The sequence below is a fragment of the Primulina eburnea genome, chromosome 15 (genome assembly GCF_022965805.1).
Source record: "Primulina eburnea isolate SZY01 chromosome 15, ASM2296580v1, whole genome shotgun sequence".
NCBI lineage: Eukaryota > Viridiplantae > Streptophyta > Magnoliopsida > Lamiales > Gesneriaceae > Primulina > Primulina eburnea.
In genome coordinates this window covers 33,597,082-33,857,635 of record NC_133115.1, presented here as the reverse complement: position 1 = coordinate 33,857,635, position 260,554 = coordinate 33,597,082, and the positions used below count along the sequence as shown (strand labels likewise).

Below are 260,554 nucleotides of genomic sequence, written 5' to 3'. Positions count from 1 at the left end.
AGTTCATACATCAAATACAAATCAATTGATCCTAACCCACCTTAAAATAAATTATCGAGACGAGGGTAGGCCATTTGTGTGCCTTTTTCTGGAGGAAATTTGGAACTCCACATTAGGAATATACCATATAATCATGTCATCTTTTTTTTTTTTAATTCTGTTTTTGTTACAAAAAAAAAATTCTAATAAGAGTGCGTAGAAATGAATTCGTAAAGATAAAGCAGCAACCGAAACAAGTGTGTTGTTTACACGTACAAAGGAAAGCAAAACCAAACCGAGGCATGTAGCGTAAATTGTTTCCTTAAAACAGATTCGCCCCCCTCGGTATGTGCTTCGAGGTTCCAGCGGACGTCTTTTTCTCAGGATACAACGGGCAGACCAGCAGTGGTGTCGCATAAATCACAACGCTAGCGAACAGAATAGGACCTGAACTTTATCAGCGGACGAAGTAGAAGCAGAGGTGCAGGAAGCAGCATAATGCAAAGATGTAGGAGAAAGTGGATTTCGGCGTGTCTTCTAGGCTTGGCACATCCCTTATTTATACATGTCAATACCAGCCATGCGAAAGACCAAAAATTGCCATAAAGATGGCAGATGAAACACCAAAGGTTGGGGCAGACGAAGCACCAAAACTGGATTCATACGCTCTGAATAAGTTTCTTGAACATGTATGAACTCCATTCCCACTTGTGCTCCACAACATTGTTGTAGTACAAATTCATCAAATGGTGAATTAATCAACACCAATTTTGTACATGCTATGCCCTCTGTTTTCGTTCTTCACTATGTCGCAAAATCGTGCCACTGCGCTTCCGATCTATTGGCTGCACCCATAGCAGATTTTATATCTTTTGTCTGTGAAGAAGCGCATTTATTGTTTTACATATCCCATATATCAAACCGTAAAACAACAATAATGTGTGGATTTTTATCCACTGAGAAATGATGTGTGAATAAATATTTGATCCGAAAAATCACAGTTTAACTTTAGATTATTCATACTAGGACTATATTATTTGCTTTAGGGCGAGTTACTTTGTTCCGTTCAATTCAAAACAAGTGCAGCCAAAAAGTGAATATACTGTAATATTTGGTCATCCCACTTACAAATTAGTCGAACTGAACAAAATTGGCATGGTTGCAAAATCACTGCAACATGATCCACAACATGTGGAGGATCACTACCTTTAGATAAAGGTCCTCTCAGCCAAAAAAACTGTTAAATTTTATGTCGAACATGATGTAGGAGATTCATCTGATAAAAAATAACTTCAAATGGAAATAATTAACTTAAACCACCAAAAGAATTCAAAGGGATGCAATGCAAGGTGAGACAACACCATTTCATCGGTCTAAAGATCAAATATTGTTTTTCAGATAACATTCATTTTATGAATATAGAGACAGACGGCAAAAGGAATGAATATGGTAGGATAATGATCAAATCCAAATGAAAAAAAGAGAAGTAAAATGCATGGTATGCGTGAAACGACAGACATGATATTCTTTGAAAATAAAATAAATTAATTATATAAATGAAATTTATTTTTTAAAAAATTAAAGATTATATTTAATATAAAATATATAAAGTATGAGACTTTCAGAATAGGAGTAATGGTGAAAATTTCTAGATATTCTTAATTAATTGTGATACATTTGGCATTTGCATTGTTACTAGTGGGAAGAAAATAAGAATTCATGATGATAAAGGGTAAAATGACAATTAAACGGTAATATCAGGGGGAAAATAAGAATTCACGGTAGTACAGGGGGACTAATGAGAAATCATGATAATATAAGGGGCGCTGAGAATAATCTGAAGGAAGAGAATGCTGACTTGGCAACACATAGGGGAATCTTATAATTGATGTGGTGCGGGACCCATATCATAATTTTGTATCACACAGAATTTCTTAAAAATAATCGGGAATTTTAGGGTTGGGGGTAAAATTGATTCTGTCAAAAGAATTCCCACTGGTTCATCTTCTAATCATAATTATCAAATGCTTCTCGATTTATGTATAAAGTTCTCATTTTAATCTTCGTACTTGCATTCCCTAGCTGTTTCCTCCTCTGGTGTTCTTAGATTTGTCGTTCTTGATTTCATTTTTAGGCCTGTGTTCGTACAGTCTGGGATTTTTAGATTAACGAAAAGTGGTGCTTTGCGTCATATTGTGGTTCTGAAGGTGAAATTCTGCATTGTCGTTGGATTTTGTGGGATTTGGCTCAATGGTGCTCTTGCAATTTGCAATCAAGTGTGGAAATTATTTACGCTGTTGAAATTCCGATGGTGTTCTTTTGGGAATTCTACAAGTAATTAGGAGTTAATGTATCCTATTAATATGGATTTTGCGCCTGAAAGTGGAATGGTGTTGATACCCACGCGTTTCGTGTGGCCTTATGGTGGGAGAATTGTGTATATCAGCGGCTCGTTTACTGGGTGAGATTTCATGAGCATTTAAAATTGTTGAATGCTTGTTATTCAATTTTATTCTCATCATTTGTTGTTTTCTGAGCTTAGTTATTTTCTGTAATTTATGGTAATTTTTGCTAAAGGTGGACGCAATGGCCTATGGCCCCGGTAGAGGGTTGCCCAACTGTGTTTCAGACAATATGTAGCTTACCACCCGGTTATCACCAGGTCGGTGCTGTACTTCGGCTTTGTGGATCGAAATTGTTGTAGTGCTTGCTAATTTATGTAATTGCCTGTGAATTTTTTTCAGAATTTTTTTCAGTTGGTAAGCCAAGAAAAAATGTGTACTTCTTTGAGGAATTTATTTAGCTAGTTGTACCTTGAAATTGGGATCGCACCTCTTGCTTTTTAATTATTTGCAATTTTCAACGGATTCCATATTTGTTTGCTTGTGCATTAAGTTAAATACTGTTGCTTATTTCCAGTACAAATTTGTGGTTGATGGGGAATGGAGACATGATGAGCAACGACCTTTTGTCAGTAGTAACATTGGAACCGTGAATACAGTCCTCTTAGCTAGGGAATCTGATTTCCTTCCTGCAATGATAAGCCCTCAAATACCTCCCTCTGGTCCCAGTTCCAGTATGGATGTAGATAATGAGACCTTTCAGCGTGTGGTATGCAGTTATTGCGCACATCTTTCCTTTCGTTACTGCTTGTTTCCAGATGCTATTTTTTGCAGCTATGGCTTTGTAATATTGTTTGGATATCTTGGATCAAGAAATTCATCCATACCCTTCTTCAATTGAAAAAGAGCATACCTTCCTGTTTTTCCTATTGTTCTTACCTTTCCACGGTTTGTATGCTGGTCATGCATGGAAAAAATCTTAAGAATAATGGTTTCCTTTATTAGTTTCCATATTTCAAAGCTGGGATATATTTTGATCGTCACTACTGCAGGTTTTACCAAGTGGTTTTGGTAAATAATAAATGTTTGAACACTCCCTATTTTACGTATTACAGTGTGGCATCTTAGCGAAATCAACCACATCCGTCTCCAATATTATAGCATAGCATCAAAGTAAAACCAGCACACTCTCCTCCAAATATGTAGCATAGTTTGATTGGTGGCTCATGATACTGAAAGTTACAGGGGCTGCCTCATCATAATTAATGTCTATCAACAGGTTCGACTGTCAGATGGTACTTCACCTGAGCCCTTTCCAAGCATATCAGATACTGATTTAGAGATTTCTCGGCATCGTATAGCTGTGTTCATGTCGACACACCTGGCTTATGAGTTACTTCCTGAATCTGGAAAGGTCTGGATGGACCTTGTCTGTCCTACTGCAATTATTTTACATTTATTTCGTTTCGTTTAAATTGTCATATTGATTTATTTTCGATAAGTTTGCAGGTTATTGCATTGGATGTTGAACTGCCTGTAAAGCAAGCATTTCACATTCTGCATGAGCAGGTACTTTTGACAATAATAATTGCTAGGTTGAAGTTGTTACAAAATGTGTTTTAGCTACGAAATAATTTGGTCACCACTATCTACCAGCATCAGTTTTATTGCCGTCATTTTTTAATAACGTAAGACAGCGTGATGTTGTAGCGGATGAAAGGATATCCGCTTGTAATTTGTTCAAGTTACTGAAGTAGTCAACTTGAAATATGACGAAGATTGGGGACTGTTTGTGTTTTCTTATTGAGGGTCTGCAATTGCTCCACATACATTTCTTTATGCTTATAGAATCAGTGTACTTCATTTAATTTTCCCATGTGATATTAGTTTTTGATTATTTATTATGCTTTCTTTTATTACTTTCATCGTGATGCGAACAAAAATCTTTTGAGCAACCAAATTCTTTCCAGGGAATCTCCATGGCGCCCTTATGGGACTTCTCAAAGGGAAAATTCGTTGGAGTCCTCAGTGCCTTGGATTTTATTCTCATTATGAGAGAGGTATAAGATTTGTCTTCTCTATGTCTTTGTAAGGAAATATAAATTATCACTCACCTCTGTATTCCCTACTTTTCCTGATTCTACTCCGTACCCCAGTCCTTTTCCATTTCAGAGAGATGGACCAACTTATTTCTCGAACAAATCTTTACTCAATTTGCATTTAAAAACGTGAGATGTTAGTTTGTTCCATTGAAATGCTTTTGTGGACCTCTTAAGATGCAGTAGAACAACTCCATGTGCGCTACCCTTGTCTTGTTTTCTAAGTTGCTTGAAGCCTAAAGAGACTCGTTTTCAGTTGGCTTTATTAAGTTTCTGTATTGGTAGGCTCAAATGAATAATATATGCTGATTATCTGCTCCAAATCCTTGACATGTGCTGCTTTGGTGTGTTCATTGTGATTGGCAGCTTGGTAGCCACTGTTCCAATCTGACTGAAGAAGAGCTTGAGACGCACACTATTTCTGCTTGGAAAGATGCAAAGTCGTATCTGAATGGTCAGATTAATGGGCAAGGAGATGCAGTTTCAAGACGACTCATACAAGTAAGTCTGGATGGCTTTGTTATATTCAGAAAGTAGACCGTGCTTTGGGACATGTCGAATAAATAAAATGATAGTTTTGCCCTTTTCATTCCTGTGGTAGTTGATCTGTTCATTCTTAAAAGCATCTCCAGGCATTCTGCTGGTGGTCGTTCTGATACTTCCATGATTATCTGATTATGTAAAACGTTCAACCGGCATTGGCATTTCATTCATTTGTTACTTACTTTGTCCTGTAATTAGCATGTACTCCATTCTTTTATGTTAATTTGATGAGGGTTTTCAGGCTGGACCAGATGACAGTTTGAATGAAGTTGCTTTGAAGATTTTGCAAAATGGTGTTGCCACAATTCCCATTATTCATTCTCCTTTGGAGAACGCATCACACCCACATCTTTTACATCTTGCTTCTCTTTCTGGAATATTAAAATGTGAGGATATTGAATCAGGGCTTCATACATTCGTGTATTTGAATAATACTGTTCAGGAAATGATAGCATCCCTGTCATAACTAACATGGGGTGTTTTCCAGGTATTTGTCGTTTTTTTAAACATTCCCTAAGTTCATTACCAGTTCTCCAAATGCCAATTTGTGCCATCCCTGTGGGCACCTGGGTTCCCAAGATTGGAGAGCCGAATGGCCGCCCATTGGCTATCTTGAGACCAAGTGCTTCACTTAGTGCGGCACTGAATTTATTAATTCAAGGTAACTATCTGGCTTCTTTCTGAAAAAATTCCATCTTATTTTTTTTTTAATAGAAAACCAACTTTATTATAATAGTGAAAAGTTTTACAATAGACACAGACGAGTAATCCGCAAAAAAGGTTACAAGAGAAGCGCTAAAGCACTACGTTATGACACTATCACACTATCGTCATGACCATACAAATTCCTAGTCCTTAACTATGTCTGAAATACATAAATGATTGTACTCTGGCAACTTTGTCGTCCAATTGGCGACCCTGAATTTAATTTTCTTCCAGACTTAGTCCACAGACTCCGACACATCTTCAAATATTCTGTTATCTTTCCAACCATATCGACCAAAATATGCAATGAGTTATCATATACCAGAATCTGAAGAGTCTTTTTGCTGTGGGACACCCTGATTTCATAATAAATAGATCTTGTGCGTTCCTCGGAAACGCCCATTGAAAACCCAGCTCTTTTAAAACTTTCGTTCAAATATCACTCGAAAATGAGCAATGCAGAAGTAGATGATCTTGATTTTCCTCTTGCGTTCGGCACAAACAACACTATTGCGGGCATAAAACGCAGTCCGGCCAACTTCTTTGCACCGAGTCGCATGTGGGCAGTTTCCCCAAGGCCAAGATCCACGAGAAAATTTGAACATTTTGTGGCACGTGTACTTTCCAGATATTATGAAAATAGGAGAAAAACGAGAAATTTGAGATCGGGAAGAAAGAGTTGTAAAAAAATCTAACAGAAAACAACTCTGAAGGGTCCCCCAACCAAACTCTAAAATCCTCGATACCCTCCTCCAGTCTGACTCTCTCTAAGACTCCTAAAATTAGTGAACTCACCTAAGTCAACCTCGCTTAAATCTCTTTTAAACCTCACACCCCAAATGGAAGAAGAATTGACACTGTTTGACAACATCTACAAAGTTACGAATAGGTTTGTTGGTTGAAGTGCAAATTTGAAACAAAGATGGAAATAGGTCATAAACAAGGCCCTCTCCCAAACATCCTCCCAAAAACGAATGATATTACCCTGTTTTGGCACTGCCCTAATCAGTTGTAGAAAAGCCGGGTAAAAACGAGAGATAAATTTCCAAGGACTTCTGAACGTCGTTTTCCCCGCCAAACCCATGTCCCACCCATTGTCATGAAGACCATAGATGCTCTTAATTACTTTTTTCCACGTCTCCCTTTCCACTGAACTTCTCCACCACCATTTTCTAAGAAGAGCCTTGTTCTTAAAGCATATATTCCCCAATCCCAATCCTCCTCTGTCATTCGGTTTACACACCTACTCCCACCCGACAACATGACACTGCTCTTCCCCGTCTTCACCATCCCACAAAAAATCCCTCCTCAATTTTTCCATTCTTTTAGCCACCCGCATTGGCACTTAAAAGAGAGACATGAATTAAGATGGTATCACACATAACACGGCCTTTATCAAAGTCAGTTGGCCCCCCTTGATAGAAACGACTTTTTCCACCTTGCTAATTTCTTGGACATTTTAGATACCACAGATTCCCAAAAATCCATCTTTGTAGGATCACCTTCCAAAGGTACCCCAAGATATTTAATCGGCCACCTTTCTTTTTTGTGCCTGATTGTTAATGCCATTTCATCGACTTCCTCTTCTGAACAATTCAATCCCAACACAACACTTTTTTCCAAATTCATTTTCAACCCCGAATTGGTACCAAACAATTTGAGTATATCCACTATTGCCAACACATGCCTTTGTGATTTTGCGAAGAACAAAATATCATACGCAAATTGAATATGCGAAATTTCAATTTTTTCTTTCCCTACTTCGAGCCTTCTTACTTCATTCACTGCCCTGGCCTTGTCTATCAACCTCCCCAACCCATCGACGACGAGGTTAAAAAGGAACATGGATAATGGATCTCCTTGTCTTATTCCTCTCTCCCCTCTGATTTTCCTACACGGCCTTCCATTAATAAAGATTGAAAAAGATACATTAGAAACACAGCCCCTAATCCACCTCCTCCATCTATTACCGAATCCTTTATTGCGTAACACAGAGTCTAGAAATCTCCGATCGACGTTATCTTATGTCTTTTCCAAGTCAACTTTGAGCACACATCCTTTCTTTTTCTTACGTCGATATTCTTCCACAATTTCATTCGGCAAAAGTCCAGAATCTGTCTTCCTCACACTGATTCTCCGCAATGGTATTACTCAAGACTTTCTTCAATCTACTTGACAAGACCTTAGCCTATATCTTATACATGCTCGTTATCAAACTGATTGGTCTGAAGTCATTGATCTTAGTCGCGTCATTTTTCTTTGGAATGAGACAAATGTATGCCAAAAACTCTCCCTTTTGATCTATTATTATGTGATGTATAAGTAGAAGATTCGTGTTGTCATATCTGTGTGACTCCACCCTGACCCTGTCTTACGCAGCCCAAGTTAGTTCGATACCAATTGTGGATGACAATGACTCGTTACTGGATGTATATTCTAGAAGGTTAGTAACGCAAACTGTTAGCCATGCTTATTTTATTTTTAAAAACATTTGGGGATTGTCTATCCATTTGTTTCTTGTTTTCCTCCAGTGATATAACTACGTTGGCAAAGGACAAAATTTACACCCATATTAATCTTGAAGAAACAACTATTCATCAGGTGTGCACATCTATTACGTTGGCGTCTTTTCTGCTTTACCAAGACGTGCTATAATCCTTGTGTTCAATTACCATGTATGGAACTTGAATTAGATCTTCATTAAAAGAAACTAACTGGCTAACAGAATTTAAAATTTTTGTCTTGGTAGGGTGATGATCATAGACGCTTACATTAAATTAATTGCAATTTATAACATTAAATTAATGCACTGAGTGGTTTTTTATGCATCCAAGTTCCCTTTGTCGAACTTCTTATCTCAAGCAAATGCATACTGTAGCAAGCTGCCATGTGTTACTTTTTCAATATGCTGCTAGCTTTTCCTCTGGATGCAGTGCAATTCGTAAAATTGCTTGCTTGCAGATAATGCGAAATACCGGAAGCCAGATCTCCTTGCTTTTGTTTCACATGAATTGTCTTTTAGATCTGGATAGTATTGAATGAGTTTTTTGAGTTTGAAATTCGACAAATAAAGCTTATCACCACCCTATATTTACTAGCATAATTCAGTGATCTTTGGTATTATTATCGCCTTCCGGCCTCTTGAATTATAGGCATTGCAGTACAGAGATGATCCATTTTCGACGTACGGGTACACCAGTCAAAGGTGTCACATGTGTTTGCGGTCTGATCCACTTCATAAGGTGATGGAGAGATTATCCATGCCAGGTTGCTTGTTGTCTCCTACTAAAGATTTTCATGAAACATTTCTTTAATTTGTTATGCATTTATAGATTACCCGAAGCACTTAGCTTCTTGTTTTACTTTTAATTCTTCATGTTCAGGCGTTAGACGTCTTGTTATTGTGGAAGCTGGAAGTAAACGTGTAGAAGGTATCATTTCCCTTGGTGATATTTTTCGGTTTCTTGTGGGTGGCAGTTAAAAAAAGTCAGCAACAACAATCTCATTGATGGCATTGTTCGTATATATATACAATTGGATGCCTCGTCTTTCGTTGCCGGGTTTTAAGTTAAATCAGCTGAAAACCGAGCCATGTAATTCGAAACTGGGGTTTTCTTGATCTTAATGGTCTGATTTCCATTTATCAGCGGCACAAAATTTAGTGAAAAAGGGAAAAAAGAAAAAAGAAAAAAAAAAGAAAAAGAGGGATGATTGAATGATTCGAATCTTTCTTTAATATTTTATTTCTGGTATTATATTGCTTTGGATCTACTATGTCTTGTAGTGATACACTTTAGATAACTTGATTGACATGTAAAAAAATGCAGCTATGGAAGAGTCGAGCCCTTGTAACCTTAAACTATTTGATGTTTGATATAATTATATAATACATTCTGCCTAGTCATGTCATGGTACGCGTCACTGGTCAAGGCCGATGCCTTCTTCTGGAATTAAAAAAAAAAAACTACTAGAGAAAATCTGAAAAATTATTTTTACACAAATTATACGAGGAAAAAAAAGAGAGATCTTTTTAAGAACCAATGGTCATTTTAATACTGTAGTTTCAATAGGCATGAGTGATGTTTTGTCGACATGAATATAGTATTTGAAATTCAGAAGAAATTTATATCCGAAATATGAATATGATGGGGGACTGGATAAGAGAATCATCGAAATGATGTGTTTGAAAGCAATTAGTTTTCGATCAGCGACTCCATCGAGCCAAAACTCGCGACACTTTCAGATGTTTACATAACATCTCCAAAATTTAATCACTCGAAACTTATTGATAAAGTTGCAATGATAAATTATTTGCTTCAGAGAAGAAAATCAGCATAAAAACTAGTGTGTTTATAAAGATTCATGAATCAACAGAAGTCCAATTTCACTAATGACACTGTGTAGGTATTAGTGCCATTTTTTGGTTCCTGACGATACCCATGCACCTCTATATTTCAGTATTAATTAATAGGAAGGTTATGCGAACTTTGGGGGATGGGGATATGGGTGGATTCATCCAATAGTTCACCTGAATCATTGGCAAAGCTGCTACACATTTTGTGGTTAGTTCTGAAGGAATATGAGCCTGGATGATGGATGCATGAGCCAACTCAGAATTAGGCGGTTGGAATAATTTATCCAACCCTGAAATTTAGTCCTCAAACCCTTCCCGTCTCAGGATTCCCCAGGGGAGCCTTGAGTCTACGTAGAAAATTGTCATCCCTAAACTGAGAGGCAAGCCACCAAAATTGGATGTTATCATATAACTTTATATCGAATAAATTGATAGGAAAATTATATATACTTCGTTATTTGTTATTATTATTGTTTTTTTTTTACTTCATTATTATTACTATTATTGTTATTGTTGTTGTTGTTGTTGTTGTCTTTGTCGTATAGTCATATGTTGCGTGTTTATATAGTTGATGTGTGTAAGTATACAGTTGTTGCGTGTGTTATGTATTTATATAGTTGGAATATTTATTCAAACATGATATTTTTTGTTATTTTCAAATTAATGATTTTTAATATTTTTTATGAGTGATATACTACATAAAATTTTAAAAAATACATACATACGTGATTGAATTTAAAATTTTAGTTAAAATACAATTGAAGATTTAAAAAAAATTCTATTTTAGAAAGAAAAAAATATATCAATAAAATGATATAATGAAGGGATAATTGTCATTTTAAATAAAATTTTATCAAATCAATTAGAAATTAGTCAGCATATGGCTAACTTTAATTATTAAATAGTAAGATTGTGGGGACCCGGACGCTAATCAAGTTCTTAATCATCATTGGGACTAATTAGTCAATTAAAAACAGGGTCTAAATTTTTTTTTTTTTAAAATGCGGAACGTAGTGAAATCAAGCTAATATACATATCAGTATAAAATAAAGTACAAGTCTTGTACCGTCTACAAATCAGTACAAACTAGGGTTCAACAACTACTATCAAGTGTTTAACCCCTATATACAATCCAAGTCCGGAGCCTCCACTCTAATCACGATCTCTCCTCATCTCCTGGACCCTGATCCTGTCTCACCTGTTGTCATGTACACATACAGACAAGACAACAGCCGGATACTTCCGGTGAGAATAAATCCCAGTATAAATCAATGAAACATGCAATCATATAAACAAATATAAAGCATGTAATCAGGTAACAGTAATCTGTATCACGATCTGAAACATGATTACAATTCTACAAGTCAGACTAGACTCAATCCTAGTCTAAGGATCCCGGTTTCCAAATGTGGTATTCCTATATCGAATTCCGTAATAGAAGGAACTCCGTTCCTATTACTCGATATAACCAAATATGGTGTTCCTATATCGAATTCCGTAATAGAAGAATTCCAATTCCTATTACTCGATATAACCAAACATCTGGTGTCCTGACCTATCCGTCATGGACTGTAGCTCTATCGCTAATATCATTATCTTGAGACATCGTGCAATGTTCCCGTGGAGATTCCACCACTATCAGGAACTTCTGTCACAAGATAACTCATCTGATACCTGCTATCTCTAATTCCAGAGAATAAGTACATCAGTCAAATCAATGCAAATATCAATGCAATAAAGTAAAGTATGTGATTTAGGAAAACTCAAGTCGATCTCCCAATACCACATTGACTTATACCTTTCTTTCGCCGGTTTCTGGCTCAGTCGAAGTCCTGAACTCACAATCTGTCTGACAATGACAATACCAATAATCTCATATCAGTATACCTTTCAATTCAATAACAATCTGATCAATCTTGATTTAATTCAAAATCAACGGCATAACGGTACCAACTCAGTATCCCCGTCAATACCATATCACCAGATAACAGTTACAATCTATAACCCATATCCAATACAATCCGTAATCCAATCACAATTCAAATCTGTCTGGTATAAATCAATATACCCTAAAAATTCATAACAATTCCATAATCAGTCCGTTTCTTAGTCTGACTTCGATTCTACGATGTCTAACATGTCAAGAACAACATATATGAGTTCCATTCAATTCTGAAAATATCATAATTCTAAAACATGTCAAAACGTAGTAAAACTTACGTCCAGTTGTAGACTACGTTGCCAGGAACTCAATACCGAAGTCGGATTCAAAATCAGACGGACGGATTTCTCGCAAAAGGCGTAAGGATTTTCTGCAAATTCCTTCAGACCTTTTCTCGATTTCTGCTGAATTTTCGAAGGCATCCTACCCTATATATATCATTGCGTGCATGTCATGAGGTGTCACAATTTTCGCAAAACACGTCGCACCGCGGGTGCGGTCTCGTTAGCACCGCGGGTGCGGTCCTGCACCGCGGGTGCGGTATTGTTCTCACCACGCGTGCGGTCTCAGTTTTTCCAAAAATTGCTACCTTACTGGAATTGCACCGCGGGTGCGGTGTATTCCTGAGCGCGGGTGTGGTGTTGCTTCGGCAACACATGCTGAAATTCAAAATAAATAGCCGCACATTCTCTTAAATCGTGTCTCAGTTGGCCCTTTCGTAATCACGTTAAATTATAAGTCAATAATCCTTGATTAACAGTGATTAATTCTCGGGCATTACAAAGATTATTATTGCAAAAAAAATAGTAATATTATTACAAATATGTATTTATATAGGGTAAGATTTATTTAAAAATGTATTTTTTTAAAAAAATTGAAACGTCAATTGTTGCCCGATATATGTAATCATAATACGTGTATTGTGCACATATATCATATTAATTACCTTGTTTAGTATCATACATTTGTTTAAAAATTATTATACTCAAAAAGATCTCTAACTATCTATTAAAAGTCAAGTGATCATTTATAATTTTTTTTCATCTACCAGGTCTGACATCATTTCAACGACTAATCAAACTTCAGTCGATCGACCGACGTATTGTATATGAAAAAAAATTAATGATAAATCAAAGATATAGAGATTTGAGGTGATCATTATTTTAATTTTGACTGAAAAAAGTATTTTAATTTGGAATCGAATAAGAAGTGAGAAAATGTTTAATTAAATTAATAAAATATCCTACCTTAGAAAAAGACATCGACATATCAAAACTATTGATTTATAAAAATATTTTATTAAGGTGTACGTTGTAGAACCAGTTAACAACTATGTATATTATACAAATTTTTTATTTATTTTCACACCATTCTGTTTTCAACATTTTATGTAAATAAAAGTTGAATTTGAATATTAATTTTTCCAAATAAATATTTTTTAAAGTTTTACCATTATATTTATGGAATATTTTTATACTAAATGGTCCAACGCGTGCATGACGACAGTCTTTCGTGGAATTTCCCACCACACGAGAATTCAACTGAAAAAACCTCCGTACTCGACTTCGCTCACTCTATTAAATAGATTTCCCCCACTCTCTTTTCAGGCGCGTCTGCTCACCTTCCCAGCATATATATATATATATATATATATATATATATATATATATATATATATATATATATATATATATATATATATATATATAGTAGAGTAGGTCTCTTGTGAGACGGTCTCACGAATCTTTATCTGTGAGAGGTTTAGCCCTACCGATATTCACAATAAAAAATAATAATTTTAGCATAAAAAGTAATACTTTTAATGGATGACCCAAATAAGAGATATGTCCCACAAAATATGACTTTGAGACCGTCGCACACAAATTTTATATATATTGTAATCGTTTATGAAATTATTTGGATACATAGGAAATACATTTAAAATTCATATAAATTAAAATTTATTCAAACAAGAAAAATTTTTGTCAGAATTTGAGATTAATTTCTCGATCCAAATACAAATTTCTTAAAATATAAAAGTCGAACTTGACTTCAGTTAAAAATTTTAAATTAAAACGAATATTGGAAGAGAACCTTTATCTGTCAATAAGCATAACGTAAAATAGTTTTTATTAAGATGCGTAATTGAAATTAAATTAATATAGTTTTATATATTGTTTATTATTATTATTATTATTAATTTTTATATAATTTGAATTATGCACAACTTGTTTATGGTTAATACGTCGATGCACGTGTGAACAACAGGTGTGGTCTTTGTCCAAGTGATAGATATTAAAATATTAAACTTTGGTTGATACGTGACACTTTTTTATTTGACAATTACGTGACTTTAAAATCTCTCGCGTCACATCTTATTAAATTACAAAAACACCCTCTGGTGAATTGGATACTTTCAGGAAAACATCAACATTCGATATGGTTTTTTTTTTAATATATATATAACCCCATGGAAGACAGATCCATCCATCGTCCTATTATCCCTGTTCTATCCATAGCCCAGTGGAAAACAAGCTCATCAAGGGCTCAGGTATTCTTCTATAAATACCAGGTTTGAGCATATGTTTAGGAATTCAAGATATTGTTTTCAGCAGCACCCTTAACTGCTCCCCCATATATCCTCAGTCACTGATTTGAGCGTCGGAGGGGCTACGCCAGAACACCCGATCCTGGCCCCCTCTTAACGATCTTATTTGTGATTTCAGGCTCAGGGTAATTTCGGAACCTGCGTCTGGATTGGTTACACTTGCTGGAATCGGACCCTAAATTTCCCGTGAGTATCATATATATATATATATATATATATATATATATATATATATATATCCGCCGTGAGATTTTCTGTCTGATGCATTTACTCGCGACGAAAGTAGATTTATGGTTTTATATATATATATATATATATATATATATATATATATATATATATATATATATATATATATATATATATATATAACCATAAATCTACTTTCGTCGCGAGTAAATGCATCAGACAGAAAATCTCACGGCGGAGAGTGGGTGTCGTCCGATGTTTCTTCTTTCGTCAATCTCTTTCATCTTCTCTGGTTTCAAAGTGACTCGTTGAACTGAGCGGGAAATGACTATGCGAACATAAGAAGAGTCTCCTTCTTAATTTATTCCAAAAAAATAAAAAAAATACTCGGGATAAGTAAACTAATAACATGGGCTATACATATTTCGTGAGAATTAATTTTCATCACCAAGTTTTATGAAACCATATGTAAAGTTTGTTTTTAATATTATACCACATCTATTTAGAAACTCAACATATTACAAATTGAAGCTCTAAAAATCATATATTTACCGCGACACAAAATTAATTTATACAAATCTGCCAAATTTCATCTACGGGAAAAAAATTAATCATTATATACTATAAATGTGGTAAATATGCTTAATTTTAACACATTAATTAAATATGCTCAATTTTTTTTTAAAAACTAAGAAATTAATATTTTTCAATATTCGGACTATGACGTAATTGCAATATGACTGGTCTCATGCACGGAAGGACAAATCTGTCTTTTCGCAGCACTCATTAAGTACCACCCTGCATGCGTGAGATTACTGTTAGGTACGCATATTTGGCGCGTCATAAAGCTGACAAAATAAAAATAAAATAAAGTATATATATTTTTAAAATATAAATAAAAATAAAAATTATTTTTTTAAAAAGAAAACGGAAAATATTTTATTTTATTTTATTTTATTTTATTAATAAAAAAAGGGACACAAAAAAGTGCACAAAATCACGAACACACGCAGTGTGTGAAATATATAAAAGGCGAGTGACTTCCAAAATATCACTCGAAAACCCCTTCTCTCTCTAAAACTACCGAATTCCATCCGATCAAACCGCTTCTCTCTCACACAATCACACACATCTCTGTGTGATTTATATCTATAAACTCTTGTATATACCCAAGTTCTTGCATTATCTCGGTGAATACCTTACTTTTACTACGAAATTTTTGTGTTGTAGTTGTATATTTATACTTTTTTTTTTGTATATTTTGGAGGGAGTGTGTGTTTGTGTATGGAGAGGTACAGTGGAATCCAGGCAATGGAAGGGGTACTGGGGGAGTCGGTTGGGGAATGGGTGGCGCCGGGAGGAGAAACTGGGCTTGAAGGTGGGTTACATTTGCATTTCATTTGAATTTCACCTGAATTTGAGACCCATTTTACTAAATTGAGCGTGCTTTTTTTTGGTAATGTTGACGAGTTGTGGTTGATATTTTAATGCAGAACCTATGTGGCAATTGGGGCTTGGTGGCGGGCCCGAGTCGTACCCTGAGAGGCCTGATGATCCCGATTGTATTTATTTCTTGAGGACTGGATTTTGTGGATACGGCAATAGGTGTCGGTTCAATCATCCCCGTGATCGTGGCGTGGTAATATTCCCAGTTTTTTAGCTGTAGGATTCAGTTTTGATTTTTTTTAATGCACGATTTGTGTGATCATTGTGTCCAAGATTGGAATTTATTGATGTTTTGTGCCGATTTGATGATAATCTCGGTAAAATTTTTGTCTTTCTTGTATTGCTCTGATTATAGTTGTAGTCATGAAATAGTTTGGAAAAATATCTCATCTTAATGATAACATTGATTCAGTCATGCATTGAGTCTGATGGATGATGTCCTGTGAAATATTAATAACAGTGAATGTACACAACCAGCCTTTCTTGTTTTAGAGGTGTTTTAAATTGTTTTGATGAAACAGAGTAGATAAGATAGAGAAAAATATTTAAATCATGATGTTCAGAGTAATCACACATTCAATGAGTAGAGTAGTGGTATCTTGTATGGAATTTTCGGAAATTTTGGTATACATGGAGTCTTTCTTGTTTAAGTGGATGGTTTTGACTTATTTTAAGATTCGGCCGAGGAAATGAAGTGATAGAATGTTGGTTTTTTTTACTAATTATAGGCAATGGGAACTATGAGTGCTGGCGGAAGTGAATATCCGGAACGCCTTGGGCAACCTGTCTGTCAGGTCTAGATTTTCGCCTTTGGTTTCAGCTTTCAGATAACCATGTTTGTGCAACTAAGCTGAAATATATTCAGATATATACTCTTAAATTTGGCGCAATATGTAAATTGCTAAATGATAGAGGGCATAAATCTAAGTGCTCTGTTCTACATCTTGTACTTAATGTTTTTAATGGTTCCTTGATGTCTTGGGGATTTCAGTTTCTTCGATTGTGCAACCTAACTATAAATTTGTCTTCTTTGTTGGTTTGGAAAGGTAAGTTTGTACTGGTTGGTCGTGAATTGGCCTTTTTTGGTTAGATTAGATGGTATTATGGTATATCAAATCAGTAACCACATGGTCATATCCATTGTATCAACCTTTTTTTATATTTATTATATCCTCGGCCCTCGGGATTAATGTTGGTTGAATTCTTGAGACTCAAATAGTTATATTTGCTAAATAATCTTATTTAACTTTTTTTGTCTCTTTACTGTCTATATTATGGATGATGGGCATTGGCATGGCATCATATTTTTTATGTTGGAAACATATCAGTTGCTTAGATCATTCTCCTGTGTCTGTTCTTTGTTGAAAGTTTTCCTTTATTGTTCCATGGTTCTTTGTTTTCTTGCTATCCATTATCTTGTATCGTTTGATACTATTTGCAAGTCCATAAGTTACTCTTGTTCTTTACTTATTTTTATTTTTAAATTTTTAACTTTTTCCTGTCCTCTAAATTGATTTTGTTGTTGTAGTTTTTGCTAGAAGAAACAAAAAATACATGTTACATTTTCTCTCACGTCCCATCCTTTTGTTATCGGCATGCGTTTATTATCACCTTACCACGCTGGATGAAACTAATATTTGTCGATGAAACTTGTTGTGACTAAGATACTTGAAAGTTTTTTCTTGTCTTATATGGTGTGGCAATCGGCAATTATTAGTCAATTGAAAAGGATATTGGCCCTTTTTTATCAACGATCATGAAGTTTTCCGATTTCTTTTATTGTTTTAAGCCTGCGTTACTTGCCATGCTCCTTTTTTATATATATCTCAGATTCCTAATGTAATTATTTACAGTTACATTGGAAAAATTTCCATCCGAAGTTTTTTCTATTTTAGTTATTTTATTTTTAGTTGTTAAAAATAGTTGTTAAAAACAAAGAAAAAAAGTTGATCTATTCCTTAGAAATTTTATTCTAAATATTCTGCTCGTACTGAAGTTTATACGAACATTATTTGCACCAAATTTATAGTACTATATGCGGACGGGAATGTGCAAATTTGGTGCGTCCTGCAAGTATCACCATCCAAATCATGGAGTTGGTTCTTCAGGTCCAGTAACACTGAATTTTTACGGATATCCCTTGCGACCGGTAGGGAACCTTGAAACATATAGTCCATCTTTTATGATTTCATTTTAGATAATGTTTCACTAACTATTCACGTGTCTCATTGAGTTTTTGATGCAGGGAGAAAAGGAATGTTCATATTATGTTAAAACAGGGCATTGCAAGTTTGGCATTACCTGTAAATTTCATCATCCTCAACCAGTTGGTACCCAAGTTCCAGAGCAAACTCCTGGTCCAGGGGCATTGGCTGCTCCAGCAGCTCTGGGCACACCTGCAGTTTATACTACGTTGCAGCTTCCTGTTCAATCTTCTCAACAATATGGGGTAATTTCCGGCAACTGGCCGGTAGCCAGGCCACCCGTACTTCCAGGTTCTTATGTTCCTGGAAATTATGGTCCCTTGCTCCTTCCTCCAGGAGTTGTTCCTCTTCCTGGTTGGACACCTTACCCAGTAAGTGTAGATGAAGTGTTTTGCCTCTTCTTTTTTCCTTCTTGAGCCCATGTTTGCCTATCTTTGTGACTGTTTTAAATGATTTTGTTCCATGCTGACTACGACTGTTTTAACTTTTGAACGCTTTTGTTTCATGCTAACTAGTAGAAGTGCATTGTACAGGCGTCGATTAGCCCTGCAGGCTTCCCAAGTACCCAACCCTCTGGCAGTGGCACAGTTTATGGGATAACTCATTTATCTCCTCAGGCAACCTCATACACCGGACCATACTTTCCTGTCACTTCGCCAGCTGGTCCCTCAAGTAGCAGTCAAAAGGAACATGCATTTCCAGAAAGACCTGGTCAACCGGAGTGCCAGTACTATTTGAGGACAGGGGATTGTAAATTTGGATCTACTTGTAAATATCATCACCCACCCGAGTGGAGTGCACAAAAAACAAGTTTTATGCTAAGTCCAATGGGTCTACCACTACGCCCGGTAAGCACGTAGCTCTATTTTGAATATGTAAATGTTAATCTAGTTAACCGATAATTATATATTGAAGATGTTCATAATTTTATATGGCATACAGCCTTGAATGCGCATGTTCATTTTGACCTAGTGTCTGCTCTAAATGAAGTATAACATGCTATGAGTGCATCGATCCGTTCTAAATTGGCGGATAAATATATAATCATCGCGATTCTTTATGCTTTTTTAGATGATTGACATTACTATTACACAATGGTTTGGATCTTTATTCAAACTCCCTCAATTCCTTAGAACTTGACAGATCAATACTTAAGTATCTTGATATGGAACCGAAGCTTTGTGGAATGAAACACTTCTTCCTTTTCTTTGGTTATTCTACTTGTTACGCTGCTAATGATTCCAAGCCTGCATGTATCGGTTGATTGTGACCTCTACTGGCTTTCTGGAATGGATTATTGCTTGATTGGAAGGTTATTGGCTCACAAAACTGTAACTGTTACTCGTGGGGAGAAAAGTGAGTGTCACTGAATTGCAGCGATGACAACTGTCATGGTGAAAATATTTTTACTGCTATGAACTGTCAGCACAACAAGTAATTGGGTGAGTGAAAATTGTGAAGGACAGTTTGATTGGCCGATGTATGAGTTTGTGCCAATAATTAGAGGGTTCCGATTTTTGTTCTAGATATTTTTGTATCAAACTTCAGAGTTTGAGTAAGCATATTCTCATAACTTTCATAACTTGGAGTTATAGGGTACCTCTGTCCATCGATCTTCTTTAAGTTCTCTAAAAACAGGTGGCGTGCTTCCAGAAACATCAGTAATTTCACAGTTGATGGAGCTAGGTCTGTGTAACTAACATGTCTATACTACTTGGAAAACTAACGATCTTTGAGGAATTCATATGCCTATCAGTCTTACAGAATTTCTGCAGATTTGTGTTCATCTTCGTTTTTTGCATCACTCCCTCCCCCGATCTTGTATATAAACCTTCAAACTTCTGTATTTTCCTGTTGTTGACCCAATTTCACAAGTGTTGTGACTTTGGTGATGATGTTGGACTCGTGATTGCATTCTGTTGTATGGTCATAACTGAGACTTGCGCCTTATCTTTCGTATCACTCTCATAATTTTCAGGGAGCACCACCATGTCTACATTATGCACAAAATGGAGTTTGCAGATTTGGCCCCTCGTGCAAATTCGATCACTCAATGAGAACATTGAGTTACAGTCCGTCTGCTTCCTCTCTAACTGATATGCCTGTTGCTCCTTACCCTGTGGGATCAACAAATGCTACTCTGGCTCCATCATCCTCGTCATCAGACCTGAGACCCGAATTACTTCCTGGTTTCAGTAAAGATGCCTTCTCAGCACAGATGTCATCTATGAACAGTTCAAGTGCCTCAGTTGGTTCAATGTTCTCAAAAAGCGAGCATGTTCCTCAACCAAGTGTTCCTCAGTCTGGAATGAGTTCTGTCTCTTCAAGAGTTAGCACAAGTCAGGGAGGTGAGATTCGCACTTAAAGATAAACAGAAGGTTCGACTCATCAGATCCTCTCCATCACCAAGCAAATGTGAGTTATTCATGCAAATCCGCCTCAACATCCATCCGTGTTCATAATATGATCACCAAACTGCCATTTCCATCACAAAATAAAGCCATCACACCCCCCAAAAGATATGGCAAGACCTTGTTTATCCTTTTCACCTAGTCTCTTCGATAACAAATAAGACAAACATCCTTTTAGGCATTCACGTACAGCACTGCTCGATTTTTTAATCTTGTTGTGTCTATTCATGTTATCTTTTTCAGAACGAAAAAGATACATTCTTCATCACTTCCACTTTAATTTAACCATCTCCACGACTCTCTCAACCATTGATCTCTTGTTAAAAGACCATCCCAAATTGAATGGGCATGAATTTGTTCAGGTTCTCTTTTTCGGTCTGGGGTTTTGTAGTGGAAACGAAGCGATAAACTTGGAGAATGACTAGGCAAGTTTATAACGCCTGTTTATGCGAGATATGTAGTTATGTTGTCTGAATTGCTCGAACACTTCTGACTATAAATTTATGACCAATACATGAAACTGTATAGAAAATCTTGAATTTGCCGACTATTGTCCATTGATTACTTAAGTTGACCATTGGATTTTTGTTGATGATGCAATTAGTACGTATTACTGTACTGCAATATATTGCATTCTACAAGGCTTCATGACTTGTTATAGGAACTTTAAGGAGGGCCTCATCCTAATATTATTAATTTATATCGATATAAAAGTATGTTGATACTATCAAGCTCCACATTCCATGGTTGTTTAATTGTAAAAAATTACAAGTTCCTCAATTTAATAAGTGTTTATGCATTTAATTTTTTTTATGTGCATGATATATTGATCCCGTCGACTTATAAATGTAACGATTATGATCTTAATGCTACTATTAATATAGCATGCATACTCAAGAAAACAACTGGCTGTAAGGGTAGGATGTGTCACATAAGATAATATTGTGGCACGCTTGAAACCCTACTTTATAAGACAAAATAAAAACATATAAAAATTATTTTAACTTCAAGGACATGTATGTGTAAAATCTCGTTCATTAATAAACCCTCGATCGACAGCTTCAAATCATCACGTGCTCAAAAGAGTGGGTAACCTAAATCCACAAAAGAAGGAAACAAAGATGAACAACTACTTGGCGTGTAATCAGTACCAGTTGTAGCACTGCTGGTTGGAATGCTCATCATTGGAATATTGTTTTCACAATCAGTAACTGGAAGAATATTCACGTGATCAGCTCCCATACTCGATAAAGGGTTATTTTTTATCATGGCTGAAAGCTCACAGTTGGAACCCAACCCCTCCCATGGCTGTATTTGATCACTGTCCAAGAATCCATAGCCCATCATGTGATTACCACAGTTTGAAAAAAATTCAGGGTTTTCGAGATTCCAATATCCCATTGTTTCAACATCTCCGATTCTGGATTCATCAGAAAGAAGTGCATTGCTATAGCTTTCGTCACACAGGTCGGATGAGAGACTCAAGTTTGGGCTGCTCAATATTTTCTGTGCCTCGGAAGAGCTGGAAGGATTCAAGTACTTGTTGGGAACAATGCAATCTAGATATCCAGAATTTGAGTCCGTTGTGGACAGGTTAAAGACGGTGCTGTGATTTTCATCATTACGTGATGAAGAAGATTCACGGGAATGACTGGCGTCGGCTTCTGATTGAAGAGTATGATTGATCATACTTACACCAGGCTGAGTACCGGTGGAAGGATGGTTTGCATTGGCTTCAGATCGCCTGTTCTGTGATGATGATCGCTGAAAAAAGTTCTGATCAAAAGGGTTCACATTTAGTGAGTGGAAATGATTTGTTTGATCAGAGTATATGAAATTTGTTCTTGCTTGAGTGCCTTTCATCGAAAGGGCTGCCCTATCATAAGCCAATGCTGCTTCTTGTGCGGTATCAAAGGTCCCTAACCAGTGTCTTTCCTTGGTGGTGGGGTCCCTTATCTCCGCCGCGAATCGGCCCCAGGGACGCCGCCTGACGCCGAGGTACCTCCCCGGTTCCGCAGGCTTCTTCCGGCCTCGACGCTCGCTCGTCTGAGACACAGCGGCTGTGTTGCGTTGGAGCAATGTGAAGCCTGTGTTGGTGAGAATGGGTTCAAAGAGAGGGAAGGGTATCGTTTCTTGGGAGGGTTTATTAGGGTGTGCCATGATTGTGATTCTTGAAAAAATGAAATCAGACAACTCTACGGTTTTCTTTCTTCTTTGCAGATCGAATGTTGTTCTTAATTAGTGAGCTGCTATTATTTTGAGGGAAAATCAAATGAATGGGAAAAGTTTCGAAATGTTGAGGATTGTGAAAAAGGGATGATTCTTTCGAAGTTCGATTGGTGAAAGAGCGTGTGCATGGAGGGGGATTTTAAAGGCAGTAATTAGCAGTGTTTGATGGAAAGAATGGAAAAAATGGACACTGCAAAATGTCATTCTTTGAAAGGCTTTTTTGAAATAATATTTTATATCTATCTCGAGTTTACTTTTTTATTCAAGAAAGAAACATAAAAGACAGAAACTATTGGATTGAGATCATAAATTATCTTATTAAATATAAAATGATTTTGAGATTTGTGCTTAATTAGAACTTATAGTGTATTTTCCTCTCCTAGATGATGGTCCAAAATACCGTCATTCCCCACGGATCATATATTTTGAGCCAAAATATTAATGGAGTATAGTGCAAAATTTTGAAATATGACATCACCTTTTCCTTCTTTAGTAGAGAAACTTCAAGTCGAAGAAATTTTTAGTCTTATTTCATTGGAACGTTGATATAGTACGAAAATTCTGAATTTGACATGAGAAATGTTGAGGTATACGACATCATGTCAGTAAATCGACAAAAAAACAATCAGAAATTAAAAATTAGTAGATCAAGATCGAAATTTGATTATTTAATGGACTAATACTCTAAATGAGAGAAGTTAGTAGGAAAAAAAGTTGTTTTTCATTTTTAAAACTAAAACCAATTTAAACTTTCACAAAATTCTATGCATAAAACATTTCTTAAAAACCTACTAATATTTATTTATCTAAAGAAACTTACGTCATTGGCAAGCTTTTACTAGTATCCTGTATCCCTATATATCTCTATTTAATCGCATTTTCTCGAGAGACTCGAGCATTTGAAATCTTCCATCATGGATTTCATGGTATGCACGTGTTTAATCCGGATTTAATGCAAAATTAATCAAATAAAGTGTTCCAACGATCATGTCTTTGTTCATAATTAATTTTCAAAGGGAGCAGTTAGGGAACTGTCGTAAATTATATTTTGAAATATTAATTATAGAGTAACTCGATTAAATTATTTATGAAATATATTATATGTCATATAAAAACGAGAAAATTACTTCCGTTAGATGTGATTGATAAGATGCTCATTAATTTATTCAACTAATACTCAACATCTACACCAAAATCACATAATTAATCATCTGTTTCGTCGTATATTAAACGTATCTATCAATTTTATATCATTCAAACTATATTTTAACATCTTTCGATCATCTGATATCAGATTCCGAATGATATTATTAGGTCTAACTATAGTGACTAGCTGGAGCAGATGGCTATACGAATTGAGCAAAACTAAGAAGTTAAATAGTTTGATAATGAATTTAAATATGCATACATTTTTCAAGAAACCTTGGCAACCAAGTATTTAAAAGTGGGGATTCATTAAGCCCTGTCTAGTCAAAAGGGCATATCAAAAGCTTAAAAAAACACATGCAAAGCATAATCCAATTAAAATCGTAATTTATGCTGTTACGTTTAAGCCAGTGATATTTCAATAGTTATACAACCAGGCCAAATTTAAATTAACATGTAGTTTTAAAAAGGGGAATTACATTTTCGGTATTAGGTATTTGTCTTTTTGCAATCTTGGTTATCTGTATTGTCAAATTTCACTCATAGTTCACTATCTTTGTTTTTTTTTATAAAAAAAATACAATTAATTTAGTCATTTTTCCGACGTTGTTCTGAATTCTGATGTGACATCAATATGAAATTGATGTGATACTAACACGAGAACTTCCTACGAAATATTACTAAAATTACCAGAAATAAGAAGATATAACAGAAATTTGATAATATAAAGATCAAAATCGGAAAAAAAAACAAATTAAATGAACCAAAAGTAAAATTTTCCCTAAAAAGACAGTAGATAAAAATTATGAATTTGTCAATTATATTTTCCATGACAATAGGCAAAACGAATTTTTTTCCCCTTATCTAGATAATTGTAAAAACAAGGTAATAAGCAGTTCTAAACATGGAGCTTTCAACTTTATATCATTTTCTGATTACGCTTTTCACGTGCTTAATGGCATTGGGAACTACATAAGATCATATATTAATAACAAAATTTACCTCACATTAATGATTTGGAACTGTTTTATATATATATATATATATATATATATATATATATATATATATATATATATATATATATATATATATATAATGATTTGCTATGCTTTTTGTATGACATATATAAAAGATCTAGGACCCTTGACTCTTCCACTAAACATTTCCCACCAAGACATTAATTTCATCTTCAGACCATATATGAATTTTAAATTCAAACAAATTTTTTTGATAATAAAAAATTATTTTCGGAGAACTGTCACATATATTAAATAGGTTAGTGTCATCTCATTGATGTGTATATAAGCGTACACAGTGACGACTAATTAATATATCAAAATTATATATATATGTGTGTGTATATATATATATATATAAGCTTAAATATTAGATCAATTTTTGGAGTTAAAAATAAATGAATGGGTGACTTCTTCATGCTAAATTCGTCTTCTTTAAAGATAACTTTGTGTACATGATTTTGAAGGAAAATTTGCAATTAATCTGACAAGAAAACTCGTTTTGTTCAGATTGGAAATTTGCACGATCTCCAAAAAATGCAATATTTTTCCTTCTAAAAATATATATTTAAGGCTATCCTTAATTCATGGGAAAAGATAACGAGAAAATGAGAGCGAGGACCAAAAGACCTGGACTTTGACTTCATGTCTTTGACCCATCACCCGATTTTTGAATTATTAATAAAGAAATGCATTGCTGTCGACCTGCTATGATCCCTTGCCTCCACGTAAGCAAGGGTGTACCTATTCGCCCTGAGGGTTGTACGACACTGAAAAATCAGAATAAAACTTCTTTCAACTTCGTCGTTTGTTTTAAATTATACATGAGTAATAATTTTGTGAGATGATTTAAATTTTTTTTTGATACAAGTCAATTCTATCGATATTCACAATAAAAAGTAATATTTTTAAGATAAAAAGCAATAAAGAAAAAAATTTGAGTACGAGTGTAGTTGATTTTTTGAGTTTGAGATCCGAATATATTCACGAACCATCTTAAAATTTTGTGATTGTTAATTTATATAAATCTCAAGCTAACGTATGGTTGGAAAGAGTTGGCTTCCCAGAGTAATAACGGTTGCAGTCCCCTTCACCCATGACTATGTCGGCAAATAATGGGAGGGGGACCAGTCAACAAAAATAAGGAAAACGTGATTGGCATTATCTGACTTAGGAAGTTGCGTGAGAAGATGGAAGACGTGTTTTATACGCGTCTTCACACGGTCAGGGGGCTCTATAAATAGAGCTCCCCCCTTCATTTGGAAATTATCCCTTCTTCGAGTTTTCTCTCATCTTATAAGCATTTGAGTGCTTAGTTCTATAATATTTGTGAGGTGTTTTGTTCTCCTGTATTAAGAGAGTGTGTGTTCTCTTTGGAAACACAGTGAGTGAGTTGTACACCACAAAATATTATAGTGGAAATCTTTTCATCTTGCCCGTGGTTTTTACCCTAATTTATTTTAGGGGTTTTCCACGTAAATCTCGGTGTCCAGTTATTCTTTATTTTGCAGGTTTATTATCTCAAATTCCGCACGTGGGACCAACAAGTGGTATCAGAGCCTTGGTTTAAAATTTCTTAAAATTCTGAGTATGCTCTGTGGTTGCAGCCTAGACTGATCTTCCACATCAGAAAAGATTTTTTGAGATTTTTTATTTAAGGCGGGATTATTTTGTCCAGTCTATAAAATTTTTGTAGACATAATGGCGGGAAGGTACGAGATAGCAAAGTTCAACGGAAGCAATTTTATGCTGTGGAAAATAAAGATACAAGCAGTTTTAAGAAAAGAGAATTGCTTGGCGGCTATTGGAGATAGACCGGTGGAGATTACGGATGATGGAAAGTGGAATGAGATGAATGATAATGCTGTTGCCAATTTACACTTGGCTATAGCTGACGAAGTTTTGTCAAGTATCTCTGAGATAAAAACAGCCAAAATTATCTGGGATACTCTGACCAAGATGTACGAGGTCAAGTCGCTACACAACATGATTTTCCTAAAGAGAAGGCTTTATACTCTTCGTATGGCGGAATCTTCATCGATGACCGACCATATCAACACACTAAATACTCTATTTGCCCAACTCACTTCCATGGGGCATAAAATAGGGGAAAATGAACGTGCGGAACTTCTACTTCAAAGTCTACCAGATTCATATGATCAACTTATCATCAACATTACCAACAATATTCTTATGGGCTTTCTAAGATTCGACGATGTCTTAAATGCGGTTCTCGGAGAAGAAAGCCGGCGCAAGAATAAGGAAGATAGGTTGGTAACTTCGAAGCAGGCAAAGGCTTTACCGATGATAAGAGGAAGATTTATGGACCGTGACTCCAGTGGGAGCCAAAGGCGAGGTAGATCAAAGTCGAGAAGTAAGAAGAAAAATATTTACTGCTTTAAATGTGGCGGTAAAGGGCACTTCAAGAGAGAGTGTACGAGTATCGATAAAAGTTCTCAAGGAAATGTGGCCAGTACTTCAGGCAGTGGTGAAATATTATTCAGCGAAGCAGCAACAGTTGCGGAAGGCAGGCACAAATTTTGTGACACATGGATAATGGATTCAGGAGCGACGTGGCATATGACGTCTCGGAGAGAATGGTTTGATCATTATGAACCAGTCTCAGGAGGATCTGTATTCATGGGAAATGATCATGCCTTGGAAATCGCTGGGGTCGGTACTATCAAAATTAAAATATTTGATGGCACCATTCGCACCATACAGGAGGTACGACATGTGAAAGGACTGACGAAAAATCTTTTGTCCTTGGGGCAATTGGATGACATCGGGTGCAAAACTCGGATCGAGAACGGGATCATGAAAATTGTGAAAGGCGCGCTTGTGGTAATGAAGGCGGAAAAAATTGCTGCAAATCTGTATGTACTTTTGGGAGAAACACACAAAGAGGCAGAATTAGCTGTTGCATCAATTGGTTCAGGAGAAGAATTAACAGTGTTATGGCATAGAAAGCTCGGGCATATGTCAGAACGGGGTTTGAAAATTCTCTCAGAACGGAAGCTACTGCCGGGACTTACAAAAGTATCACTACCCTTTTGTGAGCACTGTGTTACCAGTAAACAACACAGATTAAAGTTTGGCACTTCTACTGCCAGGAGCAAAAGCACATTGGAGCTGATTCATTCGGATGTTTGGCAAGCACCGGTTGTATCCCTAGGAGGAGCGAGATACTTTGTCTCGTTCATTGATGATTTCTCTAGGAGATGTTGGGTGTATCCAATCAAGAAGAAATCAGATGTTTTCCAGATCTTCAAAGATTTCAAAGCACGGGTTGAACTTGATTCTGAAAAGAAAATCAAGTGTCTGAGGACTGACAATGGAGGAGAATATACCAGTGACGAGTTTGATGCATTTTGTCAACATGAGGGCATCAAAAGACAGTTCACGACGGCTTACACACCTCAACAGAATGGAGTGGCGGAGCGGATGAACAGGACCTTGTTGGACAGAACAAGAGCTATGTTGAGGACTGCGGGTCTAGAAAAGTCATTTTGGGCGGAAGCAGTCAAAACCGCTTGTTATATTATCAATCGTTCTCCTTCAGTGGCGATTGATCTGAAGACTCCGATGGAGATGTGGACCGGGAAGCCGACAGATTATTCTCATTTGCATACATTTGGAAGTCCGGTGTACGTTTTGACAATGAGCAAGAAAGATCAAAGTTGGATTCGAAATCCAGAAAATGTATCTTCTTGGGTTATGCTGATGGAGTAAAGGGGTTTCGCTTGTGGGATCCTACTGTTCACAAGCTTGTCATCAGCAGGGATGTTATCTTCGAGGAAGATAAAGTAAAGGGAGACAAAGGCACACAGAATTCAGAAACTACTATTTTTCAGGTAGAAAATAAGACAGACGAAGGTCAAGTTTCTTGTGAAGCAGTACCAGAGCACGAAGAACAAGAACAAGTTGAGTCTGAGGTTTCCAATGTGAGGCAGTCAACTCGAGACAGAAGACCACCAGGTTGGCTTTCAGATTATGTCACTGAAAGCAACATTGCATATTGTCTATTATCAGAAGATGGTGAGCCATCGAGTTTCTACGAGGCTACTCAAAGCTCGGATGTATCTTTATGGATGATAGCAATGCAAGAAGAGTTGGAGGCATTAGACAGAAATAAAACTTGGGATCTTGTTACACTACCACAAGGGAGGAAAGCCATTGGAAACAGATGGGTCTATAAGATCAAGCGTGATGGCAATAACCAAGTGGAGCGGTATCGTGCTAGATTGGTGGTAAAAGGGTATGCTCAGAAAGAAGGCATCGACTTCAATGAGATATTTTCTCCTGTGGTTCGGCTTACAACAGTCAGAGTAGTGTTGGCATTGTGTGCGGTGTTTGACCTACATCTAGAACAGCTAGATGTGAAAACGGCATTTCTTCATGGAGATCTTGAAGAAGAAATCTATATGCTCCAGCCAGAAGGTTTTGCAGAAATAGACAAAGAGAACTTGGTTTGCAGGTTGAAGAAATCTCTGTACGGTCTCAAACAGGCGCCGAGGTGTTGGTACAAGAGATTTGATTCATATATCATGTGCCTTGGATACAACAGACTGAGTGCAGACCCTTGTACGTATTTCAAGAGGTCTGGTGATGATTATATCATTTTGCTGTTGTATGTGGACGACATGTTGGTAGCAGACCCCAACAAAGATCATGTCCAAGGATTGAAGGCACAGTTGGCTAGGGAATTTGATATGAAGGACTTGGGACCAGCAAACAAGATTCTAGGGATGCAAGTTCACCGAGATAGAAGTAACAGAAAGATTTGGCTTTCGCAGAAAAATTATTTGAAGAAAATTTTGCAACGCTTCAACATGTAAGATAGTAAGCCAATCTCGACCCCTCTTCCTGTTAACTTCAAGTTATCCTCCGAGATGTGTCCTAGCAGTGAAGCGGAGAGGATGGAGATGTCTCGAGTACCGTATGCATCAGCAGTGGGAAGTTTGATGTTCGCTATGATCTGTACAAGACCGGACATTGCTCAAGCAGTGGGAGCAGTTAGTCGGTATATGGCGAATCCTGGACGAGAGCATTGGAGCACTGTTAAGAGGATCCTTCGATACATTAAGGGTACCTCGAATGCTGCATTATGTTATGGAGGATCAGATTTTACACTCAGGGGCTATGTCGATTCAGATTATGCAGGTGATCCTGATAAGAGGAAATCTACTACTGGTTATGTGTTTACACTTGCAGGAGGAGCAGTAAGCTGGGTTTCAAAACTGCAGACAGTTGTGGCGTTATCTACAACAGAGGCAGAATACATGGCAGCTACTCAAGGTTGCAAGGAGGCAATATGGACTAAAAGGTTATTGGAGGAGATCGGGCACAAACAAGAGAATGTTTCTTTGTTTTGTGACAGTCAGAGTGCCTTGCACATCGCAAGGAATCCAGCCTTTCATTCCAGGACGAAACACATTGGAGTGCAATTTCATTTTGTGCGAGAAGTAGTAGAAGAAGGAAGCGTGGATATGCAGAAGATTCATACGAAGGATAACATAGCTGATTTTCTGACCAAGCCAGTGAACACTGATAAGTTTGAGTGGTGTAGATTCTCAAGTGGCCTAGAGGAAACGTAAGCAGCAGGAAATGGCAAGATTGAAAGGATGTGTGGAGATGTGTTTGATTCTCAATCAAATCTCCAAGTGGGAGAAATGTCGGCAAATAATGGGAGGGGTAACCAGTCAACAAAAATAAGGAAAACGTGGTTGGCATTATCTGACTTAGGAAGTTGCGTGAGAAGATGGAAGACGCGTTTTATACGCGTCTTCACACGGTCAGGGGGCTCTATAAATAGAGCTCCCCCCTTCATTTGGAAATCATCCCTTCTTCGAGTTTTCTCTCATCTTATAAGCATTTGAGTGCTTAGTTCTATAATATTTGTGAGGTGTTTTGTTCTCCTGTATTAAGAGAGTGTGTGTTCTTTTTGGAAACACAGTGAGTGAGTTGTACACCACAAAATATTATAGTGGAAATCTTTTCATCTTGCCCATGGTTTTTACCCTAATTTATTTTAGGGGTTTTCCACGTAAATCTCGGTGTCCAGTTATTCTTTATTTTCCAGGTTTATTATCTCAAATTCCGCACGTGGGACCAACAGACTATGGTCCGTTCGATCTCCGTCTCGAGTATTCGATCAATCTCCACCAAGACATTCTCCATTCTTGGTCTACCCTTCCATGGAAAGCTCATGCATTTGAGCATCAATCACAAAAGATCCTTCGTCCCTTCGGCAGTGAAGGTCCCGACTAATATTCTCATCAACCAATACGCTCCCGGTCTTAAAGCTACCGTGCACAAATTGCTACTGATAGGCTTTGTATAAAATCGAGCTTCGTGGTAGAACCGTTTCCATTGTCTATTCAACAAAATAACCATCATTTTCTTTCCGATGAATGTAATTAAGCCTTACTCGTTAGAAATTCGTACCGTACAAATGCCTAAACATGCTGCCATTAGGTAAGTATTCGAAAACTAGCATCAGGTATCCTCTTTCTTGACAGTAGCCTAGAAGTACCACTAAATTACGGTGGCTAATCGTCCACAAATATCAGGAAGTTATTCACAGGCTAGGATACTCTCTACAATTTCCCTGTTGTTACGAATGTTTAATCCAAGTGAACCATTAACAAGCAGGAAACTTGATGATTTATCTGAAAAAGGGCTGATATTATTGCAGTTTTCGTTCGATCATGTCCTCATTTCAGATTCAAAGACGAAGAGCATTTGTCGATAGCTCTTCAACGAACTCCTGCCGAGGTTGACCGATACGTCTTTTGATGGCCACAACAGTTCCATCGCTGAGGAGTCCTTTGAAAACTAAACCAAATGCACCAAATCCTATTAGATTGGTTTCATTGAAATTTCAGTTATTGATGGAGCTGAGAATGGACTGCTTCCACATCCTTTCATCTCCACTATGCACAATCGAACATGGAATCTAGGATTCAGACAGTCTTTCGAGAACCTTGAGGAAAAATCTTGAGAATTGAGCATGAAATTTATTGGAATATTAGCGAGAGAAACGCAACATCTTGATTATTCAGCCTGAAATTTCGAGGAAAAATCGGTGACAAAAAGAGTGTCTCAAGAAACTTGAAATTCAAAATCTTGGCGGCAGAGTTCAGCATCAGTGGAATATTATGTGACAGAAAAGGAACTTGAAGACAAATCTTGACAACTGCTCACGCAATTTAATGCAGATACCAGGTTACAGAAAAAGACATGTTTCAAGAAAATTGAAGGCAAAATCTTGACAAATGATCATGGAATTTAATGCACTATCAGATGACAGAAAGAAGTGTTCCAAGAAACTTGAGGGCAAAATCTTGATAACTGAGCATATGAAACTTAATGCAACATCAGGTGACAGAAAAAGATCTGTTTCAAGAAACTTGAAGACAATATTTTTTTTATTTGAAAACGCTACCCACAGCAGATTGGCCGAAGGATCAGGTTTCCGAGTTCTTTCATGCAAATCCACAAAAGCAAAAGACAGTGGCTAAAGCAGCTAATGCCCCTCCTACCTCTCCAACTATAACCGCTAATGAATTGAACCTGCCATCTAATCGAGCATCTGCTTCTCTCTTGGGTAAAAACTGTCCGAAACCGCCCTTTTTCTCTATTTACCGCAGAACTAAATCATAAACAAGAGAGACATCTAGCCGCTGATAGCCTCTCAAGCAGCATTTCCCTGTGATGTCGAAGGATAAATAGACAACCCCACATCAAAATATTCAAGAAAGCCGCAACGTACGCTCGATCTTTTTGTTTAGAACACATAATGCACACTTACGAGCGACACTTCCGATCAATCAACGTATGTAAATTAAGTTGTATTTATGTTATGTTATGAGTCGTTTTGCAGTATTAGTAAATTAAGTTGTATTTTTCTCCAATTTTTACCTTTGTTTTGCCCAAATTTGAAATTGACCACCAGAAATTGCATATACGTTGAGTTTGAAAATAAATCTGAGGATTTTGGTTTTTGATGGCTTTTTTATATATATAAAAAATTCACCTAGACAAATAAAATTTTTAAAAAATTAAAGCCGGCGTGATCTTAAAAAATAAAATTAACAAAAAAATAATGAAAACATTCACACAATTAGTAATTAAAGTTTGAAATATGCATCTTCCCAGTAGACTTTGGTTTCTCTTTGGAAAATTGATCATTCTAGTCTATTTCAAAGTTATAATTTTTAAAAAATGGCCTTCTTTATTACACATTTTGCATTATGTCTTATATTATTAAAAAAAAATCCCAAGATATTTTTTTCTATGGTTACACATGCTGCATTTTCATGATTCATTTGTTTAATTATCTATTATTTTTTTAAGAGTTGATTTAACATTTTTATTTTTTCCATTCAAAACCCAACTACCAGTCACATTTTTTGTAAATTTTTTAAAATAAAAAAAAATAACGAGTCTCTTGATTGAAAGTATACCAGCACAATTTTGTTAAAACATTATATATATAAATAAGTATTTATATATATATATTTCAATTTCAAAATATTCATGTTTAAAAAAATTAAACCTACACATTATCAAAAAATTATGACAGTAATCAAGTCAAATCTTTAAAAAAATTAAAATCAAAATTAGAGCAATCAATTATAAGCAATATATTCTAATAATTTGACATAAACAAAATTGGTAACAAAATGGGTTTGCAATAGCTATATATACACACATTAATATCAATACAAAATCAAATTTTTTTGCGTAAAAATTAAATGGGAAAAAAAATTATACTTGTTTAAAGAAATAGGATTGATGTGCTTCACGACCGCCTCTGTACGCATGGAATTGATGATATAATAAAATACAGAGTTTGAGATGAAGAAATTGATGATGAATATGGTTAAAAGGATGATATCTTTGTTGTTTGATATGATAAAAAGAATATTTTGTTAAATTAATTTAACTGAAAACTAAAATTGATTATAGTAATTGTGTGAAGTCTATTTCAAAAAATCTTTTTTTTTATTTTTTATATTTTACTTTTTCAGGTGGAATTAAAAAAAAAATCACAAAGACTACTTTCCACCAAAAACCAAAATTCTCAAATTTATTTTCCAACTCAGCACGGTTGACTGGTCATGTCAGTTAGGTAATTTCGGATTGTAAATTTCAATTTTGGGCAAACAAAGTACCAAAATTAAGTAAAAATACAAGTTTCTTTAGTAAATTGACTCGTAAAATGACTAAAATTGAAAAATGAAAAGTTTCAAGGTCAAAATTGTAATTTTCTTATTTTGATGTTTGACGCCATGATGATGAAATTCACATTATTTATAACATATAAAAGCCTTGAATTATTTTTATTAAAAAAGCCTTTGAATTATTGAAAACACCAACCTAGGGATGTAAATGATCCAAATCAAACCAAACCAAACAGTATCAGGTTTGAGCTTGGTTTGTTTAAAAATGTTTGAGGCTCGAGTTCGAGCTCGAGCTCGATTCGAGCTTCTATTATCAGGCTCGAGCTTGGTTTGTATTGAAATTACTGGGCTCGTTAAAAGCTCGTTTAGCATGTTAATCAAGCCAGACTCGAGCTTGATTCATTAATAGCTCGTTTAACATGTTTAACAAGCTTGGCTTGAGCTCGTCTCGTTTTCGAGCTCGATAAGCATAGAATTGAGCTCAAGTTTGAGTTTGAATCAAACTTGTTAAAAATTAAATATATCTATAAACTAATTTTAAATCAGACATAAAAATGTAAATTCATTCATAAATAACCAAAACGACACAAATAAGAGAAAAAAAACATAAATAAGTATATTATTGAACATTCCAAAATCATGTTTGTGAGCCACCTAAATGAGCCGAGCTCGAGTACGAGCCACCTAAACGAGCCGAGCTCGAGCTCGAGCTCGCGAGCCTATTATCAAACGTGTTTGCGAGCTCACGAGCCGAATATCCTTAAGCTTGATCTTGGTTTGATTAAATTTTCGAGCTCAAAATCGAGCTTGGGCTTGGTTTGATATGATTAACAAACAAACTCAAACGAGCTTTTATCGAGCCGAGCTTCGAATAGCTCGCAAACCGTTTGGTTCATTTACATCCCTACCAACCATAGGCAAGCGGGGGTCTTTAAAAATATTTGGGGTCTGGATCGAAATAACCCAAAAATATGACCTTGAAAGTGAAAATTTATTCGAATCGCGATTTCAAAAACAAGAGCGCCTCGCTAGCCAGCTCTAATCAAAGCTCCAGACACGAACTACGCTCCACCTGTTCGATGGATGTACCGAAAGAGCATTTATCCACTTTACTGGATCATGGCCTCTACTCTTCCACTCAGTTGCTGGTAATAATGAAGCTAATTTAATGCCGACTAATGATATTTGGTCAATTGTTTCCTAATTAGGCTTATTTATGATATTTTTTTAGGATTTGAGTTTTTCTTCGTGGAGAGTAATTTTTTTTGTTGGGTAAACTAGGGTTGTTTTGCTATTTCGTCAACTTCGATAAGTCCTGAGACGAGTCCTCATCTTAAAGCGGAGAGCATGGTTTGTATTTTTAACAGTTTTTAGTGTTATTTATTTGTTTTGAACTTTTACTGCATATGTGTTGTTGATGATTATATTTTTCTCTGGTGACAGGTGCTATATGGGGATTCACTCTTTCAAGAAAAAGAGTACCGCAGAGCGATTGTAAGATTTTAGGCACTTGGGATATTATGAAATATTTGGAAGTCCGTATGCTACATTTATGTGATTTAGCTGTATAATCTCAGTTCTACTTCGTTTTTGTGTCTTAAATCTTGGAATGGATTTGTATATTGTCTTGTTTTAATTCAGTTGCCTGTTTGGATCTGTGGAACTAGAGCCGTATTATTGAATTGATAAAGAATATGCACACATTTATATGTTCCGGTTTCAATTTGAAGGCTTTAGTTCCTCGATATCAGACACTGAAAAGGAATTTAATGCGCACCTTCTTTTTTCGCTCCAATGCTTCTTCAAATTTTGGTGTTGTATTTCATTTTCTACGTTTCTCACATCTTGGACAGCAAATGTACAAGCAAGCTTTGCAATACCACAAAATAATACCCAAACAAAATGCAGCTGCATCCCTGACAACCAGGAGCTCATTGTCAGCAGCAAATAGGACCTCTTCTCCCGGTTCTCTTAATCCTTCGGCTTTAAATGAAAACGAGGTATCACATATCACGTGGAGTACGTATTTTTGTGATGTTAGCAATTCGGAAATGTTAAAAGGCTCTTTGTCTTTTCTTTGTTATTGTCAGTACAGGTAAAATTCAAGATTGCTACTTGTCACAATTCACTAAATGAGAATAGAGCTGCTCTTGCTGAGGTATATAATCTTATTTGACTTTTACCATCTCCATAGGTTTCTTTTCTGTTGCAAATCAAGTCTCGTGGGCTGTGTTAATCTTGTTATCACAGAGTCCCTGAACCCTTCCTTTTCTTTTCTGAAATTGATTTTTATTTTGACTGGCATCAGGTTTCAGCATTTACTATATTTTGAATATTACTGAAGTCTAGTTAGACAGTGTTCATTAATAGTACTTAAAGCTTTGATTTGCCGTAATTGCTTTTAATAGATGGAGGGAATTCCTAGCAAATCGAGGAATCTAGAAATGAACCTTATGATGGCAAAGCTTTACCGAAATTCTAGGCATACTCGAGCTGCAATTGGATGTTTTAAGGAGTGTTTAAGGTATCCTATCTTGGTGTTCAATGATAATTTTGTACAATTTACGAGTACTCCCTCACCTCAGAGTGGCAATCCAACACTCCAACTTACTTTGTTTGCTTGTTTGTTTTTCTTTATTTGTGAAATAATCGACAATTGTGACAAATTAGTGTGTCCTTTTATCCTCGGTATTGACAGGATTTGCCCTTACATCCTTGATGCTATTATAGCTTTGGCTGAATTTGGTGTCTCTGCCAAGGATATCATTTCTATGTTTCCTCAGGTTTGATGTCTACATTCATTTCCATTTTTAGTTGGAAGGATGTTGCTTGACAATGTTGCATGAAAAGGTTTCTGGTATAATGCATGTGAGTTTTTTCTTTGTTATTTAATGGTCCTGACCATTCTAACTCAGATCAATCCTTCAGTTACTTTCATTGTTCGATGATTGTTGTCTCCGCTTTCCTTCATGATGTGTATTTTCATCATTCAGATTTGGTTTGTTTGTGCTAATAAAGGATACAATTCTCTAATCACTTCTAAAGTTCTTGCTACGATCAATCACTCGATTGTTTTATTTTAGCATAGAGAAACATTATTTTAAATTCATTGGCATGCGAAAGCTGCAATGACTAGAAGTTTCAGAAAGCTCTTCTTTTATATACAGCCAAATAGTAACTATTAGTGATATCAACAATACTTCTTTGAACACTTCATTATCTTCTATATTTTATTCACTTCTCTTTTGCATGATCTTCCGTTGGTGCTGATATCCATTACGATGTTGTACACTTGTACTGTTTCTTTCAGGGATCTTCTAATGATCATCAGTTCCAACAGTTCAAAGTCCATCGATTACTAACTTTGGCATCGGATAGGAATTATTTTATAATTTGTTGAATTAGTTCTAAATTTTCTTACTCTACAATCTTCCAGGCTCCAAGTAGAAGTGGAAGACCTCCCTTTGATCATTCTGATTCGAGTCGTTGGTTGTTGGTAAGTTATGGGAATCAACATAGAGGCAGTACTCACTCTATCATTATCTCACTGAACTAAAATTCGCAAATGGGTTATCTATTTCTGTTATATTTTTGTTGCATGGAGCTCCCTAATATCATCGTAATTAGACATTCAGTTTCACATTTCATAATACATCTCAAGCTAGGTGATAAAGAAGAACTTGGCATATCAAACAATATTCTGAAAAATTCATACTTGCATCTATCCAGATATTTTACTTCCAAGACATTGAACTTCTTTTAAAAAATAATTTACTGCAATCATATGTATCTGTTTGTTTTTCGTGACATTTAAACCACTTGATGGAATTTTTTTTGGCACTGTAACAGTCATGCCATCTTTTCTTGCTATGCAGCGTTATGTTGAAGCTCAATGCTGTGTTGCTTCAAATGATTACAAAGGTCAGGCTGCATGACTCAAAATTTTCCATTGCCTTTCTTTGATGATCTGATTTCTGTACGAATAGTTCCATTTTGTGCATGTTTGCCTTACATGCTCATGTGATCCTTATCCTTGTTCTTCTATGTAGTGCGATACACCTTTTGTTTTCAAAACATAATCGCAATACTTGATTAGAGAAATTTTATAGCAGAAAATTTTCAAGCGATCGTTTCTCATTGTACTGCCACAGAAATGCACTACCACTTTTGAAGGAAACTATTGATGGCAATGATTTTGAGTTCTGCAACTGAGAAATTTCATTCTCTAAGCATAGCCAATTTTGAGATGTATGTTTTTATCATGCATATTTTGATTCTCTAACTCACTGGCATTCACCATTATATTCTGCACAATGCATCAAGTTCTTATTTGTTTTTTCCCCTGGTTTACAGGTGGCCTGGAACTATTCTCAGAACTTCTGCAGCGATTTCCTAATAACATTCACATTTTGCTTGAAATGGCCAAGGTCTGTAATTTTTGAATTAGAATGTATCTTAATATTTCAAACACGGGTAGGGATTTTTATCTTGTAATATCTCACTATTAATTAATTTCACACTTATTTAATCAGTTTCAATTTAAAATGATCCATCAGGCTTCCTTAGATGAACTATAGAATAAACTTCTTCTACGTGATTAGGTTGTTAGTGACTTGAAATGCAATGTTGCTTGAGGACAGATATCTATGTCAATGTACCATAATATTGATGGATTCTAGGTTAGTAGGTTCTCTGAGCAACTTATTTGTCCAGGTTGTGGGTTGCCTTTGCCTATATGGATGTAAAAATAAGCAGTGTTTTTGAAGGTCCTTGTGACACAGCCCGTCATATCTAGGTGGAAGGTATAGACTGATATGCATATTTATAAATGCTAAGTTAATTGAATAATTAATGTACTTTCCAAATATAAGTGATGTCCATCAATAAGTAGACAGAAATATTTTAGAAAGTGATTCGGAAGTGCCGAATTTAAGTTCTTCGTTAGTTTTCCATGTAAGGCTACCATATAACAAACATACCAAAGCCCTGATGTCTTTCTTCTATCATGTGTTATTGAAATGTCTTTTTAAGGTTAAAGCCGTCATTGGGAAAAATGATGAAGCCATTTTGGACTTCGAAAAGGTAGGAAGTTCACTTGTACTGTTATAATTTTTTTGCTGTTGTCAACATTAAATTTAGAAAATTATCTCTACAGGTTCGGTCAATTGATCCATATTTGGTTACTTACATGGATGAGTATGCAATGCTTCTAAAGCTCAAGTCTGATTATTCCAAGTTAAATAAATTAGTTCATGATCTGTTGAACATCGATCCTACAAGGCCTGAAGTTTTTGTGGCCTTGTCTGTTCTTTGGGAAAAGAAAGACGAGAGAGGAGCTTTATCTTATGTGGAGAAGGTTAGATGTCTTGACTTTTGTTCTTCACTTCTGATACAGACGCTTTTATGGTCTTAACTAATTAACTAATGACAGAGCATTCGCATCGATGAAAGGCATGTCGCTGGCTATATAATGAAGGTATGGTTACGTCTAGTGCCACGCCTTTTTTCCATTTTTGCCACTAGTTTCTCAGAAGCTCGAGGATCTAAAAATTTATCACGCATCACTTGATTTGCTATCTTCAATTTTATTGGTTTGTACAATTTCCTTGGGTTATAATTTGCATGATATCAGGGAAATCTTTTCTTGTCGATGAATCGACCAGAAGCAGCAGTAATTGCCTACAGGGGAGCTCAAGAACTGAGGCCTGATCTTCGATCCTATCAAGGTAAGTCTTAAGAGACAATCTGGCAGACATGAAGTTATCAAAACTCTATGGATTGGCTTTTTAATCTGATATGCATTCTATTTCTGCGAATTCATCGGACAAGGGAGAATGCATTTTGTGCCTAAAATCTTCAATTGTATGACAGGGTTAGTTCGTTCTTATTTGGCTCTGTCAAAAATCAAGGAGGCTTTGTATGCAGCTCGAGAAGCAATGAAGGCGATGCCCCAATCAGCAAAGGCTCTGAAATTGGTTGGGGATGTTCATGCTAGTAGCAACAGTGGCAGAGAAAAAGCATGTGTTTTGGATTCTTGCTTTTGTTTTACTTCCCCTGGAGTCTCTTTTTCCTTTTTTTCATAAGCAACTTTCAGATAAAACAACTTGTAGAAAACATGTAGTAAATCTTTGAATATTTTAACAGTTTGACTGGAGTTCTATCAGTGAACTTAATAACTGAACACTCCCTTTTCCTCTAATTGAACTTGAAAATTATGAAGACCTTCTGCGCTATTAAATTCAGCTTTCTTATGATAATTTTTCTTAATATTTTGCTTATTTACTTAATTTTGCAGGCAAAGAAGTTTTATGAATCAGCTCTCAGACTGGAACCTGGTTTCGTTGGAGCTGCATTGGCATTGGCTGAGCTCCATGTACAGGAAGGTCGAAATGGAGACGCTGTCTCCCTCTTGCAGCGATATTTAAAAGATTGGGCCGATGATTCTTTGCATGCTAAGCTGGCTCAAGTTTTTGCAGCTACAAACATGCTGCAAGAGGCCCTTTCACATTATCAGGCAGCACTGAGGTAAATTTCCCTGCCCAATGTGTGGTGGTGGGGTAGTTCTCTGCAGGATCATTGGGGTCAACAAAATATGTTTTATTGCTGCTGATAACAAGGAAATAATTTTTGCATCTTATCATCATTCAGGATAAACCCCTTAAGTGATGATGCGAGAAAGGGACTCGAGCGGTTGGAAAAGCAAATGAAGGTTCGTATTGTCTACCCTTCTAAGGAATCGTTCCTGCCAATAGATACTAGTGGACACAAGCACGGATATGAATATTTTGTCATGTTTGAAATAGTTTGCCTGTTTCTCTAGCCGTGTGGTTTTGTATTACAGTTGAACCAACATATCTTTACACTTTTTTTCTTTTAGGGGGTTGATCCTGATGCCCCTGAAGAAGACGAAGATAACGAGGCTGATGATGCTGAGGTAGATCCAGATGACACTGATCTTTTATAGTGACTTATCCATTGGCGTAATTGACTTGCCAAAATCTTGTTGGGTAAGCATGGTGTTGTGCAAAATTACGGGGTTGTGAAAGACTTCAACATTTAACAGGTTCGTCTCACCAACAAACACTAAAAAAATTTTAGTACCAATTTTTGGGGAAGCATGGTGTTGTGTAAAATTACTCTTTGGTACCAATTTTTTTTTTTAATGTATAGAGTTCGATATTCTTAAATTGCTACTCAATATAAAGATCATCTCATAATTAGCTTTAGGTAGACCGATATGTGGTGTATGATTCATTTGAGTTATCGAATAGCGATAGTATAACTGAAATTATATGGATCGAAATTGGAATTAAAATTCTATTTGTCACGGGTTTTAATAGTTGATTAGCATACATAAAAAAATTAAATGATATTGCAAATCCTAACAAGCCTTGATTATTATAACATTAAAAGCCAAAAGGCACTACCAGCAACTTTTTTTATATTTAATCATATATTTAAGGATCTTGCAGATCCTATCAATATTTCAATTCTTATTTATTACCACATTAAAAGCTAACCAACTGCAACTTTTTACATTTAAAATAACATCAACGCCGTAGTAAAGTGTGCCCATGACCATAAGACAGGACCAAGAATACAAACACTCGCAAGAATCTAATTTACGATACAAACACCGGCCGTTTTAGTTTGTGAGAGTGTGGCTAGTGGAAGACCTAAATATGGAATACATAAGGGGGCATTCTTGCGAAAGCTAAACGTGGAAAGGTTTTCTAGGAGTTGGTGCTCGAGTCTCCACGGACTGCAATCTTTGCTTCAGATGGAACACTTCAACCTGGAAATTGATATGATGAATATGGTCAATAAGTAAAAATGAGTTATATTTCAAAAGAATGTGGAGAACTAACTAGCAGTCAAGTTGAACCAAGGATGAGTAAAATCTTATCTAATCTCATTTCCAGGCCAACCAATTGTGAAAAATGGCCAACATCTCTAAATCGCATAAACATGCAGTAAGCCCCGACTCTGGGTAGTTACTCAGCTGTCCGGTATATCTGATACAGTGAAGGGATATTTTCTTACTCTCTAATGAATTCACTGAACAATATGATGTTCTAAAGGACAGGAAAACAAGGACTCAGGTTCCTCGTAATTTATAGTCTGATTAGAAGATGAGAGTGATTTAGTTGATTTCAGACAGAGCACAGAAGATTGATCTGAGTAATCAACCCAATCAGTTTAGGACCAACGTATATTTTGATGATATAATGTTGATTAAGAAGTGAATGGAACCTGTAGTTGGAATGCTCTAGCTCGTTCTCCTGCAAGGACGCCTCGAGTTGAATGAAGCTCCTACGAAGGACATCAGTATAATCAGTACCTCGATAACTTTTCATAATTAACTCAAAAGGAAAACTTAGATTGAAAGCTACGCTCTATCTATACCTTCTGTGTATCATCCAAAACGGCTTTAAGGAAAGCTACATCATGTTCCAGTCTTACGTTGTCAGAGTGGACAATATTAGATAGGCTATTAGCTTCTTCATGCGCCAACTCAACACTGTTTAGCTTCTCCTTAAAAAACTCCAACTCCTTCATTATGTCTGCCAATTGTTTCTCCATTTCCTGCCTACTTTTGAGAGAAGACAACAAGTTCTTTTCTGCTGCCTCACGACCAGCTAATGCAGCTGTCAACTGTCCTTCCAGATTGCCATTCTTTCTTAGAAGGGCAGCTAATTTTGCTTCATATACTTGATAGATGTTCGATTGAGCTGTCATTCTTGATTTACCATCACTCTCTGGAAATACAAGACCATCACTTTCTGAAAGCAAGCTTCCACTTCCTTGCTTTTCAAGAGAGCTCAAATTATCATATTCTGAAGCACAAGTTTCTTCTGCAATCTTATCTCCTCCAGAGCTAATCCCAGCTCCTAAATCGACTGGCTTTATGTTTTGCTCCCTTAACTGAAACAATATCATGTACACCTCATAAAAATGGATAGGAGTTTCATGTCTTGGGATTCCTTACCAAGTTGAGGTTTCACGAGACCAACAAAAACACTGAAAGCAGTAATAATAATTTTTTCCCCAACAAAAAAGTAAAAGAGTATGAATGAGGGGAAAAAGAAAAATAGCAAGGTCGTCACTGCCAACAGCAACTTTTTTGATGAGAAATTTAACAAGAACAATTGCAAATAGCCAATTGTGTTTACCCGTGGTTGATTTTTGTCTTCTAAGACATTCATGATTGTCATCTCAGCATTCTCCTCCTGATTATTAAATTGTTTGCGGAAGGAGACATTTACAGGAGCAGCATTTGTATCAACAAGTAGAGATTCTGACAATGATTTTCTACCAGGCCCATGTTGTTCGGAAGCAGATGCTAAATGAAGTCTTGAGACAGAATCAAAATGACCACTGAGAGAACCATTGTTTGGCTGAGAGGACAATTCTACAGACGAGGCACGATTCTCAGACAGCAATCCAGCAACTTTACTCAATGTCGATTTTTGAATAATTGATGATTCAATCTTCTCCATGAGCAGTACCTCAACCTGTAAAAAAACACAAGAATCAGAAATGAACCACAAGCACCTAAGTCATAAACCAAAAAACCACGTCATATTTGGCTCATCTAGTACCTGGTCTGATGCATCCTTCTTGAAACCACCAAAAGCAACAAGAAAATCCCTTTCCCTGTGCTGTACAAGAACTAGGCTAAATCCCTGCATGGGAGAAGTAACAATTCTCAGAATGTAGAATGAAATATAAAAATATAGCATAGGAAAAAAAAAGACAAATACAAAAGTGAAAGTTATGCAATTGCTTCTGAATGAGTTCACAATATGCAATTTAAGATTTCAAGGAATGCACGTCAGGTCTGTAATTTTGTGGAAGGTCAATAGCCACAACCCAACGAGAGTCCAGCTGATCCATTCTTAGCTGGTGTTTCATTCAATGTTTCACAAAGTCCCATTCTATAACATGATTTTTCAGAGTTCAGAAAAGGGCAACGCTACGCTAAATATCTATAGCATTAATTACAGCGGTTACATCAATCACATGCCAAGAATGCAAGCAACATGGCAAACATATTTCCATAAAAAAGATTTTCAACAATTAGTTCTAAGAATGAGAGTTTTTTGCGTGAGTAAATCAGAAAAATCAAACCAAACCTTGTTGGTAGTGATGGAAGATGAAGGTGATGCAACAGCAACTGACCATTCGAGCTTAAGAACATCAAATATCAAGGTCTCTGCATCTGCTGTGAAAGGGAAAGTTATTGGGATTCGGCGGAGGAATTAAACAGGATTTCAAAATTCTTATCAATTATCATGTACTGTCAACCAAGGAACTTTGAAAAATGGGAAAGTCTTGACTCGAGACACAGGCAACAGTTGCTAATATTCATGCGAATTAAAAGAACGATACATTCTCAGAATATCAAAAAATGAGAGCAAACCCAAAGACAGCCAGCTACTATTATAGCAAAAGATTGATTGTGAGCTAGAAGAACATACGTTTTTTCTTGCTACCACCACCAATAATATACCACTTAGTTCCGCAAAGTGCTCCACAACAACCAGCTCTAGGCGATGGATGAAAACTCCGAGTTTTAACTCTTGACCAAACCATCTATATGAAACAATTCACGAGTTATAATGTTGCATATAAATCATATAATCATCAACTAAGAACTCAGTAAATTTAGATCAATTATTTCCACAAACCGTCTCGAAGTCAAGCGAGTATAAGTCATTTAGAGTACGAGACTTTGACGCTCCACCAAAAACTAACAGTATTTTGTCATCATAAAGAGCCGCAACGTGGTTTGACCTTGGAGATGGACGCGGTCCACTGCATACAGGAAAAGTTCAGTCAATAACATCTGAACCATTTCTTTCCATACTTAGGGATCAGGGAAAAACATGTAACAGAAAGATAATCAGATATAGAGAGATTCACTTGCAAATTGTACAGGAAGGCCTATAAATATCGACAGCAGTTTTGCTTACGTGCAATGAAGAGGGAGCCAGGTCAGAGACTTCAGATCAAACATATGCATATCATTGAGTTTCCTCCTTTTAGAATCTTCACCTCCAAACAAAATAAGAACAGAGTTTGCCCTAACAACTGAATGACCACTACGAGCAACCTGCAATTCATGTAGCTCTAAATATTACTGATTATTCTAAATTCACCCAGTAACGCTCCATTTGACTCTAGAATTACATTCCCTCAAATTTTTTCCTTTCAAATAAAAAATAATAACAGAAAATTTAGATAGCATTTCTTAACACACAATGAAATGATTGGGGAAAAGGCAGAAAAAAGATACAAAAATAAGTGCCTTGGTTTAATTTTTTACAAGTATCTCATCATTAAAATCAACAGATGGAAAACATAATAACTAAGCATTAGATCCACATGCTTCTTCAAACCAACAAGGGAGTGATTCTCTATGAACGAAAAATTAGACCAGGGTGAACAGCTCATATGCTAACTTATTCAAAAAATAAAATAAAATGACGCATGATGCAAAACTCAGAACTTCTTGCTGGAATAATTATTTATAACAGAAGTACTCACATTCTTATGCCAGATAAAACCGAAGCTCAAAGTTCTAATGCTAATACATAACTCAGAAATGTATCGTGCTTAGAAAAGTATAGCTCCATGTCCCAAATGCAAAGGCCTTAGTTATGTTAACCTATTAATCATGGAGAAAATCTGGCAATAGTTACTTTTAACATATTAATTATGGAGAACATTACTGGAATGTCTCCCTTTGCTTCTGTAAGTGACCAGTATTCTTCGTCCATATCAAATGCCCAGACTGCATGGTAAGGGGACAAGTGTGTGAGGGGACAACATTATCATGGAGAGAGCAAGAGCGAGTTACAATCAGTTAAAGCTTACCAGTGACCCTTTCACTAGCAGGTTCAGTTTTTCCTCCTATAAGAAGCACTTTTTTTCCCCAAGGGACCTAGAAAGTGACATGAGATGACTATCAGGCAGCATAGGCAAGAAATAAGTGGCTCCAGCACATACCTCACACTAATAAGATGTAGGAAATGCTGTCATACCAAAGAGTGACCCTTGCATGCCGGAATTTTTAAAAGATGACTAGTTGATGAAAGATAACGCTTTGGTGAAGCCTTGGTCCATGAAAATCTATCAAAACTCAGTACCTGAACACATAATGAAGAAATAAGAGTGCATTCCATTTCACCATATGACATACAACATTCTTCCTCAAACAAATCCACAGTCAATGTCGTAAACAAAAGAAGCAATATTTGACCCCATCATTTCCTTCACAAACACTGTACACAATTGCTTAGTTTGGGAAGCTGGAGATGAGAAAAACTACTGATTCCAAATAGAATAAAAGGACAAATAAACTGTAGAATTTACAAGCAAAAGAAACCATAACAAATTTTGTCCAATAACAGGAAAGAGAAGGTGAAGTGCTTATGATGATACCTGGACATCATCCAGCAATCCATCTGAAGATTCACCACCGACTACCACCATGTTGTTCCCAACAACAGCTGCCGCATGCTATATAGAAATCATCCAAATTTTCAAATGTTTCATCTAAGAAGAGAACCAATAAGACGTGATTTTTGTTCAACAGATATGAGTAGGACCAAGTGTATTTTACATTGAAACGAGCTTTGGGCTTCCCTCCACTGACAGGAAGCACCATCCAATCTTCAGAGCTGCCTGAAGCACAGTTATTAAGCTCAGACCCATCAGATGAAGATTGATGGATTAGCTCATCATAATCATTAGAGGTGTTTGCCAGGCTTTCCCCCTGCCATGATAGAATAGTTCAATGAGCAGGCAAGTGTTTAATAGAACCTCTCGATGATCGAAATTGAATACTGACATTTGAAATGTTAAGTCTTTTATTGTGCCTTACTGGACTTCTAGTTCCTTGAGCAGCATCTGAGAGTTGAACTTTTTTTATTCTGAAGGAAACAAAAATATGAAATACTTTACAACTATAAGTTTCTGAAATATTCACAATGCTGGTTAACCATAACAAGACACGAACACCAAAACCATCTGCACAAATGATGAGTATGACTGCAACATGTTTCGATTTGATTGTTAGATCTGGACATGTAACGAAAAATAATATACCACAACAGTAGCCAGTGAAATCACGCATTCTATTATACATAACAATGGCTTGATTCTCAAAAAGGTCTAGTTGGGTCCTGTGAAAATGAAAGGTAGTCTAATCGTTGTTTTACATTCAAGTAAAAGGAACAGTAGTTCAATATTCCGTTCAAAGGCATCTCAGGGAAGAGGAGGGTCACCGTGTCATCAAAATACTACGTTTAGCCCTTTGAAACACTATTATCAACTTCCGTAACAATCAATATTTTGTTCAAGTCCATATTCTCATCATACATGTGATTAATACCACCAAAGATTAAGCAGCGCCAAATCAACAAACACAAGAGCATAGTTTATTCTCAACATTTGTCTGAAGTAATGACATTTGGAGGCATCTAAAGTTTCAGTTCACGAGGATAGAAGATTCATTGATTCAACAACCAAACCTTAATAATTATTTTCACAAGCCGTAGAATAAAAAAATGATCAGTAATTAACACACACCCCCACACGTTAAATAAAAAACGATTTGGCAGCGGCGTTCCATTTTTTTCTTCATCCGGCGACCCAAATAAGTCAGCCCAATTTCCCCACACAAACAAAAAAAAGAATATATACTTTTTAAAACAAATGCATTTACATCAACTACCTTTCAAGCTTCATTCTTCTCCTCGAGAACCCAAACATTTCCTTCTTTTTTACAGAACCCCCAGCAAAATGGAACGAGGAAACCTTCATAAATTTTCAAAAAATACACCACATTACAGGCACAGCAAAGTATGGACATAAAATCAACAAAAATCAGGTCAAGATATAGCATTATGCATCTATAAACTAATATTTACACGCATACACAACACAGAAGTGAAATCACCGAATATAACAGAATGCAGCTTACTTTTAGGGATTTATATAGCACTGCACCGAATCGAAGCTAGAATTTCAAACGATTTTGTAATACGGTACTATATAGTGTCAATAAGCTAGCTATCCGTCTTTACATACAGCTAATGTAAGTACAGTTTATTGGTATTCAGCGCTGAAGTGAGGCAGGGAGTGCGTACTGCGCAGGTTAGCGTTATGATATTTCGGTACTTGAAAGTAGAGAGAAATTATGCGGGGTTGCTTATTATTATTATTATTATTATTATTATATTAAATTTCATTTTTTTAATATATATCAATCACGTCGTGTAAAATTTATAAAAATTCTTAAAAACATGAAGCGTTCCGAAGCATGGACATGGAGCTCCAAGTTTTTCAAGCTTAAACAAATTTAGCATGAGCTTAAGCGTGAAAAAATATTTTTTTATCGTTAGTTTACTTATAATTATATCAAATCAATAAATAGATAAAATAATACATAAATATGATAAATTTAAGTCTGATACATTAATTATCATATTTATTAAAAACATAAAATCTCAAAATTACAATCTTTATTTGTTTTTGTAACTAGACTACATTAAAAATTACTAAATATTTGTCTGTGACTGTAAGATACGAGTAATCATAAATAAAATTTAAAAATAAACATCTAAATTATAAACATCATTTATTATTTTAAAATAAAAGATATACATTCAAAATAAAAAAAAGTTAAAATAAACAGATGTGATTAATTGTGCTTAAGTACGCTTAATTAAACGTCTTGATTATGTTTAATTCGTCAGACTATAGTTGGCCTTTTTTTGCCGTTTTTCTCCAAACCGGAGCGTTTTTGTCGAATTTCAAGCTTAAACACGATTATTAGAACACTGAAATTTGTTAAGTACGTTGTCAAAATGTTTATTTAGATTAAAGTTATAATTCAGCCCTTTTTTTTTTTGGAAAATTTTTATTTCAGTCTTTCGGGGATATACAATATTTTATATCCGATGAAAATAATTTTATGAAATATCTTATTTTTTTATTCGATGATAATAATACTTGTTTTGTGTTGAGATCCCCGCAGTTTGGAAATGTGTGTATGTATTTATATTTATATATATTTTCTCAAAATGGGTATAACTATTGTTCAATAATCGTGGACCAACTCGAGAAGCTCGAAGAATAAGCATTCAATATCGAATAGAAGTTTATTATTTTGTTAAACAAATTTTTCTCATTTAATTTCATTTATTCTATTTGAACGTATCAAACTAATATCGAATGTATTTAAAATGTATCTTAATTATTGATTATTACGAATTATTAAGTTAATAGAAAAGTAAATTTGAAATTCATAAATTTAAAATTTACGATATTACTTTATAACATGGCTAAACAAAATAAATATTATATCATAAGCACTAAACATTTAGTTTATGGTTTTAGGAAAAATGAGCGCATACATAAATTGTCTGTCTTTCTGTCCTTAAATCCGATTTATTTTACCATGTCCTTAAAGGTAGTACCTTTAATTCACTCTACACGTGTGATGAGTGGATTAATCATGGTCACATATCCAACTATGATCTGTTCACTCTACATATATATCATGTGATGAGTTGATAAAAAGTACTGTCGTTCGTGCTTAACCCCTAAATCCTTATTAATTATTCCCATGCACTTGGTAAAATTGACAAAACATGCAAGAAGCCGCAAGTACTATTATTGGAATCGGATAAATGGACACCCAATCGCTGTAATACTAGCTAGACCCACAAGGCACCAGCCCTTTCGAGCATGGGCTTTAAGGAGCTCTTGAGGTGGAGGCTCATGACCTCATTTGCTCCTCCCACGAACTTGCCGCCGATGAACACCGCTGGAACGGTGGGATTGCAGCCGATATTCGACAGTGCTTGCTCGATTTCCCAACCAACCGGGATCTTGTCGAGCTCGTGCACCGTTGGATTCACCCCGAAGTCATGAAGGAGTACCCCAACGCTGTGGCTGATGCAACATTGGCTCTTGCTGAATATCACGACGGGTTTTTCGGAAACCATGATGCTTACCTTCTCCATCGAACCTTCAAATGTAGAGATGTGCTTGTACTTGATCTTTCAAATGTTTTTTGTCAGAAAGATGAACGATATTGGAAATTATATTGTGTGGTGATTTTATGATATATATATATTATATATATAGGAGTTTCGATAGTTTGGTGTGAGGAAAATGGGGAGTGCACGAGGGGTATTTATATAGAAAATTATATCGAGTGTAAGATACCGTACGTACGAACTATATACTAATGGATTTGTGATAGCAAATTTCTTTCATTTTTTTATGGAAAAAAATCCTAATCTCACATCGGGCCAATAATATTTTAATAACTTTTTGTTTGTTAAATGAAAAATAAATAAATTTTGGTATTTTATATTATTGAATTTCAATTTTAAGTTTTAGCATGTTACATTTGTTTTTTCTATAATTTTAATATATTTTCGATGTTATGTTCACTTCACACAGCGTGTCGCATATGTTGTGTCAAATCAACATTTTCGTCGAAAAATGATTAAATTTGCCAAAAATTTGAAAGATATTTGATTAAATATTTAATTTTGACGACACAAATGATCAAAACAATAAATTATGAAATATATTTTGACGAAAAGTATAATTTTCATTTGTTTTATTTTTGTTGTAGTAGCTTAAATTGAAGCATTAGTTGAGGGCGATTGATGGGTTATAGCACATAGGAAAAAAAACATGCACGATAACGAATCTCTGCGTAAATCTTTGGTACGGTGGCTTCTCAATATTCCCACTATTTCCTATTATTCCTATTTCCATTCAACCAAAGCACAGACACTAGAAAAACCACGTGCATTCACTCCATCCACCCCACGTAAATAATTTGTTTGTATTATTTAACTAATTATTTTACTGAAAAAAATTAAATTAGCTATAATTTATCCTGAATTAAATTCAAAATATATAATTAAATTAGCTATAAATAATCCTAAATTATATTCAAAGGTTTATATATATATATATATATATATATATATATATATATATATATATATATATATATATAACTTGAAAATTAATCGTAGTCACATATTTATTAAAATAGATTTAAAATATATACTATTTATTACAAGTTGGAGGAGTTATAAGAAATTATGGGTAGTGTACCAGAATTCTATATATCAAAATACACCCATCTTAGAGATAAAAAAAATCATAATTATTTGTGAAACATTTATCTATTTCATCAACTCAAACACCCGTCGAAGACCATGTTACGATGAATATATAAGACTAAAGTAGCAAATTATTCAAAAAAATCAAGATTTTCAATATTCTTATATATTATACATCATGAGGTGTTTATTAAAAGTTATAAATTTATTCATGAACATTAATTAGTGTCTGATTTCATCTTTTGTCGAAAGTTGTATAAAGTTATATGCAAGGGTATTGCGTGAGATTTTAAGGTTAATATGCAGAATACAGTTAAGTGGGAGAACATTTTATTACGATAAGATTCATTTTGTAGCCTGATCTAAATATTTGACGTGATAAATGTACAAGAGAAACTTATTTCTATATAATAAGTGAATACAAATATATATATAACCTACAAGGGAAACTGATATATACTAATATTACCCAAAATTAATATGATTTGTTGGGTATCATAATTGTTTCTGCTGGAAAAACGATCAAACTTTGGTGTTTGAGCTGTTATGCTGTTTAAAATATTTGAGTTGCACTATTACCAACTGCTATAGTATTTGGCCTAATCGTAATCACTTAGTATCAGAGTCAAAGTCAAGAGTTCAATTTTCATTGATTGCATGAAGTGCAATTATTCAGCGGAAGATTTTTAGATGCAATAAATGTCTCTGTTGGAAGAGCTATAGAACCGTAATATTTGAGCTGCTGTGCAGTTTAAAAGATTTGAATTATAGCATTACCATCAGCTATAACTTTTGGTAAAACGGCAACTGCTCGGTGCTATATGATTTAAGATTAATTTTAAGAGAAAACTCTCTATATATTAAGTAGATATAAAAAAAGAAAAATTTACTTTGAGAGAGAGAAGCATAAAGAATATTTGTATGATATAGCGTTTTGGTTGTAATTTCTCAACATTATGATTAACCAAAAAAAATATTTTTATTTTCTCTTTAATGTTCTTGCTTTTCTTAAATACAAATACAAAAACAAAAAATTGATGTTTTCAAGAATGTAAATAAATTTGAACAAAAAATATTTAAATTATTGTATAATAGATTTACTTATAGCAATAAATATTACGTGTTTAATTTATAAGTACTCTAATCTCAAATTAATTTAATATATTTATACATAAATGTTTGATCATGTAAATGAATAGAATTCAATGAAATGATTAAGGAATACTATAGGTTATCATAATTAAAGTTGGTGGATTTTGAAGAAGATTTTTATGTTTGGTGCAAAATTATATTATTTTGATGTAAATAATGCGCTCAAGTAAAGTAATACATTGAAGATGCATGGTTTTACCACACACAAATCTGCTGCGTCATGACTAATGCAGTTAAAAAATTTACAAGTTTCTTTCATGTTTTAATGAAAGAATCAAAGTAGTTGACATGCATCACCCTATTACTTCATATTTAATTTCTTATCAGTCACGGAGTGATTAACGTATCGTAACTCATATACTGGTTCACATCATTGTATACAATTATGTGAATACCGCTGAAATGACACTCATTTATTGAATGTAGTGAATTGTGTTTATATATATATCAGAAAGGTCGAAGGTTTCTTTATTGTGTTAAATATTAGGTGGTCCATTGAACTTTCTAGTGTATCTTTCCAGAAAGCATCAATTGAGGTTGAGAACGAAGTTGAATTTATCCATTTGGGACCTAAATTTTTTCCCTTCTGGAAAAAATATTAAAGGTTCGCATCTAATTCGCGGCAGAAGAGAACAATGAAGTGTGCGTATGCAAGATGAGGTCCCAGAGCCTACGTTATCTCGTGGGCTATTATTGATTCTCTGGAGTATGGAGCACAACATGGACTTGTCGATGACGGGCAAAAGTACGTGGAATAATCGCCATTTTCCGACTAATGTGTGTAAATTTAATATGAATGATCTCAAGTTTATTTAACTAAAAGACATATTAATCATCAACATCGATTATATTCTTTGATCTACACAAATTTTTTTTATATTGAGTTTATTTGTTTTGGTGCTTTCGTCCTCGATCGATATATCGAATTCCCATTTAACTTTCTAAAAAGATTGATTTCTAAGTGTCGAAGTCTTTGATCTAGTAGTATCACTTTCAATTTTGGTCGGATGATATTCAATACAGTTCTACAGCTTGAAGATGGATGATTCAAATCAACAATGTTATATTTTTCATCCATCTATAAGATTTTGAAGTCCCAAGGAATTGTAAATGATATAGATGAAGAATTTTCTGATGTGAATGACCAACTGAAGATAACAACTGCATATCTCAAGGGAAACATGGAGATTGATCTTCTCTGATTTGAGCCTGGTGTTACCCAGGATGTTGACAACATGAGTAGTTTCATCATCTGAAACCAAACCAACCGAAGTTAAATCTTTTAAAGAGAAAAGATTTCTGAGTATGTTATGCTCTCTACCTCTCATATTTAAGCTCAAATAGATTTTGGCGGACAACGAATTCAAACTGCAAGAGAGATCATTGCATTTTATGAAGCCCAAGTGACTGAGTATGAGTTGTTGGAATTAGGTGCTCATTCTTTGCTGACAAAAATGGGAGTAGAAGTGGATGGAGAAGTCGAAGTTACTGATGCAAAAGTGGACGAATCTGATGTTGATCTTGATGCTGATCATGATGACGATATTGTTGGAGACGTTCCGTAGTTTGTTTGGTTTTTTTATATATATTGTCTCTAAGTTCTGAGTTTTAGTTCTGTTTTCTTAGTTATCTAGTTTTATCAATGAAATTTCATAGTGTTCTTGTTTATGTGTTACAACATCTATTTGATAACATTGCAATAACATATTAGAATTTAGGGGAGATAACTATCTAACTCAGAGAAAGTTATTATACATGGAAAAATAATGGAAATGAGAAAACCAATATCATATTTGGATATTTTGTCCAGAAAGACAAAAATAAGAAGATTGAAAGAGAAAATATGTTTTGATTTTCAAGATATAACTTATTCCTTAAACTATCTTTTCCTTATTCACAAGATATTGTTAAATATTTGGCTAGAGTTTTTTCTTTCTAGATTTGTATAAAGATTGACTTTATATTTGATTTGATATGCTTATAAAATTTTATTCCATATAAACTTCATCTTTCCATGATTTGTAGGGATTTAATTTAATGAACTAATTTCATGTGCTTATAAGACCATGAAGTTTTTTGTTATTGGATCTTTAGTTTTATCTATTTCATGATATATATACTTCAATTAGTAATTTTTTTAATCCCCAATTTGTAATTAATCAATCTTAGCTTATTATATATAAAAAAATACCTTTGATTCTAAAAAAGAAAAAGAAAAAGAAAACTCACAATATAATTACCCCTACAATATCTCAAAGGCCGCTTTCTAAAGTTGCTTGGTGTACCTGCGATTGCATCGATCAATACTTACCACCAATTATATTGTTCTTTTTTATTATATATGTATACACACACACACACACACATAATTCAATTTTTGTAGTTTCATGCAAAAATTCCACTTGCAATATCTTCTCAAATCTATCATACTTTATGATAAGTTCAACATACACCAAAAATATAATACGAGTGCATCCTATGTAAATCGAAATCTTGTATCACACACAAAACATAATCATGTTATGTTAACTCGAGTATTTAGCTAGTGCACACTATGAATTCCATCGGCATAAAAAATGTCGCTAAACTTGTTCGACTTCTAAATCGTAAATTAATCTTGTTAAAGTAGTAAATATCGAGATCCAATTATGATAATAGATGAGTACTCATTGATGGGTAATTATGATAATGATGCTCAAATTAATTATAAAAGCCCAAGCTCACTATATCAAAAGCCCAAGCCCACTTTATACTCTCCAAAAAAATCTATAAATAGGAGAGTATTCTCATTATTCGGGAGGATTTTTTGGATATTGAAACCTTTTAGCTCTCCATTACGATCTAGAAGTTATTTCCTGACTTGAGCGTCAGAGTATCTACCCCGACGCCTCTGATGTTTTGTTTGTGACGCAGGTGATAGCCCACAAAGATTTCTCTTCACCAGTTACTTGGAAGATCCGATTACGAACCAGTAGAGTAGATTTCTCTTATTTAATTAAATATTATTCTTTTAAAGCAGACAAGTTTAGTTATATTTGGACATATATATATATATGATCACAACACTAGCTTCCTTTTAAAAAGTTGCAAAATAGCGACATCTCTATTGCTTGTAGCTGTTTCCGGTGTTTAACTAGCTTTCCCTCAATTTCATCCGTCAACTTTCCGAACCGATTAGGTCATTTTTGTTCCATTCTAGAGATAGTACAAATTTCAAGCCTATTTTATGTTTAATTCTCTTCATAGCCAAGCTTCCTTTACACACAAAGAGCATTTGTATACCATGCATGATCAGAAACTATAACACATACATTTCATCAAAATTAAAGTGTCTCGTACTCGCTCGATGCTGATGGATTCTTCATCTGAGAGTAGAAAATGCAAATTATATTAGGTTGTGTTTGGATCGATTGATTCAAATATGTTCAAATATATTTTTATTCTTTAGAGCTAGAATTAATTAGTAAGACGACCATAAACTTAATTATTATGAATTTCAAGTTGAGTCTATTATCATGTCATTTAAAATTCATTAAGATCCAAATTTAAGATCTGAGTATAATTAAAATATATTGATCCCAAATCCGTACCGTGTTCGCATCATAGGAGCAAAACGTGTTCCCAAGTTTAAAGTTTATTAAATAATCAAACACACAAGGTGAAGTTTGACGAGGAGAAGCTCTAGTGCATACAAACTTCAAAGTGGTGGTTTTGTTAGGAAAATTGGAGCCCGGTGGCTTATTTTCTCTAATTACATTGATCTCTCTACTTCTAATTACGCATCGCTCTTATTCTACACTTATATAATATGACGTAATTAATTAATATGCAACAAAATGCATCATTATCCGTGTCTCATGATTAATTCGTACTTAATTATGCTGGTGCAATTAGACCCACAGGGCACCAGCCCTTTTAAGCATCGGTTTTAGTGACCTCTTGATGTGGTGGCTCATCACCTCGTTCGCTCCACCAACGAATTCGCCACCAATAAACACCGCCGGGACGGTAGGGTTGCAACCGAGTCTTGAGAGGGTTTGCTCGATCTCCCGACCCTGGGAAATCTCGTCGAGCTCGTAGACCGTCGGATGGACTCCGAAATCACTGAACAGTGATCTAATGGAGTGGCTCATGCAACACGAGCTCTTGCTGAAGATCACCACCGGTTTCTCCGACACCATCTTGCTAACTCTCTCCATTGGCTATCGCGGTTTGATTTAAGGTAGTTTTTGACTCTAAATGGTCGCCGGGACGATGGGAAATCGGAAGAAAATGTGATTGTTGATAGAGAGGATATGTAACTAGTTGGATTGGTTTGATGTTGGTGTGAGGAAAATTGTGTGTGCATGGGAATGTTTATATAGGAATGGAGGAAGGGTACTGTTGTTGGATTGGTGAGGTGGATTTTTTTTTTGTCCAAAAAAATATTTAATTTAATTTAACTCATCATATCTCGTATTTATCAATAGCTTGAGAGTGATATTGAGCATAAAAAAAGGTACACCGCACGATAACGAATCTCTGCATACGGTGATAGAGACATGTCCTTCGGTACGGTACTCATAAATATAATCTTAACATAAAAGTGGACTAATTTTTCAATCAATTCCTGGATCAATCTTACAAGTATTACTAATTTTATTAACAGAGTATGTTTCTTGTGAGATGATCTCACGAATTTTTACTTGTGAGACGGGTCAATACTACCGATATTCACAACAAAAAGTCATACTCTTAGCATGAAAAGTAGTAATTTTTCATAGATAACCCAAATAAGAGATCTGTCTCACAAAATACGATCCGTGAGACCGTCTCACACAAATTTTTGTCTTATTAATATAGACAATTTCATGCATGTAGCTATGCATATTTTTGTATGAAACTTGGAAAACTCTAAAATGGCTAAGAAATTATAAAGATTTTTTAGGGTTTTAACGTTCTGATTCTTCCTCACAAGTTGTGTTTTGATTGATTGATTTATTATTTTATTTAATAATAAAAGATTAAAGATCAATAAATCTCCATCAACATAGTTGTATTTGTGTTTAGTCTTTATCAGATCATTTTTTGCAATATCTTATTTACACAAAAATTGTTATGCACTCTTTGGTCTCCCAATTGTTTTCTCATATGAAATTCTGATATTTGGGCACAAATTTTTCAGATCCGATACTAATATATGTTTTTTTAGTTGATATTAATTATACGTCTTTTCTTGAATGAAAATCGGTGCGAAATATTGAAAAAATATGGTAATATATCATGATATTCGAGTTCAAAATATTTCAAATATGATACTAATATATTATATTTGAGTACAAAACATTTGTAACAAATATTGATATTAACTATTCATGTCTTTTTTTCAAATGAAAATCGATACAGAACATTAAAAATATAGTATTAATATATGATATTTGAACACACAAAAATGTGTAGCAAGTGTTGATATTAATATAATTTTTCAATTTTGTACTAAAAATTTTATATTTTATGTCGAATATAAAACAATTAGTACTCAAATATCATATATTTATTCCATATTTTCAATTTTTTGTACCGAATTTCATCCGAACAAACATATGCGAGCTTAGAGTGCAGAAACTTTTGATATGACCGGGACTGAACACAAATAAAAATATGCCGGTGGGAATTTAAAAGCAAGTATCCCGTAATAAAAAAAAAACATGTTAAAAATGTGTTGTATTTAACCATGCACTGTTTATTATTCTCCGTGTTAGATATTAAAGCAAAGATTTCATAGAATTTTGATCTTATAATATATAACGATGTTTTAGTGATTCGTCAATTCCAAACCAAGCGTCACCACTTCACCATGTTTATGTGTGTATTCTGAATGTGATTTATTTCTTTTATATATCCGTCCATATTATTATCTTTATTCTGAATGTGATTTATATATACTCGTGTACGTCGATATAAATTTATCTTTATTCCGAATGCGATTTTATTTCTCCACTCCAAAATTGCACTTAAAATTCAAAAAGCATACGACTTGCACTGGGAAATTTATATCATTACTATCCCGTCAAAGAATTTGGATGTCTATATTTTAATTCTCAAACTAAAATATATTTTTTTCGAGGTTTTTCGATTCGGGTTAAAGGAATTGTTAGCAGTCTTATTATTAATTAACCCATGAAATATTGAAGGTGAAAATGATATATCTTTCAAAGAAGCATCTGGCAAGTTGGAGAAGGAAGTTGGATCTATCCATTTGGGACCTCTTTAATTTCTTATTTTACTTTTTTTTTTATATTAAAAAAAAAAAGTAGATTTCATTGTTCCCCTTCTTCTTTACAAAGATTCGCATGTAGGAAAGGAACAAGCAACGAGGATAGAATGGCCTTATTGTTAAGGGATATATATTGATGACATCCGTGAATGGATATATGTTTAAATTTAGTTCCTTGTCGGAGAATAGAAATTTGTTAGCTGATGAGATTTGAATCTAAAAAAAGAATAAAATAAACTACTTTACGACTTCAAAAAAATTATGAATCGTAATATTGACTATATTTGACACTGGACAGGGAGATCGCAACTTAGATCTCACGCGTCTTTAGCCAAAAAAATAAAGGAGGAATGGGCTAAAGATATACCGATAGGTCGGCGAAGTGCCCACAAGTTTATAAATGGCTCTAAATTGTCTCAAAAGTCAGTTTGCAGCACTGCTCTATCTTGCACTCAAATATATTATATATGGTTTGTAGTTCATATTACACTAAAATCTCGTGTCTATGTTCTGATTCGAGACTCAATTATACAAAACACGTCCCAACTCCAAAAAAAAAAAAAAAAACTCACAAATTTTTTTTTTTAAAAAAGGTCTTCAATTACATGCATATATAGGTTATAACTTATTTTAGCCTTTTCCGATATGATGATTATTTATTTCACCCACTTCATCAAATGGATGGTTTTCTTAAATAACAAAAAGATAAATACGAAATCCATAGAATGGAAATAAAAGCAAAGAGAATAAGGACGATACTGATACGACGGACTATGTATGGCTGGGAATACACATAGAGATCTTGTGTCATACCGAAGTTGATAAGATCAAGAAGAATGAGTGAAATATATACAAAAGTAATGTGAACGAATTCATGTAATGCCAGCTTTTAGTACTAAGAAAATGGGCGATGGTGGTTCTCGGCATCCCATCCCATGCAAAGATGTTGGCATAGTGGACAAATTGCTCTATGTGTGTTTGTGTGTGTCACACGCCTAAAGCTTGGCCACACATGCATTTTTTATGAGTATATTTCATGTGAGATAGTTTCACGGAGCTATATACATGATAGGAGGCGGCTGAGTTCTTATCTATAGTGAAAAGTAATCGAGTTGAAGATATGTATCACATAATTGAACTGTGAGACGCTCTCATAGGATTTTGTTTGTTATTTTACTTAAGCGTATATTTTAAATGAACATGTAATGTATTCAGGTAACGTTGATAGTTCAAAATAGAAAACGAATATTGCAACATTTTGTTCATTAAAATTCAAAACCATACTTTTAATCAATGAAAAAAAATAAATTAACTTTGATGTTATAAGGTGGGCTCCAAATATATATAGGCCCAAAATCATCTTAGTGGTCTTTCATCTCTCACTAGAGATTTGGGCTCCAAAAAGATACAGAGGCTTGAGATCTATCGAGGAAGATGAAAAAAGACCACTAAGGATTGAGAAGGAAATTACTCACGGGAAATGATCAAATTTGTGAAAAAACAAAAATTATTATGAGACTGCCTTGTCAATTTTGTAAAATGAATATTTAATAGAAATAATTCATGAAAAAATATTATATTTTATATTAAAAATATTAATTTTTATTTTAAATTTTAATTAAGTAATCTTAAATACGTAAAAGAAAACCCAAAAGTCAATTAACTCCAACGCATAAACCATCCCGAACAAGTTACAAACCTATTTATAAGAAACCCTATGAAAATACAATTTACCCCCTCAAAATCAACCTCATTCAGGGCAATTATGTAATTACATATTCCTAATTCAGCCGAATATTATATATTTAATTTTTCCAAAAGGTAAAATCGCTCACCCCCGGTCCGACAGGAATCTGTCACTTGTGAGACTCGATCTCTGATCATTTATCCAAGATTCACCGTATGCTGCGGGCTATATTTAATTATTTATATGATATATAGGCTCCGTTAATTTCCCACGCGGAAGTGCCCCCCCTCTCCAGGATCTATACAAAACGACCGCAATAATTCGTCGTCGTTTTGCCTGGTCTGAGTTCTTCGGAAAAAGACTCTCGAGGTCACCGGAAAGCCGACCATTTATCTGAATTGGAGATTCCAATTCGGTTCTGGAGTTTTAATTGGGTTAGTTCCAGTGTTTTTTTTGAAGTGCTGGTTGGTTTTGTTTATTAGTTTTCTATGATTCGTTATTTGAATATATTTTTTCGCAGGAGATGGAAAGAAGACGGTGGTTGGCCATTGCAATTTTTGTATATTTATTTGGATTTTCATTGTGTAGAGGTAATTAATCTTTTTGGGTTTTTAGTCCTGATTGCGGATATGAAGAGATATCTCGATCAGTGGTGAATCCAAAAATTCTATTCATGGCAAAATTCAGCATAAAATTGGAATATTTTATTATAAGTTTGTATCGCAGATACACTCTTAACCCTTCTCGGGATTTTTATCAAATAAAAAAATAAAAAAAATTTAATATTGTGTGTAGTGTGATTACAAATCAAGTTTCTGCGTAGGAGTTGATCGTTAAATGACTGAATTTTATGAGCCATTACTTGTTATATAAGTCTCGTTTTATAAAATGCAGGATTCAATCTTTGATGATTAAAGTTGCTCTTTGCCTCATGTCATTTACATAAGAATTCGTCAACTTCTGAATGTCATGACTTGTATGATACTTAATACTTTTTTATGTGGTGCCAATTATGTTTTTGTAGAGAAATGTCGTTCTAAATTAACTTTAGATGTTGTAATAATTTTTTTTTGGAATAGTTTACTTTGTTTTGAATGAGAAGGTTTATTATTCTTATTGCTTAATTCTGTTAGGAGATACCTACATCTCTGTTCCCGCTGTGCACATGAATTTTTCCATGCTTTATGTGCACAGAATTGAAGGTAACGGTGAAGCACAAGCATAATACCAATGATCAGTCGGTGACATACAATCATACTCTTGCAAAAATATTGGTGCAATACGCGTCAGCTGTGAGTTCATCTGAACTATATTTTGGATCCATGTGTATGATTAAGCTTTCGGAAAAGTATTTTAGATATGTATATTTCTTGAGACATTTTTGGTGCTTGTCCTGAAAGATATGTTCAGTTGTGTGAGTTGTTTTTTTGAGGAGTTGGTTGTTTCATTTACCTAGCCTTTATTATCGAAGCAGTAACTTGACAGGCTTTCCCACTTCATTATCGAGTGAATAATTTTTTATAATACCTCTCATTCTACATAACGATTCTCTCAAGAAATTCTTTTTGGATAGTATTTTGTTGAGTCAACGTGCATATGATCATCCTAAAATAACTGATTGTCAGAAAGTTTTAAATATTTGTTTCCATTTTTTTCATCGAATCCCAAAATAAATCCAATTTCTTGACAAATCAAGATATTTCAACAAGAAGATAATCCGAAAGGTTATCCTAAAATAACACTCATTAAAGTGCAAACAAGATTCCTCTGGTATTAAAATAAATAAACTCTCCTTTTATCGAAGCAGTAAGTTAAACAAGTTTTCTCATTTCATTATCGAGTGAATAATTTGTTATAATGCCTCTTATTCTACATAACGATTCTCTCAAGTTTTTTTATAGTATTTTGTTGAGTTAACGTGCATAAGCGAAACTGCTGATATATGGTATAACTAAACAAATTTTGCACTTGCAGGTATATTTGTCGGACTTGACGGAATTGTTTACTTGGACTTGCTCGAGATGCGACGGTCTGACTGAGGTATAGTAATAGTCTAATAGTTACATAATACATCATATTTGTTGACTTTAAATTAAGTAGCTATTTATTACCTAATATCTTAATTTTGAATTGAAACTATTCTTGTTGGGTACAGGGCTTTGAAATAATTGACCTAATCGTGGACGTGAAATCCTGCCTGCAGGTTTGGGGAAACGAGTCTTCATTTTCATCATTTTTGTCAGATAAAGCATTATTTTTATGTTTTGTTGACTTTGTTAGATGTTCTAATATTTGGTTGTTTCTATGAAGGGATTTGTTGGGGTTGCGACTGATCTTAATGCCACTGTCATTGCAATCAGAGGAACTCAGGGGCTCAGGTTTGGCTTATTCATGCTTATTGATCTATTTATCTTCTCCACAGATGGTTGTTCATCTCAAGGCCATTTTATTTGAATTTTGAGTCGAATGTTTTAACAAAATAATACAACTGATGGACAATCTCCCATACTCATTATTTTGTTCACCCATATTATGACTGGTACGTACTCGTGTCTGTGAGCTTTTATAATTACCATTTACATAAAAATATTTTTTATAAACTAAAAATGGTGTAGGGTAGTACTTAACTTATTTATGGGTAATTCTGTTTGCAGTTTACAGAACTGGGTAGAAGATTTGTTCTGGAAGCAGCTTGATACTGATTACCCTGGAGTTGATGATGCAATGGTGTGTGCGACTAAATATATGCATTTCTTTTTTCTCTGTCTCCTCCACATGAATATTTTGACAAGTTTGCTGTATTTGCATCCGTGTGCATTTTATGTGGGTTTATTCTTTGGTCCAGGTGCATCATGGTTTTTATTCTGCTTACTACAACACATCCTTGCGTTCTGGAGTTCTAAATGCTGTTCAAAAGGCAAAGCAGTTATATGGAGACACTAAGATAATGCTTACTGGGCATTCAATGGGAGGGGCTATAGTAGCTTTTTGTGGACTTGATCTTCGTGTAATTCCAATACTTGATTATTGACCTATTGTTGGCTTTTACTTTAATGCCACGTGCCTTATATTTATTTTGCAATCTTTTCCCAAAAGGTTATAGTAGAGACCTCCCAGGGATTTTTCTGTGGTAGAAAAATATCAACATGATTCCAGAATTAGCCTAGTCTTTGGGCAAGTTATCAATCAAGAAGATCGACCTCCTTAGTTCTGAAAGATGTTTCACATGAAGTGCTTGGAGCTTCTATAGTCTTAACTTGCACGACTGTGTTTGATTTGTCCAGTCCAAAAATTTACACAGTGGTTTCTTAATTTTTTATAAAAAATTGTTTTAGCATGTCTTCTTGTAGAGGATTCAAATTGCATTGTATAATAATAATAATTCCTGATTAATATATGGTGAGATAATTCGTTTAATATTTCTTTTTTGGAGTTTTTTTAAACTACTTATCCTGTTATCAGCTCAGTTTTGGACATCAAGATATTCAGGTTATGACCTTTGGGCAACCTAGGATTGGCAATGCTGCTTTTGCTGCATATTATAGTGAGGTGCTGCCAAATACCTTTCGCATCACAAATGGACATGATATTGTGCCTCATTTACCTCCTTATTACCGTTATTTTCCTCGAAAGACGTACCATCACTTCCCGAGAGAGGTACTAGTTTTTGGTGTTTAACTTCATGACATATTTTATATTAGGCGTTTGACTTTATGACATATTTTATATTAAGCTTTAGTTGTTCAATCTTTCTTTGATTTAGGCTTATTTTAGTATTTAATCTTAATTAACTTTACCACTTTCTTGTTGGATCTTTGTTGTAAACTCCAGAACTGGTCTACGTTGTGGTAATGATTGCTTTAGTTTTATACTTTTTATAGCAGTATCTTAGTTCTTTGACTTCATAGACCCCCAAATTAATGACCGTGTAAACATTTTTGAATCATACATTTGCGTTATTTTGGCCTTCATTGCTTCATTATTTTTCTCTGCTTGCTCAATCTTCGTGTTGTAGGTTTGGCTTTGCAATATTGGGTTTGAAATTTTGACTTTTACAGTGGAGAAGGTCTGTGATGATTCTGGGGAAGATCCAACATGTAGCAGGCAAGTATTTGCTTATAAGCTTTGTCATATTTCAATCAGTGAATTTTATCTGTTATTTTTGGTTGCTGCTGTAGTATATAAGATATAATGTAGGCGATGCTCTCTTTCTACTTTTAGATAGTCCTGATCACCAGAGTTACTGGATGGTGAATTGGTGATGAATGACTCTTAGGACACTAAATAATGATAGACTTAGCCAAGATTCTATACTGTTGCCAATCCTTCATAAGAATATTCTAGTTCTCAAATTGCTTCCTCTTGTATCAGTGGTGGATCCCCTTCAATCGTGGAAAAAAATGTTTAATTTTATTAAAATTTCAATCTTCATTTACCTCTCCCCCAAAACATGGAAACTATCCATCACTCCCATCTGCACTGCTCCGGAGTTCTTGGGTATTTTCCTGCTGATATCATTTGTGATTGCTAGCTAAGTGGCAACCATTGTGATAACCACTTCTTTGATTCCTCTGTAGGTCGGTGAGTGGGAACAGTATATCTGATCATTTGTCATATTATGGCGTTGAAATGGGATGTGATTCACCGAGCGAATGCAAAATTGTGATGGATCCTCATGTTGCTGCTTATGCAAAAATGGATGTTGATGGGAATTTCATTTTATCCCAGTATCCACCCACACCAATTTTGAAACAGAGTACAGAGGAGGTAACCGATCAGGGCCTTTCTATGTAGATTTCGATTCTGGTCAACTGTGCCATTGATTTGTGTACATGATGGCACGAGCCCCATGGTTATTTTATTGGTTGTAGCTGTCTCCTGTGTTTTCATGGCCTTGGTTGGGAAAGAGTATCTTATATATAAATATTGTTAATATTTGTATATATCATTTTAATCCAAATATCTACTTTGTACGTGTACTACATCGTTGGTGATATATCTGCTCAAATTTGATAGCCGGATTAATGCAAAATTCAAATGAATTTTTTTAAAAAAATCGCGATTAAGCTTTTACTGAGAATTTTTTCTTGTATAATTTTTCAGTCAGCAATTCTTACAGAGAAGACAGATACAAATCTTGCCAAATAGACGAGATACAAATCTTGCCAAATTTCATTGAAATACGAATTTTTGCAAGAGCGCAGTTGGTAAATGAAAAGAAAATGTGAGAAACAAAATAAAAGGATCGGATCACCATTTTCCTTCAATTTGCCTTCAAATCATTTGGTGTCACTTTCCTGCATAATCATCACCAAATCCGATATGAGAAATGTTTATTGATCATATGCAATATTATGTCGATAACAAAATACAACTTTGTAGAAGAAAAATTCATGATCACTTTTTTTACCAGTTCATTATGTTCATACACGAAATTAAGTCGGGGCGAGCTACACAATCCATCACACAAATGAATTAGTTTTCGAATCAAATATAAAGTTTCATAGTTTGTATCACAACAATTTAAACTACCCTGTCCTTTGAAAAATAAATATATTTTGCATAAAAGCATGTAGTTAACGTATTATCTAAACATTTTTGGCATGGAAATTTGACTTTGTTGTCTTAAATTTTCAGTACCATCAAGAGTCTTCTCTTCTCCTGTGGCAGCAGACAATTTCTCTTCATCAACCTTATTTCCCTCTTCTGCAAATTCAGCACCTCAAGATTACATTACAATACAAGACGTATATACAATGGCGTGACAAAATAACATAGATAAACAAGCATTTTGACGTGACATTTGTATAGATGATAAGAACTTTTCAGATATACAAACCATTTTTTATATCTGCTTTTGCCTCTCCTTCCACAGCATCATTCCCTTCTGTTTTCTCTCCATGCACATGCCCCTTAGCACGGGGCGAATAGTATTCGGATTTCCCAGATATCCCGTCAGAAATAATGGATTCAATAGTTTCTTCATAATCCCTTATCGGCGAAAGAAAGTTCTTTTTTGGAGAATGATCGTATGAATTCAGCTTTCCTTGATCATTTTCAACAAAATTCTCCTCCTCTTCTACATTTTTTGCCTTATCCTCCACCCGGGATTCGCTGTTTCCATCGGCTACATTCTTTTCTTTTGTATTTTCCTTCGTCTCCTCAATATAATTTTCAGTATATTCAACTTTCTTGATTAATGCATCAGGGCTATCATTTTGCTTCACATTTCCAAATTCTTGAACATTTTCCTCCTCGGTAGCCTTCTCAACGACAGGGTTATTGATCTTGATGGAATTCGAGCTTTTGGATTTGGTAACAGTATTGTCTGTTGCAACAGCCTGCTTTGATTTCCCACAACCCATATTTGGTGTTGAAATGAAGGGAAGAAAGGATTCCTGAATTGAGAGGGAAAAAACAAAGAAATGATAGCTTTTGTTTAATTCCCTTTCTGATGCATCTGTCTGTTCTTCACCTTAATTTGTTTTCATATATATATATATATATATATATGCTTAAAAAACGTAATTTTTAATGAAAATTTATGGAAATTATTTATTTGTCGAAATAATTTAATTTGTCGTGAAAAAATAAAATAAAACGAACATGGGCTTCTCTGCTGGGCGTATCAAATAAACAGCAAAAACTAAAAAAAAAAATCTCGCTTCTAACAATTTAATCCAACAAACAAACAAACGCGACTTTAGTTCAAAACGCTGAGACTAGTAATTGATATTCACAAATAGCGATTTATCAAAGGCATACAATTAGCTGTATATGACTTTTTCACATTGTTGGATGCGTAGTCCACAAAAAAAAAAATATATAATCATTTGTGATCCTTTGTATGCCATTGTGTATTTAGATTGCCATAAGGTTGCATTTTTTAATTCCATAATAACAAATTCATTGGCTTATTTAGGTAAATCAATGGACAATAAATTTCAAGTCCCACAAACTAGTTATTTTCTCAGCATTGTGGTAGAATTCAAATACATCAAATGAAATCATTTCAAACCTTCATATCAAAACACCACCTTTTCTAGTGATTTCATCTTGCCTTTGTTCTTGTATATAATGTTTTTTTCGTCGGCTGTTGGTTGGATATCAACTCGTATTACAATTTGATATACCATATTTAGAGAGTGTTTGACTGAACTTCTAATAAGCACTTTCTTGATCCTAGTTGGGTGGAAGTATTTTGGGGTGTTTGTGAAAATCAATTTATACTTCAACTTCTATAACGTTTAACTAAAAGCTAGAAACAAGATTGAATGTTTTTTCCTGCTTATGCTTTTTAGTTTATGGTTTATGTTACAATTTGATATTTGAATCCTTGAAAAAAAGTTATCATATTCTACAACTACTTTCAATTTTTTAAAAAAAATTTGAAATTTTTTTAAAATGTTAAATTTTATTTATATATAAGTTTTTAAGAGTTTCGAATGAAATTTATACAATTCAAAATCACATTTTATTACAATCATTTTATATTTTTAAAATTAATTTTTTATATTTTCAGATTATTTATTTTTACATATTTTGTGAATTTATATAAAAAAATTTAAGCATTCATGTTATAAAAAGTAAGCATTCATGTTATTATTAAATATTCAAAATTTAATAATAATTATATAAATACATTGTTGATTGTGTGATTGCCAAAAATTAGACAATTTAAAAATATTATATAGGTTAAGGATATTGTTGTAATTGTACGACAACAAAAATCTTGGAAATATTTTTTCTTCAAACATTCAAAATTTTGCTTATATTAACTTTAGGATTTTATTTTCAAAAATTTCATACTTTTGCTTCTCACTTATTTTCAGAAAACAAAATAGAAAAATTACTTTAAAATAAACAAAAACTCTCTCAAACACTCCATTAATATGATAATTATTGGATATTAAAAGTTTTTTTTTTATATCTCATTAGCATATACCCAGTTGCGGATGTTCTAGAATCTTATATAAAATATATATATACAAACATGATTTTTGGTGTCCAAAATTTTTTGTGCACCGGGCCCTAGTTTAATTTGACGGGAAATTTGGGTTCAGTTCTCAGCCGCCATTTTTTTTTGTGTTCAGTCCCTAGGTACTTTTTTAGTACCACATTTCCACATGAAGTGTACCACATTTCCACATGAAGTGTACCACATTTTGTATGACATAGTACCACAATTTTGTGGATAGGGAGTGAAGCCAAAAAAATTTTTTGATTGGGGATTTTTCAAAAACTTCCCCATTTGACGATAAGGACTTGTCACCGAAAATCACCCTTTCGATATTATCACATAACAAAGATCTTCCCTAAATCTTCATTTTTATATTCTATATTGCCCACCTGCTCCTTAATCATTGTACAGCTAAGAACTAATCATGCACATGTATATGCACACACACACACACATATATATTTGTATACCACTAAAAAAGATTGGAGCTAGAGGTACATCCATGGAGAAAGAACAGGTGAAATTCAGAATCTTAATGTTTCCTTACTTGTCTTATTCTCATGTATATCCTTATTTTGAACTAGCCAAGAGGCTCTCGAACAGAAACCTCCACATATATTTCTGTTCTTCTGCTATCAATCTTGAATCCATCAAGAAAACCATGCAAAAACAATTATCCTCAATCGAACTTGTGGAACTTAATTTGCCATCCTTGCCTGAACTTCCTCCAGATCTCCATACAACCAAGAATGTGCCTCCCAACCTGACATCAGCCCTTTTACAGGTTTTCCAAATGTCAAGATCTAGCTTCTCCGAAATCGTTAATAATTTAAAGCCTGATTTGGTGATGTATGATTACTTCGAATCATGGGTTCCAAAGCTTGTTTCACCTCAAGGTATTCCTTCTGTTTACTTTGCAACTGTGGGAGCAGCAACATTTTCGTATTTCCATCATATATATACATATGGGAATGTTTCTACTTTTCCTTTTAAAGAACTATATCTCCTGGAGCATGAAAAAGAAGGTGTAAAATCTCCGGTTGAACTGGAAATAGAAGATGTTGATCAGGATTTTGCAGATGGAATGCTCAGCCTGTCTAGTGAGATTGTTTTGATCAAGGGGTCCAAAGGGTTTGACGCGAAGTATATTGACCATCTTTCTTTTTTGTGTCAAAAAAGAGTTGTGCCCGTTGGACTATTAGTGCATGATTCCAAAGGAAATGAAAAAAATTCAGATATTCTGCAGTGGCTGAGTAAAAAAGAGCGCTCCTCCACTTTGTTCATTTGCTTTGGGTCTGAATATTTCTTGTCTAAGGATCAGATACAAGAAATTTCAAAAGGGTTGGAGCTCTGCGACGTAAATTTCATATGGGTTGTAAAATTTTCAGTTCAGGATGATTGTATCACCTTAGAAGAGGCATTCCCTCGAGGATTTCTGGAAAGGGTGAAAGGGAGAGGGATAGTTGTGGATGGATGGGCACCACAATCCAAGATTTTATCGAATCCTAACACAGGTGCTTTTGCTAGTCATTGTGGTTGGAGTTCTGTGACCGAAAGCTTGTATTATAGCGTTCCGATCATAGCCATGCCGATTAGATACGATCAGCCTATAAATGCCAGATTGGTTGTGGAGGCTGGTGTCGGAGTGGAGGTTGTGAAGGGTCAAGATGGTGTTTTCACAGGGGAAGAACTGTCGAAATCGATCCGTAAAGTTTTTGTGGAGAGGACTGGTGAAGACATAAGGTCTAAAGCAAGAAAATTGAGCGAGAAGATTAAAGAGGAAGAAGAACAAGAATTAGATGAAGTCGCAGAGCAGATTATGAGGCTTTGTTTGAAGAATAAGTAAAGTATGATTTGCATGAATTCACAGTTAAAGGTGCTGAGAATTCAGTTGATCTTTGGTTGGTTTGTGTTTCTTAATGTCAGGAATTGATTCAACAAAATATGGAGGTTTATGTATCCAAACTTTAGATCTATAGTTATGAAATGAACCTGTTTGGTTAACTCGAAACATAGAGTTTGTCAAACCTCAAACCAGTGACATCGGCTTTGATCTTAAAATTAAAAAGACATGTTTTAACACACCAAGTCTGATAAACTGTTGTTTTGCGATAAAGCATGGATAATAAAATTGTCGTAAAACACATTCCAGATTGCACAAATAATTCCAATACTGATCAACCAACAGCAAGCACATCAGAGAATTGATTCAAGCCTTTGATTATTAACCTCACATAAGAAGAGATTCACACGGTAACACTCCAAGAAATTGATCTACGAAGGATAAAAAAGAAAACAAGATCAACACAAGAATTACGTGGTTCGGTTCGTAAACCTACTCCAGGGGAAGCAACCAACCCCAAGAAAATTCACTGTCAAATTTAGAAGAGGGATTACAATAAGAGTTCTAAGCTTCTCTGCCCAACATATATACAAGTCGACTGACCAAGAAACTCTTAACTGTAATTTCTTAACTTAATTGCTAAATAAATCTTGACATAGATATATACATTGACTTGACTTCTCAGTTGCTACTCCAAGTTAAACAGCTTGATTAACTCTTCTACAAGGCTGGACCAATCTCAACAAAAATAATAAAATCTGTTGATGTAACTTAATTAGGTATATATCACTCATTGTTTGATCCAAATTTGTGAAATGTTGTCAGGTATAAATGCATCAAATTAGTACAAAAATCCAAATCCTAAAATTAGAATTATTGTAAGCATTAAATTCAACTGTTAGTTCTTGTTTCTTTAACCAATATGCAACTAAAAACAAAAGGATTTGTCTTGAAAGCATTGCTGAAAATTGAAAAATACAAAACCTAAACTGGGAGTTGTTAAATCGATATTATTATTGCGTATCTTAATAAGAATTTTAATATAAATATTTTTTAACATGTTCTAAAAAATAATTAAAATTTTTAATCAAAATTTATTCATCTAATAAATGAAAAATTTTGAATTTTTGAAAAATTATCCGATATAAATATTTTTTTTCCGAGTGAAATATGTACAAGTCCCACGTGATCTCCAGATTTCCAAAAAAAAATTATGCATACCCATTTGCTTTATTGCAAGGACTTTTCCACAAAAAATATCCTGTCAAATTTTTTACACTAAAATAATATTTCCTTAGGCTATCGCCTACTCAACAATCATTGGAAAATTTGGGATCTAAGCATACCAAAGTTCTTGAGAACTATAGAACCAAAAAGAATTTGAGAGAGAGGTTCCATTCATGGAGGAAGGACAGGCCAAATTTAGAATCTTAGTGTTTCCATACCTAGCTTACTCCCATGTGTATCCCTTTTTTGAACTGTCCAAAAGGCTCTCAAACAGAAACTTCCACATATATTTTTGTTCTTCCGCTATCAATCTTGAATCCATCAAGAAAACTATGCAAAATTCACCCGTCGATTCCTCAATTGAACTTGTGGAACTTAGCGTGCCATCTTCGCCTCAGCTTCCTCCAGATCTCCACACAACCAAGAATTTGCCTCCCAACATGACACCAACCCTTATGCAAGCTTTCCAAATGTCAAGCTCTAGCTTCTCTGATATCTTCAATAATCTGAAGCCTGATTTGGTGATATATGATTTCTTCCAACCATGGGTTCCAAAGCTTGCTTCATCCCAAGGTATTCCTTCGGTTTACTTTGCAACTTCAGGAGCAGCACCTTTTTCATATTTTCATCATTTATATACATACGGGAGTATTTCTACTTTTCCTTTTCAAGAAATATATCTCTTGGACCATGAAAAAGTCGATCTAAAAGCTCCGTCTAAACTGGAAATCAAAGACGCTGATCAAGATTTTGCATTTGGAATATTTAGGATGTCTAGTGAAATTGTTTTGATCAAGGGGTGTAAAGGGTTTGATGGTAAGTATATGGATCATCTTTCTGTTTTATGTCAAAAAAGAGTTGTACCCACCGGACTATTAGTGCATGATTCTAAAGAAAATGAAGAAAACTCAGATATTCTGCAGTGGCTAAGTAGAAAAGAGCGATTCTCCACTCTGTTCATTTGCTTTGGTAGTGAGCACTTCTTGTCTAAGGATCAAATACGAGAAATCTCAAAAGGGTTGGAGCTATGCGACGTGAATTTCATATGGGTGGTAAAATTTTCGGTCGAGGATAAGGGTGTCACTCTAGAAGAGGCCCTGCCTCAAGGATTTCTTGAAAGGGTGAATGGGAGAGGTATAGTTGTGGAGGGATGGGTTCCACAAGCCAAGATTTTGTCAAATCCTAACACAGGTGCTTTTGCTAGTCATTGCGGTTGGAGTTCTGTAACAGAAAGCTTGTATTATGGTGTTCCAGTTATAGCCATGCCTAGTATATATGATCAGCCTATAAATGCCAGATTGGTCGTGGAGGCTGGTGTTGGAGTGGAGGTTGTGAAGGGCCAAAACGGTCTTTTTACAGGGGAAGAGATGTCGAAAGCGATCGGTAAAGTTTTTTCGGAGAGGAGCGGTGAAGAAAAAATGAGGTTCAAAGCAAGGAAATTGAGTGAGGAGATTAAAGAGGAAGAAGAACAAGAAGTTGATGAAGTGGCAAAGCAGATTTTGAGGCTTTGTTTGAAGAACAAGTAGCATGAACTTTCATCCTTTCGCCGTTGAAGATCTTGTGGTTGTTTTGGCCTTTTAAATGTCCGGAATTGATTAAGTTTATTATGTATATCCAAGCTTCAGTTGTAGAACCTATTTTTATTAACAAAAACTTGTGTGAGACAGTCTCACATGTCGTATTTTGTCTCTCACATGTCGTATTTTGTGAGACGGATAACTCTTATTTGAGTCGTCCATGAAAAAGTATTACTTTCTGTTGTGAATATCGATAGAGTTAACATGTCTCACAGATAAAAATTCGTGAGATCGTCTCACAAGAAACCTACTTTTTTTTTGTTATAGGATGATCACATTGGTCTCCTATGCATATGTTATTGGGAAATATGTTTGTATACAAGAGTCATAGTTGTAAATAGGGCTGCAAACGAACCGAACATGTTCGCGAGTTTTTCGAGCCGGCTCGATAAATATTCGATTTGTATTCGAACTTATCGAATTTGAGCCGAACTCGAACACGTTCGAACTTTTTTTCGAGCCGAACTCGAGCCCAAATTATTTTGTTCGATAGCTCGCGAATAGTTCGCGAGCCTTAATATTTTATTAATATAATATAATTATATATATATATATACATTTCGAATATTTCGAGCATTTCGAGCTTTCAAACCTTAATATCCGAGCAATAATTCGAATAGTTCACGAATATATTCGAATATTTCGAGCCGAACTCGAACTCGAACTTCATTTCGAGCCGAGCTCGAGCCCAAATATTTGAAATTATCGAACTTCGAATCGAGCTCGAACTCGAATATACCTATTTCGAGCCGAATTCGAGCCTGACTTTTTTACTATTATTCGACTCGATTCGGTTCGTTTGCACCCCTAGTTGTAAATATGGATTGGAAAATTTATATGTTATCTTTATGGTCATTATCTCAATTACATATTTAAATATGAAAATTTATTCTATCAAAATATATTGATATACTTTCACTAACTTGGAGTCAATGAGACAGTAAACGGATGTCGAGGAGAGGATGTCCAACCACCAATAATTGAAATTCTGTGGTTCTATGGAATACACACAGCATCATATTCATATCTCCAATTTTTTTTTTTAAATTGGTAAAATATGCTATATAGAATTAAATTTTTTAGACCTTTTAAACTAAAATTAGACGTTCAAAATCTTAATTAAGCCCCTATGGTAAGTATTTGGGGTGTTTTATTTTAAAAAAAAAAATTATACTTTAGAAAGTATTAGAAAATCAAAAAATATATATATAATATTATGAAATAGTAATAATTTTGAAAAGCATACATCATTTTTTACTTCTTTTGTGGGCTTTGGCCCGCAAATTAGCATGAGGCCCAAATCCATTTATGCGTTACCCAATCCCATAACTCGTGTATCTTTCCACCAAATATGAACCAATCATTTGGATCCTACTGCGATAGAGGCATTGAGCTCTCAGTAGTTGCACAATCGACGATTCTAATGCCGTTCACCCTCCTTTTTCTTCATTTCATGAACTTTCTTTAACACAATGCTTTTCCTTGGTCCAATTGTGTTCTGAAATTTAGGTGTCCGCAGTCAAGAAAATGTCAATTTGCACCCCCTTCAACTGCAATAATGGACTCACACTTCACTACTCTAAAAATCTGAGCTATAAAGGGTGTTCATTCTCTCGTTTTGATAGTCAACTTCAGGTAACCACTGTCCCATATGCTTTCCCTTTTCCTCCTGTTTATTTCTCACATCCCTTTAAATTTGGGAGAGAAATATCTAAACTTGTGACTGCTGTATCTACGTCTACCTCAGATGTCGAAACAGTACCCAAGGTTTCATTCAGAAGTAAAAACCCGAAAGATATTAATGTTTTGGTGGTGGGTTCAACGGGTTATATTGGGAACTTTGTGGTTAAAGAGTTGATTAAAAGAGGTTTTAATGTCATAGCCATTGCTAGAGAAAGAAGTGGTATAAGAGGGAAGAATAGTAGAGAGGAAACGTCTGGGTTGTTAAATGGCGCGAATGTGTGCTTTTCGGATGTTACCAAGTTAGAATCTTTAGAGAGAAGCATTGAAAATCTTGGGATTTCTGTTGATGTTGTTGTCTCTTGCCTTGCTAGTAGAAATGGTGGAGTGAAGGACTCGTGGTTGATTGATTATGAGGCAACAAAGAACAGTCTTGTTGCTGGTAGGAAGTTTGGTGCTTCTCATTTTGTTTTGCTTTCTGCCATCTGTGTGCAAAAGCCCCTTCTCGAATTTCAACGAGCAAAGCTGAAATTCGAGGCCGAATTGATGGAAGAAGCCAAATTGGAAGAGGGTTTCACATATAGTATAGTAAGGCCTACTGCATTTTTCAAGAGCTTGGCGGGCCAGGTTGAGTTGGTTAAAGATGGGAAACCTTATGTCATGTTTGGCGACGGGAAATTATGTGCCTGCAAGCCGATCAGCGAGCAAGATTTGGCCTCGTTTATCACAGATTGCATATTGAGCGAAGAAATGACTAACCAGATTCTTCCCATTGGGGGACCGGGGGACGCATTGACACCATTGGAACAAGGGGAGATTCTGTTTAAGCTGTTAGGAAAAGAGCCTAAGTTTCTTAAAGTACCCATTCAGATAATGGACTTTGCTATTGGAGTTCTTGATTTTCTTGTGAAGGTGTTTCCTTCACTGGAAGATGCAGCCGAGTTCGGGAAGATAGGAAGGTATTATGCAGCAGAGAGTATGCTGATCTGGGATCCCGAAACAGGCAAATATGATGCAGGGAAGACACCAAGTTATGGCAAGGACACTTTGGAAAAATTCTTTGAGAGGGTGCTTCGAGATGGAATGACTGGCCAAGAGTTGGGGGAGCAAACCATTTTCTAGAGATTCTTTGGTTGTTGGTTTGTCTAAAAAATCCTCAAAAACTAAGTTTGCCTATCTGGTTTTTGGATTCTGGAAAAAAACATGGCTTTGTGTAATATAACTTTAGTGGCTCATTAATTGGAAATGTGATTTTTCGCCACTAACCTCTTGTACAAGTAACACCAATTACGTCATATTGTGACACGGCTTGTGTTGGAAATTACATTGTGATCCATAAAATCGTCTCACACGAGTTTGTGTGAAAACAATATGATATGAAATATTATCATATCATAATCAGTAAATAATAATGAAAAAGTAACTCGTGAAAAAGAATGAACTATCGATGCTAATGCAAAAGGATTCTGGCATTCATCCATATGTTACAAGCCATTGAATTAATTTTAAGGTAATATTTTAAGGGTATCTTGATATTCATAAGCGCAGTTCCAATTATCCATCGGAACTGTGATTCCAAATTTATGACTGAAGATCAAAATATAAATCAATGGCGCAGAGTTGGTTTAACTAATCAAATCGAAGGGGAAGTACAAAATCAAAACTAACAAGACCAAGAATCAAGTTGTCATCATTCATTGGTTAAAAAGTACATGCAAATGACCTCAATTTTTTTTCACCTTTTCTTTTGTCATTTCAAGTCTAATATGTTTTAAAAATATAAAAAAAAATCTCTTAAAAAACACTAGATCATAAAATTCGACTAAACTTACGATTTATCATAAAATTATATGATTCGACAAATTTTATGCTACTCCTGAAGAACTTCCGTAGGTCTCTTATGAGACGGTCTCACGAATCTTTATCTGTGAGACGGGTCATCCCTACCGATATTCACAATAAAAAAGTAATACTCTTAGCATAAAAAGTAATTTATTTCATGGACGCTCAAATAAGAAATCTGTCTCACAAAATACAACCCGTGAAACAATCTCCCACAAATTTTTGCCGAAAAATTCTCGTGACTCTTTCACTTGAGCCACATGACTAATCTATTTATCTTTTAACTCATGAAAGTTAGTATTACTAAATTAATTGAAACTATGTTGTATTTCTAATGAGTTGATGGAAAATCCAGACATAACTGTTTCTCTGCAGCAAATATTCTAACAGCTTTCTTGCTGAAACAACGGCCCACCCAAAAAAATCCTCCTCCTCTCTCACGCACCAGTACGTACCTCTGCGCGCATGCACGTATAAATTCCCCATTTTCGTGCGTTGAAATGGGCAGATAAAGTTCATTTCAGTGTGTGAAATGGGTAGCAGGGGGGAGACGCTGCTGGAATTCGAAGAAGATGAGATCAGAAATCTGTTTATGGGCATTATGGAAGGGTACAAGGATACTGTGATCCCACCATTTTCTGATTTTTCACCAATTTCCATCAGTGAAAATGGGCCCAATTCAAGAAAAGGAGACGACGAAGAAGAAGAATCCATATGGGCAGAGAATATACTCAAGGTCAAGGAACGCAAAAGGAGAAAGCAAATGAATGATAGCTTCTCTACTCTTCATTCTATGGTGCCCGGCCTTTTCGAGATATATAAGGTCGATTCAGTTGTCCCCCACTTGTAATTTTCATTTGATAAATATATTTGGTTAGATATTATGAGTTTGATTCCTGTTTCTCTGCATATTCATATTTTTATTCGTGGGTTTTGATTAATTCAACTAGATTAGATGCGAGTGACCGATGGTGTGAAGAATTGCATTAAGTTTTCAATTTATTTCATCTGTCATATGTTGGGCTAGATGATTATCTTTGTAAGACGTGCTAATTTATCAAAAGTTTCTGCAGTTTAAGTCTTATCCATCAACTTTCAGAGCCATATGTAAAGAAAATTTGTTTCTGTATGTATATCTATCTTTGTATATACTCTGTTTTTAATCAGTGGATCGATAATTATTGGTCTATCAATTTTGTGAACTCTTGAATTCGATTCTCAAAAATAGCCATAGCATCCTATATGAACTCAGAATGCCACTTAGTGTAAACTTAGCATGTTTCTGCACTTAAATCACATTTTGTGTTCTTCATCAAAGATTATACGATACTTGCATACAAAGATAACCCTCTAATCGATTATGTGAATTGTGACAAGTATTCGACGTTTATTAGAAGATATACTCGCAAGTAAGGAAAGGTACCCAAAGATCGGTATTAGCCCCTCGTGGAGGAGGCAACAATGCAATCCCTGTCTCTAATCAAGCTCATTATACTAGATATTATCTCTGTGCACTTGATACAAAAAATTTCTTGCATTCCTTCTTGCTCATCTTTTTTCTTTGAAAAATCTGTAATTTTGAATCTTCTAAAAGATTGGAGAATAGTAATGGTCTAACCTTGGATATTGGCTTTAAAATTCCATTGAATAAGTTGATTGGCACGCCAAAATTTTTCTTCTTAATGTTTTTTCTAATGCGTTTGCAGCCCCCAAGGGAAAAGATTATAGATGAAACGGTGAAGTTCATTAATTCCCTTGAAGAAGAGATACGCAGGCTACAGAGTCTGAGGAAACAGCCATGGCATGAATCAAGGGAGGCCAAAAAGCAAGTTTTATCAAAATGCACAAACCAGAACTCCTCTGTCAATGTCACACTATTCAATAAGGCCACATTCCTGGCCATTGAAGTCCCGTTTAGACCTGGTTTGATGACTGATATTATATATGTGTTGGATAAGCATCAAACTGAGATTTTGGAGGCAAGAGTTTCGGTTGACAACCGAAACTTGTTAACATTCGCAGCCACATTAATGGTACCGAAGCATCATGGATGTGACATTGCCATTCAGAAGATGAAGGAAGAGCTTCTACGCTTGTAGCTTTACTATGGACAAAATGGATTTTGATGGTGTTTTCTATGTTTGACTAATGGATTATGAATTCTTGATTGAATTTTGTGTGTAATAAGGTTATATTATGAATGTGTATGAGGCTGAGATTTATTTTATCCGTTTATAATATAAGAATTCAAAAGGTGTAATTTTTTTTTCCAACTAGCTCCTATGATGTTAAAGTTAAGAACAAGAAATTAGGAAAGAATATATTTTTCTTATTTTTGTGTGGAATATGTCTCTTGTGAGATGGTTTTTATCTTTGAGACGGGTCAACCATACCGATATCACAATAAAAAACAATAATATTGGCATAAAAAGTAAAAAAATTTTATGGATCACCCAAATAAGATATCTGTCTCACAAAATAGGACATGTGAAACCGTCTCACACAAGTTTTTGTCTTTTGTGTAATAAGGTTCTTTGATAGAAAACACGTAAATTGTTGTGTGACAATTAAAAATAATTTTTCTAACTATTTAAAAATGCTAGTGTTATTTGCACTTCACTCTATATTGAATTTTTATATTATAAATCGATAAATTTACACTTTGTCAATTCATTTAATTTATGAAACGAGTCTTCATACAATTACTCATTTTTTGTATTTTGTTATATTAAAAGTTTATTTTTATTTTTTTATAATTTCCTATATTTTTTTAGTGTTGGGGTGTATATTTCGAAATAAGAAATTTTTAAATTTCCTAAGAAATACATTCTATATTGGTGAATATTTCTTTGAATCGGTTGATTTTATTTTATTTCTCCATAAATGTTTTTAAATTAATGATGTTATTGCGATTACTTATTTTTCAATTTCGGTTTTATTTTTTTGATGAAAATATTATTTTGAGTTATGTATATAACATGTCTAATCAAACTTTTTTAGCTACTACAAACAAAAGCGTGAAAATAGATATTAAAAAACTTTTTTTATTTTTAACTGTGACGCAATAATTCAAGAGTTGTCTATCTGATGGTAAAATTTAATTGATTATGTGGAATAATGTACAATATTAAATTATTAGTTAATATTATGATGTATACTATTAAATTTGTTCACTTATTTCAAATTTTTTTCCAATCATCCATTAAAATATAAGATTTTTTTATTTTTTAAAATAAATAAATAATTTTTAATTAAGATGACATTTTACCAAAATTAAAAATAAATTGTTGTCTAAAATTATGCTATGAAAGTGTTTATTTTTATGATGAAACTAAAAATTAGCATCAAAAGTAATTTTGTCCATTTTTAATGCAAAATATCAAAATAAAATATCTTTAACAATTTGTGGATTAATAATACTATCACATGAAAAAAAATGTATACCTTGAAATTTATATTACCAATTTTATAGAGAAACTTTGCCAAAAAAATAATGTTTTTGAGTCCCTATCAGAAAATCATTTGTTCGCAGTTTTTGATCCATAATAAATGTGATCGAATAATAAGGTAAGCTTTAAAGCCCATTTACTTTCTAGTAAAAAAGGCAATGAATTATGGCAAAAATTTATATGAGATGGTTTTACGAGTCGAATTTGTGAGACGGATCTCTTATTTGAGTCATGAAAAAGTATTATTTTTTATAATAAGAATATTACTTTTTATTGTAAATATGGATAAGATTGACCCGTCTCACTGATTAGTATCTGTGATACGATATCACATGAGACTCATTCATGAACTATAATTGTGAAAAGATTGGAAGATCTCACCAAAGAAGGGGATAGCTCTATAGATTCGTTTACATGGTTCGATCCTTCCCAGTAAAACGCGGGGATAAGCCTAAGTATTCCTCAATGACCGATATCATATAAGTACCGTGAGAGAAACGTGAAAAGAACCTTATTTAGGGAGTGCAATGTTTGTACTCCATGAGTCCACATATTTTTTCTCGGATAAAAATCAATACAAAATATTAAAAATATGATATTAATATATAATATTTGAGTAATAACTATTTCAGATCTGATACTAATATATGATTTTTGAGTACTCAAATATTTGTAGCAAATGTTGATATTAATAAAATTGTTTTAATTTTATACTCAAAATCTTATCTCGTGTATCATATCTAAGTTATTTAGTATTCAAATATCATATATTAATATTATTCTAAATATTTTATATCGATTTCATTCAAAAAAAGAGAAATACACCATTAATATCAAATTTGAAACAATTGTGACTCAAATATCATATATTAGTATTATATTTTTAATATTTTATATTGATTTTAATAAATGAAAATAATATATGTGAGTCCAAATAATTCTCACTCATTTTTCTATCATGACAACTTTGGGATATTTTGACCAATTTACCGAAATATATATATATATATATATATATATATATATATATATATATATATATATATATATATATATATATATATATTTTGAGCATGGCATTTATTATTATTCTATCTAGGAAACCGTGAGGGCTGCCTCAGATTCACCGAAAACATACCGCCAATCGAATCCATTCGCATACACGTTACGTCTGATTCTGTTTGTGCTTCAAACAAATCTGCCGAAGTTGCTCCGCCGCTTCAGCCATTAATGCATCTTCATCTTCTTCCTCCATTTTCTCACTCAATTCCGCCGCTGTAATCCGCATTGACTTTTCTCCTTTCTTCTCCAAGAAAACTCTCTTTATGGCGTTCGCAATATTTTCCCTCCTCCAATTTCCATTCTCGTCCTTTTCAGCCTCTGCCCCGACACCAGCCTCAACCAGAAGCCGAGCATTCAAGTACTGATCCAGTTTCAGAGGTAAAGCTATCACTGGAACAGCGAAGTATGCAGTTTCCAATGTGGAGCTCATTCCGCAATGAGACATGAAAGCACCCACACTTTTGTGCGCCAATATTTTGTCCTGTGGAACCCATCTCTGCACAATCATACCTCGTTCTTTAGTTCTGTCCAGAAATCCCTCCGGGAGTTCCTCTTCGATGTTAATCGTCGCCCCGAGAGGAGATCTCAATACCCATAGGAAATCAACATCGCAAAGTTCCAATCCTTTTGCTGTCTCTTCCATTTGGTGTTTGGACAAGTAGTTTTCGCTGCCAAATGAAATGAAAAGAGTTGAAAATTGGGGTTTATTGCTCAGCCATTCCATGATTTCAGCATCGTTTCCTTCTGCATTAGTTAGCGTAACGAGTTGGCCCACAGGTACCACTTTCTTCTGGCACAAAACCGATAAATAATCGATGTATTTCCCTTCAATTGCCCTGCAACTTTTGATCAAACAGATGTCACTAGATTCAACAAAATCCCCGCCGTAATCCTGGCGAGATTTATCATTCGCGACATGGGATGCATCCATCCACAAAGACCTCAATTCATGCTCCCGAAGATACAGCCCTGGATAAGGGAATGGCGAGTTTTTCATATTCGAGAGGTGAAAGAAAAACGAATTCGAAGCGGCCCCCGTGGTGCTGAAATGCACAGCAGGAATCCCCATCGACTTAGCAAGCTTTACAGCCCAGTGCTGGAGCACATCGTACAGCAACAGATCAGGCTTTACACTCCTTAAAATACCTGAAAATACATCCTTGGACATCTGAAAACCCTGGAAAAGTTTCGATCTAAGATCCAGCGGCGCGGTTTTCGTGCTGTGGAATTGGGGAGGAAAATCCGGCGTAGATGGCAAATGGATTTCCAGGATTTTGATGGAGGAATTCGGGGTCCCTTCGAGTTCCTTGCGGATTGAGACGATGTTGATTGCAGTCGAACAAAAGTAGACGTCGAAGTTTTTGGCGGATAGTTTCTTTGCTAATTCAAGAAAAGAGGAGATATGGCCGTATGCTAGCCATGGATACATGAGGATGCTGCATTTTTTCGTCTCCATTTCTTTCTTGTTTGATTGATACGATACTTCTTCGGATATATTTATTTGGAAAAACAAAAAATAAATTATTACAATAAATAACTATATTATAATAAAAATAATAATAATAAATTTAAGCAAGACAAATTGGCATAAATTAAGATAGCTAATGAAAAATGAAAATTAAGACTGTCAACGTAAATCACTGAACATTAAATAATACACTAAAATTAATATGAGACTGTGTTATGAGGTAATTTTATGAGGTGAATATTTAATCGATCTATAAAAAAATATTACATTTTATATATTTTGAAAATGATATATGAATTACAAAATGGATTAGTAAGAGATTGCGATTTTACGTGCAAAATCCCTCTAACTGGATGGTAATCAAATTTTCTCTTTTGACTAACATTTTAAATTTTCTTCCTGCTCATCTCTCTATCAAACGCCTTAATTTCTTTTATTTTTGTGAAAATTAGCACAAATTAAGGTTAGTTATTGTATAAGAGTAAGTCTTTTGTGAGTGAGACGGTCTCACGAATCTTTATCTGTGAAACGGGTCAATCCTACCGATATTTACACTAAAAAGTAGTACTCGTACACCCCGTTTGGTTCGAGGGATTAGGAGTGATAGACTAATTTATCCGGCCTAATCAAGTGTTTGGTTCAATTTTAAATAAACCTACCTTATCCCTCCTAAGTATGATTAAGTTATATTAGGTAGGTTAAAATAATACCTCCTCACCCCTAGGATTATTTATCCCACTCTTAATACCTCCTATTTTTCCGATTTTACCCTTCTCCTAAATTCAAACTCACCACCATTTCCCGCCACCGACCGCCGCCGGCCAACCACAGACGGACCGCCGACCGCGGCGAGCACCGGCCGACCAGCGACGAACTGCCAACCACCGGCCGAAAACCGGCCGACAGCGGTTAGCGACGGTTTGTCAAAAAACCGTCGCTATTAGCGACGATTTGTCATAAACCGTCGCTATTAGCGACGGTTTGTGTAGAAAGGTTTGTCAAAACACCGTTGCTATTAGCGACGGTTTGTTTATAGAACGTCGCAATTAGCGACGGTGTATTTAAAAAACGTCGCTCAATGTCTAATTTTTAGTAATTAAAATAATTCAAAACAAGATCGGCGACAGGTTTTTGAGAAACCGTCGCTAATAGCGACGGATTGTTTTCTCAAACACCGTCGCTATGAACGACGGTTTTTGAGAATCCGTCGGTAAGTTTCCGGCCGTCTCACCTGCTGACCTTTTCCGATCGACCATTTCCGCCGGCCGCCACTGTCGCCGTCGCGAAGGGAAAGGACAATTTCGTCTTTTCATCAAAAAATTCAAAATTATCCTACACTTAAAAATCTTACCAAACATAATATTATTTTACATCATATATTACAATTCTATCACAATCATTTTCTTTATCATTTACATACTAATCATTAGTTTATCCTATCCTTCCAACCAAACGCAGCCGTAGTATAAAAAGTAATAATTTTTCATGGATGACCCAAATAATAGATCAGTCTCACAAAATACGACCCATGAGATCGTCTCATACAAGTTTTTGTCATTGTATAATTAAGATTCTTAAAAAACTGGATAAATAATAATAAATTTAAGCAAGACAAATATTGAAAATTAGCATAAATTAAGATTATTTATTGAAAAATGAAATCAAGACTTTCAATATGCAATCTTTGTAAAATTGGACAATCCATAATAATAAACTATAATATTTTCGTTAAAAATATTTTTTAAGCAAGACAAACAATTGTAGATGAAAAGAAATAATTTTTGAAAGAGTTTTGGAATAGTTTTGTAATTTAATAGTAGTGTGTAATTTTCTGATGAACATTTAATGTACACACAGTATTTTCTTATTTATTTATGTTAACACTCTCTCGTAAAATCATCCAAATATAATTTTTTTTATATGAGTAAAAAGTATTTATGTACACAACAAAATTATTGTAGATGGTTCAATTGATGCATAATCCAACCACAAGTCAATTTTGCTTTTAAATTAAATTGATTTTAAGTCCAATTATTTTTGTTAAATACACATTTTATTTTCAAAATTATTTTCTTGTTTAAAATTTTCTTTTTTCTTCCATTAGATCTTCCTATCCGGAAAAAAATTGTCGGTAATTTGACCGGGTTGCCCATCATTGGAACAAGTGGATTCGTCTCTTATAGTTTAGGAGTGAGTTTCGTGTGAGATCGTTTTATTAATCTTAATTTGTAAAATTCGTCGACCCTACTCATATTCACAATAAAAAATAATACTCATACCATAAAAAATAATACTTTTTCATGGATGACCCAAATAAGAGATATGTCTCACAAATACGACTCGTGAGACCGTCTCACACAAGTTTTTGTTTAGTTTTAGAATCCGCAATTTAACCAATGCTTCAGCATAAAAAAATTAGTATAGTTATTTTTAAAAAATTTACTTTGATAAATAAAAATTATATTCTTTTTATTAAAATATTGAAATGATTAATTATTACAAATATTTGTATACTCAAATATAACATATTTATACATTTATAATAAAATGATATTACTTTTCTTGATCGATAAAACATTTTTTTTAACTGATAGTATTATATAAAATAAAATTATAACTCAATAAATACAGTTAAATTTATTTTAATATATTAATAAAAATATAATACAATAAATTTTTTATGTTGGAACTCGGGAGTACTTTGTCGAACGATCGAAGCAACTATAATGATCGTTTTAATTTTTCGAAATATGGTTTTGATCTACGGAGATATATTAACATTTATTTTATTTTTGTCTAATTTATTTATGGCAAAAACTTGTGTGAGACGGTCTCACGAGTCGTATTTGTGAGACGGATCTCTTATTTGGGTCATCCATGAATAAGTATTACTTTTTATGCTAAGAGTATTACTTTTTTATTGTGAATATGGGCAGGGTTGACCCGTCTCACGGATTATGATCCGTGAGATGGTCTTACATGAGACTTACTCTTTATTTATAAAATTGTAATTTCGTTAATATACAATAGAGATGGAGGAAAGCAGTTATTTTATTATATATTTACAAACATTTTTTTAAAATATATCATAGTTGAATATATATTTATTAGTTAATAATTATAATATTTTTATAAAAAATTATGATATGTATTTATTATAATATAATTTTAATCAGCAAAATAATTTTGAAAATAAAGTGTGTATCTAGTTATAATTTAATAATAATGATTGATTCAACAGCAATTTAGAGTAGGGTAGATTTGACTTTTTCATTTATAATAATTTGTGAAGATGAGAAATATAAATTACAGTACATTATGGATCACACAAATGATAATAAAATCCAGATTTAATGAAGATTTGCCCTACCAAACCTTTACGTTAAATAATATTATTCACAAAAGATTGACACTATATATAAAATTATTGTTCTATAGCCTGAATTGGTAAATTAGAATTTCTAGTGTTACATACAATTAAATATATATATATATATATATATATATATATATATATATATATATATATAAGATAACAATTTTTTGAGGAAATAAAAGTGTGTAAAAATAATATATAATAATTGATAAAGGCATTCAAATTAGCGTATGAATTTATATCAGTTGTATTTTAACCAGATAGATACATTGACGGTTAAATGATATTTTTAACTTCACATCTCACGTCTGGTAGGTCGAGTATGTCGTGGAGGCACTAAACAGAAGCCAACTTTCAGAAAGGCAAGTGTGAATAAGTGAAAGCTTCGGGATATTTGTGGTGGGAATGTTCTTAAAATTGTTGTTTTGTAATTGCACTCTTTAATATGTATTCATCAGTCGTGACAAATTTACTGAATCGAATACTGCTGGTTTCAAAATAAATATCAAAGCATGAACAAAATATGAAAAGAACATGAAAAACTATATCAAGGACTTCAGAGGAGATAACTCATCTTTTGCTGATCTAAATAGACTGCTCCCTCCGACTACATTTCTCAGAAAGCCAAGTTGGTTACAAAAGTTTTTAGAGACTCGCAAGGAATTGAGCAAAGCTTGGATACTTCGGCTCCCATCCTAGCTCAGCTCGAGTCTTCGAGTTGTTTAGTTTCTTACCTAGAGGGCCAGTTCGTCCTTCAAAAGTAGAAACATTTGACCACATCAGAAGATGGGGGATGATATATTATACCACATCCAGAGTTCTAGATTATTGGATTATAATAAAGATGTGGCATCAAGTGTACAAGAATTTTGGATGATTCTAAAGCTTCACATTAAAAGAGAGGTTCCTGCCGTAACAGGATTACACAATCAATCCTATGTGAAGTCGATGTACCTGTGAAACCTTCAAACTTCTCACTGAACTTCCCACTCTCATTGACCAATTCCATCACTTGTTGCCTGAAAGAAAACGTGAATGAAAACTACTAAAAGCATCTAAAATGCTTTTATACATCGTCTACACTACTTATACAGTATCTTACACTATGACCTGTATAGTTGAACGAGAATACCTGGATAAAGGGTGATTGTCACAGCCAAGAAAGATCCGACCACGAAGTTTCTTTCTTAAGGTAGCAACTGTGAGTGAAGCTGCATCCTATAGCAGTGTACAGACCACAGCATTAATTGTCATACAATAAAGCAGATATTACACATTTATAATGGAAAAGTAATAATCATAGAGTTCGTGCATTTACCTCGTAATGTATTAGATTGAGGATATGATCTGGACGAATATCAGAAGTCCCCTTCTTCAACCAGAATGAATGGGCTCCTCTGTCTGCTTTGTACTGAGAGTTAAGGTCACTGTTTATATAACTCACTTCCAGGAAATGTCTATTTTGATATAATGTTTACTACTTAAGAGTCCATATGGATATGTAAAGTCCAGCCAATCTAACAACACAACCACGGGCCTCCAACACCGCATTCTCTGCCTCCAGTAGTATATCTGTTTTGGGGCTCCTCCCAAATGGAACTATTGGAGATTCCTATACAGTAAGGCAAAACATATCAGTATTTCGTAACTATAAATACCATACTATTGGTTATAACAACAATATTTCTTACTTGTATATTGGCTAATGTTTTAACAGGAAATACTTATTTCAAGAAACATTTCAAGCAGTAAAACAAAACTGCAAAGGTGTTGCGGCAGATGGCTGTTTTATGCCAGATGAGATACCTCATCACATGATCCATTGTCACTGCAATCATAGGGAGCTGAACTTGAAGTAAAGATAAAAGAACCTTCCCCATCCCAACTCAAAGTTGCTTCCCTGATCGTAAGACACAACACAAAGTTGATTCCATAAAATGAAACTGGCATTTGACTTCTAATATACTAATACCATCAACAGAGCTAAGGAGAGTGAATTAGTCTACAGCATAAGTTATCATGGTTTCTTTCATAAGTAAAGCAAAGAAGTTGCTGATTAAGACAATGAAAGTTCACAATGGAACAGAATAGACAGGTAAAGTAAAGAGCAACTCATTAACATTAGATAGGCCATACCTGTCACTGTATGAGCATATGCCAACAACTTTAAGCTAATAATGTAAAAAATGTGATATAGTCAGTGCCTATCCAAACATCCAGAATTTCTTGAGTTTTCATAACTCTTCAAACCATCCATTACTTTTAATACTTCCTCATGTTAAAGCTAAAAGAACTGAGATGAGTCTAGTTAGTCGGTTCTCACAAGCAAACTTGCTCTTATAAAAAAATCCATAACATGTAAGTAATGTCCAATGAGGTAAATGTAAACATTTAAAAACCCATAACCCAAGACATCTAAAACCATAGGGAACATCTAAAAACCCATAAGTAGAAGACAATAAATATTTCCCTTCTTTTTACGTAGGAGCAGATGTTGAGCATACCGGACTTCACCAGGGTAATCCATACTTTGTGATGGAGGTGCACAAAAAATCACATAAGGAAACTTATGTTTCACTTCCACTCCCTTCAGTGATGGGCTGATCCCCAATTTAATTAACTCCTCGTGATGAGTGTTTGTCCTTGTTTGCCCACAAATTTGGCACTGGGGATGCTCCTGCCACGATAAAACATTTACGTTGTTTAGTCCTTCATTAGGCATATGCATTAAGATGCATAGTTTACAAGAGTGAAAACCAAAACAATAATCACATGCTCTAAGATCCCCAATAGATATCAACACAACTTGTTTACAAGTCGATGTTAGACTAACACAACTGAAAATTGTACAAGTTCTAACAATAAAAGCATTATACGGCCATGCATTCATGAAATAAATGAAGTTATCGGAAAAATCCACCAACATAAGTTCAATTTTGAGCACCAAAGTACCTTTCGCCATTGTTCAGCCACTATACGTCCTAATACGCCTGGCCCGACTATCAACAAGTCATGAGCTCCTATTGCCTCTGTAGATAGAGCTTCCGATTCATTGCAGACACCTTCAGCATATCAGTCACACAAATCAAATTCTGCATACGTTGATTTACCTCCATTTAGCTTGTCTCTGTTTGTTAAATCCAAAAAAGTCACTAAAAAAAACATCGTCCAAGCTTGGTTCAGATAAGCCGAAACTGCGATTCATCTTACAGTGCTCGACAAAACCATCTTAAACGAGCTTCAAGTGAGTCGAATGCCCACAAAGTTAAATTTCAAATTCGTCGCGTGACATAAGAAAACGACCACAATATCACTAAACAACTCAGTATACCTAACACAATCCGATCGCCACAAAGAGCTAAGTGAAGCATTATCCATATACATATAAGCGATTTAACACATAAGAACACCAATTTCCACACAGTTTACACCCTACAATAGCATACGTATACGCTGCTCACCGATGGCAGAGGAAGCGTTGACTTTGACTGAAATCCTGGTGTTCTTAAAAGAAGTGAAATTGAAGCTTCCGGGAAATGAACGAGAAGCAGCGGCCACGGATATGAAAGAGCTGAAATACACCGAATTCGGCATTTTCGGTACGATGATTGTGTTGGCAATTGCATTTACGCATGAAACCATCTTCAGATTCAGATAATGGTGGTGATAATTGAGAGAGAACAAGACCATCGGATGAAAATCCACAAATTTGCTGTTACAAGTCTACAGAGAGTATATTTTTTTAATAGTGTATTCTACGAGGAAAACGGGAGTGATGGAAGTATTTATTAAGAAAAAGGGATTGAATGTAATTTTACTTTTTTATCCTTTATTTTAAATTTGTTGAAAAACTAATTTTGTAATTAGAATATTTAAATATTTATTTTATTTTTTTATATAATATAATTTAATTTATAATTTAATTAAATAAAAATAATTTATAATCCCATCCTTTTTCCGCGACCCACTCTTTCTCATCTCAACCCAAGATTTTTTTTTTCCTCATCTGCTGTTGCTGCACACTCAAACCATCTTCCATCTTGCATCATTGTTCTGGTTTTTTGCTAAGAATTAACGATGAGTCTAAAAAATATTCATCTGCAAGAAATCCAACGAGAAAATCACGTATTAATAAGAAATTTATTTTGAAATTTGAATTTGTTATCGAAGTTAGATTTGGGTCGAGCCCTGGGTCGAGCTCTTCGTGAAGAGGAAGAGCTCGACCGTGAGCAGCAGCTTAGCTGCTGCTCTCGGGAAAGCTCTTCCCCAAGAGCACGACTCAAACCCAATTGGGTTGTGCTTGGGTCGTGCTGACCCAAGAAGAGCACGACCCAAATAATTTTTTTACTAAAAAAATCAGGTTAATTTTCTTAAAAAATTATTATTTCATTATTGTTTAATGTATATCAATGTATAATTTATGTTTGTTTTTTCATTGCAGCGGTGAATGTGAAGTTTACTGTTTAGCGACAGCAAGTTATACCATGTTTAGGGAAAATGCCTATCAATTGAACGATCAGAAGATTGAAGAATCTAGGCATTATTGTTGTTGTTGTATTTGTGATAAATTATGGTCGTTGGATTAAAACATTTATATGATAGTTGGATTAAAACATTTATATGATATTTTACATTGATTTTTAGTTAATTTATGTGATATTTTTTTACTACATTCAATCTAATAACGATCTCATACAAAAAATATATTTAGAGAATGATTCATCAATTGATCAATTATATAACATCATAAAAAATGAAAGCAAGTTGTGATTTGAATTGTATTAGGATTATTGTTTCTAATCACACAAATTGTAGCTCTTTAACTCGACCCACTCTACCCAATTTGGGTTGAGTGGGTCGTGCCACACATATATATTATGTGGCACGACCCACTCAACCCAAAATTGGGTTGAGTGGGTTGCGCCACACAACCCACACATATAGACGCAACCCACTCAACCCAAAATTGTGTTGAGTGGGTTGCATTTTGGGTTGAGTGGGTTGCGCCACACATATAGGCGCAACCCACTCAACCCAAAATTAGGGTTGAGTGGGTCGCGCCACACAATATACTCAATTTTTGGGTAGAGTAGTTTAATTTGAATCGAGTCTTACATGTTATGAGTTTTTTAGGTTCTATTATTATGAAATTTGTTAAAAATTTTATTGGAATTAAAAATTTGTTAAGAATTTTAGTCGAGCATAAATTCAACCCGATAAGAGATACATTTGTCTAATATTGTTATGAAATTTTAACCAACACACTTAAATTATAATATATAACTCATATTAAAATGTTTACACAAATAAATTTTTTATATATATTTACGTTCTAATCATATATAGAATGACTTATGTATTATGAAATGATCAAAATTCAAAATCTCTCTACCACTCGACCCAAACTCGACCCAAACCCTAAACCCTAAACCAAACCCCAAACACCACCACTCGACCCACTCGACCCAACAATTTACCACCCACTCGACCCAAACTTAAAATTTAAAGAACAATCTTGTCCACTCCACCCACTCACCATCCCCTCGACCCAAAATTAAAAATTCAACTCAAACACATTACATATTAGTAAAATCAAATCGATAGCCTTTAAATTCAAACAAATTACATTTAATTCAAATGATTTTTTACGTCAGGAACACAAAAATAACTTAAACCTGAATCGATTATTTTGCTGGGAAGAATATATAAATGAAACATGAAATCGCCGATATCAATAAAAAAATATTTTTAAAAAAATAAAATATAAATAACTAATTAATTAATGAACTAATAAATGATCTCACTTAACTTAATAAATGAACTCACCTAACTAACAACAGTCAACTCCCTTTCTTTGATTTAAAGAAGTCAAAATCCCTTTTATTTAATTAAATTTAAAAAGAGTCATATATTTTTTATTGTCCCATTCTATGTTATGAAGAGAAAATCTGGTTAAATTCGACAAAACAATAAAAGGTTCACATGTAAGAAAGGATAGTTAATTTTACATTTGTCTTTGTGAGACAGTATCACGAATTTTTATCTGTAAAACGGGTCACATTATTCAAATTCACAATAAAAAAGAATATTTTTTCATAGATTACTCAAATAAGAGATCTGTCTCACAAAATACGATCCGCGAGACAGTCTCACACAAGTATTTGCCTAACATTTAACAATAAATTTAACAAGAGCTCACTAGATATTTCAGCCATTGTTACAAAATTTGATTCAATTCTATAATTTTTTTGTTGTTTGATTGATGTCTACTAAATGGTTACAAAGTTTGCTTATGGAAATTAGGTTTTCTAAGTAAGTGTTGTTTGGATATTCTGGTGTGATAGAAGATGATAAATATGTACGAGTTGAGTTGAAATATTTTATCAAATAATTTATATATAATATTTTGATTAATTCATAGAACACATAAAACAACAATGCATCTAAAAAGAAAGAGATAAATAAATATGATAAATGAAAGTGTGAATTTATTTATAGATATTCAGAACCCCTACGTAATATCTTATTTCGTTATTTGAGATATTTCAAATCTTTCGCTTATACAAATCTTTATACAAACCATTTTGACTTATAATTTGTCTTTTGCCTGATTGAATAGTCCAACTTTAATATTTAATAGTATTTTATCTCATTCTTATTAAATAAGTAGACATAAATTTGTTTGAGACGGTCACGAATCGTATTTTATGAGACAGAGCTCTTATTTTGGTCATTCATGAAAAAATATTAATTTTTATTGTGAATATCAGTAAAGTTGATCGATTTCACGAATAAAGATTTGCGAGACCGTCTCACAACAGACCTAATCAAATAATTAAGGTATAACCACGTTTTTAATGAAACAAATAGAGTTAAAATAAATAAATAAAATTATTTGTAAACTTTATTTTTTTAATCACTAAAAAAATCTAACAAATTTAATCCATTAGCTGGGAACAAGTTCTTAAGAAGTGCACGCGTGTACATGTTTTGCATGAAATGTTTCCGAACTCCACCGCTTCGGTCGGCAGTCTTCCCATTAGCACTTCTTAATTTCTGCTCGTCCCTTTCTCCGGAGGCAACCATGAGAGCACCGAGTGGGCCTGGTGGGTATGGGCCTGACCCTGTTTGGCACAGTCATCGTCCGGGTTCTGGTCTAGTCCACGGCTTTCTCTATAATCTATGCTCTGCTCTCTCTTCTTGGTAAGAATTCGTCTCTTCTCTCAATATAAACTACACTTTTCTCTTTAAGAATTATTATTCAGATTGTATTTGGATCCATATATTTATTGTTGGAATTTGATTTGGGAAATTCTTATAACATCTCATTGTATGTGTATTTGAAATCTGTCGCAATTACTATTTAAAAAAAGTTTGAATATTCAATAAACATGTGTGATATTCATTAGTGTTTGCTTTTAAAACAATTTAAAAGGCCTTAAAAACTCCAAGCAAAGCAAAGAAAATCACTTTCTTGATATACCTCTAAAATTAAGTGAGTTTGTCCTTCAATTTATCAATTTTCTTTGGGAAAAACCAAAATGACATTTTCAATGTTTGTAAATTATAATTTTGAGTGCTGCAGCTTCTCTGTGTTCTGCTGTTGCTGGCTCGTTGAAGACTGCCTCACGGGCCGGAGGTATGGTCCACCGAGGCCTCAATTTGGAATACCAGTCCAACAGCCTGCACAGCCACGGCCACCAATTGGGCCTTCTTCTGTAGGATTTACGGTAGTCACTTGTCTCACTTTGGCCCATCAGGCTTAATGCCACAACCCGGCCCTATTGGGTACCCCGGTGAACCACCTCGGTTTTGAATATTTTGTTATGTCTTTTGTTTTGGTGGCAAAACATATATATAAAATAAAATAATGCATTTTGATTGTCTCCAAATTATTATTTTTCTGGAATTTTATATTTCATAACTTAAATATATGAAATTAGATTATTGAACACTAGACTATTGAATATCATTTGATTTTTGGGATTAACAAATCATTTATAAAAAAAAAAATTAATGAATCTTTATTCATGAAATAAAGATTCGTCAGATGAGTCAATCTATTCATATTTACAATAATAAGTAATAAATATGATATAAAAAATAATATTTTTTATACATAACTCAACAGATGATCTGTTTTAAAAAATTGATTTGTGAGAGACCGTCTCTCAAAATGTGTATGTGCCTATAAACATATGGTGATTGTAAAGGCCACATGTCATCACTACTCCTTAACATTTGGTCTAACGAAATTTAAATAAAATTAAATGATGACTAAATATTAAATTATTTGAATTCGACGTATCGAATAAGTTGAAAAACATGGGCCAATTTGAAAACAAAAAGGACGAAAAAATGCATTAACGCAACATATTTATCTAATAATTTAGTTTAACAAATTTCATCATGCCACGTACGTTTGATAGATACGTATCGGATGAAAATGAGTCAGCGGCCTACTCATCATCGTCCAAATGCATAAAATATTCCGACAATTATTTTAGAAAATCAAATTCAACAAAATAATGGTGGCGGCCGTTAGTTGGTTGGCCGTATAATGGTCAATATTTATTTTCTTGAACTTTACACGTCAGATATGTTTACACACTATTATCCAAAACAGGTGTACCGTACCCATTTTTTAAAATAAAAAAATTCGTGAGACAGTTGATCATATATTAAAAAGATTGATCATTTTAAAATAGAATACGTCTTTTATGAGACGGTCTCGCGAATCTTTATCTGTGAGACATCTCGACCCTGCCGATACTCACAATAAAAAGTATACTCTTAACATAAAAAGTAATATTTTTTCATGGATGACTCAAATAAGAGATCCGTCTTACAAAATACAACCTGTGAGACCGTCTCACACAAGTTTTTGCCTTTAAAATAAAGAGTAGGTATCTTGTGAGACGATCTCACGAATCTTTATCTGTGAGACGAGTCAATCATGCCGATATTCACAATAAAAAGTAATACACTTAGCATAAAAAGTAATATTTTTTCATGGATGACCCAAATAAAATATCCGTCTCACAAAATATGATCCGTGAGATGGTCTCACACCAGTTTTTGCTTTTAAAATAAATGGTTCTCAACGTATAACTCATGATTAAATCGAGAGTAAAAAATATAATCCCTTGAAAATGTATTTAAATTATCATTTATCATATTATATGTAGTATATTTTTTTAGACGACAATTTCGAGCTCCAAACTGAGCTAAAGAAATTGTCATTAATTCTTTTGATTGATTGTTAATAGTGGGAAATTTGAGTCAATTCAACGTATGGTGGTGGTGTAAAAGAGGAATATAATTTGGACGCTGTTTCACCAACCGATTATCCGAAACGTGTCCCACGCTGTTTTTATCCTTTTTCTCCTTAAGATTTCCAATCTGTCTTCCTTTGAATCTATTCAAATATTCATTTAATCACCAATATCTCTATAAATTTACACACATGATCCCCTAGATTTCCTCAAGTCAGTTCAGTTCTCTTTTCCTCCAATTCCATCCATTTTAAAGCATAAATAATATTAAAGATTCGATTTTTTTTTTTAAACTTTCTGGACCCAGAGTCATTGAATAATCATGGAGATTTCGGTGATTGGAGGCTCACAGGTGAATATCGGAAGATATGATAATCTTGGGTTCTGTAGCTGTTGCAAGATTTGGAATTCGAAGAATAATAATAAGAATTTAAAGGGATGGGATCTTTGTCAAAGTCAGAGCCTCGGTCGGCCTTCTAAATCTGCCGTCGGTTTCAGCCTCAGAGCATCCGCCTCTTCACAAAATGGAGCTGCGGTCTTCTCTGAGAAACCTTCAAAAATTGCAAGAGCCAAGCCTGTAAGCTTCCTTGGAGATAAAACGCGAATCAATTATTGATCTGTTTTAACTTTTCGTTGTTTCTCATACGGTTTACTTTTGATTCTGATTTTTTTTAATCTATTTGTAGCTTGATAATTGATTCGTATCCATTTGTTTTCAAGTTGATAAAAGTAGGCATGGTTATATTGAGATGGTTGCTATAATATTAAATTCTCGAAAAGTTGAATGACAATCTGATGTGGATCACTTGCAGATTGATGGTGTGAAAGTGTATGTCGGTTTGCCCCTGGATACCGTATCTAACTGCAATACGGTAAACCATGCACGGGCAATTGCGATAGGATTAAAGGCTTTGAAATTATTGGGAGTAGATGGTGTAGAGCTTCCGGTGTGGTGGGGAATAGTGGAAAGAGAAACCATGGGAAAGTACAACTGGACAAGCTATCACGCTATTGTGGAAATGGTTCAGAAATTGGATCTTAATCTTCATGTATCTCTCTGTTTCCATTCATCAGAAGAACACAAAATCCCACTTCCAGAATGGGTTTCTCGAACAGGTGAATCTGACCCGAACATATACTTCACCGACCGGTCAGGACAGCAATACAAAAACTGTCTGTCATTATCAGTGGACGATCTTCCGGTTTTAGATGGAAAGACGCCACTTGAAGTGTACCGAGATTTTTGTGGTACCTTCAAGTCAGAATTCTCACATTTCCTGGGTTCCACAATCACGGTAAGAGGTCATTTGGACCGGTAGAGTACAATAGTTAGAATATTTCAAAAGAGATTAATCATTTTGGTTGGATTCTTTTGTATGGTACAGGGTGTATCCATTGGTCTTGGACCAGACGGCGAGCTTGGATATCCATCACACCACAAACCACTTAAGAACAATAGTCTTTATGGGTTCGGAGAATTTCAATGTTACGACAAATATATGCTTAGAAATCTTAGGCAGCATGCCGAAGAACTGGGAAATCCTCTATGGGGACTTGGTGGTCCCCATGATGCTCCCGGCTATAACTGATACTTCAATCTCCAGTGGCTTTTTCAATGAAAATGGTGGATCTTGGGAGAGCCCATATGGCGATTTTTTCCTTTCTTGGTATTCAACCCTTCTGGTATCCCACGGACATCGAATCTTGTCGCTTGCGGTATCAACTTTCAAAGACGTACCAGTTACTATATCTGGTAAAGTTCCTCTGATACACTCGTGGTTTAAATCACGTTCCCACCCTTCCGAGTTAACAGCAGGGTTCTATAACACCGTCAATAGAGATGGATATGAATCTATAGCTGAAATTTTTGCGAGGAACTCTTGCAAGATTATAATCCCCGGAATGGACCTATCAGATGAGCACCAGCCAATTGAATCTCGCTCGAGCCCAGAATCATTGCTGGAGCAAATAATAGCTTCCTGCAGAGACCATAGAGTGGAGGTGTCTGGACAAAACTTACTGGTTTCGGGTGATTCCGGGCGTTTCGAACTGATCAAGAAACACTTGTTGGACGAGCATGTGACAATGGACTTGTTCACGTATCAAAGAATGGGAGCTTATTTCTTTTCTCCCGATCATTTTCCTGCATTTACTCGATTCATCCGAGGTCTATATCAACCAGTGGAAAGTTCTGATGATCTCCCAGTGGAAGTGGTGGAAACAAATGAATCCATCCAGGAAACAGATCGCCAAATGCAAGCCGCGTAGTGTAAAATTCTTCTCCATGCACGTATATCTGGCGGGTTAACCCAAGAGGCTCTGCCTTAATAGAGCTATTGTTGTAACATCAAAGTCATCTCCATTTTTGCAATATATTAATATAGCGTATGCGGAAAGGTGAGTTTCCGTTTGTAACAAAATTTCAAAGTTGATATTAATATTTTTTTAGAAAATTATATGATCTGGTAAAATAGTTATTGAAAATTATTAATCCAAGCTTGTTGAAGTTCATTCAATTTATATACCCCTTGCATCTGCTTATAAATCAGTTCTATATACACATATTTAACAAAAGATTTGGTACATAATATAATAGATACATCGAACAAAGCAATGAAAATTTTATTTAAGATGAATAGCTTCGTTCATTCACGTACAATAGAATGTGCAGTGAAAGAATCTTGATAAGTTCATACAATTCTGAAGATGATTCCCCGTAGCACAACTGAACAAATGAAGTTAAAATATTTCTAAAAGCAGGAAACTGTGAAGTGGAGGCCACTTAGCTTCTCATTTAGCTACAAGAAGTGTTTAGTTTGTATTATTTGAATTATATTTTATATTCGAAAGGATTATAATATAATCGTTTCAGAATCAATTTCTATTTATGTTATAATATTTTTCATTAAAAAAACACAAATCGACTATGTGAAACTGTTCAAAACCGTGAAATTAATTCTACATGTAAAACTGTGATTATTTTTTTAAAATATTAACCAACTGACAATTCAGTTTAAATTTTTTAAAAAAAAACCGCAAGACTTCACCGTGATCATCCCTAATAATGATTATATCTTGAGTATAGAAGAAACAGCAAATTAAAGCCTATACAGCTTAAATATTATAGATTTAGTATACTAAAATACGCAGGCCAAAGCGCGCCATGGACTTTTAAAGCCTAACCAAATCTAAAATCTGTATGAATCATTATTATCTGTGACCGAACGAAAAGCCATCATTCACTTGTTGTACGTCAAATTGGTCGGGGATTATGGTGCAAAGCAGGACGAATAAAAGATAAACTGCCTGCCAAGAAAGGAAACTAACAAAGTACTCTGCGTTTGGATTGGAGGATCTGGACTTGAGAAAATATTTGAATGAATGATGTGAACTTGACTCTTTTCTAATACAGATTTGAAATCAACCACAATTTGAAATCAACCACAATGACTCAAAAAATAATTAGTTTAAGTCCTAAATTGTTGCCAGATTTACCACAACAAACAAATATATTTGTTATTATGGACTAAAAATTCTTAGCTCCAAACCTATCAATTCAAATGCAACATAAGTTACTCTCCGCCAAACCTACAACTTTCACATAATGAAATAACGAAGTAGTCCTAGTAGCTGGACACAAGTTGGTCATGCCTAGCCATTAAATCAAGTATGCATATCCATTTATCACCTCTATATGTGTAATTTGTGTTTCCAGAACTAATTTAAGGCACCATTTGGTGTTAATTAAAGATAAGACATTAAATGATACACACTCTTATTCATCTAATGTTTGTCTCAAATTTTACAAATAATTAAAGTCATATATAATTCTGTTATATACATATATCATATATCATCCCCTAATTATACATCTTTCATTGTCTTATCCTCCGAACCAACTCGGTGAATTACAAGTAGACGGTTTCTTTCTGAGAAAATGATTTGTTGTATGTAAAATGTGCAGGATGCTAAAATGCAAATAGAGTAAACTTACTGACCCACAATTATTAACACCCCAGTCACTCTTTTCTAATTTTCTAAATTTCAGTTGGACCGATTTTCTATTTTCATTAACAGTATACTATTTAATGCGTGGTAAAAATGCGTAACGAATTCTGGACACTGCTCAAATTTAAAACTAACTTAAGGTTGGGTGTCATCCCAGTCAAATATCTGATGCACAAAGAAATTACCATCGTAAGCCATTTGTTTTTCTTTTCAAAGCTGAGTAATAGATTAACCCATAAATTAGAGCAAAAATGAGTATCGACTTTACCAAGCAAAAAATCTCCTTCATAACTCCTGTACAACTTCGATGATTCCTTCACATTACTGAACGGTACCTAGAGGGTTTCCTGCAAACCCAATGAATTAAATATGCAAACATAAGTTCAACATGCAGGTCACACAAATTGGAATTTTCAATGTCACATGATGGAAAGAAAATTTCAGCGGTGATGATATGAAGTGCACAATACGACAATACAAAGTTAGGCCTATCATATTTATAGTTTAAGAAACAACGCTGATCATGTGAAATGAGCAACAAAATATAGTTCCACACTGGTATTGCCTCCTTAATAATGTAATTCTGTGTAAATAAAGCTCAAAATATTAATGGAAAATCATCACTAATCCCAAAAATGTAAGAACCACGGGAACAAAAAAAGAAATTGAGTAAATAAAAAAAAACGCAAGGTTCATATTCCAGTATCCATGAAAACTTGATTATAAACTACAATGGAGGTAACGGGGAACGACATGACTTTATTATTGTCTCTATAAATCAGTCCACAATGCAAAAAAACTGAAATACCTGCTTACCCCAGAATCAGAACTAAATACCATCCCAATTATCTAAGGCCTAGATTGGTATACAAGAGCATAATAGGGTAATAATGGAATGGATTTTGGAATTGAATGAGCACAGCAAATAAATAGCAGAAACATTACATTTTCCATGCTCCATATCATAAAAAATGAAAGAGGATGCAATACTTATTCCTCACTAGGTTTCAATCTTATGAATAATTTGTATGGATTGAATGGAGTTCTTTTTACTGACCAAATCACCCTTTGGTAAAAAAATATAAATAACAATAACATATGAAGTCTATTATAATTATTATTAAATTACTATTATCATCATTCTTACTACTACTATTAATATCATTATGATTATTTTTATTTTATTATTATTATTATTATTTATTTTACCTTTTTTTTGTTACTATCATCAGTTATGTTATTAAAAATGAATATAATTAAGGGCAAATTTGTCAATAAGGCAAGAGTATAGGGACATGGAAATAGGGGAATCCCATGTGTAAAACATGGCAAACCTTCAAAACAAGCCAATACTGTTATTTTATTCTCAACCTATTCCTGCATACCAATCTAGACATGAGGGGTTCCAAAACTAACCTTCTTAAAGAAAGAGCATAACACCTAAAACTAACAGACTTACCGGATTTGCCTGCAAAAGAACAAGACTTTGGAATGTAATGAGGTCCTAGGGTATTATTCACAGGAAGTTGAGATGATATGTTCATCAACGGAATAAATCCTTCTGATTTGCCCAAGTGCATTTCTGGACTTGTCGAAGCAATTTGATCAGGTTCTTGTGCCAGATGAAAAATATGGTTCTCTCTCTGTTCCAACAAGAAACAAGTTTAGTTATTGTGACATGGTGTTAAGGATTAATATGTACACATGCAAGTAGTGAATCACATGCTTGTGATCTGAGGCACTAACAGTGTGGCAGGTGATGCTGAGAATAAATTTAAGCCCCAAAGTATTTTTTTAAGTCTATGTTTGTAAAGATAAAGTCTAAGACATTGAAATGATAATCGATATGAATGGATGAGAAAAATGTAAATCACAGGCATTGATATATAGGCATAAATCTATGTGTCACAAGGAGGATAAACAGATTTCAGGGACTGTTAACCGTTGGAGAAGACACATCTAGAACCACAGATCTAATCAAGAAAGTAGTTAGGATGTTCTACCAAGAAGAAAAACACTTGCTACTGACAACTCCAGTCTCCAAGTGGGATATTTTATGAAACCCCCTTAGAATTTCTTCAATTATAGTAAAAGATTAATTTCTTTTTCATCACCATTAAGGATTTAAACTTCAATCCAATCGTAGGACTTCAATTAATCGTGAAACCAAAAACTCTTACCATCCAAACTTATTTACATCTTTATGTGATGATTGAAAGAAATTTAAGGATCGGGTATACACTGTCGGGCATCTCAGTAAAAACACAAAGGTTCCCAAATTATGAAATTGTAGTTTAACGATGACCAACAATTTCCTGTTATTATTATTATAGGTTCCTATGAGGTCCCTATTCATCTTAAAGTGGCCATCCAACTCATATAAGATTCTTTTTTGGTCAAATAAGATTCTCAAAACAACTTCCACAGTTTACTTTTGGCTCCGCTCCACCAATAGACAAATTATAAATGCAGCTATGAACATCACATAGAACTCGTATTCTCAAGTAAAATTAGGGTAACCGGTAATGTAACAAGATAAAATCAGTGGCAGACCGTAACCTGCTGGTTCACAGCTGGTTCAAGGCAACTGTTGCTTAGGAATGATGTTTGTGTTTGAAATGCATTTACTGGCAATACTTCAATACTTGGATACTCACCGCCACACTCCTTGTTTGATCCTTCATAGTACATGAGACGAATGGCTCTTCGAAGATAGTGGCTTCTCTGGGAATAATATACTTTGGTAGCTAGGGGAGCAGGAACATCTGAGAATGTCACATACATTCATTATCATCAGGGCAATATCTAACAACTATAGACAGCCTAATTAGTTAAGCAATTTGAACTGCAAACCAATTACAGATAACCATATCCAAAATCAGATAGACCATTTTCACTTTGGTGTCTAAAATACAGTTATAACTTGCTCCCTGTGGCACATTTATGTGTGTTTGCTTTCCTCCTACTGACTGATTTAGATGTCATGACCTAAGCACAAGTTTTAGAAAAAGATAAGTTAAGAACAATTAGTCATGAATCAACAACAAAGATTCATGGAACCACAAGAGCTGTCAGTCTAAAAAATATTTTGTTGAGGGGCTCAGTGAGAAAAAAGTGGTACCTTTTAAATACTTATCTAGCTTTGACGTGTAGCATAAAGGAGGTGAATGTTACCTGCTCCATCTAGTATATTCATAAAAGCACAAGGACTCTGAACTCATATTGACGTGGACAATCAAACAAAATAATTTCGAGCTTTTACTAATGAAACCATTCACCGTGCAGGCATTGATAAGTAGAGGAATTTTCTGATTTCTGTATTCTCCTATCTTTTTATATTCGTTTTTTAGTTATTCTTTTTGGTATTACAGATGGACATTTTTGGTGATTCTCGATGTGGCCTGATCCCAGCCAGAAACTACACCATTAAGCTAGTTGGTTTGTCCAATGTCATTTTCGCATTTACGACGAAATTAACAAAACATCTTATGTTTCAGAGGGGTCATTGCTTAAGTGACTGCACATCTGAATTAGGGCTACAAGGGAGATCTTCACCATGATAGCCTAAAAACCTTTGTATCTAAGCTATCCACCGTTAACTTTTCTCCATTTATTCAAAGGTCAAAATAATGTGACAATAGGTCAAAAAGAAATCAAATTTACAAGCATAATAATGGGTTTACACGTGCATCACATGGATTGTTGAGTTCTTACTTGATTCTGTTCAACTACTGACTATGAGAGCCATGTATGGAGAGACAAATAAAACATGCGGCTAATCGGGCATGAAACATATGAAGGATGGTAATGGGATCAGAACCACTTTGATTTGAGCACAATAAAGTATAAAAAAAGAAACGCAAAGATAAAAATGTTCGGAAGTTTAAATCATTACTGCAATATTTATAACAGCATGGTGTTGGCATTCAAACAATAATTTACAATGCATAGCATTAACGGGTACTGAGTTATTTTTGGATTTAACAGAATCTGGTGGGTTTATACATACGATCTGACTGGTATATATATGTCACTGACTCACTATAGCAGAAAACTTATTCCCAGAGTCTACCCCAAATATGCATGCTGCATACGATAGGAAATATTTATAAATGAATAAACACTGGAGCAAACAGATAGAAAAGTTAACGAGGTACAACCAGCCTGCAAAATTAAAACTTTCAAGAAAAGGTAACAATATAACAAAGAGGAGGCGACTTACATGGAAGTTCCCCTGCAGTTGTCATACAAAATTTCTTAGCGCCAGGATTTGATGAAGCCTCAGCTGCTTCCCTAAAGGAGAAGAATAGGTTACATCTCAAATTCTTCAAGTGAGTGGAATTACTTGGATCGATAGATGGTTTTTTAATCTAAGAAATCCAACTAGGGAACAAAATCAGTGTCGAGTCAACAATCATGGAGAGGTGTGGTGTTACTTATCAAATATCAATAACAGACAATAAGACATAAACAGGCCAGATTAACGATTAAGATGTTTATATAGGCAATCATAACAAAAAAAATACTATACAGCAGAGAGTCAATATTTTGTGAAGATTTAGTGAGCTTCAAACTCAGTCTCCACCAGGTTTGATTTCTCAACAGGCCCACTTCCGCTGAGTTTTCATTCAGCTGAACAATATGGAGTTCAAGTAACTTAACACCCCAAGCTCAAGCAAAACTAGAAGTTCATAAATCTTTACTGTGAAAATGTGTTTAAGCTGTGTTCTTGATTCATCTTTCAGAAAGAGCCACTACCTTCAGAGCTTGATTTTTATGTTTAATCAAGCACTCAATATGTTTGACACCCCATAAGGATTCATAATTTTGAGCAACTAAAATATATGGAATTAACGTTTACTGAATGAACTTGGGACAACTGATCCAGGTTGTGGCACTAGCAACTAAATCGCATTTTAATACTTAATTACACATATCTTTTTGTAACCTAAATTAACAAGTTTATTTACCCTTTATGATTAGACACCATATGAAAAGCATATGACTACATCACTCAGTTGTGGCTCTGGTAATGCTAGATAAGTAAATGTTCGGGAAAAGAAAAGGTACAGCACTTCCCACAATCAAGTTCAGAAACAATTGGATGTGTAAGCTGTAGGGGTATAATGATTGATGAGCAAAAGAATAAAAACATGTCAAAACAAAACAATTGTGAGGAGATGAGATCTGGAGCTTAAAATACCCAGTCAAAGACTTTGAAGAATGCAAAGCAACAATTTCTGGGTAATTCATATTGTATGGGCCAACATTTGAAACATTTATACAATGGGACCCGCCTACTTGCACGCTTCCTGCAATATAAATTTTACGAGTGAAAAAACAAAATTACAGACAGAATAATCATAAAACTGGAAAGTAAGACAGACTCATTAACCATTCACACAGTATCACATTTGGAACAATATCATTGTAACAATCAGCTCAAGAGAAATTACACTAGATATCTAAACTCATACAGAATCTAAGGACAAGTCCATATCTTTTTTTCCTGCAAATATGTCCAAATAAGTGTGTGATCATTTGCACTACACAGATGCAGAAAAATGAGACACAGTAGAACTACACCTCATTGTAACAATCAGTTCAAGAGAAATTACACTAGATATCTAAACTTATATAGAATCTAAGGACAAGTCCATATCTTTTTTTGCTGCAGGTATGTCCAAATGAGTGTGTGATCATTTGCACTACACAGATGCAGAAAAACGAGACATAGTAGAACTACACCTTTATCTTCAGCAAGCTGAGTGATTTGAATCTGCTCATCCAAATATGATACAGTCCCAGCAATATTATCAGAGTTCACAGAAAAGAATTTTTTTCGTTCTCTCTGTGATGTGGCTTGGTCTATAAGAATTTAAGAAATTGAAATTTATCTTGAAAAACGCTGATAGGGTACTAGAAATCAAACTAATTCATACCAGCACAACTTCAAAGAAATATACGCTGCAGCTGTATGTGAAATAAATCCAAATTTTTTCCAAGTCGTAAATAAGATGCAAATAATCTCATAAACTGCCATGTCGTGACAGGTAGATTATGTAAGACAATCTAAGAAATGATATATAACAAAACAATAAAACTTCCCAAACAAGAAAAGGAGGAAAAAAGGATACTGTTATGAGCAATCACCGACTTTTTTCTCTCCTTCCGTGGAGGCTTCTTGTTTACTGCAGAACTGTCGAGTTTTGGAACTACTTCTGCCCTAGAAGTCAAAGACCTACAAAGCTCTGGAAAAAGTGAACAGTAAATGTTTAGAAATTGTATAAAAGTATTTGGAGAGGAAGCACTTGAGTAGAAAACCACGTATGAAAGGAAAACCTGCATGTATGGTGTACTGACTGGCCTTGATCGGCTTGTTACAAGCATTGCAGCATACCTCAAAACACATCAAACACTTGATTATTACTCATTAAGCTCTAATTTGAGGGGAAGAATGCTACCTGAAGTTAGACATACAACTTAAATAGAAGTAAAGTAATTGCAAACACGTTCATAAATGCGATCAGTCAAAATTAATACACCTTATTTTTTATTTCATTATGTTGCTCACTAGTTTAAGATTCTATAATAGTTTCTTAAACTTAACAGGCCTTAACATTTTCATAATAATTTATTTCCCTTGCACTTGAGTTTCAAGGAAAATTATATTCTAATCCAATTTTCAACACCAAACTCTTTAACAATAAAATATTACTTAAGAGAATTATGTATTCCAAATATCGTATAACTAAGAGTGTTAAACAATCATATCAGACCATTTTAACCTACACATTGAACCAAGCACTTGGCATAAAAAACATTTTCTACAACCATGATCTAAACTTCATACATTTGTCTGGTTTCTTCAAAAAATTTCAAGTTTGCAACCTGTTACACTCTTAGCTCTCTACGTTTTACTTTTCTATGTTATATTTTGAGAATCAACCACTGTAATTCACTCTGTAACTTGATAATTTTGTGCAACCCTGTTAAAGTGAATTACACACCGAAAGAATGGCTACATTTACAAACTATGCCAGTCCAACTTGAAGATATGCTTTTGCTTTTTGCCCTGGAACTGAAAGCAATAGAGCATAAAAAACAGTAATGATATCTTCATAACACCTCAGAGTACTAAAACTTTGATGAAAAGGGTTAGATGAGCAAGTTTCCGAATCTTACCAAATCTAAAGGATCTGTCATTGGCCTCAAACCAAATATGATCATATCTACAGGAATATACCAGCAGAAATAAGTTGAGGAATCAGAAGCTGAAAATTGAATAAAAGTGAAGGGTAAAACTGAGACGAAATTCAGGGTGGAGTGTAAAATTTAGAAAATCCTCCAGCACAACAGATCATTGAAGGGGACAAAAGGATTCATCTCAGTCAAATAAATATCTTTCAGTATTGCAAATCAAATAGAAGTCATGACAGTGTTTTTTGACAACTAAAAAATACTGTCGAGCAAACATATAGTTGCACCATAAGGAATGGTGCATACCGCTTAATAAAACAGCATATTCTGCCAATCAAGTTGCCTTGATTTATATAATTATGTAAAACTTCAACTTCACTAAGTCAACCATCAGAGGAGAGCAAGGAGACGGTCCAGACAAAAAGTACGGATTCCCATCGAAGATACCGTCTACTCCCTATTTTTATCACTTCACGGTCACTAATCACTACTAATGAATAAAGGAAGCAGATAAATATGCAAGCTAAAATCTTATGAGAAACCATGGCCAGCGACTGTCGCTACCTCAAAATACTGATCTCCACGAATTAGACATGAGATTCAGGAGCTATTGTTAGATTGATGACTCTTAGGTTCACAATGATATATTAGAGTTTAACATGAGTTCGTACCTTCTTCATCAATTAAGTTTGCTTCATCTGCCTCACATAGTTCTCTCTGTATGTATTGTGCAGCTAATTTCTGTAGGCATACTTCCTCTGCCAATAGAGCGCGAGAGAGAGAAAAAAAATAGAAGACGAAGAACTATAAGTCAACAAAGGTCGGAAGGCCAGTTTCAAAAGGCTAAATGAACTTTCCTAGCAAGTGGTCAAAGAAGATTAGAATCATTATAAAAAAGTATGCAGCAGACAAACATCAAGAATAATAACCAAAATTCATAAACTTTCCTGAATAGCATAACGTTCCAGCTAAAATTTGGTTGAACACGAACTACTTACCATCCCCAATAGAGACCTTTTAGGCAATTTCTATATTATATCAGTTCAGCAAAATTAAACATTAACTAGCACATTTTTTTTATAAAGAAGCAACAAGTAAATATACGATCTTCTACTCCATACATCAGCCACTAAATAACTATAATCAGCTCTCATACACAAGCATATTTAAAGATGAATTCGCTTGTTTCGTTACCTTTTACATTTTGTGAGAGACTTCCAGCAGCATGAAGCCTCGCCAAGGCTGCCATTCTCCCACTCCCGAGAGGGCATACCATCAAATTTTAAGCAATGAATAACCCTACAAACTGCTAGGAAGAGTATTGAATGTCAGTCAAAAAGAAACAAAGAAAAACCAACACGTCACATTTCGACACTACATGTTCAGTTATTCGAATCAATGATGAGTCAGCCATCAAATGTTACATTAAGAGAAGCAAACCTTAGACCTTGTGTATTAGTTACCGTGGAACATCAACAGATTCCAGGACACCACATTAACACTAGACCACCTAGAACATGGACGATATATTTTCAGGAAGATATACATTCAAATTAGCAGTTTTTGCTTCATGCATGGATATCTTCTCTCTCTAACCTAAATTTATAATCAACAAAAATTCGGAACAGGATACCAGATCTTGAAAAGCATCGAATTAAATAGCAGAATGTGGGCATCAACTTTGCTCCATAGAGAAGCAATACACGGCGCGAATTAAATAGCAGAATGTGGACATCAACCTTGCTCCATAGAGAAGCAATACACGGCGCACAAAATACATATATTCCGATGTAGGTACTCAAACAAGAAACATCTCATACAAGAATGACTTTCAATTCAACTACCGAAATTTTATTGAACAGTGTTTTTTCAAAAAAGAAAAAGAAAAAAGAACAATAATAATTTAATGATACCCAGCTCGACAACTTCAGAGCTTCTGCAGCTAAACGCATTAGCTGTAACACAGTTCTACGATATGATGCTTCCAGCATTATCATGATCATTTTTTTAAAAAAAATTCTATTCCCGAACGTGAAATACAGTAACATAAAATTAAATAACTAAAATACATAAAATTGAAATTCGAGTGGATTATTAGGACAAAATAAAATAAAGAGCCGCGGTACCTGGAATTCAAACTATTTGATCTCCGAGAAAATTAGAAAAATAACAAAGATGGTGATTTTTAACGGGGAAAAAATTGTTGGAAATAGGTTGAATTACTCAAAAACTCGAGATGAACTCATCGTGAACGAAAAAATTGAAGAACAAAGTAAAATCTGCAATGTAGATTACTCGGAACCCGAAATTGAGAGAAAATGGGAATCGTTAATTCTCTCCTCTTGCTTGGAGAAAAAAAAAATAAAAAAGAAAATGAATTAATTCTAATGTATCTCGTATCTATAGAGGGAGAGGCCAGATAGAGTGACAAAAAAATGGAAAAAAAAAAGATGGGAGAGAGAACAGTTGCAGACTGCAGTATTTTCCCCTGCGGTTATGTGCAGTCCGTATCAAGGAGGCAACAAGTCCACAGCGTTTTTAAACCTTTATTTAGCTACTGCAAATCATTTTAATGTAAAACTTCTAATAAAACAAAATGACAAATATTTATTTTTAACACATAATTACATGTTTCAAAATATTTGTTTTGAGTAGGATACGATCTCACGAATTTTTATCCGTGAAACGAGTCAATCTTACTGATATTCAAAATAAAAAATAATACTCTTAACATAAAAAGTTATATTTATTTATGGATAACCCAAACAAGAGACACATCTCACGAAATACGATCTGTGAGACCGTCTCACATAAATTTTTGTCATTTTTGTTCTAAATTTATATAGATATGAAAAATAATTGGAAAACTTTTTAAAAATTGGGTTACTCAAAAGAATGAAAAAAAGTAAATATCAAGTTTTTTGAACACATGTTGATTTTTTACTTGTGATTGTTTATTGAATAGGTCTCTTGTGTGAACGGTCTCACGAATCTTTATCTGTGAGGCGGGTCAACTCCAGCGATACTCACAATAAAATGTAGTAATTTTTCATGGATCGCCTGAATAAGATATATGTATCACAAAATACGATCCGTGAGATCGTCTCACACAAATTTTTGTCTTGTTTTATTATAATAGACATTTAGTTGCTGTATACTTTTTTTTTTTAAAGAAACAGCCTAAGAATCAGTTAATAAGACCATACCGGCGAACTCCAACCTCTGATCACACTTCAGTGGTTTCCTTATTTTGGAGGAACATGGATGGATGGATGAATGAATCTATCACCGCACTTCTTGTTGTGAGTATATATGTGCAATCACAATGACAATTATTTTCAATGCCGGGTACGTCACTTATTTCCAACTAAGGTTCTTGTTTTGGAAAAAACAATCTCACTTCTATCTTTTGATAGTCTTTGACATTTACTTTGCAAGCTTAGGGTTACTACAAATCCATGTGATTGTCTGTACTTGGAGCTATGATACTGTCCATTTGTCCTCCTATTCCGTAAAAGGGACAACAGGATGTTTTCCCTATTTTGGTATAGGTTATGAGGGTATTAAGAGATGATGAGTTCAATTTTAGTATGATACCTGATCAATATTATGGTAAAAATTATTAGAGTTTTGCCTTGAATTTTATGTACACCGACCTCAAATTTCCTCAGAGTAGCTAGCACTATTTTTTGTATCATTCCTCGTGACATTATAAATGGAGTTTGCTTTTGACCGGTAGCCCGTGAAGTTGAGGTTTCTGTTACTCTCAACCTTAGTTTCATTTTATGAGAATGAGAGACTATAAGCTGTATTTAAGACAAAATCACAAATTATTTAATGCTTACATCTGGTTGACACTCTTTTCCTAGATCAAATCTTTCTGCCAATAGTCTTACCCTGGAAGTCTGAACTCTGTTTTGCTATTTGAGTGGGAGTGACTAGTTTAACTAGTATTTTTTGTTGGTCCACGCGTGACACAGGTAAGATTGAAAAGAATTTTACTATAATATTTTACGGTGTACAACTACTCGCTGTGTTCCAAAGAGAACACACAAAACCTCACAAATATTATAGAACTAAGCACTCAAATACTATATGAGGAGAAAAAACTCGAAGAATGGATAATTTCAGAATGATGCGAGGGAGCTCTAGAGTTCTTTATCCGTGTAAAATAGTATTTTTAGCTACAATTAACCACTGAATTCTTTCAATCTTGTCTGCTGCATTTATTAATCTTGTCGACATTTTTGAGGCTTTCCAAATTATTTTAGATGTGCTATACTTATCAAATGCAAAACATCTTAATCGATATCAGATATTTTGTGCTTGGTTTAAGTGAAATATGAGATTAACAAAATACCGATTTCTCGAGTTCCATTCTATTTCCTCAATCTTTCATCAGGTTTCAGGTTAAGAAGAAACAGCTCTTTCCCAATTTCATGACTATTATGCTGTTTGGAGCACTTGGTAATCCATATCATGTTCTTGCTAGCTTTTTCGAGGAACGCCTAACTGGTCGGTGTACGTGTTTTTTGTAAGCAGTAATCCAATGGTCAAGTCAAGTTTTCTGTATATGTATATTGTTCTTAATTTATGTGATGCGCAGTCCAAGTTTATCAGACATTCTTTGTAGATAGTGATTTCTTTTAAACAGAGCTCGATTATTATACAGTTTTAGCTTCTATCAATTATCGAGTTTAAACTTTATTTCATTATTATTCGAGCTTGCGAAGTTTTCAGTTAAAATTACGACCTCGATAGCTATATCACGTTATAATTAAAGTAAAAACTTGTGTGAGACGGTCTCAAGGGTCGTATTTTGTGAGACAGATCTCTTATTTAGGTCATCCATGAAAAAATATTATTTTTTATGCTACATAGTATAACTTTTTATTGTGAATATCGATAGGGTTGACCCGTCTCACAGATAAAGATACGTTAGACCGTGTCACAAGAGACTTACTAATTTTTTTTTTAAATATTAATTTTGTATATTTAATTCATAAATTTTATATTAATTTTTTAAACCATGAATTTAAATTCAGTTCCAGACTTTTGGTCCAATAGGTCTCACTCGTTCTTCGTCTTTATACTAGGATTCGAATCTTCCATCATCTTTGTATTGAAAAAAATATAAAGGCCGCGATCGGCTCCTCTTTTTAATATTTCAAAGAGTCGGGGTGAGGTTTTAAACCCGGTTCTCCTTTTTGGTGGGGTTGGATTTGTTAAATCAATAATAATTTTAATAATTTTCATATTTATATTATTTTTAAAAAATAAATCGAAATACTTGTCTTAGATAAATGAAATTACATGCATTAACATAATGATAAAAACAAAAACTTAAAGAATTTAAGGAGCGAATCCCGGCTTCTTATTTTTTGGTGTTGGATTTGTTAAATCAATAGTTGCTAGCTCAATTATATTATATTAAATTATTTAAAGGCTTTAGATCAAATTACTTGTATTTATTACGAACAGAGCTATGGTACACGAGAAATAAAGAGAAAAATATAGGCTATGTTATTCATCTCAGAATGATCAATGGTGAATATATACAAATGGGTTGAGTAAAGCCGTCAAATTTGCTAAACCAACTTACACTAGCTAAAACAATATATAACTGTGGGTAAAAGTATTTGAGAAATTAAATTACATGCATTAACGTAGTTAATCTGATCGGATGCTAAATAAAAAAAATTTTTTCCAGACAATTCGCTTAACTCGGATGCTAACTGAAATATTTAATTCAAATTCGGATGGAATAAATTATCAAGCAACCTCAAACAATAACAAGAAATCATTCAAACATACGGTCCTAAAAAGCTTTCTTATCGAGGCCACGGGCCAAGACTCAATCCCAAGTTCTTCACTTCTCCAAGAGCTTCTCGATCACATCAGCCACTTCTTGGATAGTTGATATGCTCAGGGCGCTTTCTTCCTCGACGCTGACCCCAAACTCCTCTTCAAGTCCCATTACAATCTCAACCTATGCGCACAATTGCGTCGTTTCAAATGTCATGATAAATATTTAGTCATTACCTATCAGGTTTTAAGTGGTAAAAGATTGGAAATACCACAAATGCCAACAGTAACGTATTTAGGCTGTTTGTGTATAATATTTTTCCAGAGATAGATATTAGTCCCCCTCCTAATTTTAAGGCTCTCAAGTACAAACCATTAATGACAGACAACATATCACACTCTCATAAAAACAGCGCAGTAGATGGTTAGACTTAGAGGAGTGTTACATAAACAAAGGGAATGTTAAAAGAGTAATCGCAAAATAAAATCGTCGATATCTGAACATTGTAAAAATGGTCGTAATTTTTAATTTACCAAAATGTTTGGAAAATTCAGCGGTTGAAATGCGATGTTTCATTCCCAATAGTAAAGAAACTAAATGTTTGATGGATATCAACACTTCAATAATTCTACGTTACCGTGTCGAGTGAATCGGCACCAAGTGTTGCAAGCTTTGACTCTCCCCTGACGTCTCGATCAGCAGGGAGCGCGAGTTGCTTCCTCACAATTTCACACACTTTGTCCACCGTTTCAGGCTTGGCCTACACAAAAGATTTCTCTCAGGACTTCAGAAACACCACTATCTTTTCTACTTTTCGGATAAGCAACAAAAGTTTGTTTATAAATATAAAATGCTATCTATTATCAGTGAACATGGGATATCAATAAATGACAAAAACTTCATGACGATGAGAGCAAGCTACTAAGCAAATGAAGAACTAATGATTGTGGATATAACGAGACATACTGCACATGCAACTCGAAAACGAGGGGATGAGTGCGATGTAAGAGATCGGAAGCCTTTCCCATGGAATGAAAGTGAAGCCTTCCTCAAACTTGAAACCTGATTGATCTAAAAACATGTAAGCTTGGGGAAAACATTGACTTTATTAAAGCAATTTCGAATTTTTTCAACAATGAAATAAACAAAAAATTTACAACAGACATATCAGATTTTCAACCCACGAAAAAAAAACGTAAAAAAATCATGACAATACACAGCTCACCGAGACTTCAGTTTTTAAAAAGTTATATGCCTACACATAGAAACCACAAAAAAAAAACATCAAACCCAACAAAAAGAACAATAGAACACAAAAGAAAAGCCTCCAAAAATCGAAAAATAGCTGGAAGCGTACCTGGTTCTTCTTCAAGGTGCAAGAAACAGATGAAAATGAAACAGGAGAAGCAGCTAACGAAGCCATTTATGAGAGATCAAGAGAGAGGGGTGGCGCAGAGCATGAAGCTTGTGACGTATTGGTATGGAGATTAGCACGCCAACTGTGTAGAGAAAAATGGTGTGAGAGGCGACGAGCGAGCTCTCTTGCTCTATACATACACACACACACACCCCTATATATATATACACACACTTTTTTCCGTTGTTTTGTGTGTTTATTTGACATTTTTCAATAGTGTCGAAAAGGGGTGTGGGTGTGAGCTTGTTCGGTATTTTCGGGTCCAATTTTTTGTATTTTTAAAATCATATTTCAAAACTGACGTGAATTTTTCGTATTTTAAAAATCATATTCAAACTGACGTAATTTTTTTTATTTTTAAAAGCATATTCAAAGTGACAGTAAATTTTTTGATATTTTAAAAACAATTTCTTAAACTGACGTAATTTTTTTGTATTTTTAAAATCATATTTCAAACTGACCGTAAATTTTTTTTGTATTTTTAAAATCATATTTCCGTATTTTTTTTATTTTAAAAACCATATTTCAAACTGACGTACATTTTTATAATTTTAAAATAATATATTAAACTGACCGTAAATTATTTTGAATAAAATATCGAGAAGATTAGTCAATCAGATACGAAAAAGAGAGGAGACCCGTGCTAAGATTAAGTCTTTTATGAGATAGTTTCACGAATCTTATCTGTGAGACGAGTCAGTATTACTTATATTCACAATAAAAAGTAATATTTCACATAAAATGTAATATTTTTTCATAGATGATCTTAATAAGAGATCTTTATAATAAAATATGTTCAATAAGACCGTCTCACATAAATTTTTATATTTTTTTTTTATTGATCATAGTTGGGTAAATTCTCGGTTTAGTCCCAAATCTTAAGTATGTTTCTCGGTTTAGTCCCAAATCAATTTTTAGATCCAATTTGGTCCCAAATCTTCCCATTATTTTACCCCATTGGTATTTCCGTCAATTTGATGTTGGAATTAACGGAAAGACTACGCTCTTCTTCCTTTCTTCAATTCAGAAGCCCTAATCGAACTTTTCTCTTCCAAGTTCCAATTTCAGACACGCACATCCCCTTCTCGGTCGCTGCAACAACTTTTTCCTCCGCGTCGAGTCGGTCGCTGGTGCAACAACTATACTCCTCCACGCACCGTTGCACGCCCGAGGTAATTAGAGTGTCTGTTACTTTCTTGTGCTGTGATTTTGCCATTAGAGTGCTCTGTCGGAAGCTGGTAATTATGACTCTTCTCCAAAGTTTACAAAAACAAGCCATGAATGTGATTTTGCTTGTGATTTTGCCAGTGATTTTGCCATTAGAAAACAAAAATTTGATAGACAATATTCAGGTATTTTGCCTTGTTAAATTACTGTAGGCCATATACTCAATAACATATAAGTTGCGAAGTCAGAAACTTGAGCAATTTACTTGTGTAATTTTGCGATTGTGGATCATGATATGATAACAGAGTATTATTGGAAATATTGACAAGTTTGGTGAGCTTGGATCTTTATATGAATAGCCTGATTGGTGCAGCATTCACATGTGCCATATGGAGCGGAATCACTTAAGTCTAGGCTCTAATTTTAAACTTCTTTGTTTTTTTAGTCGTTGATTTATGGTCTATACTGCTATCATGTGACAGTTGGAGACATATGTGCTAGCTATGGTTGCAATTGTTTAATAGAGATGTTTTGCATTAAATACTAACTAATTGAAAGCGGAAGTTCAGTAACCTTAAATGTTAATAGAGGATTCATTTGTGTTATTAAATTGCTGAAGTTGTTCCAATACTACTTATTATTCTTATTTTGCAACTGTCATAAGATCGATGTTCCCAATACTACTCATTTGTCTTATTTTGCAGAAGTTCGGGTTTTATATCTCATATTTTCATAATATCATGTTTTTTTACCTTCATTTCAAGGAGGTCATCTAAGAAAGCTAACAAAATGGTGGTGATCCCTTTAATTTCAAGCAATGTTTTATTCTAGTCGTACTTGTTTATAAAACAATGAAAATTGCTTTGTATTTTTGTGTATTGTAGGGGAAAACATATATTGTCTTCGTTGGACGTAAACCTGGTGTATACGAGACATGGGAAGAAGCACATAGTCAAGTCAACAAATTTAGTGGGGCTTCTCATAAATCATTCTGGAGTAGGGATGAAGCATCAAAAGCTTTTCATGCATACCTAGAGAAACAAAATTCATCTGCTTCATTTATGTCTGACGAAGAAAGTTCATGTGCAACTTTCAGCACCGCTCCAAATAGAAGTATTGAAGCTGAAAAATTATTAAATTGAATGAGTCTCGAAGAAAAGAACACTTGGTTACCTCGAGAGTGTCGCGGTGACCGAATCGACGTGGAGGAAGAAGATTTGTTGCAGCAGGCAGGTATAGACTTGCTTGGAAGAGAAAGGATCGATTAGGGCTGGTGAAGTGATTAGGGTTTTTTGTTCAAGGCAGAAACGTTCTCTTCCGTTAATTTAAACTCCATATTGACGGGAGACTGATGGGGTAAAATAATGGGAAGATTTGAGACCAAATTGAGTCTAAAAATTGATTTGAGACTAAACCGAGAATCACACTTAAAATTTAAGACTAAACCACGAATTTACCGATCATAGTTCAAATCTCATCAAACCCCACTCGCTCCAAACAGAGTTTTATTTTTGTTATTTTTAATTATTATTTCTTTTAAAAAATCACGTCGACCAATAACTTGATAGTTCTTGTAAAAATCACCGACTCCTCATTTTGTGCGATTTCTACTGGCATCTTGTTCAGTTCACTCTCCTTCTCAATCCACTCAAAGGGGCGCTCTGAGGTAAAGGAAAATCATAGTAAATAAAATGAAAGTATAAATGGATCGAATCCGTTTGATTTCATTCCACCCGTCAATGAATTGCTTGTATATTTTCTCTCTCTATTTTTTTTGGGTGGGGTGGGGAGTGGGTGTTTGGTTTGATTCTCCAGATGGATTATCTGTATTTGATTGCGTTATTCATTTTCTATGCTGTTTATAATTACTTGAAGAGAGATTCAGTTTCAGTTATTACTGAAACAACGATATCGACGTTTCGTTTGTTTACTGTTTCTACTTTGTATGAAATGTGTGGGCTTTTTTGCTGATTAACTAAGGCCTATGGATTTGAGGTTTCGCATTTAGGTTGACATGATTAACTAGGGACTGTGAATTTTAATGTTCCAGATCACAAATAACCATGGTGAAGGCAGTCGCGGTTCTTAGCAGTGGCGAGGGTGTTAGAGGCACAGTCCACTTTTCACAAGAAGGAGATGGTATTTTTCATTGACTGTATCAAATGTCTTGCTTAATGTCAAATTGGCCCGGTGCTTACATGTTTTGTTTGTTTCATGCCCAAGGTCCAACATCGGTTACTGGAAATCTTTCTGGACTTAAGCCTGGACTGCATGGATTTCATGTTCACGCCCTTGGTGACACCACAAATGGATGTATGTCAACTGGTAATGTATCTGGCATTGTTTTGTTATATTTGTGAAAGAACTTGTAGATTCAATTGGAATCAAATTTTTATTTAATTGTCCTACTTTTTTTTTTCAATTTGAAGGACCTCACTTCAATCCGGGTGGCAAAGAACATGGTGCTCCTAATGATGAGGTTCGTCACGCTGGTGATCTTGGAAATGTCATAGTTGGAGAAGATGGTAAGTCTTATTATATATGCTACATACTAAGGGGATTTCATCATACGAACTACACTAGAAACACCAAATATATTTATTGCCAAAATAGTCTTAACATCGATTAAAAGAGAATTGATATGAAGCGTTGATGCGGGGAACTCAATTTCTTTGGACATTCTTATTCGCAAGTGCCACTCGGCCAACAAGCAACATAAAGAAATTTTGCTTCTCACAAGTACTAAGAATTGAATCAAGCCGACAATTTGATTATCAAAATATAGAACTCCTCGACATAGAATTTTTTTTTATTAGTTTACGAGTTAAACTATAAGTTGTTCACACGATTATTTACAAACATGCAAAATGTTTGCTCTCATTGGAAGTACGTGCATGTTTGCTCTCATTAGAAGTATGTTATGGGCTTGTTGGAGATGGATCTAGCAATCAATCATTGAGATCCGTGATTGGTTTGCGGGTTTTCTGTGGAAACCACATCTCCCAACTAAGAAACTTGTTTTTAAGCAAAGAAGCACTTTGATTCGTTCAGAAATAAGTGTTGTTGTTTCTGAATGGCAAACACGCATGAAGGTGACACAAATGATTGTTCCATGTTGTTCTATAAACTAAGATGTTGTCAAAGAATACTAGCACATATTTTTGCAAGATTTTGCTAAAGTTGCGTTAATGAGGTCCTGAAATATGGAGGGGTGTCATTGAGGCTAAATGACATGACCATAAACTTGAAATGGACATGATGGGTGCGGAATGCGGTCATCTTGATGCTCGCAACATCCATTAAAATCTAATGATATCCGGATTGTAGGTCCAGCTTGGTGAAGTACTCTGCGTCATGAAATTCCTTCAATAATTCGTCTATAACTGGAATGAGAAACTTGTCTTTCACTATTTTTGCATTCAGAGGTCGGTAATCGACACAAAAGCGCCATGATTCATCGGATTTCTTAACCGAAGAACCGATGATGAAAAAGTAGATGAACTGGATCGAATAATCCCTTTTTCCAGCATGTCAACGCATTCTCTCTCTATGTCATAATTTTGTGCGTAGCATACCGATAGGTCTGACCACGATTGGATTTGTCCCTTGCTCGAGTACAATTTTGTGGCTGAATCCCCGAGGTGGTGGGGTCCCTGAGCTTCCTCAAACAAGATGCTATAATTCCTTAAAAGATATTGTAATTGAGAATGAAATGTATCGTCCGAGTCTCCAAGAGTTTGGCAAGGTTTGTGGTTGTCGATGTAAGACTTGATTCTCATTGCCACGTAATCCGTTCTCCATCCCAAGGAATTCCATTTTCATTATGTCGAAGTTCCATGTAATGCTTCCCAGCTTTTGAAGCCAATTGACACCCATGACAACATCTAATTTTCCTAGTGTTAGGACAAAGAAATCGACATGGAATAGATGTTCTTCCAATTGGGTAGTACCACCACACATATGCCCGCACAATGAAGTTGTTTGCCATTAGCCACCTTAACTGATAGATTTCCCTTTTGTGTAATTTCTAGCTTCAATCTTGTGACCACCGTGTCATCAAAGAAACAGTGGGTGTTGCCTGAGTCAATAAGAACGAGGAGCGCTGATGATTGGATACGTCATTTTACTTGCATGGTTTGGAAAGTTGGAATTCCTGAAATTGTATTATAGAAATGCCCAACATGTCTGATTCCTCATGTTCGTCCTCATCATCAGGGGTGCTGGCCTCGATCACTTCCAGATGGAATAATCGCTTGCAGTCGATGCCCTTGGACGAAGAGTTTGTCACAATTAAAGCGCAATTCTCTGGCACTTTGCTCCTCCATCTCGGATCTGCTCAATTGTTTGATGAACAATGGTTGTGGAATTGGGTCGCCTTGTGGTGGGTGTGAATTTAGATTGCTTTGCTCTTGGACGCCTATCATATAATCGAGCCAAGCAATGTGTAACCGGGACAAGCCCATTGCCATTGTCAAATTTTAGGGGGGATGAATTTCCACCTCAATTGTAATGTGCTCTTGTAGACCGCTAATAAAAATGTCTACCTCTTGTTCATTGTTGAGATAAGAGGACCGGGCAGATAATTGTTTAAAATCGTCGTTGGTATTCCTCGACCGAGCCGGTCTGGCGCAGTTTAGATTGTTCTCCCAACTTGTTTGAGCGTATTGGAGGTCCAAACCTAAGGTGGCAATATTCCTTGAAGACTTCCCATGTGAGATTATGGCGGTCACGTTCTAGTTTCCAAAACCAAAGTTGAGCACCTTCTTCGAGGTGAAAAGATGCAAGGCCAATTTACTAGTCCTCCGATGTATGCTGATGGCGGAATAAGTGCTCGCATCGGTTAATCTAACTGAGAGGCTAAGATAAACCATCAACTTGGAGGAATCTATTTTTTAATATTAGGGAACGAATGGATGTGTTCCTCCATTGTCATTGGATGCGCGGGAGTCGCGGTAATGTGACCTTGATGACCCATTATTTTCCTTGCTGTCGCTGCGGCTCATGGATATCTTGAAGCAGCTAGTTTGTCAAGTCGCTGGTTTAGATTTTGTTGGCAACAATCTTGTTCTGCAATATTGTCCTTGAACAGATTGAAAAGGCTCGTAAGTTGCTGTTGGGTGCATGGAAATCGCCCATAACACCTGTCTCTGATACCAACGTGTTGCGGGCTTGGGAGATGGATCTAGTTGTAGGCCGATTGATAGATTTATCATTGAGCCATGATTGGTTTGCGGTGTTTTCTACTTTTTCCCCATCTTTCGAATGATTTTAGGGGCTCGTTCCTGGATACCTCTCGATCTCTTGTAATAAAGTAATGATTTGAATTCAAGATAAACTTTTTATTCATCAGTAGAGCAATTTAAATACAAAAGAAGAGTCATCGCTTATTATGAAAGGCGTGACTTACTGCACTATTAAATTCTGAATTTATGCCATCTATGGCTAAAATGGAAAGTGAATAAAGATTGTATCAATAATCCTTGCAGAATTCTCTACTGTTTATTCTTGAATCTTCCAAAGCTGTTAAGTTATGTCCTTGGGATTTGCATCTGACCTGTTTGCTTGATGGGTTGGATGGAAGTGTTTGGGTCCATGCAATAGTAGTTGTTATGTAACTGTGCATACTATCACTCTTAGGCATGTGAATTAAATTTCGTTATTTGGTTTGTCGGAACTCGGAATTATCATGTAGAGGAGAGCTGTTGTTTCCTATGTTCACTGTCAGTGCCAGCAAAACATTAAAGTCTCAAGATATTTGCATATTTTTGTTGCTGGTCTGGATACCGTCTTGTTTTGAAGGATAAAATATAATAGCAGTAAACTTTTGCAAATAAAAATGTGAAGTCATTTTCCACACCCGCTCCCATTTTAGATTTCTGGCAATGTTTCTTGACTTGTTTCAGTATATCTGGACATTTGAGTGCCGCATATCAACATATACATGACTTTTGGGCTTCTCTTTAGTCAACCTAACATCTATGCTCCTTTCACCTTCTAATGTTTCAGGCACTGTCTCTTTCACCATCATTGACAAACATGTATGCCTTCTTTGCTACCATTTTCCATGGTTACATTGCTCTTTTTTAGCAATAATTATTTTAAAGGTTTGTGAGTTATTGTGCAGATTCCACTTTCAGGACCACATTCCATTATTGGAAGAGCTGTAGTTGTCCATGCTGATCCTGATGATCTTGGCAAGGGTACGTGTCTAATATTTCTATAATTTCTTAATTTTTTTGTGCAGTAATTTTGGATGTTATAATTTGGAGAGCATGGAAAATGTCTCCGTCCTGCCTGTCACTTGGGTGGACACAAGAATTCAAGAAGATTTTTTAGACATACCTAAGTGCACATTCAACATGTTAATCAATTTCTGGTTATCTCCCCTTGAAATCGATCTAGCATTCTTTAAAGTAACTCGGTTGGTGGGGTGGGGAATGTTCTAGACTGCTAGCCCCACCATGGATGTGCAGGTTGTTTCTGCAAGACTGACAAATAAATGATATACTGAAAAGGTTTAGAACTATCTTTAGTGCACAAATCAGATTATCGAAGGGGCCATTACAAAACTTTAGAAGTCTCACTTATCCTTTCTCCTGTTTTCTTTTAGTTCTTGAACTTTCATATGTGCGATTGTTCGAATTCATGCATAGCATCATACTCTTAAATTTATCTATTTGTTGAAACACGAATTCCATTGTTGCTTCAGGTGGACATGAACTTAGCAAAAGCACTGGAAATGCTGGTGGAAGAGTTGCTTGTGGTGAGAAATTTACTTCTTGCGTTGTTTTTGTGAGATAATTATACTGGATTCCTGTCGAGAACTACAAGAAATGGGAGTTCAGAGTTCTTATTGCTTTTACTGTAACCAGTTTATGTTACTATCTCGCAGGTGTCATTGGTCTCCAGGGCTGAATTCTTGACATAATCTTCCCTCATGAGAGGTTTCACTAGTGTTTGCTACCTATGTGGTACTTGCATAATGTTCGAGTACAAGTTTCTCTTGTAATTTTAAAGTTTTAACATTATATTTTCATATTTCATGGTGCAACTGAGTACTTTGTCCGTCCAAGTATTTTTGTATCCGGTTGTCTTGTTCGGAATAAATAAGGTGGCTATAGCCTATGCTTGTAGTTCTGAAGTTTGCTCTATCACTGGGTTTGATGTGGTCACCGAAGACCAGGAGACATGCGTTTCCAAGCTCTATGTGGCTTAAAATTTATAAATCAGGACAGCAATCAATTGGAAAAGCTTGTTTAGAACATAACGTTTCCATGGATGAATAAACGCTATGAGGAGAAATAAAAACCGACCCAACCCGACCCGTTATGAGATAATGTGATGGGTAAATTGGTTTCATGAAACATCAATGGGTTGTACTAATTGAAACGTGAAAATTTTAATTTTTAACTGTCACCAAGTACTTTAGAAAATTTGCATGAAAAAACGTTGTAGAATAATAATTCGTATAGCCAATGACCACTCAAGTGGTATCAGGGAGAGGTCTTGGATTCTAAACCAATGAATCTCTCATTCTTAGTAAAATGAATAAAATAATTTGTAGTTGCATAAGGATTATATTTTAACTTCGAAATATTATCATTTATATTGAGACGATAATAATAAAGAAATTTATTATTTAAGTTTTGTAAGTTGGTTTGTTTTGAATTTTAATTTCATACTTTGTCAAAATTTATATCCTTAGGTGTTTTTAAATACATCATGTCTAAAAATAGCTTAAAATTTCCTTTCAAATGCTCTACACAGATAGCGACAAACAAGTAACAAATAAATGACAAAAACTTATGTGAGACGGTCTCATAGGATCGTATTTGTGAGACGAATCTCTTATTTGGGTCATCCATAAAAAAATATTATTTTTTATACTAAGAATATTACTTTTTATTGTGAATATGAGTAAAAGTTGACCCGTCTCATATTAAGATCCGTGAGATGGTCTCAATGAAATCCACTCTAAATAAATATGGTCATGTAGGACTCGAACTCAAAACCTATTCGACTTTGGGCCTCACCCTTGCATCGTATCCTTGGCACTTGGCAGGTATATATCATCATTTATGTTTGGGAACGGGGTTTGGAGATGGGCCGTGGCCTTGTGCGGTGACGTGATCCCACCAACCAAGACCATCCCCAAGTGCCACCACCCCATTTCTCCTCCAAATGTAGGGAAACTTTTTCTCTCCCCATCTCCACGCTTTTCTCATTCTGTCATCTCTGATACGCTGCGCATTGAAACCTCCATCCGTGCAGTAAGCAGCCCAATCAGAATATATAGAATTTGTCTGTTAGCTTTCCACTGAAATGTTTTCATTGCATTAGCTTATTTTTTGTGTTTTCTGGGTTTTGTTAAAGTCAGTGTCTTTATTAAGATTCCAGTTTTCCGACCTTTCCATCACTTTTCATCTTCTTCTTTTTTTTATAGAATATATAGAATTTGTCTGTTAGCTTCCGCCCCTTGATTCAATGACGAAGCTTATAATATTGATCCTTGTAAATTCTGATTTCCAGGGTTTTTCCTGGCAGTTGAATCTGCCACGAAGATGAGGAGGAACGAAACTTTGATATGTGCTCCATTAATGGCTGACACAGTGGATCAGCTGGTGGAGTTGATGCACAAGGCAAAGTTAGAAGGAGCTGATATCGTAGAAATTAGATTGGACCATTTAAAGAGCTTTGACCCTCATTTCGATGTTGAAAGATTAATCAAAGAGTGCCCTTTGCCTACTCTCTTTACTTATAGGTTGATCTACTGTTGCCATACATGCCTCTTTTTTTTTCTTTCTTCTTCCTTTTGCTTTTAATTCAAGCCTCTAACTGCTACTTGCCACTTCTCCCTCTAGGTCTGAAAGAACTTTTTCCAGTCAATATATGGTTTTTTTCATGGATACTTACCCACACACACGTCTATATAAAGATGAAATGATGAAGAATTTCAGCTCATAAATGATATAAGTGGAAAGGAAAACTAAAGAGTGAAGAAGGTTAAGAATTGCACAGTGGATAAGTTTAATTATATTGTGCCGAAGGAAAATAATTTAAACCTATATGGGCATAGGATATTTCTTAAGTCTATTTATTGCCGTAAGCAAATCTTTTACATGTTAGTAGGTATAGAAAATATTATCTCAAGAGCCTGACTTCGTTGCCTTTACTAGACCGACGTGGGAAGGTGGTCAGTATGACGGTGATGAAAAAAGTCGTTTTGGTGCGCTTCGAACTACCATGGAGTTGGGAGCTGACCACATTGATATTGAGCTCAAGGTCCCTTTTCCTATTTAATGTTTAATTATTTAAGGATGCCACTATTGTGTTATGGCTAAAGTTTCTTCCTTGAAACAAATCTACCCCTGGCTGAGGGGGGGATAAGATCATTTGTCAAAAATTTTGTTTCAACAATGAGATTCTTCCGTGCCACCATGAAGCAATTTTTTAACACTGGTAGCATTTGTTGTTCAACCAAACAAGGAAAAATGCAAGTATTGTTCACAAGATAATCTGTGCATTTTTTACTTTTGAGTTCTCTAAAAGATCTGAGATCTTATACTGTCAATTTCTTTGAAGGCTGCCGATGAGTTCAACAAATTTATGAATGGAAATAGGCCTGGAAAGTGCAAAGTCATAGTTTCGTCACACAACTACGATTTTACCCCTTCAGCAGAAGACCTGGGCAACCTTGTTGCCAGAATACAAGCTGCCGGAGCTGACATAGTAAAGTTTGCAACTACAGCACTAGACATCACTGATGTTGCACGAGTTTTTCAAATAACTGTTCATTCCCAAGTAAGTGCGAAAGCATATAACAAGTTATTATGGGCTTTCTGCTCACCTTTATTTTTTGCTTTGAGATGTTCTTTGTTTCTTTTCATGAGTTGTTAGTATTATCTCTTCATATAACTTTTCTTTTTGATTTTTGATCGGTATATATACCTTTTCTTAATCAGATGATAGTATACAACTATATTTATTGCTTTGTAAATGAGTCAGAAACATGTGCTAAATTTTGTGATGTTCAGGTGCCCATCATTGCGATGGTTATGGGAGAAAGGGGATTGATGTCAAGGATACTTTGCCCAAAATTTGGTGGATATCTCACATTTGGTACTCTGGAACCAGGAAAGGTATCTGCTCCTGGGCAGCCAACAATAAAGGACTTGGTTAGTTTATACAACTTTAGATCAATTGGTCCTGATACAAAGGTATTTGGGATCATTGGGAAGCCCGTCAGTCACAGCAAATCACCTTTACTTTACAATGGAGCTTTCAAATCAGAAAACTTTAATGGAGTGTTTGTACATTTGTTAGTGGACGATATTTCAAAATTCTTTGAAACCTATTCCTCAACAGATTTTACTGGCTTTAGGTAACTATTCAACTTCTGTACTGTCAGCTCTATGAACTAAATAATATATGGGAAAGAGTTTTCATTAAATCTAGTGAAATTACCGAATTTTTCTACATCATTAGATTTTTTTTTTCTGCCGTCGTTTCTCAAACAAACTCATGGAGATGTTTTGGTTTCTCTTCTTCATTTAAATTGTTACGGTCAGTTCTATGCATCTGACTCTAAATGATCCGTAGTGTGAATATCTAAGCTTATGAAATTGGATTATCACAGCTGTACTATTCCTCATAAGGAAGTGGCACTTACCTGTTGTGATGAAGTTGATCCTATTGCAAAGGTAGCTAATGAAATCTATGCCGTCCTACTTAATCATGCTTATTCATGTCATCGAGTCTATTGCATTTTTTTGCACCTAAATTGACATGAATATTTTGCTAGTCAATAGGAGCAGTTAATTGCATCATCAGGCGACCCGATGGAAAGCTGTTTGGTTGTAACACCGACTATATTGGTGCAATTGATGCTATTGAAAATGGACTTCAAGGTTCCTTCTTTATTTGCTGGTTAAGAAGATGTTTTAGCATGACATGAAGTGGCCAGTTTGATACGTTTGTATTATTTTTTAGGTTCGCATAATATTGCAAATGGGTCGCCCTTGGCAGGTAAACTGTTTGTTGTCATAGGTGCTGGTGGTGCGGGCAAGTCGCTTGCTTATGGTGCAAAAGAGAAGGGAGCAAGGGTCGTTATTGCTAATCGCACCTATGGTTAGATGTCCTTTTAGGTGCAGGCTTTCTAGTTTAAGTTCGTTAATACACACTACAGTTGGATCACATGGATTGACAAAGAACCCTTTAGTTCTTGTCTGAGTCAACTTTAATTGATGGACTTTGTGTGTTTAGCTGAGTTTAGCACTGTGAAAACCGCCAATTCTCAGAGGGTTTGAGTCTGTTGACTACTTCTGGGATTGTGAAGTTTGAACATGTTTATATCTCTTAATTTTTATGAAAGCGTTCTAACTGTTTAAATTTTTCAAGATCGAGCTAGAGAGGTGGCTGAGCTTGTTGGAGGGCAGGCTCTGTCTCTTGCAGAACTGGGTAGTTTCCATCCCGAAAGTGGAATGATACTTGCAAACACAACTTCTATAGGAATGCAGCCTAAGGTCGATGAGACGCCTGTTACCAAGGTTGATAAACACTGTCTTTCTTATTTTATCAATCTTGTCTGCCAAGGTGGAACCAAGATATTTTTCTAGTGTAATCAACTTATTGAGCATGTTTAGAAAATTTCGTGTAATCCAAATTTGAAGATCGTTGTAATCACACATTTGCTTCAGTAATGCCAGACTATTAGCCTTTTGTCTGGTTTTTCAGGAAGCTTTGAGATATTATGAGCTTGTTTTTGATGCTGTATACGCTCCCAAAATCACTAGACTTTTGCGAGAAGCTGAGGAAATGGGAGCCAAAATCGTAAGCGGAGTAGATATGTTTGTTGGACAGGCCTATGAGCAATATGAGAGGTTTACTGGATTACCAGGTTAGAAACATTATGAATCTTTTAGGACACTTGATGCTTCCAGACATGCTGACTATAATTTTCAAGTGTCCCATTATCATTATGGATTTGTGGGGAACTCCTAGTATGTTCAATACTAAAAGTTAAAGTTATATGGCAGAATATTTGAAATGGATAAAAGAAAACACATCGAATAAGTACTTTTGCTGATATACTACGATCTGATTGCAGCTCCAAAGGAACTATTTAAAGAAATCATGAAAAACTATTGATGGCAAGGTTATCACAGCTTTCTCTTCATGCCATTCCTTGGTTTTCATTTTACACGACACCCGTTTCGGTTATCTTGATGATTCTGGCACAACAAGATTAATTTATTTCGTGTAAATGAGCGACATTTTGTCTCTGATCGATGCTCACCTCAGCATGAAAGGTCACTAGCCATCTGTCGACTTGAATCCAGCAAGTCTGTTGCATAATAGTTACATCCCAAGGATTGCATTCGACATTAGCAACTGTACTGTAAGAAATCTTTTATTTGTTTTTAGTGAAAACTAATCGATTTTGTATCGCTGAAGTTTCTTGGATATTGTGTTAATTATCCTAGTGTATTCCAAAATCCTCCCAAATTGTACTTGTCTTTCTTTCTCTCTTTTTCAATCATTTTTCAAATAAAGATCCTTCAATCTGATTAGAATCACCTTTTCTGGAGAAATCAGGAAGCATATAATGTACGTTTGTCGGGGGCTCGATGAAAAGTCACGTCTTCAGTAAAATATAATTATTGGTTATGCAATAGCCGATCATTTCATGCTCATCGAACTGTTTGGCAAGTTTCATGCAGTGCATTGTTCGAGCATTCGTATGATTATAGATACTTCTCTCCTCAAGTCTGCAAACAAAAATCTGGGAACTTGGAAAAGTCTTCTTGTATCATACTAAATCAAATTCCCTTAAATCTACAATTACGGACATCTTGGAACATATTTGAAAATTGAAATCGACGGCTGTAACTCAACTCAAAAAATAAATAGTTGATATTTGAAGTAAATTATCAAATATATTTATACAAACAAATCAAAGTATTTGTTATTATACATTTTTAAATCTTTAGTTCGAAATTCATAAATCTAAATGCAACGTAAACACATCTTTTTTGAGTAAATATGTGACTTAAATGGGGAAAAAATAATTTTTTAATATTTTCAAGATAATTTTTTTCCCTAAAATTTATTTACTTGAAAAACGAAAAGAACCTATCGAAGCCAAGTGTTTAACAGAATCCTACCATTAATATTGCACCATCACTTTAACTTTCTATTTAAAAATAAATTATAAATCGGTCTAACTGTGACCTATCCCGACCGGTCATCCTGATACCGAACGGTTCTCAACTAGAGAAACTAATTATGTCAATTCGGTTGGGCCGAGTTTTCTGTGTACAATCTATCCCAACAATATATAATCGTGAAGTCGATCTATAAAAAGCGTACGTATTATGATAGAATCATTCAACACATTTTTTGCGGTATCATTTATATGAAAAATTGAGGTGACATTTGGAATTACGAATTTGAATATAAGAATTTCAAATCCATAATAACAAATTTATTTGTTTGGATAAATCCATTGGACAAAGAATTTCAAATCAAATCTCTAACTAGTTTTTTTCAAATACATTCTAATACGGAGACATTTCAAATTCTTCGTTCAAATATCTCAAATATTTCCACCCATACGCAACCATCAGAGTGTTTCAAGATACTGGCGCTTACCACTTAAATAACATTTACACAATAAAATCGTTCGTTCCCTTGTGAACTCCTACAAAAAATTAAGATGCAAAGTGTGACAAACATGAATGAAAAATCCATTTGTCTTCAAAATTCACGAGTCATCACTGGCAGAAGATCTACATGTTTCTTGGATCGAGGGCGGTGAGACATCATACTCCCTCAAAACCCATCATGAAAAGCAAATGAATACAAGGATGACAAGCCAGATATAAGTTAGCACATGATATACATATTCGTTTGCCTTATAGTCTTTCAACTCCCACTTTTCGAGTGAAACCATAGATGAAATCAAACAGATTCTTTGCCGGAGCAATCATAATGATGTATACATTTTGCAGAAAAAGTTACCCGACCGAAGATATATTTCTCTGTTATGCAAGATTACAGGTGGGCATATGCACACCATTTAGAATTTATCATTCTATCAATGACTGCTTTGGGAGTCTAGTGCATAAGAATATACTCCAGCAGCAGGTGTAGCAACACCAGCTGCTGTTCTGGAGGGATTAACCTCGTATGTCGATTGTGTAGTAGCAGATTGCACACCATTTGAGCTCGGGCGAGGCCCTGCTCCTGAAATTGGTGAAGGCGCAACCATAGTCGGAAGTATTGGTAACCCATTCGGTGGATGGGGAAAAGAAGAAGCTGATGGAGGCTGCATTATTACTGGTGCTGCCATTTGTGTAGCTGCATAACCTGAAACATTCATTACCCGGTAGTTAAATATGATTAAGCTCAAGAGTTCCTCCTGTCATTTTTTAATACAAAAAACATGTAAAAGGGTATAGCCTGCTGCCCTGTACCAGAAGCAACTGGAAAAGGTGTTGGAAGAACCGGAGCCCTGACACCGAAAGTGGAATGTGGGGCAACCGCTCCTGGAACAGGCAACATAGGTGAAGGCATCATAGGTACGCGCGGCCGTGCCCCTGGGAAAGCAGCAAGATGTTGATTATAAGCTGCACCAATCTGTTGGTAAACTGCCGACTGCCCAAGATGCTCCTTGATTTTTTGATCGATCAGGATCTGTGTTTGTTGCTCCTCAAACTTTTGGTAGTAAGCCCTTATATTTGCCTGCATATCAATAAGCATTCAACATCACTTATCAAATAAATAGAATAGATTTCTGAATCAAAAGTCTACTACTACAAATTTTTTCATCTTTACCTTGTGTTTGTAACCAGCATTGTGCTGCTTTCTGACGGAAGGCTGAGAGAGTTTAAAAAATATCAGAAATATGTCCTCTTGGCAATATATGAAAAGTGACAATGACACAAACTTAAATATTGATTCCATTAATCAAGTGTATATATGTAGGTTCAAAGTCTTATTTCTTAGTACTTGCCAGTTGGCATGAAATTTACCAATATTCGAACAGATACCGTGATCCATTCTGAAGTATCGTGCAAGTTGCAACATATAGGATTTGAGAAAAGATTTTAGCATAACAATGACCTGCTGGGAAATACTAATGCCTCAATGGTACTATAGCGGATAGCCATGAAATTTATAAGTCACTGTTGTTAACATTTGTCACAGAAATATTTAGCTATTGGCTATGTCATTCTGCTTTACACGCTGAAGTGAGAGTAACAGAGGATTTGCCTCACAAATAGAAAGTAATGCATAACAAACAGGAACTTTGCCCCAAGAAATAAACTTAACCGAGTTTCCTATTATTGATTGCTGAAGGATAGACATTTATCATCATTATAAGTTTATTTAGCAGTCTACGATGCAAGCACTCACCTGTTTGAGCATTGGGTCACTCGTTCATTTAAGACCAAATAAGGCAATTCACACCATGACACCGACGAGTTACAAGTTGGGTGTAGACATATGAATGACATTAGGAATGACAAGTGGATTTTTATTCTGATATATCCAATGCTTCAATGAATCCTAGGATTAAAGTTCGTCTTTTATTCATGTATATAAAATGATAGAAGACCATATCTATCACCCTGTCAAAAAAGTGGGATTATTCATGCAAGGTAACTAAACATTTAGAAGATCCCACTCTAAACTAGTTCAAGCTCGGACCCATATACTCACAGAGCAACAACTATAAAGCTTTCCAGAGTTGTTTTATAGAGATTATTACTCTAGATAAACTGAAAAAACCCTGCTAGAGCATTTGGTTCATCATATTTCTGAATTCATCAAATTGAGGCTTTGAATTTCGCGAAAACAAGTCGCATTCCAGCACAGTAAAGTTTCTTAGTAACATATAATCTAACTACAAAAATTAAACATTCTTTATCAAAAAAATCAAGACAAGCATAGCAACATCTACCTCCACATTCAAACAGACAATGAAAAATTAACATGCAATCAGAATCATAATTCTTTGTTTTACTAAAACAAAGAGAATCATAATTCTTGCTTGAATCGTTAAATCTCAACTAAATCAAAATAAAATCGAAAGTTAAAATGCCGAAAGTGAAATCTCACAGAATCATGCGTCAAATAAGTGTCGCAGTAATCGCAATAGTACCTGCAACCAACCACACGCCATTTCCCATCAATTGAAACAAAAAAATCACATGCAAAACCAAACAAAAATGGGTTTACGGAGCAACAAAAATGGGTTTACGGAGCAAATGAGCAAAGATAGAGTTACCGTGGCATTAGCAAAAAATATGAAATTTCCAAAAAAAATTAAACTATCTAACAATTAGGGTTTGAATTGATTATAGTGCGATGCAATAGTACTTGCGATTCAGGTTTCAAACAAGGGTTTATGGCAACTGAAGACTGAATAAATTTGCCAACCGAAATCTAACGTTCCAGAAGCCCAATATACTAAACAGGCCTCGGAATGGCCCTATTTTACCAACCCAGCCCAATACTGTAAAAGATCCCTAGCAATCCACAAATACGGTTTTTTAATCACACACATTTATATCCTTTCATTATCTCATTCTTCGATCCAAATGACACTTTTTCTAATATTTATTTTCACAAGCTCTTAGAACATATAGTCTGATATTAATTCAAAGAGCAGGTTTTCAATAAGACGGATCAATCCAATCTATATTTATAATGAAAATTAATATTTTGATATAAAAAATAATATATTTTCACATATGTGGGATGATAGTTGATTAAACAATTTATGCAGGGGCAGAGTTTGAATTTAAAAGTATTTAGGGTTGGCTGCTCCTCCGTGTTAGATAATGATAGGGGTGTGATTATTAGATTAAAACCTAACCGATTTTCTAAAATCGAAAATTCGAACTTTTTTTTCAAAAAAATCGGTTATTGTCGTCGATACATAATCAACCAAACTCTTTTGTCTTTTTTTAATTTTTTTTAAAAAAATTAAAGAATGTAATAGAAAAATTGAATCAAATAAATCTTAATTTTATTTAAAATATATATTTTTATTTATAATTCTATTGTCCTAATAAAATTTTATATTAAATTTATATATTTATAATGTTATTATAAATTTGAATAATATTAACGCTTTTTTTTTTTATAGAAGTTCGACATTTTTGGTTAACCAAAATTTTATAATAAAAATTGAAACTGAACCGACTAAACGATAGTATAGAAAACTAAAACTGAACTTCCGAATAAAACCGAATCAGTTTTTCAAATTCATTTAGTATGGTCGGTTATTTTGGTTAAAATCGATATCTTAATCACCCTAGACTATAATCGATGTATGTTCTTTACTTGTTGATGTGTTTTATTTTGGTTTCAAAATAAATTTATTGTTTTTTTTAATTCACTGAATTACATATCTAGAAAAATTCAGTTATCCCAAAAATTTCCAACAAAGAATTTTTTTCAAACCTCATAAATATCATTTAAAAACTCTGTTATTCTAACTAAAAAAAATCGCAACACAAGCACATGAATAATTATAATATCAATAATTTTCAAATATTTCAATTAATTGATTATTTTTCTCAAAATTCAGGAATAGATTTTTAAGGAAAAAATCTAAACTCGAAAATTTATATATATCATAAATCAATATTATCACAATTCAGATAATCGTAATTAAATATTCGACAAATTTTTGTGTTGTCGTATTTTACCTCAAATCGTATAAGTTCAGAATGCGAAACTAACTAGTATACGAAAATGAAATATGATTTATGAGGTTAATCTATTTTAATTTTTTAATATGGAGCTGAAAAAAAAAGATAAAATTAATATTTTTTTATTAAACAAAATAAGGAGGGCCTGAAGTCCACCTTAACCCAAAGGTGACTCCACCTTTGAATTGATGTTTATTTTATCAATCATACAAAACAAATAATATAAGAATATTAAATGAAAATTTTAATTTTACTTATACTTTTGTGAATGTACAATTTTTAATTTTTTTTTCCTGTAACTAGAATGTGAGTTTTATTAAAATCGTGTCTTTAATATTCGGATTGATCCAACGAAAATTAATTATGAAAGTCACCATAAGATATTAAAGAGATTCTACGTGAAAAGAAATAAAATTAATGGTTAAATCTAAATCCTGGCTCCATCATAATAATTAAAATCCTTTTTTTGTAAAATTGATTAATCATATAGTGTGACTTCTGGAGCCGAAGAGGGTTGGGATGATAGTCAGTGTCATAAGATCAGTGTCATAATGTTGCACAGACAATGAACGACTCCTGACAGGTTTTGGCGAAGGGAACATGAATAAACAGATCTCACATCAGAATGAGAAAGATTCCAAAACTGTTTTGGTATGAGACTGTGTGGTTTAAAAATGACCCTTAGGATGAGACTTTGCAATTGAAAAATGTGCATATTCTTTTCAGAAGCTTTATGAACTCCAAAATTAAGCGTATTTGACTTAAGGTAATAATTCTGACATGGATGACCCCTGATAAGTTTTCTAGAGTGCATGCGAGTGAGGACATTAGCACGTTGGAAAGACTCGTTTTGGTAATACGGAGACAATCTTCGAATCAACAGCGTTACATATAGATTCCAAAGACATCGTAAAAAATTATACATATACTTATATCGATATTTTTAATGTGTTTATATATATATATATATATATATATATTTTCAAAATACTAATTCATCACTATCTATACCACATCATAATACATGAGAAGCCTAAACTAATTTACTTTAGTGGTCTTTATGTAATTTGTTATAAACCTAAAAAATACCCCACTTTTTTCCTCATGCTAAGGTACAACGCTAGGGTGAAATAATTTCTTTTAAAAAACAAAGTGGGTGAAATTTCTTAATATTAATTTTTTTTTTTAATTTACTTTTTCGTAAAACATAAATAAGACTATATATATTAGATCCACAAAGGAACAGGAAGTAGAGATTCTTGAATGCTTCTGTCGCTGCAAGAAATCTCAGTCGTTTCACTACCAAAGTTTAGTTCATTCTGATAATAAAAAAAACAAATATAATAATTCGATCTTACACTAAATGACGCATTTATGAACAAAATCTAGAAGTATTTTACTTTCTACAACAGCACATATCTACCTAGGACATGATCTCCAAAGCCTCTCTAGCTTTCCCAAGTATGTTAAAGACTGTTGCAGCTATGTGGGATGGCGTCAAACCAGCTTCCATTAGCTGGCCAGATGGCGATCCATGGTCGATGTATCGATCTGGAAGAACCAGAGGCCTCCACTGCAAGATATCAAATTACACATACGTTAATTGATTATCGACCGTGTTTCATTATATTCGACTGAACTATCATTTTGACAGTGTTAGATGTCCTGCGCAGGATGTTAGTAAGTAAAACATATAATGAATGTGAATGTGAATGTGAATGTAATGTGAATGTGAATGTGAATGTGAATGTGCATGTGCATGTGGATGTGGATGTGGATGTGGATGCGGATGCATGCCGATGAAAACTAAAGGGGCAGAATTAGGACAAAATCAGACACAGAATCTGAAGTTTTATTTGTACTTTTTTAACAACGGTTAGTTTCACCCCAAAATTCATTGAATTGCCCACCTTACCTTCTCCTTGTCCCCACCTCATTTCCGCTCTCCAGAATTCTAGGATCCTATGTAATTTGTCTTAGTTGGATGGAACTAGCGAGGTCAAGATATATAGTGTCAAGTCACTCCCCCATAGCCAAATTGTTTAGGCCCCTTGTACCAATTTTACTTGCATATTATGAACATCATATAATCCCCCGATTCTGTCCCCAATCAAAGCCTTTGGTGGTTCTTCAGAAACTTTTGGTAATTCAATGGTCCAAAAAATTGAGATCATGTCCCATCTGGTTAAGTGTTTGTCAGTCCAGTGTGTTTCTTGAAAGAGATCCAAAACTAGTTGTATAGTTTATCTTTTTACCTTCAACTTGCCATCAAGAAGCCCATCGAGGGCCATAAATTGAGCTACATGAGATCCAAACCCACCAATCGACCCTTCTTCCACGGTGATCAAGACATCATGCGATTTTGCCAAACTGCGAATAAGAGTATGATCCAATGGCTTGCAGAACCGAGCATCTGCAACTGTCAACCGCAAACCACAGGGTTCTAGTAAGGCAGCTGCAGACAAACAGCTCTGAACTACTGATCCATAACCAAGCAGAGCCACTCTCTCCCCTTCAATCAAGATCCTGCCTTTTCCAACCTTGAGAAAAATCGAGGCAAGTACGATTCCATCAGGGCCAACTATATTCCACTTCAACGAAAATTAAATTAGAAGAAAAGGTAGCTCAGTACCTCAAGGGGGATGCCTTTGTTTTCAGGTGGTAATTCGACACCTATCCCATTACCTCTTGGATATCGGAAACAGCTAGGTCTGTCATCTATGGCAGCCGCAGTTGCCACCATGTGAAATAGTTCAGCCTCGTCTGATGGAGCCATGACCACCATGTTAGGAAGACATGCCATAAAAGCAACGTCAAATGCTCCGCAATGTGTGGGACCATCTGATCCGACCAAGCCAGCTCTGTCCATTGCAAACCTTACAGGAAGCTTCTGCAAATCCACGTCATGCACTACCTGGATATGGAACCAAATCCTAAGAAATTCCCCTTTCAAAAATGTAAACAATGGTGGATTAGAAAATCAGAATATTGGGTGTTGGTGTTGTCTTGCCTGGTCATAACCCCTTTGCAAGAAAGAAGAATAGATTGCACAAAAAGGTTTGATGCCTTCACATGCCAAACCAGCAGCAAAAGTTACAGCATGCTGTTCTGCTATTCCCACGTCGAAACATCTTGTGGGGAATCTGCGCAAGAAAAGGTTCAAACCTGTACCACCTCCCATTGCAGCATGGATTGCAACTATATCCTTGTCTACTTCAGCTTCGGCAATCAAAGCCTCGGCAAAGTAGGTCGTGTAAGACTGAGTTAGGGCACTGGATATGTGTTGCTTGCCAGTTGCTGGATCGAATTTGTTCACACCTGTAAATAGTAAGCCCATTAAGTGACGATCTCGATATTGTGTCCATGCGCGAATATTGTGCATCAAAAACCTAAAGGAACAGCTTGTTTTTTATGGAAATTTTTGTAAATCTTTAGCTATTAACTTAACCATGGTACTTGTCTGCAGCTTTTTCCGCATATGGATATCCCCTGCCTTTCTCAGTCACCACATGGATCAAAACAGGACCAGTCGTTTTAGTACTCTTAACTTCTTTAAGAATCGCCACCATATCCTCAATATTGTGACCATCAACTGGACCAATATAATAAAGTCCAAGCTCTTCAAACAGTGTCGACCTGGAACCACTGATCAAACCACGAGCATATTCATCCACTTTTGACGCAAGTTCATGCATGGGCCCTCCAATCTGCTTAGTAACTCCCTGTGACCATTTCAGACACCATAAATCAATTATTCAAAATAAATGCCAGGGACAAATGGATACTTTCACCAGTTAACATGCTAAAGAATGATAAGAACCTTGGCAACTTCTCTAAGTTCTCTGAGAGGTCGGTTGGACTGCAACCTGCTCAGAGCACTACTCAAAGCACCAACAGGAGGGATTGGTCCATCTAAGCTAGCAGTTGGTAAAGAAACTTGTTTGTTGTCGTTAAGAATAACAATCATATCAGAATCGAGGTAGCCAGCATTGTTCATTGCTTCATATGCCTGCCCTGCTGTCATAGCACCATCCCCTATCACAGCCACTACATTATTCTTTCTTCCTTTTAGATCCCTTCCCACAGCCATTCCTGCTCGGTTAAGAAATGTGGAAAAAAATAGCTTGAAAATAATGTAAATTCCCAATTTGTGTATAAATAATTATTATCGATGTATGATGATACAAGTTGATCTATACCATCAGTAATTAAGTAGTAACACCCCTCTCCATCAATAACTTAAAGCATTTGCTCTATCATTACAAAATGTCAATAGTCATTTCAACATATATTAAGCTAAAAATATGGACATCCAATTTAACATGAGAGTTTCCATGTTCTTGATGAGGAAACAAAAGAGCCGTCCAAAATAAAATCACATCATTATTTCTAATTTATGAAGTGTGTTTATATTTTTCATCTCGGTGTCAGATCATACCTAATCCAGCTGAGATAGTTGTAGAGCTGTGACCCGCACCAAAGCAATCATATTCACTCTCAGACCGTTTAGTAAAGCCAGAAAGACCATCCGTCTGCCTCAAAGTTGACATTTTATCCCTTCTTCCAGTCAAAATTTTGTGTGGATAGGACTGCAGCATAAAGAATTAGACCATCAAAACAAGGACAGCAATTACAGTAATTTCAGTGCATACAACCTTAAGATATCATTGAATTGAACCATCACCTGATGGCCAACATCCCAAAGTACTCTATCTTGAGGAGCATTGAAAACATAATGCAGTGACACAGTGAGCTCAATTACGCCGAGGCTTGAGCCAAGATGACCCCCGGTCTTTGAGACATTGAAAATAACATCAGATCGCAGTTCATCTGCAAGTTGATTCAATTCCTGCGCCAAAAATAGTATTCAACGAATGCTGACTCCAAGGTTGACAGAAAATATAAAAGCTTGACTTTCAAACACTTGCAATACCTTTATGGAGAGATTCTTCATATGGATGGGATAATTGATAGTATCCAAAAGAGGAGTTGGAGGCTTCTGTGAGTAATACTCTCCTCGTTCTGACAATGACCCATGGACCACGGTAGACTTTTTTCTTGCCTTCAACACAAACATAGCACAAAGCATCCATTTCAATCCACTGATTAAATTCCAGCTCGAGGGTGGATCTAAGATTTTTAGGTTGACGGATTCGCAGCGACTTAATGGCATTTGGGTAGGCATAGAACTGACACTAGAATTCGAAATAAAATTTGAAATTTTTTTATTTTAATCAGCGGATGCCAATGGTAGACCTCCTGCATGGCTGATAGCTGAATAGCAATACAACTAATTCCTTTTAATCTATAAACCCAAAACAACATGCAAAAAACAGAGATAGCAGCAAATTCTTGCACGCTAAGCAATCCATCGAATCTAGGACAAAATCATTGAAATGCCAATCTGTAACAGAAATGTCAGAAAAGGAAACTTCCTCATCCAAGAACAACCACATGGGTACTCTCAAAACTCAAGAAGAATCGCTCTATTTTTGTTTTTAATCAACAAATCAATATAGAACAAAAAAAAAATTGCAGACCTGCTTATTCTTGAAGTCAAGGTGGGACTGCAGATCAGTTCCACCCAGCCACTGAGAGGCTAATGTAGTATGCTTTTGAGCATCTGCACCCACCCCCTTGCCCACAGGCCCAGCAAAGGGAAATGTACAAAGGGCAATCATATATATGCTATTTCTCTATACACGTATCCCCACGCTAAAATTTCAAGAAATACCAAATAATGTTTTAGATTTCCAAGCAAGAAACAACCATTACTCTGATTTTTCCAAGCAAAAAACTAACTTTACTCTAATTTCTCAAAAAGATGCAGCTTTACTGGATATGGGTAGTTTGAGATGGGCCAGTTGTACTTTGAACTCGCAAAGATATCCCTAGAATTGATAAAAAGGAACAGGCTTTGAATAGCGAAAGTAAATCCAGGAATTATTACAGAACAGCGATTTGTGGACAGTTAAGCGGCTTGATTATCTTCAATATTGGAGCACATAAACTGAAGAAGCCACGCTTCGTTCATAGTGAGTATTGGTATTTATACAGTGGATTGAATCAACGTAAGAGGAAGACGGTGAGGAGGCAGATTTCCATTGGGCCACGTCATCAGAAATCACAAATGGATAGAAAGACATAATGTAGGGAGTGCGTCTCTTTCATTTCCTTTGTCCAAGAAAACATTCGGAAAAAAAGAGCTATTCTAAAAATATTATAATAATAATGCTCGTACTTTTATTTTCTTAAAATAATGTTTTAAAAATTTTAATGAAAAATAAAATAAAATTAAAGCTATTCTAAAAATATATATATGAGTTCCGTAATCTATTAACACATTCATTTACATATTGCCTAAATCTATTGCATTTTTTACATTGCAATGATTCATATTTCTTCGAATTAAATTGACCATTGTCTTCATTCTTTGGTCAAAATTGTTGTTGAGCAGGAAACTTTTGTGTCTTTTCAAGTGCTGGAAAACTCAGAAACCTCGATGGTTGCTCAGACTTCTTTTTGTCCTTGATTCTTTTCACATAATCCACAAATTTCTTTGTGATATAGGCGATGGAATCCTCACAAAGATCTGATTCATTAACCTCTTGAGATATTTGAAGAAAATCATTATAAGAGTCATCTGAGACTTGGAATGCAACCGTCTTCCCCTTATCCTTCTTCTGCATGTCCATGTTCATTTCGAAAGTGCGAAGTGAACTGATAAGATCTTCTATAGTCATCTAAGATATGTCCTTAGCTTCATCGATTGCACAGATTTTTACGTTGAATCTTTCAGGCAAAGAACGGAGAACTTTTCTAACTAATCGTTTATTGGAGATGGGGTCTCCGAGGCTGAACGCTTCATTAGCAATTTCCCGTAGACGACGATCATAGTCCAATATATTCTCAGATTCTTCCATCATCATCATCTCGAACTTGGAAGTAAGCATCCTCATTCTAGTTTGTCGCACACTCTCAGAACCTTCACAATATCTTTAGAGAGTATCCTATGCATTCTTAGCAGAAGTACAGTTTGTGATCAAACTGAACATATTCATATCGACTGAAGTGAATATTGCATTCAAGGCCTTTGAATTGTAATTTGAATTCTGAACTTCATCAGCAGTCCAGTCAATTTTCGGTTTTGGCAAGCTGTCACCATCTTGATCTATCATTATCGGTGAAATCCACCCATTGATAACACACTGTCATGCCAGTTCATCTATGTATTTTATGTAGTATCTGATTTTGACTTTCCAAAGACTGTAGTTGGTTCAATCTAGGACTGTTGGTCGAAGTGCTGCGTTTGCAAGTGATGTGTCCATTAGATATTTTTGTCAATCAAAGTAAAAACCAGAATCAACATTTATTATATCAAGAGTAAGCTCTAATGTCACTTGTAAGGAATATTGCTTGACAGATATGAGTTTATATGATAAGAGTAATGTAAGATTATGAATTTGTGTTGTATCAGAATTATGTGTAATGTCAAATGTTACAACATTTAAGACAACACGTATCGGAATATTAAAGTTTGCAACAAAAATCGACTTTAAATAAATAGATAGATAAGATTAAATATGCACAAGTATAAATAATTGTGTGGTGCTGGGAAAAAATTAATCACTATAAAAACCAACGAGTTTACACGAAAACAATACCAATAGTGATTACTACTAAAATCATGTTGAGAAAATAAATGATTTCTAAAAACAAATACCAACACTAAAAATAATTAAGAAAGGAAAAACGAGATGCAAAAAACTGGAGCAACAAAACCAATATTCAGCCAACACTTGCACGCGTGTTGTTTGAAATGTCTCTAACTATTACGGCAGCACATGCAACAGCACTATTCAAAACGTAAATCAACTCCAAGAAAAACTCTCATAAAAATCACTTCATGAAAATCACCTTCACGAAAAACCATTTCCACGAAAAACTCTCCATCTCTCCTTTGCATGATATGAATCCTTTTATTTATAGACTTCATCTCTCATAGAGTTTATCTCCATAAAGAAACCTATTACACAAGAAAAATATGAGTTTTATTAATAACAAACTCATTTGAATAGTGATACCATATCATGATAATATTTGCATAATTATCTCATTATCTAGCAAGATAAAATCTTATTAAATATTTTACATAATCAAATTAACAAGGAAAAGATAATATTGAAAAATAAATTTGATATGAAAATTATATTTCTCAAAGAAGAAACGATTAGCTTATGGAAAAACTCGTTGGTCATTCCCTGGATAAAGAACGCTTTTGTAACTCATGCCCTCCAATTAATTTATTGATATTTATTGATGACCCTTTTGTTTACCTTATACATTTTACATATGCTGGATCCTTTTGTGAAAACAGATGCAAATTCAATTTTGGAAATTGAAATGAAGGATCGAACACCAAAGCTATGTTATATTTATCCAACTTGCTTTGAGGCTGGCAAGCCAATGGAATTTGTTGCCTGTGGAAGCGATTTACTTCAACCAAAATTTCGGTATATGATGTGATCCATACTATACATGAAAAAATAATTTATTTCCATAAGTTTCTTTTACTTGTCTAGTATTGTCTTTACTAAATCTCAAGTTTGCTATCATTATTCAGATTTGAGCTCCCTTTCTTTCCTTAACTTCGGTTTTGCCACACTTGTTACAGGATTTGTAGCCCAAAACCTTGATAACATTTTAGTCTTGTTTGGTGTGGCATACTTGTTTTGTGTGAAAGAAAGTGGATTTGTCCACAAAATTATTTATATTGTTGAACGGATGCTTTAGGCTGCCAGATGTTGATTTTAATGGTGAACTGATACATAGGAAAAGAGACCGGTCAACTCATTATATGTAGCGTTAAGGAAAGCTGCACCCACCCTTTGTGGAATTTTTTCATGCTGTGGATAGTTCTAACAATCCCTGTTCTCCTCTATATATGATGTTCTTCATGTCTGTAGGGAAATTGAAATACTTTCTTGATGTTAAATGATATCTGATGCCTATTACAGGTTTCTTGTTTCTTTTGCAGGAAGATACCTGTCATCAAATATTTCCATTACATCTGTGTGTTGTCAAAAAGGAGGCACCAAATGTTCTGACCACCAATTACTGAAGATATGTGTCCCGCAAACTAAAATGAATCTTTTTGGCCCATCGTTTATTGAGGTTAGATTTGTGACTCTTCTTTCTATGTGGGGTTGATGCATGAGTTGCTTGAAGATAAGTGTAGAATCTCGAGCAGTTTTTATTACATTTGCTTCTTAACTTGTGTTGGGCTCTTCCAACATGTTGAGAATGAGTCTGGGTTATCCAACTTCGTTCCAATTCTTGTGGGTGACAGAGAAATTTGCGAGGAGATGGAGACCTTGCTTCAAAAGTTTGACGCAACTCTCTCTTCCCGAGAACAGCAACTGTCTTGTCTGAGGCCTGAATGTGAGGTTCTTGCCTTAAGACGAGTACGGTTCTCGGAATTTGTTTTAGATGTAGGATGGTTGCTGAGGAATCCCATATCCAGGCAGCCATCGACATCTTCATCGGTACTAAGATTCAACCATTTGCTGGAGTTTTTGATTGAGAAAGAGTCTTCTGTTATATTGGAGAGAGTATTTTGTTCCTTGAAATCTATGATGGATAACAATCTGGTTTCTGGTATTTCTGATGCTGATATGAGCTTGTTACAGAAAAATATGGACACTGCACAAAACGTGCTTTATCTGAAATTACAGGAAAATGATTTTTGGGTAATACCTACATCTGATGGAACTCTTTACTGTCAAAGCTCCCAAAACCAGTCGATTTGTTGTTCCAGCCACGAATCAGGTAAAACAGTACATTCCTTTGATAATTTCAGGGAATACCGTCGATGCATCAATTTTCATCACATATAGCCAAGGGACTTGCATTTTAGAAAATCTGTACATAGCAATTTGATTACCTTTTTATTACAAGGGTACTTAATTAGTACTTTGATTGGTCCCGTTTACCAGATTTTCTTCTTGCACACCTTGTTGATCTATTCAATGGTGTAAACATTCTTCCTCCGCAGGTTGTACACAGAGCAGTGGAGAATATATTCATGGGCTCACACCAGATGAAGGCTTGTCGTGTCAGTTCCTCTGTTGAACCGAGACGTGGTCATGAAAGTCAATCTTCAGGAAAGGCCGATAAAATCTTGCAGCCACCAAGCAAATTACCCCGACAACCTCTTATTATGGCAATAGGTGCCATTGGTGTTTGTTTTGGAGTATGTGTAGTCGTCCTCCATCATACGAGGGTCGTTCAGATTGCCACGACTATTAGATTGTGTTAGTTTGACAAGTTTAATCACTAGCATGTGTTGGTCTCACGTGCGGAATTTGAGAAAAATAAAACCCGAAATTAAAGAGTAAACTGGACACCGAAATTTACGTGGAAACCCCCTAAAAATTATTAGGGTAAAAACTACGGCCAAGATTAAAATAATTTCACTATAATATTTTGTGGTGTACAACGCAGTCACTGTATTTTCAAAGAGAACACACAATCTCTTAATACAAGAGAACAAACACCTCACAAATATTATATAACTAAACACTTAAATGCTATAAGATGAGAGAAAACTCGAAGAAGAGATGATTTCAGAATGAAGGGATGATCTCTATTTATAGAGCCTCTTGTCCGTGTGAAAACTTGTACAAAAACGCGTTTTCTCCTCTGAATTTTCATGAGTAAAAAATACCACCTTTTCATCCCACATTTTTTATTCAGCCAATTCAATTCATTCTCCCGACATGCATTTAATGCACACTTTCTTTGACCATTCTTTCTCGACGGCCTGACCACCTAACGAATGCAGACCAGATTGGGGATGAATGAATCCCTGGTTTTGTTGCATGAAATTTGCTTCATAATACATTCTGATCAGTTCATTTCTTGTTCATTATTCTTCGTGTCTGATGAGTGATGCATTTGTGTTGGTCAGAAGATTGTGTAACTTGTAAATAATTTTTTTGTTATCCAACGTTATTTGCATGGTATTTTTTATTATTTTTTTTTGTCTTTATCTAGAAAGATTTTTTTTATTGACAATAATGTGAGTATTAATACAAAATAGATATGAATAATTAAAAAGCTTTACAAGCAAAAATGCTTATTTTTTTAATTTCACCATGAGTTCACATGTCTGTTTTAAGGAATTCACATACAAATTATTTTAATATCCACGATACATCGTTCATTATCTAATGTTTCATTATTATGAATATTGATTTTAAAGCATAACTATTATATATATATATATATATATATATATATATATATATATATATATATATTATTTATTTATTTATACTATTAATTAAATTTGAAATTTGAGACTCTTATATTAATTAACTTTTATCAATTATACAATATTCCATTTAAAAATAACAGACAAACAAACTATATTAAGATATTATAAGATGAAAATAAAGACAAAAATATATATCAAGAAAAGAAAAAGCAAAGAAATCTCACCGCGTGTTTCACCAGCGACAACCTCGGAAAAAGAAGAAACATTTGAATTTGGCATAACATCAATGACAACATCTCCAAAGCTAGATCATCCCTATGATGCCAACCACTATCACCATACGGGAAAAACAACGGAAACTGCAATGAATCATAACATCCAAAATAATGCATTATTTGATGCATTAGCCCATCATCTCTGTGCACGACTATATCTCGATCGTAAGAATATTCACACTATCATTACCTTCCAACCAAATAGCTGCAACTTGATCTGTAGATGGAGAATTATAACACCTCTGATCAACATGCACATTTTTACAAATATTCAATCTTAGGCCTCTAATCGTAAGATATCGATTTATCCTTTTTAGAAGATGAGCATACGGGTTAACCTTTAATAAATCCATTAACAACATCATAGTGCCCTCATCGACATCTGAATAATCAACAACAGACATTCTGTTATGCAACTCATTATGGCTATCCCAAAAATAGAGTCGGAAATATCTGGGTCCGTCCTTTATTGGGACAAGAGGAGGCAATGAATGAAACACTTGGTCCGATACACGAAATGTATACACTCCATGATTCGACGAAGCTAAATTCTTATCAAGTCGGGCACCGAAAGAAGTGAACGCAAATAGACTGTTATAAAGCCGGATTTTCGACAGAACAAAAGAGCAGAAGGAGTCGACACGTCTTTAAACAAGTTGATAAGAATTGTCGGAGCAACAAGTAAAGCCAGCCTAATCTTGCCTGAAGCACAACAGAACGATGGAGGTTCGTAAGAAAACCTCCGCGCACCACAAAAATACAACATGCACTACATGAATAAATGCTTATGGTGACATTCATAAATGTCATCATATTTAATATTTAGTGACATTTAAGTTTTAGTGAGACCTCCAACAAATGTCATCTATTCCAATGTCGTCTTAAACTTCTTAACATTTTTAATGTCATTATAAGATGTTAATGATAACTTCATACGTGTTACTAATAATGACAATTTTAAATGTCAGAAAAACTCATGTTTTAAATACATTTATACATGACTTGTTAGTATAGTAATAATGGCAATTTTATATGTCAGTTAAAATCATTTATAATGACAACTAAAAGTGTCATGTATGTTATTTATAATGACAATAACAAATGTTGGAATATTTGAGTTGGATAAATATTGGAGGAGAGAAAAATAGATAAAATAAATGTGGGAATAAATTACGCCTTTCGTGCGGGTCGGAACTTACCCGAGCGTTATAAATATTAGGCATCTTACCCGGCGGAAACCTAAGGATAAGGACCCATAGGTTTAACCGGCCCAAAAGGGAAGTATCTTTCCCAAAAACATATTAGATTATTTATCTTAACATTTTTAATTGATGTCATTTTTATATGTAGAGAAACAATTATTTTTTGTTTTGTTAAATATAAACATTTTTAAATAAGTTTTAAACCTCGACATATAAATTTATAATTTTTTATTTTCTGTTTTATTAAATATAAACATTTTTGTATTATTTGTAAAAAACTAAGATTATGAAAAATATAATTAATACATAAATTGTAAAAATAAGTTCGAAACCTCTGTTAGCATAATTTTTTGTATTATTTATTTTAATAAAAAATGTATAACACTATTACTATTATTTGTAAGGTATTTTCACATAACCAATTAATTTTATAAATAATATTATTATATATTGATTCGAATCATTAGTTGTTGAACAAATATTTTGATATATTGTAAAAAATTAATATTTCATATATCAGCTATTGAATTTAAAAGTAGTAATTAGTAATTATGTGTTTCTGTGGTGGACAACCGAAACCAAGGTGCGGCAGAAGATGTGGATGGGCTGCAAGGAGAAAAAATAAAACAGAGAAAGAAACACCTGCCATGCAATAAACAGAAGACCGAACATAGACGAGCGGAAAAATAAACAAAGAAACGATAGACGGAGCAGGAATTAAAGATTCTCACTTGAAGGAGATGTAACTGTGGAGCGCGAGAAAGCTCATGCTCGTGGGTATTCCTAGGAGAAGCAAAAAACATAAATGTAGTAAACAACAGAAAACCCGTAGAGACAAACATAAACACAGAAGGAAATTACCTCGTAACAAAACTGGAGACAAGACTCGATCTTCTTCCACGTGCCATCAAAGTGAGTGAAAAAGTAAATAATAAATAATTAGTCAATGGATTAATAATTAACTAATTACATAAAAGGAAGACAAAGTGTCGTTAGAGTACAATTTTAATGATGACGTTATAGTAAAATCATAATTCTTATATAAATATAGATATAGATATAGATAGATAGATATAGATAAGATTGATAGATAGAAGGTAGATATAGATTAAAGTTGAAATTTGATATTCTTATATTAATTAACTTTTATCAATTATATCTTCATTATATCTTTTTAGTTTTTTTAAAATAAAATTCTTTTTAAATATTCAAATCATATATTTATATGTATTTTAAATCCAAACATATCTTTTTAAATATTCAAATCATATATTTATCTCATGTGAGACCGTCTCACGGATCTTAATTTGTGAGATATGTCAATCCTACTCATATTCACAATAAAAAGTAATACTCTTGGCATAAAAAATAATATTTTTTTCATGAATAACCCAAATAAGAGATCTGTTTCACAAATAAGACCCGTGAGGCCGTCTCACACAAGTTTTTGCCTATATATATTGGCAAAAACTTGTGTGAGACGGTTTCACGGGTCATATTTGTGAGACGGATCTCTTATTTCATCTATTGAAAATCATTATTTTTTATGCTAAGAGTATTACTTTTTATTGTGAATATGGGTAGAGTTGACCCGTCTCATAGATTAAGATCCGTGAGACGATCTCACATGAGAGTCTGAGAATAAAATATTCTAATTATCTTTCTAATCCATTATTTACTTAATTAATCCAATTAATTAAGTAAATATAAGATTCTAAAATGCATGCCTTATCAAATGCAATCTCGATGCATATCTTATGGAGGTTAGGTTTTTAGGTCTCCCATTTAAATAAAACATCTATGGCCTAATTACCATAATAAAACAATTGGACCCATTTAATTAACATTAATGAGCTTGATTAATTGGACTAGTCCAACTAGTTTAATTAATTAATCAAAGTCCACTAAACTTTAATTATTTAATATATTGGACTTGTACTCCTACAAGCCAATTAAACATATTACCCATCATATTTAATTTATTATTTAATAAACTCAACCTTTGAGCTTAATAAATTAAATACATTATAAATTCAACATTTGAATTTAATATTTAAATTATAAATTCAACTCCTTGAATTTATCACCTCCAAAATTTAATATTTAACTAGTACAACGACGCACGTGTTGCGTACTTGTACGATATGTTTTTATAATTTATTTGAATTATATTTAAATGAGCCCACTCATATATATTGGGCCATGAAGTTCAATTTACACATGTTAACTAACCAGCAACCCAACGAAGTTAATCTACCGAACCTTCAGTCCATCATATATATATATATATATATATATATATATATATATATATACACATATACACACACAGCATGAAGGTGACAATTACACGTCAGAGACAGCTTCGCTCACATGACCAATCCTAATCTGAATCTTAAACATTGTTTACATGCACTGGCCTCGAGTATTTTGTTTTGCTACATTCATTCGTTCATATAAATCTTGATTTCTTTGGCAGAAGTTACGCAGGTAGGCATGGCTATTGGTGAAAACGAGGGTCGTGACTTGGAGAAACCCTTTATCCGGGAAGATCAGAGACGTGTCGATTGTGAAGAAGAAACCGTGAACCGAGGAGGGCTTGAAAATGGATCGATTTGGATGGTTCTGTTGAGCACATCTGTTGGTGTTTGTGGGTCTTTCGAATTCGGATCATGTGTAAGTTTGTGTCTCAAATCTATATGTTAGATGTATGCAAGAGTTTTTCTTTTAGTAATGTTCTTGTCATGCAGGTAGGCTATTCGTCACCTACTCAAGCACAAATAAGAGAAGATTTGAACTTAACTCTATCTCAGGTACAAGATTTCCCCATAAATACTTTTGGAAAAGATCATGCATCTTACCAGAAATTGTTCAGTGATTTTGATTTTGAACCTGAGTTCAAAATTTGAACTCTTCAATCCAATAAATTAATTATTGATCTTATTTTCTACTAAGCTTCTCACGTGGTTATAAACTATTGTTTGTTTGATGTGTGCATAGTACGCAATGTTTGGGTCAATAATCACAATTGGTGCTATGATTGGAGCAATTTCCAGTGGCAGAATTGCAGATTTAATTGGTCGAAAAGGGGTATGCAAAAAAGAAAAAAAGGAAAAAAAAAGACTATTTTTAAACAAAATTCTTTTTCACTACTGCTAATGTCATATGTAAAAAAAAAATGGTTTTAATTTTTTTTTATTTTATTTTATGTAACAGGCAATGAGAATGTCGGCTGCCTTCTGTATCATAGGATGGTTAGCTGTCTATTTTGCCACGGTACGTAGGCTCATTTTGCTGTAAATTGTGACTTTACATGCTGAAATCATCAGTAATTTAGTGGCTAAGGATGTCATGAGATGATTATATAATTTTGTATTTAACTAATATAAACAGAAAATTTTTCTATCAAACGTATATTAAAACTTTTGCCAAAGGGAAACAATGGTGGCTCACGGCACCAAATATATTGATGCAGGGGGCCTGGTGGCTAGATACTGGGAGGTTTTGCACAGGATATGGCATAGGGATATTCTCTTATGTGGTAACAACCATCTGTTCTGATATTCGAAACTCGCGTTATTAGGCGACCACGGGTTTGAAAATCATTTACTCGACAGGTTCCAGTATTCATCGCTGAAATTGCACCAAAGAATCTCCGTGGAGGACTTGCTACTCTTAATCAGGTGAGGAAATTAAATGGAATTTTTCAATCATAAAATTAGTTTTCACAAATAGTATTTTGTTTTCCTGTAACTGAAGTTCCTATTTCTCGTCTTGGAAGCTGATGATTGTCTGTGGAGCATCAACAGCATTTCTGCTAGGAGAAGTAGTAACGTGGAGAACCTTAGCTTTGACAGGTGAGTTTTTAAACATGTAATAAAATAAATAATGGCAATAAATTTACATTTACTTCTATGTAACTATTTTTTTGTATTATTTTCTGGTATAAAGGATTGGTTCCATGTATTTTACAACTTGTGGGACTATGTTTTATCCCAGAGTCTCCAAGATGGCTGGTAAGTATGAATTAGACCTACAGTTAGTGCGAAATACGAACGAGGAATCCAGAATGAATTAAATTTTATAGCAACCGGCTTTCGATTCATGAAATAATGAGATACTAATAAAGAATCGAATCTTGCAGGCAAAAGTAGGCCATAGAAACGAATTTGAGCTGTCATTGCGAACTCTGCGTGGCAAAGATGCTGATATTTCTCAAGAAACTGCAGAAATTCAAGTACATTTCGAGTCAACAATATTTCATATGTAATATGATTCGATCATTTTTTTTTTGTAGTTTTGGCTAAGTATAAAGGTTTTTCAATGCAGAAGAGTATTGGCACCCTTCAAGATCTTCCTAAAGTTCATATTATGGACTTGTTTCATGCCAAATATGCGCGCCCGGTCATAGTAAGAAAACCTTAAATAACATCTTGTTTTCTTGAATTTATGAATGCTATAGCTTCATCTTAAAGGTGGTTTTTCTTAACCATACATTTAGATCGGTGTGGGACTAATGATTTTCCAACAATTTGGCGGAATAAATGGAATAGGCTTCTACGCTAGCGAAACCTTTGTGGCAGCAGGTATGACTTGGATTTTTCCCCCCAGGTTTTAAAGTATACTCATCGTCGTTCAATGTTGCACCGAGTCAATGGTAGTTCTAGGTTGGCCCCAAACAAACGGAAAACCAGCCAACTCCGTAGATCATTACTTATTTCTGAAGTTCATCACTAATCTTGATGTTTGAAATGCAGGATTTTCTTCAGGAAAAATGGGAACAATCTTTTATGCTATTATTCAGGTTTGCCATTTTTAGGAAAGCAGTTCCATGCAAATTTTGGGGAGCAAAGCATCCATGGTTAGAACTAGAGTTACAATTTATATTTAATTATTTCTGTTTAACATGATACATCAGGTTCCAATTACGCTGCTGGGTGCAGTTCTAATGGATAGATCAGGAAGAAGACCTCTTCTCGTGGTGAATATTTTTTCCAGTGAAAGTTACCTTATGTTTTGCAGCAAGTAAAAATGTTACACAAAATAAATGATCTTACATTTACAGGTATCAGCATCAGGAACATTTATTGGATGCCTTCTAGCAGCAATCTCTTTCTACCTGAAGGTGAAGTTTCAGAATCAGGGTAATTTTCATTTGTTGTTGCAAAAAAACTTCATATTTCAACAGTCTTGTTCATTCCTGCTCAGGGTCGGTCTCTATTACTAGGATGGGTTCCATTTCTAGCTATATCTGGTGTACTGGTAAGCTTGAGACTGTTATTTGTTATCAACAAACAACTATTAGTATCATACTATGTGGAGTCGGCTTACACTAACTTCTTCAGTTCTAATCCTCGTGAAAATGCGAGTTCGCCAGTCTTTGTAACGACAATACTTAGAGAACTCACTCTATATTCTGAGCAGCCAACATTTAACCATACAAATGGGATTTTTACTGTTTCTTGAATGAATGTAACCAGGTTTATGTAGCATCGTTTTCGATAGGCATGGGGGCGGTTCCTTGGGTCATAATGTCTGAGGTAAAATCAACACTCTCAATATCTAAACTCATACATTTGTGTGGTTATATTCTTGGACCCGTGAGACTGCAAAATGCTTCCATTAAAGGGCTCCTAACATGAGTCGAAACCCCGTCATACGAACTAATATGCAGCAACATCGCCGCCAAGTATTTCTTTTATTAATTAACCAAGTGCGCAAACATTTTAACATTGTCACTCGTTTTTAGATATTCCCAATTCATGTGAAAGGCTTAGCTGGAAGCTTGGTAGTGTTGGTGAATTGGTTAGGTGCATGGGCAGTTTCCTATACATTCAACTTTCTCATGAGCTGGAGTCCACCAGGTAATCACATAAATGGCAGCATATTTTTTAATGGTTACAAGAAGGTCCATTTGTTCACAGACTAAGAATTTTCAAATACCCACCCACCCCAACACCTTCAAGTTTCCTACACGCTTCACTGACTTCAAAAGGTTTTAAAGATTCAACAATGTTACATTTTCGAGAAATATCTGACACACATACTTCAGGTACATTTTTTGTATATGCTGGAGTCTGCCTGCTCGCTGTACTTTTTGTGGTCAAGGTTGTGCCTGAAACAAAGGGAAAAACACTGGAAGAAATTCAGGCATCCATCGGCTCGTAGAAACATTAGTTTTTCTTCAAGATTAATTATATTTTGATATTCATTGTGAGATGTTTCTCGATTTTATTAGTTTTTAAGGAGGATGGCACTTCCCAATCTATTTTTCGTTTTGAGGAAAGTTTTTATGTTAATGTTATCCATAGGAAACTGTAGATTTCCTAGCATACAGAGTCTGGCTAGTGGTGGGGCTTATCTCATCCGTTTGTTTTGAGAAATGAAGTTTAAATTAAAATTGGATTCAACTTTGCTACCTCATACGCCCCCCGCAAAAGGGAACAGTTTTCGGGTCATTATTTGAAGTCGAGCACAGAACAAAACTTTTTAGACAGTGTGAAGTCGGAATATCAAAACAGACGTTTTTCTGGTAATTAAAAAAAATTAATAATTACGTAAGGATTCAGAAACAAAACCAACGTAAACAGGTGAATTGCCGATGAAAGTGTTTTGAGTGGAAGGCGTAACTTCAACACACATTGCAACTCTTCCAGCAATATCCAAGAAGATCTGATGATCCGATCATATATTCTGGATTCTTGTTGCATTCCCCAAGAGAAGCCCATCTTTCGCAATTTGCATCTGAATCTGTGCAGTTCCCACCAAAAATCTTAAAGATCGTTCATTAATGTTCCTTAAACTATACCCATAAGAATTATTGGTCAAAACAAAACTTTGCCTACCAATTTCCCAAAAAATAATGTACGGTATAGCACATTGACTTTGTTACCAGATATTCAAAAATTATTCGGATCATTTTATAACTACTTTCAAAGATGATCTTTACTTAGTTTAAAAGACGATATTTCTGCCAGCATCCAGAAATATGATTTCTTAGATGCGACACTTAGGACCAATTTGGATACAAAAACTACAGCTTAAAGTCTTACACATACACCATATCGAGTTGGTAATTGGATACAATAGTCCAATGTTTTATTTTCCAAAAAAAGTTGAGGCACAGCCTCAGAAGTAGACAATGAATAAAAAGATAAATCTTTCTGCTGGCATCAAGAATTGTGATTTTTTAGATTAAAAAGGCTAACAAAAAGCAAAATACATGAACATGATTATTAATACAGAGTAAAAAATTCAGAGTTACCCAGTGTTATTATCCCTTCAGACTGATCTACTCTCATTTCATTGTCTGAGAAAAAATACAACCACAAAGTATGAACTTAAATTTGTTTTTGTTTTGGTTTTTTAAAGTAGCATCAGATGCAAGATAACTAAAGTTCTCACATGTTCACAGCAATTTGACTCCTGCATCCCTTAACGAGTCAATTACAGCTTTAACTTTACCGTGATATTTCTGATCCTTCTTCAAGAAAACTGAAACAGCAGGTATGTTCTGAAGTAGCAGCCGTTCCCCGAGTATCTTTCCAATTTTTGCAGCTGCAGCTACTTCTCTTGTGCTTTCTTGTGCCTTTTCCATGCTCGTCTCAGGACCTTCTCTTGTGTACTGGCAGCAGAGGCTACCGTTGCAGACGGGGTGTGAACAACTTGAGCATTGACATATTTGTTTGTAAAGTGCATCCTCAGGACATACGGTTTCAGAAATTTTGTTAGCCTTTCTGGCCTTGAAGGTGGAGGGATAACCATTTCTGTTAAAAAAAATTAAAAGGAAAGCAAATGAACAGCCCCTTCTGCATAACTTAAGGTCAATCAAGTGAGCCAAAAGAGAGGCAAGATCAAATCTAAGTTTCTCATGCATAATCAATTCAATAGTATTCAACCTACAGGATACAATGTTTATCGTATTGACAGAAATGATATTCAGCTCAAAATCAAGCTGACATAGCCAAAGAAATGAGATTACTCAATTTGAGAGGATCCGGGTAGTCGGCAAATCCGGGTAGACAACTGTCACTTCAAAAACTCCCAAGAAACAACTTTTGTGGGTCCTGTCAATACAAGGGAGGAGGGAACAAAGATTTATCTTGTAGGTTGAATATCACTGAAGTTGTTAATGCATGAGAATCTTATACTCAAATCCGAAGCCAATTACTACCATTGGATATTATGCCTCCTATCAACAAAGTGTTTCCCTAGTCTCTAAAGAGGAGCGTCAAAGATCAGTGAGTTGTCATCAAACACACCCAAGATCTCTCCACCAACACAACATGATTACGATACATTAGCATTTTTACCAGTAAAACTGAGCCAAACGTCCATATAAAGGTGTAAGGAATCTGTATGGGTGAGCTGAATATCATTTCTGTCAATACAAGGGAGGAGGGAGCAAAGATTTTATTTTGATATATATGATAAATATTGTATCCTGTAGGTTGAATACTATTTCAACTTGAAAAAGATTGCATCAATGCCACTGGCATTATGGTAGGACTCAGATCTCAAATGGACACGTAATAACATGAATTAATGATAACTGAAAGCAACTTAGCCTTTCAAGAAGATCACAATATAATATCAGATACATTCATTACAGCCAAGAAAAAAGATAGAAAAAACATCACATGTTAGTAATTCATATGCGGGGATTATTTCTCCAAGTATTTTAATTTAACCTTAAATAAACTAATATGAAAGTAAGCACTATCATCGAGACTTGTTCTAATAATAAATGATAATAGAATGTTGAGGCTATCAAGGATTAAACTCTCTGTTGCCCTTATTCACGCAGAAAAAACACGACTTACTGCTTCTCAAACATTAAGAACTAATTATTCAAAAAAAATATTCAGTACAAATTAATACACTAACTTTCCCGAGCTTCACCAGATTCAGACAAGTTTGAACTTATAGATATTTTCAAACTTTGTTCATAATATTTTACCAAATTTCACCATTCAGCCAAACAATACAACAGCTTTTAGCATCAGGTAAATCTGGATATATATGATAGAAGTAAAAGCAACTGAACTGAAGGATGAACAGTGTTACATTTTGCATGCATGGATTGATGGCACTAAAACAAGAAATACAATAGTACCAAGGCCTCTCAAACAAATCCAAGTCGAAACTCGTAATGACAGGCTGGATGGAATCAATTCTCAAATCTACCATTTTCCTCTTCAAAACAGTGACTTAAGAAGCATTGTAGATTGCAGAAACCTCAATCTGCATAAGTTCATCTAAAAGAGAGAAAAGATGATAAATTCAATAGCAGCAGATGCATAATTGTGATGACTGCCAACAAGGAGGAAACTAGCAGGGGGTATAATCACCCTCACTTGAAAATTTAATATTTTCATATATAATTTTCTAAAAGGTGAAAGCTTTGTCTCCAGAATGTAGTAAATGCCACCCTCACCAAACATAACTCCATCTACTAAATTTTGGGCGAGGCCATCATAACAAGAAACCAGTAACAGTCCAATAAACATATGTTCAAAAAACACAACAAAAAAATTATCACGTCAAAGCAAAATCAGATGATAAAAACTTGTAAAAAATAAAGAAAAGAAAGAAAACCAAACCTTTTCCTTCTGGATGAACATTCCAGAGCTAGTCCGCACTTCGCTCAGCTTACTCTCTCCAGACTCACTGTCCGCCACAGCTGACCTCTTCAACTCGTTTTTTGCCTAATTTCATTACGAAATCCCACAAATCACAAAACAAACAAATAATTAAAACCATAAAGGATCGCCATCTCTTTAATCAATTCTAAACTCACCAGCGAGATCAAATGGTTACATTCCTCGTCCGTTAGAAAACCTTCATACACAAATGCTCTAAAACATAATTGCAACCGTACCGCAGTCAATAAACTCTCAAATCGCGGCCCTAAAATATGGAATCTCCAAGTTATATCTTTCTTTAATTGATTTTGTTAGTCAAATTTAATTGTGCGACAATACCGAGGATAAATAGCATTTTTACACCATCGTGAAATTCAAAAAACACAAAACTTCATGTGTAAAATTAATAGACTTTCGCACCCAACGTTTTTTAAAAGTGGAGTCGTGAAAAATCCTCAATCAATCCATTTCATTGGTTCACTCTTTATTTACAAAATTGTTGTACTATGTCATACAATATGTGGTAACTTCATGTGGAAATGTAGGTACTAAAAAAGTACTCAGAGACTGAACACAAAAAAAATCGACGGCTGGAGATTAAAGATCAATTTCTCATTTTATATATAGTTGATTTTTCAAAAACACGGGGATTTAAATGTCCGTTGATTACACAATGGGTATTTTTTTCCATTTTTTTAATCTTTACAACCAACCAACCAACCAAATTAGTGGAATGTTAAATTTTACTCTTGTGGAAAATATTTGTTTGAATCTGAACCCTATCCATCATTGTAAGAGGCTTGCCGGTCAATTAATTATTAGGTTCTATAAATAAAAAGTGATGTTATTTTGAAGCAAGAAGATATGAAATGTTAGCCCTAAAAGTAGTAAAAATGGAACCTATGTTTGTTCCCATTATGTCTATTTCCTACACACTAACTCAACTCATTCACAGAGTATCCACAAGTAAATTACATACAATTCACTTCTACTCTATCTCTTCATTTGATGAACTGTCCCATCATGAATACTATGTATTCTAGGTAAAATTCAGAAGAATTTTGTAGGAACGAGTCTATGCACACCGTCGGTAAAATGGTTCTTTGCCCGCATGCTTCAAAATTTGTCAGAGTTGCATTCGTCTTCCGAAATTAGCTCCAAGGGGTATGTCCTCTTGAGTGCAGGCCGTTTTTGGAACTTCTTCTTGCCTTGAGTGATGCCTTCACCACATTTTAACATCCTCACAACCTGCATCCCATTCAAGAATCATTCAAACTAATTAGTTGATTGTATTAGCGTTTTTACCTCGCAAGTCTCTCAAAGTGCTTGCAAAACAAAATGTCATGCCTGGCTCATTTGAGGTCTTTCTGATGAATTGTGATGAATACATAAGGAGGCAACCATACACATTCGACCGACTTGGTCATAGTCATAGACGCCATCTAGTGATTGATCCACCAGTTCCACTATACTTTTTCTGCTCAGCAAAGGTTTGGCCTGAAAATTTTCAATCGGATTAGAATGCATCTCTTGGTTGAAAGACAAGTTCTAGTATCCAGATTTTTATCATGTAAGAGAATGGTTGTTGTCTACAAGCAAACATACCCACATCACAAGGCTATTGCGTGATTCATCTAGAGCTGGTTGACCACTAATGAGCTCTAACAATAGCACTCCATAAGCATAAACATCGGTCTTTTCATCAACTGTTCCATTCATGAAAAGCTCGGGAGGGAGATAGCTGATAAGAAAAAGGTTGAAGTATTGTGATCATAAGATTTCAAGCGTTATAAACAATTTCTGGCTTATTTAATACAGTCACGTACCCAAACGTGCCTTCAAACTGTGAAACGGTAATGTGAGTCCAGTTATCAGGCAGCCACTTCGAAAGCCCAAAATCAGAAATCTGTAGTAAAAACATCAAAGTACTAAAGTGAATAACCACCAAAAATTTAATGTCAACCCCTCTACATCAAATTCACATAGAGATAATGGATTGCTGCACAAGAATTTTGCATATACTGTTCGCTACCTGAGGTTCAAAATCTTCAGTGAGCAAAATATTTGCGGACTTGATATCTCTATGGATAATTCTTCGTTGACAGCCTTCGTGAAGATATGAAAGCCCAGATGCAATTCCCAGAGCAATATTGTATCTTACATTCCATGCCAGTTTGTCATTTTTGCCTGCACAAATAATGCAAAACGAAACTAAATAAATATGAGATTCTTGAATATCTAGAAGCTCGTTTTCTTGTCGCAGGATGAGGGACGAACCGTTCAGGGAAGATGCTAAATTCCCATGTGGAGACAAAGGAAGAACAAGGTGCATCCCTCCTTCAACACCGTATCCAATAACATTCGCAATGTTTGGATGATTAACATGCACTAGAATACCGAGCTCGGATAAGTAGTCTGCCGTCATTTCCTCCTGAGTTCCCCGAATTAGCCTTTTTACGGCTACTAGTTGCCCATCTTTTAGGTGTCCCCTGTAAACTTCAGAATAGCCTCCCTCCCCAATTAGGTTATCTATCCAAATAATTAATAAAACTCATAATCTTTACATTTTCTTGACATTAATAATAATTTGCAGTTTATCCATTCACACCGAGGATCTTTCCAACCACATACCATGGCTAAAATTATTGGTTGCTTCTTCGAGATCTGAAAGAGAGAAACTTTTCCAAGAAGTTTCGAAGCAATAGTACAAGTCGGCTTCTATCTGGGTAGGCAATGCTGGCAAGCTTTGTGTGTTCCTTGTTCGTCTTCTCGAGAGTTTCTTGATCGAAGGAAGGTTAAATATGCTAGGATGGAAGGAATGTAAATTCATCGTTGGCCCCTTCTTAAGTTTCCGAATGAACCCTTTCCACTGTGAATCGGATTTCCCATTTGTTTTAGGCTCTAGATCTAATGTTCTTGTCACTGAATTACTAACCACCGTTTCTGGCTTTGCCGCCTCCCCATTTTCTTCTCGAAGTGAGCATTCTTCTATTAGTACTTCCTCCACACTTAAATCCTTCAAATCTAAGTCACAATTCAAGATTGCAGTTTCAGTGGAATTTAATTACCATTTACCTTGTAAAAGAAGACCCAATAAAATCATACAAAATGTATATATTTATAACTCAGCTGATCCATCCAGTAGTTAACTAGAAAATAAGAGAAAATATTACCAAAATACTTGAGATCATTACCACTATCAGAGAATGAAATGGAGGAAGCAGGAACAAGCAATGTCTGTCCAATCACCAAAAGTTCTCCTTCAGAACTTTCAACAGCAATATTGCATGCATTCTCGCTTTCCCTGTCATTTGAGAACCTATTAGATTACTTACATGTACTACTACAATTCAATACTTGGACCAGGATACAATATAGCAGTATATTCTTGGAAATAATCATACAAAAATTCAAAAATCGTTCGTTTGTTTTGCAGCAAGACATTTTTTGTACCTCCTATTGGTTAGCAGTTGAGCATGGCCAACCCAGAGATGGAAAATCGAAAAAGAAAAACCCAGAACTTTAATCATCTCTTTTATAACTATGTAAGATTTTTATTTCACCCTAATAACACAAACTTCGCCATAATCACTCATCAGGTAGGCCCGGTTGATTCATGATCAATGGCTAACTAACATTTACAGGTACCAAGATGACATTGCCCACAGCTTTTATCGCATCCGCGCTATGACAGAGTCTTGAAATCATGCATGTGAAACAATCAAAACAAACGAATACCCAAAAGAAACAGACAAAGACAAACGTGGAACTTTTCGTAGGAATATTGTTGAAATATATCTTCTATATTGACAGAATATAACAAAAAAGAAACGATATCCGTAGAGTATAATTACCGTGGAAGGGTGAAGGTTTCATGGTTATTTTCCATGGTTCCCGGGAGACAGGGTGTCTCAGGAACCAATGCTCAGCTCTGCAAAATTCTGATTCAGAATGAGAGATGATAGAGAGAGAGAGAGAGACGATGAGAAATAGAATAGTGGTGCGCTTCCCATTGTCCACGTTATATGGAAGATCTTCCTGCCGAAAATTCGGATTCTCCTATGTTGAATTCCCCGAAGAGATTCGAAGACACGATGCTGACACGGGATGCATGCAAAAAACTACGGACAGGGAGTGACATGCTGGTCACGAACACTATGCGCACACGGAAAATACCAATATTTATACTATATATAATTTATCCTACATTTTGATAATAATTGAATTTTATAATAATATAAAGATATTTGAGCAATCACCTACAAATTTTTTATGAGTTGGTCGAATGTGAGACCGTTTCACGGATCTTAATTTGTATGACGGGTCAACTTTACCGATATTTACAATAAAAAGTAATGCTCGTAGCATAAAAAATAATATTTTTTTCATGGATGACCCAAATAAAGACCTATCTCACAAAATACGACCCGTTAGATCGTCTCACATGTGTTTTTGCCATTTTTTTTATAACGATGAATCCTACAATCGTTGTCTTAGGTCCATTGAATAAACTTTCGGACTCACACAATATCCTATAAATCACGTGTTAATTAGCTAAACCTTGTCCAAACTCTTTAGTTTGAATTTGATTGATATTCAAGGTAACTAGAGATGTCAATGGGACGGGTATGAGGCGGATTTGGCTAAACCCAAGACCCTCCCCATGAAAAAAACTTGGACCCATTACCCGCTCCACCCCGGTTAAATATTTTTCGGACCCACCCCACCTCGAATACGAAACGGGACCGGGTAGACCCATGAGACCCGTGAGACCCGAATTTTTTAAAATAAAAAAGTAATATTTCTTCCCACATGACTAAATTATGAAACATACAAGCCTCTAAATACAACATTGTGGAAAATTAATTCACGTTTTCGACTACACTTAATAATAACAAACAAAGTATTTTCACGGCATAAAAAATTATATATAAAAAAGAGTTGCTAACTCTTCAAAAAAATCTTGACATCTCCAAAAATAAGTCATAACATAATTTAAACAGATCAATATAAAATCAGTGAGTATGTAATATTTAAGTCTACTAAGATGATAACCAACTATTCTTCCACTACTGCTAAAAACAGATTCAAATGCAACAGTTAACACAGGAATAGTTAAGATCTTTATGGTTGAGATGAGGTACTAAAAAAATAAAAATTAATAAAATTAAAACCCGAAAATATTATATCTACATATATGGGGTGGGTATGGGGCGGATATTATAGAACTCATGACCCACCCCATATCTGAATGGGTCTGAAAAATTGGACCCAAGACCCACCCCACGACCTATTTAGTATGCCCAAACCCACCTCATACACGCGAGTTCATTGTGAGTCGGGGTAAAACCTGGACCCATTGACATCCCTAAAGGTAACTGAGTTCGTTGAACTGTCACATAAAATGGATTATTATGATATTTTATAATTGTAGATTCAAGGGGAAGTTTGTGAAAAATCCCCAATCCAAAAATTTATTTGGCTTCACTCCCTACCCATAAAATTGTGGTACTATGTCATACAAAATGTGGTATACTTCATGTGGAAATGTGGTACACTTCATGTGGAAATGTGGTACTAAAAAAATACCTAGGGACTGAACACAAAAAAAAATGACGGCTGGGGACTGAACCCAAATTTCCCGTAGATTCAATGTAATATTTCATCATCACTTATTCTAATAAAAAATCTTAAATTCCCAGATCTCAATATTTAAATTACTTTCACACAACTTGGGACACTTACCAAAATTTTTGAATTTGTCTCCCAATTACAACCACTTCCAGAATTACAAACCATGGATCGTTCATGTTAATTTAAGGTGAATTATGATGGAGGAGTGCTTGGATAAGAAATGTTTTTTGGCTTGTTTCTGCGAGTGAGCGTTTACAAGTGATGGAAAACGAAATATGAAGGGCCGTTCGCTTGCCTAGCAAACACAAAATGCAAATATAATGTATGTATAAGTTAATGTTATGGTTTTATCGTTTTTTATACAAGAAATATGGTATTTTCTGAATAAGAATTTAATTTATAAAGTCAATTAATTGAATAAATTAAACACTTGTAGACATAAATAGCCATTGAAAAGGGTGGAGTTCTTCCAGGCAAAAACTTGTGTGAGACGGTCTCACGAGTCAAATTTGTGAGACGGATATCTTATTTGGGTCATCCATGAAAAAGTATAATTTTTTATGCTAAGAGTATTACTTTTTATTGTGAATATGGGTATGGTTGCGCTTGGATGAGAATATCACTAAAATTTTAAAACAGAGAGATTTAGGTTGCGCTTGGATGAGAATATTTGATTTAGAGATCAGTTATTGATTTTAGTTTCTAAATAATGATACTGAAATTGAGACTAAGATTATTTTATTCTACACCTAGACTTGGTCAATCAAGTTCACAAAACTGGCGGTTCAGATCCAGGTCTAGTTAACCGCGGGTTTTGGGTTTTTTTTAAAAAAAGTTTTATTATGAAAATAAACATTTAAATTAAGAAAAAAAATAAAAAATAAAAAATAAAAAATGCTTGCACTTATATATAGTATAATTATATAAGATGCATTGGACTTCCAAATTTTCTGGCTTTAAGCGAGACTGTCTACCATTTAGTGTATTTTCGCATACATTAAAAATTTGTTCCACTGTAACATTGAAACGAGACAAGCTAGTTTTTTTTTTTTGCTATTATATACAAAATTGGATATACTTCTGTTTTTTCCGATAATTATCTCAATAATACGTCGAACGTTTCATTATCTGCATCATAAAATCAAAAGTAGTGGTACTTGAGGATCCTTGTTGAAGTTTCATCTGTTTCCTTAATAAAAATTGTGTTTAATAAGTTTAGAAGTGGTATTATTGATGGTAGTGGATTGTGGTTCATATGAAACAATTTGTCTACCATATTTCGTGTTATATTCATTGTAAATATCAAATAAACGAGTTATAATATTAAACAAAATCAATGAGATAGATGAAACCGTTTTCATAGTAATGTATAATTAATCATAATTTTATGTTAGCACTTCTTGTAAATCATCTAATTTTAAGTCTATGATCTAAACCAAAATCACATCAAAATATTTTAGGAATTTCTAAAAAAATATTTGTCTTACTTTGCTTTCATGACATAAACACATCGAACTAAAATATCATCATTATATTTAATATGTCACTAAAAATACGTGAAATATTGTAATATGTTAAAATTAAATAAGAAGTATGATAATAAATATCGGATAATCGGTCATTAAAATCCTTAATTTTTTTAAAATTTTCACAAATACCAATGCATATGTTTTATGAGTAGGTCTCTTGTGAGACGGTCTCACGAATCTTTATTTGTGAGACGGGTCAATCCTACCGATATTCACAATAAAAAGTAATATTCTTAGCATAGAAAGTAATATTTTTTAATGGATGACCCAAATAAGATAACCGTCTCACAAAATACGACTTGTGAGACCGTCTCACACAAGTTTTTGGCACGCTTTATTGATTCGAAAACAAATGAATATAACGAGCTTGAACATGTAGTTGAAAAAATATAAATATTTATATTCAAATACGATAATAACAATTTATATATTGAATTATTGGAACATCTCGTGCAAACAATTTAAGTCTCGTACCATTTATTTTGAAAATTGTCTCATTATTTCATAACTTGCGGATGTGCTCTTAGATAATTAATTGTTGTCCTAATTGGTTGAATATTTGATTCTAAACTGTTGTGTTCATCTTAAACAAAAAATTTAAAATATGACATTTGCACCTAATATGAAAAAATCTATCACCTAACGATCATTTACATTTTTTGAATAAGCTAACTTAATATTAGAAGTATTTGCACTAATATTTTTAAAAAAATAAAAGCTTGAGCAATTAGACCATATTATTCTAAAAATAACAAAAAACTTGCATCTTGTGATTCATTAAAACATTTATATGCAAACAATCTTTTTTATTGTTTCAAGAACTATCAATCTAATGACGTGTAATACTCATATGTGAAATTTTTTTTCAATGGTCATTCCAAATATTTGAATACAAAGCGTGACAGTTGATTTAAAATAAATTAAAAAATTAAAATAACCCACTCGTAGATTTTCTACCCGTAAACCGTAACTAAGGCAGTTATGGTCATGGTTTCGGGTCAAACACTTTGACCCAAGTAATTACCGACCCATTCGGATCCAGTTACTTGTGGAATTTTTTTTTCTATGTTGTGACGAGATTTTAGTTATTGCATCATTAACATGTAATGCAATTTTGTATTGAAATATGAGAGATCTAGAACTAATTCCTGGATCATATCCATTTATCAATTATTAACACCGTCAAATTAAACACTCCGGAAAATGGGGGATTATTATCTATTACTTCATCAAAAAACCAAAATGAGGGCATATTTTATTGAATCATTCAAAAACGACATCCCCTGTTGAGTGTTGATTTATCATTATACTCTTTCAATCATGCATGTGACCCAATTAACATATGACAAAAATTTGTGTGAGACGATATCATGAGTCGTATTTGTGAGATAAATATTTTATTTAGTTCATCCATGAAAAAATATTATTTTTTATGTTAAGAGTATTACTTTTTATTGTGAATATAGGTATTGATACCCCAGAGATGGACCCACTACCCCTGGCCAATCCCAAACCCAAATGGAAGACAAGCTCATCAAGGGTCCAAGTATTCTCTTATAAATCAGTTGATTCATTCAATATATTGTTTTCAGCAGCACCCTTAGCTGCTCCCCCCATATATCCTAAGTTACTGACTTAAATACTAGGTTTTAGTATTCAGTTGATTCATTCAATATATTGTTTTCAGCAGCACCCTTAGCTGCTCCCCTCCATATATCCTCAGTTACTGACTTGAGTGTCGGAGGGGTTACGCCAGGACACCCTCCTAGCCCCTTTTAACGGTCTTTTTCGTGATTTCAGGCTCAAGATAATTTCAAAACCCTGCGTCTGTACTAGTGACACTTGTTGGAAGCGGACCTGAAATTTTCCTGTGAGTATCAGGTATGATTGACTAGTATCACATATTAGGATCCGTAAGACGGTTTCACACGAAACTCACTCTTAACACATTTATTCATAATTTGTTTTTAAAAAATAACCTAAGGAGCACATTGATAATGATTATCGAGATATAGAACACAAAAACTTAAGTAAAATTTTAGGAGATAGATATATGATTCAAACGTATAAACCATAAAAATATTAATTATTATTATTATTAGTTATACAATATGTTTACATAGTGACTAGTTAAAATAATTTGATCGATCATGTGAATTACTAAAATATTATGATAATAATTAAAATTGTAAGGAAATATTATTGACGATATCGTATGTATGTATCACAAAATCGTAAGATCATGTATGGGGGCTGATGCTTACTCAGTGCCGGAAGGTTAATGACATAATGAAGAATGATAAAATCGAAATTAATAATTTATATTATATCTAAATGTTAAGATTTTTAGTAATTCGATTTTACGATATAAATTAGTTTTTATGTAAGTCTCATGTAAGACCGTCTCACGGATCTTAATCTGTGAGACGGATCAACCCTATCCATATCACAATAAAAAATAATACTCTTAAAATAAAAAGTAATATTTTTTTATGAATGACCCAAATAAAAGATCCGTCTCACAAATACGACCCGTGAGATCGTCTCACATAAATTTTTACCATAATAATAATACAAAGGTTCAAGGTGTTGAAATTTGAATAGACGACCGAGTAAATGGAAGTAGCCCTAAATTTAATTTAAGTTAAATGATTCTCTCTGTCGTACTTGCCCTATTCATAACGCTAGGGAGACACAGTCGGCGGAAACTTCTCTCCTATTTATCAACCAACCGCCTCCCCCACGTTATTCATGAACAAAAAAATTACCGACAAAATTAGGGTTTCCTTTACGCTTTCCAGAAGCGGGAATTTCATTCGGCTTACGGATTAACCTCTATTGTTCTTGTATTCCGTATCTCGGAATATTTTCCGTGCTGTGTTATAGATTTCTTTAATCTTAGTTTTCGTGAGAAAAATGGGCACGGAGGTTATGCAGCCACAAGATCTATTGACTGATACTCAGGTTCCACCCGTGCCGTTTCATCGCCGGAGGAATCTTGTGAGGACCGTGGATCGGAAGGGAAACTCCGCGGTTTACAGGAAGGCTTCTCCCAAATCGGACCAGACAAAATTTCACAAGGGGACGAAGGCGAAGAAACCAACATCCGCGGAGCCACGGCGAAAGGATGGCGTCAGTGACAGAAGGCTCGTTATGGGCCAGGTGACTCTATTGAGAAGGGGAGAAGCGTTGGGCCCGCTCACTTCTAATATCGAGGTCGGAGAGTCTGAATCCACTTCTCCGAATCAAAAACCGCTGGTGGATCTGGAAGTTCGTGATCCTGATCTGGTCGAACCGGTTTCACCTTTGATGGTACCGAAGCGGATCAACGTGCAGGCTTTGGCAGGCGGGTATTCCGGTTCTGCCTTTTACTCATCACCTTCTCCTAGATCTGTGCCCGTGCCGTCGTTTTTTATGAAGCAACTTGTACATGGTGAATTCAACTTGTTTGATGATTCGGCTTCGAGGGACTTGAGGCGTTTGCTTCGCCTCGATTAATTATGGCATCAGATGTGAAAAGTTTGGAAATTCGCTTCATGGGCTCCAATTTCCTTGATACCTCGAACCATATCCGTAGATATTTTTTCCAATACGGATTGAGGGTTTACTAAATCTGGAAATATGATCAAAATGAAGCGATTTCGTCAAAAATGGTTAAAATTATTGTGGTTGTTACATTTTCTTTTTTCTTGTGTGCGTTGTGAGGTGGGTTGCTGCTGTTATCTAGATTTAGATTATGTTTCTCTCGTAGTAGCTTTTAATTATGTAAAATAGGATATATTGTCGTTTGGGTGGGGTTGTTTGAACTTGAGATTAATAGGCTGAAGCAGTGGAATGGCTATCAATGAAGAAGAAAGGCAAAAACTTAATTGTAGTGGGGCCTCTTGATTCGAGCTCGAAGAAAGACTTTCGTCTTGAGAAGTGGTATCAGCTATGATTTTGCTTCGTAATTGGCGAAACGGTCACTTGCCCTTTTCATATTTGCTTTAGAAATTTGGTTTTGTAATTTGTTTTTAGCTTTATCTGTACTGCTGATGATACGCGTACAAGAAATTTGCATGTTGTATCAACTATGAAGTAATAAGAGACACAGTATCTATTAGCATGTTATAACATGATTTATTTAGAACAAATTGGTTCTTGTTTTCTCTATTTTGTTTTGGATGGCTTTTTTTTTTTTTTTTTTTTTGCCTTTTTCTCTTTTTTGGGTTCTTGGGTGTTCCTGGATTTACGGTAACCATAAGCTCCCATGGATGAAGCAAGGCTTCTCGTGGAAACTGTGATTATGGCTCCCATTCTTGTCTCAACAAGACAAATACCATTCACTTCAGAAGTTCTCAAATGCCTGGGGAACCCCAAGAACTTGAAAGGGGTTGGAGATTGTTTTCAACGAGCACTAGGTGCGTAATTGGCCTTGATAAATGGATTTTATAGACTTGACTACGTATGGATATACAATTGTCTGCGTGGCAAAATGGATGGTAAAAGTATAAAACGCGTAACTTCATAGATCAAACCTTTGCAAGGCAGCTTTGAATGTGACCAGGAAAGTTGTGGTTGCTTGGGAATTAACACAACGTTCTTGGTGATGTATTGTTTCTATTCATCATGTGGTTGGGAGGCCGCATCCAGTTGTATCTGTTATTCCTTTTGGCACCTTGCGGCCAGTGGTTGCAAACTCTCTCTCCCTAACAGTGGTGTGGAAATATGTTGTAATTTGTGACTCATTCGTTCAACTCTGCACGAGGATCATGGGATATAAATTTTATAAGTTACAGAAGAATTGGTTAAAATTCAAGGATGGTGAATCTTGATTTCTATGGATATAGAGAAGGGGAAGAAAAGAAAATTCAAACTATATAGTAAATTAAACATATAATAATGGTTGGTTTGATGCAGTCACTCAGGATTTCTTGCTATGTTATGAGAAACTTTCTCCGCCGCTGCCGCTGCCGCTGCCTCTGCCTGGCATGCATAGTTAATATGTTTTACGTGATATCGCACGAGTCCGTTTAGTTGGATTGATGGTTGCGTAACTAGTGGATATACGGAACATAAAAAAAATAAAGAATGAAATAATTTTTTAAATTTTAATAAAGAATGAAATAATTTTTTAAATTTTAACATAAAAGTTCTACAATTTTTAAATTGAAATAGTAAGAAATAAAATAAAATATAAAAATATTATTATAATATAATAAAATCATTTATTTATTTCGATAAGATTAATGATGTTTTAGGCAAATCTAAAATTATTTTAGTATATAATGATCTTGTATTATTATGATTTCATATAGTTAGTATATAATGATCTTGTATTATATATAGTAAAAAATTAAAAAATATTGGGTTTAATAAAATATTTGAGTGAATAATTAATAATGTTAGGATCAATAATTTTTATTAATTTGAAGAATTTTAGAAATTGATTTTCTTTAAAATCTTGAATCATCTTCTTCTTAAAAAAAAAAAAATCAATTTTCTCGAATCATATGACCCAAGTTTGTTTGACTATTTTAATAAACAAACTCTTCACGCACTTGCATACAATTTTTTTTGGGGATAAATTAACTTACACGTGCACTAATTAACTGGAAAATTTTTAAAAATAAAACAATAAAATAAAATAAAGTACTAGATTTCCTCAAAATCGTAAAGAATGGAGTACCCATCTTTTCGAAGAGTGCAAGCAAAGCGCAAAATTTCCTTCGCTCTATATTCCATTTACTTAAAAGAAACCCCCGTCCCACTTTCCCAACTCTATAAAAATGCACAAAACCCGAATCCATACCGAAATAAAAACCAACAAATAAAATATCAAACATTTCGAAAATAAACACAAAATCATATAAAAAAATGTCATCGAAATCAAGCAACTTATCACAGAAAAGTTCAACCAAAAGCATCACACAAGAAACCTTGACCGGTTTCGGCAACCTCATCAAGCTCCTCCCTACGGCCTCTGTCTTCATGTTCCAATTCCTCAACCCTGTCCTAACAAACAATGGCCATTGCCACACCATCAACAAGTACTTATCAAGCATCCTGATCGCAATCTGTGGCTTTTCTTGTTGTTTCGCCTCGTTTACCGATAGCTACACTGATGGCGAAGGAGAGATACATTATGGCATTGCAACAAGAACCGGGCTCTGGCCTGTTTCTTCTTCCTCCTCCTCACAAAACTTGTCATCATACAAACTCCGGTTTGGAGACTTTGTTCACGCGTTTTTCTCGTTGATCGTGTTCGCAGTTGTGGCCCTTTTGGACCCTAACTCTGTTGAATGCTTCTATCCATCGTTTGAGTCTACACAGAAGGTGTTGTTGATGGTGCTGCCACCGGTTATCGTGGCGGTTTCGGGGTCTTTGTTTGTTGTGTTTCCAAACAAACGCCATGGAATAGGATACCCTTCAAGCCGGAGTTCAACTCCATCTGCAAGCACTTCAGCTTAAAGGGCGTTTATACTATTGATCAAGTGGAATTGTGTGTCATTTGCAATAATATTGGTATTTTTTTTTAATTCTGTATAATATCGGTATTGAATAAATAGTTGTGCGATTTGTTTTCTCATTCTTTCCGTTCATAGTTTAAATCTAATTTAATTTCACTATAACATATTTGATTTTCCGCAGCGCGCAAATGGCTTCTCCACAACTTATATCGCATGCCGCAAACTTAAAAGTTGTTGAAAGTCAAGAGTTATTAACAACGTGCGATGTACTCCAGAAAATATTATTGATATCGCGCGAATTACACCATAGAAGTTTATAGATATCACACTTGTGCACGCTGTGAAATCTTTATTGACAGCACATTTACACATGCCGTGGAAGCATTAACAACGCATTTGTGCACGCAGTATATAAACATTTGTAACAACACATTTGCCTAGTGTAGATTTGTTTTTTTATATTTAATTTTTGCCATTATAGTAAACATGTACAAATTGAAATAAATTAAAACTCAAAACAATTATTACACCATCATCAACACATTTAAACAAAACAATAAGGCATGTCATACAAACTAGATAATACCAATTCTTCATTATCCAACTAAGATATAAATTTAATAAAGTAATTCTGTTTCAGGTAGAAACAAATATTATTTCTCTTTCCAACCAAAATAAGACTTTAAAATCCATAGAATATGTCATTCACACACGACTATAAATTTATAGAACCATTCGACCGAACTTTCTATTAACAACATTAACAGTATCTACCATAAAAAATAATATTCACAGCTTGCTTTTGATGCACAATGACGTTTTTGTAAAGTACAACGATATTAGCAGAGCACTCCATCGATCCAATATTAAATATTTTAGATTATATATTTATGATTTGACCGTGATTGGGTTGCATGAGTTTGGCGCTAGGATCACCAGTCCACGCTGCAGGATTTTGAAATCTTCCTCAGGTTTTTCTCGCGACGATGAATGTTTTACTTGACGAAAATTTTGTGGGATTTTGACGAGGAATGTGGGATTCGGAGTGATTCTGATTTTATTGGAAAATACATTTCGTGCAAGCAAGGTGTTTGTCAAAAGTTCGAAGCGAACTTGTAAAGTAACAGACATTTATCTTTCCAGCTTAATGATAAACCGATTTTCGAAAATATTTCGTTGCATAAATGTTCTGAATCATATGCATATGCATATTGATATTTAAACTAGGGAAATTCTTAGTTTTCTAATTGACAACACTGATAAATCAATGTATTATAATGTCGCTGAGTCGCACTTTTCCAACAAAATAAACCTGCGGATCTATGGCTTATAGTCTAGTTTGTTGAATGAATTTTCCATATTCCTGTAAGATTATTCACCTTTGATGCCTTTTATGTTTTTTGCTTGTCTTAGTACATTCATGTTAGAATTATTGATCGAGACACAATTGTTCTTGAAAAAGTGTTTCGGAACAAAATGATTCCCTGCAAGTATTTTTAACTTATCAAAGAGTACGGAGTGGATTTTCTCTTATATATTCAGACGAATTTTATCAGTTTACTGGATTGTTGGCTGCATGACCGCCGATACGAATTCGTAATATAGAATTTCAAGCATGTTGACTCTTGAAAATCACTCTCGATCCCTCCTTTCTCACACTTTGAACTAGTTAATCAGCGACGAATGAATTTTGCAGTTTGTGGTCGCTAACTAATATAATCCACTAATCCCCGAAATAAAAGTGCTCATACCCTGCAAATGGATCAACCTCCTAAACCCAGCACCGGCCAGCAAAGTCAGCCACCTGCCGGCCGGTCACAGTCACCGTCCGTACTTCACCAAAACGATGCAGATGAGGATGATGACAACGTCAAGCAACTTCGAGAATGCTCTTCTCACTACTTGGCATTGCAGGTTTCTTGTTAATCTACACACCCACACACACACAACACTGATGCAGGCACCTGTAAATTTGGTATCCTTGACTCTAGCGATTACAGGATTGTATGGTAAATACCAACAGGAATTGGAAGTCCTGCCAAAAGGGTATTAATTTGTTTATTTTTCCTTTACATTTTGCATATGCTTAACATAGATACTGGCATGTTTGAATTTCTCCTAGGACAAGGGGCGTGGCGTTTATTTTTGACCATTGATTTATAATAATTTTGAGCAGAAGTTCAAGCTTTGAAGGCATGCAACGAGAGAAGAAAAAATGGCTGATGATAAGGTGAAGCTAATAAACACTCCTTTATATTGGTTTTTAAGGGAGGAAAAAGAATTCTCGTGAAAATGATGCAGAGAAACAATTGCTTCTTTATCTATTGTTGACATTCTGTTTTTACAATTTTACTTCATATATGACCAAACCACTTGGGTTTTCCAGGACTTTGCTTCTTCTTTTTCCATACATCATGTTTATATAATTCAAATCCCCTCATATTTTGATACGCCATTTCTCGCATGTATTAGCGTGCACGCATCAGCAAATATGACACTTGGAACGATGTTTTGCCTGTCCTCCTCACACAACATCGTACCGTAAATATTTAAACTTCGGTATAAGTAATCCTGCATGAAAATATTTATATATATATAATTTGAACTCGGTGTTTTAAATCAATTTCATGATAATGTCGCAAAATGAGTTAGATTCAAGCTCAAGTTCACATTGTTTACACAATCAAAGTCTAAAGTTTGTTGAGATGATTTACTAGAACTTGATTCGTTTCAGACAGTTTTGTTCGCATATTCTCGGTGCAAGAATGTATATAACATTGATGGAAATTCAAGATGTTCGGAATTAAAATACACACAACTATCAGTGTTTGGGCAGGCAAGCATCAGATGTAATAAGATAGTTGTGCGTCCAAGTACACACAACTAGTGAATCCACCGCACTGCATCAACACTATGGATCCGAAGAGAACTTGATAGAAACATTGCTAACACAGTGCCTCTCATTCATAGGCACTTTCAATCCCTCCCGTTTGAACACATGCCCCAAGTGCCCACGGCATGCTGCACATGTTATCTCCGTCCTCCTGCCATCAGGGTCCGGCGGAAAGGGAAACTGAATGAACTAGGATGGGTGGAAATTGAAAGAAATGGTTTAGAAAACTGAGCACTCATAGATTAGTAGATGGCTCCCGGGAAACCCTCGTAGAATGCAGGCCAGCCACACCCAGAGTCGTACTTGGCTGCGGATTTGTAAAGGGGCGTTCCACAGCCCGTCCGCCCAGTTGTAAACACCTTCTTCGTAGAACTTATCCTAATGCCCAACGAGGTCTGTGCGATGTTACAAACTTATCGCTTATGTTAGTGTTAAGGTGATGAACCCCAAAAGGAGAAGGATTGCATCCAGCCTGAAGTTTATAAAACATTAACGAATAACCTATTAGATTAGTTAAACACATTACGATCTAAGACTCTAATACCATGTTAACTTCATCTCAAAAGCTGGTTCAAGAGGATGATTGTATATAATTGTCAAGAACTTAATTCAGCCGCATAATTTGAAGAACGCAAGATTTTCAGTATAATCCATAATATGACAGTACCATTCCAAAGATATGAATCGCGCATAGCAAAGGTCAGATCGATGATGCAAAAAACTTAACAAATGAAGATCTTTAAGCATGCAAAAACTGCATAAACACATCGAAAATGGTAAAGGGTTCCCCCCAAACTACCGATAAAAAAAAAAGAAAGATAAAGTTTCAAGTGTACTGACTCAGTGTCTCTGTCGGAGGATGTGAAACTGCTGAGGAGAGAGAACCGCCCGCCATTCCTCCTCCGATTTCTGAACTGTAGTAGATCATTCAGCCATTAATGTACCAAGAAAAGAATTTTAGAAAGGTTTTCCTCACAAAAATGAGGCAACTGGAAATCGAAAGTCCGAAGATTGGAATTAACCAATTAATTGACGACTAAAGACATTAGTGAGCCAGATGGCCCATGTTTAATTGAACTTGGGTTTTCCTTCGAACCGCCCATTACTATTTTCAGACATCTCAAGGCCCGTTATAATATTTAAACAATTTTGCCCAAATAATAGGACATTCATAAAATTACAGCATCAAATGTTAATTTGATATGTCAAATTATATTACATTATTGGGATTATTACAAGTTTAAATTAATAAACTTGGCCGATACATGCATGCATGGTAATATATTATTAATAATAGGTTCATGCATGCATAGACAGTAGAAGCATGTGGGATCCCATTTTAATCAGCAAATTAAAACTAACGTAGCCAGAGATTTTTATGTTTTGTACTATTTTAAGCACGCTTGCTGCTTTGTTTTTTTAATTTAATTGTCCCTCCTCTTTAAATAAATACAGGTTTTTACAGGCTCTCCAGCCCCTAAAAAAATAAAATTAATTTCATATGTATTATGTATGCTTCAAATTTGTGTATAAATTTCTTTGAAATATGAGCTGTTAAAGGAAAAGTTGCATGCTATTTTTATTTTTTTACTCGGTGTGCTACGTTGATAATTAATTTTTTAATAGATTATATGAATATAATTTTTGGTTACTCTCGAAGATTATATATATAAAAGGTATATTTTACGGAAAAAAAATAATTTAAAAATTTGTGCTAGTCCCCACTAATTTGTAGGCGTGCCAACTTGAAGTGGGGTGCAATATTATGATCAACCAGCACCTTCTCCAATAATATTTAATTTCCACGTCACCATTCACAATTGAAAATTTCTTCCATTTTTAAATTTATTTTACAAAAAAGTCAACCCCAAATGTTGTGAGCATACATCGATAGAAGGACCAAGCGTTGGTCCTAACAAAGAACGTGAAAAGAAAAAAGAATTTCCACCTAAACCCTAAAAAGTTCCCAAGTTGTCGTCCCCTTTAATCTTTTCAACTTCTTTGCACCACCATCAACACCACGAGCAGGGTCACCACTACCGGCGGTACCGCATCCTACATTTTGCGGGTCGAAAATGTTTGAAAAACGATGGTCCCAGCGGTCGGAAACTCGTTGGCGACACGGCTCCGAAGTCTCATACCAAGTGGCTCCATGGCCTTCTCCACCCCCCTCCACAGCTCGTGCCCGCTGGTGGCGCAAGTCGTCGACACCGATAACTCTGCCGGCCGGAATACCTTCACGGCCTTCTTCAAGACCTCGAAAAACTCGTTCCGGTGATCATAAACCGGGCCAACACACTCGAAACTGGCGTAACTGAACCCATCCTCCGGTGTCACATGAACAGTCGAATAACGGTTCCCGTCAATTCCGTTCATCGAATATCCACAAGGATCAAAAGCATAATCACAAATAAGGGCCTTCTTGTTAATGCCCCTAATCCCGGTCAACTCCGTCATCTCTTTTCCAGCAGAGTCGCCGTTTTTTCCATCCCCGACCCGTCGGAAAAAATTCTTAGCCAGAATCCGGTCCAGCCCAGTCATGCAGATCTCAACAGTGTACAGATCATCTGTATGCATCTCCTCCATAGCGAAAATGTTCCCATCATCACAACCAGTAAAAACATGCCACTTGTGACAAGATTTCGAGTTCATCACCAAGGCCTTTCTGCACGAAATATTCTTAGGCAAATTCTCTTCCAAGAACACAACTTCATCCTTAAAACTTGTGTGGGGGTAGGGCTGGGCATCTGGGAAAATGAAGCTGCCGCGGGTGTATTTGCACCCGCACAAGGTGAGCCCCAAAGTCAAAGCGTGATCCAACAAAGGATGGACAGATTTGAGCAATTGTGTAGTCCCACAAGTTTTGATGATGATTTTTGTCGGGTAAACAAAGAGGCTTGATTCTGATAAAACGTAAGAGTCGAAATATTTATTCCCCACAGCTGACACCACGGTGCACTGCACCGCATGCAATACTTTCTCTAGTGACACAAAATCCAACAGCCGGAGACCTTTCCCAGCAGCCGGATCATCGCCGAAGAAATGCAACTCCAGCCTCTTCTCAAATCCCTCGAACCCGGAAATCGCCATATTAACAAATCAAATCAAATCAAATCAAACCCAAGATTTCTGAAGTTCAAGAAAACTAAAAAACTGATAAATATAGAAGAAAAGGACGAAGATAAGGTGAAATGGATATCGTAACGTAGTACTTTGCGTACTGTGCGTTTGTTGTGTGAGTGAAGTTGAGGTATTATACAAGGTACAGGAGTATGTCAGTATATATAGGTGGAGAAGAAAGAAAGATGGGGAAGGGGTAAGGTAGGGGCCAGGTGGGGGGCATGCGGGTTCAGGGCAACAAAAAAGAAGGATTGCAGGCAAAATGAGTGCAAGATGATGGTTATTTTTGTGTGTTGCGAGCTCTTTTTGAAGACAACAACATGAATAATCTTAATTCATGGCCATGCGCGTTTCTTATTCTTTTTTTCTTCTCAAAATGCAAGAAAAATACAAATGCCCACAATTCATCATTTAATTAGTTAATGTGACAAGATTAGATATGGATTAATGCATATCGTTATATATATATATATATATATATATATATATATATATATATATATATATATATATATATATATATATATATATATATATACTAGATAAATGTACGTGCGTTGCACGTTGAGAAATAGAGATAATTTGTATATGATAGTTTTATTTAAATATGTTTAAATTATTTTTGAAATAAGAATAACTTTAATAGATAAATAATTAATTATTTGGTTACAAATGAAATCATCACATTTTCATGTCTTTGATTTGAAGACCTCTTGAAATTTTTTTGTGCCCGTCGGTTTTTATCTTCTTATCTCTTTTTTTGTACTCGGCGATTTGTTCTTCATCTCGAATCTTTATTTCATCTTCGTCTTCATGGATCTTCATGTTTTTGTTGATATTTATTTCATTTGATTTTTCTATCTTAGGTGGTACACCCCTTTGTTTAGTTGGCTTGATAATCTTCCGAGATCTCCGTTTCTTGATATTGACATTTGTTGTTGGATAATTGGCATATATCTCAATAGCTTCTGTCACAATTTTTAACACTTCATCATATTTTTCTACTGAGTTATCCAACTTGAACAAGAATGTATGGAGCTTGGAGCTTGGTTGATTTAACGAATCTTTATATGTGTTATTTGGTAGATTCTGCATTGAAAATCTTTATTGTTAGATACAATATTTATGTAGATATAAAATCATTTGTTTGTTTTATCTTATATCTGATCATGAATTTGAATGAAATTTTCAATAGAACACAACAAAAGACGATGCAACTTTTCTAAATAATGTTATTCTTGCCATCTCATTCTCATATTCAATTTTAATTGTTATCCTATACCTGTAACAAAAAGAAGTAAAGTAATGATCACTTTTTTTAGTGTGATCTAAAATTTGAGTTATGTATTGATAATTTGTTTTACATAAAAATGATTTGAATTCATTTTTATTTCTCTTTTTCTATCCATTTGATATATGTAAGAGTAATTATTACACATAAAACTAATTTAAACTCATTTTGATTCTTTTGAAGTGTTTTCTTATTGTACAAAACAATTATTTGTGTTTGGTATGCATAGGGTTTTACAATTTGGCAAATTGACAGCCACGTCAATGCAATCCTCATTATGTTCACTATTTGCTTAGTATAGGGCTTTGCATGGTAAATCACAATTATAAGAAATAAATATTGCGGCATGGGTAATAAATATAACTTTTGACATAAAAATTAAGCAACATTCGAACTAAAAGATAAATCTTTCACTATCATTCAGTTTTGTTAGGTTAAGCGTGCAAGAATGAGGGTAATATTGGGATGAGTGAACGAACACCTATGAAGTTTTCGGGAGTTAAGCTGCTGACATTGTGTCGCTTATTTTAAATTTCATTAAAGATATAATTTTTTTTAAAAAAGCTGTAAATTTCATTACAAAAAAAAAAATTCATTTTTCTTCAATTATTATAAAATTCATTAATACCTGAAAACGAACAAAAAAAAGACATGTATTTATTAATATTATTTAATGAAAATAAGAACATATATATAAATTCACACAATTTTATTAGAGTTTTCAAATATATTAGTCGTGTATTATTTACGTTATTAATGAATGTTAATTTACTCAAGTTTAAAATAAAAATTGCATAAAAACTCCTACGAGGCTGTTTCACGGGAACATGTCTCATATCCTACCATAATCATGAAAATCATTGTTTTTCACTCTGAAAATTGACTGGTTGGCCTATCTGAAGGATATATCCATGAGACCAGCTCACATAAGACCAATTCAAAAATTGGATAACTATAAAAAATCATAAATAAATAAAAAAAAGAAGTCAAACAAAAAGAATTATTTTTTAAATAAAGATATAATTCATTCTGTGAAAATACATTGTAAATTTTATTATTCTTCTATTGACCGGTTGGCCCATCTGAAGGATATATCCATGAGACCGGCTCACATAATTTCAATTCAAAATTGGAGAACTATAAAAATTCATAAATAAAAGAAGTCAAACAAAAAGAATTATTTTTAAAATAAGGATATAATTCATTCTGTGAAAATATATTGTAAATTTTATTATTCTTCTATTATTTTACATTATATTAAAGATATATATTTTTAAAACAAATAAATTATAAATTCTATTTCAAAAAATTGTGGCTAAATTTCATTTTGTTCAATTTTATTTTGAATTAATTGATAGGTGAGAAAAAAAACAAACAATAGAATATGTATTTATTATTATTTTATTTTAAATTTTATTAAAGATATTAATTTTTTTTAAAAATGATATGTAAATTTCATTCCGAAAAATGAACGTTTAATTTAAATTTCATTCTAAAAAATTGTAGCTAAATTTAATTTTTTTTCAATTTATTTTAGAATATATTAAATAATATATGGAAAAATACAAACAAGCGAAGAGAGGTACATTAATTATTATTATTATTTACGTTATTCACAGATGTTAATTTATTTAAGTTAAAAATAAAATTGACACAAAAACTTTTATGAGGTTGTTTCACGAGTGAATTTTGTGAAACATGTCTCATATCCGACTTGAATCGTGAAAAAAAAATTATTTTTTTTACTCCTGAAATAACTGGGTCAGCTCTCTGAAGACTATATAACAATGAAACTGTTTCACATAAAACCTACTAAAAATTGGAGAACTATAAAATTTTGAACAATAGTGTAAACTTTATTTCATTCGATTTATTTAAAATTCCTTAATTAATAAAAAATAGAAATCAAACAAAAATGCATTTAATTTAAATTTCATTAAAGATATATATTTTTTTACAAAAAAAATAGAGTGTAAATTTCATTTCAAAAAATGAAAGATAAATTTAAATTTTATTTCAAAAAATGGTGGCTAAATTTCATTTTTCTTCAATTTATTTTAGAAGTCATTAATAGCTGATAGAAAATAAATAAAAAATATTTATTAATATTATTGTTTCGCATTTCATTAAAGATATGTTTTTTTTTTAAATGGAGTACAAATTTCATCACAAAAAAAGAATGTTAAATTTTATTTTTCTTCAATTTATTTTAAAATTTATAATTAATATATGAAAAAAAACACAAAAGAAACATGTATTACTGAAGAATGAAGGTTGATGCTAAATTTTATTTTTCTTCAATTTAGTTTAGATTCCATTAATTAATAAATGAAAAGAAAACAAACAAAGCGATACGTATTAATAAATATTATTTAATGAAGATAAAGACATAGATGTAAATTCACAATTCAAACTCATATATTTATAGCAGTAAAAATAATTATAGTAGTAATAATAATAATAGATAGATAGATAATATATTGAATTTCTTTATAGATATAAGTTTTTTTTTAAAAAAAAATGGATTGTTAATTTCATCACAAAAAATAAATGCTAAATTTTATTTTTCTTCAATTTGGTTTAGATTCCATTAATTAATAGATGAAAACGTGCGGAAAAAATAAGGTCCTCGGGTTAGTGTGCGCACATCCAGCCCCGCCTACTCAGTTTTCGGCACCTCCGATCTCCTGATCAATATGATCACCTGCATCAATCACACCTAGTGAATCTAAAGACTCAACACCTGTAACTTAATAACAATACATATACATAACATGCAACAATGAAAAATATTGTACTCAACATACATTTCATGATCTTAGCATAAGCGTAAACATGTCGTAAAATTGCATAACGTGTTAAAACATCACATCATAACATCATATATTTGTTCATTTTCTTTAATCGAATTCAGCTCGTTAGTTGTGACTTTTGTATTAGCTATATCGTATCTGCTTTATCATAAAATTTTAAAAATAGAGTGTAAATTTCATTACAACAAAAAATAAGGCTAAATTTCATTCATCTTCACTTTATTTTAAATTTTATTAATTAATAGATAGATTGGAAAAGACTAAAATTCATTTTTCTTCAATTTATTTTAAATTTCATTAATTAATAGATGAAAAACATGGAAAATAAAAAAAATAAAAAATGGAGTGTGTAAATTCACAAAAAAAAAAAAATAAATTATTAAATGAAGGTAATGACATTTATGTTTTAAATTTCATTAATTAATAGATTGGAAATGACTAAAATTCATTTATCTTCAATTTATTTTAAATTTCATTAATTAATAGATGAAAAACATGGGGAAAAATAAAAAATGGAGTGTGTAAATTCACAAAAAACTAAACATGTATTTAATGATTATTATTAAATAAAAATAAGGACATTTATGTAAATTCACAATTCACATTCATATATTTATATCGAATATCGATAATAGATAGATTGGAAAAGACTAAAATTCATTTTTCTTCCATTTATTTTAAATTTCATTAATTAATAGATGAAAAACATGGAAAACAAAAAAAATAAAAAAATGGAGTGTGTAAATTCACAAAAAAAATAAACTATTAAATGAAGGTAATGATATTTATGTTTTAAATTTCATTAATTGATAGGTTGGAAAAGACTAAAATTCATTTATCTTCAATTTATTTTAAATTTCATTAATTAATAGATGAAAAACATGGGGAAAAAATAAAAATTGGAGTGTGTAAATTCACAAAAATTTAAACATGTATTTAGTGATTATTATTAAATGAAAGTAAGGACATTTATGTAAATACACAATTCACATTCATATATATATATATATATATATATATATATATATATATATATATATAACACACATATATGGCAAAAACTTGTGTGAGACGGTCTCACGGGTCGTATTTGTGAGACGGATCTCTTATTTGGGTTATCAATGAAAAAGTATAAATTTTTATGCTACGGATATTACTTTTTATTGACCCGTCTCACAGATTAAGATTTGTCTCACGTGAGACTCACTCCACATATATTTCAAAGCTTGAAATCATTTATTTCTGCTAAAAAATTAGGTGCATGTACGCTCCATCTTCTTAGTGTGGTACATTTGATCTCGCTTAATTATTATATCCCATGAAGAATTTCTAACAAGTTATGATTCAAATTGAATATCAAACTGATTAGTCTTTTATTATCTGTTTTTCACTTCTACATCAACGTACATAGTTGCCTAATTTTCTCAAATTGTATATGAACATACTTATTTAGAATTTTGGCATTGATAATAATTTTTTTATATATTATTTATTATAAAATTCGATGAATGAAATAAAATAAAATAAAAAGGTTGGTATTGATGAGTTGAGATTACGTGGTAGCTTAGAGAAGTATATAGAAATAATTATAAAGTTAGATGCTTCAGTGCATGACAACAATTATTAGAGTTCCTAAGAGGAGGCAGGCTGATTTCCTTGTATGGGGTGTCATCGAGTGGGCTCACAAACCTAGAAAACACATTGTACATATTTTCTAGATCAAGGAAAACAAAAATAATCATAATTTTTTTTTATTTCTATTTTCCCAATATTAGATAGCTATCTAGGAATGGTTTTTTATTTAAAAAATTGAGTATTAGGAAATTAAGATATTGTATGTAAAGAATTTTAACAAACTAATATTAATAAAAACGTGATATTTTAGTAAAAGGAAAAAGGCAAAAAAAATTTAGGAATCAATTGTACGTTTAGTAATATATATTTTACCATTTTTGTCATCTAATTTATCAAATTTGGTATTAATTATGTATATTTCAATATTTGATAATCTATACTATTTATTAAGGCTGAGCACCTTATAAAAACTGCCAAGGAGGACACCATCTTTTTTTCCCAGTTTTACCCTTACAGTTATAGTAATATTACACTTTTGTTTTTTTGTTTTGTTTTTTTATTTCAACACACACTTTTATTTTTATTTCAATCATTAAATATCAATTTAGTCCCTCCATAATTTGTCAATTTTTACTTTAGTCTATCGATAATGATAAAAAAGATTGTACACACACGCAACGCGTGTGCAGAGTAACTAGTTTTAATAATTTTTCTTAAACTAGTGAAGTCATGACACAAAACAAGTTGGTGTCATGTCGATCGACGTCAAATCAGCGCTACGTCATTAAAAAAAAAAATCAACATTGCAAACTAAATAAGAATACAAGATTAAAGCCGAAATTTGACTATATAGATAAAAAAAAACATCTTAGATTGAAAAATACATACATACAAATTGGAATTTTCCCTCCTCGAAAATAAACAAAATGCACATCAAAGAGATCGAACGTGATTGCATTAGGGTGAGTCTTGCCTAATTACCATAGCGCGCGCGATTCTCGTCATTTCTAAAGAAGAAGATATACATTTTCATCATTTTGTTATAGGCAAAAACTTGTGTGAGACGGTCTCACGGGTCATATTTGTGAGACGGATCTCTTATTTGGGTCATCCATGAAAAAGTATTACCTTTTATGCTAAAAGTATTACTTTTTATTGTGAATATGGGTAGGGTTGACTCGTCTCACAGATTAAGATCCGTGAGACGGTCTCACATGAGACATACTCTTTGTTATAATATGACATCTCCTATCTTCTTCAAATTTTTTTTTTTTGAAAAAATATCATTATCCCTTTAGTCAACAAAGAGTAAGCAAATTTAGGCAATAATAAATCTCAAATCTTGTTTCTAATTCAAGAAAGATCATGAAGACTATGACACACTTTAATTAATTGGATGTGCTATCTAATTAATTGATGCCTATACATACACACACACACACACAAACATAACACCTTAACTTTTAAGTTACTTTATTCGAACACCTAACAAGATTTTCCCTCAATCATACGAGTGTATCTAGCTCTACCGAGTATGTACATGTTACTAAAGGTTCAAAAAAGGTAAAAAGAATGAGAGTACATATCAAGAATGCGTCGAGGGAAGTTAAAAGGAGTGTCAAAGAATTTTGATAGCGTCGATCCATCATAAACTTGCGTGTGTGTGAGTGTGTGTGCGCGCATTACATTAAAAAATTGAAATTGTATAAAGATTTGAAAGGATCGTGACTTAAATTTTAAAATTTCACTGTTTCTGTTAAGATTGGAACTTGGATCTAACTCAACTCCAAAAGCTAGCTCAAGTGACGAGGATTGTCTAAGACCATATATACAACTGTCAGGTATTTTATCCAACCGATGTGAGATAACTAACAGTTTCATGAAAAAAATATTTTTTAATAAAACATGAAACTCGGATATTGTAGAAAAGAAGAGTGGAAAAAAAAATGATATTTGGCAATGTTATGCGTCGTGGACAATCTTATGGTGGCAGCCACACTCACACATGATGACTACATATTCCCTGATTTTGCTGCATGCGCACCACCAAACTCTTCATACACAGAAACTCAGAACACACACACATCCACGCGTGTGTGTGTTTTCGGGCTTAGAAATGGTCAACTACTTCTGACTTCGATGATTTTTTTTGGCCAAAATCTTACTTCAAAAGTATAACGAAATCTCGACTTTGACATTAAAAGGTACTGAAAAGAAAATGTTCCCCAAATATGAGAGATTAAAGGTTATTCGAAACAAGGAAACCCCTCACCTTTAGTTTTAATTCAACCCATTTTTTTTTATTTACACCATTCTTTATTTCTTTCTTTTTAAAAAAAAAACTAACTTGATACTTGTTTCTAATAGTAGTTAATAGAATCTGATTTAATATATATAAAAATATATAACTTGGTAATTATTAAACATTTCCTATATATATATATATATGTATATATATAGAAATATATATAAAAATATGAGCTAGTAATCCAGAATGTATCCTAACTCCATGAAAAGCTAGTCCCATAGGCCATAGAAACTCTAAAATGGAACAGATCTTCGCAGACATAGAGTCCCCACCAAGAAACACTAAGGGGGGACAAATGCATAATTTGAGAGGGTTACAGGTGACTTTAGCCGCCATACATACACTCGCATGCGCACAAAATATATGCACAGTTCAAAAGAATTAAAATTAGGGTTATGTGCGATCTCACCACTAACTGAAGTATATATAAAAATGAGTGCCACTGTACCATGCGCACAAAGAATTAGCATGAGTGATTCCCACCACTCTTTACTTATATTAGTTAACTACACTTTACACTTGCATAGTATCTAATTTCCTCTCCAGTTATATATAAGCTTTTCTCAAACTCAAAGAGTTCCAATTGAATAGACGTCATTTATAATATGAACGGAATTAAAACTCTCGCGTTTTTCATTTTTATCATATTTTCGGTCATGATTTACTGTCTTAATTATCCACTAATTTGAATGAATTTTTTTTTTCGATGGTGTGAGTTCTCTCAAGAAATCTACCATATTTTTTATGATTAAATTAGATTCGATTATCCTTTGTGATCAATTCTAAATTATCTAAAATTGGATATTTACATCATTCAATAGCTAATAGGCACGTAGGATTTGCTCATCTTGTCAATTATTTAGGCAGCAGTCAATTCACTCCACTTATGCTACATACTTATTGCTGCACTACAAAAACAACCCAATCCTTGTAATTTAATGTATTTTGGAGAGACCCCATTTGCTAATCATTGCTCTTATAGTTGCAAAGCTTGCATTCATCCGAAGATTTTGTAGCAAACAAGACATGTTAAGATGCTTTCAAGTGCTCATACATGATTTCTTTTTATTTATTTAACTCCAAGTTGATGGATAAATTTAAGTTTACTACTTCACTAACTCTTTCACGTTTCTCCTCAATGTACAGATGCATAATTGAATGTCCCAATTACACATTCTTTCAAGAGTAGGTTTTTGTAAGACGGTCTCGTTGATTTTTATCCTTGATATTGGTTGATTCGATCTACAATTATCATGAAAAACAATATTTTTAACATAAATATTAATACTTTTTCACTAGCCAATAACTATCATGACTATCAGTGTTCTATATAGTGGCTCACATACACGAAGCACTTTGTCTACCAGATTTAATATAATATATCATGCGTATTTTATGGAAGAGAGGCCGTTGGATCAATCCATTATGCATGCATGCCCATAGCTAGGCTAATAGTTGTTCAGAGGATCGGAAATCTTTCCATTTATCCAAAGATTTTCAAGGCAAACAAGACATGTTAGCTAGGCGACTAATTTCTTGTGCTTGTGATCTTCACTACTAAATTAACCCTTCCTAGTTCCTGCTGCTATGCCCCCCACAAACACACATCCACACTGGTGTGTGTGTGTTTTATATCTTTTTGCATGTAATATACGCGTGTGTGTGCGTGGAAACAATACTCATCAGTACTGTTCCTCGAGCCCTGGTGCCACAAGCAAATCTCTCGAAGTGGATGAAAACCTTACACGCTGCAGCATCATTCCTCCCGTGCCTTTATTCTTTAAAAAAAAACTAAAATGGGTTTTAGCAGAATCTTGATTGATTGCGCCACGCAAACAATCATTCCTTCCCTCGCTGCTCTGGTTTTTCTCTTCTTTTAATTCAAATCATTTTATATTAACACAAAAGATACAGCTTTGCAGAGGCCGCACATTTTTTTAAAAAAATAAATTAAAATTAATACACATTTTTCTCAATGATCGTTTCGTTTTAGCTTGCTAGACGACAGATGTGTGTGTGTGTTCTTTACAACCTTTTGTTTTTCGTGTCGCAAAGTTTGTACTATGATATCTTGAAGAATTCTAGAACGATGCAATATTTAATTGTGGCAGCGATCAAGAAATTCATGTCGACGAGAGATGCTAGTCTCCTACTGGTTGGAAATTTCACGTGAAGAAGTTTTTAAATATTTGATTTATATTATTTAATGTTGTTTATCGACTCATTCAGCCCAGGATAAAATTTTTTTCTGGCTACGTCCCTGAACGAGACAAAACTAGCTATTTCTATGGTATTATAAAAATATATACAAACTTAACAAAAACATAATTAGAACTCGGATTTAATTTCAAATTATACTTTGAACATATGCGAGCCCAATTCGAATATAGATTGAAAACAAAAAATCAAGTGAATTTGACCCAATTTGAAAAGCCTACGAATTTGCTCGATTTTATGCACTTTAAAACATTATACACAAGGGCAGGGGGTTTGTATTCAATTTTAGTTTCTAAAAAATTTAAGAGTTTAACATAAAATGTCCTCCTTTACATATGATCTTGCCAAGTTTCAACTATAATTTATGTTATCTACTTTTCCAATCGCAACATATATTATCGATCGACAAGTTTTTTCGACTATATTCGAAAACATTAGATATAAAACTCTTCTCCAAACCGTCGTCGTCATACACAGATACATGTGCATGCATGGGTTCTTAGAGCTATATATTCGCGACCAAGACTATCTACCTAGCTATAATTTCCTTCAAAACAAAGAATTTACCAAACATACAAGATGCTGACATAAACATGCTGTCATTATTGGATTAATATTTGGATGCCAAAGTGAAAATTAATAATACAAAAAAGTTACACTGACCTAATCGAGGAAATCAACACTTTGAGGTATCCAAATTCCAAGAGATTTATGGCATTAAAGTAGGCTAAGGCCATCATGTTCCCTCTGCTCCAAACTCTTGGAACTCTTTATAAAGTCACCTTAGTTTATTCCCAATTTTTAATTCATTCCCTTCGCCTAGCCATCAACATTTCTCTCATGATCATTATTTGTATCCAAAAGTGGTCCAATAAGATTCAATGTCAAGTTTTTAATCAAAAAAATCCAGCCTTCTCTTTATGGTCTAATTTCCTTTTTAAAAAAAAAAAAAAAATCTCTACTTGTGATGAAACATTAGCTTGAATAAATTAGTTTGTTTTTATCAAGATCTTGAGACCGTCTCACAAAACAATTTTATATGTCGAATGGAAACTTTTACATTCACGATTTGACCACATAAATTAGATCAACGATTTCTCTACTTATAGTCAAATCCACATGTATTGATCCTAGTATGCTTCATCCTACGAACCCTTGAATCTTGGAAATCAGAACTTAAGAATCCGAATGGCGTCGGCAAGAAATTAAGTTTAATTCGGGAAAACTTGAATGGCCAATATTGAATTTTTCAAAAGTCGAAGTGGGCCAATTTAGCAGTCATTTACGCATGTAGTTCTTTCAAACAATTTACTAATAATGCAATAATTAAACTCCACAAATTATATAAAATTAAAAATTAAAAAAAATCATCATCCCCATTCTATAAATGGACACACTGGCTGCAATAGTAATTAAGATTCCAATGGTTGATTTAATTATATATATCAGAAACATGATTAAGGTCTTTAGGCTAAGATATATTAATGTTCTGCATGAATGAAATACAAATGGGGGTAATGATTAAATTTAAATTGCAATTAATTTTGTAATCTTTCAATTATAAGTTTGATAGGCTTGATGACACCATTGCATACACTTGCTATACATATTTAGTAAATGAAAAATATTATTATACTAACACTTTAATGAGTATGTACCCAACACTATCATTAAGTAACATCACACTGATTTGATTTATTTGAATATCTAATTAATTATGTGTAATTTAATTAATCTTTATAAAACATCTCTTTCTTTCTTCCAATTTGGTCTGTTTGTAAGCTCAGATTGGGCCACATTGTAGAATAAAGCCATCTTCATGCAGCCCAAATAGAGAAAAACCAAAAAGGCCCATTAACCAATCAATTCCATACTGGTTCCAAATCAGAGAGGATTTCAAGTCAGTAACTTCTCTTTTTTCCTTCTTTCCTGTTTCTTGTTTCGAATTCACATTTCATTTCATTTGATCGTCAGAAGCGAATTGAAACTTCAAGAGAAAAGGAGGCATTTACCTATTACCGATATGTTCTACTGCTTTGTTACTTTTGTATTGTTTTTGCTCTAATTCATATAGATACAAATGGTCCAATGAGAGCAAGAATTTCCAGGAAGATTTGGAACATTTCGTTTCTCATCAGAAGAATCGTTTTCATATATAGATTTGTCAGCAAACAAATGTCTTATCTTTTGAGTTGCTTCCAAAAACTCTTGCTGAATGGATTGGACTATAGAAAAAGGGCTATGATCTCATTGACATAAATGGACGGTTTTCAAACTCTTTAAATATTGAACCGAATAAATATATTTCCTAATTTCCCATTCCACCAAATTTAACCAAAGTCTTCCACAGTCAAACAAGAATCCGATTTTCCTTCTTTGCCTCCAAAAATTTCGAGCACCTCTCTCTTATATTCACAAAACTCAACACAAACTTCTATTGGTTACTCAGACAGATTTTTCCTCAAATATAAAATCACTAACCACAATACAAAGCAAAAAACAAAAAAAAAAAAAAACAAAAACAAACAAAAAAAGTTGTAATTCAGACAGGATGGCCTTTTGGAGCTCCCATTCATATCATTTCCTCCTCCTCGGCCTCCTGTCTCTCCTCCTCCTCCACCCCACCACCAACACCACCGCCGCCATCCGCCTCCACATTGTCCAAAAAACAACCCCTTCTGCTACCACCGTTCCTGCTTTTCGGGAAGCACCGGCGTTTCGCAACGGTGATACGTGCTGCAGCCCGCATAAAGATGACACCATCCACATTGTCATGCCTCTCGATTCGAATTACATCAGAGGCACGATCGCAGCGGTGTTATCGATCTTGCAGCATTCTACGTGCCCGGAGAATGTCTCATTCCACTTCCTATCTGCCCATCTCGAGCTAGAAATATATTCCTTGATCAAGTCCACCTTCCCTTACCTCACCTTCAAAATGTACCGTTTTGATTCGAATAGGGTTCGTGGGAAGATATCTAAATCTATAAGGCAAGCCCTCGACCAGCCCCTAAATTACGCACGAATATACATGCCTGACATCCTCCCTATAGATGTAAAACGTGTGATATATTTAGACTCGGACATCATAGTCGTGGATGATATAGCAAAACTATGGGGTGTGGATTTAGGAAAAAAGGTGTTGGCCGCACCAGAGTATTGCCATGCAAATTTCACAAATTATTTCACCGACGCGTTTTGGTCGGACGTGAATTTGTCTAGGACGTTCGAGGGACGACATCCATGCTATTTTAACACCGGTGTTATGGTGGTGGATGTCGATCAATGGAGGAAAGGAGGATACACCCAGAAGGTAGAGGAGTGGATGGCAGTACAAAAGCAAAAAAGAATATATCATTTAGGATCATTGCCTCCTATTTTACTTATTTTTGCAGGTAATATCAAGCCAGTGGATCATAGGTGGAATCAGCACGGTTTAGGGGGAGACAATTTAGAAGGCAAATGTAGAGGACTTCACCCTGGCCCAATCAGCCTCCTACATTGGAGTGGTAAAGGTAAACCATGGTTGAGATTGGACTCAAGGAGGACATGCACCGTGGATTACCTGTGGGCGCCATACGATCTCTACCGTTCCTCTCGTGTCGCGTTAGAAGACTAATGATTGTCTAGAACCATATGGGGGCGATCCACATTCGTGTATTCCATGTCATGTGACTTTGTGATACGGTTATAATAAGAAATCTAACACAAAACTTACTTAATATATACACAAAATGTGAGACGAGACATCAGTTAGAAAGTACATAGTTTCCAAACTTCTTTGTATGTAAAAGATAGAGTGTGTCACTAAGTGTAGATTTTCCGTAAAGGAAGTAAAATGGTCCAAGAAATTGGGAATGGATCGGAGGCAACGACTGGTTTCTCCATTTTGCCTTCAGGATTAGCATAGCTTTTCATTTTCTTTTTCTATCAGGACACACATGTAGTTATTTTTTGTTCCAACTGTCTGAAATTATAGTGCGTCTCAAATCATGTTCTCTGTTTTGTTTTAGTCGCCTCTCAAATTATATTAATATTAAAAAACAGAAAAACTTTAACCACAATTAATTTCTAACTTTTAACACGAAACATGCAGATTTTTATGTCTCAAATTACATTTATCAGTAAAAACTTAGAATTATTCCCCTGTCCCGCAAGGTTGTAATATTCCCTTGTTTTATGTATGCAAGGTAAAGAATAACTGAATAAGCTAAATCTATTACATGAAACATCAAATAACTGTATGAAACGAAATGATAAAACCAGTTGTATGCAGTGGCCAAGTCGGGACCAGATAAAACAACATCTAACTGTTAAATTTGTTATTATACTTTCGAATAAATCGATTCCATGATATGACGCATACAACCACAATTTCAAAAATTGCATGAATTCAAAGTTGTTCCGAGGTGACGTCGTGCAAAAAACGACTAAAAATAATATGCTTATATATCGAACCAGGCAAGGAAAAAAAATTTCCATCACTTCTTATGTTACTTACATATATATTGACAATGATGATAAAAGATGGGAATGAAATCGCTATAATAACAATTTTTTTGAGTATTCTGTTGACGAATATATTAAGATTCAAAATCAGATAATCATGTAATAAACAATAAATACTTGATTTGCAGAATATAACATATGTCCCAAATGAAGATAACATCAACTATCTAAGCAAGGAATACCATACATTATTGCCCAGATTGGACAAGTTTTTTAGTCGAAAAAAATGACATTTTGACTATGGTAGTGGAGGTTGTTAAAAAAACTAGTGAAACATTTGGACTCTTGGAATCGAAAGGGGAAATAAACTCTTCGACATGTCACTGAAATTGATACCTTCGACCACAATGAATGAAGAAAAGAAGCATTGCAACAAGAGAATAAAAAATAGAAGCACAAACAAGGACAAAGATATTCGTCTTACAGTTAAAATCAAGAATTAAGATTAGTGAATGGACCTTCAACCAACTGTTATAGATAGATAAATAACTTTTAAATTATTTGTATTGATATAGTTGTTAAAAAATCATAATTAAATCAAATATTCGAGAATTTTTTTTAAAAAAATCATAACTAAAATAATTATTGAAAAATAAAAATATACTATCTATATAATACATATAATACTAAATGTATTATATTATTTTATACACATACGTCGTGTGAGCGGTTATGCTGGTAATTAATAAACGATTTTCAGCACACAAGTGTTGGTCTTGTTGTCTACATTTCAGGCATGTTATATATATGTGGTGTCTTACATACAAATTTCTAGTGCATATTAAATGGACACGTGATCAACTGTTCTTGCAAAATAACCAATCCAGTCATCAACACTAGCTTGAATCATCAGAAGGCATCAATGACTTGATAAAGAAAGAGCAAGCATGTTTGTTCACATCAAATAGCAACATGTTTCGAGCATATCCATCGATTGTCTATGCTTCTGGTGTGGCCGCGATGGGACATTTTCCCAATGTATTCCACAAAACATAATCGCCAGAAACAACCTGATGCAACCATAAATGATAAGAAAAGGCTTAAAAGTCGAGTTATATGCAATAATGCAGCATTTTTCTGAGAAACAGTGAATAATGCTTTTCTGTGGTGGATGTTTATTCCAGCCCACATATGAGTGAGAGGGTACCTCTTCTAATAACCTAATCTTTTGCAAATGATTGGTAAACTAAGTATGAAAAAAGAGAAACTATCCAAAGAAAATTAAACCTACATTCTCGTGTATTGTTGTGAGCCAGAAAATATATGTTTAAAGACGCTCTATCAGAAAACAAAGCTAAGAATAACAATACATGCAGCATATGAGGATACTACATCATACAGCCACAAGCTTTTCAAAAAGGCCAAAGAGAAAAAATCATTCGGCTGAAGCTAGTTATACCTGAGTTGAACATTCCACTGGTGCCTTAACTGTAGGAAATATGCTTACCTGCGCAGAGCATTTTAAAGTGAACATCCAAATAAATCTGCCTCGTAAGGAAAAGATAAAATAGTAATTTTAAAGTGAACATCCAAATAGACATGGAAAACCTCTGGGATTAACAGTAAAAGGGGAATAAAGGTTGACCGATCAGCAGACGTTTAGTGGCAATGATGTATAAATAGTATGATGAGTCTGGTGCTAAACGAGATTGTTAATATATATGTGGACTTAATTATTTACTTAAGGGTATTTTAGGTATTTAACATATATTAATGTGGTCATCATATTATTTAAGTATGTTGATAACCGCCAATGTACTGCAAGTGTGTTATTTTTCACATACAGTGACAATAAAATATTTATGAGAGTGGACATGTTCTTGTAAAATTCTTTTCTTGGTTTCATTATTATTAACATTTGCAGCAGTGGCAAGTCGACGTAGCTCTGACATCGAGTGTGCACAACTGTAAACCTTGTGTGTTCTTGTGTTTATCTTTCAATTTTTTTATCGCTTCAGTTCGGTAATTAAAACTAGGACCATAAATTTGACAAAAATTTACAGAAGAGTCGCTCCTATATCAGTTTTGAATGAGATGGATTCAACTCATCAAAGAAAAAGGTAACATCAGCCTGGGAACAAAAAGGAGAAAGATGCCAGTATCAAGTTGGAAGAAGGTAAAACTACAGTTGGCTACATCTCAACATTGTTCACTCAGGGGACAACCACCCTCCACAAAAAATGTAGCATAGCTATCGCGTGGCATTCAGAGGTATCTATGTATTAAAACCGTAGTCTTTGACCAAGAACCAACTTCTTCAAGTAAAGTACACTGAACAAAAGGCAGGGACAACTATCACATGCATTGATAATCTTGTAGACAAATACGCCGTCAAGCATATTATAAATTTTGAAATTTTTTCATAACAAGTTAATGAAGCATACTACAATATTGAACTCCATTCTCCAGATTAAAGATGTATCCAAAAATTCTCTTTTTGCTTTACTCTGTCATATGCCAAAAAATTCAAAGAAAATATTATTACTCAAAATTAAGTAAAGCACAGAAAAAAAAGAGAAAGAAAAAAGAAACCAAATTAGAGTTTTGCAACAACAAAAGCAAAAGTTGGCCGGATGTGTGAAAATTAAGGCCGGTATAAACAAAATGCTTCAAAAAAGATTAAGCACTCTCCAATATATTCAAATGCTTAAAATGAAACAGAGATGCGCTACAACACAACGTCTACATGGTGACAGGATAGACTTACAGATTTAGGATCAATAGACATTCCTGATAAAGATGGTCCAATAATCTTGAAAGACACCTGCACAAACATGAATGCTAATTTTGGAAAGAATGTACCTAGAAACAAAATGTAAAAAGTGCAATGACTCAAAGAATTTTTTTCATCTCCATGGCATATTGATTTTTAGTAGAAAAAACTACAGAATAGAGTCTGGAAGAGATTTAAACTTTATCATCAAAACGTTAGATCTACCACCTTTTCTCAAGGTCTACCCAATTCTCTTAGAAGAATTCTCGAAGAATATCTGTATAGTTCAATCATGACAGCAAAAATCAGATTTTAAATACTACTCGTTAGACAACCTCCAACTACATAGATAATTCTGCCCAATGAATTTGATTAAGGTAAAAATAATTAATCTGGATTTTTATACGTTAAAAAGAAAGCATTCTAAGATGGCTAGCCTCAAAGTGGTACACCGCTACATTGTAATTAAAATTCAAGAATGCAAGTCATGAAAAATGAATGAATCACATACTTTCGCATAATTGTACGCATGCCAGCAAAAAGGCTCCTCTAGATCAACTGCTTGAAGATCCTTGCTCATTTTTTCCATTATATAATCCTCAACGTTGACACCGCTACTGCTGGATTCTGTCTCAAAATCACTATCTTCATCAGCCATAGTTCCAACCGCTGATCCAGCTGAAGGTGGCCTTTGAGCTTGCCATGGAGCAAACCTAACTGTTCCTGGAAAGGTTGCCTCGATGCTCTTCCCAGAAACACCCCGACTGTTGGTTATTAACTTCCATTCAACAAAGTGTTCAGTATAGGAAACTGTTCCAATGGAAGGCGTCCCATCAAATGAAACCACCTTTCTTTTTGGAAAAGGCATGATTACAGTACAGAACTCTATCGTTAGAGGAGCTTTATAACCTTCCACGAGACTCAACTTAAACAAAAAGGCACCTTCATTTTCTGAAACCATTGAGAGCTGGTAAAACCCCTTAATTGGAGGTACGAAAGAACAAAATGCTTGATAACGCACTAATGTAAAATTCCCTAATGGTGGTGAAAAGGTCACAGCCTGTTTATCACCACCATGCTCTGGAACTTGAGCACCATGATGGAAGGATAATGACTCAATACGTGAAGCATCCAGCCCAGTCAAAGGGAAAGAAACATCAGGCAACCCTTCTAACTCAGCCCTACAGTTCACTTGACCAGAAATTTTTATACTGTCAGGAATTTCATCGCGATCATACATTGAAGCATGCACAGTCTCATGAATTGTGAACAGAATCCGCTGCTTTCCCCTGTAAAGATAAGGCTTCCAGGCAGGTTGCTTGCGGTCTGCAGGAGGCAAATCTGTCAATGAAAATCCAGCGGCCTTGATCGCGGAAATATTTGCGTAGTTGAGATCGAGTGGAGTGCCTACAGCGGAAAAAGGAGGAAATGAAAAACAACAAAAAAACCCTGTACACCATTCAACATCTAAAGACTGCACAAGATTTAGTATCGAAATATCACAGTAAAGATTACCAACCAAAGGGCATTGCACTACTGATAAAAGACCGAAGTGCATCCTTGTCCAAAGGCCTGAAACCAATCTTTGGAGCATCAGATATTGAAGCTCCACTCATAGCAGTTCCAGAAGCAGTGGATGCTGCAGCAGGTGCAGCTGCAGGTTTTGGTCTTGCTGACATACCTGAGATTCCAATACTGCCAGTGAGGGAATCCAGTAACCCTCCAACTGAAGGAGAGGCAGCGACAACTACTTCGGGCTCCACTGATTCACCAGTTATTATGTCTCCAAATGTATGTGCCACAATGAATGCCCTAATTCAGCAAATTAATAAAGGAGTGGGTCAATTTTTTATAAGAACAAGTAATTAGCCTCTAAGGTAGAAGCTCGTCACCAAAGAACAATTGATAATCCCCTAAATCAAAACTAGCAAGTAGCAACTAAATCACGCTGGTATGTAATTTGTATGCACCAGATACAAACATCCAATCGAAAGGAAGAAGCTAACAAGCAAACATCTTTGAACATGTAAGTCCAAATGTGCGAGAAGAAAACACATCAGAAAGGGTGGGGAGTCTTACACTCGCATACAAAAGTTTATGGCATAAAAAGGAAACAAGAAGATTCATCAACACCTAAAGAGTAAAACTTACCATACCCTGTGATGGATGGAAGTTCAAGGAGAAGTGAAGAAATATTCTCTTGCTCTCCGATGGCACTCCCACAGTCAGAACTATTGCACATTCTTGAATAGGTCTTCAAATGACGAGGCTCAATCAGAGGCAAAACAAGTATAGTATATGGACCCTTCAAGTGTAAAGCCATAGGCCACAATAGATAATTCTCCGATTTCTCTTCGTTATTGATATGCAAGCTAATTAAGTGGCGAGTAATTGGGTCATCAACCCATGAATCTGATCCTTTAGTAGACTGTCTTAAACGTAGACCGAAACCACGAGCAGACCCCTCCCTGAATATATTTAGTTAATCAGCTATGTAATGCTAACTTGCCCAATTACTGACATGATACATCACAGGTACAATACCACGATAGCAATAAGATCGTGAAAAATATAACCTCATGCTAAAAAAATAACTACTCTATGACCAATGCCACCAAAAGGATTACATGAAATGATGAAATTCAACCAGATGAGAGTTCAGTTCCAACTAACAAACGGCAAAATAAAGATCACATCACACACAAATTGGAGTTTATCTGTAAGTCAAATGAATAAAATGACAAATCCACATAGATCTTATTACTAATTAACATGCTGGAACGATGACTTCTTGCTACCATATCTTCCCCTCAAAAATTGAATCATTAACCACCATAAAAAATTAAACAAGTTTTCTTATCACCGACAATGACAGGCCACTAATGCATAGAATAGCATAGCAATGATAGTTGAACAACTTAAAGCCGAGTCAGGAATGCTTGCAATGCAAAAATCAGGACACAACAAACTTGTATAGTATATACACTCCTTGAAGTTGCGACTGACAAGAGTGTTTATCCAATCACTGCCCCAATATAATCAGAAATACATGATAACTAAAAACGAGGTACATTCACATGGTCTCAAATGGTCAAATTCTAGCAACGTAGCTACAAGAGATGGATTACTTATAATCTAAACAAAAATCTGTCAAGAAAGAGTATAACATTCCGTCTTTCCACGAAAGTGCTGCAGGCGCTCTATGGCAGTCCACTGGACTATTTGATTCAGATCAATGGTGGGCATTTCAGCTAATTTACGCATAAGAAAAAAAATTACACAGCGCAGAAGTAAATATGATAGTTTGAACTGTACCATAAAAAATACATATAAAAAGAAACAGATAATTTGCTGGTTAAAAAATTTAGACAATTCGAGTATGCTCAAATTTATAACTGCAGCAATGCAATTAAACACCGCCCTCAAAAAATAGACATGATGATAGAGCCAGGTCAAAATTTACGGTCTTTGCTTAATTTTCAAACAAAAAGTGAAATATTGAACGAACAAAAACAGGTTCTGTGTACACAAATCAAAGAAATAATAAGTTCCTGCTAAAACGTTTCGGATTAACCTTTTTTTGCGATCAATGAAGGCAGCAGCTAACTCAGATTCACAAGGCAAGGGTTTATATTTAAAATTTTCATCACTTTCGTTCTCGCATGCCACGAGCCACCTTTTCTCCACCACCGGGAACTTCCTGTTTTTTATTTTTGAAAATTGAAGCTTTCAGTTCATCAATCGATCTTTTAACACAAATTCAAAAAATATAAATAAATAATAATGACAGTGAGACAAAACACTACCTGGAGAAAATAACAGTGTCCTGATTATTGAGAATCCACAGAGCTCGGATGCTGCAGCCACTCTGCATTTATGCTTTTCCGGTGTGATTATCAGATACCGGTGATGGAAGTTTGAGGGGGAGAGAATATCGAACAGGGATCGATGAAGATGAAATGGATACTCCTTTTGTACAAAAAAAAATATTTTTATATAAAAAATATTTATATCATCCGATAAAATTGATTTTTTTATTTTTTGACTCAACTATTATTAATACAAAAATAAAAATATATATATTTAAAAAATAATATACCATTTCGTGAATCCAAATATTAATAAATAAATAAATATTTTTTAAAGTTAAAACATTTATATTTTTTAATAAATGAATAAATTTTGATTAAAATTATTAAATATTTTTTAACTATCTATATTAAATTTCTAATTAAAATAATAATAATAATAATAATAATAATAATAATAATAGAAATTACAGACAGATGAATACACCGAGAATTCACGACGACATTTTTTTTTGAAAAATTAGAAAGTGTTATATTATGTAAAATAATAATTTTATTTAATAGGATAGAGAATAGTTATAATTAAATATATAAAAATAACACAAAATTCAAGTCATAATAAAATTAAATGATATTATATTTAATAATAAATATTGACACTAAAATATAATTTATATTTTTAAGGGATGTCAATTTCATATTAGAATTTTTAAAAAAATCTTCAAATTTAATTTACATATTTTTTTTATTTGTTTTAAATATTTAATGAGACATGCGATTGCATTATGATAGATATTTCATTTTAATATTTTATTATAATAGGAAACTTTCAAATATGACAAAAATTGTAATTTTACGTAGATATTATAAACATGATAAAATCTTGTGTGAGACGGTCTCATAAGTCGTATTTTGTGAGACAGATATCTTATTTGAGTCATCCATGAAAAAATATTACTTTTTATGTTAAGAGTATTATTTTTTATTGTGAATATCGGTAGAGTTGACATGTCTCAAAGATAATGATTCGTGAGACCGTCTTACAAAATACCTCCTCTATAAACATAAAATATAAATATGAATATAGATGTGATTGACAGTTAATCAACCGAGTCAAATGAATAGCAAGTCATGTAAGTTGCTCAATCTCTTTGTTTGAAGCTTTAGTAAGAAGCTTCTAATATACGTTCCCCCAAAAAAAAAAAAACATTTTATCTAAAGTCTTGTAGAAGGTAAAAAGTTTTTAGATCAATAATTGCTAATATAATATGAATGTATCAAATATATTATTGAAGTGTTATTTTTATTTTTATTTTTTGACTGGAAACATGTAACTTTATTGATGAAAATCGTCCATTACAAGTCGAACCAACCAAGAAGGGAATTCTCCATTCAACTAAACAAACGGTGTGGGAGAAGAAACAGCAAAACTATACAATATTATGAATGTATCAAATATATTATTGAAGTGTTATTTTATTCTTTGGTTCTTTCAAAAATCGGTGCAGTTGTTCATTCCGGCCACGAGTAAGGACAAAAATTCAAGTGTTGGAGCCAATCTCATTGGGCGAGTTCACATGTTTTTTCCACTTTCTGGGCAAATTTGGTTTTTTTTAGTATCGCTTATATTGCAAGTTTATAGGTATTTCGGTTCATTAACCTTTTTTGGCCCATTGTCCATGTCTATTTTCGAAATTGTTCAAGTGCTTGAGTAAAAATTATATTTTGACATAAAAATTATATTTTTTCATGGGTCGAGTCAGATAGAAAAATCGTCACATAAAATTGACATGTGAAATGAGTTCCTATTTTTATTTTCTAATTTCATTTAGCTTTTCTAGGTATACAAAAAAAAATTATCATTGTTTAAAAAAACATTCCAATTTTTTTATATATATTTCTTTTGGTTCTAACTTCTAAAGTGATGGTTTGGAAAATCGAGTCGGATTGGATAATATTAATTTTTTTGAGAAAACCTTTTGGTTCACAAAATTTTCAGTTGACTCTCCACACCTCACCAATTCCGAGTTCACGTCCACCCGTTGTAAAGCACCATCCCGAAGCAGTCTCGAAATTCTCCTCTGATGTTCCACTCTTGCCGGCTCAGTATCAAACAGATGAAGCTTATCTACAAATTTTGCTAAAGAGCTTAAATCGAATCCCTTATTTCGTCTTAATTTGCTAGACCGATCAAACTATCATTTTTTTGTGACTTTGGAATTCGCTTTTTGACAAGTGAGGGTTTTGTGTTTGAATCAATCGATTGGCAGTATAATGCGAGCGAGTTCTTGTCGAATTTGTGAACTATTTCGCGTTTTTTAGGTGGCACTAACTCAAAGTATTTGTATTTTGTTCAGCTCAGAGACATGCTAAAGGTGAAACCTAATCCAGTCTTTTTGTTTGACGTCTGTGTTCTGTTATTCTGCTATTGGTTGTGCATCATAGGTTTTATGACTGGTTTTTTCTTATTTTTCTGGTCAGTTGTTTGAGAGCTCATGGTGATCTAGAAATTGGATTTTTCCCCCTGTTTTTGACTTGGGACTGAAAATTGAGATTTTCTTCTGTATTTTGCATACTTAGTCGAAGCAGCTGGTTTAAGTAGTTTATCTGGTTATCTTCTGCAACCTCTTTCATATATGAATCAAACAGAGCTTAAATGAAGATGTTATCACTCCAAAGCGTATCTGTTATCCGATTTTTGCGTGTGCTTAACTGATTTATGCAGGGCCAACAAGGCGATGTGTGGGTATGAAATCCTATCTAAATATAAAACAATGAGACAAGGCTTGAAATGAGTAACACACTGCTGCCATCCGTCTTGCTCTGTCTTTTTCAATGCTCGTCTTTTTACTATTTTCAAGGAAAGCAGCTTTGATTCGTACGTGCAATAATGTAGCTTACATTATCGAACAAGAGTTGGCATTCTCATCATTAAACATCATGTGAAGTTCACTATCATCAAAACGATCAATCATCCAAGAATCCATTACTTGTTCCCTCATATCCCCTTTGTTCCCCTCGCTATTGTCATGATCTTCTTCATCCACAAGCTCCACCCTCTTTCCCGTCTTTCGCTTCAACTTCTTCATTACCTTTTGAGGGTTAATTCTACCAGTGATCATCACTCTGTGATTTTTCATGTCCGTCATAAACTTTTCAACTCCTGTTAATTTTATAGAAATAGAGCGAAGATGGACTTTAGCGACAAGTTGCATGTTTCTTCCTTCGTATTTTTACTTGGTACATGATGCGACATCCACTTAATGTTTCTCCTTGAACAATTAACCTCGTTGCACCTGATCATCCCCTCAAAATTTTTACGTCCTCGACTTTCTAAAACATGTTAGTTCACTCGTCATCCAAAAAATAACAATTTCCACCCAATTTATTGAATGACAATAGTCCTAATTTTGGCATTTCGCATTATATATAGTGATATTAGCATGTCAAATACAGGTTGAAGCACATATATGATGTATTAGAAACCGAGGGGACGAATAACCTTTGATTTTGGAAATGGCTTTGGCAACACTTCTTTCGCATGCATTGCAATACATAGAAACCCTGAATTCTGCAACCACAACCTGCATGCAGTAAATTTGAATTGGACGAAGTAATCATTTCTTTAATAGAAACAAAAAAAATTCAGTATTCTTCATGTATACAACATATAACATTACTTTTATCCACGAAAGATGTATATGTTCTTACTTTGTCATCCTTGTGTTTCTTCTTACCAGCCATTAAAGATCAGAATTAAGTACGAATGTGAAATAACGGTCATGGACTCATAATTAACCAGAATCTAGTGTGTGGTTCAATGGTAATTTGGTAATCTTACATGACAGTTAATTCTGTTAGTTGTTGGCCCAATTTAGATAAGACCGGTAGGAAGTGCCACAATCACCCTACATACATAACAAACAATCTTCACAAACTGTTGAGAATAAATGTAGCAAAAAAATTTGAGAAGCAAGGACCATGAAATATATATACTTATATATATTTAGTAAATGCATGAGTTTCCTCTTTTATTTGGTTTTAATGTTATTCATTCAACGAAGCTGATTGAATCTTGCTCTACAAAAAAGATTGTGAATAGTGATGGATCCGTAAAAAGGAGTTAGCGAAGGAATCTGTACATACTGTCTATTTAGTGATAGAACACAAATGAAATCGTTAATTTATATCGATGACATATTTCTTATTTCCGTCATAAATTTGTGACAATATTTATATTTTATGTAGCTAATCTCAAATTTTTTTGGTGTTGGATGATAATTTTTTTTTAAAAAATAAAAACTTTTTTTAGTGATTTACAAGTTTTTAAAAATAAGGATCAAATACATAAATCGTGCAACCAAAAACGAGTTATTGTTGATAATTACTTGTAAAAGTACTATATTTACATCATACGAAGTACATACGAGATAAATTATCTTAATTCATAAATACATAAAAACAAGATTAGGTTGTAGAATCAAGCAAACTAAGTTAAAAAAATTATCCAATAAAGATTGAGGCGTAAGGATGTTTGTTAAAAGATGGTGACATTGCTTTTGGTTCTTTCGAACTATAGGATAACACCTTAATTTTAGATGAGATTTGAGGAACATCTCTTTTTCTTTTCATTTCTCCTTTATAATTCATGTGCATGAGTTGTATTTTTTTAAAATTAAATTAATTATTATTAGATTAAAAAATTACCTGAATGCCAGATTTTCACAATTTTGAGAGAAAAAAATTGGAGATTATTGTGAAGAAGATTAAAATAATTGTGAGTCTCTTATATATTAATAATGATTATTGTTTAAGCATTTTTATGGAGATAATTGTGAATTTTGCCCATAATTTAAGGGTGAAATATTATGTCTGAGATTTTAAATTTTGGACAAAGTCTCAAGTTCGAAATTCTATTATAAGAAACTCTTTCTCAACTAAAAAAAGTGTTACACTAACTTTTGGATGGGAACAAGTAAAAATTTACTTTTTTTTAGGATTGAGTGCTTAAAATTTTTTGTTTGGATGAAGTCAGAACTTAGTCTTTTAACAACTTAGCTATTGGAACACGAAGAGACATAATAACAGGAGAGGTGATTGCGCTCTTCAAACTAAAGGATATTTAAAAATTATTATTACCTAATTTTTGTATGTTAGAATCACGTTATGAGAGTATTTTTCATCATATAGATTTTGAGTCAGATTATATTGGTCGATCCGATTCATACACGAAACGAAAAACAATATTTTATAATAAAAAATAATATTTTTTTATTGATCAAATCAGATTGAAAATTGGTCTTTCAAATTTAGCTAACGAAACAATCTCACGTAATCTTAATAAATTTTCATCATAAATGATTTAGGAGTAGCTCTCTTGTGAGACGGTCTCACGAATCTTTATATGTGAGATATGTTAACCTTACCGATATTCACAATAAAAGTAATATTCTTAGCATAAAAAGTAATATTTTTTCATGGATGACCCAAATAAGATATCTGTTTCATAAAATACGACATGTGAGACCGTCTCACACAAATTTTTGTCATGCAAATCATATAAGAGTTGACTATTTAAATATCACAATCGATATAATTTAATTAAAACAATAGATCATTAAGTTAACACATAATATAATACAAATTCAATGACAGCCCATTATATTTTTCTTTTAAAAAAAGAAAAGATTCATTAATCATCAATGAATAATAAATTTCTTAATATAAAAGTAAAATTCGTTTTCAAGAAACGAAATCCAGGTTCACGGTACATTAAACGACAACCAAAGTAAGAAAACACAAGGGCCGGTTTCCAATTTGATTCGTCTCTTTTCCCAGTAGAACACCAAAGATTCAAAGACCCTTTCCTAGTGCTATTTATTTTCAACCTTCACACTCTTTTTTCTTTGAATCTGAACTACGAATCATATACCGCAACTTCTAATTTTGTTGTTTCTGTTTGTTCGGAACAAAACAATTTTTTACTTGCACAACTTTTTGAAAATTTTGGGGGAAAAGAGATCAGTTTCCATATAGAATAGAAGGGAAAAGGGTAGATCTTGATTGCTTGAATCTTTCCCATGGAACAGCTTATAAACTTCATTATAAGACCACCCAGGTGAGAAAAATCAAATCTTTACTGCTTTCGTCTTATCTTTTCAACTCTGTGTCTAGGTTTATTTACACTGCATATATTTATTTATCTGTTGGTCAAGCTTGTTTTTTTGTTTTTTTTGTTTTGGCTTTTTTCAAAAACATCCGAGGTTAGTTTTGAGAATATGTTATATGTTGCTGGGTCTGGCTGAAATTAACTACTTTTTATTTGTATTTGATTGGTTATATTAATATTAATATGTTGTTTGATTGGTTTGATCTACTTTTATTGTTATTGTTCGGATTTGGTGCTTTAATGTTTACATCTGATAATTTTGCTTGCTGAATTGCTAGGTTCAAATTCTATAACACTAACGTTTTTCCGTGTCTCCTTATTTAGTGTTTGGAATTTGAAGTCTCGACAATTATTTTAAATGGATCACTTGTCTTTTCGCAAGCTATATGACGTGTGGGCATGGTGGAAAGATTCTGTTTTGTCGAGATACTAACACTCGAAGAAGAAGAACGCACATCTGTCGCTGCATTTTTAATTTAGACTAGAGTTTAGTTACTTATATTTGAGGGATTTTACTGAGAGCTATGCCAGCAATTAGTGTGCTTATTTGGTGAAATGTTTCTGAAGGTGCTAAAGTGTTCACAGGAGCAGTCATATAGTTCAAAATATTCAATCACAGGATACAATTTTCAACCTAGTGATGTAATTGACATGCCGGTGCTTAACTGGTTGGAAGTCATTCATCATTTAATCTCTAAATACCTTATTTGGCATTCTCAGAATAGTTTTTTGATTGAATCTATCAACCATTGAACTAAAAATAGAATATAGTTGGTGGATAAAAACTTTCTTTGAATGTAGTTTCACCTAATAAAATGTGGGAGAACTTTCCTAAGTGAGAAGAGCGTAGATATAGTGCTGTGCTTATCCACCGTTATATTTTTTCACTAACGCATCTCATGACTGGGAACTGATGAGTAAGAGTAATACCGACTAACCTTCAATTTGTTTTCTGGTAGGGTACAATTAGAATACTATGCTTGAGGGTTATTAGCTAACAGAAAATAACTTATTCCTTGTGATATAAAAACACGCTACATGTTTCAATCATCATTATACAAGCCTTGGTGAGATTAAAATTTCTGCTCTTGATTGAGCAAAAAAATGCATGTCGTGAACGTAACTATGGTCTGTCTGGCTTACTGGTTATTTAAATTTGATGGAACAGTTTATGAGACAATCTAAGTCATGAAGATGCACCTACACAAAATAATTGACTGTGATATGCGCAAGATCTCCTCTACATGCATTATGAAAAATAGTCAACTTTTTTATGGCTAAGAAATTGAGATGTCTTTGTTTCTTTTTAAACAAAACATGATAAATGTTGGAGAATTTTTTTGACATGCTTTCTCAACCCATTTTTTGGATCTTGTAGCCATGAGAATAAATTCAGTTATTTATCTACTTTTTTTAAATACAGAGCTGAATACAATCCAAAAAATGATTTGTTAGATCAAGAATTTACGCTGAAAGGCAAGTGCTACCAAAGGAAAGATTTGGAGGTGAGACACTATTTACGTGTAGTACTTGGATTCACTTATCTTTTTCTGTCTTATTCTCTCACTAATTCTTTTCTTTTCTTTTTCTTTATTTGCAATCTTTGCAACTGTAATGGGTTGTTTTTCAAGTTTCTTATAAATAAAATCCTGTTGTATCAGAAAGGAACACCTGATAATTTTACACCTTGCAAGTTGCTATATCTATGATCCTTCTTGTACATCGTGTCGTCCATTTTCTCACACCTTTCAAGTTGCTATCTATAATCCTTCTTGTACATCTAGTCGCCCTGAAAATGGATTCCTGAAGCTCATTTATCATCTTAAATTTGTTTAGTAGAAAATGGACATGATTTGCGTAGGATTCATAGTTGTCAAAAGCGCAAGGCGCATTAAAGCGCTCAGGTATCCTGGGGCATAAAGCACAAAGCAGACGTAATGCGCAATAAATAAAATATTGTAAAAAATAAAAATAAAATCAGTTTATTTTAAAAAATATGAAACATGAGATATCAAATATTAAATCATCATCATTTTCATCTTTCAAGCATCAAATATTTAAATGTGAGGGCAAATGGCAAAGGCTACAACAATATATTAGGGTTTCTCTTGCTCTATTTTTTAATAAGTATAGGAGAAATCATACTTCTAGTTGGAGATTTCTCGTCTGTTAGATTTTTTAAATAAAAAAGCTGTTTTTCTATGAAACACAAAATAAAAAATAAAAAATCATGCGCTTCATGGAAGGTGCACGCTTTGGAGTGCACTGAAGCTCTGGTTGTGTGATTCGCTAAGCTTTTTGCGCCTTTGACAACTATAGTAGGATTAGTTCCATTTATTGTTTATTTATACCTTGTTTAATACCTTTAAGCGCTGTTTGGTGCGAAGGATAGAACTCTACTTCCTTGCCTCATCTAACACTTGACTCTAGCATTTGACTCGAGTTTTATAACAATTGGATTTAAAAATAGTTATGTTATCACATTTTTTAATTTATTTATCCTCATATTATAGATCCTTATCGTCACATCTCAAGAGCAAAACAGAGCTGTTAGAATGTTGTTGGCATAAAAGAGCGATTGTTGTGCTGTGTTTCACTTTCTGTTTTTAATGTTGTCTTGAACCACCATTGCTGCCTGGTCTTTGGTGTGGTACTTTTAGTCTTTTAGACCATTAATCACTGGTAAGCTAGCCAACCATAGTGCAAATTGCGATAGCTATAATCAGACTCCCATCATTTTAATAATATATTGTGAGTGGAGTCAAGCATTGTGGCATAGTGTTGGAAAAAATGGATTTTCTACATAATGCTCTCTTTAGGACATAGGCTTGAATTTCTGGTAATAGACAACTTACATTGACAAAAATTTGGGTTAGAGATATTTTGAACAATAGAAGCAAAAATTTGTTGAATTGGTTCTTCTTTTAATATTGATCTTTCCATTTTTGGGAGTGAGGTCCTCGGTTAACGTGGGATATTTGCAGCTATCAGTTGAATAGGTATGTCTTTGGCGCCACTATCAAAATACGTGGTAGAAAATCAGTGTCACATCATACCCGCTGAAGAATTACAATAGTTACAAAAATATTGGATAGTAGAAAAAAGACCCACATGTGTAATGGGAAATGGATCTTGTGCAGGTGGAGCAATTCTTTCATTTCGTGTGAACTTTGATTAACAAATAAGTTTTTCAATATAATTTTTTTAATCTTTCAGGTGATAAATAGCCGAGGAGATGTTCTTCAATGTAGCCATTACAAGCCTATAGTCAGTCCTGAAGGAAATGCACTACCCTGTGTAATTTACTGCCATGGAAATAGGTCAGTAATTTGGGTTAGTGGAAGAAACCTCTGTTTGGACCTGGAAGTTATTATATCAGTATTCTTGCATGTGGTTGAGTTGCAATCCATGATATTTAAAATAGTGAGTGATTCCTGAGAACTTGTTGGGTATGTTTGGATCAAATTTCTGGTCATTGATATGTTTATTTTGTTAGTTTCTCTTCTGTTTCTTTGTCCTTAGTTGACCTTCTGGCAAGATCTGTTGCGCTGTATTAGGGGTTGATAACTACCTAAGCTGCACATCAAGTGTGAATTTGACTAGCCTGTTTCCTTTCTCTGTATGCTTGGTACGTGCCACTGCCTATTTTGATATAGTTGCTAGTTCCAGTATCACGTGATGTGCATGGAATCATTACCCACATATTAATGTTTAATATTGGGCTTGAGAAATATGATTATAAAATGTACCTGCGCTGATATGTCCCTGTAATTCAAGGGAAGTAAGGCTTCTACGCTGAATATACGTAAGACCTAGGTACGTGAAGTTAAGATTGTTCACTCTCATATTTTTTGTTTAATATGTGTCTTTCATCTTTTTTCAGTGGTTGCCGCACAGATGCCAGTGAAGCTGCCATTATATTGTTACCGTCAAATATTACTGTTTTTACTCTTGATTTCTCTGGTTCTGGACTCTCTGGAGGAGAGCACGTCACTCTGGGGTGGAATGAAGTAAGTGGTTACTACTTCATGTCCTCCCATCACATGTTATCTGGCCCCGTTGATATGCCCATCTGTCAAGAAATCTTGGACACTATAAATAACTCCGCAGGAGGAGATAATAAAAAAATGCTTGATAACTTGGAACCTGGAAGTGCAAAAAGTTTCTATCAATTGTAAATTTTTAGCAGCTTGCAAACGCTTCAAGTTAAAATAAATATTTCCATATTAATTTCTCTGCTCATTTTTTGATTTTATTCTCCAGTCTGATATCAAATGCTATGCCATATATCCCAGCTATGTTTTACTAGCTTTCAGTAATCGCTAGATTCTAGTCCTGTATTTTAATGATCCAATGTGGTGGTCACTCTGCAGAAGGATGATCTCCAAGCTGTTGTTAAATATCTAAGGGGGGATGGGAATGTTTCCTTGATTGGTTTATGGGGCCGCTCCATGGGTGCTGTTACTAGGTTAGTTTCTCTATTCTTGTCACTCGGTTAAAGTCAAGTTCTAGAAAGCACTGTGGCGAATTGTCGAGGTCAAGCAAGCGTTAATATTACTGACTTAAAACATACTTAGTTGGAGTTTAAGCGTAAATAGATACTTTAAAATTTAATATAATTTTATGTATCTCAGGCCAAACAATAGATAAAATTATGGATAAACATAATAAATTTAAGACTAAATTCACAACATTTCAAGTTCTCAAAAATACAGAATTCGCAAATATGTAATTATTAACAGTTTCCTACCATAATACCTGATACCAAAAAAGCCCTAGCGATATTTAACTTTTTTGTCGGATTAAATAACCTCTTCTTCATCAATATGTCTCCGATATAAATTCATTTTCTCAAAGTCCCTAATTGCTTTAGCATTGATATCTTTTATACATTGTAAGGTATTGATGAAGATCTTCATCATTACAGCCTTGAACTATCCAATATTGTTTATTACTAGCATCATTTGGTAGTAAACTCTCTAATTTATCCTTCATCATTTGACTGTTCAACAATCGTGCATTACTATTTTGTTTCATCATCTTACTCATCAACCCTGCATTTATATTTTTTATTAAATAACATAAATTGTAATATTGATATTAAAACTAAAAAGCGGACACTTTTATTGGATGCTAAACACTCTTAATATAGTTAACTCATGGGTTGACGGTTCCTTTTTCTGTTTTTGGCCATATCATTACACTTCGCCCACACTTAACACATTCCACTTAGGCACCAATTAAGTCCGCATTTTAGAACAATGGTTTGAATTGCAGGTGTGCCATGCTTGGATACATTGTCAAAAAATTATGCTTTTATCCTTTTCTATTTATTTGTATTTTTTAGTTAAATAGTTATCTTTGGTGGAGGGAACTTCTCTAGAAGCTGTCTCTATGTATCTGTGTAAAACCAATACCTGATATTACATATGCTGCAAGCTACAAGCTTATATGGAATAAAAGACGATGGATATCTAATAAAGTCGGGCGGGACTGTTTCATGAATTCCTTATATCAATGCACTTACAAGCTGGGTGTTGATGTCTTATGTACGAAGGCATATAAATAATGCTTTCTCTTCATACTGCTTAGAAGGAGCAAAAACAGAAAGGATAGCTTCTCTAGCTGTCTATGCACAGAAGATTTTTTTTGGGGGGGACATAAACATTGTGTGATTATCGGGGCATCAAGCTCCAAGTTTGCAGATGTTCTGTGTCGGCTATAGGACTATGCCAATACTCAATAGACATGACATTCTACTCTTTCAGCTTGATGTATGGAGTTGAGGATCCTTCCATAGCAGGAATGGTGCTAGACAGCCCCTTCTCTGATTTAGTTGACTTGATGATGGAATTGGTTGATACTTACAAAGTTCGCCTTCCCAGATTCACTGTAAGCTACCAATTTATCAACCTAGTTTCAGGTCAATGTTGTATGAACAAGAGTCATAGTCTGTTATCCATTCTTTTACTTAGGGCTCAGTCCACTGTTTGTTAAACAGTTCTGTATTTTCTCATTTCCAGGTTAAGTTTGCAATCCAGTATATGCGTAGAGCTATTCAGAAAAAGGCAAAATTTGACATAATGGAGCTCAATGCAATCAAGGTATCCTGAACTGTTATTTTTAATCACAAGTGTACCCTAAGCTATTTATGTTCCTTATATTTCTTTAATTTACATGTATGTTGACCCAATCATATAGACTTTCTTCCAACTTCCTCCTTCTGCTCTTAAGATTTTAGCTTCGCTTGGTTTTTATACACATCACGGTGTAGGAAATCTTCCTAAGTTTTCAACACTTTCATGAATATGAGAAATTTTAAAAATAAAGTGTATTAATAAATAGCAATGCTCATATTTATGTGTAGAAAAAATTGTTTGTGGTATATAAGTTGTTGCTTGTATATCTGTGTGGGCTGGATTTGGTTACTTATTTATTTATCGATAAACGTGGTTTTTAAATATATTCCCATGAATTAATTTTTTATGGATAGTAATATTGTACATGGTGTGCATGTGTTTACATACATGAACACACATTATTTTGTGATTTTTTTGTTCCATGCGGAGATAATTTTCTTTCCTTTTCATGAAATTCTGATTCTGTACTAGTGATATGCATAAAAATTGGTAGCATGCCAATTTTATACACAGTTGAAGGATGACTTGTGTCACTTAACATCCAGACACCATGAATTCGAGTTTTCTAATTCATGGTTGTTAGTCGTCACCGGTAGTGTGTTTTTTCTTAAGTTTGGTTGCAAAGCACGACCAAGTTTATTTGGATTCAGATCGAGTGACTCACATCAGAATGATCAAATAAAAGTTTAATTTTGGTAAAGGTGAAAGAGGCGATTCCATCTGAGACCATCCTGGTGACACCATTTTAGGGTTGACTAACCATGAAGAAAAATCTATATTTTCTTTGAAGTTTATTTAGCTGATACCTGTTTCTATGCCGGGTGATTCTTTATCCATTTTTCTGGGTCTTTAGGTTACAAGCACTTGTTTGCGTATTTTTTTTAACGAAATTGACTACTTGCTTATTTTCTAGGTTGCAAAATCTTGCTTTGTTCCAGTTCTTTTTGGTCACGCCGTTGATGATGATTTCATACAACCCCATCATTCTGATCGGATATTTGATGCTTATATGGTAATTTCTTTGAGACTGATACATGTCTGTCCATGCTATTTGCCTGTCACAAAATTAAATGAACTATATCTAAGGTAGATGATTTTTTAATAGCCGTGAAAGCAGATGCCATAATTTTTTCCCTTCATTAAATGCATTTCATTTCAAAAATGGAGTTTGATTTGATTGTTCAACCTGCCGAATCAGCATATGTCCAAAACTAGGTACAAGGATAATGTTTTCGATATCCTTTCAAATGTGAGTAAAACGAGTCTCACCATGGATGGCTTTGTTACTATAATGATCATGAACTATCCTCAATCTTGGGCCTCGTGCCCTAGTGGGCTTTCTCATGCCATTACTCGTAGCATTATCTCAACCCTAGAAGTGGTTTCTTTTGTCTTCCCAACACAAGACCTCCAACTTTAAGTATTGTAACGATCATGGGCTACGCTCAATTGGTACTCACTATAAGAACCTATGTACTTAAATCTAGAGATCCTGAGTTCGAGTGTTAAAAAAGACGAAAGAAAATACTGTCAGAGGTGAGATAATACCATGAGTAATGACGCAAGTGAAAGCCCACGAGGGCACGAGCACAAGATTGAGAATAACTCATGGTAGTTCATGTATGCTCTAATTCATTTAACTAAGATTCGCAGTGCCATTAGATGTGTTTCTGTTATAGGATGCTTCACCACTTCACTCCAGCTGATGACTAATCATTTCCTTATTATGCAAAATCTGTCTTCCAACTCTGATTGAATTTTCCTCGTTTAATATTTTGATGAATTTCTCTCTCTCGTTATTTAATAAGTGGTAATGATAGTAAGTTTTTCATGCGACATGTTTGTGCTATTATCTCATGTTATTTTTGTGTTCATGCCCTTGTATCCGTAAATCTGCAGGGGGACAAAAATATAATCAAATTTGAGGGTGATCACAATTCTCCCCGACCTCAATTTTACTTTGATTCAATTTGTATTTTTTTCAACAATGTATTACAACCTCCCGAGGATGAAATAGAAAGTGCATTTTATAACTTGACTAGAGACTACTTCGGGAAGGTAAATTGATTTCTTTCTTTGACACTATTGATTTTGGCGGTCTTCTAATGGCTAAATCTCTGACTAAACCACAACGTTCATTTATTACCTCCAGAATAGTCTGAGCACTTCTCGTGATGAGGAATATTTTGATGAATTAGTGGGTTCACCTTCTGGTAAACACTCATATTGTTTTGCTCCATTTTTTGTGCTTTTCAATCTTATTTTTCTCTTTTTCTCTTTTCTCAAATAGACACGCTTGCTTGAATTTATTTTTATTCAGGTGCAACAACTAGTAGCACCGAGGATGCCATTAAACAACTTCGATCCAGGAGACCTATGAGTACAATAGTGGTAAGATATATCTCTTTAAAACAGTGACAAATGTGGAAGGAAGATGGGTTACCTTGGCACCATAAAGAGATTAATGATTTGAAATATGTTCATTGGTTTTTCCTTTTGCTCATTCTCCACGTCAAAGCTTTTGGGTAGGGAACCACTAGATATTGTGGTTTTCTTCTGCAATAATCAGTGGCAAATGGCTGATTTCTGTTTTTGTTTTACGCAGGTTCCCGCTGATATTTCGTCTAAAAATAATGAACTTGATGCGCAGGTATCTCTATAAATTTTAGCACAAATATTAATTGGACGTCCCTAGTATAGTTTCAAATATTGGGAACACCTTTTGTTGTGCTTTAATATGTACGTACCAGAATGATACCTTTTTCTGATTTTTGTGCAATAGATGCAGTTCTTCAGTGCATCTGACTCACCACGATCCTCTGTACTCTCCAGGTGGAAAGTAGGGGATCTGATTCTCATCCATCATCTTCTAGTATGATCAGCTTTGAACTCTCCAATGGCAGTCATTGTTCTCATGCACCTGCATCAATTGATGATGACGAATATGTTGAGTATCCTCTCGATACTTTGTCAGATTTCCCAAGCAACGTGGAGGAAGAAGAGAGGGTAAAATTCGAATTTTTTTGGGGGTGAATCTCCTTAGATCCACATGTTCTTCGCCTTGAAATGATATGTTATTTATTGATTTTTGCGAAATTTTCAGATGTTCATGGAAGCTGTGCTTGAGTCGCTGAAGGACTTGGAGGTTACACACCCTCAACCATCATCCAACGGTGGTGATAAACTCCCAGAACCAGAAACAAAACCAGAACCAGCACTAAAGAATGAACAAGGGGATTCTAACTGGAGTGATTCCATAATAACAGACTCAATTACCACATCAACTGTTAAGGATCACGAACCAGCATCTCAGATGCCATTTCCTAAACTGAGCAAATCAGAATTAGAATCTCCACTGTTTTGCACTCCAATTTCAGGACCAAAGACGGAAGAAACTTCTCCAAGCGACACATCACCATGTAATGGCCATTTACCTGGTGGTGACTTCGTCGATTATTCAAATGTCTGGGCAAGAAATGATGCTGCACAGCATCCAATGGGACAAGAAACTACTGGGGTGACATCTCGTGGTGATACAACATCAGGCAGTCAGGGTACATTCGACGCTGACATGAATGATCAGACGAGAGTCGTCGTTAAAGTTGAGAAGAACCCGGCAAGCAATATCATGGATGGCCTGTTACGCCGTTGGGATCTCAATTTCTTCAGGAACAGATGATTATTAGTTCATGATTGAAGAATGCATATATTGAAAGTGTGCTGCTAAATTGTAGTGTTGTGAAATAGTTGGTCTTTAGAGGAGTATACTGAGGAACACGATGAAATAGAAGGATTGTGGTTAAAATTGTTGTTGTTGCTGTTGTTGTAACTGTGTACCAAATATTCTTTCCCAGGTTCTGTACAGTTGATAGTTTCTGTCATACGATTCTTTCTTCTTGCTCCTCTGTAGATATGACCAGTTTGTTGTATAACTCATTGATTTGATTTATGTTAATGGGATGGATTTGAGCGTTCATGACTCGCAACATGCACAGAAGTTGTACATCTCTATTTTTCTAGCTTGCGTTAATGTATTGGATTAAATGCGACGGGGAGTTGAACTTAAAATATGCTGAAGTATTATAGCTTGTTATGTTGTGCAATAAAGAAATACTGCATAACGCTACTCCAAGATAATCAAGAAATACAAGTGTTGAAAATTCACTTTATGCTTTGATGTGCATCGATTGGAACATATCTACCGGTACAGATAATAAATAGAATACCCTTCAATTTCTATGGTAAAATACTCCAGCAATTAAAGAATGTTGGATCCTTGTGCGATTATTACATCTGTTCTGACTGCGTATCACGGGGTGCTTTTGCATGGAAAATATTTTATATGCCGTCCCTGTTCTTTTGGTCATTTTCCAACATTTTTATTGCTGTTTCAACCAATGAGTGCATTGGTAATCGGTGGCGGCATAGGCCAACGGCTCCACAGAAAATGTTGAAATTCTCCAGCTCTGATGTCGTCTCTAGTATAGACTTAAGCTCCCTCTCCATTCCCAAGCTCATAAAACTTTGAATATTCGTGTAATCATCTCTCATCATCCATATTGCAAGTTCTATTGCATACCTTCTTATGCTTGGAACTTTAATTGATGGATCCTGGTACTTCTTCAGAATCATGAAAAGGCGACGAGCCAGGTCGAATTCTCTTAACCCCGATTTCTTGAGCATGATTTTCGAGTCTTCAGATGTCATGAGGTTGAAAATACATCCTGCCGCTCCAGTCATTACTTCTTGCAATTTGTCCTCCTCCTTCATTATGGCCTCAAGAACCTGTAGTAAGTAGGAGAAGTTACAAATTCAGAATCGGTTCTGTATTTACTAAAAGAGTCTAGTGAAGAAAATACCACACCACACAGATACTTACAATAGGCCCTGCAGCAGTTAGATTCTTTAGTTGCTGGTATGAATCCTCTCCACTATAGGCGCATAAATTTCGCACGATTCTTGCTGCATTTATGCGAAGCAATGGAACTTCCAGAGCTTTTATCAGATTCCCGTTTATTCCTAACTTAAGAATCCGTTCGCACGTATCCTGACTCTCCAAAGCCAACATAGCTAATGCTTCTCCGGCAACTGCTCGTACGTTACTCTGTTTTGCCGGAAATTCATCATTCAAGAAAATGTTGAACAGTTCCTTAAGCACCCCACCTGTACCTCCAATTATCTTTGTTGCCTCATCTTCTATTGCAAGATTTGTTAAAATTTCAATTCCCAATATTTGCAGCTCCGGTTGTTTTTCTCCATATCTTAATATATCACGGATGTAACTAATTGTGAATACTATCTCTGATATCTCTTTCCTCAGTCGATTGCCTGCAGCACCCGAGGTACTGGACAGCATCTTTAGAACCTGCAATGACCGTTTCACTGTCAAAATTTGAGACGGTGCCGCAGTTGGACTCTTCAGCAGCCGCTCATCTGCATGAGTGAATTCGATAATCTTTGGCAGCAGACCTCTCGTGTTGCCGATTTTTCCACAGACATCGTGGTCACGAGCTAGTTTCTTCAAAATCTGAAGCCCCAAGTGATTGAACGTCCAAGAACCATAGTTTTCATCGTCAAAGATTATCCTTTTCTCGGAGATTTCATCGGCAGCTCTATTGTGGCTTCTGCTGACATGTAGCAGGCATGACGTTGACTCCAGAGCACCTGGAATTTCAGCAATTCGCAGCGAGTTTTGCTTTATACCGGCCAATTTTGCTAAAATCTCGGCTGCAGAATACCTGATCTCTTCTTCTTGAGGATCTTTCCAGTTCAACATTTCCACCATCCTCCCCATAACAGATAAATTGATCCCAATCTTCTGAAGCGTGTCCTCAGAAAAACACGAAATGGTCGAAAATTTTCTCAAGATTCTTGCTCCAATCAGCTGCTCATCGGAGGAGCTGGATTCCAACAACTCCATAGCAAATGAAGTCATGTCCATTTTCAGGCCATCAAATATGCTTCCATTCACACATTTCGAATAGGCATCATAGAAAAATCTCCGAATCGAAATCAAACCTGATTCACCCAATTCACACTCCTTATTCACCTGATCCAATATCTTCTGAACACTAACTTTCCATTCCCAATAAGCTTTCTCCAAGAGAAAAAGCAATGCATCAGCCAAAGCCAATGAGTAGAATATGATGAGAGCCGATTTCCGGTTCCTTTTATCGCTATCACTCTTCTCCACTTCCCCATAGTTCCGGTGCACAAGCTTTATCAGGGATAGAACCACACAAGCTGTGGCAGACGCCAGTTGTAGCCAATACAAAAGCTTGCTGACATTTTTTGAATAGAACACCCATTTTCCATAAGGAATAAGAGGAACCTCGGAATTTGTCCACGTTCGACTAGGCATCTTTTTACCCAAATCCCTTCTGCTCGCCTGACAAGTTGTCAATGCTAGCTCCCTATTCTGCTGGCTCTTCTTTCCTGAAAGAACATCCGGTCTGCAGGCTGTCTTTGCGGCTTCGATGATATGGTTCGAGCTCAATTTTAGAGCACGGAAACTACTGATCCCGGCATCGGTGATGGACCATGTAGCCTGATGCTGCCATTCAAGCTCGTGACTTCTGCTAAAAATCCTAGCCGCTTCAATCAACAATATCACAGTAATGAACCAGAAGTCTGTTTTATCAAGAGTTATGGCGAAACCCCCGAGCAAAACAACCGTAGCCCATATGAAACTGAGAGTCCCAATCCCTGAGGCTGCCTTTTCCAGCACTGCAAGGCGGAGGGCAAAAAGCGTAAGCTTTTTTTCAGGAGCTCGAATAGGCGGCCGGTCTACGGACACCGAATTTGCGGAGCTGCAGGTTTGTGCACCCAGCTCGCTGAAAGTACGTGGCTGGAATCTTGTGGGACTAACGATCTCTGCATCGCAGAGCTTTCTTTCAAGCTCAGAGATAGGCAGATGGACGCTGTCATCATCTTTAGGTGACGGCTTATGATCCATCGAGCTGTTGAAATGTTTTGTGACTCAGAACCTCGGATTCAAATGGAACTAAATGGATTGGATATTTGAGTTGCAAGAATGTAGATAATATGAAGTTTGACTCACAAACATGTCTCTCAAAGGCTGCTTATTTCTTTACATTTATCATCCTAACTATTTATACCACGTGTAAAACATATCGAAAACATATCGAAACTATATATATATATATATATATATATATATATATATATATATATATTATGGCTTAGGGGAAAAGAAATTAGTTAGGTTGCGTGGGTTTTTATTTTCTTTTTTTTTTGTTGGGAAGTTAGATATTTTTTTCTATTCATTGTCTTTGTTAGGCGATGCCATCTTTTTTGTACATTTTAATGTGCCAATTGGATTTTTACATATATATCCAAAAGCCTGTTCCCTTTACAACCTCGTTTCTCAACCACTCTTGGTTGGATTCCTCAGACGGTCATTTTTGGTGTTCCATGCCCCAAAAAAAGAATTTAGACATTTATTTTTTAAAAATATTTCATAAAATGATAAAAGGAATCAATTTTGAAGTCAGTTATTGGTCCAATGCCAATAATATATGACCTTCTCACTTTTTTCTTTTTTGAAAAGTTGATTAGGATTTGTATCCTATGTACTATTTTTCTTATAATAATAATGACGGTGATAATGACAATCTCGGATTAGATTAAAATAATCATGTATTAGGTTAGCTATAAGTCGTCGATTAGATTTCTTCGAATTGATGGTTGAATATTGAGTAATTTTTGGAATTAAGGCATCATTTTTTGAATTTTGAATTTTTTTTGTAATGTGTGTAAGAAGGGCAAGTTAGCTGGTCTTGGCTTGCAAGGATGGAATAAATACCTCCAAGTCTTTTTTTGTGAACAGTTAAGTTAAAGTTTGCTTTGTTATTCGTTGGAATTTGTTGCTTTCTTCGAGCGCAAGAGTATTTGTTACGTCCCCATTTGAATGTTCTATTTTCAATTTCATAATGTTTTGTTTTCTCCCTTGAAAAAACCAAATTTTTTTGGCATGTTGGGAGACGATCTCGTATAAATTTTTGTATTTGATCAATAATACCATTTACTTTTTACTTTAATACGACGATATGGAATCTTCGATTATATTGGTCAATTAATGATTATTAATGTTTAGTTTTTTATAGAATAAAATTTGACAAAAATTACTTATTAAATTAAGTTTCAACTTTTATGTATTCTTTAAAACAGATTTTGTTTTTTTGAAATTATTTCTTCCGATGAAATCGCCGGCAACAAATAATAACATATAAACCCGCAAGTTCGCAACCGCGTGCGGATATGTATTGCACGCTTTCTGGTAAAGTTAAGGAACCTTTGTTTGGCGGAAATTCTTTAACTAAAAGTTAGTAGGCAAAAACTTGTGTGAAACGGTCTCACGAGTCGTATTTGTGAGACGGATCTCTCGATTAGGTCATCCATGGAAAAATATTACTTTTTATGCTAAGAGTATTACTTTTTATTGCGAATATCAGTAGGGTTGACTCGTCTCACATATTTAGATCCGTGAGACGGTCTCACATAAGACCCACTCTAGTAGGCAAAAATTTGTTTGAGACGGTCTCACGGGTCGTATTTGTGAGACGGATCTCTCGTTTGGGTCATCCATGAAAAAATATTACTTTTTATGCTAAGAGTATTACTTTTTATTGCGAATATCAGTAGGGTTGACTTGTCTCACATATTTAGATCTGTGAGACGATCTCACATAAGACCCACTCAAATTAGTAACATATTTGAAAAAACACGATGATTAATATACATAGTATATTACATATTTTATATAAATATTTTAACATAACATATTTTACAAATTTATGCGTTAATTTTTTTTATGACATAAAAACTCACCGTTATTATCATTCGATACATACTAGATAAACTCCGAATTAATACAATAACAATTCACGCTAGAGACGTAAAGCATACTAGTCATAGATTCTTATTCAAGTAACAAATTAAATCATGGTCCACAACGTGCACGGTCATACAGATCGTGGTGGTTGTTCACGTTCCTGCACCAAATATTTAAAAAAAAAAGTTATTTAGCAATAATTATTGTATTTCATCAAATATAATTTATAAAATATCGCTACTTAATTACTGTATATCAATTCATTCTCATGTTATTACTATTTAAACAAATTAAAGAACATTTAAATAAATAACAATTATAAATTATTTAAACAAATTAAATAATAATTGTTGAATTGCCATCTCGGCCCCATCCAAGGATGTTAGATTGATGCAACAATCATTTATTATATTCATCATCTTCATTTCAATCGGATATTCAATTTCATCATCCTCTACTTGCCCGTCAGAAGATTGAATATGCATACCTTACCTAAATATCATATTACAACTTATAATTGTTTTTTCTCAAATTTAAATTATTTGGCGTAAGCTATGAATATTTACTAATTTTTTTAAAAAAAAATCAGTAAATTAAACATTATAAAAAAATAAAAAAAATTATTATAAATAATTTATCATAACATAACATCTTAGAAAAATAACATCAATTTTATACTAATAATTGTCTTGGTTTTATATATATATATATATATATATATATATATATATATATATATATATATATATATATATATATATATATATATATATATATACTAGGAATATTCACGTGCGATGCACGTGGATGACTAATATTAAAAATATAATCACGATATTAAATAATGTTTAAAATCGTTTAAATAACATATTGTTTGTGAGCTTTTGTGAATCTAAATAATCAAAACACAATAGATATATAAATTATATCATGACTATAAATCATATATATTCATTTATTCACATGACATTTTTCAATATTATAATGACAATTTTCTCAAATTAACAAATATATTTTTCATTCAAATATAATTAACAATGGAAAAATAATAAAAATAAAAATAAAAGAATAGTTAATTTACCGAAACCAAAACCACAATATACTCAAATTGAATACACTTAGACAAACGATTGTCAAATGAAATTCTCTTATTTAACTAAATTGTCATAATAATATTAAAATAAAATCACTAATCTTGTTATTAAGTTAAATATCAATTATGATTTTGCTAATTTTTAATTTTGTTTACTTTCTCTGTTTGTTTTTAGAATACATATTATATATAGTTAATTTTATATCAGAATAGATCATTTGTAAATCAATAATGATTTTAATAATTTTATGTGAAAGAAAATTTTAAAATAATATCATTCAAATATATATGTATATATAGTAAAACACATATATAAATAAAATAACATAAAAAATTTATGAGACGATCTTACGAGTCAATGTTTTGAAGCAAAAATCCTAATTGAGTTATTAATAAAAAAAATATTACTTTTTATGCCAAAGTATTATTATTTTAAATATGACAAAGTCAATCTGTCTCACGAATAATTTTTCTTGAGACCGTCTCACAAGAGACCAATTAATAAAAAATACGTAGTACTCAGTTAAAAATATCATATATAAAAATTTTATATCTAACAAATGCTAATAAAGTATCACTATAATTCATATTTATTATAAGGATTATCTTGGTTAAAAAATTATAAGGATTATTTCATAAATATAAAGAAATTTCCATTATTTTTAATTTCTCATTAATTTATCTTTATATGAATAAAGTTGAAATAAATCAAACTAATCAAATTAAATTACAAATAAAACATTAGAAAAATTTTCAAAAGTGCATATAGAATCTACATACTCTCAGTGTATAATTTTTTTTTGTGGAAAATTACCATGAAAAAAGATATTTACTGACATGTTTTAATCACACTTGTAGAAAAGCATAAGCTTGATATATATACTGATACAATTATTTAATATCACAATGTAAGAAATTAAAAATAAAAATATAGTATCATATTAAAGTACTTTTGTAATATTTATCTTATTTAAGGTCAAATATTGTTATAAATTATTCAATAAAAGTATAATGAGATTGAAGTTGAAAATGAGAATAAATTTCTTTCATTATTTAGTTGAGGAGAGTTCAAAATGGCTATCAAAATAAATCATTAGAAACTAATATAATTTATATCAGAACCGCAAAAATTGTTTAAGAAAAAAATGGATTCAAAACACTTACCATTGATTAATTAAACTAATTAAATCAAGGAAACCAACGTAAAGTTAAATAACTAAGTAAAAAAACTCATAGAAGGAGAAAAATAGATAATCACTAAAATAAAATAAAACCTTAAAAGATCCAATGCATTAAAAAAATTAATGTAATAAAAATCAAATAAATATAGACTAATATATAGTTTAGATTAGGGGAGCTCAAAATAACCAACAATAAATCCTGAAAAATCGATATGTAAACTTCAAATTTTGTGACAAGTTTCAAATATATTTTACTATTTAATTAATAATTAACCAAACTCTGAAAAAAAAAACAAAAAGAAGCCACGTAGAATAACAAGGAGGGAAAAGTTAGGAATAAATTCAATGTATTAAATGAATAATATTGCTCATATATATAATTCGGAAGAGAAGAGCACAAAATTACTATCAAAATAAATCTTTCCAGACTACTATAATCTCATAATTTTGTGAAAATAATAGATATATTATATAAATTAACCAAACCGTAAAAAAAAATTAAGAAAAAGAAACGGAAACAAAAACGAACCATCGATAAATCAAATTAATTAAATCAAAAAAACCAACATAACAATTAAATAATTAAGTAAAAAATAAAATTAGATAATCACTAAAATAAAATGAAACCCCAAAAAATACAATATATTAAATAAATTGATGTAATAAAAATAAAATAAATATATACTAATATATAGTTGAGATGAGGGGAGTGATATATTTATAATAACCATAGAAATAAATCCTTAGAGACATAGATGTAATTTTTAAATTTTGTGAAAATTGACAAATATATTTTACTAATTCATAATTGGAAGTATTATATTTTTATGTGTAGATTAATTAATCGGGAAGTAGGAATAAATTCAATGTATTCAATGAATATTAAGACACACACGCACACATATATAAAAAATAACAAGTTAACCCATATAAAAAAACAACTTGTTAAGCTAAATAAATAAATAGAGAAGGACAAACATGGAAATTCATGATTGAAGTAGGAATAAATTCAATGCATTTAATGAATAGTAACAAATATATTTTACTAATTCATAATTGGAAGTATTATATTTTTATGTAAGTAGATTAATTAATCGGGAAGTAGGAATAAATTCAATGTATTCAATGAATATTAAGACACACACACACATATATAAGAAATTACAAGTTAACCCATATAAAAAAACAACTTGTTAAGCTAAATAAATAAATAGAGAAGGACAAACATGGAAATTCATGATTGAAGTAGGAATAAATTCAATGCATTTAATGAATAGTAATCATCATATTTTAATAATTAGTTAATTAAGATAAAAGAAGTAAATTACAAGTTAACCCATACAAAAAAACTACTTGCTAAGCTAAATAAATAAATAGAGAAGGACAAACATGGAAATTCACAATTGGAAGTGGTATATTTATATGTAAGTATATATATATATATATATATATATATATATATATATATATATATATATATATATATATATATATTCATTTAATCAAATATTTTGGTCACGTATGAGTAAGCTTCTTTAATACATGTTTTCGTCCTCGTACCCGAAAATCACCATACCCGATTATTCAATTATTTATTCATATAAAAACTCCTCGATATCCTCCAATATCGGGGTCAGATACCCCGATATTGGATTATCTCTCGGGTTCAGAGTAAATTATCAACCATAAGCTGAAGATCCCACTCATTCAAACAAATTGTTGATTAAACTGGTTCAGGTATCCTTAGTTCATTACAAATTTAGAATATAGAAAAGAACACCGACTTGTACAAGATGCTTTGTTAAAATTTCAATTCACTTGAGATGTTTGGTAAACCAATCCAACATGTCAGAGTGCGCCTCTTCTGCACTCTTCACGGAATGCTCATCTTCTTCCTTGTACCTCACAGACCATCCATGCGCAACTCCAGGAAATATCTTCACGAAGCAGTTGATCTGAAGACAAAGATTACCATTATTTCATGTGTTGCAATTATAACTGAACGTTTTTTGGATAGCCAAGTGGTACACAAACCATCCAGCTCAGGTTTGTAAAGGCTCTTCTCTGGTGGAATTGACGAAGACAAATTTGAATTCAAATCAAGAAACTATTCACAAGTGCGTGTTATAATTGAAATGTGTAATCCAACTGAGTCGATCACCTCAGGCTTAGCTTTTAAAGCAGTTTCGAATTGTTTCACAAGCTCTGGTGGAGACATCTGGTCGATCTCAGCTCCAAGAATCGAAAGCGGAACCTTAACTCCTGAGGATTATTTTAACATGATTCAAAGAAAGGAGCAAGTACTGGTGTAAGTGTTTCAGTTTGGTTTCACCACTGATAACCAAATAACACATATGGATCCACAATGGATTATATTCAAGAGAGAAAAAAAGTCCCGGTATAAACTTATAATAACTAAAGTTTCAGGTATAATTTACTGTTTAATGTAACTTTGCAGTTTGCCCCCCTCTCATGCCTGCGATCAGGTCTTTGATTAGCTTGCGCACTATACTTGGAAACATTAAAATTTAGTACCTTGCATGTCTTCTACAGTTACCAAAGAAGGATGTAGCAGCACTCCAGCTTGTATAAACTCGCACTTCGCAAGTTCCACAACCACCTTGGCTGAAGCCAAAATAAGAGTTGATTTTACAAATTCCAACGTTGAAATAAGAGCAATGTTAGTATAGACAGTGGATAGGAACCAATTCACCTCCCCAACAGAAGCCTGCAGCAGCAATCTTGGTTGTGCCATTGCTTTTAAGAGCTTCAATAACTGGCTTTGCATCCTCAAATCCTTGACCCTATCAAGCCAACGCTATAATATTTAGAGATAAAAGCCATGATAATGCCAGATAATAAATAATTAAGTAAATTTTCAGAGGCAAGCTAACTGGTTATGAAAAGGGAATAAATGAAAACTCACAGGCCCGTGATCTTTAAGCCAAACAAAGATAGGTCTATCAACATTATCAGTTACAAAAGGATCTCCCCTAAAAAAATCTGGGACGACGGTATAAAACCCAGCCTCAGCAACTTTGTCCGCAAGTTTCCTTCAAGACAGATCATAGCTATATGAGCACCGTATGAAGTTCAAGATTTTAAATTTACATAATAACATAGCAGCTAAACAAAAGTGTAGCTGTGCAAGCAGTCAAACTAAACATAAGATAGTATGCAGTTGGTTGAATTCCTTGATATCAAATAGTTTATTTTATCCTTAATTTTCCGTCAAATATCACTAACTTAAATCAAAATCATTTAGGGTCTTTGTTCAACATTTGCTAAACAATCTTTTATGACAAATCGTTGTGTGCAACAGACCAACCCAGGAAAATGTTGGTAGGGGAATCATGTTCCTTGTCATTTGTCAAACGCTCACGTCAACCGCCAATTTGGACACCCCTCCTTGGCACTAGAACAATCGTTTTTGCTATGCTTGGAATGCATTTAAGCCCTCCGCACATTCTAAAACGCGAATTGTCATATAAAAGATCGACGGCTGTTTACCCGTGTTTTGTTAAATAGAGATACTTGCCATTTTCATATCAGATGAAGTAAAACCCAATTCACTCATTTCCTCCATTTCAAGATACTAGCACGATGCACGTGCGCTGCACGTAATTTCAAATATATTATAAAAATTATAAAAATATGATTTTCTAAAAAATAATTTGAATCATTTTGTTATTTATCTGAGCTTAATTTTTTATCATATTAGACGATTTATAAGAACTTATATAACTTACTTTCAAAATTGTTTCCCAAATTAAAATTCAAGTAGTTGATTTTATGTTATATAATAAATTGTAATGAACATAATATATAGAACAAAATGAACTGAAATAAAAAAATTTTTAAAAAAATTATATATTCAAACACAACGTATAAATCATAATAACCTAAAAATCAACCAAATTATGTATTTTACCAATGTATAAATCATAATCTACAAAAGCGAAGCGTACTAAAGACAAATAATTATCAATTTAAAATCACTATGACTAACTCATAAAAACAATATTAATACAAATGAAATAGTAATATTGATAGTAAAATATAACTCATAATATTTAATTAACCTCTTAATTTTTTTTTTTACTTTTTATTTTTACAATTCTATATCATGGATAATAAATTCTATATATCGATATTTCGTAGACTAACGTTGATGACTGTTAACTTTTGTTAAATAATTTTTAAAATAATAAATAAATCAATATATGTAAAGATGACTTTTTTTCCCTTTATCAATTTTTCATTATAATATTTAATTATGTCATATTTCATTTAAAGAAAAAAATTATTTCATCTATATCTATATCTATATAAATATACAGATTGAATTGTGAATTTACCACATTATCCTTATCCTTATTATTATATATTAATTACAATCATTATCCTTATCCTTATTATTATATATTAATTACAATTATGCATTTACTCTTTTGTCCTTATCCTTATTATTTATTTACTAATTACTAATTACTAAACTTTTAAATTCAATCTTTATTATTAATTATTAATTACAATTATGCATTTACTCTTTTGTCCTTATCCTTATTATTTATTCACTTATACAGATTGAATTGTGAATTTACCACATTGTCCTTATCCTTATTATTATCTATTAATTACAATTATGCATTTACTCTTTTGTCCTTATCCTTGTTATTTATTTACTAATTACTAAACTTTTAAATTCAATTCTTATTATTAATTATTAATTACAATTATGCATTTGCTTTTTTGTCCTTATCCTTATTATTTATTTACTAATTACTAAACTTTTAATCCTTATCCTTATTATTTATTTACTAATTACTAAACTTTTAAATTCAATAGCCGAGATTAAAAGTTGTTTTGTGAAAAAACCTTACAAATAATCTATATCTATCTATATCTATCTATATTAATACTAATACTAATACTAATACTAATACTAATACTAATAATAATAATAATAATAATAATAATAATAATAATAATATAAATATATGAATGTGAATTGTGAAATTACATAAATAGCCTTACCTTCATTTAATAATAATCATTAATACATATTTTTTTAATCAATTTTCAATATATGATGCTAAATACATATTACTGAATAATATATTATCTATTATTAATCTATTAAGTATATGACTTTCATTTGTGAGCTTACTATTATATTATTTTTTTGTTTTACAATTTGTCATGTTAATGGTGTTATTTAATTCATTTTTTTTATCTTAGTTTAATAAGATTATTAATAGTGTATTTAACTCAATCAAACTAATTATTATTTTAATTTACTTTAAATTTAATTTTAGTTACTTAAATTTATACATTGCCGTCAAATAATAACAGGAAGACAAAGGGAAATGAGTCGGATTGAATAAAAATAAATTATTTATAAATATTAATGTCAAACAAAATTTCTTTCTCCCATTTAGAATAAAAATATTTTCAGACTTTTAAGTGTCAATAGAGATATGTGATTGAGAGAAATATTTGTCTTTAAGTGATTTCAAACACTGTTTTTAAGTTATTTGGTCAATTTTTTTACAAATGCTGCTAAATGAATATTACTAAATAATATGCTCCATTTGATCACTTAGTTTGAAGTGACTTAGAAAATATTAAAAAGATTGAAATATTTCTTCGTTTTTACCTTATGTCTCAGAATATCAAGAGATAACATTTTTTATTTATTGGGGCAAATGTATTTTCAAACTTCTGTCTATAAATCAATATTTAAATTTTTTACGACATTATTATATTCTCTAATCGATTTTTTTTACTTAAATTGATAGAAGGCATTTTAATTTGAGTTTTTATGTTCTTGCTTATATTATTTTTGTAATATTATTTATCATGAAAATAATAGGTGAACTACAAAATTTGGTAGGTCTAAGAGTCCTCTGGTGAACGACAAATATGGATAAATTATTAAAATATATAATATCCAGTAGATTTTTGGCATGCGATTTTGCTCTAATTCAATGATTATGCATGATTCTAAATTTTAATTATATCACAAGTTAACGCATGCTTTGTTGTTGCTAGATATAGTTAGTCAATAGTCTAATATTTTTCTATGGTTTAAGAAAAATTGTGTGACTTTGTATTATATTTTTACGGCTGCTTTTCTAAATAGTTTTATTATGATTTCTAGGCACCATTTTTCATGTGTTTTTTAAAGAAGTGGAATGAATATCTATAAAACGATGACTTTAATAAGGCTTCTTCTCTTTATTTGAAAAAAATATTGGAAAATTTCTACAGATTATGAATAATATGAGTTAATATTTAATTTGAGAGTGATTTATGCTTTTTATTGCTCGTATATAGTTCAAATTTTTTGTTATTGTACTAAATAAATTATTTTTAAACTTTGAGTTATCATTTATTTTCTTGTCGAGGTTGTTTGTGTTATGATTTTTTTATTCGTTTTGGTTAGTATTGTTGGCGATAATTGATTTTTCTGATATTATATGACGTGTCTTGTTGTTTATATAAAAATAAGTATGAGAGTACATCAATCAAAGCCACGTATTTTGTGTCTTCTGTTCTTCGAAGAGAATAGTAAATGGTTTCTGTGAATTATATAATTTCTTGGTTTTTCATACATATAGTCTACGAAATGCGTCAAATTTTGAACAAAAAAGTTTTGACAAACATAGTTGATGAAAAAAAAATACATGTTAAATAAAAAAAATAATGTTGTGTGTTACTATGTTGGGTGCGATAATTGTCCCTACTTGGTAGAGCGATCGAACCGTGGTGCTTGAGCTGCTGCGCGGTTTAAGAGATTTGAGTTGCACAATTACTACTAACTATAGCTTTTGGTAAAACGGCAAGCGCTCGGTCTTACAATTGGTATCAGAGCCAAGGTCACGGGTTCGATTCCCATTGATTGCAAGGAGTGCAATTATTGGGAGGAAGATTGTTGGATGCAATAATTGTCCCTGCTTGCTTGAGCGGCCGAACTGTGGTGCTTGAGCTGCTGTGCGATTTAAAAGATTTGAGTTGCACCGTTACTACTAGCTATAGCTTTTGGTAAAGCGGCAAGTATTCGGTCCTACATACTATGTCCTAATTTCTGTATGATATAATTCAAGCACATTTTTTATAGATATTTGAAATTAGGTATAATTAAGTAACATGAAACATATACATATATATTAAATCATATTTAAAGCAAAATGTTAAGATCAAGAATGATTCAGATTTAAATTTCAACGAAACATAATGACGAAAGAATTGAAGAATTGTATGTGTACGTTAAGTGTTATATAATGATTATGTTGCTACTTCATGGTTGTGCGACATATGAATGTCATGTAAAATGTCAATATTTCTCAATAAAATAGTTTTTTCAAAAAGAAAAAATTCTTCATTTAGAAAAAGAAATACATGAAAAACAAATTGTGCATAATTCTCATTCTATTTATAATGGTATGGGAACAATTCTAAAACTTTGTTGACACAATATAACAGATCAATTCTGTGCATTTTATTGAGACATTGAGTCAGTTTCACTTTATTTTCTCCAATATTATCTCGATATATTTCGAGGTAATACGAGATTGTTTTTGTCTCTTTTTTTAGTCAAATTGTCTAATTAGCTAATTCATAACATATACGATGGTAGCATAGAAAACTCTTCGTCAAATAAATTCACTTAGCAAAATATTGAAATTCAAATAAAATTCTACAATATTTCATCAAATTAATTTTGACTATCATAAAATGCTCATCAAATCTAAATGGTTATATTATTAGATGAGATATTGAATAAGACAAATACTTTGACATATATTTGAATGATATCTCATATGCATATCTAATTACATTATTCGTACCTCTTCTCAAGCTTTTTAAAATACAATAATTAATTTTGTATGTCGTTCCACAAGATATAAAATATTATAAAACAAAATATAAACTCGATAGAAGAAAATTTATTTTATTTCAATGAATAATATAATATTATGTTCTAAACGCAACAAATGAGATTGAAACTATATCATCCTCATGACATGATGCTCGCAATCATTATTTCAAAGCTTCCAAAAAATGACGATCAAGATGACTTTCTTGAATTGTGTCAAATTAAATGAGGACACAATTCTAAGATATAGCCATTTGAAGATATTTCAAGTATTTTTCTTACACTGATTGAGAAATAGTTGTTAAAAATTTATTGACCTTACAGCTATATGTTGATAATATTGATACTAAATATATAAAAATGATATCCCAAATATCACAATATTTGAAGAAGGTGCAACACCATTCATTGGTTATGTTGTTGAAGAATATATATGTTATAAATACTTTTAGTCACAATTGAAAATTAATCACGAGTAAAAGCATTTTTTCTTAAGAGTTATAGTTGATAATTGTCAAAAGCTGAAAAATCATTTAACAACAAAAAAATAGTCGGAAAAATAAGATTATCAAATAAAAACAATATAGAAAATCGAAAAAATGTCGTGATAAAGAAGCAAACTACGAGCATGTCAGATCCCGGATAAGAATTGTAAATAACATAATAGATGTTAAAGACGATCAGATACTTGTTGAGCATATCAAAATAGTTATATGTATATTATAACAAACTACGACAAAGAGCTGTTGAGTTGTCAAAATCAACCAAGAAGCATATTTGAAAGTTTGTCAAGTGGATAAGATATTTACTCTGATTTATATACCGTCTATGGTCATGATTTTTTTATTTTTTATGACTTAGTTTGTTTCAGTTGATAAATGTTATTAACCATGTTTTAATTCATTTAAATATTATTAAAATTTAGTACATATATTTTCGGTAGTTTAGTTTTTTACGTGCAACGCACGTGCATTTTTCTAGTACATATAAATATATGGATGATAGAAAATTTTTCCAATTATAAATTTAAAATCACCGTGATTAACTCATTAAAACAATATTAAAACAAATGAAATAGTAATATTAATAGCAAAATATAACTCATAATATTTAGAGTAGGTCTCATGTGAGACCGTCTCACGGATCTCAATCTGTGAGACGGGTCAACACTACCCATATTCACCATAAAAAGTAATACTTTTAGCATAAAAAGTAATACTTTTTCATGAGTGACCCAAATAAGAGATCCGTCTCACAATTACGATCCGTGAGACCGTCTCACACAAGTTTTTGCCTAATATTTAATCTAACTTCCTAAAGAATTTTTTTACTTTTTATTTGTACAATTATATATCATGGATAATAAATTCTATATATCGATCTTTGGTAGACTAACATTGATGACTATTATTTTCTTGTTAAATAAGTTTTAAAATAATAAATAAATCAACATATATATGTAAAGAAATGCACGTTCGAATAAGATTATATAGTAAATATCAAATAAACTCATTTAATAATTATTAGATATAGATTTTAAATTATATGATTTTAACCATTAAAGTTTGAAATACAACAAAAGAAGTAGAGAAAGAAGCAGCACCTCAATTTAGGAGCCTCATATCCTACATAAAGCAACGAGCGAAATATTAAAAGAGGGAACAAACTAAATTACAAGACTATCGTTTACGAATTACGATCGAAAACGAATTCTGAATACATATCGCACATTTGTATTTATACACATAAAATCCAAGAAGAAAAATTGAAACTTTGCAGCAGCCCATGATAAAAAGTTTCAAGAAAGTGCACATACCATGAACATCAGCAATTAATACCACTGAAAGCTTGGAATCAGCAGGGCCATTGATATAGCAGTTGAGGCCTCCAAGTTCTTTCACATAGCCTATTCCGCTACTGGAATCTAGAGTTGGTGGGTTCTCACAGCACTGCTTCCCTGCCATTTTTCGACCTCTCCTCTCCTCTCCTCGAGCAAATAAATATTTGGTTTTACCAATCTATTATGAGTTTTTGAGTGACCTCGGGTGTGTGCAAAAAGTTTGAAAAAAAATAAATTCCGAACATTAATTAGGATATTCTCTGTTGGTGAAGAGAAGACAAATAGACAGCATATGATTCACGTTCCTGGTGCTTTCTTTTACATTTAAAAATATAAGTCCTGCTCCATGCCGATCTTCATTTAAAATAAAATAAAATAGATTGTCTGTCATCAATATTTATATGTAGTATGATGGCATGCCGTCTGCCTTCATGTCAGCATCTGATCAAAAGTTAACTGGGGAGTTTAAGTTCGATATGATTTGCCATTTGGGTTGGTTTTGTGGGCTTGGGATCAGCAAAAAGTTAAGCGGATTTTTCTACAGAATAATATGGGCTAAACTGAGAAAATGTGTTGATACTATTACTCTAGAGTGGCCAAATTACCTTGGTTCCTTTTCTTTTGATCTTTTCTTGAAAAATGTTGATATTTGGATGTGGAAATTGTTGTTAGAAAAAATATTTTGAAAATACTTCTTCAGAAACCAAAAAATTTGGCTTCTTTTAAACTTCTAGATATATAAAAGTAAAACAGTACATTTTCTATAATAAATCTTTAAACATGAAAAGAAATTTTCAGAGGATTTGTGGATTCTCATATTTGTAACGATATTATCTCAAAATAGTGATTGTTACATCTTGTTTAGGACAAAGAGTTTAATTGTCGGCTCGATCAACTCTCAATATGTCGAAATTATAATATATTTTATTCTTATCGTCAAGCTTAAATAAACAATATTTTTATCCACTGTTACTTAGAATCGTCGATGAAATTCAGTATCACATCCGATTATGAATCATGCAATGCAAGGGTATCGAGTCAATGTAGGTTCGATCATATCGTAATGCTAGAAGATTTAAATTTGTGGAAGGCGATTAGTGTTGAAATATGCACCCACTTCTGCTGGTGCAAGTCCCTCATTCTTCATGTCATTTATTTGCTCCTAATACCACTTTTTGCGCTGTTTTTTTACCGGAACAAGAACGTGAGGTGTTGTGTCCTAATCTGATGGAAGCTTGCAGATTTATCCTTTAATTAGCTAGTTACTAGTGTTATTTCAATTACTAAATGTGTCATATGTGGAAAAGTTTAATTATCAAGAGAAAAAGATATTAGAAATCGATATCACGTAATTCAAGGAAGATTGTATCTACTTAAAAATCGAAGATATCCAACCATATGGTTGCATTTCTCTAAAAAAAAATTTAAAAAAATTCTTTAACTAGTTTAAAAGTATGTGCCATCAATGATCAAATGAATCTTACCAACTCGGACCTCTTCAAAGGATAGTCATCTGTATGTATTTATGTATGCATGCGTGTAGACGAACTAAAAATTTCACCCAAAGAAGTTCTCATGAAGCATTTCTTTAAAAAGGACCATAGTTATTCTTACTATTGATATAATCCGAATATAAGTAAATAATAATGCTCAAAAAAGTGATGACGTATTTCTTTGATATTTAGTTTATCTGACTAACGTGATTTATATGTTACTGTGTTAGCCCGATATTTATCCGATACACGCGCATTACAGAGTAGCTGCTGATAGTTCTATCGTTTTAAAAAATACTATTTATTTCAACAAGACACTTGGTAAAATGAACAATATAAGATTTGAATTTAGAAACGAACATACTTTCACTGAAAATATTTGATACTAGGTTTGGAAATTTTTCTATTTTGATAAATAAATTTTTTTTTAAAAAAAGACATTGTTCTAGAGTTAATGAAAACTTGAAAGTTATATGTATATGAGTGTGTGTATCATGTTTATTTTAGGGGGAAAAAAGTTATAACTAATCACAATTACCAAAAACATTTACTAAATTAATTACTATGGCTCACCAACCAATCCCATGATATGGACATCTTTAAAAACAACAATAAAAAGCTGCCACACCATAAAATAATAGTTTTGCTTCACTGAAAAGAAGTTGTAACAAAAACATAAACTTATTATTTTTAAAAATTAATAATAATTAATAAAAAGAGAAACTTTGTAATGATACATACCTAAAGCACTATCATGCAAGGACCAACTTTTGATGGGGATTTCAATATGTCTTCATCTCCACCTAACCCTAACCACTCTCTCTATTTCTTGCAAAAAAAAAAATGATGGTATTCAGAATTGGGTGGATTAGAGACTAATTGAGGTTTTAATTGATTCCTAATCAATTTTCTAATAATGGAACAACCCCAAATTATATGACTGAAAAAGGATACTATTATCCTTGATTTTGAAGGGACAATTCTATCCTACTCCGGGAGATTTACTCCCTGTCACTAAATAATATATACATTAATACATGTATAGCATTTAAAAATAGCTACAATAATTTTATTAGCGTATATAAATGGGTAGAACATAGAATTTCTTATAATAATTAAATTTTAAAATATTGATTTTTTACATTTCATATGATTCTACCACAAAAATAAAAATAATAAAAATGAAAATCTCAAACCTCAAACCTAAAAGTTTTACTATAAAAAAAAATTTCACATAATTTTTAAATATAAAATATTAAATTTTAAATTTTGAGAATAATAATAATAATATAATGATATAACACATGTTATATACATTAAACGAAATTAGTTTAATGATTAGTTTGGTTGATTTAGGTTAAAGTAGTGTGAAATGTAATAATAATAATAAAAAAAAGACACGCGTAAAAAAAAAAAAGTAAAGGAGAGTACCTCACCTGGTGTAGGATAGAATTGGTCATTTTGAAGGTGTTGCTGTCTCACATTTCTTCCAAAATTACACACAAAAAATCTGACTGTTTCATGGATCAATTTATGAAATAGATCTTCTACTCGACCCAATTCACGAGAAAATATTATTTTTTATGTTAAAAATATTGTTTTCTATGGTATATATGAGTCGGGTCGATTCGTCTCATGAATATAGATCCGTGAGACGTTCTATAAAAGATGTACTCTCAAAATTATAATCAAACCATCTTTATGTTGGATTAATTGACAATATATAATTTAAATTTTCTGGTTGATTGCACCTTTCGTTTGCTTAATTCTCATTTGTTCTGCTTTAATCATCACTCGTAACTTATATAAGAAGTTATTTTAAATTTGAATTTTTGAATTTTTTTTTTTAAAAAAAGAACTCTTATTTTAATAAAGTATAAATATAGATATATTTTTACCTGCTGGTTTCTATCTTCGTATCAACACGAAAAATCATAGAAATATAAATCTATATGATGGATCCTCGTATTAATCCATAGCAAAAATTTGTGTGAGACGATATCATGAATCGTATTTTATGAGACAGATCTCTTATATATGTTATGCATAAAAAAATATTATTTTTTATCCTAAAAATATTACTTTTTATTGTGAATATCGGTATAGTTGACCAGTCTCATAGATAAAAATTCGTAAGATCGTCTATTCGTTATCCATTGTATTATATTGTGAAGGAAATAACATTTTATTTTATTGAAAAGAAAAGATAAATATTAACTTAAAAATTCACGAAAAATTATGACTAGATAAATGAAAAATAATTTACGGATAAGTTTGACCTTTCTGAATAAACAGATAAGTGCAATAATAATTAATTCCTAACACTGCAATAAACAGGAAACCAGGAGACAATAATATCCTCCGCCTAAGCTAAATACAACAGTAAGCAACGCAACCACCATACACCAACTGAACCAACGCAAATTGCTCAGTCTCTATATACTCCCTCTCTTGTTCTCTTTTTCCATCTACCTTTTTCGTGTAAGGTCTGAAGCCTGCCCTTGATCAGTTTGGCTTTCGCATTTGATTCCAATCACATTGCATCAATCTTCAAGTTTGCCGGTTGTTTACCTCAAAATATACGTGCATACGCACTCAGTTTTTCTGGATAAAAAAAACTCAGCTCAACATGAAGCGATGAAAAAACTTGTGCTTTAGCAATGGAGGTGACGACCCGGTGGAATTGCAGCACATGGGACACTGTTCTGGAGCTAACAAAGGTGGCACAAGAAAAGGGCGGGGACCCATTGTTATGGGCCGCGCAGGTGTCCTCGAATCTGACCTCTGTTGGAATCTCTTTACCTTCTATTGAACTTGCTGACCTTTTAGTGTCCCACATTTTTTGGGAGAACAACGTGCCGACTGCATGGAAGATCTTGGAAAAAGCTTTGGCGCTGAAGATTGTGCCTCCCTTGCTTGTTCTTGGTCTCCTCTCAACGAGGTCCTCATTAATTTGTTTCTTACTTCGGACACCTTTTTTTAAATTTTATTTTTGTGTACTCTGTTCCATGTGTTTTTTTAGCAAAGTTTCAATCTTTATTACATTTGGTTCTTGATACTCTGACCCTTGTCTGAAGGAGGTGTATCACATTGAATTGTTATATGATCTAATCTCTACTGATATCAGTCTTGTAAGTCTGTTCCGTTATTACATTTTACCTCGTTTGGACGATTAATCTGTGATGGAGATTTCTATAGCAACTCTTTCTTTTCTATGAACTTTCTCGTTACTGGTGTATTGCGGGTTTCTACGGATGATTCTATGCTACATACCTGTAGTAGAACTCCCGGTGCTTTTTTCTACAAGATGGTCGCTCGAACATCTGAAATAAAATACAAATCACGTGGGGCCATTAATACTTTTTGTTTTGAACAAGATGTGCATTACTCCCTGTATAATAGAATCAGTTTCTACTAACTGGTGGATTCCACTAGCAAATTGTTGATGACATTTGAAGAAAGTTGCCGAAGGCCAAGTTGCAAACAGTACTATTGATGATGTGTTCAGAAATTCGCGGTATTCATTGTGCATTTTTTCTAGGAATCAGCTTTACTTCCTAATACCATATCTTCAGTTTCCTTCAACAATCTTGTAATTTCTAAGGCCGTGGTTATGTTAATTATCTTGCCTTTATAGAAGTACAGAATTTTTCCCGGGGTGGCATAAATTTTCTTGTGTTGAAAATGTTCTTAATTGGCGCAAAAAAATCATCTAGTCATTTAAGTATCTAACAAGAAGTCACCGTTGATTTCTTTTCTCCTTTTGTTTTACATATGCACATTTATTATAGAGCAAAAATGTTTGCCGTATTCGTAATAGGAATGGTGAATCTAGATTTTCTCTGCCTAAGTTTAACTATTAATGTGTTTTTGATCGTACTATATTGGTTGCTTTACTTCTTGGATAGTGAGGTAGCTTTCTAATTTATCACCTGCATGTTTGAGCTGGATCCTCAAATGAATTCACAATGTTTGCAATGTATTTTAATATCAAAGAAAGCAACATTTTGCTTTGAGTATTGAAATAGATAGAATTTTGTGCACGTCTTCGCACTGATAATGTGATCTCGGGTCTCTGGGGTCTACGAGTTCCATTATAATGTGAAACATGATGGAGAGCTTTATGAACATATTTTCCATGTGTTTATATCCTGAATGTGGTGGTTCATTACTTTCATTGTATCTTAATCGGTGAACAGGACAGTTTCTTGTCGCCGGTCCTGTCCAACAGCATTCAGGCTTTATCTGGAACTCCTTAAATTACATGCTTTCTCACTGAAGGAAAACACAGATTTGCCAAACCATCAGAAGTGAGTACCTGATATTTAATTGCATTGAATTGTTTTTCGTTTCCTGAGTACTTAGATTTCAACCAATCACGTGAATCAGTAACTCTAAGTTTAAGAAGAGATTACTTGATTTCTATTATAATTTATCATCCTCAATATCAATTTATCCTTGAATCTCTATGCTTGCCAGTCAAGTCCCTTTATCACTTAAATGACATCTTGTAGGCAAATGTATAACTAAATTGTTTATGTACGTCTTCTATATAACAAACTGGTACGTGTGAGCTTGCAAAAGTAGGACAATTACAATGCAAAGAAGTCAACTTACAACTTCTTAGTAAGAAAACAGGTGTGCAAATAGTCGCCATCACAATTGCTCTTTACCACATACCAATATTACTGCCTTTGACCAAAGAGAATTATAATGAAGATTTTCCTTCTATAAATATCGCATATTAGGCTGTTTGGAAACATCGAATCCCACATAATGCTTTTCATTTCATGACACAAACAGCTTACTTTCACTGGAACTATGAAATTGCTACAACATTGTTTGGTCATTCATTATGTTTACATGCAATTTCTACTTAATCCATATGTTTGATGATGTGATCCGAGTTTCTGATGTATTTGCTGCCCAATTCTAACATGCAGGACCATGAATTCTTTAGACGAAATACTTCATTTTTCCGAGATACTTGATATGCAAACAAATGAATCTGGAACTCTCTTGGTTCTCTTTGTGTTTTCCCTTGTTTGGCAGTTGGTTGACACTACACTGGATGATGAAGGATTACTGGAACTTACGCCAGAGAACAACTCTAGATGGCCAGTTAAACCTCAAGATATGGATTTAGATGTTGATAATATGCATGATGAGAAAAGGAAAGAACATAGACAGAGTTTACAAGCTATTAATTCCATCGTGGTCATTGAGCTGATTGGGCAGTTTCTGCAAAACAAGACAACTTCCAGGATACTTTACTTGGCACGCCAAAACATGTCAGGATTTTAGTGCTTATAAAATTTCATTTCCAAATTTGTGTGCTTGGAGTGGTTCATTTTGTGTTGTGCGCCTGAGTTGAAGTAACTTGATTTGAGTTTTTAACTTTGCCCCCATCACATCAACTCTATATTAAAGTATTTATACTCGATATCGAAGTGTCTCATTTGGAGTTTGATACATCAATTGAAAATAAATTATATAAATCATTACAACCAATTGTCTGGGACTATAACAAGAAACCTTGATATTGAGAGCCTTTTTTTTGGTTCTTTTTTATGTACACGACTGTCATTTTATTGTGTGTCCATAGTCTAGTTATTAGATTTATTTGGGCAACTGTTTCAATAATTTGTCTCTATCAGGTTCAAACAGTGGGAAAGCTTTACCCGGCGAGTGCAGCTGCTTGTAACAAATTCATCAGCTTTGAGAAATTCGAAATCCAGTACAGTGGAGATTCTTCTGCTGTTAACATCAGATACTAGCAAAATTATGTCTCAACATTTTCAAGTACGTTCATTTATTCAGTCTCACCTGATGGTGCAATCCAGGCCTCTGTCTGCTTTTGCTGGTCTCTGTCTTGGTACTAGTCGGTCTGGACTTTGGCTTCCTCTGGATCTATTCTTTGAAGATGCAATGGATGGTTCGGGAGTTAATGCAACAAGTGCCATTGAAATCATTACTGGTAAAGTCACCGTCCATTAATCTTATTTTTTTCAGTTCCAAAAAAACTAAAAGATTTATGTAGAGCTTTTGTAATTTGGTATTCACCTTTTCAGGTTTAGTTAAGTCCCTTCAAGCAATTAATGCCACCTCGTGGCATGAAATATTTCTTGGACTTTGGATGGCTGCCCTACGCCTTGTCCAGCGGGTGAGGAATAAATCACTCGGACTTTGACTGTTTAGCTTATGTTTTTGCGGAATGTTTTCAAGTAAACCTTTTAGAGGATGTTTTTTTAGTCCGTGACATGTGTAACATATGTTAGCTAAGGAACTTGTTTATGACTAGACACTTCTTTAGCGTGGTTTCCACAGTTCTGTGCTTTCATGAAAGTATATACTGCTGTTTTACAGATTTGTACTTGATCTTGTTCTCTTTGCAATCAAAAGAATAAACACTATCATGCTGACAGGGGATGTCTCGATACAGTGGGTGTAATTTTCTGGCTTTAGTGAACTTTAGATGCTCTTGCCATGATTCTTCAACATTGTTTTTGTTGCTGATTGAGTTGGATCTTAACTTTTAGGAGAGGGATCCCATTGAAGGACCTGTGCCCCGACTAAATACCCGCTTGTGCATGTTATTGTCTGTCACAACACTTGTGGTTGCTGATCTTGTCGAGGAAGAGGAAAGTGTGGCAACAAATGAATCAAATAGTGGTATGGGAAGGAAACAACAAGTTTCTAAGAAGCGTCGTACCGATTTGGTATTAAGTCTACAGAATCTGCGTAATTATCAAAGCTTGCTAGCCCCGCCTGAGTCGGTCATTCCTGCTGCCAATCAGGCTGCTGCTAAAGCAATGTTGTTTGTATCTGGCATCAATGTTGGAACTGCATATCATGATTGCATCACCACATCAGATACACCGATTAATTGTTGTGAGTTTTTTTTTATCTCTTTAAGATTCAAGGCCTATGATGTAGCTTTTGTCGTCCGAGGATGTGCGTTTTTCATATAAGTTATCAAAAATGACTTATTGAGTGCTATAATACTTAATTATCAAGAAGTTTTCAACCTACTAATTAGCTTAGTGCTCGAACAGTTGATTTCTCTAATTTTTTTTATGGTGTGGTAGTGATTTATCCTAGTCCTATCCTGCAGCTGGTAGCCTATATCATTTAATTGTTGACACTTGCGTAGCCAGAAATCTTTTGGACACATCGGCTTATTTCTGGCCGGGCTATGTAGATGTGCACATCAACCAACTACCACATACTATTCCCACTCAGTTGACTGGGTGGTCAGCATTTATGAAAGGGACGGCTCTCACCCCAGTGATGATCGATGCTTTAGTCTCAACTCCTGCTTCAAGGTATTGTATCAAAGTATGATCATTCAAAATGCTATTCACTTCTGCTCAAAAACTGGACTGTCTATGCAATATCTCACGAACATAAGTTTGAAACCTGTCTTTGACAGCCTTATTTAGGATCAATATGCTTAATATTACTCAGTAACTGTTATTATTTATCCAAGAGAAAAGCAACTGAATACTAGCTCATGGATATGGTGGAAGCTTTGCAGAAATTAATAAAGTCTTCGAGATTGCGGTTAAAGGATCCACTGATGAAAGGATAGCTGCTGCTAGTATTCTTTGTGGGGCGACCTTGAGTCGTGGATGGAATGTTCAGGTAGTTAAACATTTGTTATTTAATTTTTTATCTTAATTTCCGAACATTCTAACAGGTTATACCCGTGTGCAGGAACACACACTTTACTTTATTACCAAACTACTTTCTCCACCAGTCCCTGTCAACTATTCTGGGAATGAAAGCTATTTGACTGATTATGCTCCCATGCTCAATGTTCTCCTTGTGGGAATAGCACCAGTTGACTGTGTCCAGATTTTTTCTCTCCATGGATTGGTATGTTTACTCACACGTAGTTAAAAGTTTCTCCCATAAACATGAGAAACTAGTTTTTTTGTTATGCTTTTTTTTTTAAATAAAGCGGGAATAAATGTTTAAATGTGTGCCAGTGATGTGATGTATGTGAAAGCATGAATATTCTTATTTGATGCCTTCCAGGAACTCCGAACTATCATTTCTCAATACAATTAATATTATTGGATATGATGATGAGTGAGCATTAGAATCAGTGAAACCTTAGAAAAAATATTAACTTCTGACAGGTGCCAGAGCTTGCTGGTTCGTTGATGACAATATGTGAGGTTTTTGGCTCATGCGTGCCTGATATCTCCTGGACCATGGTCACAGGAGAAGAAATTTCTGTTCATGCCGTATTTTCAAATGCATTTGCTCTTCTTCTAAAGCTATGGAGATTTAATCACCCTCCTATAGAGTATGGTGTTGGAGATGTGCCTCCAGTAGGATCCCAACTCACTCCTGAATACCTTTTATTGGTGCGGAATTCTTACCTAGTATCATCAGGAAACTCACTCAAGGATCCAAATCGAAGGAGACTTGCACAAGTTGCTAGTTCTACGTCCTCGAAACCCATATTTGTTGATTCATTTCCTAAACTCAAAGTGTGGTATAGGCAACATCTGGCCTGTATAGCTTCACCTCTCACCGGTCTTGTCAATGGCACACCAGTGCACCATACTGTTGATACACTACTAAACATGATGTATAAAAAAATCAGTGCGAGAAACCAGTATGTGAACACTGCGACATCTGGAAGTAGTAGTTCCGGTGGGACTGGAAGTGAAGATGCTTATCTGAGGCCTAAAATACCAGCTTGGGATATCCTTGAAGCTGTCCCTTTTGTGGCAGATGCCGCTCTAACTGCATGCGCTCATGGAAGATTGTCTCCCCGTGAATTATGCACGGGTCTGTCTCCCTATAAACTTCCGTGTTCTTATCGAATTGTTTTTTAATTGACATCTTGTTTATATTTCACCTCACCTGATGCTGGTTGCACGACAGGGCTGAAAGATTTGGCGGATTATCTTCCCGCCACTTTGGCCACTATTGTAAGTTACTTATCTGCTGAAGTGACTCGAGGTGTTTGGAAGTCAGTTTTCATGAATGGAACAGATTGGCCGAGTCCAGCAGCAAATTTCTCCAATGTTGAGGAACAGATAAAGAAAATACTAGCTGCCACCGGTGTGGATGTCCCCAGTCTTGCAGCAGGTTTGCTTTTATTATGATGGCCTATCTTAAAATACCAATTTTTTTGTGTATACTAAGAATTTTGAAACATAGTCTGAGTTTTGTTTTGTTATTTCTCATCCTACAATAACTCGCTACACTTCTATAGGAGGAAGTTCACCAGCTGCACTTCCATTGCCTTTGGCAGCATTCGTGAGCCTAACCATAACCTATAAGCTTGATAAAGCCTCACAACGTTTCCTGAATCTGGCTGGTCCAGCTTTGGAGCACCTTGCTGCTGGCTGTCCTTGGCCATGCATGCCAATAGTTGCTTCTTTATGGACCCAAAAAGCTAAGCGTTGGAGTGATTTCCTAGTATTTTCTGCTTCTCGTACTGTTTTCCTTCATAGCAATGATGCCGTTGTTCAGCTACTTAGAAGCTGCTTCAGTGCCACACTTGGTTTGAGCTGCAGCTGCATTTCGAACAATGGTGGCATTGGATCACTGCTTGGTCATGGATTTGGATCTCATTTTAGCGGTGGAATCTCTCCAGTTGCTCCTGGGATTCTTTATTTACGAGTCTATCGTTCAATTAGAGACATCATGTTTTTACGAGACAATATAGTTTTACTACTGATGCAAACTGTGGAGGACATAGCCAATGGTATCTCGGGTGATAGTTCTGAAAGGCTGAAAAAACCAAATGGATTGAAATACGGGCATGCCTCACTCGCTGCAGCCATAACCAGGGTAAAACTCGCAGCTTGGCTTGGAGCTTCCATAATGTTCTTAACCGGTGGGCTGGGGCTCGTGCAGTCATTATTTAAAGAAACTCTCCCTTCTTGGTTTATGTCTATTCGCCATACCGAGCAAAAGGGCAATGGATGTGGAACGCTTCCAATCCTCAGGGGCTATGCGTTGGCATACTTGGCTGTACTTTGTGGAGCATTTACTTGGGGTGTGGCCTCATCATCTTCGGCTTCAAAGAGGCGACCTAACATTATTAGAAATCACATGGAATTTCTGGCAAGTGCCCTAGATGGAAAGATTTCACTTGGCTGTGATCCAGCGACTTGGCATGCTTACATATCTGGTTTCATGAGTTTGATGGTGAGATGCACACCAACCTGGATACTAGAGGTGAATGTCGAGCTGTTGAAGAGACTGAGCAAGGGGTTGAAACTACGGGGCGAGGAGGAGCTTGCTCTTGCTTTGTTAGGAGTTGGTGGGGCAAGTACCATGGGCTCTGCTGCTGATCTTATCATAGAAACTGAAAATAGCTTTTTATAATAAAATTTGAAATTTTGTCGGCCATACATGTAGCAATTGATTGTCCTTGTTTTCTAGGATATAGTTGCCTACATAATTTGTAGTTGTCTACGTACTAAAAAGATTGAAGACATGACAGTTAGTTTTACATATAATTTAAAATGTTAAAATTATAAGCTTAACCATTAACAATAGCTTCTGAATAATAACAGGTTAACTACATTTTACAATTAGTATAATAGTTTATATCATAAGGTCGATTCCCATTTCTTGCAAGTTAGGAGCAATTGTTGTTAGGGGGTAAACTGGTTAGGAATAATTGACCCTACTGTATGATACAATGATCAAAACATGACGTTTTGGTTAACAATATGTGATCATTCTTCAGGGTACTGCAGAAAACGTGGTACATGCACTGTTTCAATCTTGAAATCAAATTCGTTTACACTCTGGCGTATTAATATAACAAGTCTTTACGAAAGCATAAGCCAGTATGTGATACTACACCACTATAACCTGGGGATCTCGATAATTTACCATCTTGCACAGCTCTCCGCACTATTGATGCATCGCGCCACCTGTAGAACTCGACTAGGACCATGTGATGGCTCTACCTCTGTCACATTCTCTGCAGCTCTTTCACCTATATCTGTGTTACTATGTGTTTTACAAGCTGCCAATAATGTACCCCATATAACCGCGTCTGCCTTCATGGGCATGCTCTTTATTATTTCTTCGCCTCTTTTAGCCTTCCAGCTCTGCCTAAAAGATCTATCATACAGCCGTAATGCTTGATGTTTGGTTGTACACCATATATGCCATTCAAGCTCTTAAAATGCTTTTCTCCATCTTCCACTAGCCCAGCATGGCAACATGCACTCAAGACTCCTATAAATGTGACAGCATCAAGTCGTATACCATGCTTCTACAAATCTGAGAAAATTCTTAAAGATGCTGCAACATGCCCGTGCATAGCCAAGCCACATATAATTGCATTCCAAGGTGAGACATTGGTGGTTATCTCTTGAATTTGATGAAACACTTCTAAAGCAGCATAAATACTCCCACATTTCGCATACATATCGATTATTGATGCACTCAAAATGTCGTTAACTGGTATAAAGTTACTAAAGATGTACTCATGAGCCCATCTTCCTTCCTTTAATATGCCTAAAGTAGAAATGGCAGAAAGGACACTGACCATCGTAATTTCGTTTGGCTTAAATCCCTTCTCTACCATTTCATGAAAAACTTTGACAGCCAAAGCAGGCTGCGTGTTTTGTGAATAACCAGAAATGATTGAGCTCAACGAAAAAACATCTCTTTCAGGCATCTCATTAAATAAACAACTAGCCCCATCAACCATTTCATTTCCTATCTGTCCTGAAATAAGGGCACTCCAACATGCTATATGATTCTTATTTCTCAGTTCAAACTGCAAGCGAGCCAATTTTACTTCACCACAAGCTGCATAAAACCGAATTAATGTTGCCTGCATGAAATCATAACCACCAAACCCCATTTCCTCACCTAAACCATGAAACTGCTGACCTTCCATAAAGTTTGTTTCTTGCCCACAGGCAGATATGATATCCACGATCATAACTTCATTAGGACTCAAGCCACAATAGAGCACCAAAGCGTCCCTCAATCACCCCACTTGCAAACATCCATCAATGATTGTACCCCAAGAAGCCACATCGTTTCAACAATTACATCAAACAACTCTTTAGCCATATCAACCACCCGTGCCTTATCAGTTAACGTAACAATCTAAGAAACCACATTCTTTTCTTTCATCGCATCAAAAATCATCCTTCCATCAGCAAGACGCAAACTCATGCAGCACAAGTGAACCAAGTTCGTCGATACGAGAACAAACACATCGAGACCGAGTTTCAACACCAAACCATGCAACAATCTCCCCCTTTGTCGGAGGCCATTAGCACGTGCGTAAGCAGAGATGACACTAGCCATAGTCACTTCGTTAGGGACATTTCCCAGCAGCCTCATTTCGTTAAAAATTTCAACTGCGTCTTCATAGAACTCAATTTGAGCCAACCCCATGATCGCAGTCGTGTAAGACACACAGTTTCTAGCAGGCCTTCTCACAAACAACTCACCCGCGTCAATTAAATGTCCATATTTCACATATCCACCAAGCATTATGTTACACGATACAAGATCCAACTTCAGTGACGTGTCGAAAATCGATTTGGCGCACGAAATCAGCCCACATTTCGAATACATGCTCATCAAACTGTTTTGTATGAATAAGTTGGAGTCCCGCCCAGATAACATTACAAGGCAATGGAGCTGCTGGCCATGAGAGAATAATGAAGGAGATGTTGAGATACTTTTTAGTGCAGAAACCAACGAAAATTCTAACCGTGTGTTTGGCAAGCCGGATTTGGGAGTATTTCATGAGATATATGGATTTCAAAATCTATTTTTACTGTTGGACAATATATTAAAAAAAAAAAAATTTGGATTTGCTTAGGATTTCATAGGATTTCAACAAGTATATCCAAATTCCATCAAATTTGATGAGATTTGGTGAGATTTAGATTTTAAAAACATAAAATTACTTTTTTATCCAACACATCATTCTCCACCAAAAGTTTATAAGGGTAGTTTAGTAAAATTTTAAAATTCCAAATTCGAATATTTTTTTCTTCAAACAAGAAATGGATTTGTAAATATCATTTTTAAATTAAACCAAACACCAAATGAAATTTCAAATACTTGAATTTCCAAATCCAATTCCAAATCCCACAAAATTCTCTCAAATCCTGGTTGCCAAACACACTGTAAGGATTCGGCTTTCATGGAGCTGTTCCTCAAAAGTGTTTGGAGATTAGAGTCCGTTGTAACTTGTAAAATACACGACAATTTTTATTTTATTTTAAAAAAAAATTAGATTTAAATTATTAAATTTTAACCATTTTAAAAAGTGATGTCTACATAATCATGCAACCAAGGTATTAAATATGGAAATCTCACAAAATTGTCGATTAAATTCGAGTTTTGGCAATGTTTTGATTTTTATTTAAGTAATGATGAAGATTTATAAATATTTTAAAGTGTTTTTAGAATAATACACCTTTAAACCGATATTGGGTTATAAAAAAAATTACATTATAGGTCTTATTAAATGACTTAATAAAAATTTCACATACTTACTCAACGAAAATACACAAAATCTCTTGTCAAAATGTCTCAAGGATAAATTTTGTAACATGAATCTCATATCCGATCCAACTCTTGTATAAAAAATATTACTTTTCATTCTAGGTATAGATCTGGTCGACCCGAAGACCGTCTTAGATGAGACCTACTCATAAAATAAATCATGAAATTGTGAATGCCAGAAAATAACATCCTAAAGGCGTAGATGATATGCGTATAACTGATATTTGCAAAGCTATCATGTGCAATATTCTCCTGAAGTACATAACATGCACACAAATCACACTAAAACAAATTTCCTATTGAAATTCTTGGTAATATTTGTGCAATAACATGTGGACTGTGTTCCCAATCCTTAAAGTATGAAGATCAACGGTAACGGCAAGGTATTAATAAGCATTAGCTATGTATATTACAAAAGATTAATAAAAATTTAGATTTCTATTGAACTAATTTCTTTTATTTATTCCCACTTAGTTCGGTATAGAGAAGATATCAGTTCCCCAATGTGGATAAATGCAAGAGTCATGGTGGTGCAATATTGAAAGAAAATTGTTCCTAACAATGCAATCATTCAGAATGAATACGAAACAAGTTACTACAGAAGGAACTGTTGATGAGTCCCAAAGGAATGCGCACCACGGTCAGTGATGATCTCCTCCACCAGCAAGAACCAGACTTCTGAAATACATCAGATAATACAGGTTAAGTATAAGACAGCAGGGAAAAACGAAATTTGAAATAATTGACAAGCAGGAAAATCAAATATGAGTGCCCAATGACATATTATGCACATTTATGAAGAAAACAAATGATAGAATAGAACCACATAAGAGCACGTGCAAGACAACTGAAAATGCACGGTACGTGAACGTAATGCTACTTTTTTTTCGTTTGAACCAACGTAATGCCACTTTTGATTGACTACCAAAGCACTTTTCATCTCCCCATTCTTTATTTTGATCCTCAATCTTTCTGCTTTTTGTATAAAGTCTAAAAATATGAAAATGACGCTGAGGAGAATATGCTAGCATGAATCTATGGTTAAAACCTCTAAAGAAACCACAGATAAAGAGTGAACGAGTGCATTTAGTTAAGGTAGTGTCCACCAAATGAAATTGAGGAAGATTCCTTTGAGATAGTTTCAATATATTCAAGTTCAAACAAAGGCAGTTACGTGGGCAACTATACACATAAACCAAGTAGAAGAAGGAAATGTGAATCACATGGAACAATGTTATTAGACAAATATAAAGCTCTTTCATTCAACATTAGAATATGCGTCCTACATAAATAGAAGAAGAAGAGTGTCACGTCCCGAGTCCAAGATATGACGTAATACCGTTACCAAATCAAAGACAAACAAAAAATATGAAAGTTTGTATCATAGAATTGAAACAACCATAAATTTTATAAATGACGACATGGTGGAAGCATACCATCATGAAACAGAAAATAGACTCACAGACATACACCTCAAAAGACAATATTTCCTACAGACTTAAATAGTTAAATCCGTACTCCAACACAAGCTTGCAACCATACCCATTATCATTTAAAGAAACTCCAACACAATACTAACAGCGAAGCCTAAGGAGCAATCCAACATACGATTCTGGCACAGAATAATATAATGAATGAAACAAGAAATTAAGTAAGGAATCCTCAGGCTTCTCATAAACAAGAAATTAAGAATAGAATACTTGGGCTTCTCTGAAGTAAGAATGGACGGACTATATAATGTCTTTGACATCAAATCACTAAAAAGTAAAATTAACATAATCTTTCACAGTTTTCATCCACCATACATGTTTATACATATTAGAAATCTCATTTTACCAAAAATCAAATTCAACCTTGTGGCAAACTAAATCACTGAAGAATGCTCCATAAATTAATTGCCAGATACTTCCATGCAGCAAATGTTACACAATAGGAATGGGCTCCATCAATCAAAATAACAATCCTATTGTAGCACGAAAAAAATAAAATCAAAATGAGCGAGTTGATCAAGATATGCACTAGTGCAGCACAGCCTAGGCCCTAGAGATCTTTTGCAGGTTGTTTTCTCGACTTAACAAGATTCGGTAGCAGCCTAAAGTCTAATACAGTCAATTTTATTATATACTGGAAAAATGCAACTGCTGTGTCATTCCCATATTTTCCTCCCCAAAATGACAGGCATCAAGCATCTCATACAAACTCCCTATCTCTACATCTCAACAGGAGACAATTTGCTGAGAGGAACAAAAATTTCCTATCCTTATCATAGTCATAACAGAACAGGCATCATTTTAGCATAAATAACTGTACCATTGCTAAACCTGTAAAGTCCAAAGGGCAGGAGACAACGGACAAAGATCATCTATATATTTGGGTATCTTTGATCACAATGGCTTAACTACAAAAAATTACTAGAGTGCATGTAATTCACAAGTTTGATGACCCAAGACTCTAACAAATGAACAAAATACAATCAATAACAACCTACATCCTTATACCAAAATCAATAATCCTGACATGTTGATAAAATCAATCCAAAATACACAATTTCCCATTTGAGTTGCTTTGTCAATATCACAATCAAACAAAGCCACAGTCTAGAAAAAAATATCCATTCTTATTCCAATAAAAAATTCAACACAACAAAGATTCCACTCACTTCTTGTGTCTCCGCCCACGCTTAGGACCCCATCCCTCGAGTTTAGCAACCGGACACCCACATTTTGCGCGAAAAAACAGCACAGCTCGCCCGTTAGGCGGGGCCATCTTCCTCAATTCAGCACGCAAACACTCATAATCAGGGTTATCCCCGGTGCCCCCTTTCCAGGGCAATTCATTAACCTCTTTAACTGCCTTATTCCCGTTTCCCATCCGCAACAAGTCCTCGCCTTGCAGCTGCAAATCAAATTCCATCGCCTTCTTCAACCCTTTACAGCCAATCTTTCCACATTTTCTTGATCTGTGCCCACAACAGATCTCAAATAAAACAACAAAAATAACAAAAGATAGCAGAAACAATGCGAAAAAAACTAATTGGGATTGCGGGTTGGAGGTTAGATGGTAACGGAAGTGTGAAATTATAGTGGGCAAAGGGGGGAGGATAAGTGACAGTGATTGGAAAATATAAGAAAAATAAGAGATGATTAGAAAAGCGCCGGAGAAAATCACGAGGATGAAGATGAGGATGTCGAGGGTGGCGGAGGGAGAGTGTCTGCAGAGGGGAGGGCAGTTCGGTGAACTGAGGTGTGGTTGTGGGTGGGGATTGGGGGAGGTGGGTCTTTTCAGGGAGGAGGAAGGAGGCATAATGGTGGAGTTGAGGAGGTGATGGCGCATGTTAGTGAAAAACAGGTCCAGGGGCGGCGGAAATGGGAAGTGGCCGGGGGGTGTATTCCTTCTTTTTCAGGTGGAGCGAGTGGAGGTGCACAAATTAGCAGCCTATTGGGTGTGCGCAAGTTAAAGGGGCTGCACCATATCCATCCACACACACACACACACACACATATACGTCGTATTTATTACACAGTGCATGCAATTTAAATACATAATATTTTGTTTGATCTTACAGTGTACCTTCCATTCAATTCTGTGACGTTTTGAAAAAAAAAGGATTACATATTTGAATTAACATTAATATTAAGGTATTAATAATGATTGATTATATAGGTTTCAGGACAAGCATTGAATGCAGCGGCGGAGTCACATACCCGAGTGGTCATATTTTTTAAAAAAAAATATATGTAAATTTTGTATAATTTTGGAATAATATGATATTAGTTCTGATAGATCAATTTAAAATATTAAAAGATTCTAGAGTTTAAAATTACAGCCTGAATAGAATTATATTTCTGACTTCGCCATTGTTTGCATGCGTAAAAATTAACTATAAATCTAAAACATAGAAATGTGATGCGGTGATAATTTTTATTTGGGTGTAATATTTGATGAGAGTCATTTTTTAAAATATCCCTTTTTATTCACATCAAACATAGACATGAACAACCTACAGGTCATATGATTTAATAAAACGCACGAAGAATTGATGTATGGCATTTAATGCATTCCATAATATAAATGCAAATGTTACATGTAAATTAAATGTGAAGGATTTTTTTTTAAAAGAAATATTTCCATAATTCAAATAACCGACAAGTCTCGGGTTACAATATTAATGAGCCACAACGGAAGAATGCCGTCGGTCCATTCAAATAACAAAGAAGAAACTAAAACTCGTTGAGCTAGATCATGAACGACGTTATTAGCCGTACGTCTCATATGTTGTATCGAAAGGAATGATTCATCCTCAAGCATCGTTCTAACTTCGGAAGCCACTCCGCCACTGTGACTTAGATCGTAATTCTCTTCCCTCACCGCCTTAACCGCTATCAGAGAGTCAGAAAATATGCACACATTGTCCAGCCCAAGCCCCAAGCAGAAGTAAGAAAATGTGATGGATTATGCTATTACGAAACACAAAATTCGAGTCTCACGGATTTTTTTTATAAAATCGTTACAAAAATATATGTTGTTGGGCAATCACAGTAACTGATCATAAAATTTGGTACGTATTTTATGTAACATAATTAGGGTGGAAAAAATATCAAAAGTTTCCATATATCGAGGTGATTAAATCGAAAAATACTGAATTTATCGAAATTTTCAATATTCTGAATATTTCGATACGGTATAATAACAATATCAAAATTTTCAGTACGATAACGATATGAAATTTGGAATATTACCAAAATACCGAAACAATACTTATAATAGTTTTAAATGATAAAGTTATAAATTTTAAAAAATGTGAGATATTTTTGGTATAAAACAAGATAGATCGATACTGTACCAAAATCTCGATATACCACAAAATTTGGATATAATTAATATGCTGATTAAATATGTCGAAAATTTTGGTACACCAAACCTCAATATACCAAATGTTCGATACATTATCAATATATATATATATATACATATATATATATATATATTTATATCATAATCTTTTATATGATATATTTTTCAATACAGTATATATCACCTCTACTTCTAATAAATAGTTAACATATATAATATATATTCACTCCGAGCGCGACTACAGGACTTTGTGTCAGACGCCAAATTAAAAATTTAAAAATACATTGCTTGATTAATACGTGTGTTATACTTTAAATGCATCTAACGAGTCAATTTTGTAAGACGAATATCATATCCGACTCAACTCATGAAAATATTTTTTTTAGTCCAAAAATATTAATTTAACTCTAAATACATATCGAATCGATCTGTCTCACAAGACACCGACTTATTATAGAATTAATACTATGAGTAGATAAAAGTGAATAGTGAATACATCTTTTATTTTTTAAAAATCATAACATTTTAAAGGCTAAATTAAGTAAATATTAATTATCTTTACGAATTAGTACAAGGTATATAAAAAAACAAATAAACATAATATTAGTATATTCCTATAATTTCCATAGCTTAAATATAATATAAAAGTGAATAGCGAGCCCATGCCCAACATTACTAAGGATCCAACATTTTGAGCAGTCAGAAAGCCCATGATATTTGGGAAGACCCAATTTATCCATCGGAGTTTGGATTGATGAGAGAAAATTCCGACGGTTGGACTTGCGGTCACCAAATCGATAGTTATTATTATTATTTTTTATATAATTTTCAAAAATCTAAATAATTACCGAAGTTATTAATAGAAATTAGGAGTGTAAACAAACAGAATCGAACTAAACGTATACACGTGTCACGTTTATCGAACTTTTTTAGTTACTACAAATAAATGTGTGAAAAGTAGAGATTAGAAAATTAGTTTATTTTTAAAACAGATAAAAAAAAAATGCATCTTTAATTATCATTCAATGATTCACTTTTTTAAGAGTCGTTTATCCAAGAGTGATTCATAAGATTAAATGATTAGTTAATATTAAGATGTATAATATTACATTTCTACCCTTTTTCCGATCATCAATTTAGAAGATTATACTTTTTTTCATTTTTATGTAAAAAATAAATAATATAATTTGTAATTAATATAAATTTTTACCAAAATTAAAAATAAATACATAGCTGTTTTTATTGGACTGGTCGGTTTCTTCGAGGATTGAGGCCCAAAATCACTGGTTTTATTAATATTTTGTTTTGTATTGGATTGGTTTATTGTTCAATATTCATATGTAATCATTACATGCACAATTATTATGTTAAGGAAAATCCATATAAATTAAAAAATATATCATGTTAAATCAATAAAAATTTGATTAAAAACTTATATAGAAACATGCATGAAGTCATAATCTTGAATTTTATAGAACATTTTTTATGTTTCAGATCTACGCGTTATTTCTTTGAAATAACCTTTAGTTTCCTCTCCACAACTATTTTTTCAATGAGAGAATAAGAAACATGATTGGACGCGACCTAGGATCATGACTCATATATAGATAATGCCTATCACTATCTTCTGATATTTTTATGTTAGCTCATCATTTAAAAAAATGACATTTATGTCTCTATACATTAAAAGCAACAACCTTTAAATACATTAAAGTCTAATAATCCGAAATATTAGTCGATCATTTTATTTTGGATTTAACTTAAACGACAACAGACAATCATATTTATTCACATATAAACCCAATTAAATAAAATTGATCCAACATATTATATTCAAAAGAAACTTTATAAATAAATGGTGAAATGTATCACAAATCCTAAAATTGGATTCGAATGAGTCGAACCATATGATATTAATTTTGTGGAGTGCATTTGAGTCTAATTGCTAAAAATAATCATTCGAATGTCGTTTTCTTGATTCAAATAAAAATTAGTAACCGGGAAATTGTGGTCAACTTTGTTTGAAAAATCTGTGAATTCCAACTACATCTTAATTAAGAAGTTGGGTGATCCGTTGTTGTTCCAAAAGAAAAAGGACATGCTATATTAAAAATAACTTAAAGTAACTTTAACCACTAAAAAAAGACGTTTAAACACATTCTGTAAATAAATAATGATACGACAACGATTGTAATAATTTTTTTTTAAATCAAATAGTGAATTAGTATATTAATATACATTTTATATCGTATATTCTATTAAAAATTCGATAATTTTGGTAAATATGAGATGTGTATACTTGTATATGCATGTGTCTATGTTTTCTATATAAGTATGTTATTTTTGTCGTGTCCGAGCTGGTTAAGTGTGTGAATACTAATTCAGTTATCATAAATTTCATATTCAATCAATGTTTTTTCGAACGAATCTGTTGCACATAATTTTTCTAATGCAATTTATCTCACCAATAGTATGTTAATATCAGATTTATCAAATTTATATTAAAAATATAGAGTAAAAGTTTTATCGTCATAAAAATAATAAAAAAAATATATGTGACATTGCCATATAAAATTGTAAAAATTCATCATACATTTTTAGTTGGCCATAAACTGGAAACGTGTACCCTCTCATTTAACTCATTTTCCTACCAACGGATTGTTTTAAAGCTTATTATTATTATTATTATTGTCAATCATTTTATGATTTTAGCAATGTTCTAAAACGTATGCTTAATTTCTGTTTACACGTGTTTAAACTTGAAGTTAGACAAACTGTAGTTTGAACAAATTAAGCGTAACTAAGATATTAATTAAGTGTGTTTAAGTACAATTAACCTCAACTATTTATTTTTAATTTTTTTTTTATTTTGAAGATATGTTTTTTTATTTTAAAATAATAAATTATGTTTATAATTTAGATGTTTATTTTTAAATTTTAATTATAATTAAGCATGTCTGATAATGATTTGACAAATATTTAACATTTTTTAATGTGGTCTAGTTACAAAAATAAATAAATATTGTAATTTTGATATTTACTTTTATACATATGAGAATTAATGCATAAGACTTAAATTTATCATATTTATGTATTATTTTATTTATTTATTAATTTGAGATAATTACAATTACGCTAAAAATAAAAAACGTTTTTTTACTCTTAAGTATGTACTAATCTTGCCTAAGCTTGAAAAAGTTGGAGCTCGACATTCACGCTTTGGGACACTTCACATTTTTTAGAACCTTGGATTTTAGTTCATTAATTTACATCTATGTTCTATTATAGTTATTTTTTATTGGAGTGGTAAATGACCCTAAAAAATTTGTTGACGTGATTACATATATTGTTGACATAATTTTTTAATTATAAGTACCATCTCAATATGTCAAAAAGTATGGTGGGTAATTTAATATATTTTAATATAATGTTGGATTCATCCACGTTAACTTTTTTTGTCGAGGATGTAATCAACGAGAACTTGGGTTGCATTTTGATTTGAAAATAGGATGTGCTATCTCAGGATGAATCCATCAAGATCCAGCTCAAAATTCCGGCTCATATCTAAGGCCCGCAGGCATCAAGATCCGGCCCAAAATTCCGTCCCATATCTAAGGCCCGCAGGTGAATGGCCCATAACAAGCCCAGTTATTCTCCTATAAATATCAGGTTTGAGCGTATGATTAAAAATTCACTATATTGTTTTCAGCAGCACCCTTAACTGCTCTCCCATATATCCTCAGTCACTGACTTGAACGTCGGAGGGGCTACGCCGGGACACCCTCCTGGCCCCCCTCTTAACAGTCTTTTTTGTGATTTCAGGCTCATGACCATTCAAAACCTGCGTCTGGACTAGTGACATTCGTTGGAATCGGACCCTAAATTTCCCGTGAGTATGAGGATGTATCATTGGACTTTTAATAACCCTAATTTATGAGCATCTTGAAACATCATATTGATTATAAGAATAATATATAAAATCTTAAATCGAGGATTTCGGATTTTATAAATAAATCTAAAAAATGTACAAGTATTCTAAAGAATAAAAAAAATTTAAATCATAAACTTGAAAATTCTTATTTATTATTTATTCCATCTAATGGAGTAACATAATGACATATGGTTTAATTTTGTTAGGTAACAACTTTCTTACAAATAAAAAAAAAATTGGGTAAATTCCTCAAAGAGAATGTTTGACCTTTGTTTTCTAGTCGGACCAAATACCAGGAAAAATCTGTCAAAATAGACACTAATAGGGCGGTGACATCCAAACAAATCTTTGAAATTTGCTCCATTCTTTACTATTTTATATTTAATCCTATGGCCAATTCCTAGGTAATCTGTCCGGGATTTATAGTTAAAAACATCACAATCACACATTTAATATTATAAATTATTAATTATTGTATTTTTATATTCAAAAAAAAATTTGTAATTCGGAGCATATCTAAAACAAATAAGACAAAAACTTGTGTGAGACGGTCTCACCGGTTGTATTTATGATACAATATCTTATTTGGGTCATCCATGAAAAAATATTACTTTTTATGCTAAAAGTATTACTTTTTATTTTGAATATTAATATGATTGACCCGTCTCACAGATTAAGATGCATGAGACGGTCTCACATTAGACTCACTCTACAAATAATAAAAATAAGAGATCTGTATCATAAAATTAACTTTACAAGAATTGTAATTTTCAATCGAATTTGATATTGTTTATTGTTCCGGTTATAATTTGATAAAGAAGAAGAGGATGATGACAAGAAATTGAGTTTATATTATATGTGAATAATTATTTAGACTAAGGTCATTAGTATAACAGAAGAACTCCGAGAAATAATGTACTTAATAAATATTTAAAAATTCCTAAATAATTTTTTAGAGAAATATTTTATAATTATTTATATAATATAAAATAAAATATAATATAATAATAACGGAGATGATGGTAAATAAAAAAAGTTATATCTATGAGCATGTGGCACCATGTCCTGCGGCTGCCATGCATACCTGATAACGAAAATACGACAATACCCTTATCAATCATTACTCAACTTCCCCGATCCACTGTCGGTGTTTAAAAAATTCTAGAGGACCTCATTGTAATTTCACTGGAAACTCCAAGAAAAACTAAGCTCGTTGAAATTAGACCACTGCTTCCAGCTTTCATTCTCTTTTTGTTCCCTATATTGTAATTTATTATTATATATTATTATTAATTTATTATTGCAGTCGTAGATGGCTGGGACTCTCTTCTTTCCCAATCTCTTCTAGCTTTGTTCGACTGCAAAGTTCTAAGACCTAGGCCTATATTGTAAATATTACACAAATATTTTTTTGGCTTACGAGGGAAAGGTAGTTCATGTCCACTTGAGAAGGACTTGAAGAAGAACTTGGATTTTTTTTCAAGATATTGAAGAAAAACGCGTGCGGTAAGTTTTGTGTTGGAACATTCTTTTATTTATTCAAGAAAACACCGTCGGTTTACGGAATATTTGTTGAAGCATGTGTCTAATCTATTTGCAACGAAAAGGTTCCTTTTCTTTTGTTATTACGAAGAATTTTATGGGTTTGCTTTTGTAAAAATTTTTGTTAGATTTTTTTTACAGGTTTGTAATATTTGGCTTTTTGTTTGAATGCTTTCTTCTCAGATGCGGGAGAAAGCAGCAAACTTTTCATTAGTTTTGAGGCAAAGCCCCATTATTCATTGGTGGTTCAAGATTTTGACGGTCGGAGTGTTTCTTGGTATCTTGATAGTTTGGGGGATTGATGGCTTGAATATGAGTAGCTCTTTGCAGAAGGATCTGCTTGTGTTGACAGTTAACGACTCTGAAAACTTGTCTCAGTCCCATGAAGATTTTAGCTCGAAAAATCTTTTTCAGATTGATTTGAACATCACCCACCAAAGTTCAGCACAAGAACAGAAACATCTTGAACCTGATATTTCTTCGGAGTCACTTATATTGTCAAGAAACCAACCGAATTTCTCTAGTTATACCCCACAAACTTCAGCAAATTTGTCCAATTCCATGGAGGACAAAGTTGTGAGTACCCCCTTATCTCCTAGGATTATACCTTGGGTTTCCGCTGAATTGGAAGCAAATTATTCATCCAATCTTCTTGCTAAGTGGTTAGCTCCAGGGGGTGAGCCATGTAAGGACTCAAGAGCAGTGGATATTAAGATTTTTAATTTGGACGGTTTTGAAAGTTTTGAGTTATCAACTGGAGACATACATGAGTTCGTTTTCCAGTCAATAGATGATTCAGGGAAGCCACTTTGTTCCGGTGGTGATTATTTTGAAATTGACCTCTCTGGTGAAACATGGAAGGCTAGGCCTCCGGTGAAGGATAATGGAAATGGAACATATACATTTTCCCTTCAAGTCCATCCTGATTTTTCAGGGGATTACAATCTAACTATTATCCTATTGTTTAGGCATTATGAAGGATTGAAGTCTTCACCTCCAAGATTTGTATTTGATAAGGTTCTTCGTGCAGTTCCGATCAGATTCCTTAGATCCACGTCCCAGCTGCCGGAAATAAGCCAGTGCCAGAAGAAAGATTACACGACGGATGTTTGGTCTGGTCGATGGACTCGACATGCCAGGAACGTTAGCTGCCCAATTAGCAGGGATGGCCGGTATAGATGCCAGGAACCAAGTTTTCCATGCCAGCATCCTTGGTGTGATGGTCCATTGGGAGCATTGGAGAGTAATGGTTGGATATATTCGTCACATTGTTCTTTCAAGTTGTTTAGAAGCGGTGAAGCATGGAATTGTCTAAACAAACGCTGGATTTTCTGGTGGGGTGACTCGAATCATTGTGACACGATACGTAATATCCTTCACTTCATTTTAGATGTGCAAGATATTCCTACCGTTCCAAGATTATTTGATATGAATATTTCCAATCCAAGAAATCCATCCCAAATGGTCCGATTCACCAGTATTTTCAACGGTCATCATAACCATACCGGTAACTATCAAGGCTTAAATTCCTTAATCAACGAGGAGTACCGAGAAAAACTGAAGGGGTACTTTTCTGAAGATGTAGTTCCGGACACCATGATCATGAATTCAGGTTTACATGACGGTGTGTATTGGTCTAATCTTAGGAATTTCATCAAGGGGGCTGATTATGCGGCTGCATTTTGGGCCGAGGTAATGGAGGGAGTGCGGAAACGAGGGCTGGTGCCGCCTGAAATTATATACAGGACAACGGTGACAACTGGTGGATATGCTAGAAGTATGGCATTTAATCCTAGTAAAATGGAGGCTTACAATGGGGTGGTATTGGATAAGTTAAGGAAATATAAAATTCTTGATCGAGTAATCGACCATTTTGACATGACTTACCCGTGGCACTACGACAACCGGTGCAATGATGGGGTGCACTACGGGCGTGCCCCATTGAAAGCGAAGTGGAGGGATGGCCAGATTGGCCACCAATACTTTGTCGACCTCATGCTCAGTCATGTGCTGATCAACGCTCTTTGCGTCGCGTAAGAGTGGCAACCAATTACAAAGAGTAGGCACATGCAAATTTGTTGTCGTGATACGTGAAAACATGCTGGCAGGGTTCGACGGTATTGGACGATGCTGAAGTTGGCTGAGATTGGCTTCGGTTGGTGCAATAAAATTGATTAGATTTTTTAGCTCAAAGGAAGAGGATGGCTGTTCTGAAAAAGGCCAAATATGCAGAGTTATTCCGTCCATTTTGGATCCAAAACCTTATATGTAAAGCATACGCAATAGGGGATTGCTATATATATGTCGGTTTTGTTGATCACACCCCGTATTTCCTTTTTCGGTTATCCCATATATATATTTCATTTTCTACATTCGATTTCTATGTTTGTTATTACTTTGTCCAGTTAATAAAGTTTAGGAAAGATGTGTGTCACAATTTCTCAAGTGATTTAATAAAGATTAATATGAAATTTAATACATGCATATGTTTTTGTCGGTGGGAGAAAAGAAAATGGAGATCCCATGGTTGGATTGCATGCATAACATAACCTAGTACTTGCATGTTACGTACTGCATCACAGGGTCGATCCATTCATTATTGTTCTGATAAATTCATCATGTGTTGATCTCGATCGCTAGCAGTGGATGTGGGTCCTGCCACCTCCGTTTGATATAGTTAGAAAATGACTGATTAATGCTAGTTAATCTTATTATTCCAACTTCCCGGATGGTAAAAAAATGTAATAATAGAAAGTCGTAGTTGGGAAAGAGCCCAAGATTACATTCAATTATTGCATCATTATATGTACACTCCCGATGGAAATTTTATTATTTCTAGGAAGTAAATTTCCCACATGTTAATACTTAATAGAATTTAAAGTGAAGTATTGAAAATTTAGTTTAAAAAGTACTTTTCCTACATATTGGGAGAAGTTGGCACTAATTAAGTATCGTTCCGTGCGCACTAATTAAGTAAACCATCGGCTAAAAACCGTCTGCAAGCGCGTTTAAAACCTTTAATTTGATGCTAGTGTCACTTGTATTCTTGGAGAGTTGTGATCCTTGGGTGGTTCTTGTAGAGTTGGTGAAACGAATGGACTATCTGATTTGCCTCGTGGAGGGCTGTTTCAAGTATGACAGCCTATATATACCGATGAAGGTTTTATGGTTGAGGCTGTTTAACTTTTTCACTCAATATCTAATTAAAGAGTTGTGAATTGGAATGTAGTTATTAATGGATGCAGGGGAGGGAAGTATGCACACGAGCATGAACGATTTAAGCTCTTTGCTTCGATGCTTGCAGGTGCATTAGGCGAAACGAGGCAAGTCTGATTAGTTTAATGACTTGATGCAATAGCATTATGGAGGTGTTGCAGTCACCTTGGGTTTGAGGGTGAGATACCATTTGCGCAGACCTTGATTACCATGTATTCTGGAAATGGTGACATTGTCCAGCTTGTTATTGCTACAAAAAATCTCATGCATGGATGTTTGCAAGCATTTGCTCAGATACTACAAATCGGGAAACCGACCAGAAGATGATTTTGCTCGAGTATTTTCAGTCTGGCCGAATCGTCCAAGGAATTCCTAATCTTTATTACTCCATAGAATCCAGGGCAGAGCATCCTTCTTGGAAAATTGCAATTTTAACCCACTAAATTGGTTTGTTTTTTTGTTTTAGTCATTTAACTTGTGAATATTTGATTTTCATTTATTAACTTGATTTTTTTTTTTTTTTTTTGTTTAGAGCATTTTTTCAACGGTAATATCTAAATCTATCGAAGAATGCTTATTTGAAACCAATAATCTACTGCATGGCTAATATAACAAGATGCATATTAAAATCCACTTAAACAAGAATATATGAAAACAACAAGTTTTTTCCTCACATTTTGAAATATCTGGTGTCGTTTCCTTTATTTCCCATTTTGTTTTTGTTTAGATTTATGTTGTGAGTGTAATATCAGGTAATTCTCATTACATGTAGTGCTACGTAATGTGCTACGTAGAAGAGACAATTTTCGAACAAGTCAGTGACTTTTGGCAATAAAAAAAAACAAATTACTATATTAAAACCAAACATTGACAACTAAATGATTAAAACCCAAAACAAATTTGGTTACAAAAGTAAATTTATAATTTTCATATAGATGCATGATTTATAGAATAATTTGAAAACCAAGAAGAGGACAAGAATAAAGTCTACATCGTAACAAGGTAACCTATAGCTCATCATATAATATCTATATTTTTTACATCGAGTGTGAGATTATGAAAACAATATCTTCTAGTATTCAGCAACTGCAGCAACGGGACAGATTTTTAAAATTCACCACCAGTGTAACGCAATCTTTCGTTTCCACCGCTATCAAATACACTAGTATACATATCTGTCATGTTAACTTGGTATACGGATTTGCATACAAGCCACTCGGTAGTTTCTATCTCTCAGTGTTGCTAACAGCCAAAAAGGGGCGGCAAGAAAATAATAGTTGCCATAGAAGTTAACAATAAGAGACACAAAATCGACATCTAGCCACAAGTGTGGCGCTAGAGCTTATGGTCTGTTTTTTTTTTCCTGAACAGAAAGATACAAACTTTGTGCAGTAACAGTACTGATCAAGATTTGGTTTCTTGTGCTCTCTAGGGGACCATCTAAATGTCTTGTTTACTGTCAAACTTGTGCATATACTACATTATGAGAGTTGGCTATCCTTATTTCCACAATAATTTGCATAGATATTATTGTAGAACAATTCTTGATCTTTCTGATATTTTTTTTTGGGTATGTATCTGACTTCCTTCACATGGACTGGGACACACACGACCCTCACACCCCTAACAAAATAATTTTACAGTAGAAAGGATTGTGTGGAAAAAAATATTAAAATATGTTGGCAATATACATTCAAATTTGATGGGTTAGAAATTCAAGAAGCCAAAAGTTCAAGAATTACCTTTTGATATTACCTAGTCTGAGTACTACTGAAGGATTAATTAAAAGTTGGTATTCTACATTACTTCGACTGGTAGTATGCAAAGAAATTATTAGGATCATTTGTGTATGCTCCAACTGAGTCCTTGAGTGACCAGAAGAAAAATGTTAGACGGGTCACATTATGTATAAATATCAGTGTAAATTCAAAGCAAAATATATATATATCTCCACAATCAATTTTCATCTGTATTTCTTTTCTATCAAGTGCAATAATGCATTGTCCTTGCAGATTCCTTTTCTTCTGCGTGCACATGTACGTGTATATTGACCCTTTTTGCTGCAGAGTTTGTTTCAACAAATCCAGAGCATTATCATGCAGTGGTAACATCCAAAACTTATTGGTGATTTAATGGCACAAATTGGTATGGTGATCGAGTAACACGATGCACTTTTCAAGCATCTCCCAGTTCGGTAACTCTCTCTGTTTCCTCGGTATCTTTGTCCATTTTTCACGTCCGATGAGATACAAGATTTGGTGTTAAAATTACTAAAGATTCTTAAAAAATCAGGACGTAGATTTTACTATATATATACATTAATTGTTAATAAAAAGTGGTATTTTTTTGGTACTTGGTATGATTTTACTAAATGGTCAACTCAACCACGAGATAATTTCAAATTGTCATGATATAAAATTTCTCGGTACAACACACATCCGTACGCCCGTGGATATTCACAATCATGCCCATCACGACTTAGAATTACTTGTAGTAAATTGTCTTGGTAAAAATTCGTATGGGACGAGTCTTATATTTGGGTCATCTATAAAAAAAATATTATTTTTTATGTTAAGAGTATTATTTTTTAATGTGAATATCGATAGAGTTGACTCGTCTCACAGATAAAAATTCGTGAAACCGTCTCATAAGAGACCTATTCAATTGTCTTTTAACAATGATTAATTAATTAATTTGCTACACTGATTCAGAAATCAATAAACCAATGCATGAAGTAATATATACATATGATTTTGTTTTATTTTTCAATCGTGTCGAATTAAGATTGACCATGTCGATTTATTTTGTTCGTTAGAATATACAACTCCTCGT

At 34.0% G+C, this 260,554-nt stretch overlaps 37 protein-coding genes and 2 pseudogenes across 65 annotated transcripts; 19 read left to right on the top strand and 20 right to left on the bottom strand.

Annotated features, from left to right (window-relative positions):
- The first annotated feature begins 1,894 nt into the window (after nt 1-1,894).
- Nucleotides 1,895-9,437, top strand: LOC140815226 (sucrose nonfermenting 4-like protein). Of its 3 annotated transcripts, none has more exons than XM_073174350.1 (14): nt 1,895-2,019; nt 2,114-2,440; nt 2,557-2,641; nt 2,899-3,090; nt 3,601-3,735; nt 3,831-3,890; nt 4,292-4,381; nt 4,787-4,921; nt 5,205-5,349; nt 5,451-5,624; nt 8,048-8,111; nt 8,200-8,269; nt 8,821-8,935; nt 9,052-9,437. In XM_073174350.1, the coding sequence occupies exons 2-14, from the start codon at nt 2,328-2,330 to the stop codon at nt 9,147-9,149; spliced, it is 1,476 nt and encodes a 491-aa protein (XP_073030451.1). In that variant the 5' UTR covers nt 1,895-2,019; nt 2,114-2,327; the 3' UTR covers nt 9,150-9,437. The 3 variants fall into 3 exon arrangements, with proteins under 3 accessions (XP_073030451.1, XP_073030450.1, XP_073030452.1); XM_073174351.1 differs by having other exon boundaries at nt 1,925-1,977; XM_073174349.1 differs by having other exon boundaries at nt 1,908-2,440.
- A 6,368-nt stretch (nt 9,438-15,805) lies between these two features.
- LOC140813875 (zinc finger CCCH domain-containing protein 32-like) lies at nt 15,806-21,415 on the top strand. 2 transcript variants are annotated; one of them, XM_073172666.1, is made up of 7 exons: nt 15,806-16,139; nt 16,255-16,400; nt 16,936-17,001; nt 18,237-18,356; nt 18,453-18,782; nt 18,945-19,259; nt 20,390-21,415. In XM_073172666.1, exons 1-7 carry the CDS (start codon nt 16,046-16,048, stop codon nt 20,774-20,776), a joined length of 1,458 nt encoding a protein of 485 aa, XP_073028767.1. In that variant the 5' UTR covers nt 15,806-16,045; the 3' UTR covers nt 20,777-21,415. The 2 variants fall into 2 exon arrangements, with proteins under 2 accessions (XP_073028767.1, XP_073028768.1); XM_073172667.1 differs by lacking the exon at nt 16,936-17,001.
- A 426-nt stretch (nt 21,416-21,841) lies between these two features.
- On the bottom strand, nt 21,842-23,337 carry LOC140814917 (uncharacterized). The gene has a single exon (XM_073174011.1). The coding sequence runs from the start codon at nt 22,980-22,982 to the stop codon at nt 21,900-21,902; it is 1,083 nt and encodes a 360-aa protein (XP_073030112.1). The 5' UTR covers nt 22,983-23,337; the 3' UTR covers nt 21,842-21,899.
- Nucleotides 23,338-35,353: 12,016 nt separating this feature from the next.
- LOC140814534 (anaphase-promoting complex subunit 7-like) lies at nt 35,354-41,594 on the top strand. 2 transcript variants are annotated; one of them, XM_073173556.1, is made up of 18 exons: nt 35,354-35,552; nt 35,686-35,754; nt 35,848-35,898; nt 36,258-36,404; nt 36,500-36,562; nt 36,813-36,928; nt 37,103-37,187; nt 37,841-37,900; nt 38,280-38,325; nt 38,758-38,831; nt 39,436-39,486; nt 39,560-39,760; nt 39,836-39,880; nt 40,037-40,130; nt 40,276-40,427; nt 40,706-40,929; nt 41,053-41,113; nt 41,282-41,594. In XM_073173556.1, the coding sequence occupies exons 1-18, from the start codon at nt 35,376-35,378 to the stop codon at nt 41,366-41,368; spliced, it is 1,803 nt and encodes a 600-aa protein (XP_073029657.1). In that variant the 5' UTR covers nt 35,354-35,375; the 3' UTR covers nt 41,369-41,594. The 2 variants fall into 2 exon arrangements, with proteins under 2 accessions (XP_073029657.1, XP_073029655.1); XM_073173554.1 differs by having other exon boundaries at nt 35,357-35,552; nt 40,276-40,421; nt 40,700-40,929; nt 41,282-41,589.
- A 277-nt stretch (nt 41,595-41,871) lies between these two features.
- LOC140814495 (uncharacterized) lies at nt 41,872-48,597 on the bottom strand. 3 transcript variants are annotated; one of them, XM_073173506.1, is made up of 17 exons: nt 48,395-48,596; nt 48,146-48,228; nt 47,261-47,342; nt 47,033-47,185; nt 46,852-46,929; nt 46,452-46,556; nt 46,285-46,351; nt 46,140-46,201; nt 45,381-45,520; nt 45,096-45,222; nt 44,886-45,000; nt 44,541-44,629; nt 44,007-44,090; nt 43,578-43,919; nt 42,811-43,329; nt 42,658-42,717; nt 41,872-42,199 (listed from the first exon to the last, which is right to left on the bottom strand). In XM_073173506.1, exons 2-17 carry the CDS (start codon nt 48,181-48,183, stop codon nt 42,119-42,121), a joined length of 2,142 nt encoding a protein of 713 aa, XP_073029607.1. In that variant the 5' UTR covers nt 48,184-48,228; nt 48,395-48,596; the 3' UTR covers nt 41,872-42,118. The 3 variants fall into 3 exon arrangements, with proteins under 3 accessions (XP_073029607.1, XP_073029608.1, XP_073029609.1); XM_073173507.1 differs by having other exon boundaries at nt 41,873-42,199; nt 44,541-44,626; nt 48,395-48,595; XM_073173508.1 differs by lacking the exon at nt 41,872-42,199 and adding an exon at nt 42,206-42,419 and having other exon boundaries at nt 48,395-48,597.
- A 1,246-nt stretch (nt 48,598-49,843) lies between these two features.
- On the bottom strand, nt 49,844-50,586 carry LOC140814022 (monothiol glutaredoxin-S5-like). Its single transcript, XM_073172874.1, has one exon. The coding sequence runs from the start codon at nt 50,439-50,441 to the stop codon at nt 50,133-50,135; it is 309 nt and encodes a 102-aa protein (XP_073028975.1). The 5' UTR covers nt 50,442-50,586; the 3' UTR covers nt 49,844-50,132.
- Nucleotides 50,587-56,409: 5,823 nt separating this feature from the next.
- LOC140813998 (monothiol glutaredoxin-S5-like) lies at nt 56,410-57,060 on the bottom strand. Its single transcript, XM_073172841.1, has one exon. It carries the CDS (start codon nt 56,915-56,917, stop codon nt 56,609-56,611), a length of 309 nt encoding a protein of 102 aa, XP_073028942.1. The 5' UTR covers nt 56,918-57,060; the 3' UTR covers nt 56,410-56,608.
- A 3,862-nt stretch (nt 57,061-60,922) lies between these two features.
- On the top strand, nt 60,923-65,643 carry LOC140814073 (secreted mono- and diacylglycerol lipase 1-like). Of its 2 annotated transcripts, none has more exons than XM_073172932.1 (11): nt 60,923-61,095; nt 61,182-61,251; nt 61,856-61,953; nt 62,636-62,701; nt 62,817-62,864; nt 62,972-63,039; nt 63,316-63,388; nt 63,507-63,668; nt 64,124-64,318; nt 64,677-64,765; nt 65,239-65,643. In XM_073172932.1, the coding sequence occupies exons 2-11, from the start codon at nt 61,185-61,187 to the stop codon at nt 65,453-65,455; spliced, it is 1,083 nt and encodes a 360-aa protein (XP_073029033.1). In that variant the 5' UTR covers nt 60,923-61,095; nt 61,182-61,184; the 3' UTR covers nt 65,456-65,643. The 2 variants fall into 2 exon arrangements, with proteins under 2 accessions (XP_073029033.1, XP_073029034.1); XM_073172933.1 differs by having other exon boundaries at nt 61,795-61,953.
- Nucleotides 65,644-65,792: 149 nt separating this feature from the next.
- On the bottom strand, nt 65,793-67,108 carry LOC140814075 (uncharacterized). The gene is made up of 3 exons (XM_073172934.1): nt 66,501-67,108; nt 66,302-66,367; nt 65,793-65,958 (listed from the first exon to the last, which is right to left on the bottom strand). The coding sequence occupies exons 1-3, from the start codon at nt 67,024-67,026 to the stop codon at nt 65,951-65,953; spliced, it is 600 nt and encodes a 199-aa protein (XP_073029035.1). The 5' UTR covers nt 67,027-67,108; the 3' UTR covers nt 65,793-65,950.
- Nucleotides 67,109-69,028: 1,920 nt separating this feature from the next.
- Nucleotides 69,029-70,632, top strand: LOC140814941 (UDP-glucosyltransferase 29-like). Its single transcript, XM_073174039.1, has 2 exons — nt 69,029-70,526; nt 70,572-70,632. Exon 1 carries the CDS (start codon nt 69,046-69,048, stop codon nt 70,465-70,467), a length of 1,422 nt encoding a protein of 473 aa, XP_073030140.1. The 5' UTR covers nt 69,029-69,045; the 3' UTR covers nt 70,468-70,526; nt 70,572-70,632.
- Nucleotides 70,633-71,684: 1,052 nt separating this feature from the next.
- Nucleotides 71,685-73,458, top strand: LOC140814965 (mogroside IIIx synthase-like). The gene has a single exon (XM_073174060.1). The coding sequence runs from the start codon at nt 71,865-71,867 to the stop codon at nt 73,215-73,217; it is 1,353 nt and encodes a 450-aa protein (XP_073030161.1). The 5' UTR covers nt 71,685-71,864; the 3' UTR covers nt 73,218-73,458.
- Nucleotides 73,459-74,609: 1,151 nt separating this feature from the next.
- On the top strand, nt 74,610-76,213 carry LOC140814505 (divinyl chlorophyllide a 8-vinyl-reductase, chloroplastic). The gene has a single exon (XM_073173518.1). The coding sequence runs from the start codon at nt 74,796-74,798 to the stop codon at nt 76,068-76,070; it is 1,275 nt and encodes a 424-aa protein (XP_073029619.1). The 5' UTR covers nt 74,610-74,795; the 3' UTR covers nt 76,071-76,213.
- Nucleotides 76,214-77,118: 905 nt separating this feature from the next.
- Nucleotides 77,119-79,034, top strand: LOC140814594 (transcription factor TT8-like). The gene is made up of 2 exons (XM_073173625.1): nt 77,119-77,613; nt 78,497-79,034. Exons 1-2 carry the CDS (start codon nt 77,323-77,325, stop codon nt 78,887-78,889), a joined length of 684 nt encoding a protein of 227 aa, XP_073029726.1. The 5' UTR covers nt 77,119-77,322; the 3' UTR covers nt 78,890-79,034.
- A 2,265-nt stretch (nt 79,035-81,299) lies between these two features.
- On the bottom strand, nt 81,300-82,784 carry LOC140814628 (mogroside IIIx synthase-like). Its single transcript, XM_073173664.1, has one exon. The coding sequence runs from the start codon at nt 82,755-82,757 to the stop codon at nt 81,405-81,407; it is 1,353 nt and encodes a 450-aa protein (XP_073029765.1). The 5' UTR covers nt 82,758-82,784; the 3' UTR covers nt 81,300-81,404.
- Nucleotides 82,785-86,558: 3,774 nt separating this feature from the next.
- On the bottom strand, nt 86,559-89,897 carry LOC140814535 (uncharacterized). Its single transcript, XM_073173557.1, has 9 exons — nt 89,607-89,897; nt 89,098-89,207; nt 88,650-88,822; nt 87,952-88,045; nt 87,650-87,757; nt 87,464-87,556; nt 87,278-87,363; nt 87,100-87,164; nt 86,559-86,897 (listed from the first exon to the last, which is right to left on the bottom strand). The coding sequence occupies exons 1-9, from the start codon at nt 89,833-89,835 to the stop codon at nt 86,791-86,793; spliced, it is 1,065 nt and encodes a 354-aa protein (XP_073029658.1). The 5' UTR covers nt 89,836-89,897; the 3' UTR covers nt 86,559-86,790.
- Nucleotides 89,898-95,509: 5,612 nt separating this feature from the next.
- On the top strand, nt 95,510-97,924 carry LOC140813881 (inactive beta-amylase 9-like; annotated as a pseudogene).
- Nucleotides 97,925-99,546: 1,622 nt separating this feature from the next.
- LOC140813740 (uncharacterized) lies at nt 99,547-109,115 on the bottom strand. Of its 11 annotated transcripts, none has more exons than XM_073172414.1 (13): nt 108,755-109,112; nt 108,069-108,138; nt 107,823-107,934; nt 107,300-107,386; nt 106,614-106,702; nt 105,771-105,828; nt 105,566-105,679; nt 105,177-105,296; nt 104,632-104,740; nt 103,651-103,721; nt 101,988-102,193; nt 100,888-101,071; nt 99,547-99,775 (listed from the first exon to the last, which is right to left on the bottom strand). In XM_073172414.1, exons 3-13 carry the CDS (start codon nt 107,902-107,904, stop codon nt 99,750-99,752), a joined length of 1,146 nt encoding a protein of 381 aa, XP_073028515.1. In that variant the 5' UTR covers nt 107,905-107,934; nt 108,069-108,138; nt 108,755-109,112; the 3' UTR covers nt 99,547-99,749. The 11 variants fall into 11 exon arrangements, 10 of the variants coding, with proteins under 10 accessions (XP_073028515.1, XP_073028512.1, XP_073028513.1 ...); XM_073172411.1 differs by having other exon boundaries at nt 108,076-108,138; XM_073172412.1 differs by having other exon boundaries at nt 108,076-108,112; nt 108,756-109,112.
- Nucleotides 109,116-112,286: 3,171 nt separating this feature from the next.
- On the bottom strand, nt 112,287-113,996 carry LOC140814417 (acyl carrier protein 1, chloroplastic-like). Of its 3 annotated transcripts, XM_073173387.1 has the most exons (5): nt 113,792-113,996; nt 113,660-113,689; nt 113,401-113,505; nt 113,072-113,194; nt 112,287-112,617 (listed from the first exon to the last, which is right to left on the bottom strand). In XM_073173387.1, the coding sequence occupies exons 1-5, from the start codon at nt 113,855-113,857 to the stop codon at nt 112,498-112,500; spliced, it is 444 nt and encodes a 147-aa protein (XP_073029488.1). In that variant the 5' UTR covers nt 113,858-113,996; the 3' UTR covers nt 112,287-112,497. The 3 variants fall into 3 exon arrangements, with proteins under 3 accessions (XP_073029488.1, XP_073029489.1, XP_073029490.1); XM_073173388.1 differs by lacking the exon at nt 113,660-113,689 and having other exon boundaries at nt 112,290-112,617; XM_073173389.1 differs by lacking the exon at nt 113,660-113,689 and having other exon boundaries at nt 112,294-112,617; nt 113,401-113,496; nt 113,792-113,995.
- Nucleotides 113,997-116,537: 2,541 nt separating this feature from the next.
- LOC140813763 (superoxide dismutase [Cu-Zn]-like) lies at nt 116,538-122,151 on the top strand. Of its 2 annotated transcripts, none has more exons than XM_073172475.1 (8): nt 116,538-116,684; nt 117,069-117,157; nt 117,242-117,343; nt 117,448-117,543; nt 121,025-121,056; nt 121,143-121,218; nt 121,728-121,781; nt 121,911-122,151. In XM_073172475.1, exons 2-8 carry the CDS (start codon nt 117,082-117,084, stop codon nt 121,931-121,933), a joined length of 459 nt encoding a protein of 152 aa, XP_073028576.1. In that variant the 5' UTR covers nt 116,538-116,684; nt 117,069-117,081; the 3' UTR covers nt 121,934-122,151. The 2 variants fall into 2 exon arrangements, with proteins under 2 accessions (XP_073028576.1, XP_073028575.1); XM_073172474.1 differs by lacking the exon at nt 116,538-116,684 and adding an exon at nt 116,707-116,768.
- A 915-nt stretch (nt 122,152-123,066) lies between these two features.
- On the top strand, nt 123,067-127,541 carry LOC140814236 (bifunctional 3-dehydroquinate dehydratase/shikimate dehydrogenase, chloroplastic-like). Of its 3 annotated transcripts, none has more exons than XM_073173152.1 (11): nt 123,067-123,319; nt 123,548-123,779; nt 124,195-124,300; nt 124,601-124,819; nt 125,053-125,399; nt 125,655-125,718; nt 125,820-125,925; nt 126,008-126,145; nt 126,416-126,564; nt 126,752-126,914; nt 127,125-127,541. In XM_073173152.1, exons 1-11 carry the CDS (start codon nt 123,097-123,099, stop codon nt 127,163-127,165), a joined length of 1,788 nt encoding a protein of 595 aa, XP_073029253.1. In that variant the 5' UTR covers nt 123,067-123,096; the 3' UTR covers nt 127,166-127,541. The 3 variants fall into 3 exon arrangements, with proteins under 3 accessions (XP_073029253.1, XP_073029256.1, XP_073029254.1); XM_073173153.1 differs by having other exon boundaries at nt 123,151-123,288; XM_073173155.1 differs by lacking the exons at nt 126,752-126,914; nt 127,125-127,541 and having other exon boundaries at nt 126,008-126,186; nt 126,237-126,564.
- Nucleotides 127,542-128,755: 1,214 nt separating this feature from the next.
- LOC140814949 (U1 small nuclear ribonucleoprotein C-like) lies at nt 128,756-131,450 on the bottom strand. Of its 2 annotated transcripts, XM_073174045.1 has the most exons (5): nt 131,310-131,450; nt 131,141-131,183; nt 129,854-129,895; nt 129,493-129,760; nt 128,756-129,385 (listed from the first exon to the last, which is right to left on the bottom strand). In XM_073174045.1, the coding sequence occupies exons 1-5, from the start codon at nt 131,315-131,317 to the stop codon at nt 129,114-129,116; spliced, it is 633 nt and encodes a 210-aa protein (XP_073030146.1). In that variant the 5' UTR covers nt 131,318-131,450; the 3' UTR covers nt 128,756-129,113. The 2 variants fall into 2 exon arrangements, with proteins under 2 accessions (XP_073030146.1, XP_073030147.1); XM_073174046.1 differs by lacking the exons at nt 131,141-131,183; nt 131,310-131,450 and adding an exon at nt 131,184-131,292.
- A 2,567-nt stretch (nt 131,451-134,017) lies between these two features.
- LOC140813604 (probable 1-deoxy-D-xylulose-5-phosphate synthase, chloroplastic) lies at nt 134,018-138,775 on the bottom strand. Its single transcript, XM_073172191.1, has 10 exons — nt 138,282-138,775; nt 137,675-137,803; nt 137,426-137,590; nt 137,180-137,330; nt 136,562-136,833; nt 136,190-136,463; nt 135,752-136,059; nt 135,374-135,655; nt 134,997-135,281; nt 134,018-134,314 (listed from the first exon to the last, which is right to left on the bottom strand). Exons 1-10 carry the CDS (start codon nt 138,420-138,422, stop codon nt 134,165-134,167), a joined length of 2,157 nt encoding a protein of 718 aa, XP_073028292.1. The 5' UTR covers nt 138,423-138,775; the 3' UTR covers nt 134,018-134,164.
- Nucleotides 138,776-140,965: 2,190 nt separating this feature from the next.
- On the top strand, nt 140,966-143,083 carry LOC140815342 (squamosa promoter-binding-like protein 7). 2 transcript variants are annotated; one of them, XR_012114349.1, is made up of 4 exons: nt 140,966-141,254; nt 141,759-141,915; nt 142,091-142,569; nt 142,796-143,079. XR_012114349.1 is itself a non-coding variant. In XM_073174465.1 (4 exons), exons 1-4 carry the CDS (start codon nt 141,061-141,063, stop codon nt 142,870-142,872), a joined length of 522 nt encoding a protein of 173 aa, XP_073030566.1. In that variant the 5' UTR covers nt 140,966-141,060; the 3' UTR covers nt 142,873-143,083. The 2 variants fall into 2 exon arrangements, 1 of the variants encoding a protein (XP_073030566.1); XM_073174465.1 differs by having other exon boundaries at nt 142,476-142,569; nt 142,796-143,083.
- A 4,775-nt stretch (nt 143,084-147,858) lies between these two features.
- LOC140813602 (sugar transporter ERD6-like 16) lies at nt 147,859-151,869 on the top strand. Its single transcript, XM_073172189.1, has 18 exons — nt 147,859-148,172; nt 148,247-148,309; nt 148,497-148,586; nt 148,713-148,772; nt 148,972-149,037; nt 149,114-149,179; nt 149,278-149,353; nt 149,448-149,512; nt 149,641-149,733; nt 149,826-149,906; nt 149,998-150,082; nt 150,254-150,300; nt 150,415-150,477; nt 150,562-150,621; nt 150,705-150,758; nt 150,977-151,036; nt 151,246-151,360; nt 151,549-151,869. Exons 1-18 carry the CDS (start codon nt 147,993-147,995, stop codon nt 151,662-151,664), a joined length of 1,440 nt encoding a protein of 479 aa, XP_073028290.1. The 5' UTR covers nt 147,859-147,992; the 3' UTR covers nt 151,665-151,869.
- Nucleotides 151,870-151,964: 95 nt separating this feature from the next.
- On the bottom strand, nt 151,965-155,505 carry LOC140813603 (uncharacterized). The gene is given in 4 exon segments (XM_073172190.1): nt 151,965-153,096; nt 153,099-153,262; nt 155,099-155,203; nt 155,296-155,505. Coding segments are annotated over 2 exon segments (354 nt in total). The 5' UTR covers nt 153,261-153,262; nt 155,099-155,203; nt 155,296-155,505; the 3' UTR covers nt 151,965-152,904.
- Nucleotides 155,506-156,003: 498 nt separating this feature from the next.
- Nucleotides 156,004-159,290, bottom strand: LOC140813601 (receptor-like cytosolic serine/threonine-protein kinase RBK2). The gene is made up of 9 exons (XM_073172188.1): nt 158,995-159,290; nt 158,335-158,444; nt 157,772-158,164; nt 157,418-157,669; nt 157,173-157,327; nt 156,967-157,046; nt 156,746-156,881; nt 156,488-156,637; nt 156,004-156,388 (listed from the first exon to the last, which is right to left on the bottom strand). The coding sequence occupies exons 1-9, from the start codon at nt 159,027-159,029 to the stop codon at nt 156,257-156,259; spliced, it is 1,443 nt and encodes a 480-aa protein (XP_073028289.1). The 5' UTR covers nt 159,030-159,290; the 3' UTR covers nt 156,004-156,256.
- Nucleotides 159,291-168,084: 8,794 nt separating this feature from the next.
- LOC140814984 (protein DMP2) lies at nt 168,085-168,899 on the top strand. Its single transcript, XM_073174077.1, has one exon. The coding sequence runs from the start codon at nt 168,160-168,162 to the stop codon at nt 168,751-168,753; it is 594 nt and encodes a 197-aa protein (XP_073030178.1). The 5' UTR covers nt 168,085-168,159; the 3' UTR covers nt 168,754-168,899.
- Nucleotides 168,900-169,555: 656 nt separating this feature from the next.
- On the top strand, nt 169,556-171,140 carry LOC140814985 (uncharacterized). The gene is made up of 4 exons (XM_073174078.1): nt 169,556-169,723; nt 170,449-170,666; nt 170,753-170,798; nt 170,929-171,140. Exons 2-4 carry the CDS (start codon nt 170,511-170,513, stop codon nt 170,973-170,975), a joined length of 249 nt encoding a protein of 82 aa, XP_073030179.1. The 5' UTR covers nt 169,556-169,723; nt 170,449-170,510; the 3' UTR covers nt 170,976-171,140.
- A 2,335-nt stretch (nt 171,141-173,475) lies between these two features.
- Nucleotides 173,476-174,885, bottom strand: LOC140814300 (S-adenosylmethionine decarboxylase proenzyme 4-like). The gene has a single exon (XM_073173240.1). It carries the CDS (start codon nt 174,733-174,735, stop codon nt 173,701-173,703), a length of 1,035 nt encoding a protein of 344 aa, XP_073029341.1. The 5' UTR covers nt 174,736-174,885; the 3' UTR covers nt 173,476-173,700.
- Nucleotides 174,886-187,426: 12,541 nt separating this feature from the next.
- On the top strand, nt 187,427-188,969 carry LOC140815723 (probable galacturonosyltransferase-like 4). Of its 2 annotated transcripts, XM_073174782.1 has the most exons (2): nt 187,427-188,282; nt 188,365-188,969. In XM_073174782.1, exons 1-2 carry the CDS (start codon nt 187,521-187,523, stop codon nt 188,407-188,409), a joined length of 807 nt encoding a protein of 268 aa, XP_073030883.1. In that variant the 5' UTR covers nt 187,427-187,520; the 3' UTR covers nt 188,410-188,969. The 2 variants fall into 2 exon arrangements, with proteins under 2 accessions (XP_073030883.1, XP_073030882.1); XM_073174781.1 differs by having other exon boundaries at nt 187,430-188,969.
- Nucleotides 188,970-190,159: 1,190 nt separating this feature from the next.
- On the bottom strand, nt 190,160-196,160 carry LOC140814037 (AP-5 complex subunit mu). Of its 2 annotated transcripts, XM_073172893.1 has the most exons (9): nt 195,998-196,160; nt 195,766-195,891; nt 194,348-194,659; nt 193,873-194,003; nt 193,707-193,763; nt 192,703-193,598; nt 192,186-192,242; nt 190,878-190,925; nt 190,160-190,488 (listed from the first exon to the last, which is right to left on the bottom strand). In XM_073172893.1, exons 1-9 carry the CDS (start codon nt 196,063-196,065, stop codon nt 190,417-190,419), a joined length of 1,767 nt encoding a protein of 588 aa, XP_073028994.1. In that variant the 5' UTR covers nt 196,066-196,160; the 3' UTR covers nt 190,160-190,416. The 2 variants fall into 2 exon arrangements, with proteins under 2 accessions (XP_073028994.1, XP_073028993.1); XM_073172892.1 differs by having other exon boundaries at nt 193,711-194,003.
- Nucleotides 196,161-198,614: 2,454 nt separating this feature from the next.
- Nucleotides 198,615-199,809, bottom strand: LOC140814665 (heavy metal-associated isoprenylated plant protein 19-like). The gene is made up of 3 exons (XM_073173714.1): nt 199,712-199,809; nt 199,503-199,584; nt 198,615-199,163 (listed from the first exon to the last, which is right to left on the bottom strand). Exons 1-3 carry the CDS (start codon nt 199,742-199,744, stop codon nt 198,898-198,900), a joined length of 381 nt encoding a protein of 126 aa, XP_073029815.1. The 5' UTR covers nt 199,745-199,809; the 3' UTR covers nt 198,615-198,897.
- A 1,932-nt stretch (nt 199,810-201,741) lies between these two features.
- On the top strand, nt 201,742-212,285 carry LOC140813812 (uncharacterized). 2 transcript variants are annotated; one of them, XM_073172560.1, is made up of 14 exons: nt 201,742-202,118; nt 203,593-203,674; nt 205,386-205,489; nt 206,053-206,179; nt 206,543-206,637; nt 207,938-208,061; nt 208,193-208,273; nt 209,223-209,321; nt 210,209-210,367; nt 210,462-210,522; nt 210,630-210,700; nt 210,915-210,959; nt 211,142-211,315; nt 211,413-212,285. In XM_073172560.1, the coding sequence occupies exons 1-14, from the start codon at nt 202,081-202,083 to the stop codon at nt 211,986-211,988; spliced, it is 1,836 nt and encodes a 611-aa protein (XP_073028661.1). In that variant the 5' UTR covers nt 201,742-202,080; the 3' UTR covers nt 211,989-212,285. The 2 variants fall into 2 exon arrangements, with proteins under 2 accessions (XP_073028661.1, XP_073028662.1); XM_073172561.1 differs by lacking the exon at nt 201,742-202,118 and adding an exon at nt 205,154-205,309.
- An 80-nt stretch (nt 212,286-212,365) lies between these two features.
- Nucleotides 212,366-215,390, bottom strand: LOC140813811 (uncharacterized). The gene is made up of 2 exons (XM_073172559.1): nt 213,189-215,390; nt 212,366-213,094 (listed from the first exon to the last, which is right to left on the bottom strand). Exons 1-2 carry the CDS (start codon nt 215,262-215,264, stop codon nt 212,648-212,650), a joined length of 2,523 nt encoding a protein of 840 aa, XP_073028660.1. The 5' UTR covers nt 215,265-215,390; the 3' UTR covers nt 212,366-212,647.
- Nucleotides 215,391-221,102: 5,712 nt separating this feature from the next.
- Nucleotides 221,103-229,347, bottom strand: LOC140815244 (endo-1,3;1,4-beta-D-glucanase-like). The gene is made up of 7 exons (XM_073174366.1): nt 229,136-229,347; nt 228,923-228,944; nt 222,364-222,490; nt 222,151-222,241; nt 221,973-222,062; nt 221,599-221,699; nt 221,103-221,392 (listed from the first exon to the last, which is right to left on the bottom strand). Exons 1-7 carry the CDS (start codon nt 229,281-229,283, stop codon nt 221,252-221,254), a joined length of 720 nt encoding a protein of 239 aa, XP_073030467.1. The 5' UTR covers nt 229,284-229,347; the 3' UTR covers nt 221,103-221,251.
- Nucleotides 229,348-232,992: 3,645 nt separating this feature from the next.
- Nucleotides 232,993-241,163, top strand: LOC140815307 (mediator of RNA polymerase II transcription subunit 33A-like). Of its 2 annotated transcripts, XM_073174432.1 has the most exons (12): nt 232,993-233,593; nt 234,852-234,962; nt 235,596-235,943; nt 236,310-236,629; nt 236,724-236,815; nt 237,192-237,543; nt 237,767-237,977; nt 238,182-238,296; nt 238,369-238,530; nt 238,797-239,457; nt 239,554-239,760; nt 239,888-241,163. In XM_073174432.1, exons 1-12 carry the CDS (start codon nt 233,313-233,315, stop codon nt 241,006-241,008), a joined length of 3,981 nt encoding a protein of 1,326 aa, XP_073030533.1. In that variant the 5' UTR covers nt 232,993-233,312; the 3' UTR covers nt 241,009-241,163. The 2 variants fall into 2 exon arrangements, with proteins under 2 accessions (XP_073030533.1, XP_073030534.1); XM_073174433.1 differs by lacking the exon at nt 232,993-233,593 and having other exon boundaries at nt 234,854-234,962; nt 235,705-235,943.
- A 100-nt stretch (nt 241,164-241,263) lies between these two features.
- On the bottom strand, nt 241,264-243,399 carry LOC140815670 (pentatricopeptide repeat-containing protein At5g19020, mitochondrial-like; annotated as a pseudogene).
- A 1,063-nt stretch (nt 243,400-244,462) lies between these two features.
- Nucleotides 244,463-247,659, bottom strand: LOC140815308 (uncharacterized protein At5g19025-like). Its single transcript, XM_073174434.1, has 2 exons — nt 246,839-247,659; nt 244,463-244,857 (listed from the first exon to the last, which is right to left on the bottom strand). Exons 1-2 carry the CDS (start codon nt 247,510-247,512, stop codon nt 244,821-244,823), a joined length of 711 nt encoding a protein of 236 aa, XP_073030535.1. The 5' UTR covers nt 247,513-247,659; the 3' UTR covers nt 244,463-244,820.
- Nucleotides 247,660-254,256: 6,597 nt separating this feature from the next.
- Nucleotides 254,257-256,984, top strand: LOC140813962 (uncharacterized). Its single transcript, XM_073172795.1, has 2 exons — nt 254,257-254,470; nt 254,690-256,984. The coding sequence occupies exon 2, from the start codon at nt 254,690-254,692 to the stop codon at nt 256,541-256,543; it is 1,854 nt and encodes a 617-aa protein (XP_073028896.1). The 5' UTR covers nt 254,257-254,470; the 3' UTR covers nt 256,544-256,984.
- Nucleotides 256,985-260,554: the final 3,570 nt, after the last annotated feature.

What these genes read in the sequence shown, in the direction of transcription:
- LOC140815226 (XM_073174350.1), top strand. Translation starts at nt 2,328, where the DNA reads ATGTATCCTATTAATATGGATTTTGCGCCTGAAAGTGGAATGGTGTTG. An exon ending in TTCACATTCTGCATGAGCAG is followed by an intron (nt 3,891 to 4,291) that starts GTACTTTTGACA and finishes AATTCTTTCCAG; the next exon opens with GGAATCTCCATGGCGCCCTT. An exon ending in TTATTCTCATTATGAGAGAG is followed by an intron (nt 4,382 to 4,786) that starts GTATAAGATTTG and finishes TGTGATTGGCAG; the next exon opens with CTTGGTAGCCACTGTTCCAA.
- LOC140813875 (XM_073172666.1), top strand. Translation starts at nt 16,046, where the DNA reads ATGGAGAGGTACAGTGGAATCCAGGCAATGGAAGGGGTACTGGGGGAG. An exon ending in TTGGGCAACCTGTCTGTCAG is followed by an intron (nt 17,002 to 18,236) that starts GTCTAGATTTTC and finishes CCAAATTTATAG; the next exon opens with TACTATATGCGGACGGGAAT. An exon ending in TGGGTCTACCACTACGCCCG is followed by an intron (nt 19,260 to 20,389) that starts GTAAGCACGTAG and finishes CATAATTTTCAG; the next exon opens with GGAGCACCACCATGTCTACA.
- LOC140814917 (XM_073174011.1), bottom strand. Translation starts at nt 22,982, where the DNA reads ATGGCACACCCTAATAAACCCTCCCAAGAAACGATACCCTTCCCTCTC.
- LOC140814534 (XM_073173556.1), top strand. Translation starts at nt 35,376, where the DNA reads ATGACCTTGAAAGTGAAAATTTATTCGAATCGCGATTTCAAAAACAAG. An exon ending in TGTTTTAAGGAGTGTTTAAG is followed by an intron (nt 36,929 to 37,102) that starts GTATCCTATCTT and finishes CGGTATTGACAG; the next exon opens with GATTTGCCCTTACATCCTTG. An exon ending in TTTTGCTTGAAATGGCCAAG is followed by an intron (nt 38,832 to 39,435) that starts GTCTGTAATTTT and finishes TGTCTTTTTAAG; the next exon opens with GTTAAAGCCGTCATTGGGAA.
- LOC140814495 (XM_073173506.1), bottom strand. Translation starts at nt 48,183, where the DNA reads ATGTTTGGGTTCTCGAGGAGAAGAATGAAGCTTGAAAG. An exon ending in AGAAGAATGAAGCTTGAAAG is followed by an intron (nt 47,343 to 48,145) that starts GTAGTTGATGTA and finishes TGTTTCCTTCAG; the next exon opens with AATAAAAAAAGTTCAACTCT. An exon ending in CATGCAAGGGTCACTCTTTG is followed by an intron (nt 46,352 to 46,451) that starts GTATGACAGCAT and finishes GTCACTTTCTAG; the next exon opens with GTCCCTTGGGGAAAAAAAGT.
- LOC140814022 (XM_073172874.1), bottom strand. Translation starts at nt 50,441, where the DNA reads ATGGAGAAGGTAAGCATCATGGTTTCCGAAAAACCCGTCGTGATATTC.
- LOC140813998 (XM_073172841.1), bottom strand. Translation starts at nt 56,917, where the DNA reads ATGGAGAGAGTTAGCAAGATGGTGTCGGAGAAACCGGTGGTGATCTTC.
- LOC140814073 (XM_073172932.1), top strand. Translation starts at nt 61,185, where the DNA reads ATGGAAAGAAGACGGTGGTTGGCCATTGCAATTTTTGTATATTTATTT. An exon ending in AGAGGAACTCAGGGGCTCAG is followed by an intron (nt 63,040 to 63,315) that starts GTTTGGCTTATT and finishes TTCTGTTTGCAG; the next exon opens with TTTACAGAACTGGGTAGAAG. An exon ending in TTTGTGGACTTGATCTTCGT is followed by an intron (nt 63,669 to 64,123) that starts GTAATTCCAATA and finishes TCCTGTTATCAG; the next exon opens with CTCAGTTTTGGACATCAAGA.
- LOC140814075 (XM_073172934.1), bottom strand. Translation starts at nt 67,026, where the DNA reads ATGGGTTGTGGGAAATCAAAGCAGGCTGTTGCAACAGACAATACTGTT. An exon ending in AAAAGCAGATATAAAAAATG is followed by an intron (nt 66,368 to 66,500) that starts GTTTGTATATCT and finishes CTGAATTTGCAG; the next exon opens with AAGAGGGAAATAAGGTTGAT.
- LOC140814941 (XM_073174039.1), top strand. Translation starts at nt 69,046, where the DNA reads ATGCACATGTATATGCACACACACACACACATATATATTTGTATACCA.
- LOC140814965 (XM_073174060.1), top strand. Translation starts at nt 71,865, where the DNA reads ATGGAGGAAGGACAGGCCAAATTTAGAATCTTAGTGTTTCCATACCTA.
- LOC140814505 (XM_073173518.1), top strand. Translation starts at nt 74,796, where the DNA reads ATGTCAATTTGCACCCCCTTCAACTGCAATAATGGACTCACACTTCAC.
- LOC140814594 (XM_073173625.1), top strand. Translation starts at nt 77,323, where the DNA reads ATGGGTAGCAGGGGGGAGACGCTGCTGGAATTCGAAGAAGATGAGATC. An exon ending in GCCTTTTCGAGATATATAAG is followed by an intron (nt 77,614 to 78,496) that starts GTCGATTCAGTT and finishes ATGCGTTTGCAG; the next exon opens with CCCCCAAGGGAAAAGATTAT.
- LOC140814628 (XM_073173664.1), bottom strand. Translation starts at nt 82,757, where the DNA reads ATGGAGACGAAAAAATGCAGCATCCTCATGTATCCATGGCTAGCATAC.
- LOC140814535 (XM_073173557.1), bottom strand. Translation starts at nt 89,835, where the DNA reads ATGGTCTTGTTCTCTCTCAATTATCACCACCATTATCTGAATCTGAAG. An exon ending in TTGTTAGATTGGCTGGACTT is followed by an intron (nt 87,557 to 87,649) that starts TACATATCCATA and finishes CTTAACTCTCAG; the next exon opens with TACAAAGCAGACAGAGGAGC. An exon ending in GACAATCACCCTTTATCCAG is followed by an intron (nt 87,165 to 87,277) that starts GTATTCTCGTTC and finishes GTTTTCTTTCAG; the next exon opens with GCAACAAGTGATGGAATTGG.
- LOC140813740 (XM_073172414.1), bottom strand. Translation starts at nt 107,904, where the DNA reads ATGGTATGCCCTCTCGGGAGTGGGAGAATGGCAGCCTTGGCGAGGCTT. An exon ending in TCTCTCACAAAATGTAAAAG is followed by an intron (nt 107,387 to 107,822) that starts GTAACGAAACAA and finishes CTCTATTGGCAG; the next exon opens with AGGAAGTATGCCTACAGAAA. An exon ending in GTCGGTGATTGCTCATAACA is followed by an intron (nt 105,297 to 105,565) that starts GTATCCTTTTTT and finishes AAATTCTTATAG; the next exon opens with ACCAAGCCACATCACAGAGA.
- LOC140814417 (XM_073173387.1), bottom strand. Translation starts at nt 113,857, where the DNA reads ATGGCTTCGTTAGCTGCTTCTCCTGTTTCATTTTCATCTGTTTCTTGC. An exon ending in GCACCTTGAAGAAGAACCAG is followed by an intron (nt 113,690 to 113,791) that starts GTACGCTTCCAG and finishes TTCTATGTGTAG; the next exon opens with GCATATAACTTTTTAAAAAC. An exon ending in GTTTTCGAGTTGCATGTGCA is followed by an intron (nt 113,195 to 113,400) that starts GTATGTCTCGTT and finishes TCTTTTGTGTAG; the next exon opens with GCCAAGCCTGAAACGGTGGA.
- LOC140813763 (XM_073172474.1), top strand. Translation starts at nt 116,722, where the DNA reads ATGGATCGAATCCGTTTGATTTCATTCCACCCGTCAATGAATTGCTT. An exon ending in TGTCATAGTTGGAGAAGATG is followed by an intron (nt 117,544 to 121,024) that starts GTAAGTCTTATT and finishes CTAATGTTTCAG; the next exon opens with GCACTGTCTCTTTCACCATC. An exon ending in TCACCATCATTGACAAACAT is followed by an intron (nt 121,057 to 121,142) that starts GTATGCCTTCTT and finishes GTTATTGTGCAG; the next exon opens with ATTCCACTTTCAGGACCACA.
- LOC140814236 (XM_073173152.1), top strand. Translation starts at nt 123,097, where the DNA reads ATGTTTGGGAACGGGGTTTGGAGATGGGCCGTGGCCTTGTGCGGTGAC. An exon ending in ACAGATTTTACTGGCTTTAG is followed by an intron (nt 125,400 to 125,654) that starts GTAACTATTCAA and finishes GGATTATCACAG; the next exon opens with CTGTACTATTCCTCATAAGG. An exon ending in ATGAGACGCCTGTTACCAAG is followed by an intron (nt 126,565 to 126,751) that starts GTTGATAAACAC and finishes CTGGTTTTTCAG; the next exon opens with GAAGCTTTGAGATATTATGA.
- LOC140814949 (XM_073174045.1), bottom strand. An exon ending in CTTATTTGACGCATGATTCT is followed by an intron (nt 129,896 to 131,140) that starts GTGAGATTTCAC and finishes AAACTCTCTCAG; the next exon opens with CCTTCCGTCAGAAAGCAGCA. An exon ending in ATGCTGGTTACAAACACAAG is followed by an intron (nt 129,761 to 129,853) that starts GTAAAGATGAAA and finishes ATTGATATGCAG; the next exon opens with GCAAATATAAGGGCTTACTA.
- LOC140813604 (XM_073172191.1), bottom strand. Translation starts at nt 138,422, where the DNA reads ATGATTGCCCTTTGTACATTTCCCTTTGCTGGGCCTGTGGGCAAGGGG. An exon ending in TGAAGAATCTCTCCATAAAG is followed by an intron (nt 137,591 to 137,674) that starts GTATTGCAAGTG and finishes TTTTTGGCGCAG; the next exon opens with GAATTGAATCAACTTGCAGA. An exon ending in AGCTGCAGACAAGTACCATG is followed by an intron (nt 136,060 to 136,189) that starts GTTAAGTTAATA and finishes TACTATTTACAG; the next exon opens with GTGTGAACAAATTCGATCCA.
- LOC140815342 (XM_073174465.1), top strand. Translation starts at nt 141,061, where the DNA reads ATGACCCTTTTGTTTACCTTATACATTTTACATATGCTGGATCCTTTT. An exon ending in TTACTTCAACCAAAATTTCG is followed by an intron (nt 141,255 to 141,758) that starts GTATATGATGTG and finishes TGCCTATTACAG; the next exon opens with GTTTCTTGTTTCTTTTGCAG. An exon ending in TTGTTCCAGCCACGAATCAG is followed by an intron (nt 142,570 to 142,795) that starts GTAAAACAGTAC and finishes CTTCCTCCGCAG; the next exon opens with GTTGTACACAGAGCAGTGGA.
- LOC140813602 (XM_073172189.1), top strand. Translation starts at nt 147,993, where the DNA reads ATGGCTATTGGTGAAAACGAGGGTCGTGACTTGGAGAAACCCTTTATC. An exon ending in CTTTCGAATTCGGATCATGT is followed by an intron (nt 148,173 to 148,246) that starts GTAAGTTTGTGT and finishes CTTGTCATGCAG; the next exon opens with GTAGGCTATTCGTCACCTAC. An exon ending in TAGCTGTCTATTTTGCCACG is followed by an intron (nt 148,773 to 148,971) that starts GTACGTAGGCTC and finishes ATATTGATGCAG; the next exon opens with GGGGCCTGGTGGCTAGATAC.
- LOC140813601 (XM_073172188.1), bottom strand. Translation starts at nt 159,029, where the DNA reads ATGGAAAATAACCATGAAACCTTCACCCTTCCACG. An exon ending in CAGTTTGAAGGCACGTTTGG is followed by an intron (nt 156,882 to 156,966) that starts GTACGTGACTGT and finishes TTTTCTTATCAG; the next exon opens with CTATCTCCCTCCCGAGCTTT. An exon ending in GCAATAGCCTTGTGATGTGG is followed by an intron (nt 156,638 to 156,745) that starts GTATGTTTGCTT and finishes GAAAATTTTCAG; the next exon opens with GCCAAACCTTTGCTGAGCAG.
- LOC140814984 (XM_073174077.1), top strand. Translation starts at nt 168,160, where the DNA reads ATGTCATCGAAATCAAGCAACTTATCACAGAAAAGTTCAACCAAAAGC.
- LOC140814985 (XM_073174078.1), top strand. Translation starts at nt 170,511, where the DNA reads ATGGATCAACCTCCTAAACCCAGCACCGGCCAGCAAAGTCAGCCACCT. An exon ending in CTCACTACTTGGCATTGCAG is followed by an intron (nt 170,667 to 170,752) that starts GTTTCTTGTTAA and finishes TAGCGATTACAG; the next exon opens with GATTGTATGGTAAATACCAA. An exon ending in TTGGAAGTCCTGCCAAAAGG is followed by an intron (nt 170,799 to 170,928) that starts GTATTAATTTGT and finishes AATTTTGAGCAG; the next exon opens with AAGTTCAAGCTTTGAAGGCA.
- LOC140814300 (XM_073173240.1), bottom strand. Translation starts at nt 174,735, where the DNA reads ATGGCGATTTCCGGGTTCGAGGGATTTGAGAAGAGGCTGGAGTTGCAT.
- LOC140815723 (XM_073174781.1), top strand. Translation starts at nt 187,521, where the DNA reads ATGGCCTTTTGGAGCTCCCATTCATATCATTTCCTCCTCCTCGGCCTC.
- LOC140814037 (XM_073172892.1), bottom strand. Translation starts at nt 196,065, where the DNA reads ATGCAGAGTGGCTGCAGCATCCGAGCTCTGTGGATTCTCAATAATCAG. An exon ending in TTCATTGATCGCAAAAAAAG is followed by an intron (nt 194,660 to 195,765) that starts GTTAATCCGAAA and finishes AAATATATTCAG; the next exon opens with GGAGGGGTCTGCTCGTGGTT. An exon ending in CAGTAGTGCAATGCCCTTTG is followed by an intron (nt 193,599 to 193,710) that starts GTTGGTAATCTT and finishes TTTCCGCTGTAG; the next exon opens with GCACTCCACTCGATCTCAAC.
- LOC140814665 (XM_073173714.1), bottom strand. Translation starts at nt 199,744, where the DNA reads ATGGCTGGTAAGAAGAAACACAAGGATGACAAA. An exon ending in AGAAACACAAGGATGACAAA is followed by an intron (nt 199,585 to 199,711) that starts GTAAGAACATAT and finishes TACTGCATGCAG; the next exon opens with GTTGTGGTTGCAGAATTCAG. An exon ending in AGCCATTTCCAAAATCAAAG is followed by an intron (nt 199,164 to 199,502) that starts GTTATTCGTCCC and finishes TAAAATTAACAG; the next exon opens with GAGTTGAAAAGTTTATGACG.
- LOC140813812 (XM_073172560.1), top strand. Translation starts at nt 202,081, where the DNA reads ATGGAACAGCTTATAAACTTCATTATAAGACCACCCAG. An exon ending in GGATATTTGATGCTTATATG is followed by an intron (nt 209,322 to 210,208) that starts GTAATTTCTTTG and finishes GTAAATCTGCAG; the next exon opens with GGGGACAAAAATATAATCAA. An exon ending in ATTAGTGGGTTCACCTTCTG is followed by an intron (nt 210,523 to 210,629) that starts GTAAACACTCAT and finishes ATTTTTATTCAG; the next exon opens with GTGCAACAACTAGTAGCACC.
- LOC140813811 (XM_073172559.1), bottom strand. Translation starts at nt 215,264, where the DNA reads ATGGATCATAAGCCGTCACCTAAAGATGATGACAGCGTCCATCTGCCT. An exon ending in TAACTGCTGCAGGGCCTATT is followed by an intron (nt 213,095 to 213,188) that starts GTAAGTATCTGT and finishes TACTTACTACAG; the next exon opens with GTTCTTGAGGCCATAATGAA.
- LOC140815244 (XM_073174366.1), bottom strand. Translation starts at nt 229,283, where the DNA reads ATGGCAGGGAAGCAGTGCTGTGAGAACCCACCAACTCTAGATTCCAGT. An exon ending in GGCTTAAAGATCACGGGCCT is followed by an intron (nt 222,242 to 222,363) that starts GTGAGTTTTCAT and finishes TTGGCTTGATAG; the next exon opens with GGTCAAGGATTTGAGGATGC. An exon ending in TGCAGGCTTCTGTTGGGGAG is followed by an intron (nt 222,063 to 222,150) that starts GTGAATTGGTTC and finishes TTTTGGCTTCAG; the next exon opens with CCAAGGTGGTTGTGGAACTT.
- LOC140815307 (XM_073174432.1), top strand. Translation starts at nt 233,313, where the DNA reads ATGGAGGTGACGACCCGGTGGAATTGCAGCACATGGGACACTGTTCTG. An exon ending in CCCTACGCCTTGTCCAGCGG is followed by an intron (nt 236,816 to 237,191) that starts GTGAGGAATAAA and finishes CTTAACTTTTAG; the next exon opens with GAGAGGGATCCCATTGAAGG. An exon ending in TCCCCGTGAATTATGCACGG is followed by an intron (nt 239,458 to 239,553) that starts GTCTGTCTCCCT and finishes GTTGCACGACAG; the next exon opens with GGCTGAAAGATTTGGCGGAT.
- LOC140815308 (XM_073174434.1), bottom strand. Translation starts at nt 247,512, where the DNA reads ATGCGCCATCACCTCCTCAACTCCACCATTATGCCTCCTTCCTCCTCC. An exon ending in CGTGGGCGGAGACACAAGAA is followed by an intron (nt 244,858 to 246,838) that starts GTGAGTGGAATC and finishes GATGTATTTCAG; the next exon opens with AAGTCTGGTTCTTGCTGGTG.
- LOC140813962 (XM_073172795.1), top strand. Translation starts at nt 254,690, where the DNA reads ATGCGGGAGAAAGCAGCAAACTTTTCATTAGTTTTGAGGCAAAGCCCC.